Raw genomic sequence first — 288358 nt, forward strand, 5'->3', positions numbered from 1 at the left:
GACGCAATTCGAGTGTTCCATCGTCATTAGGAGGTCCTGATCGTTACAATTAACTATCAGTTTTGCGTCGGATACGAAAATCTAGACTCACAGGAGACGGACCTATGGTGCACGAGGCAGCAATATCCCGTTGGAGACAAGGCGGCGGGAGAACGATGTATTGAATCTCGACGTAATTTGAGTGTTCCATCGTCATTAGGAGGCCCTGAACGTTTCAATTAACTATCAGATTTGCGTCGGATTCGAAAATCTAGACTCACAGGAGACGAACCTATGGTGCCCGAGGCAGCAGTATCCCCTTGGAGACAAGTCGGCTGGAGGACGACGTATTAAATCTCGACGCAATTTGAGTGTTCTATCGTCATTAGGAGGCCCTGAAAGTTACAATTAACTATTAGTTTTGCGCCGGATTCGAAAATCAAGACTCACAGAAGAACGGCGATTAGGTGCCCGAAGCAGCAATATCCCCTTGGAGACAAGTCGGCTGCATTACGATGTATTGAATGGCGACGCAATTTGAGCGTTCCATCGACATTAGGAGGGCATGAACGTTACAATTAACCATCAGTTTTGCGTTGGATTCGAAAATCTAGACTAACAGGAGACGGACCACATGGTGCCCAAGGCAGCAATATCCCGTTGGAGACAAGGCGGTGGGTGGACGATGTATTGAATCTCGACGCAATTTGAGTGTTCCATCGTCATTAGGAGGCCCTTAACGTTACAATTAAATATCAGTTTTGCGTCGGATTCGAAAATCTAGACTCACAGCAGCAAGTCCATTTGGTGCCAAAAGCTGCAATTGACCCTTGGAGACAAGTCGGCTGGAGATCGATGTATTGAATCACGACGCAATTTGAGTGTTCCATCGTCATTAGGAGGCCCTGACCGTTACAATTAACCGTCAGTTTTGTGTCGGTTCGAAAATCTAGACTCACAGGGGACGGAGCATAAGGTGCCCGAGACAGCTATATCCCTTTTGGAGACAAATCGTTTGGAGGACGATGTATTGAATCTCGACGCAATTTGAGTGTTCCTTCGTCATTAGGAGGTCCTGAACGTTACAATTAACTATCAGTTTTGCGTCGGATTCGAAAATCTAGACTCACAGGAGCAAGACCGTTAGGTGCCAGAGACAGCAGTAGACCCTTGCAGACAAGTCGGATGGAAGACGATGTATTGAATCGCGAAGCAATTTGAGTGTTCCATCGTCATTAGGAGGTCCTGAACGTTACAATTAACTTTCAGTTTTGCGTCGGATTCGAAAATCTAGACTCACTGGAGAACGACCATAAAGTGCCCGAGGTAGCAATAGACCCTTGGAGACAAGTCGCCTGGAGGACAATGTATTGACTCTCGACGCCATTCGAGTGTTCCATCGTCATTAGGAGGTCCTGAACATTACAACTAACTATCAGATTTGCGTCGGATTCGAAAATCTAAACTCCCAGAAGAACGACAATTAGGTGCAACAGGCGGCAATAGGACCCTGGAGACAAATCGGCTGGAGGACGATGTATTGAATCGCGACGCAATTTGAGTGTTCCATCGTCATTAGGAGGCCCCGACCGTTACAACCATCAGTTTTGCGTCGGATTCGAAAATCTAGAGTCACAGGAGACGGAGCATAAAGTGCCCGAGACAGCAATATCCCTTTGGAGACAAGGCGGCTGGAGGACGATGTATTGAATCTCGACGCAATTTGAGTGTTCCATCGTCATTAGGAGGTCCTGAACGTTACAATTAACTATCAGATATGCGTCTGATTCGATAATCTAGGCTCACAGGAGACGGAGCATAAGATGCCACAGGCACCAATAGACCCTTGGAGACAAATCGGCTGGAGGACGATGTATTGAATCGCGACGCAATTTTGGTGTTCCATCGTCATTAGGAGGCCTTGACCGTTACAATTAACCATCAGTTTTGGTTCGGATTCGAAAATCTAGACTCACAGAAGAACGGCGATTAGGTGCCCGAGGCAGCAATATCCCCTTGGAGACAAGTCGGCTGCATTACGATGTATTGAATCTCGACGCAATTTGAGTGTTCCATCGTCATTAGGAGGGCATGAACGTTACAATTAACCATCAGTTTTGCGTTGGATTCGAAAATCTAGACTAACAGGAGACGGACCACATGGTGCCCGAGGCAGCAATATCCCGTTGGAGACAAGGCGGCGGGTGGACGATGTATTGAATCTCGACGCAATTTGAGTGTTCCATCGTCATTAGGAGGCCCTTAACGTTACAATTAAATATCAGTTTTGCGTCGGTTTCCAAAATCTAGACTCACAGCAACAAGTCCATTTGGTGCCAAAAGCTGCAATTGATCCTTGGAGACAAGTCGGCTGGAGATCGATGTATTGAATCACGACGCAATTTGAGTGTTCCATCGTCATTAGGAGGCCCTGACCGTTACAATTAACATCAGTTTTGTGTCGGATTCGAAAATCTAGACTCACAGGAGACGGAGCATAAGGTGCCCGAGACAGCTATATCCCTTTTGGAGACAAGTCGGTTGGAGGACGATGTATTGAATCTCGACGCAATTTGAGTGTTCCTTCGTCATTAGGAGGTCCTGAACGTTACAATTAACTATCAGTTTTGCGTCGGATTCGAAAATCTAGACTCACTGGAGAACGACCATAAAGTGCCCGAGGTAGCAATAGACCCTTGGAGACAAGTCGCCTGGAGGACGATGTATTGACTCTCGACGTAATTCGAGTGTTCCATCGTCATTAGGAGGCCCTGAACATTACAATTAACTATCAGATTTGCGTCGGATTCGAAAATATAGACTCCCAGATAAACGACAATTAGGTGCCACAGGCAGCAATAGAACCCTGGAGACAAATCGGCTGGAGGACGATGTATTGAATCGCGACGCAATTTGAGCGTTCCATCGTCATTAGGAGGCCCTGACCGTTACAACCATCAGTTTTGCGTCGAATTCGAAAATCTAGAGTCACAGGAGACGGAGCATAAAGTGCCGGAGACCGCAATATCCCTTTGGAGACAAGGCGGCTGGAGGACGATGTATTGAATCTCGACGCAATTTGAGTGTTCCATCGTCATTAGGAGGTCCTGAACGTTGCAATTAACTATCAGATTTGCGTCGGATTCGATAATCGAGACTCACAGGAGAACGACCATAAGGTGCCCGAGGCAGCAATATCCCCTTGGAGACAAGTCGGCTGGAGGACGATGTATTGATTCTCGACGCAATTTGAGTGTTCCATCGTCATTAGAAGGCCATGAACTTTACAATTAACCATCAGTTTTGCGTCGGACTCGAAATTCTAGACTCACAGAAGAAGGACTATATGGTGTCCGAGGCAGCAATATCCCCTTGTAGACAAGTCGGCTGGAGGACAATGTATTGGATCTCGACGCAATTTGAGTGTTCTATCGTCATTAGGAGGCGCTGAACGTTACAATTAACTATCAGTTATGCGTCGGATCCGAAAATCTAGACTCACAGGAGAAGGACTATATTGTGCCAGAGGCAGCAATATCCCCTTGGAGACAAGTCGGCTGGAGGACGATGTATTAAATCGCTACGCAATTTGAGTCTTCCATCGTCATAAGGAGGCCCTGATCGTTACAATTGACTATCAGATATGCGTCTGATTCGATAATCTAGACTCACAGGAGAACGACCATAAGGTGCCCGAGGCAGCAATATCCCCTTAGAGACAAGTCGGCTGGAGGACGATGTATTGTATAGCGACGCAATTTTAGTGTTCCATCGTCATTAGGAGGCCTTGACCGTTACAATTAACCATCAGATTTGGGTCGGGTTCGAAAATCTAGACTCACAGGAGACGGAGCATTAGGTACCCGACACAGCAATATCTCTTTGGAGACAAGTCGGCCTGAGGAAGAGGTATTGAATCTCGACGCAATTTGAGTGTTCCATCGTCTTTAGGAGGCCCTGAACGTTACAATTAACTATCAGATTTGCATCGGATTCGAAAATCTAGACTCACAGGAGACGAACCTATGGTGCCCGAGGCAGCAGTATCCCCTTGGAAACAAGTCGGCTGGAGGACGACGTATTAAATCTCGACGCAATTTGAGTGTTCCTTCGTCATTAGGAGGCCCTTAACGTTACAATTAAATATCAGTTTTGCGTCGGATTCGAAAATCTAGACTCACAGCAGCAAGTCCATTTGGTGCCAAAATCAGCAATTGACCCTTGGAGACAAGTCGGCTGGAGATCAATGTATTGAATCACGACGCAATTTGAGTGTTCCATCGTCATTAGGATTCCCTGCACGTTACAATTAACTATGTTATGCGACGGTTTCGAAAATCTAGACTCACAGGACAACAACCATGCGGTGCCCCAGGCAGCAGTAGACACTTGGAGACAACTCGGCTGGAGGCCGCTGTGTTGAATCACGACGCAATTTGAGTGATCCATCGTCATTAGGAGGCGCTGAATGTTACTATTATTTATCAGTTTCGCGTCGGATTCGAAAATCTAGACTCACAGGAGAACGACAATTAGGTGCCACAGGCAGCAATAGACCCTTGGAGACAAATCGGCTGGAGGACGATGTATTGAATCGCGACGCAATTTGAGTGTTCCATCGTCATTAGGAGGCCCTGACCGTTACAATTAACCATCAGTTTTGTGTCGGATTCGAAAATCTAGACTCACAGGAGACGGAGCATAAGGTGCCCGAGACAGCTTTATCCCTTTTGGAGACAAGTCGGTTGGAGGACGATGTATTGAATCTCGACGCAATTTGAGTGTTCCTTCGTCATTAGGAGGTCCTGAACGTTACAATTAACTATCAGTTTTGCGTCGGATTCGAAAATCTAGACTCACAGGAGCAAGACCGTTAGGTGCCAGAGACAGCAGTAGACCCTTGCAGACAAGTCGGATGGAAGACGATGTATTGAATCGCGAAGCAATTTGAGTGTTCCATCGTCTTCAGGAGGCCATGAACGTTACAATTAACTATCAGTTTTGCGTCGGATTCGAAAATCTAGACTCACTGGAGAACGACCATAATGTGCCCGAGGTAGCAATAGACCCTTGGAGACAAGTCGCCTGGAGGACGATGTATTGACTCTCGACGCAATTCGAGTGTTCCATCGTCATTAGGAGGCCCTGAACATTACAATTAACTATCAGATTTGCGTCGGATTCGAAAATCTAGACTCCCAGAAGAACGAAAATTAGGTGCCACAGGCAGCAATAGAACCCTGGAGACAAATCGGCTGGAGGACGATGTATTGAACCGCGACGCAATTTGAGCGTTCCAACGTCATTAGGAGGCCCTGACCGTTACAACCATCAGTTTTGCGTCGAATTCGAAAATCTAGACTCACAGCAGCAAGTCCATTAGGTGCCAAAAGCAGCAATTGACCCTTGGAGACAAGTCGGCTGGAGATCGATGTATTGAATCACGACGCAATTTGAGTGCTCCATCGTCATTAGGAGGCCCTGAACGTTACAATTAACTATGTTATGCGACGGATTCGAAAATCTAGACTCACAGGATAACAACCATGCGGTGCCCCAGGCAGTAGTAGACACTTGGAGACAAGTCGGCTGGAGGCCGGTGTGTTGAATCACGACGCAACTTGAGTGTTCCATCGTCATTAGGAGGCGCTGAATGTTACAATTAACTATCATTTTCGCGTCGGATTCGAAAATCTAGACTCACTGAAGAACGACGATAAGGTGCCCGAGGCAGCAATATCCCCTTGGAGACAAGTCGGCTGGAGGACAATGTATTGAATCTCGACGCAATTTGAGTGTTCCATCGTCATTAGGAGGTAATGGTCGTTACAATTAACTATCAGTTTTGCGTCGGATTCGAAAATCTGGACTCCCAGAAGAACGAAAATTAGGTGCCACAGGCAGCAATAGAACCCTGGACACAAATCGGCTGGAGGACGATGTATTGAATAGCGACGCAATTTGAGTGTTCCATCGTCATTAGTAGGCCCTGAACGTTATAATTAACCATCAGATATGCGTCGGATTCGAAAATCTATACCCACAGGAGAACGTCAATTAGGTTGCACAGGCAGCTATAGACCCTTGGAGCCAAATCGGCTGGTGGACGATGTATTGAATCGTGACGCATTTTTGAGTGTTCCATCGTCATTAGGAGGCCCTTAACGTTACAATTAAATATCAGTTTTGTGTCGGATTCGAAAATCAAGACTCACAGGAGACGGACCATATGGTGCCCGAGGCAGCAATATCGCCTTGGAGATAAGTCGGCTGGAGGACGACGTATTGAATGTCGAAGCAATTTGAGTGTTCTATAGTCATTAGGAGGCCCTGAACGTTTCATTTAACTGTTAGTTTTGCGTCGAATTCGAAAATCTAGGCTCACAGAAGAACGACGATATGGTGCCCGAGGCAGCAATATCCTCGTGGAGACAAGTCGGCTGGAGGACGATGTATTGGATCTCGACGCAATTTGAGAATTCCATCGTCATTAGGAGGCCATGAACGCTACAAATAACCATCAGTTTTGCGTCGGATTCGAAAATCTAGACTCACAGGAGAATGACCATAAGGTGCCCGAGGCAGCAATAGACCCTTGGAGACAAGTCGGCTGGAGGACGATGTATTGAATCTCGACGCAATTTGGGTGTTCCTTCGTCATTCGGAGCTCCTGAACGTTAGCACTAACTATCATTTTTGCGTCGTATTCGAAAATCTAGACTCACAGGAGACGGACCACATGTTGCCCGAGGCAGGAGTATCCCGTTGGAGACAAGGCGGCGGATGGACGATGTATTGAATCTCGAAGCAATTTGAGTGTTCTATCGTCATTAGGAGGCGCTGAAGGTTACAATTAACTATCAGTTATGCGTCGGATCCGAAAATCTAGACTCACGGGAGAACGACCATAAGGTATCCGAAGCAGCAATAGACCCTATGGAGAAAAGTCGGCTGGAGGACGACGTATTGAATCTCGAAGCACTTTGAGTGTTTCATTGTCATTAGGAGTCCCTGAACGTTACAAATCACTATTAGTTTTGCGTCGGATTCGAAAATCTAGACTCACAGATGAACGAGGATAAGATGCCCGAGGCAGCAATATCCCCTTGGAGACAAGTCGGCTGGAGGACGATGTATTGAATCCTAACGCAATTTGAGTTTTCCATCGTCATTAGGAGGTCCTCAAGGTTACAATTAACTATCAGTTTTGCGTCGGATCTGAAAATCTAGACTCACAGGAGAACGACCATAAGGAATCCGAAGCAGCAATAGACCCTTGGAGACAAGTCGGCTGGAGGACGACGTATTGAATCTCGAAGCAATTTGAGTGTTCTATTGTAATTAGGAGGCCCTGAACGTTACAATTCACTATTAGTTTTGCGTCGGATTCGAAAATCTAGACTCACAGGAGAACGACCATAAGGTGCCCGATGCAGCAATAGACCGTTGGAGACAAGTCGGCTGGAGGACTATGTATTGAATTACGACGCAATTTTAGTGTTCCTTCGTCATTAGGAGTCCCTGAACGTTACCATTAACTATAACTTTTGCGTCGGTTTCGAAAATCTAGACTAACAGGAGACGGACCACATGTTGCCCGAGGCAGCAATACCCCGTTGGAGACAAGGCGGCGGATGGACGATGTATTGAATCTCGAAGCAATTTGAATGTTCAATCGTCATTAGGAGGCGCTGAACGTTACAATTAACTATCAGTTACGCGTCGGATCCGAAAATCTAGACTCACAGGAGACGGACCATAAGGTATCCGAAGCAGCAATAGACCCTTGGAGACAAGTCGGCTGGAGGACGACGTATTGAATCTCGAAGCAGTTTGAGTGTTCTATTGTCATTAGGAGGCCCTAAACGTTACAATGTACTATTGGTTTTGCGTCGGATTCGAAAATCTAGACTCACAGATGAACGAGGATAAGATGCCCGAGGCAGCAATATCCCCTTGGAGACAAGTCGGCTGGAGGACGATGTATTGAATCTCAACGAAATTTGAGTGCTCTATCGTCATTAGGAAGCGCTGAACGTTACAATGTACTATCAGTTATGGGTCGGATCTGAAAATCTAGACTCACAGGTGAACGACCATAAGGTGCCCGATGCAGCAATACACCGTTGGAGTCAAGTCGGCTGGAGGACGATGTATTGAATCTCGACGCAATTTGAGTGTTCTATCGTCATTAGGAGGCGCTGAACGTTACAATTAACTATCAGTTATGCGTCGGATTCGAAAATCTAGACTCACAGGAGAATGACAAAAAGGTGCCCGAGGCAGAAATAGACCCTTGGAGACAAGTCGGCTGGAGGACGATGTATTGAATCCCGACGCTATTTGAGTGTTCCTTCGTCATTAGGAGTTCCTGAACGTTAAGATCAACTATCAATTTTGCGTCGGATTCGAAATTCTAGACTCACAGGAGACGGACCACATGGTGCCCGAGGCAGCAATTTCCCGTTGGAGACAAGTCGGCGCGAGGACGATATATTGAATCTCCACGCAATCTGAGTGTTCCATTGTTCAAAAAATGGTTCAAATGGCTCTGAGCACTATGGGACTCAACTGCTGAGGTCATTAGTCCCCTAGAACTTAGAACTAGTTAAACCTAACTAACCTAAGGACATCACAAACATCCATGCCCGAGGCAGGATTCGAACCTGCGACCGTAGCGAACTTGCGGTTCCAGACTGCAGCGCCTTTAACCGCACGGCCACTTCGGCCGGCTTGTTCCATTGTTATTAGGAGGCTCTGAACGTTACAATTAACTACAAGTTTTGCGTCGGATTCGAAAATCTAGACTCACAGGAGACGGAGCATAAGGTGCCCGAGACAGCAATATCCCATTGGAGACAATTTGGCTGGAGGACGATGTATTGAATCTCGACGCAATTTGAGTGTTCCATCGTCATTAGGAGGTCCTGAACGTAACAATTAACTATCAGTTTTTCGTCGGATTCGAAAATCTAGACTCTCAGGAGACGGACCACTTGGTGCCCGAGGCAGCAATATCCCGTTGGAGACAAGGCGGCGGGTGGACGATGTTTTGAATCTCGACGCAATTTGAGTGTTCCATCGTCATTAGGAGGCCCTTAGAGTTACAAATAACCATCAGTTTTTCGTCGGATTCGAGAATCGAGACTCACAGGAGACGGAGCACAGGGTGCCCGAGACAGCTATATCCCTTTGGAGACAAGTCGGCTGAAGGACGATGTATTGAATCTCGACGCAATTTGAGTTTTCCATCGTCATTAGGAGGACCTCAACGTTACAATTAACTATCAGTTTTGCGCCGGATTCGAAAATCTAGAGTCACAGGAGACGGATCCCATTGTGCCCGCGGCAGCAATATCCTGTTGGAGACAAGGCGGCTGGTGGACGATGTATTGAATCTCGACGTAATTTGAGTGTTCCATCGTCATTAGGAGGCCCTGAACGTTACAATTAACTACAACGTTTGCGTCGGATTCGAAAATCTAGACTCACAGGAGACGGACCATATGGTGCCCGAGGCAGCAAAATCCTCTTGGAGACAAATCGGCTGGAGGACGACGTATTGAATCTCGACGCAATTTGAGTGTTCTATCGACATTAGGAGGCCCTGAACGTTACAATTAACTATTAGTTTTGCGTCGGATTCGAAAACCTAGACTCACAGAAGAACGACGATAAGGTGCCCGAGGCAGCAATATCCCCTTGGAGACAAGTGGGCTGGAGGACAATGTATTGAATCTCGACGCGATTTGAATGTTCCATCGTCATTAGGAGCCCATGAACGTTACAATTAACCATCAGTTTTGCGTCGGATTCGAAAATATAGACTCACAGGGGACGGACCACATGGTGCCCGAGGCAGCAATATCAAGTTGGAGACAAGGCGGCGGGTGGACGACGTATTGAATCTCGACGCAATTTGAGTGCTCCATCGTCAATAGGAGGCAGTTAACGTTACAATTAAAAATCAGTTTTGCGTTGGATTCGAAAATCTAGACTCACAGGAGGCGTAGCATAAAGTGCCCGAGACAGCAATATCCCTTTGGAGACAAGTTGGCTGGAGGACGATGTTATGAATCTCGACGCAATTTGAGTGTTCCATCGTCATTACAATTAACTATCAGTTAACGTCGGATCCGAAAATCTAGAGTCACAGGAGAAGCACCGTAAGGTACCCGAAGCAGCAATAGACCCTTGGAGACAAGTCGGCTGGAGGACGACGTATTGAATCTCGAAGCTATTTGAGTGTTCTATAGTCATTAGGAGGCCCTGAACGTTACAATTAACTATTAGTTTTGCGTCGGATTCGAAAATCTAGTCTCACAGAAGAACGACGATAAGGTGCCCGAGGCACCAATATCCCCTTGGAGACAAGTCGGCTGGAGGACGGTGTATTGAACCTAGACGCAATTTGATTGTTCCATCGTCGATAGGAGGTCCTGAACGTAACAATTAACTATAAGTTTTGCGCCGGATTCGAAAATCTAGACTCACAGGAGACGGACCACATGGTGCCCGAGGCAGCAATATCCCGTTGGAGACAAGGCGGCGGGTGGACGATGTATTAAATCTCGACGTAATTTGAGTGTTCGATCGTTATTAGAAGGCCCTGAACGTTACAATTAACTACAACTTTTGCGTCGGAAACCAAAAAGCTAGACTCACAGTAGACGGACCATATGGTGCCCGAGGCAGCATTATCCCATTGGAGACAAATCGGCTGGAGGACGACGTATTGAATCTCGACGCAATAGAAGTGTTCTATCGTCATTATGAGGCCCTGACCGTTACAATTAACCATCAGTTTTGCGTCGGATTCGAAAATCTAGACTCACAGGAGACGGAGCATAAGGTGCCCGAGGCAGCAATATCCCTTTGTAGACAAGTCGGCTGGAGGACGATGTATTGACTCTCGACGCAATTTGAGTGTTCCATCGTCATTAGGAGACCCTGAACGATACAATTAACTTCAGATTCGCGTCGGTTTCGAAAATCTACACTCACAGGAGACGGACCACATGGACCCCGAGGCAGCAATACCCCTTGGAGACAAGTCGGCTGGAGGTCGAATTATTGACTCTCGACGCAATTTGAGTGTTCTATCGTCATTAGGAGGCCCTGAACGTTACAATTAACTGTCAGTTTCGTGTCTAATTCGAAAATCTAGACTCACAGGAGAACGACCACAAGGTGCCCGAGGCAGCAATAGACATTTGGAGACAACTCGGCTGGAGGCCGATGTATTGAATCTCGACGCAACTTGAGTTTTCCTTCATCATTAGGAGGCTCCGAACGTTACAATTAGCAGTCCGTTTTGCGTCGGATTCGAATATCTGGACTCACAGGAGAACGACGATAAGGTGCCCGAGGCAGCAATATCCCCATGGAGAGAAGTCGGCTGGAGGACGATGTATTGAATTTCGACGCAATTTGAGTATTCCATCGTCATTAGGAGGCCCTGAACGTTGCAATTAACTATCAGTTATGCGTCGGATTCGAAAATCTAGACTCACAGGAGAACGACCATAAGGTGCCCGAGGCAGCAATAGAACCTTGGAGATAAGTCGGCTGGAGTCCGATGTATTGAATCTCGACGCAATTTCGGTGTTTCATCGTCTTTAGGAGGCCCTGAACGTTACAATTAACTATCAGTATCAAGTCGGATTCGAAAATCTAGACTCACACGAGACGGGCCACCTGGAGCCCGAAGCAGCAATATCCCCTTGTAGACAAGTCGGCTGGAGGACGATGTATTGAACCTCGACGCAATTTGAGTGTTCCATCGTCATTAGGAGGCCCTGAACGTTACAATTAACTATCAGTTTCGCGTCGGATTCGAAAATCTAGACTCACAGGAGACGGACCATATGGTGCCCGAGGCAGCAATGTACCCTTGGAGACAAGTCGGCTCGAGGCCGAAGTATTGAATCTCGACGCAATTTGAGTGTTCCATCGTAATTAGGAAGCCCAGAACATTACAATTAACTATCAGTTATGCGTCGGATTCTAAAATCTAGGCCCACAGTTGAACGACCATATGGTGCCCGAGGCAGCAATAGACCCTTGGAGACAAATCGGCTGAATGACGATGTATTGAATCTCGACGCAATTTGAGTGTTCCATCGTCATTAGGATGCCCTCAACGTTATAATTAACAATCAGTTCCGCGTCGGATTCGAAAACCTAGACTCACAGGAGAACGACCATAAGGTGCCCGAGGCAGCAATATCCCCATGGAGAGAAGTCGGCTGGAAGACGATGCAATGAATCTCGACGCCATTTGAGTGTTCAATCGTCATTAGGAGGCCCTGAACTTTACAATTAACTATCAGTTATGCGTCGGATTCGAATATCTAGACTCACAGGAGAACGACCACAAGGTGCCCGAGGCAGCAATAGACATTAAGAGACAAGTCGGCTGGAGGCCGATGTATTGAATCTCGACCCAATTTGAGTGTTCCATCGTCATTAGGAGGCGCTGAACGTTGCAATTAATTATCAGTTATGCGTCGGATTCGAAAATCTAGACTCACAGGAGAACGACCATATACCCCTTGGAGACAGGTCGGCTGGAGGACGATGTATTGGATCTCGACGCAATTTGAGTGGTCCATCGTCATTAGGAGGCCCTGAACGTTACAATTAACTATCAGTTTCGCGTCGGATTCGAAAATCTAGACTCACAGGAGACGGACCACATGGGGCCCGAGGCAGCAATATCCCCTTGTAGATAATTCGGCTGGAGGACGATGTATAGTCTCTCGACGCAATTTGAGTGTTCCATCGTCACTAGGAGACGCTGAACGTTACAATTAACTATCATTTTTGCGTCGGATTCGAAAATCTAGACTCACAGGAGAACGACCATATACCCCTTGGAGACAGGTCGGCTGGAGGACGATGTATTGAATCACGACGCATTTTCAGTGTTCCATCGGCATTAGGAAGCCCTGAACGTTACAAATAACAATCAGTTTCGCGTCGGATTTGAAAATCTAGACTCACAGGAGAACGACCACAAGGTTCCCCAGGCAGCAATATCCCCATAAAGAGAAGTCGGCTGGAGGACGATGTATTGAATCTCGACGCAATTTGAGTATTCCATCGTCATTATGAGGCCCTGAACGTTACAATTAACTATCAGTTTTGCGTCGGTTTCGAAAATGTAGAATCACCGGCGACGGACCATGTGGTGCCCGAGGCAGCGATATCCCCTCGGAGAAAGTCGGCTGGAGGACGATGTATTGAATCTCGACGCAATTTAAGTGTTCCATCGTCATTAGGAGGCCCTGAACTTTACAATTAACTATCAGTTATGCGTCGGATTCGGAAATCTAGACTCACATTAAAACGACGACAAGGTGCCCGAGGCAGCAATAGACATTTGGAGACAAGTCGGCTGGAGGCCGATGTATTGAACCTCGATGCAATTTGAGTGTTCCATCGTCATTAGGAGGCCCTGAACGTTACAATTAACAATCAGTTCCGCGTCGGATTCGAAAATCTAGACACACAGGAGAACGACCATAAGGTGCCCGAGGCAGCAATATCCCCATGGAGAGAAGTCGGCTGGCGGACGATGTATTGAATCTCAACGCAATTTGAGTATTCCATAGTAATTAGGAGGCCCTGCACGTTACAATGAACTATCAGTTTTGCGTCGGGTTCGGAAATGTAGATTCACCGGAGACGGACCATGTGGTGCCCGAGGCAGCGATATCCCCTTGGAGACAAATTGGATGGAGGACGATGTTGTGAATCTCGACGCAATTTGAGTGTTCAGTCGTCATTAGGAGGCCCTGAACTTTACAATTAACTATCAGTTATGCGTCAGATTCGAAAATCTAGGCTCTCAGGAGAACGACCACAAGGTGCCCGATGCAGCAACAGACATTTGGAGACAAGTTCACTAGAGGCCGGTGTATTAAATCTCGACGAAATTTGAGTGTTCCATCGTCATTAGGAGGCCCTGAACGTTACAATTAACTATACGTTTCGCGTCGGATTCGAAAATCCAGACTCACAGGAGACGGACCACATGGAGCTCGAGGCAGCAATATCCACTTGTAGACAAGTCGGCTGGAGGACGATGTATTGACCCTCGACGCAATATGAGTGTTCCATCGTCACTAGGAGGCGCTGAACGTTACAACTAACTATCATATTTGCGTCGGATTCGAAAATCTAGACTCACAGGAGACGGACCATATTGTGCCCGAGGCAGCAATGTACAGTTGGAGACGAGTCGGCTCGAGGCCGATGTATTGAATCTCGACGCAATTTGAGTGTTCCATCGTAATTAGGAAGCCCTGAACATTAAAATTAACTATCAGTTATGCGTCGGATTCTAAAATCTAGACCCACAGGGGAACGACCATAAGGTGCCCGAGGCAGCAATAGACCCTTGGAGACAAATCGGCTGAATGACGATGTATTGAATCTCGACGCAATTTGAGTGTTCCATCGTCATTACGAAGCCCTGAACGTTACAATTAACAATCAGTTCCGCGTCGGATTCGAAAATCTAGACTCACAGGAGAACGACCATAAAGTGCCCGAGGCAGCAATATCCCCATGGAGAGAAGTCGGCTGGCGGACGATGTATTGAATCTCAACGCAATTTGAGTATTCCATCGTAATTAGGAGGCCCTGAACGTTACAATTAACTATCAGTTTTGCGTCGGGTTCGGAAATGTAGATTCACCGGAGACGGACCATGTGGTGCCCGAGGCAGCGATATCCCCTTGGAGACAAATTGGCTGGAGGACGATGTATTGAATCTCGACGCAATTTGAGTGTTCAGTCGTCACTAGGAGGCGCTGAACGTTACAATTAACTATCATTTTTGCGTCGGATTCGAAAATCTAGACTCACAGGAGACGGACCACATGGAGCCCGAGGCAGCAATATCCCCTTGTAGACAAGTCGGCTGGAGGACGATGTATTGACCCTCGACGCAATTTGAGTGTTCCATCGTCACTAGGAGGCGCTGAACGTTACAATTAACTATCATTTTTGCGTCGGATTCGAAAATCTAGACTCACAGGAGACGGACCATATGGTGCCCGAGGCAGCAATGTACCCTTGGAGACAAGTCGGCTCGAGGCCGATGTATTAATTCTCGACGCAATTTGAGTGTTCCATCGTAATTAGGAAGCCCTGAACATTACAATTAACTATCAGTTATGCGTCGGATTCTAAAATCTAGACCCACAGGGGAACGACCATAAGGTGCCCGAGGCAGCAATAGACCCTTGGAGACAAATCGGCTGAATGACGATGTATTGAATCTCGACGCAATTTGAGTGTTCCATCGTCATTAGGAAGCCCTAAACGTTACAATTAACAATCAGTTCCGCGTCGGATTCGAAAATCTAAACTCACAGGAAACGACCATAAGGTGCCCGAGGCAGCAATATCCCCATGGAGAGAAGTCGGCTGGCGGACGATGTATTGAATCTCAACGCAATTTGAGTATTCCATCGTCATTAGGAGGCCCTGAACGTTACAATTAACTATCAGTTTTGCGTCGAGTTCGAAAATGTAGAATCACCGGAGACGGACCATGTGGTGCCCGAGGTAGCGATATCCCCTTGGAGACAAATTGGTTGGAGGACGCTGTATTGAAAATCGACGCAATTTTAGTGTTCAGTCGTCATTAGGAGGCCCTGAACGTTACAATTAACTATAAGTTTCGCGTCGGAATCGAAAATCTAGACTCACAGGAGACGGACCATATGGTGCCCGAGGCAACAATGTCCCCTTGGAGATAATTCGGCTGGAGGCCGATTTATTGAATCTCGACGCAATTTGAGTGTTCCTTCGTAATTAGGAGGATCTGAACATTGCAATTAATTATCAGTTATGCGTCGGATTCTAAAATCTAGACTCACAGGGGAAAGATCATAAGGTGCCCGAGGCAGCATTAGACCCTTGGAGACAAATCGGCTGAATGACGATGTATTGAATCTCGACGCATTTTGAGTGTTCCATCGTCATTAGGAAGCCCTGAACGTTACAATTAACAATCAGTTTCGCGTCGGATTCGAAAATTTAGACTCACAGGAGAACGACCACTAGGTGCCCATGGCAGCAATATCCCCATGGAGAGAAGTCGGCTGGAGGACGATGTATTGAATCTCGACGCAATTTGAGTGTTCCATCGTCATTAGGAGGCCCTGAACGACACAATTAACTATCAGTTTTGCTTCGGATTCGAAAACCTTGACTCACAGGAGACGGACCATATGGTGCCGAGGCAGCAATGTACCCTGGGAGACAAGTCGGCTCGAGGCCGATGTATTGATTCTCGACGCAATTTGAGTGTTCCATCGTAATTAGGAAGCCCTGAACATTACAATTAACAATCAGTTCCGCGTCGGATTCGAAAATCTAGACTCATAGGAGAACGACCATAAGGTGCCCGAGGCTGCAATATCCCCATGGAGAGATGTCGGCTGGAGGACTATGTATTGAATCTCGACGCAATTTGAGTATTCCATCATCATTAGGAGGCCCTGAACGTTACAATTAACTATCAGTTTTCGTCGGGTTCAAAAATGTTGAGTCGCCGGAGACGGACCATGTGGTGCCCGAGGCAGCGATATCCCCTTGGGGACAAGTCGGCTGGAGGACGATGTATTGAATCTCGACGCAATTTGAGTGTTCAATCGTCATTAGGAGGCCCTGAACTTTACAATTAACTATCAGTTATGCGTCGGATTCGAAAATCTAGACTCTCAGGAGAACGACCACAAGGTGCCCGATGCAGCAACAGACATTTGGAGACAAGTCGGCTGGAGGCCGATGTATTAAATCTCGACGCAAATTGAGTGTTCCATCGTCATTAGGAGGCCCTGAACGTTACAATTAACTATAAGTTTTGCGTCGGATTCGAAAATCCAGACTCACAGGAGACGGACCACATGGAGCCCGAGGCAGCAATATCCCCTTGTAGACAAGTCGGCTGGAGGACGATGTATTGACTCTCGACGCAATTTGAGTGTTCTATCGTCACTAGGAGGCGCTGAACGTTACAATTAACTATCATTTTTGCGTCGGATTCGAAAATCTAGACTCACAGGAGACGGATAATATGGTGCCCGAGGCAGCAGTACCCCTTGGAGGCAAGTCGGCTGGAGGACGATGTATTGAACCTCGACGCAATTTCAGTGTTCCATCGTCATTAGGAGGCCCTGAACGTTACAATTAACTATACGTTTCGCCTCGGAATCGAAAATCTAGACTCACAGGAGACGGACCATATGGTGCCCGAGGCAACAATGTCCCCTTGGAGATAATTCGGCTGGAGGCCGATTTATTGAATCTCGACGCAATTTGAGTGTTCCTTCTTAATTAGGAGGATCTGAACATTGCAATTAATTATCAGTTATGCGTCGGATTCTAAAATCTAGACTCACAGGGGAAAGACCATAAGGTGCCCGAGGCAGCAATAGACCCTTGGAGACAAATCGGCTGAATGACGATGTATTGAATCTCGACGCATTTTGAGTGTTCCATCGTCATTAGGAAGCCCTGAACGTTACAATTAACAATCAGTTTCGCGTCGGATTCGAAAATTTAGACTCACAGGAGAACGACCACAAGGTGCACATGGCAGCAATATCCCCATGGAGAGAAGTCGGCTGGAGGACGATGTATTGAATCTCGACGCAATTTGAGTGTTCCATCGTCATTAGGAGGCCCTGAACGACACAATTAACTATCAGTTTTGCTTCGGATTCGAAAACCTTGACTCACAGGAGACGGACCATATGGTGCCGAGGCAGCAATGTACCCTTGGAGACAAGTCGGCTCGAGGCCGATGTATTGATTCTCGACGCAATTTGAGTGTTCCATCGTAATTAGGAAGCCCTGAACATTACAATTAACAATCAGTTCCGCGTCGGATTCGAAAATCTAGACTCATAGGAGAACGACCATAAGGTGCCCGAGGCTGCAATATCCCCATGGAGAGAAGTCGGCTGGAGGACTATGTATTGAATCTCGACGCAATTTGAGTATTCCATCATCATTAGGAGGCCCTGAACGTTACAATTAACTATCAGTTTTCGTCGGGTTCGAAAATGTAGAGTCACCGGAGACGGACCATGTGGTGCCCGAGGCAGCGATATCCCCTTGGGGACAAGTCGGCTGGAGGACGATGTATTGAATCTCGACGCAATTTGAGTGTTCAATCGTCATTAGGAGGCCCTGAACTTTACAATTAACTATCAGTCATGCGTCGGATTCGAAAATCTAGACTCACTGGAGAACGACCACAAGGTGCCCGAGTCAGCAACAGATATTTGGACACAAGTCGGCTGGAAGCCGATGTATTGAATCTCGACGCAATTTGAGTGTTCCATCGTCATTAGGAGGCCCTGAACGTTACAATTAACTAAAAGTTTCGCGTCGGATTCGAAAATCTAGACTCACAGGAGACGGACCACATGGAGCCCGAGGCAGCAATATCTCCTTGTAGACAAGTCGGCTGGAGGACGATGTATTGACTCTCGACGCAATTTGAGTATTCCATCGTCACTAGGAGGCGCTGAACGTTTCAATTAACTATAATTTTTGCGTCGGATTCGAAAATCTAGACTCACATTAGACGGACCATATGGTGCCCGAGGGAGCAGTACCCCTTGGAGACAAGTCGGCTGGGGGACGATATATTGAACCTCGACGCAATTTGAGTGTTCCATCGTCATTAGGAGGCCCTGAACGTTACAATTAACTATAAGTTTCGCGTCGGAATCGAAAATCTAGACTCACAGGAGACGGACCATATGGTGCCCGAGGCAACAATGTCCCCTTGGAGACAATTCGGCTGGAGGCCGATTTATTGAATCTCGACGCAATTTGAGTGTTCCGTCGTAATTAGGAGGCCCTGAACATTACAATTAAGTATCAGTTATGCGTCGGATTCTAAAATCTAGACTTACAGGGGAAAGACCATAAGGTGCCCGAGGCAGCAATAGACCCTTGGAGACAAATCGGGTGAATGACGATGTATTGAATCTCGACGCATTTTGAGTGTTCCATCGTCATTAGGAAGCCCTGAACGTTACAATTAACTATAAGTTTCGCTTCGGATTCGAAAATCTAGACTCACAGGAGACGGACCACATGGAGCCCGAGCCAGCAATATCCCCTTGTAGACAAGTCGGCTGGAGGACGATGTATTGACTCTCGACGCAATTTGAGTGTTCCATCGTCACTAGGAGACGCTGAACGTTTCAATTAACTATCATTTTTGCGTCGGATTCGAAAATCTAGACTTACAGGAGACGGACCATATGGTGCCCGAGGCAGCATTACCCCTTGAAGACAAGTCGGCTGTACGACGATGTATTGAACCTCGACGCAATTTGAATGTTCCATCGTCATTAGGATGCCCTGAACGTTTCAATTAACTATAAGTTTCGCGTCGGAATCGAAAATCTAGAGTCACAGGAGACGGACCATATGGTGCCCGAGGCAACAATGTCCCTTTGGAGACAATTCGGCTGGAGGAAGATTTATTGAATCTCGACGTAATTTGAGTGCTCAATCGTCATTAGGAGGCCCTGAACTTTACAATTAACTATCAGTTATGCGTCGGATTCGAAAATCTAGACTCACAGGAGAACGACCACAAGGTGCCCGAGGCAGCAACAGACATTTGGAGACAAGTCGGCTGGAAGCCGATGTATTGAATCTCGACGCAATTTGAGTGTTCCATCGTCATTAGGAGGCCCTGAACGTTACAATTAACTAAAAGTTTCGCGTCGGATTCGAAAATCTAGACTCACAGGAGACGGACCACATGGAGCCCGTGGCAGCAATATCCCCTTGGAGACAAGTCGGCTGGAGGACGATGTATTGACTCTCGACGCAATTTTGGTGTTCCATCGTCACTAGGAGGCGCTGAACGTTACAATTAACTATCATATTTGCGTCGGATTCGAAAATCTAGGCTCCCATTATACGGACCATATTATGGTGCCCGAGGCAACAATGTCCCCTTGGATACAATTCGGCTGGAGGCCGATTTATTGAATCTCGACGCAATTTGAGTGTTCCATCGTAATTAGGATGCCCTGAACATTACAATTAACTGTCAGTTATCCGTCGGATTCTAAAATCTAGACTCACAGGGGAAAGACCATAAGGTGCCCGAGGCAGCAATAGACCCCTGGAGACAAATCGGCTGAATGACGATGTATTGAATCTCGACGCATTTTGAGTGTTCCATCGTCATTCGGAAGCCCTGATAGATACAATTAACAATCAGTTTCGCGTCGGATACGAAAATCTAGACTCACAGGAGAATGACCACAAGGTGCCCGAGGCAGCAGTATCCCCATGGAGGGAAGTCGGCTGGAGGTCGATGTATTGACTCTCGACGCAATTTGAGTATTCCATCGTCATTAGGAGGCCCTGAACGTTACAATTAACTATCAGTTTTGCGTCGGGTTCGAAAATGTAGAATCACCGGAGACGGACCATGTGGTGCCCGAGGCAGCGATATCCCCTTGGAGACAAGTCGGCTGGAGGACGAAGTATTGAATCTCGACGCAATTTGAATGTTCCATCGTCATTAGGAGGCCCTGAACTTTACAATTAACTATCAGTTATGCGTCGGATTCCAAAATCTAGACTCACAGGAGAACGAACACAAGGTGCCCGAGGCAGCAATAGACATTTGGAGACAAGTCGGCTGGAGGCCGATGTATTGAATCTCGACGCAATTTGAGTGATCCATCGTCATTAGGAGGCCCTGAACGTTACAATTAACTATAAGTTTCGCTTCGGATTCGAAAATCTAGACTCACAGGAGACGGACCACATGGAGCCCGAGGCAGCAATATCCCCTTGTAGACAAGTCGGCTGGAGGACGATGTATTGAACCTCGACGCAATTTGAGTGTTCCATCGTCATTAGGAGGCCCTGAACGGTACAATTAACCATCAGTTATGCGTCGGATTCTAAAATCTAGACTCACAGGCGAAAGTCCATAAGGTGCCCGAGGCAGCAATAGACCCTTGGAGACAAATCGGCTGAATGACGATGTATTGAATCTCGACGCAATTTGAGTGTTCAATCGTCATTAGGAGGCCCTGAACTTTACAATTAACTATCAGTTATGCGTCGGATTCGAAAATCTAGACTCTCAGGAGAACGACCACAAGGTGCCCGATGCAGCAACAGACATTTGGAGACAAGTCGGCTAAGGGCCGATGTATTAAATCTCGACGCACAATGAGTGTTCCATCGTCATTAGGAGGCCCTGAACGTTACAATTAACTATAAGTTTTGCGTCGGATTCGAAAATCCAGACTCACAGGAGACGGACCACATGGAGCCCGAGGCAGCAATATCCCCTTGTAGACAAGTCGGCTGGAGGACGATGTATTGACTCTCGACGCAATTTGAGTGTTCCATCGTCACTAGGAGGCGCTGAACGTTACAATTAACTATCATTTTTGCGTCGGATTCGAAAATCTAGACTCACAGGAGACGGATCATATGGTGCCCGAGGCAGCAGTACCCCTTGGAGACAAGTCGGCTGGAGGACGATGTATTGAACCTCGACGCAATTTGAGTGTTCCATCGTCATTAGGAGGCCCTGAACGTTACAATTAACTATAAGTTTCGCGTCGGAATCGAAAATCTAGACTCACAGGAGACGGACCATATGGTGCCCGAGGCAACAATGTCCCCTTGGAGATAATTCGGCTGGAGGCCGATTTATTGAATCTCGACGCAATTTGAGTGTTCCTTCGTAATTAGGAGGATCTGAACATTGCAATTAATTATCAGTTATGCGTCGGATTCTAAAATCTAGACTCACATGGGGAAAGACCATAAGGTGGCCGAGGCAGCAATAGACCCTTGGAGACAAATCGGCTGAATGACGATGTATTGAATCTCGACGCATTTTGAGTGTTCCATCGTCATTAGGAAGCCCTGAACGTTACAATTAACAATCAGTTTCGCGTCGGATTCGAAAATCTAGACTCACAGGAGAACGACCACAAGGGTCCCAAGGCAGCAATATCCCCATGGAGAGAAGTCGGCTGGAGGACGATGTATTGAATCTCGACGCAATTTGAGTGTTCCATCGTCATTAGGAGGCCCTGAACGTCACAATTAACTATCAGTTTTGCTTCGGATTCGAAAATCTTGACTCTCAGGAGACAGACCATATGGTGCCGAGGCAGCAATGTACCCTTGGAGACAAGTCGGCTCGAGGCCGATGTATTGATACTCGACGCAATTTGAGTGTTCCATCGTAATTAGGAAGCCCTGAACATTACAATTAACAATCAGTTCCGCGTCGGATTCGAAAATCTAGACTCATAGGAGAACGACCATAAGGTGCCCGAGGCTGCAATATCCCCATGGAGAGAAGTCGGCTGGAGGACGATGTATTGAATCTCGACGCAATTTGAGTATTCCATCGTCATTAGGAGGCCCTGAACGTTACAATTAACTATCAGTTTTCGTCGGGTTCGAAAATGTAGAATCACCGGAGACGGACCATGTGGTGCCCGAGGCAGCGATATCCCCTTGGGGACAAGTCGGCTGGAGGACGATGTATTGAATCTCGACGCAATTTGAGTGTTCAATCGTCATTAGGAGGCCCTGAACTTTACAATTAACTATCAGTTATGCGTCGGATTCGAAAATCTAGACTCACAGTAGAACGACCACAAGGTGCCCGAGTCAGCAACAGATATTTGGACACAAGTCGGCTGGAAGCCGATGTATTGAATCTCGACGCAATTTGAGTGTTCCATCGTCATTAGGAGGCCCTGAACGTTACAATTAACTAAAAGTTTCGCGTCGGATTCGAAAATCTAGACTCACAGGAGACGGACCACATGGAGCCCGAGGCAGCAATATCCCCTTGTAGACAAGTCGGCTGGAGGACGATGTATTGACTCTCGACGCAATTTGAGTATTCCATCGTCACTATGAGGCGCTGAACGTTTCAGTTAACTATCATTTTTGCGTCGGATTCGAAAATCTAGACTCACATTAGACGGACCATATGGTGCCCGAGGGAGCAGTTCCCCTTGGAGACAAGTCGGCTGGGGGACGATATATTGAACCTCGACGCAATTTGAGTGTTCCATCGTCATTAGGAGGCCCTGAACGTTACAATTAACTATAAGTTTCGCGTCGGAATCGAAAATCTAGACTCACAGGAGACGGACCATATGGTGCCCGAGGCAACAATGTCCCCTTGGAGACAATTCGGCTGGAGGCCGATTTATTGAATCTCGACGCAATTTGAGTGTTCCATCGTAATTAGGAGGCCCTGAACATTACAATTAACTATCAGTTATGCGTCGGATTCTAAAATCTAGACTTACAGGGGAAAGACCATAAGGTGCCCGAGGCAGCAATAGACCCTTGGAGACAAATCGGCTGAATGACGATGTATTGAATCTCGACGCATTTTGAGAGTTCCATCGTCATTAGGAAGCCCTGAACGTTACAATTAACTATAAGTTTCGCGTCGGAATCGAAAATCTAGACTCACAGGAGACGGACCATATGGTGCCCGAGGCAACAATGTCCCTTTGGAGACAATTCGGTTGGAGGCCGATTTATTGAATCTCGACGCAATTTGAGTGTTCCATCGTAATTGGGAGGCCCTGAACATTACAATTAACTATCAGTTATCCGTCGGATTCGAAAATCTAGACTCACAGGAGACGGACCATATGGTGCCCGAGGCAGCAGTACCCCTTGAAGACAAGTCGGCTGTAGGACGATGTATTGAACCTCGACGCAATTTCAGTGTTCCATCGTCATTAGGTGGCCCTGAACGGTGCAATTAACCATCAGTTATGCGTCGGATTCTAAAATCTAGACTCACAGGCGAAAGACCATAAGGTGCCCGAGGCAGCAATAGACCCTTGGAGACAAATCGGCTGAATGACGATGTATTGAATCTCGACGCATTTTGAGTGTTCCATCGTCATTAGCAAGCCCTGAACGTTACAATTAACTATCAGTTTTGCGTCGGGTTCGAAAATGTAGAATCACCGGAGACGGACCATGTGGTGCATGAGGCAGCGATATCCCCTTGGAAACAAGTCGGCTGGAGGACGATGTATTGAGTCTCGACGCAATTTCAGTGTTCCATCGTCATTAGGAGGCCCTGAAAATTGCAATTAACTATCAGTTTTGCGTCGGATACGAAAATCGAGACTCACAGGAGAACGACCATAAGGTGCCCGAGGCACCAATAGACCCTTGGAGAAAAGTCGGCTGGAGGACGATGTAGTGGACCGCGAAGCAATTTGAGTGTTCCATCGTCATTAGGAGGCCCTGAACGTAACATTTAACTATCAGTTATGTGTCGGAATCGAAAATGCGGACTCACAGGAGAATGACCATAAGGTGCCCGAGGGAGCAATGGACGCTTGGAGATAAGTCGGCTGGAGGACGATGTATTGACTCTCGACGCAATTTGAGTGTTCCATCATCATTAGGAGGCTCTGAACGTTCCAACTAGCAGTCCGTTATGCGTCGGATTCGAATATCTGGACTCACAGGAGAACGACGATAAGGTGTCCGAGGCAGGAATAGACCCTTGGAGACAAGTCGGCTGGAGGCCGATGTGTTGAATCTCGACGCAATTTGAGTGTTCCATCGTCATAAGGAGGCCCTGAACGTTACAAGTAACTATCAGTTTCGCGTCGGATTCGAAAATCTAGACTCACAGGAGAAAGACCATAAGGTGCCCGAGGCAGCAATAGAACCTTGGAGACAAGTTGGCTGGAGGCCGATTTATTGAATCTCGGCGCAATTTGAGTGTTCCATCGTAATTAGGAGGCCCTGAACATTACAATTAACTATCAGTTATGCGTCGGATTCTAAAATCTAGACTCACAGGGGAAAGACCATAAGGGCCCGAGGCAGCAATAGACCCTTGGAGACAAATCGGCTGAATGACGATGTGTTGAATCTCGACGCATTTTGAGTGTTCCATCGTCATTAGGAAGCCCTGAACGTTACAATTAACAATCAGTTTCGCGTCGGATTCGAAAATTCAGACTCACAGTAGAACGACCACAAGGTGCCCGAGGCAGCAATACCCCCATGGAGAGAAGTCGGCTGGAGGACGATGTATTGAATCTCGACGCAAAGAGTGTTCTATCGTCATTAGGAGGCCCTAAATGTTACAATTAACTATCAGTTATGCATCGGATTCGAAAATCTTGACTCACAGGAGACGGACCATATGGTGCCGAGGCAGCAATGTACACTTGGAGACAAGTCGGCTCGAGGCCGATGTAATGATTATCGACGCAATTTGAGTGTTGCATCGCAATTAGAAAGCCCTGAACATTACAATTAGCTATCAGTTATGCGTCGGATTCTAAAATCTAGTCTCACAGGGGAACGACCATAAGGTGCCCGTGGCAGCAATAGACCCTTGGAGACAAATCGGCTGAATGACGATGTATTGAATCTCGACGCATTTTGAGTGTTCCATCGTCATTAGGAAGCCCTGAACGTTACAATTAACTATAAGTTTCGCTTCGGATTCGAAAATCTAGACTCACAGGAGACGGACCACATGGAGCCCGAGCCAGCAATATCCCCTTGTAGACAAGTCGGCTGGAGGACGATGTATTGACTCTCGACGCAATTTGAGTGTTCCATCGTCACTAGGAGACGCTGAACGTTTCAATTAACTATCATTTTTGCGTCGGATTCGAAAGTCTAGACTCACAGGAGACGGACCATATGGTGCCCGAGGCAGCATTACCCCTTGAAGACAAGTCGGCTGTAGGACAATGTATTGAACCTCGACGCAATTTCAGTGTTCCATCGTCATTAGGAGGCCCTGAACGTTACAATTAATTATAAGTTTCGCTTCGGATTCGAAAATCTAGACTCACAGGAGACGGACCACATGGAGCCCGAGCCAGCAATATCCCCTTGAAGACAAGTCGGCTGGAGGACGATGTATTGAATCTCGACGCAATTTGAGTATTCCATCGTAATTAGGAGGAGCTGAACATTACAATTAACTATCAGTTATGCGTCGGATTCTAAAATCTAGACTTACAGGGGAAAGACCATAAGGTGCCCGAGGCAGCAATAGACCCTTGGAGACAAATCGGCTGAATGACGATGTATTGAATCTCGACGCAATTTCAGTGTTCCATCGTCATTAGGAGGCCCTGAACGTTACAATTAATTATAAGTTTCGCTTCGGATTCGAAAATCTAGACTCACAGGAGACGGACCACATTGAGCCCGAGCCAGCAATATCCCCTTGAAGACATATCGGCTGGAGGACGATGTATTGAATCTCGACGCAATTTGAGTATTCCATCGTAATTAGGAGGAGCTGAACATTACAATTAACTATCAGTTATGCGTCGGATTCTAAAATCTAGACTTACAGGGGAAAGACCATAAGGTGCCCGAGGCAGCAATAGACCCTTGGAGACAAATCGGCTAAATGACGATGTATTGAATCTCGACGCATTTTGAGTGTTCCATCGTCATTAGGAAGCCCTGAACGTTACAATTAACTATAAGTTTCGCTTCGGATTCGAAAATCTAGACTCACAGGAGACGGACCACATGAAGCCCGAGCCAGCAATATCCCCTTGTAGACAAGTCGGCTGGAGGACGATGTATTGACTCTCGACGCAATTTGAGTGTTCCATCGTCACTAGGAGACGCTGAACGTTTCAATTAACTATCATTTTTGCGTCGGATTCGAAAGTCTAGACTCACAGGAGACGGACCATATGGTGCCCGAGGCAGCATTACCCCTTGAAGACAAGTCGGCTGTAGGACAATGTATTGAACCTCGACGCAATTTGAGTGTTCCATCGCCATTAGGAGGCCCTGAACGTTTCAATTAACTATAAGTTTCGCGTCGGAATCGAAAATCTAGACTCACAGGAGACGGACCATATGGTGCCCGAGGCAACAATGTCCCCTTGGAGACAATTCGGCTGGAGGAAGATTTATTGAATCTCGATGCAATTTGAGTGTTCAATCGTCATTAGGAGGGCCTGAACTTTACAATTAACTATCAGTTATGCGTCGGATTCGAAAATCTAGACTCACAGGAGAACGACCACAAGGTGCCCGAGGCAGCAACAGACATTTGGAGACAAGTCGGCTGGAAGCCGATGTATTGAATCTCGACGCAATTTGAGTGTTCCATCGTCATTAGGAGGCCCTGAACGTTACAATTAACTAAAAGTTTCGCGTCGGATTCGAAAATCTAGACTCACAGGAGACGGACCACATGGAGCCCGTGGCAGCAATATCCCCTTGGAGACAAGTCGGCTGGAGGACGATGTATTGACTCTCGACGCAATTTGAGTGTTCCATCGTCACTAGGAGGCGCTGAACGTTACAATTAACTATCATATTTGCGTCGGATTCGAAAATCTAGACTCACATTAGGCGGACCATATTATGGTGCCCGAGGCAACAATGTCCCCTTGGAGACAATTCGGCTGGAGGCCGATTTATTGAATCTCGACGCAATTTGAGTGTTCCATCGTAATTAGGAGGCCCTGAACATTACAATTAACTATCAGTTATGCGTCGGATTCTAAAATGTAGACTCACAGGGGAAAGACCATAAGGTGCCCGAGGCAGCAATAGACCCCTGGAGACAAATCGGCTGAATGACGATGTATTGAATCTCGACGCATTTTGAGTGTTCCATCGTCATTCGGAAGCCCTGAAAGATACAATTAACAATCAGTTTCGCGTCGGATTCGAAAATCTAGACTCACAGGAGAATGACCACAAGGTGCCCGAGGCAGCAGTATCCCCCTGGAGAGAAGTCGGCTGGAGGTCGATGTATTGACTCTCGACGCAATTTGAGTATTCCATCGTCATTAGGAGGCCCTGAACGTTACAATTAACTATCAGTTTTGCGTCGGGTTCGAAAATGTAGAATCACCGGAGACGGACCACATGGAGCCCGAGGCAGCAATAGACATTTGGAGACAAGTCGGCTGGAGGCCGATGTATAGAATCTCGACGCAATTTGAGTGATCCATCGTCATTAGGAGGCCCTGAACGTTACAATTATCTATAAGTTTCGCTTCGGATTCGAAAATCTAGACTCACAGGAGACGGACCACATGGAGCCCGAGGCAGCAATATCCCCTTGTGGACAAGTCGGCTGGAGGACGATGCATTGACTCTCGACGCAATTTGAGTGTTTCATCGTCACTAGCAGGCGCTGAACGTTACAATTAACTATCATTTTTGCGTCGGATTCGAAAATCTAGACTCACAGGAGACGGACCATATGGTGCCCGAGGCAGCAGTACCCCTTGAAGACAAGTCGGCTGTAGGACGATGTATTGAACCTCGACGCAATTTCAGTGTTCCATCGTCATTAGGAGGCCCTGAACGTTACAATTAATTATAAGTTTCGCTTCGGATTCGAAAATCTAGACTCACAGGAGACGGACCACATGGAGCCCGAGCCAGCAATATCCCCTTGAAGACAAGTCGGCTGGAGGACGATGTATTGAATCTCGACGCAATTTGAGTATTCCATCGTAATTAGGAGGAGCTGAACATTACAATTAACTATCAGTTATGCGTCGGATTCTAAAATCTAGACTTACAGGGGAAAGACCATAAGGTGCCCGAGGCAGCAATAGACCCTTGGAGACAAATCGGCTGAATGACGATGTATTGAATCTCGACGCAATTTCAGTGTTCCATCGTCATTAGGAGGCCCTGAACGTTACAATTAATTATAAGTTTCGCTTCGGATTCGAAAATCTAGACTCACAGGAGACGGACCACATTGAGCCCGAGCCAGCAATATCCCCTTGAAGACATATCGGCTGGAGGACGATGTATTGAATCTCGACGCAATTTGAGTATTCCATCGTAATTAGGAGGAGCTGAACATTACAATTAACTATCAGTTATGCGTCGGATTCTAAAATCTAGACTTACAGGGGAAAGACCATAAGGTGCCCGAGGCAGCAATAGACCCTTGGAGACAAATCGGCTAAATGACGATGTATTGAATCTCGACGCATTTTGAGTGTTCCATCGTCATTAGGAAGCCCTGAACGTTACAATTAACTATAAGTTTCGCTTCGGATTCGAAAATCTAGACTCACAGGAGACGGACCACATGAAGCCCGAGCCAGCAATATCCCCTTGTAGACAAGTCGGCTGGAGGACGATGTATTGACTCTCGACGCAATTTGAGTGTTCCATCGTCACTAGGAGACGCTGAACGTTTCAATTAACTATCATTTTTGCGTCGGATTCGAAAGTCTAGACTCACAGGAGACGGACCATATGGTGCCCGAGGCAGCATTACCCCTTGAAGACAAGTCGGCTGTAGGACAATGTATTGAACCTCGACGCAATTTGAGTGTTCCATCGCCATTAGGAGGCCCTGAACGTTTCAATTAACTATAAGTTTCGCGTCGGAATCGAAAATCTAGACTCACAGGAGACGGACCATATGGTGCCCGAGGCAACAATGTCCCCTTGGAGACATTTCGGCTGGAGGAAGATTTATTGAATCTCGATGCAATTTGAGTGTTCAATCGTCATTAGGAGGGCCTGAACTTTACAATTAACTATCAGTTATGCGTCGGATTCGAAAATCTAGACTCACAGGAGAACGACCACAAGGTGCCCGAGGCAGCAACAGACATTTGGAGACAAGTCGGCTGGAAGCCGATGTATTGAATCTCGACGCAATTTGAGTGTTCCATCGTCATTAGGAGGCCCTGAACGTTACAATTAACTAAAAGTTTCGCGTCGGATTCGAAAATCTAGACTCACAGGAGACGGACCACATGGAGCCCGTGGCAGCAATATCCCCTTGGAGACAAGTCGGCTGGAGGACGATGTATTGACTCTCGACGCAATTTGAGTGTTCCATCGTCACTAGGAGGCGCTGAACGTTACAATTAACTATCATATTTGCGTCGGATTCGAAAATCTAGACTCACATTAGGCGGACCATATTATGGTGCCCGAGGCAACAATGTCCCCTTGGAGACAATTCGGCTGGAGGCCGATTTATTGAATCTCGACGCAATTTGAGTGTTCCATCGTAATTAGGAGGCCCTGAACATTACAATTAACTATCAGTTATGCGTCGGATTCTAAAATGTAGACTCACAGGGGAAAGACCATAAGGTGCCCGAGGCAGCAATAGACCCCTGGAGACAAATCGGCTGAATGACGATGTATTGAATCTCGACGCATTTTGAGTGTTCCATCGTCATTCGGAAGCCCTGAAAGATACAATTAACAATCAGTTTCGCGTCGGATTCGAAAATCTAGACTCACAGGAGAATGACCACAAGGTGCCCGAGGCAGCAGTATCCCCCTGGAGAGAAGTCGGCTGGAGGTCGATGTATTGACTCTCGACGCAATTTGAGTATTCCATCGTCATTAGGAGGCCCTGAACGTTACAATTAACTATCAGTTTTGCGTCGGGTTCGAAAATGTAGAATCACCGGAGACGGACCATTTGGTGCCCGAGGCAGCGATATCCCCTTGGAGACAAGTCGGCTGGAGGACGAAGTATTGAATCTCGACGCAATTTGAATGTTCCATCGTCATCAGGAGGCCCTGAACTTTACAATTAACTATCAGTTATGCGTCGGATTGGAAAATCTAGACTCACAGGAGAACGAACACAAGGTGCCCGAGGCAGCAATAGACATTTGGAGACAAGTCGGCTGGAGGCCGATGTATAGAATCTCGACGCAATTTGAGTGATCCATCGTCATTAGGAGGCCCTGAACGTTACAATTATCTATAAGTTTCGCTTCGGATTCGAAAATCTAGACTCACAGGAGACGGACCACATGGAGCCCGAGGCAGCAATATCCCCTTGTGGACAAGTCGGCTGGAGGACGATGCATTGACTCTCGACGCAATTTGAGTGTTTCATCGTCACTAGCAGGCGCTGAACGTTACAATTAACTATCATTTTTGCGTCGGATTCGAAAATCTAGACTCACAGGAGACGGACCATATGGTGCCCGAGGCAGCAGTACCCCTTGAAGACAAGTCGGCTGTAGGACGATGTATTGAACCTCGACGCAATTTCAGTGTTCCATCGTCATTAGGAGGCCCTGAACGTTACAATTAACCATCAGTTATGCGTCGGATTCTAAAATCTAGACTCACAGGCGAAAGACCATAATGTGCCCGAGGCAGCAATAGACCCTTGGAGACAAATCGGCTGAATGACGATGTATTGAATCTCGACGCATTTTGAGTGTTCCATCGTCATTAGCAAGCCCTGAATGTTACAATTAACTATCAGTTTTGCGTCGGGTTCGAAAATGTAGAATCACCGGAGACGGACCATGTGGTGCATGAGGCAGCGATATCCCCTTGGAGACAAGTCGGCTGTAGGACGATGTATTGAGTCTCGACGCAATTTCAGTGTTCCATCGTCATTAGGGGGCCCTGAAAATTGCAATTAACTATCAGTTTTGCGTCGGATTCGAAAATCGAGACTCACAGGAGAACGACCATAAGGTGCCCGAGGCAGCAATAGACCCTTGGAGAAAAGTCGGCTGGAGGACGATGTATTGGACCGCGAAGCAATTTGAGTGTTCCATCGTCATTAGGAGGCCCTGAACGTAACATTTAACTATCAGTTATGTGTCGGAATCGAAAATGTGGACTCACAGGAGAATGACCATAAGGTGCCCGAGGGAGCAATGGACGCTTGGAGATAAGTCGGCTGGAGGACGATGTATTGACTCTCGACGCAATTTGAGTGTTCCATCATCATTAGGAGGCTCTGAACGTTCCAATTAGCAGTCCGTTATGCGTCGGATTCGAATATCTGGACTCACAGGAGAACGACGATAAGGTGTCCGAGGCAGGAATAGACCCTTGGAGACAAGTCGGCTGGAGGCCGATGTGTTGAATCTCGACGCAATTTGAGTGTTCCATCGTCATAAGGAGGCCCTGAACGTTACAAGTAACTATCAGTTTCGCGTCGGATTCGAAAATCTAGACTCACAGGAGAACGACCATAAGGTGCCAGAGGCAGCAATAGAACCTTGGAGACAAGTTGGCTGGAGGCCGATTTATTGAATCTCGACGCAATTTCAGTGTTCCATCGTAATTAGGAGGCCCTGAACATTACAATTAACTATCAGTTATGCGTCGGATTCTAAAATCTAGACTCACAGGGGAAAGACCATAAGGGCCCGAGGCAGCAATAGACCCTTGGAGACAAATCGGCTGAATGACGATGTGTTGAATCTCGACGCATTTTGAGTGTTCCATCGTCATTAGGAAGCCCTGAACGTTACAATTAACAATCAGTTTCGCGTCGGATTCGAAAATTCAGACTCTCAGTAGAACGACCACAAGGTGCCCGAGGCAGCAATATCCCCATGGAGAGAAGTCGGCTGGAGGACGATGTATTGAATCTCGACGCAAAGAGTGTTCTATCGTCATTAGGAGGCCCTAAATGTTACAATTAACTATCAGTTATGCATCGGATTCGAAAATCTTGACTCACAGGAGACGGACCATATGGTGCCGAGGCAGCAATGTACACTTGGAGACAAGTCGGCTCGAGGCCGATGTAATCATTATCGACGCAATTTGAGTGTTGCATCGCAATTAGAAAGCCCTGAACATTACAATTAGCTATCAGTTATGCGTCGGATTCTAAAATCTAGTCTCACAGGGGAACGACCATAAGGTGCCCGTGGCAGCAATAGACCCTTGGAGACAAATCGGCTGAATGACGATGTATTGAATCTCGACGCATTTTGAGTGTTCCATCGTCATTAGGAAGCCCTGAACGTTACAATTAACTATAAGTTTCGCTTCGGATTCGAAAATCTAGACTCACAGGAGACGGACCACATGGAGCCCGAGCCAGCAATATCCCCTTGTAGACAAGTCGGCTGGAGGACGATGTATTGACTCTCGACGCAATTTGAGTGTTCCATCGTCACTAGGAGACGCTGAACGTTTCAATTAACTATCATTTTTGCGTCGGATTCGAAAGTCTAGACTCACAGGAGACGGACCATATGGTGCCCGAGGCAGCATTACCCCTTGAAGACAAGTCGGCTGTAGGACAATGTATTGAACCTCGACGCAATTTCAGTGTTCCATCGTCATTAGGAGGCCCTGAACGTTACAATTAATTATAAGTTTCGCTTCGGATTCGAAAATCTAGACTCACAGGAGACGGACCACATGGAGCCCGAGCCAGCAATATCCCCTTGAAGACAAGTCGGCTGGAGGACGATGTATTGAATCTCGACGCAATTTGAGTATTCCATCGTAATTAGGAGGAGCTGAACATTACAATTAACTATCAGTTATGCGTCGGATTCTAAAATCTAGACTTACAGGGGAAAGACCATAAGGTGCCCGAGGCAGCAATAGACCCTTGGAGACAAATCGGCTGAATGACGATGTATTGAATCTCGTCGCAATTTCAGTGTTCCATCGTCATTAGGAGGCCCTGAACGTTACAATTAATTATAAGTTTCGCTTCGGATTCGAAAATCTAGACTCACAGGAGACGGACCACATTGAGCCCGAGCCAGCAATATCCCCTTGAAGACATATCGGCTGGAGGACGATGTATTGAATCTCGACGCAATTTGAGTATTCCATCGTAATTAGGAGGAGCTGAACATTACAATTAACTATCAGTTATGCGTCGGATTCTAAAATCTAGACTTACAGGGGAAAGACCATAAGGTGCCCGAGGCAGCAATAGACCCTTGGAGACAAATCGGCTAAATGACGATGTATTGAATCTCGACGCATTTTGAGTGTTCCATCGTCATTAGGAAGCCCTGAACGTTACAATTAACTATAAGTTTCGCTTCGGATTCGAAAATCTAGACTCACAGGAGACGGACCACATGGAGCCCGAGCCAGCAATATCCCCTTGTAGACAAGTCGGCTGGAGGACGATGTATTGACTCTCGACGCAATTTGAGTGTTCCATCGTCACTAGGAGACGCTGAACGTTTCAATTAACTATCATTTTTGCGTCGGATTCGAAAGTCTAGACTCACAGGAGACGGACCATATGGTGCCCGAGGCAGCATTACCCCTTGAAGACAAGTCGGCTGTAGGACAATGTATTGAACCTCGACGCAATTTGAGTGTTCCATCGCCATTAGGAGGCCCTGAACGTTTCAATTAACTATAAGTTTCGCGTCGGAATCGAAAATCTAGACTCACAGGAGACGGACCATATGGTGCCCGAGGCAACAATGTCCCCTTGGAGACAATTCGGCTGGAGGAAGATTTATTGAATCTCGATGCAATTTGAGTGTTCAATCGTCATTAGGAGGGCCTGAACTTTACAATTAACTATCAGTTATGCGTCGGATTCGAAAATCTAGACTCACAGGAGAACGACCACAAGGTGCCCGAGGCAGCAACAGACATTTGGAGACAAGTCGGCTGGAAGCCGATGTATTGAATCTCGACGCAATTTGAGTGTTCCATCGTCATTAGGAGGCCCTGAACGTTACAATTAACTAAAAGTTTCGCGTCGGATTCGAAAATCTAGACTCACAGGAGACGGACCACATGGAGCCCGTGGCAGCAATATCCCCTTGGAGACAAGTCGGCTGGAGGACGATGTATTGACTCTCGACGCAATTTGAGTGTTCCATCGTCACTAGGAGGCGCTGAACGTTACAATTAACTATCATATTTGCGTCGGATTCGAAAATCTAGACTCACATTAGGCGGACCATATTATGGTGCCCGAGGCAACAATGTCCCCTTGGAGACAATTCGGCTGGAGGCCGATTTATTGAATCTCGACGCAATTTGAGTGTTCCATCGTAATTAGGAGGCCCTGAACATTACAATTAACTATCAGTTATGCGTCGGATTCTAAAATGTAGACTCACAGGGGAAAGACCATAAGGTGCCCGAGGCAGCAATAGACCCCTGGAGACAAATCGGCTGAATGACGATGTATTGAATCTCGACGCATTTTGAGTGTTCCATCGTCATTCGGAAGCCCTGAAAGATACAATTAACAATCAGTTTCGCGTCGGATTCGAAAATCTAGACTCACAGGAGAATGACCACAAGGTGCCCGAGGCAGCAGTATCCCCCTGGAGAGAAGTCGGCTGGAGGTCGATGTATTGACTCTCGACGCAATTTGAGTATTCCATCGTCATTAGGAGGCCCTGAACGTTACAATTAACTATCAGTTTTGCGTCGGGTTCGAAAATGTAGAATCACCGGAGACGGACCATTTGGTGCCCGAGGCAGCGATATCCCCTTGGAGACAAGTCGGCTGGAGGACGAAGTATTGAATCTCGACGCAATTTGAATGTTCCATCGTCATCAGGAGGCCCTGAACTTTACAATTAACTATCAGTTATGCGTCGGATTGGAAAATCTAGACTCACAGGAGAACGAACACAAGGTGCCCGAGGCAGCAATAGACATTTGGAGACAAGTCGGCTGGAGGCCGATGTATAGAATCTCGACGCAATTTGAGTGATCCATCGTCATTAGGAGGCCCTGAACGTTACAATTATCTATAAGTTTCGCTTCGGATTCGAAAATCTAGACTCACAGGAGACGGACCACATGGAGCCCGAGGCAGCAATATCCCCTTGTAGACAAGTCGGCTGGAGGACGATGCATTGACTCTCGACGCAATTTGAGTGTTTCATCGTCACTAGCAGGCGCTGAACGTTACAATTAACTATCATTTTTGCGTCGGATTCGAAAATCTAGACTCACAGGAGACGGACCATATGGTGCCCGAGGCAGCAGTACCCCTTGAAGACAAGTCGGCTGTAGGACGATGTATTGAACCTCGACGCAATTTCAGTGTTCCATCGTCATTAGGAGGCCCTGAACGTTACAATTAACCATCAGTTATGCGTCGGATTCTAAAATCTAGACTCACAGGCGAAAGACCATAATGTGCCCGAGGCAGCAATAGACCCTTGGAGACAAATCGGCTGAATGACGATGTATTGAATCTCGACGCATTTTGAGTGTTCCATCGTCATTAGCAAGCCCTGAATGTTACAATTAACTATCAGTTTTGCGTCGGGTTCGAAAATGTAGAATCACCGGAGACGGACCATGTGGTGCATGAGGCAGCGATATCCCCTTGGAGACAAGTCGGCTGTAGGACGATGTATTGAGTCTCGACGCAATTTCAGTGTTCCATCGTCATTAGGGGGCCCTGAAAATTGCAATTAACTATCAGTTTTGCGTCGGATTCGAAAATCGAGACTCACAGGAGAACGACCATAAGGTGCCCGAGGCAGCAATAGACCCTTGGAGAAAAGTCGGCTGGAGGACGATGTATTGGACCGCGAAGCAATTTGAGTGTTCCATCGTCATTAGGAGGCCCTGAACGTAACATTTAACTATCAGTTATGTGTCGGAATCGAAAATGTGGACTCACAGGAGAATGACCATAAGGTGCCCGAGGGAGCAATGGACGCTTGGAGATAAGTCGGCTGGAGGACGATGTATTGAATCTCGACGCAATTTGAGTGTTCCATCATCATTAGGAGGCTCTGAACGTTCCAATTAGCAGTCCGTTATGCGTCGGATTCGAATATCTGGACTCACAGGAGAACGACGATAGGGTGCCCGAGGCAGGAATAGACCCTTGGAGACAAGTCGGCTGGAGGCCGATGTATTGAATCTCGACGCAATTTGAGTGTTCCATCGTCATTAGGAGGCCCTGAACGTTACAAGTAACTATCAGTTTCGCGTCGGATTCGAAAATCTAGACTCACAGGAGAACGACCATAAGGTGCCCGAGGCAGCAATAGAACCTTGGAGACAAGTTGGCTGGAGGCCGATTTATTGAATCTTGACGCAATTTGAGTGCTCCATCGTAATTAGGAGGCCCTGAGCATTACAATTAACTATCAGTTATGCGTCGGATTCTAAAATCTAGACTCACAGGGGAAAGACCATAAGGGCCCGAGGCAGCAATAGACCCTTGGAGACAAATCGGCTGAATGACGATGTATTGAATCTCGACGAATTTTGAGTGTTCCTTCGTCATTAGGAAGCCCTGAACGTTACAATTAACAATCAGTTTCGCGTCGGATTCGAAAATTCAGACTCACAGGAGAACGACCACAAGGTGCCCGAGGCAGCAATATCCCCATGGAGAGAAGTCGGCTGGAGGACGATGTATTGAATCTCGACGCAATTTGAGTGTTCCATCGTCATTAGGAGGCCCTGAATGTTACAATTAACTATCGGTTTTGCATCGGATTCGAAAATCTTGACTCACAGGAGACGGACCATATGGTGCCGAGGCAGCAATGTACCCTTGGAGACAAGTCGACTCGAGGCCGATGTATTAATTCTCGACGCAATTTGAGTGTTCCATCGCAATTAGAAAACCCTGAACATTACAATTAGCTATCAGTTATGCGTCGGATTCTAAAATCTAGTCTCACAGGGGAACGACCATAAGGTACCCGAGGCAGCAATAGACCCTTGGAGACAAATCGGCTGAATGACGATGTATTGAATCTCAACGCAATTTGAGTGTTCCATCGTCATTAGGAAGCCCTGAACGTTACAATTAACAATCAGTTCCGCGTCGGATTCGAAAATCTAGACTCATAGGAGAACGACCATAAGGTGCCCGAGGCAGCAATATCCCCATGGAGAGAAGCCGGCTGGAGGACGATGTATTGAATCTCGACGCAATTTGAGTATTCCATCGTCATTAGGAGGCCCTGAACTTTACAATTAACTATCAGTTTTGCGTCGGGTTCCAAAATGTAGAATCACCGGAGACGGACCATGTGGTGCCCGAGGCAGCGATATCCCCTTGGAGAAAGTCGGCTGGAGGACGATGTATTGAATCTCAACGCAATTTGAGTGTTCCTTCGTCATTAGGAGGCCCTGAACGTTACAATTAACTAAAAGTTTCGCGTCGGATTCGAAAATCTACACTCACAGGAGACGGACCACATGGAGCCCGAGGCAGCAATATCCCCTTGTAGACAAGTCGGCTGGAGGACGATGTATTGACTCTCGACGCAATTTGAGTGTTCCATCGTCACTAGGAGGCGCTGAACGTTACAATTAACTATCATTTTTGCGTCGGATTCGAAAATCTAGACTCACATTAGACGGACCATGTGGAGCCCGAGGAAGCAGTACCCCTTGGAGACAAGTCGTCTGGAGGACGATGTATTGAACCTCGACGCAATTTGAGTGTTCCATCGTCATTAGGAGGCCCTGAACGTTACAATTAACTATAAGTTTCGCGTCGGAATCGAAAATCTAGACTCACAGGAGACGGACCATATGGTGCCCGAGGCAACAATGTCCCCTTGGAGACAATTCGGCTGGAGGCCGATTTATTGAATCTCGACGCAATTTGAGTGTTCCATCGTAATTAGGAGGCCGTGAACATTACAAATAACTATCAGTTATGCGTCGGATTCTAAAATCTAGAGTCACAGGGGAAAGATCATTAGGTGCCCGAGGCAGCAATAGACCCTTGGAGACAAATCGGCTGAATGACGATGTATTGAATCTCGACGCATTTTGAGTGTTCCATCGTCATTAGGAAGCCCTGAACGTTACAATTAACAATCAGTTTCGCGTCGGATTCGAAAATCTAGACTCACAGGAGAACGACCACAAGGTGCCAGAGGCAGCAATATCCCCATGGAGAGAAGTCGGCTGGAGGTCGATGTATTGAATCTCGACGCAATTTGAGTATTCCATTGTCATTAGGAGGACATGAACGTTACAATTAACTATCAGTTTTGCGTCGGGTTCGAAAATGTAGAATCACCGGAGACGGACCTTGTAGTGCCCGAGGCAGCGATATCCCCTTGGAGACAAATCGGCTGGAGGACGATGTATTGAATCTCGACGCAATTTGAGTGTACCATCGTCATTAGGAGGCCCTGAACTTTGCAATTAACTATCAGTTATGCGTCGGATTCGAAAATCTAGACTCACAGGAGAACGACCACAAGGTGCCCGAGGCAGCAATAGACATTTGGAGACAAGTCGGCTGGAGGACGATGTATTGAATCTCGACGCAATTTCAGTGTTCCATCGTCATTAGGAGGCGCTGAACGTTGCAATTAACTATCAGTTATGCGTCGGATTCGAAAATCTAGAGTCACAGGAGAACGACCATAAGGTGCCCGAGGCAGCAATAGAACCTTGGAGACAAGTTGGCTGGAGGCCGATGTATTGATTCTCGAGGCAATTTTGACTGTTCCATCGTCATTAGGAGGCCCTAAACGTTACAATTAACTGATAGTTATGTGTCGGAATCGAAAATGTAGACTCACAGGAGAATGACCATAAGGTGCCCGAGGGAGCATTGGACGCTTGGAGACAGGTCGGCTGAAGGACGTTGTTTTGAATCTCGACGCAATTTGGGTGTTCCATCGTCATTAGGAGGTTAAAAGCGTTACAATTAGCAGTCCGTTTTGCGTCGGATTCGAATATCTGGACTCACAGGAGAACGTCCATGAGGTGACCGAGGCAGGAATAGACCCTTGGAGACAAGTCGGCTGGAGGCCGATGTATTGAATCTCGACGCAATTTGAGTGTTCCATCGTCATTAGGAGGCCCTGAAAAATGCAATTAACTTTCAGTTTTGCGTCGGATTCGAAAATCGAGACTCACAGGAAAACGACCATAAGGTGCCCGAGGCAGCAATAGACCCTTGGAGAAAAGTCGGCTGGAGGACGATGCATTGGATCGCGAAGCAATTTGAGTGTTCCATCGTCATTAGGAGGCCCTGAACGTAACAATTAACAATCAGTTATGTGTCGGAATCGAAAATGTAGACTCACAGGAGAATGACCATAAGGTGCCCGAGAGAGCAATGGACGCTTGGAGAAAAGTCGGCTGAAGGACGATGTATTGAATCTCGACGCAATTTGAGTGTTCCATCGTCAATAAGAGGTCCTGAACGTTACAATTAACTACCAGTTTGGCGTCGGATTCGAATCTCTAGACTCACAGGAGAAGGACTATATGGTGCCCGAGGCAGCAATATCCCCTTGGAGATAAGTCGGCTGGAGGACGATGTATTGAATCTCGACGCAATTTGAGTGTTCCATCATCATTAGGAGGCTCTGAACGTTCCAATTAGCAGTCCGTTATGCGTCGGATTCGAATATCTGGACTCACAGGAGTACGACGATAAGGTGTCCGAGGCAGCAATAGACATTTGGAGATAAGTCGGCTGGAGGCCGATTTATTGAATCTCGACGCAATTTGAGTGTTCCATCGTCATTAGGAGGCACTGATCGTTGAAATTAACTATCAGTTATGCGTCGGATTCGAAAATCTAGACTCACAGGAGAACCACCATAAGGTGTCCGAGGCAGCAATAGACATTTGGAGACAAGTCGGCTGGAGGCCGTTGTATTGAATCTCGACGCAATTTGAGTGTTCCATCGTCATTAGGAGGCGCTGAACGATACAAGTAACTATTAGTAATGCGTCGTATTCGAAAATCTAGACTCACAGGAGAACGACAAAAAGGTGCCCGAGGCAGCAATAGACATTTGGAGACAAGTCGGCTGGAGGCCGATGTATTGAATCTCGACGCAATTTGAGTGTTCCATTGTCATTAGGAGGCACTGATCGTTGCAATTAACTATCAGTTATGCGTCGGATTCGAAAACCTAGACTCACAGGAGAACCACCATAAGGTGTCCGAGGCAGCAGTAGACTCTTGGAGACAAGTCGGCTGAAGGACGATGTATTGAATCTCGACGCAATTTGAGTGTTCCATCGTCATTAGGAGGCCCTGAACGTTGCAATTAACTATAAGTTTCGCGTCGGACTCAAAAATCTAGATTCACATGAGACGGACCACATGCAGCCCGAGGCAGCAATATCGCCTTGTAGACAATTCGGCTGGAAGACGATGTATTGACTCTCGACGCAATTTGAGTGTTCCATCGTCATTAAGAGGCCCTGAACGTTACAATTAACTATCATTTTTCGTCGGATTCGAAAATCTAGACTCACAGGAGACGGACCATATGGTGCCAGAGGCAGCAATACCCCTTGGAGACAAGTCAGCTGGTGGACGATGTACTAACCTCAACGCAATTTGAGTATTCCATCGTCATTAGGAGGCCCTGAACGTTACAATTAACTATCAGTTTCGCGTCGGATTCGAAAATCTTGACTCACGGGAGAACGACTATAAGGTGCCCGAGGCAGCCATATCCCCATGGAGGAAGTCTGCTGGAATACGATGAATTGAATCACGACGCAATCTGAGTATTCTATCGACATTAGGAGGCCCTGAACGTTACAATTAACTATCAGTTTTGCGTCGGGTTCGAAAATCTAGACTCACAGGAGAACGATCATAAGGTGCCCGAGGCAGCAATAGACACTTGGACACAAGTCAGCTGGAGGACGATGTATTGGATCGCGACGCAATTTGAGTCCACCATCGTAATTTGGAGGCCCTGTACTTTACATTTAACTATCAGTTTTGCGTCAGATTCGAGAATGTAGAATCACCGGAGATTGACCATGTGGTGCCCAGGGCAGCGATATCCCCTTGGTGGAAAGTCGGCTGGATAACGAGGTATTGAATCTAGACACAATTAGAGTGTTCCATCGTCATTAGGAGGCCCTGAACGTTACAATTTACTATCAGTTATGTGTCGGAATCGAAAAAGTAGACACCCAGGAGAATGACCATAAGGTGCCCGAGGGAGCAATGGACGCTTGGAAGCAAGTCGGCTGAAGGACGTTGTATTGTATCTAGACGCAATTTGAGTGTTCCATCGTCATTAGGAGGCGATGAGCGTTACAATTAACTATCAGTTATGCGTCGGATTCGAAAATCTAGACTCACAGGAGACGGACCACATGGACCCCGAGGCAGCAATACCCCTTAGAGACAAGTCGTCTGGAGGACGATGTATTGAACCGCGACGCAATTTGAGTGTTCCATCGTCATTAGGAGGCCCTGAACGTTACAATTAACTATCAGTTTTGCGTCGGACTCGAAAATCTAGACTCACAGGGAACGACCATAAGGTGCCCGAGGCAGCAATAGACCCTTGGAGACAAGTCGGCTGGAGGCCGGTGTATTGAATCTCGACGCAATTTGAGTGTTCCATCGTCATTAGGAGGCGCTGAACGTTGCAATTAACTATCAGTTAAGCGTCGGATTCGAAAATCTAGACTCACAGGAGACGGACCATATGGTGCCTGAGGCAGCAATGTCCCCTTGGAGACAAGTAGGCTCGAGGCCGATGTATTGAATCTCGACGCAATTTGAGTGTTCCATCGTCATTAGGAGGCGCTGAACGTTGCAATTAACTATCAGTTAAGCGTCGGATTCGAAAATCTAGACTCACAGGAGACCGACCATAAGGTGTCCGAGTAGGCAATAGACTCTTGGATACATGTCGGCCGAAGGACGATGTATTTAATCTCGACCCAATTTGATTGTTCCATCGTCATTAGGGGGCGCTGAACGTTGCAATTAACTATCAGTTATGCGTCGGATTCGAAAATCTAGACTCACAGGAGAACGAACATAAGGTGCCCGAGGCAGCAATATACCCTTGGAGACAAGTCGGCTGGAGGCCGATGTATTGAATCTCGACGCAATTTGAGTGTTCCATCGTCATTAGGAGGCGCTGAACGTTGCAATAAACTATCATTTTTGAGACGGACCATATGGTGTCAAGTCGGCTGGAGGACGATGTATTGAACCTCGACGCAGTTTGAGTGTTCCATCGTCATTAGGAGGCGCTGAACGTTACAAGTAACTATTAGTTATGCGTCGTATTCGAAAATCTAGACCCACAGGAGAACGACAACAAGGTGCCCGAGGCAGCAATAGACATTTGGAGACAAGTCGGCTGGAGGCCGATGTATTGAATCTCGACATAATTCGAGTGTTCCATCGTCATTAGGAGGCACTGATCGTTGCAATTAACTATCAGTTATGCGTCGGATTCGAAAATCTAGACTCACAGGAGAACCACCATAAGGTGTCCGAGGCAGCAATAGACTCTTGGAGACAAGTCGGCTGAAGGACGATGTATTGAATCTCGACGCAATTTGAGTGTTCCATCGTCATTAGGAGGCCCTGAACGTTGCAATTAACTATCAGTTTCGCGTCGGATTCGAAAATCTAGACTCACAGGAGAACGAACACAAGGTGCCCGAGGCAGCAATACCCCTTGGAGACAAGTCGGCTGGTGGACGATGTATTAACCTCAACGCAATTTGAGTATTCCATCGTCATTAGGAGGCCCTGAACGTTACAATTAACTATCAGTTTCGCGTCGGATTCGAAAATCTTGACTCACAGGAGAACGACCATAAGGTGCCCGAGGCAGCCATATCCCCATGGAGGAAGTATGCTGGAATACGATGAATTGAATCACGACGCAATCTGAGTATTCTATCGACATTAGGAGGCCCTGTACTTTACAATTAACTATCAGTTTTGCGTCGGATTCGAGAATGTAGAATCATCGGAGATTGACCATGTGGTGCCCAAGGCAGCGATATCCCCTTGGAGGAAAGTCGGCTGGATAACGAGGTATTGAATCTCGACACAATTAGAGTGTTCCATCGTCATTAGGAGGCCCTGAACGTTACAATTTACTATCAGTTATGTGTCGGAATCGAAAATGTAGACTCCCAGGAGAATGACCATAAGGTGCCCGAGGGAGCAATGGACGCTTGGAGGCAAGTCGGCTGAAGGACGTTGTATTGTATCTCGACGCAATTTGAGTGTTCCATCGTCATTAGGAGGCGATGAGCGTTACAATTAACTATCAGTTATGCGTCGGATTCGAAAATCTACACTCACAGGAGACGGACCACATGGACCCCGAGGCACCAATACCCGTTAGAGACAAGTCGTCTGGAGGACGATGTATTGAACCGCGACGCAATTTGAGTGTTCCATCGTCATTAGGAGGCCCTGAACGTTACAATTAACTATCAGTTTTGCGTCGGATTCGAAACTCTAGACTCACAGGAGAAGGACTATATGGTGCCCGAGGCAGCGATATCCCCTTGGAGACAAGTCGGCTGGAGGACGATGTATTGAATCTCGATGCAATTTCAGTGTTCCATCGTTGTTAGGAGGCCCTGAACGTTACAATTAACTATCAGTTTCGCGTCGGATTCGAAAATCTAGACTCACAGGAGAACGACCATAAGGTGCCCGAGGCAGCAATAGACCCTTGGAGACAAGTCGGCTGGAGGCCGATGTATTGAATCTCGACGCAATTTGAGTGTTCCATCGTCATTAAGAGGCGCTGAACGTTGCAATTACCTATCAGTTAAGCGTCGGATTCGAAAATCTAGACTCACAGGAGAACGACCATAAGGGGACGAGGCAGCAATAGACCCTTGGAGACAAGTCGGCTGGAGGCCGATGTATTGAATCTCGACGCAATTTCAGTGTTCCATCGTCATTAGGAGTCGCTCAACGTTACAATTAACTATTATTTTTGCGTCGGAATCAAAAAACCGAGGCAGCAATACTCCTTGGAGACAAGTCGGCTGAAGGACGAAGTATTGAATCTCGATGCAATTTGAGTGTTCCATCGTCATTAAGAGGCCCTGAACGTTGCAATTAACTATTAGTTTTGCGTCGGATTCGAAAATCGAGACTCACAGGAGAACGACCATAAGGGGCCGCGGCAGCAATAGACCCATGGAGGCAAGTCGGCTGGAGGCCGATGTATTGAATCTCGACGCAATTTCAGTGTTCCATCGTCATTAGGAGTCGCTCAACGTTAGAATTAACTATAATTTTTGCGTCGGAATCAAAAAACCGACGCAGCAATACTCCTTGGAGACAAGTCGGCTGAAGGACGAAGTATTGAACCTCGACGCAGTTTGAGTGTTCCATCGTCATTAGGAGGCCCTGAACGTTACAATTAACTATCAGTTTCGCGTCGGAACCGAAAATATAGAATCACAGGAGACGGACCATATGGTGCCCGAGGCAGCAATGTCCCCTTGGAGACAAGTCGGCTGGAGGCCGATGTATTGAATCTCGACGCAATTTGAGTGTTCCATCGTCATTAGGAGGCCCTGAACATTACAATTAACTAACAGATATGCGTCGGATTCCAAAATCTAGACTCACAGGGGAACGAGCATAAGGTGCCCAAGGGAGCAATGGACTCTTGGAGACAAGTCGGCTGAAGCACGATGTATTGAATCTCGACGCAATTTGAGTGTTCCATCGTCATTAGGAGGCTCTGAACGTTACAATTAACTATCATTTATGCGTCGGATTCGAAAATGTAGAATCACCGGAGATGGACCATGTGGTGCCCAAGGCAGCGATATCCCCTTGGATACAAGTCGGCTGGAGGACGGTGTATTGGATCGCGACGCAATTTGAGTGTTCCATCGTCATTAGGCGGCCCTGAATGTTACAATTAACTATCAGTTTTTCGTCGGATTCGAAAATCTAGACTTACTGGAGACGGACCATAAGGTGCCCGAGGCATCATTATCCCCTTGGAGACAGTCCGCTGGAGGACGATGTATTGAATCGCGACGCAATTTGAGTGCACCTTCGTCATTAGGAGGCCCTGAACGTTACAACTAACTATCAGTTTTGCGTCGGATTCGAAAATGTAGAATCACCGGAGTTTGACCATGTGGTGCCCAAGGCAGCGATATCCCCTTGGAGACAAGTCGGCTGGATAACGATGTATTGAATCTCGACGCAATTTGACTATTCCATCGTCATTAGGAGGCCCTGAACGTTACAATTAACTATCAGTTATGCGTCGGAATCGAAAATGTAGACTCACAGGAGAATGACCATAAGGTGCCCGAGGGAGCAATGGACGCTTGGAGACAGGTCGGCTGAAGGACGATGTATTGAATCTCGACGCAATTTGAGTGTTCCATCATCATTAGGAGGCTCTGATCGTTACAATAAGCAGTCCGTTTTGCGTCGGATTCGAATATCTGGACTCACAGGAGAACGAACTGACTATGTTTTGAACCATTCCTGTGACACTAGTTATAGATTCCGATGCTTCACTCCAGATTCATAGTATCCCTTGGACCTTCTTATTGACGATGAAACACAGAAATTGCATCGGAATTAAATACAAAAGGCCAATGCCGACTTAAGTACATGAAGACCGACTCTTCTTACTGACTATGTTTTGAACCATTCCTGTGACACTAGTTATAGATTCGGATGCTTCACTTCAGGTTTACTGTATCCCTCTGACCTTCTTATTGACGATGAAACACAGAAATTGCACCGGAATTAAATACAAAAGGCCAATGCCGACTTAAGTACATGAAGACCGACTCTTCTTACTGACTATGTTTTGAACCATTCCTGTGACACTAGTTATAGATTCCGATGCTACACTCCAGGTTTACTGTATCCCTTGGACCTTCGTATTGACGATGAACCACAGAAATTGCATCGGAATTAAATACAAAAGGCACAATGCCGACATAAGTACAAGAAGACTGTATCAATCTTACTGCCTATGTTGTGAACCATTCCTGTGTCACTAGTTATAGATTCCGATGCTTCACTTCAGGTTTACTGTATCCCTCTGTCTTTCTTATTGACGATGAAACACAGAAATTGCATCGGAATTAAATAGGATAGGCACAATGGCGACTTAAGTACAAGAAGACTGACTCTTCTTACTGTCTATGATTTGAAACATTCCTGTGACACTAGTTATAGATTCCGATGTTTCACTCCAGGTTTACTGTATCCCTTGGACCTTCTTATTGACGATGAAACACTGAAATTACATCGAAATTAAATAGAAAAGGCACAATGCCGACTTAAGTACAAGAAGACTGACTCTTCTTACTGACTATGTTTTGAACCATTCCTGTGACTCTAGTTATAGATTCCGATGCTTCACTTCAGGTTTACTGTATCCCTTGGACCTTCTTATTGACGATGAAACACAGAAATTGCATCGGAATTAATACAAAAGGCAAATTGAAGACTTAAGTACATGAAGACTGACTCTTCTTACTAACTATGTTTTGAACCATTCCTGTGACACTAGTTGTAGATTCCGATGCTTCACTTCAGGTTTACTGTGTCCCTTGGACCGTCTTATTGACGATGAATCACAGAAATTGAATCGGAATTAAATAGAAAATGCACAATGCTGACTTAGGTACTAGAATGCTGACTCTTCTTACTGACTATGTTTTGAACCATTCCTGTGACTCTAGTTATAGATTCCGGTGTTTCACTTCAGGATTAATGTATCCCTTGGACCTTCTTATTGACGATGAAAAACCGAAATTGCATCGGAATTAAATACAAAATGCACAATGCCGACTTCATTACATGTTGTCTGACTCTTCCTCCTGTCTATGTTGTGAACCATTCCTGTGACACTAATTTTGTATTCCGATGCTTCACTTCAGCTTTACTGTATCCCTCTGACCTTCTTATTGACGATGAAACACAGATATTGCATCGGAATTAAATACAAAAGGCACAATGCCGACTTAAGTACAAGAAGACTGACTCTACCTACTGTCTATGTTTTGAAACATTCCTGTGACACTAGTTATAGATTCCGATGCTTCACTTCAGGTTTACTGTATCCCTCTGACCTTATCGACGATGAAACACAGAAATTGCATCGGAATTAAATACAAAAGGCACAATGCCAACTTAAGTACAAGAAGACTGACTCTTCTTACTTTCTATGTTTGAACCATTCCTGTGACACTAGATACTGATTCCGATGCTTCACTTCAGGTTTACTGTATCCCTTGGACCTTCTTATTGACTATGAAACACACAAATTGGGTCGGAATTAAAAACAAAAGGCACAATGCCGACTTAAGTACAAGAAGCCTGACACTTCCTAGTTTCTATGTTCGAACCATTCCATTGATACTAGTTACAGATTCCGATGCTTCACTTCAGGTCTACTTCTTCCCTTGGAACATCTTATTTACGATGAAACAATGAAATTGCATCGGAATTAAATACAAAAGGCACAATGCCGACTTAAGTACATGAAGGCTGACACTTCTTACTGTCTATGCTGTGAACCAATCCTGTGACACTAGTTATAGATTCCGATGCTTTACACCAGGTTTACTGTATCCCTTGGACCTTCTTATTGCCGATGAAACACAGAAATTGCATCGGAATTAAATACAAAAGGCACAATGCCGACTGAAGTACAAGAAGGCTGACTCTTCTTACTGTCTATGTTTTGAACCATTCCTGTGACAGTAGTTATAGATTAAGATGATTCACTCCATGTTTACTGTATCCCTTGGACCTTCTTATTGACGATGAAACACCGAAATTGCATCGGAATTAAATAGAAAAGGCACAATGCCGACTTAAGGACAAGAAGACTGACTCTTCTTACTGCCTACGCTTTGCACCATTCCTGTGACACTAGTTATAGATTCCGAAACTTCACTTCAGGTTTGCTGTATCCCTCTGACCTCCTTCTTGGCGATGAAACACAGAAATTGCATCGGAATTAAATAGAAAAGGCACAATGCAGACTTAAGTGCAAGAAGACTGACTCTTCTTGCTGTCTATGTTTTGAACCATTCCTGTGACACTAGTTTTAGATTCCGATGCTTCACTTCAGGTTTACTGTATCCCTCTGACCTTTTTATTGACGATGAAACACAGAAATTGCATCGGAATTAAATACAAAAGGCACAATGCCGACTTAAGTGCAAGAAGACTGACTCTTTCCTACTGTCTATGTTTTGAACCATTCCTGTGACACTAGTTATAAGTTGCGATGCTTCACTTCAGGTTTACTGAATCCCTTGGACCTTTTTATTGACGATGAAACACAGAAATTACATCGGAAATAAATACAAAAGGCGCAATGCCGACTTAAGTACAAGAATACTGACTCTACTTACTGTCTATGCTGTGAACCAATCCTGTGACACTAGTTATAGATTCCGATGCTTTACACCAGGTTTACTGTATCCCTTGGACCTTCTTATTGACGATGAAACACAGAAATTGCATCGGAATGTAATAAAAAAGGCACAATGCCGACTCAAGTACAAGAAGACTGACTCTTCTTACTGTCTTTGTTTTGAACCATTCCTGTGACACTAGTTACAGATTCCGATGCTTCACTTCAGGGTTACTGTATCCCTCTGGCCTTCTTATTGACAATGAAACACAGAAATTGCATCGGAATTAAATACAAAAGGCACAATGCCGACTTAAGGACAAGAAGACTGACACTTCTTACTGCCTATGCTTTGAACCGAAATTGGATCGGAATTATATAGAAAAGGCTCAATGCCGACTTAAGTACAAGAAAACTGACTCTTCCTACTGTCTATACTTTGCACCATTCCTGAGACACTAGTTATAGATTCCGATGCTTCACCTCAGGTTCACTGTGTCCCTCGGACCTTCTTATTGACGATGAAACACAGAAATTGCATCGGAATTAAATAGAAAACGAACATTGCCGTCTTAAGTACAAGCAGACTGTCTCTTCTTAGTGTCTATGTTTTGAACCATTCCTGTGACGCCAGTTACAGATTCCGATGCTTCACTTCAGGTTTACTGTATGCCTTGGACCTTCATATTGACGATGAAACACAGTAATTCCATCGGAAATAAATACAAAAGGCACAATGCCTACTTAAGTACAAGAAGACTGACTCTTCTTACCGACTATGTGTTGAACCATTGCTGTGACACTAGATAGAGATTTCGATGCTTCACTTCAGGTTTACTGTATCCCTCTGACCCTCATATTGACGATGAGACACAGAAACTGCATCGGAAATAAATACAAAAGGCAGAATGCCGACTTAAGTTCATGTAGACTGAATCTTGCTACTGTCTATGTTTTGAACCATTAGTGTGACACTAGTTACAGATTCCGATGCTTCATTTCAGGTTTACTGCATCCCTTGGACATTCTTATTGACGATGAGACACAGAAACTGCATCGATATTATATACAAAACGCACAATGCCGACTTAAGTACAAGAAAACTGACTCTTCCTACTGTCTATGCTTTGAACCATTCCTGTGACACTAGTTATAGATTCCGATGCTTCACTTCAGGTGTACTGTATCCCTTGGACTTCTTATTGACGATGAAACACAGAAATTGCATCAGAATTAAATACAAAAAGCACATTGCCGACTTAAGTACAAGAAGACTGACTCTTCGTACTGACTATACTTTTGAACCATTACTGTGACACTAGTTGTAGATTCCGATGCTTCACTTCAGCTTCACTGTAACCCTAGGACCTTCTTATTGACGATGAACTGCAGATATTGCATCGGAACTAAATACAAAAGTAACAATGCCGACTTAAGTACAAGAAGACTGACTCTTGCTACTGTCTATGTTTTGAACGATTCCTGTGACATTAGTTATGGATTCCGATGCTTCACTTCAGGTTTGCTGTATCCTTTGGACCTTCTTATTGGCGACGAAACACAAAAATTGAATCGGAAATAAATAGAAAAGGCACAATGCCGACTTAAGTACAAGAAGACTGACTCTTCTTACTGTCTATGTTTTGAACTATTCCTGTGACACTAGTTACAAATTCCGATGCTACACCTCAGGTTCACTGTATCCCTCTGTCCTTCTTATTGACGGTGAAACACAGAAATTGCATCGGAAATAAATAGAAAAGGCACAATGCCGACTTAAGTACAAGAAGACTGACTCTTCTTACTGACTATGATTTGAACCATTCCTGTGTGACTAGTTGTAGATTCCGATGCTTCACTTTAGGTTTACAGTATCCCTCTGACTTTCTTATTAACGATGAAACACAGATTTTTCATAGCAATTAAATACAAAAGGCACAATGCCGACTTAAGTATAAGAGGACTGAATCTTCTTACTGACTATGATTTGAACCATTCCTGTGACACAAGTTGTAGATTTCGATGCTTCACTTCAGCTTTACTGTATCCCTAGGACCTTCTTATTGACGACGAAACACAGAAATTGCATCGGAACTAAATACAAAAGGCACAATGCCGACTTAAGTACAAGGAGACTGACTCTTCCTACTGTCTATGTTTTGAACGATTCCTGTGACATTAGTTATGGATTCCGATGCTTCACTTCAGGTTTGCTGTATCCTTTGGACCTTCTTATTGGCGACGAAACTCAGAAATTGCATCGGAATTAAATAGAAAAGGCACAATGCCGACTTAAGTACAAGAAGACTGACTCTTCCTATTGTCTATGTTTTGAACTATTCCTGTGACACTAGTTACAGATTGCGATGCTTCACCTCAGGTTCACTGTATCCCTCTGACCTTCTTATTGACGATGAAACACAGAAACTGCATCGGAATTAAATAGAAAAGGCACAATGCTGTCTTAAGTACAAGCAGTCTGACTCTTCTTAGTGTCTATGTTTGAACCATTCCTGTGACGCTAGTTACACATTCCGATGCTTCACTTCAGGGTTACTGTATCCCTTGGACCTTCTAATTGACGATGAAACACAGAAATGGCATCGGAATTAATTACAAAGGCACAATGCCGACTTAAGTACAAGAAGACTGACTCTTGTTACTGACTATGTTCTGAAGCATTCCTGTGACACTAGTTATGGATTCCGATGCTTCACTTCAGGTTTACTGTATCCCTTGGACCTTCTTATTGACGATGAAGCACAGAAATCGCATTGGAATTTAATACAAAAATTCACAATGCCGACTTAAGTACAAGAAGACTGACTCTTCTTACTGACTATGTTTTGAACCATTCCTCTGACGCTAGTTGTAGATTCCGATGCTTCACTTCAGGTTTACAGTATCTCTAGGACCTTCTTATTGACGATGAAACACAGAAATTGCATCGGAACTGAATAGAAAAAGCACAATTCCGACATAAGTAAAAGAAGACTGACTCTTCCTACTGTCTATGATTTGAACCATTCCTGTGACACTAGTCATAGATTATGATGCCTCACCTCAGGTTCACTGTATCCTTCTGTTCTTCTTATAGAAGATGAAACACAGAAATTGCATCGGAATTAAATAGAAAAGGCACAATGCCATCTTAAGTACAAGTAGACTGACTCTTCTTAGTGTCTATCTTTTGAACCATTCCTGTGACGCTAGTTACAGATTCCGATGCTTCACTTCAGGATTACTGTATCCCTCTGACCGTCTTTTTGACGATGAAACACAGAAATTGCATCGGAATTAAATAGAAAAGGCACAATGCCGACTTATGTATAAGAAGACTGACTGTTCCTACTGTCTATGTTTTGAACCATTCCAGTGACACTTGTTATAGATTCCGATGCTTCACTTCAGGTTTACTGTATCCCTTGGACCTTCTTATTGACGATGAAACACAGAAATTGCATCGGAATTAAATACAAAATGCACAATGCCGTCATAAGTACAAGAAGACTGACTCTTCTTACTGACTGATTTGTACCATTCCTGTGACACCAGTTATAGATTCCGATGCTTCACTTCAGGGTTACTGTATCCCTCTGTCCTTCTTATTGACGATGAAACACAGAAATTGCATCGGAATTAAATACAAAAGGCACAATGCCGACATAAGTACAAGAAGACTGACTCTTCTTATTGTCTATGCTTTGAACCATTCCTGTGACACTAGTTATAGATTGCGATGCTACACTTCAGGTGTACTGTATCCCTTGGACCTTCTAATTGACGATGAAACACAGTAATTGAATCGGAATGAAATACAAAAGGCACAATGCCGACTTAAGTACAAGACGACTGACCCTCCTTACTGTCTATGTTTTGAACCATTCCTGTGACACTAGTTATAGGTTCCGATGCTTCACTTCAGGTTTACTGTATCCCTCTGAACTTCTTTTTGACGATGAATCACAGAAATTGAATAAGAATTAAATACGTAATGCACAATGCCGACTTAAATACTAGAAGACTGACTCTTCCTACTGACTATGATTTGAACCATTCCTGTGACACTTGTTATAGATTCCGATGCTTCACTTCAGGTTTACTGTATCCCTTGGACCTTCTTATTAACGATGAAACACAGAAATTGCATCGGAATTAAAAACAAAAAGCTCAATGCCGACTTAAGTACAAGAAGACTGACTCTTCTTACAGCCTGATTTGAACACTTCCTGTGACACTAGTTATAGTTTCCGATGCTTCACTTCAAGTTTACTGTATCCCTCTGACCTACTTATTGACGATGAAACACAGAAATTGCATCGGAATTAAAAACAAAAGGCACAATGCCGACTTAAGTACAAGAAGACTGACTCCTCCAACAGTCTATGTTTTGAACGGTTCCTGTGACATTAGTTGTAGATTCCGATGCTTCATTTCAGGTTTACTGTATCCTTTGGACCTTCTTATTGGCGACGAAATACAGAAATTGCTTCGGAATTAAATGGAAAAGGCACAATGCCGACTTAAGTACAAGAAGACTGACTTTTCTTACTGTCTATGTTTTGAACCATTCCTGTGACACTAGTAATAGATTCAGATGCTTCACTTCAAGTTTACTGTATCCCTCCGACCTTCTTAATGACGATGAAACACAGAAATTGCATCGGAATTTAATAAAAAAGGCACAATGCCGACTTAAGTACAAGAAGACTGACTCTTCCTACTGTCTATGTTTTAACCATTCCTGTGACACTAGTTATAGATTCCGATGCTTCACTTCAGGTTTACTGTATATCTCTTACATTCTTTTTGACGATGAAACACAGAAATTGAGTCGGAAGTAAATACAAAAGGCACAATGCCGACTTAAGTACAAGAAGGCTCACTCTTCTTACTGACTATGTTTAGAACCATTCCTGTGACAATAGTTGTAGATTCCAATGCTTCACTTCATGTTTACTGTATCCCTTGGACCTTCTTATTGACGATGAAACACAGAAATTGCATCGGAATTAAATACAAAATGCACAATGCCGACTTAAGTACAAGAAGACTGATACTTCTTACTGACTGTTTTGAACCACTCCTGTGACAATAGTTGTAGATTCCGATGCTTCACTTCATGTTTACTGTATCCCTTGGACCTTCTTATTGACGATGAAACACAGAAATTGCATCGGAACTAAATACAAAATGCACAATGCCGACTTAAGTACAAGAAGACTGACTCTTCTTACTGACTATGTTTTGAACCATTCCTGTGACACTAGTTAGAGATTCCGATGCTTCACTTCAGGTCTACTGTATCCCTCTGACCTTCTTATTGACGATGAAACACAGAAATTGCATCGGAATTAAATACAAAATGGACAATGCCAACTTAAGTACAAGGAGACTGACTCTTCTTACTGACTATGTTTGAACCATTCCTGTGACACTAGTTATAGATTCCGATGGTTCGCTTCAGGTTTACTGTATCCCTTGGACCTTCGTATTGACGATGAAACACAGAAATTGCTTCGGAGTTAAATACAAAAGGCACAATGCCGACTTAAGTACAAGAAGACTGACTCTTCTTTCTGACTATGTTTTGAAACATTTCTGTGACACTAGTTATAGATTCCGATGCTTCACTTCAGGATTACTCTATCCCTAGGACCTTCTTATTGACGATGAAACACAGAAATTGCATCGGAAGTAATTACAAAAGGCACAATGCCGACTTAAGTACAAGAAGACTGACTCTTCTTTCTGACTATGTTTTGAATCATTCCTGTGACACTAGTTATAGATTCCGATGCTTCACTTCAGGTCTACTCTATCGCTAGGACCTCCTTATTGACGATGAAACACAGATATTGCATCGGAATCAAATACAAAAGGCACAATGCCGACATAAGAACAAGAAGACTGACTCTTCTTATTGTCTATGCTTTGAACCATTCCTGTGACACTAGTTATAGATTCCGATGCTACACTTCAGGTTTACTGTATCCCTTGGACCTTCTAATTGACGATGAAACACAGAAATTGCATCGGAATGAAATACAAAAGGCACAATGCCGACTTAAGTACAAGAAGACTGACCCTCCTTACTGTCTATGTTTTGAACCATTCCTGTGACACTAGTTACAGGTTCCGATGCTTCACTTCAGGTTTACTGTATCCCTCTGAACTTCTTTTTGACGATGAAACACAGAAATTGAATAAGAATTAAATACATAATGCACAGTGCCGACTTAAATTCAAGAAGACTGACTCTTCCTACTGTCTATGATTTGAACCATTCCTGTGACACTTGTTATAGATTCCGATGCTTCACTTCAGGTTTACTGTATCCCTTGGACCTTCTTATTAACGATTAAACACTGAAATTGCATCGGAATTAAAAACCAAAAGCTCAATGCCGACTTAAGTTCAAGAAGACTAACTCTTCTTACAGACTGATTTGAACACTTCCTGTGACACTAGTTATAGTTTCCGATGCTTCACTTCAAGTTTACTGTATCCCTCTGACCTTCTTATTGACGATGAAACACAGAAATTGCATCGGAATTAAAAACAAAAGGCACATTGCTGACTTAAGTACAAGAAGACTGACACTTCTTACTGTCTATGTTTTGAACCATTCCTGTGACACTAGTTATAGACTCCGATGCTTCACTTCAAGTTTACTGTATCCCTCCGACCTTCTTAATGACGATGAAACACAGAAATAGCATCGGAATTTAATAAAACAGGCACAATGCCGACTTAAGTACAAGAAGACTGACTCTTCCTACTGTCTATGTTTTAACCATTCCTGTGACACTAGTTATAGATTCCGATGCTTCACTTCAGGTTTACTGTATATCTCTTACATTCTTTTTGACGATGAAACACAGAAATTGAGTCTGAAGTAAATACAAAAGGCACAATGCCGACTTAAGTACAAGAAGGCTCACTCTTCTTACTGACTATGTTTAGAACCATTCCTGTGACAATAGTTGTAGATTCCAATGCTTCACTTCATGTTTACTGTATCCCTTGGACCTTCTTATTGACGATGAAACACAGAAATTGCATCGGAATGTAATAAAAAAGGCACAATGCCGACTCAAGTACAAGAAGACTGACTCTTCTTACTGTCTTTGTTTTGAACCATTCCTGTGACACTAGTTACAGATTCCGATGCTTCACTTCAGGGTTACTGTATCCCTCTGGCCTTCTTATTGACAATGAAACACAGAAATTGCATCGGAATTAAATACAAAAGGCACAATGCCGACTTAAGGACAAGAAGACTGACACTTCTTACTGCCTATGCTTTGAACCGAAATTGGATCGGAATTATATAGAAAAGGCTCAATGCCGACTTAAGTACAAGAAAACTGACTCTTCCTACTGTCTATACTTTGCACCATTCCTGAGACACTAGTTATAGATTCCGATGCTTCACCTCAGGTTCACTGTGTCCCTCGGACCTTCTTATTGACGATGAAACACAGAAATTGCATCGGAATTAAATAGAAAACGAACATTGCCGTCTTAAGTACAAGCAGACTGTCTCTTCTTAGTGTCTATGTTTTGAACCATTCCTGTGACGCCAGTTACAGATTCCGATGCTTCACTTCAGGTTTACTGTATGCCTTGGACCTTCATATTGACGATGAAACACAGTAATTCCATCGGAAATAAATACAAAAGGCACAATGCCTACTTAAGTACAAGAAGACTGACTCTTCTTACCGACTATGTGTTGAACCATTGCTGTGACACTAGATAGAGATTTCGATGCTTCACTTCAGGTTTACTGTATCCCTCTGACCCTCATATTGACGATGAGACACAGAAACTGCATCGGAAATAAATACAAAAGGCAGAATGCCGACTTAAGTTCATGTAGACTGAATCTTGCTACTGTCTATGTTTTGAACCATTAGTGTGACACTAGTTACAGATTCCGATGCTTCATTTCAGGTTTACTGCATCCCTTGGACATTCTTATTGACGATGAGACACAGAAACTGCATCGATATTATATACAAAACGCACAATGCCGACTTAAGTACAAGAAAACTGACTCTTCCTACTGTCTATGCTTTGAACCATTCCTGTGACACTAGTTATAGATTCCGATGCTTCACTTCAGGTGTACTGTATCCCTTGGACTTCTTATTGACGATGAAACACAGAAATTGCATCAGAATTAAATACAAAAAGCACATTGCCGACTTAAGTACAAGAAGACTGACTCTTCGTACTGACTATACTTTTGAACCATTACTGTGACACTAGTTGTAGATTCCGATGCTTCACTTCAGCTTCACTGTAACCCTAGGACCTTCTTATTGACGATGAACTGCAGATATTGCATCGGAACTAAATACAAAAGTAACAATGCCGACTTAAGTACAAGAAGACTGACTCTTGCTACTGTCTATGTTTTGAACGATTCCTGTGACATTAGTTATGGATTCCGATGCTTCACTTCAGGTTTGCTGTATCCTTTGGACCTTCTTATTGGCGACGAAACACAAAAATTGAATCGGAAATAAATAGAAAAGGCACAATGCCGACTTAAGTACAAGAAGACTGACTCTTCTTACTGTCTATGTTTTGAACTATTCCTGTGACACTAGTTACAAATTCCGATGCTACACCTCAGGTTCACTGTATCCCTCTGTCCTTCTTATTGACGGTGAAACACAGAAATTGCATCGGAAATAAATAGAAAAGGCACAATGCCGACTTAAGTACAAGAAGACTGACTCTTCTTACTGACTATGATTTGAACCATTCCTGTGTGACTAGTTGTAGATTCCGATGCTTCACTTTAGGTTTACAGTATCCCTCTGACTTTCTTATTAACGATGAAACACAGATTTTTCATAGCAATTAAATACAAAAGGCACAATGCCGACTTAAGTATAAGAGGACTGAATCTTCTTACTGACTATGATTTGAACCATTCCTGTGACACAAGTTGTAGATTTCGATGCTTCACTTCAGCTTTACTGTATCCCTAGGACCTTCTTATTGACGACGAAACACAGAAATTGCATCGGAACTAAATACAAAAGGCACAATGCCGACTTAAGTACAAGGAGACTGACTCTTCCTACTGTCTATGTTTTGAACGATTCCTGTGACATTAGTTATGGATTCCGATGCTTCACTTCAGGTTTGCTGTATCCTTTGGACCTTCTTATTGGCGACGAAACTCAGAAATTGCATCGGAATTAAATAGAAAAGGCACAATGCCGACTTAAGTACAAGAAGACTGACTCTTCCTATTGTCTATGTTTTGAACTATTCCTGTGACACTAGTTACAGATTGCGATGCTTCACCTCAGGTTCACTGTATCCCTCTGACCTTCTTATTGACGATGAAACACAGAAACTGCATCGGAATTAAATAGAAAAGGCACAATGCTGTCTTAAGTACAAGCAGTCTGACTCTTCTTAGTGTCTATGTTTGAACCATTCCTGTGACGCTAGTTACACATTCCGATGCTTCACTTCAGGGTTACTGTATCCCTTGGACCTTCTAATTGACGATGAAACACAGAAATGGCATCGGAATTAATTACAAAGGCACAATGCCGACTTAAGTACAAGAAGACTGACTCTTGTTACTGACTATGTTCTGAAGCATTCCTGTGACACTAGTTATGGATTCCGATGCTTCACTTCAGGTTTACTGTATCCCTTGGACCTTCTTATTGACGATGAAGCACAGAAATCGCATTGGAATTTAATACAAAAATTCACAATGCCGACTTAAGTACAAGAAGACTGACTCTTCTTACTGACTATGTTTTGAACCATTCCTCTGACGCTAGTTGTAGATTCCGATGCTTCACTTCAGGTTTACAGTATCTCTAGGACCTTCTTATTGACGATGAAACACAGAAATTGCATCGGAACTGAATAGAAAAAGCACAATTCCGACATAAGTAAAAGAAGACTGACTCTTCCTACTGTCTATGATTTGAACCATTCCTGTGACACTAGTCATAGATTATGATGCCTCACCTCAGGTTCACTGTATCCTTCTGTTCTTCTTATAGAAGATGAAACACAGAAATTGCATCGGAATTAAATAGAAAAGGCACAATGCCATCTTAAGTACAAGTAGACTGACTCTTCTTAGTGTCTATCTTTTGAACCATTCCTGTGACGCTAGTTACAGATTCCGATGCTTCACTTCAGGATTACTGTATCCCTCTGACCGTCTTTTTGACGATGAAACACAGAAATTGCATCGGAATTAAATAGAAAAGGCACAATGCCGACTTATGTATAAGAAGACTGACTGTTCCTACTGTCTATGTTTTGAACCATTCCAGTGACACTTGTTATAGATTCCGATGCTTCACTTCAGGTTTACTGTATCCCTTGGACCTTCTTATTGACGATGAAACACAGAAATTGCATCGGAATTAAATACAAAATGCACAATGCCGTCATAAGTACAAGAAGACTGACTCTTCTTACTGACTGATTTGTACCATTCCTGTGACACCAGTTATAGATTCCGATGCTTCACTTCAGGGTTACTGTATCCCTCTGTCCTTCTTATTGACGATGAAACACAGAAATTGCATCGGAATTAAATACAAAAGGCACAATGCCGACATAAGTACAAGAAGACTGACTCTTCTTATTGTCTATGCTTTGAACCATTCCTGTGACACTAGTTATAGATTGCGATGCTACACTTCAGGTGTACTGTATCCCTTGGACCTTCTAATTGACGATGAAACACAGTAATTGAATCGGAATGAAATACAAAAGGCACAATGCCGACTTAAGTACAAGACGACTGACCCTCCTTACTGTCTATGTTTTGAACCATTCCTGTGACACTAGTTATAGGTTCCGATGCTTCACTTCAGGTTTACTGTATCCCTCTGAACTTCTTTTTGACGATGAATCACAGAAATTGAATAAGAATTAAATACGTAATGCACAATGCCGACTTAAATACTAGAAGACTGACTCTTCCTACTGACTATGATTTGAACCATTCCTGTGACACTTGTTATAGATTCCGATGCTTCACTTCAGGTTTACTGTATCCCTTGGACCTTCTTATTAACGATGAAACACAGAAATTGCATCGGAATTAAAAACAAAAAGCTCAATGCCGACTTAAGTACAAGAAGACTGACTCTTCTTACAGCCTGATTTGAACACTTCCTGTGACACTAGTTATAGTTTCCGATGCTTCACTTCAAGTTTACTGTATCCCTCTGACCTACTTATTGACGATGAAACACAGAAATTGCATCGGAATTAAAAACAAAAGGCACAATGCCGACTTAAGTACAAGAAGACTGACTCCTCCAACAGTCTATGTTTTGAACGGTTCCTGTGACATTAGTTGTAGATTCCGATGCTTCATTTCAGGTTTACTGTATCCTTTGGACCTTCTTATTGGCGACGAAATACAGAAATTGCTTCGGAATTAAATGGAAAAGGCACAATGCCGACTTAAGTACAAGAAGACTGACTTTTCTTACTGTCTATGTTTTGAACCATTCCTGTGACACTAGTAATAGATTCAGATGCTTCACTTCAAGTTTACTGTATCCCTCCGACCTTCTTAATGACGATGAAACACAGAAATTGCATCGGAATTTAATAAAAAAGGCACAATGCCGACTTAAGTACAAGAAGACTGACTCTTCCTACTGTCTATGTTTTAACCATTCCTGTGACACTAGTTATAGATTCCGATGCTTCACTTCAGGTTTACTGTATATCTCTTACATTCTTTTTGACGATGAAACACAGAAATTGAGTCGGAAGTAAATACAAAAGGCACAATGCCGACTTAAGTACAAGAAGGCTCACTCTTCTTACTGACTATGTTTAGAACCATTCCTGTGACAATAGTTGTAGATTCCAATGCTTCACTTCATGTTTACTGTATCCCTTGGACCTTCTTATTGACGATGAAACACAGAAATTGCATCGGAATTAAATACAAAATGCACAATGCCGACTTAAGTACAAGAAGACTGATACTTCTTACTGACTGTTTTGAACCACTCCTGTGACAATAGTTGTAGATTCCGATGCTTCACTTCATGTTTACTGTATCCCTTGGACCTTCTTATTGACGATGAAACACAGAAATTGCATCGGAACTAAATACAAAATGCACAATGCCGACTTAAGTACAAGAAGACTGACTCTTCTTACTGACTATGTTTTGAACCATTCCTGTGACACTAGTTAGAGATTCCGATGCTTCACTTCAGGTCTACTGTATCCCTCTGACCTTCTTATTGACGATGAAACACAGAAATTGCATCGGAATTAAATACAAAATGGACAATGCCAACTTAAGTACAAGGAGACTGACTCTTCTTACTGACTATGTTTGAACCATTCCTGTGACACTAGTTATAGATTCCGATGGTTCGCTTCAGGTTTACTGTATCCCTTGGACCTTCGTATTGACGATGAAACACAGAAATTGCTTCGGAGTTAAATACAAAAGGCACAATGCCGACTTAAGTACAAGAAGACTGACTCTTCTTTCTGACTATGTTTTGAAACATTTCTGTGACACTAGTTATAGATTCCGATGCTTCACTTCAGGATTACTCTATCCCTAGGACCTTCTTATTGACGATGAAACACAGAAATTGCATCGGAAGTAATTACAAAAGGCACAATGCCGACTTAAGTACAAGAAGACTGACTCTTCTTTCTGACTATGTTTTGAATCATTCCTGTGACACTAGTTATAGATTCCGATGCTTCACTTCAGGTCTACTCTATCGCTAGGACCTCCTTATTGACGATGAAACACAGATATTGCATCGGAATCAAATACAAAAGGCACAATGCCGACATAAGAACAAGAAGACTGACTCTTCTTATTGTCTATGCTTTGAACCATTCCTGTGACACTAGTTATAGATTCCGATGCTACACTTCAGGTTTACTGTATCCCTTGGACCTTCTAATTGACGATGAAACACAGAAATTGCATCGGAATGAAATACAAAAGGCACAATGCCGACTTAAGTACAAGAAGACTGACCCTCCTTACTGTCTATGTTTTGAACCATTCCTGTGACACTAGTTACAGGTTCCGATGCTTCACTTCAGGTTTACTGTATCCCTCTGAACTTCTTTTTGACGATGAAACACAGAAATTGAATAAGAATTAAATACATAATGCACAGTGCCGACTTAAATTCAAGAAGACTGACTCTTCCTACTGTCTATGATTTGAACCATTCCTGTGACACTTGTTATAGATTCCGATGCTTCACTTCAGGTTTACTGTATCCCTTGGACCTTCTTATTAACGATTAAACACTGAAATTGCATCGGAATTAAAAACCAAAAGCTCAATGCCGACTTAAGTTCAAGAAGACTAACTCTTCTTACAGACTGATTTGAACACTTCCTGTGACACTAGTTATAGTTTCCGATGCTTCACTTCAAGTTTACTGTATCCCTCTGACCTTCTTATTGACGATGAAACACAGAAATTGCATCGGAATTAAAAACAAAAGGCACATTGCTGACTTAAGTACAAGAAGACTGACACTTCTTACTGTCTATGTTTTGAACCATTCCTGTGACACTAGTTATAGACTCCGATGCTTCACTTCAAGTTTACTGTATCCCTCCGACCTTCTTAATGACGATGAAACACAGAAATAGCATCGGAATTTAATAAAACAGGCACAATGCCGACTTAAGTACAAGAAGACTGACTCTTCCTACTGTCTATGTTTTAACCATTCCTGTGACACTAGTTATAGATTCCGATGCTTCACTTCAGGTTTACTGTATATCTCTTACATTCTTTTTGACGATGAAACACAGAAATTGAGTCTGAAGTAAATACAAAAGGCACAATGCCGACTTAAGTACAAGAAGGCTCACTCTTCTTACTGACTATGTTTAGAACCATTCCTGTGACAATAGTTGTAGATTCCAATGCTTCACTTCATGTTTACTGTATCCCTTGGACCTTCTTATTGACGATGAAACACAGAAATGGCATCGAAAGTAAATACAAAATGCACAATGCCGACTTAAGTACTAGAAGACTGACACTTCTTACTGACTGTTTTGAACCATTCCTGTGACAATAGTTGTAGATTCCGATGCTTCACTTCATGTTTACTGTATCCCTTGGACCTTCTTATTGACGATGAAACACAGAAATTGCATCGGAATTAAATACAAAATGCACAATGCCGACTTAAGTACAAGAAGACTGACTCTTCTTACTGACTATGTTTTGAACCATTCCTGTGACACTAGTTAGAGATTCCGATGCTTCACTTCAGGTTTACTGTATCCCTCTGACCTTCTTACTGACGATGAAACGCACTAATTGCATCGGAATTAAATAAAAAAGGCACAATGCCGACTGAAGTACAAGAAGGCTGACTCTTCCTACTGTCTATTATTTGAACCATTCCTGTGACACTAGTTATATATTCCGATGCTTCACTTCAGTTTTACTGTATCCCTCTTACCTCCTTTTTGACGATGAAACACAGAAATTGCATCGGAATTAAACAGAAAAGGCACAATGCCGACTTAAGTACAAGAAGAGTGACTGCTCCTACTCTCTATGCTTTGAACCATTCCTGTGACACTAGTTATAGATTCCGATGCTTCACTTCAGGTTTACTGTATCCCTCTGACCTTCTTTTTGACGATGAAACTCAGAAATTGCATCGGAATGAAATACAAAAGGCACAATGCCGACTTAAGTACAAGAAGACTGACCCTCGTTACTGTCTATGTTTTGAACCATTCCTGTGACACTAGTTACAGGTTCCGATGCTTCACTTCAGGTTTACTGTATCCCTCTGAACTTCTTTTTGACGATGAATCACAGAAATTGAATAAGAATTAAATACATAATGCACAGTGCCGACTTAAATTCAAGAAGACTGACTCTTCCTACTGTCTATGATTTGAACCATTCCTGTGACACTTGTTATAGATTCCGATGCTTCACTTCAGGTTTACTGTATCCCTTGGACCTTCTTATTAACGATGAAACACTGAAATTGCATCGGAATTAAAAACAAAAAGCTCAATGCCGACTTAAGTACAAGAAGACTGACTCTTCTTACAGACTGATTTGAACACTTCCTGTGACACTAGTTATAGTTTCCGATGCTTCACTTCAAGTTTACTGTATCCCTCTGACCTTCTTATTGACGATGAAACACAGAAATTGCATCGGAATTAAAAACAAAAGGCACATTGCTGACTTAAGTACTAGAAGACTGACTCCTCCAACAGTCTATGTTTTGAACGGTTCCTGTGACATTAGTTATAGATTCCGATGCTTCATTTCAGGATTACTGTATCCTTTGGACCTTCTTATTGGGGACGAAATACAGAAATTGCTTCGGAATTAAATGGAAAAGGCACAATGCCGACTTAAGTACAAGAAGACTGACACTTCTTACTGTCTATGTTTTTAACCATTCCTGTGACACTAGTTATAGATTCCGATGCTTCACTTCAAGTTTACTGTATCCCTCCGACCTTCTTAATGACGATGAAACACAGAAATAGCATCGGAATTTAATAAAAAAGGCACAATGCCGACTTAAGTACAAGAAGACTGACTCTTCCTACTGTCTATGTTTTAACCATTCCTGTGACACTAGTTATAGATTCCGATGCTTCACTTCAGGTTTACTGTATATCTCTTACATTCTTTTTGACGATGAAACACAGAAATTGAGTCGGAAGTAAATACAAAAGGCACAATGCCGACTTAAGTACAAGAAGGCTCACTCTTCTTACTGACTATGTTTAGAACCATTCCTGTGACAATAGTTGTAGATTCCAATGCTTCACTTCATGTTTACTGTATACCTTGGACCTTCTTATTGACGATGAAACACAGAAATGGCATCGAAATTAAATACAAAATGCACAATGACGACTTAAGTACTAGAAGACTGACACTTCTTACTGACTGTTTTGAACCATTCCTGTGACAATAGTTGTAGATTCCGATGCTTCACTTCATGTTTACTGTATCCCTTGGACCTTCTTATTGACGATGAAACACAGAAATTGCATCGGAATTAAATACAAAATGCACAATGCCGACTTAAGTACAAGAAGACTGACTCTTCTTACTGACTATGTTTTGAACCATTCCTGTGACACTAGTTAGAGATTCCGATGCTTCACTTCAGGTTTACTGTATCCCTCTGACCTTCTTACAGACGATGAAACGCACTAATTGCATCGGAATTAAATAGAAAAGGCACAATGCCGACTAAAGTACAAGAAGGCTGACTCTTCCTACTGTCTATTATTTGAACCATTCCTGTGACACTAGTTACAGATTCCTATGCTTCACTTCAGGTTTACTGTATCCCTCTTACCTCCTTTTTGACGATGAAACACAGAAATTGCATCGGAATTAAACAGAAAAGGCACAATGCCGACTTAAGTACAAGAAGAGTGCCTGCTCCTACTCTCTATGCTTTGAACCATTCCTGTGACACTAGTTATAGATTCCGATGCTTCACTTCAGGTTTACTGTATCCCTCTGACCTTCTTTTTGACGATGAAACTCAGAAATTGCATCGGAATGAAATACAAAAGGCACAATGCCGACTTAAGTACAAGAAGACTGACCCTCCTTACTGTCTATGTTTTGAACCATTCCTGTGACACTAGTTACAGGTTCCGATGCTTCACTTCAGGTTTACTGTATCCCTCTGAACTTCTTTTTGACGATGAATCACAGAAATTGAATAAGAATTAAATACATAATGCACAGTGCCGACTTAAATTCAAGAAGACTGACTCTTCCTACTGTCTATGATTTGAACCATTCCTGTGACACTTGTTATAGATTCCGATGCTTCACTTCAGGTTTACTGTATCCCTTGGACCTTCTTATTAACGATGAAACACTGAAATTGCATTGGAATTAAAAACAAAAAGCTCAATGCCGACTTAAGTACAAGAAGACTGACTCTTCTTACAGACTGATTTGAACACTTCCTGTGACACTAGTTATAGTTTCCGATGCTTCACTTCAAGTTTACTGTATCCCTTGGACCTTCTTATTGACGATGAAACACAGAAATTGCATCGGAATTAAAAACAAAAGGCACATTGCTGACTTAAGTACTAGAAGACTGACTCCTCCAACAGTCTATGTTATGAACGGTTCCTGTGACATTAGTTATAGATTCCGATGCTTCATTTCAGGATTACTGTATCCTTTGGACCTTCTTATTGGGGACGAAATACAGAAATTGCTTCGGAATTAAATGGAAAAGGCACAATGCCGACTTAAGTACAAGAAGACTGACACTTCTTACTGTCTATGTTTTGAACCATTCCTGTGACACTAGTTATAGATTCCGATGCTTCACTTCAAGTTTACTGTATCCCTCCGACCTTCTTAATGACGATGAAACACAGAAATAGCACCGGAATTTAATAAAAAAGGCACAATGCCGACTTAAGTACAAGAAGACTGACTCTTCCTACTGTCTATGTTTTAACCATTCCTGTGACACTAGTTATAGATTCCGATGCTTCACTTCAGGTTTACTGTATATCTCTTACATTCTTTTTGACGATGAAACACAGAAATTGAGTCGGAAGTAAATACAAAAGGCACAATGCCGACTTAAGTACAAGAAGGCTCACTCTTCTTACTGACTATGTTTAGAACCATTCCTGTGACAATAGTTGTAGATTCCAATGCTTCACTTCATGTTTACTGTATCCCTTGGACCTTCTTATTGACGATGAAACACAGAAATGGCATCGAAATTAAATACAAAATGCACAATGCCGACTTAAGTACTAGAAGACTGACACTTCTTACTGACTGTTTTGAACCATTCCTGTGACAATAGTTGTAGATTCCGATGCTTCACATCATGTTTACTGTATCCCTTGGACCTTCTTATTGACGATGAAACACAGAAATTGCATCGGAATTAAATACAAAATGCACAATGCCGACTTAAGTACAAGAAGACTGACTCTTCTTAGTGACTATGTTTTGAACCATTCCTGTGACACTAGTTATAGATTCCGATGCTTCGCTTCAGGTTTACTGTATCCCTTGGACCTTCGTATTGACGATGAAACACAGAAATTACTTCGGAGTTAAATACAAAAGGCACAATGCCGACTAAAGTACAAGAAGGCTGACTCTTCCTACTGTCTATTATTTGAACCATTCCTGTGACACTAGTTACAGATTCCGATGCTTCACTTCAGGTTTACTGTATCCCTCTTACCTCCTTTTTGACGATGAAACACAGAAATTGCATCGGAATTAAACAGAAAAGGCACAATGCCGACTTAAGTACAAGAAGAGTGCCTGCTCCTACTCTCTATGCTTTGAACCATTCCTGTGACACTAGTTATAGATTCCGATGCTTCACTTCAGGTTTACTGTATCCCTCTGACCTTCTTACTGACGATGAAACGCACTAATTGCATCGGAATTAAATAGAAAAGGCACAATGCCGACTAAAGTACAAGAAGGCTGACTCTTCCTACTGTCTATTATTTGAACCATTCCTGTGACACTAGTTACAGATTCCGATGCTTCACTTCAGGTTTACTGTATCCCTCTTACCTCCTTTTTGACGATGAAACACAGAAATTGCATCGGAATTAAACAGAAAAGGCACAATGCCGACTTAAGTACAAGAAGAGTGCCTGCTCCTACTCTCTATGCTTTGAACCATTCCTGTGACACTAGTTATAGATTCCGATGCTTCACTTCAGGTTTACTGTATCCCTCTGACCTTCTTTTTGACGATGAAACTCAGAAATTGCATCGGAATGAAATACAAAAGGCACAATGCCGACTTAAGTACAAGAAGACTGACCCTCCTTACTGTCTATGTTTTGAACCATTCCTGTGACACTAGTTACAGGTTCCGATGCTTCACTTCAGGTTTACTGTATCCCTCTGAACTTCTTTTTGACGATGAATCACAGAAATTGAATAAGAATTAAATACATAATGCACAGTGCCGACTTAAATTCAAGAAGACTGACTCTTCCTACTGTCTATGATTTGAACCATTCCTGTGACACTTGTTATAGATTCCGATGCTTCACTTCAGGTTTACTGTATCCCTTGGACCTTCTTATTAACGATGAAACACTGAAATTGCATTGGAATTAAAAACAAAAAGCTCAATGCCGACTTAAGTACAAGAAGACTGACTCTTCTTACAGACTGATTTGAACACTTCCTGTGACACTAGTTATAGTTTCCGATGCTTCACTTCAAGTTTACTGTATCCCTTGGACCTTCTTATTGACGATGAAACACAGAAATTGCATCGGAATTAAAAACAAAAGGCACATTGCTGACTTAAGTACTAGAAGACTGACTCCTCCAACAGTCTATGTTATGAACGGTTCCTGTGACATTAGTTATAGATTCCGATGCTTCATTTCAGGATTACTGTATCCTTTGGACCTTCTTATTGGGGACGAAATACAGAAATTGCTTCGGAATTAAATGGAAAAGGCACAATGCCGACTTAAGTACAAGAAGACTGACACTTCTTACTGTCTATGTTTTGAACCATTCCTGTGACACTAGTTATAGATTCCGATGCTTCACTTCAAGTTTACTGTATCCCTCCGACCTTCTTAATGACGATGAAACACAGAAATAGCACCGGAATTTAATAAAAAAGGCACAATGCCGACTTAAGTACAAGAAGACTGACTCTTCCTACTGTCTATGTTTTAACCATTCCTGTGACACTAGTTATAGATTCCGATGCTTCACTTCAGGTTTACTGTATATCTCTTACATTCTTTTTGACGATGAAACACAGAAATTGAGTCGGAAGTAAATACAAAAGGCACAATGCCGACTTAAGTACAAGAAGGCTCACTCTTCTTACTGACTATGTTTAGAACCATTCCTGTGACAATAGTTGTAGATTCCAATGCTTCACTTCATGTTTACTGTATCCCTTGGACCTTCTTATTGACGATGAAACACAGAAATGGCATCGAAATTAAATACAAAATGCACAATGCCGACTTAAGTACTAGAAGACTGACACTTCTTACTGACTGTTTTGAACCATTCCTGTGACAATAGTTGTAGATTCCGATGCTTCACATCATGTTTACTGTATCCCTTGGACCTTCTTATTGACGATGAAACACAGAAATTGCATCGGAATTAAATACAAAATGCACAATGCCGACTTAAGTACAAGAAGACTGACTCTTCTTAGTGACTATGTTTTGAACCATTCCTGTGACACTAGTTATAGATTCCGATGCTTCGCTTCAGGTTTACTGTATCCCTTGGACCTTCGTATTGACGATGAAACACAGAAATTACTTCGGAGTTAAATACAAAAGGCACAATGCCGACTTAAGTACAAGAAGACTGACTCTTCTTACTGACTATGTTTTGAACCATTCCTGTGACACTAGTTGTAGATTCCGATGCTTCACTTCAGGTTTACTGTATCCCTAGGGCCTTCGTATTGACGATGAAACACAGAAATTGCATCGGAACAAAATACAAACGGCACAATGCCGACTTAAGTAAAAGATTATTGCCTCTTCCTACCGTCTATGTTTTAAACGATGCCTGTGACATTAGTTATGGATTCCGATGCTTCACTTCAGGATTACTGTAGCCTTTGGATCTTGTTATTGGCGACGAAACACAGAAATTGCATCGGAATTAAATAGAAAAGGCACATGGCCGACGTAAGTAAAAGAAGACTGACTCTTCCCACTGTCAATGTTTTGAACTATTCCTGTGACTCTAGTTATAGATTCCGATGCATCACTTCAGGTTCACTGTATCCCTCTGACCTTCTTATTGAAGATGAAACACAGAAATTGCATCGGAATTAAATTTAAAAGGCACAATGCTGTCTTAAGTTCAAGCAGACTGACTCTTCATAGTGTCTATGCTTTGAACCATTCCTGTGACGCTAGTTACAGATTCCAATGCTTCACTTCAGGTTTACTGTATCCCTTGGACCTTCTTATTGACGATGAAACACAGAAATTGCATCGGAATTAAATACAAAAGGCTCAATGCCGACTTAAGTACAAGATGACTGACTCTTTTTACTGACTATGTTTGAACCACCCCTGTGACACTAGTTAGAGATTCCGATGCTTCACTTCAGGTTTACTGTATCCCTCTGACCTTCTTATTGACAATGAAACGCACTAATTGCATCGGAATTCCGTAGAAAAGGCACAATGCCGACTTAAGTACAAATTGACTGACTCTTCTTATTGTCTATGTTTTGAACCATTCCTGTGACACTAGTTATACATTCTGATGCTCCACTTCAGGTTTACTGTATCCCTTGGACCTTCTTATTGACGATGAAGCACACTAATTGCATCGGAATTAAAATGAAAATGGCACAATGCCGACTTAAGTACAAAGAGACTGGCCCTTCTTACAGTCTATGTTTTGAACCATTCCTGTGACACTAGTTATAGATTCCGATGCTTCACTTCAGGTTTACTGTATCCCTCTGACCGTCTTTTTGACGATGAAACACAGAAATTGCATCGGAATTAAATAGAAAAGGCACAATGCCGACTTATGTATAAGAAGACTGACTGTTCCTACTATCTATGTTTTGAACCATTCCTGTGACACTTGTTATAGATTCCGATGCTTCACTTCAGGTTTACTGTATCCCTTGGACCTTCTTATTGACGATGAAACACAGAAATTGCATCGGAATTAAATACAAAATGCACAATGCCGTCATAAGTACAAGAAGACTGACTCTTCTTACTGACTGATTTGTACCATTCCTGTGACACTAGTTATAGATTCCGATGCTTCACTTCAGGGTTACTGTATCCGTCTGTCCTTCTTATTGACGATGAAACACAGAAATTCCATCGGAATTAAATACAAAAGGCACAATGCCAACTTAAGTACAAGGAGACTGACCCTTCTTACTGACTATGTTTGAACCATTCCTGTGACACTAGTTATAGATTCCGATGCTACACTTCAGGTTTACTGTATCCCTTGGACCTTCTAATTGACGATGAAACACAGAAATTGCATCGGAATTAAATACAAAAGGCTCAATGCCGACTTAAGTACAAGAAGACTGACCCTCCTTACTGTCTATGTTTTGAACCATTCCTGTGACACTAGTTATAGGTTCCGATGCTTCACTTCAGGTTTACTGTATCCCTCTGAACTTCTTTTTGACGATGAATCACAGAAATTGAATAAGAATTAAATACATAATGCACAATGCCGACTTAAGTACAAGAAGACTGACTCTTCCTACTGTCTATGATTTGAACCATTCCTGTGACACTTGTTATAGATTCCGATGCTTCACTTCAGGTTTACTGTATACCTTGGACCTTCTTATTAACGATGAACCACAGAAATTGCATCGGAATTTAAAACAAAAAGCTCAATGCCGACTTAAGTACAAGAAGACTGACTCTCCTTACAGACTGATTTGAACACTTCCTGTGACACTAGTTATAGTTTCCGATGCCTCACTTCAGGTTTACTGTATCCCTCTGACCTTCTTATTGACGATGAAACACAGAAATTGCATCGGAATTAAAAACAAAAGGCACAATGCCGACTTAAGTACAAGAAGACTGACTCTTCCAACAGTCTATATATTGAACGGTTCCTGTGACTTTAGTTATAGATTCCGATGCTTAATTTCAGGTTTACTGTATCCTTTGGACCATCTTATTGGCGACGAAATACAGAAATTGCTTCGGAATTAAATGGAAAAGGCACAATGCCGACTTAAGTACAAGAAGACTGACACTTCTTACTGTCTATGTTTTGAACCATTCCTGTGACACTAGTTATAGATTCCGATGCTTCACTTCAAGTTTACTGTATCCCTCCGACCTTCTTAATGACGATGAAACACAGAAATTGCATCGGAATTTAATAAAAAAGACACAATGCCGACTTAAGTACAAGAAGACTGACTCCTCCTACTGTCTATGTTTTAACCATTCCTGTGACACTAGTTATAGATTCCGATGCTTCACTTAAGGTTTACTGTATATCTCTTACATTCTTTTTGACGATGAAACACAGAAATTGCGTCGGAAGTAAATACAAAAGGCTTAATGCCGACTTAAGTACAAGAAGGCTCACTCTTCTTACTGACTATGTTTAGAACCATTCCTGTGACAATAGTTGTAGATTCCAATGCTTCACTTCATGTTTACTGTATCCCTTGGACCTTTTTATTGACGATGAAACTCAGAAATTGCATCGGAATTAAATACAAATTCACAATGCCGACTTAAGTACAAGATGACTGACACTTCTTACTGACTGTTTTGAACCATTCCTTTGACAATAGTTGTAGATTCCGATGCTTCACTTCATGTTTACTGTATCCCTTGGACCTTCTTATTGACGATGAAACACAGAAATTGCATCGGAATTAAATACAAAATGCACAATGCCGACTTAAGTACAAGAAGACTGACTCTTCTTACTGACTATGTTTTGAACCATTCCTGTGACACTAGTTAGAGATTCCGATGCTTCACTTCAGGTTTACTGTATCCCTCTGACCTTCTTATTGACGATGAAACGCACTGATTGCATCGGAATTAAATAGAAAAGGCACAATGCCGACTGAACTACAAGAAGACTGACTCTTCCTACTGTCTATTATTTGAACCATTCCTGTGACACTAGTTATAGATTCCGATGCTACACTTCAGGTTTACTGTATCCCTCTGACCTTCTTTTTGACGATGAAACACAGAAATTGCATCGGAATTAAATAGAAAAGGCACAATGCCGACTTAAGTGCAAGGAGAGTGACTGTTCCTACTCTCTATGTTTTGAACCATTCCTGTGACACTAGTTATAGATTCCGATGCTTCACTTCAGGTTTACTGTATCCCTCTGACCTTCTTTTTGACGATGAAACACAGAAATTGCATCGGAATTAAATACAAAAGCCACAATGTCGACTTAAGTACAAGAAGACTGTCTCCTCTTACTGTCTATGTTTGAACCATTCCTGTGACACTAGTTATAGATTCCGATGCTTCACTTCTGGTTTACTGTATCCCTTGGACCTTCTTATTGACGATGAAACACAGAAATTGCATCGGAATTAAATACAAAATGCACAATGCCGACTTAAGTACAAGAAGATTGACTCTTCTTACTGATTGTTTTGAACCATTTCTGTGACACTAGTTATAGATCCCGATGCTTTACTTCAGGTTTACTGTACCCTCTGACCTTGTTATTGACGATGAAACACAGAAATTGCATCGGAATTAAATACAAAAGGCAGAATGCTAACTTAAGTACAAGAAGACTGACTCTTCTTAGTGACTATATTTTGAACCATTCCTGTGACACTAGTTATAGATTCCGATGCTTCGCTTCAGGTTTACTGTATCCCTCTGCCTTCTTATTGACGATGAAACACATAAATTGCATCGGAATTAAACAGAAAAGGCACAATGCCGACTTCAGTACATGAAGACTGACTCTTCTTACTGTCTATGTTTTGAACCATTCCTGTGACGTTAGTTATAGATTGCGATGCTTCACTTCAGGTTTACTGTATCCCTCTGACCTTCTTATTGTCGATGAAACAGAGAGATTGCATCGGAATTAAATAGAAAAGGCACAATGCCGACTGAAGTACAATAAGACTGACTCTTCCTACTGTCTATGTTTGAATCATTCCTGTGACATTAGTTATAGATTCCGATGCTTCACTTCAGGTTTACTGTATCCCTCTGACCTTCGTATTGACGATGAAAGACAGAAATTGCCTTGGAATTATATATAAAAGGTACAATGCCGACTCAAGTACAAGAAGTCTGACTCTTCCTACTGCCTATGTTATGAACAATTCCTGCGAAATTAGTTATAGATTCTGATGCTTCACTTCAGGTTTACTGTATCCCTCTGACCTTCTTATTGACGAGGAAACACAGAAAGTACATCGGAATTAAATAGAAAATGCACAATGCTGACTTAAGTAAAAGAAGACTGACTCTTCTTACAGTCTATGTTTCGAAACCATTCCTGTGACACTAGTTATAGATTCCGATGCTTCACTTCAGGTTTACTGTATCCCTTGAACCTTCTTATTGACGATGAAACACAGAAATTGCATCAGAATTGAATACAAAAGGCACAATGCCAACTTAAGTACAAGAAGACTGACTCTTCTTACTGTCTATGTTTTGACCCATTCCTGTGACACTAGTTATAGATTCCGATGCTTCACTTCAGGTTTACTGTATCCCTCCGACCTTCCTATTGAAGATGAAACACAGAAATTGCATCGGAATTAAATAGAAAAGGCACAATGCCGACTTATGTACAAGAACACTGACTCATCTTACAGTCTATGTTTTGAACCATTCCTGTGCATTAGTTATAGATTCCGATGCTTCACTTCAGGTTTACTGTATCTTTCTGACCTTGGTATTGACGATGAAACACAGAAATTACATCGGAATTAAATAGAAAAGGCACAATGCTGACTTAAGTACAAGAAGACTGACTCTTCTTACTGCCTGTGTTTTAGAACCATTCCCGTGACACTAGTTATAGATTCCGATGCTTCACTTCAGGTTTACTGTATCCCTCTGACCTTCTTATTGACGATGAAACACAGAAATTGCATCGGAATTAAATAGAAAAGGCACAATGCCGACTGAGGTACAAGAAGACTGACTCTTCCTACTGTCTATGTTTGAATCATTCCTGTGACACTAGTTATAGATTCCGATGCTTCACTTCAGGTTTACAGTATCCCTCTGACCTTTTTGACGATGAAAGACAGAAATTGCATTAGAATTAAATACAAAAGGTACAAAGCCGACTCAAGTACAAAAAGACTGACTCTTCTTACTGTCTATGTTTTGAACCATTCCTGTGACACTAGTTATAGATTCCGATGCTTCACTTCAGGTTTACTGTATCCCTTGAACCTTCTTAATGACGATGAAACACAGAAATTGTATCAGAATTCAATACAAAAGGCACAATGCCGACTTAAGTACAAGAAAACTGACTCTTCTTACAGTCTACGTTTGAACAATTCCTGTGACACTAGTTATAGATTCCGATGCCTCACTTCAGGTTTACTTTATCCCTTGGACCTTCTTATTGACGATGAAACACAGAAATTGATCGGAATTAAAAACAAAAGGCACAATGCCGACATAAGTTTAAGAAGACTGACTCTTCTTACTGACTATGTTTTGAACCAATCCTGTTACACTAGTTATAGTTTCCGATGCCTCACTTCAGGTTTACTGTATCCCTTGGACATGCTTATTGTCGATGAAACACAGAAATTGCATCGGAATTAAATACAAAAGGAACAATGCCAACTTAAGTACAACAAGACTGACTCTTACTACCGTCTATGTTTTGAACCATTCCTGTGACACTAGTTATAGATTCCGATGCTTCAATTCAGGTTTTACTGTATCCCTCTGACCTTCTTATTGACGATGAAACACAGAAATTGCATCGGAAATAAATACAAAAGGCACAATGCCGACTTCAGTACAAGAAGACTGACTCTTCTAACTGACCTTGTTTTGAACCATTCCTGTGACCTTAGATATAGATTCCGATGCTTCACTTCAGGTTTAATGTATCTTTCTGACCTTCTTATTGACGATGAAACACAGAAATTACATCGGAAATAAATAGAAAAGGCACAATGCTCACTTACATACAAGAAGACTGACTCTTCTTACTGTCTATGTTGTGAACCATTCCTGTGACACTAGTTATAGATTCCGATGCTTCACTTCTGGTTTACTGTATATCTCTGACCTTCTTATTGACGATGAAATACAGAAATTGCATCGGAATTAAATAGAAAAGGCACAATGCCGACTAAATTACAAGAAGACTGACTTTTCCTACTGTCTATGTTTGAATCATTCCTGTGACACTAGTTATAGATTCCGATGCTACACTTCAGGTTTACTGTATTCCTTGGACCTTCTTAATGACGATGAAACACAGAAATTGCATCGGAATTATATACAAAAGGCACAATGCCGACTTAAGTACAAGAAGACTGACACTTCTTACTGTCTATGTTTTGACCCATTGCTGTGACACTAGTTATAGATTCCGATGCTTCACTTCAGGTTTACTGTATCCCTCTGACCGTCTTATTGGCCACGAAACACAGAAATTGCATCGGAATTAAAAACAAAAGGCACAGTGCCGACTTAAGTACAAGAAGACTGTCTCTTGTTACTGACTATGTTTTGAGCCATTCCTGTTACACTAGTTATAGTTTCCGATGCCTCACATCAGGTTTACAGTATCCCTTGGACCTTCTTATTGACGATGAAACACAGAAATTGCATCGGAATTAAATACAAAAGGAACAATGCCTACTTAAGTACAACCAGACTGACTCTTCCTACTGTCTATGTTTTGAACCATTCCTGCAACACTATTTATAGATTCCGATGCTTCACTGCAGGTTTACTGCATCCCTCTGACCTTCTTATTGACGATGAAACACAGAAATTGCATCGGAATTAAATACAAAATGCACAATGCCGACTTCAGTACAAGAAGACTGACGCTTCTTACTGACTATGTTTTGAACCATTCCTGTGACACTAGTTATAGATTCCGATGGATCACTTCAGGTTTACTGTATCCCTTGGACATTCTTATTGGCGATGAAACACAGAAATTGCATCGGAATTGAATACAAAAGGCACACTGAGGACTTAAGTACAAGAATACTGACTCTTCTTACTGACTACGTTTTGAACCATTCCTGTGACACTAGTTATAGACTCCGATGCCTCACTTCAGGTCTACTGTATCCCTTGGACCTTCTTATTGACGATGGAACACAGATATTGCATCGGAATTAAATAGAAAAGGCACAATGCCGACTAAGGTACAAGAAGACTGACTCTTCCTACTGTCTATGATTTGAATCATTCCTGTGATACTAGTTATAGATTCCGATGCTTCACTTCAGGTTTACTGTATCCGTCTGACCTTCTTATTGACGATGAAACACAGAAATTACATCGGAATTAAATAGAAAAGGCACAATGCGCACTTAAGTACAAGAAGACTGACTCTTCTTACTGTCTATATTTTGACACATTCCTGTGACACTAGTTATAGATACCGATGCTTCACTTCAGGTTTATTGTATCCCTTGGACCATCGTATTGACGATGAAACTCAGAAATTGCATAGAAATTAAATACAAAAGGCACATTGCCGACTTAAATACAATAAGAATGACTCATTTTACTGTCTATGTTTTGAACCATTCCTGTGACACTAGTTATAGATTCCGATGCTTCACTTCAGGTTTACTGTATCTCTCTGACCTTATTGTTGACGCTGAAACACAGAAATTGCATCGGAAGTATATACAAAAGGCACAATGCCGACTTAAGTACAAGAAGACTGACCCTTCTTACTGTCTATGTTTTGAACCATTCCTGTGACACTAGTTATAGATTTCGATGCTTCACTTCAGGTTTACTGTATCAGTTGGACCCTCTTATTGACGATGAAATACAGAAGTTGCATCGGAATTAAATACAAAAAGCACAATGCCGACTTAAGTACAAGAAGACTGACTCTTCTTACTGTCTATGTTTGAACAATTCCTGCGACACTAGCTATAGATTCCGATGCTTCACTTCAGGTTTACTGTATCACTCTGACGTTCGTATTGACGATGAAACACAGAAATTACATCGGAATTAAATAGAAGAGGGACAATGCTGACTTAACTACAAGAAGACTGACTCTACTTACTGTCTTTGTTTCGAACCATTCCTGTGACTCTAGTTATAGATTCCGATGCTTCACTTCAGGTTTACTGTATCCCTTGGACCTTCTTATTGACGATGAAACACAGAAATTGCATATGATTTGAATACAAAAGGCACAATGCCGACTTAAGTACAAGAAGACTGACTCTTCTTACTGACAATATTTTGAACCATTCCTGTGACACTAGTTATAGATTCCATTGCCTCACTTCTGGTTTACTATATCGCTTGGTCCTTCTTATTGACGATGAATCACAGATATTGCATCGGAATTAAATAGAAAAGGCACAATGCAGACTTAGGTACAAGAAGACTGACTCTTCTAACTGACTATGTATTTAACCATTCCTGTGACACTAGTTATAGATTCCGATGCTTCACTTCAGGTTTACTGTATCCCTCTGGCCTCATTGTTAACGATGAAACACAGAAATTGCACCGGAATTATATACAAAAGGCACAATGCCAACTTAAGTACAAGAAGACTGACTCCTCTTACTGTCTATGTTTTGAACCATTCCTGTGACACTAGTTATAGATTTCGATGCTTCACTTCAGGTTTAGTGTATCAGTTGGACCTTCTTATTGACAAAAAAACACAGAAGTTGCATCGGAATTAAATACAAAAGGCACAATGCCGACTTAAGTTAAAGAAGACTGACTCTTCTTACTGTCTATGTTTGAACAATTCCTGTGACACTAGCTATAGATTCCGATGCTTCACTTCAGGTTTACTGTATCCCTTGGACCTTCTTATCGACGATGAAACACAGAAAATGCATCGGAAATAAATACAAAAGGCACAATGCCGACTTAAGTACAAGAAGACTGACTCTTCCAACTGTCTATGTTTTGAACTATTCCTGTGACACTAGTTATAGATTCCGATGCTTCACTTCAGGTTTACTGTATCCCTCTGACTTTCTTATTGACGATCAAACACAGAAATTACATCGGAATTAAATAGAAAAGGCACAATGCTGACTTTACTACAAGAAGACTGACTCTTCTTACTGTCTATGTTTTGGACCATTCCTGTGACTCTAGTTATAGATTCCGATGCTTCACTTCAGGTGTACTGCATCCCTTGGACCTACTTATTGACGATGAAACACAGAAATTGCATCGAAATTAAACGGAAAAGGCACAATGCCGACTTAGGTACAAGAAGACTGACTCTTCTTACTGTCTATGTTTTGAACCATACCTGTGACACTAGATATTGATTCCGATGCTTCACTTCAGGTTTAATGTATCCCGTGGACCTTCTTACTGACGATAAAACACAGAAATTGCATCGGAATTATACACAAAAGGCACAACGCAGACTTAAGTACAAGAAAACTGACTCTTCTTACTGTCGATGTTTGAACAATTCCTGTGACACTAGTTATACATTCCGATGCCTCACTTCAGGTTTACTGTATCCCTTGGATCTTCTTATTGACGATGAAACACAGAAATTGCATCGGAATTAAATAGTTAAGGCACAATGCCGACTTAAGTACAAGAAGACTGACTCTTCTTACTGACTATGTTTTGAACCATTCCTGTGACACTAGTTATAGATTCCGATGCCTCGTTTCAGGTTTAATGTATCCCTTGGACCTTCGTATTGACGCTGAAACACAGAAATTGCATCGGAATTAAATACATAAGGCACACTGAGGACATAAGTACAAGAAGACTGACTCTTCTTACTGACTACGTTTTGAACCATTCCTGTGACACTAGTTATAGATTCCGATGCCTCACTTCAGGTTTACTGTATCCTTTGGACCTTCTAATTGACGATGGAACACAGATATTGCAACGGAATCAAATAGCAAAAGGCACAATGCCGATTAAGGTACAAGAAGACTGACTCTTCCTACTGTCTATGTTTTGAATCATTCCTGTGATACTAGTTATAGATTTCGATGCTTCACTTCAGGTTTACTGTATCCCTCTGACCTTCTTATTGACGATGAAACACAGAAATTGCATTGGAATTAAATACAAAAGGCACAATGCCGACTCAAATACAACAAGACTGACTCCTCCTACTGTCTATGTTTTGAACCATTCTTGTGACATTAGTTATAGATTCCGATGCTTCACTTCACTTTTACTGTATCTTTCTGACCCTCTTATTGACGATGAAACACAGAAATTACATCGGAATTAAATAGAAGATGCGCAATGCTCACTTAAGTACAAGAAGACTGACTCTTCTTACTGTCTATGTTTTGAACCATTCCTGTGAACTAGTTATAGTTTCCGATGCTTCACTTCAGGTTTACTGTATCCCTTGGACCATTGTATTGACGATGAAACACAGATATTGCATCGGAATTAAATACAAAACGCACAATGCCGACTTAAGTACAAGAAGACTGACTCGTCTTACTGTCTATGTTTGAACAATTCCTGTGACACCAGTTGTAGATTCCGATGCCTCACTTCAGGTTTACTGTATCCCTTGGACCTTCTTATTGAAGATGAAACACAGAAATTGCATCGGAATTAAATACAAAAATCACAATGCCGACTTAAGTACAAGTAGACTGACTCTTCTTACTGACTATGTTTTGCACCATTCCTGTGACACTAGTTATAGTTTCCGAAGCCTCACTTCAGGTTACTGTAACCCTTTGACCGTCTTATTGACGATGAAACACAGAAATTGCATCGGAATTAAATAGGAAAGGCACAATGCCGACGTAAGTACAAAAAGACTGACTCTTCTTACTTTCTATGTTTTGAACCATTCCTGTGACACTAGTTATAGATTCCGATGCCTCACTTCAGGTTTACTGTATCCTTCTGACCTTCCTGTTGAAGATGAAACACCGAAATTGCATCGGAATGAAGTAGAAAAGGCACAACGCCGACTTAAGTACATGAAGACTGACTCTTCTTACTGTCTATGCTTTGAACCATTCCTGTGACACTAGTTATAGATTTCGATGCTTCACTTCAGGTTTACTGTATCAGTTGGACCTTCTTATTGACGATGAAACACAGAAGTTGCATCGGAATTAAATGCAAAAGGCACAATGCCGACTTAAGTACAAGAAGACTGACTCTTCTTACTGTCTATGTTTGAACAATTCCTGTGTCACTAGCTATAGATTCCGATGCTTCACTTCAGGTTTACTGTATCCCTTGGACCTTCTTATCGACGATGAAACACAGAAAATGCATCGGAAATAAATGGAAAAGGCACAATGCCGGCTTAAGTACAAGAAGACTGACTCTTCTTACTGACTATATTTTGAACCATTTCTGTGACACTGGTTATAGATTCCGATGCCTCACTTGAGGTTTACTGTATCCCTCTGACGTTCGTATTGACGATGAAACACAGAAATTACATTGGAATGAAATAGAAAAGGCACAATGCTGACTTAACTACAAGAAGACTGACTCTACTCACTGCCTTTGTTTTGAACCATTCCTGTGACTCCAGTTATAGGTTCCGATGCTTCACTTCAGGTTTACTGTATCCTATGGACCATCTTATTGACGATGAAACACAGAAATTGCATATGATTTGAATACAAAAGGCACAATGCCGACTTAAGTACAAGAAGACTGACTCTTCTTACTGACAATATTTTGAACCATTCCTGTGACACTAGTTATAGATTCCATTGCCTCACTTCTGGTTTACTATATCGCTTGGTCCTTCTTATTGACGATGAATCACAGATATTGCATCGGAATTAAATACAAAAGGCACAATGCAGACTTAGGTACAAGAAGACTGACTCTTCTAACTGACTATGTATTTAACCATTCCTGTGACACTAGTTATAGATTCCGATGCTTCACTTCAGGTTTACTGTATCCCTCTGACCTCATTGTTAACGATGAAACACAGAAATTGCACCGGAATTATATACAAAAGGCACAATGCCAACTTAAGTACAAGAAGACTGACTCCTCTTACTGTCTATGTTTTGAACCATTCCTGTGACACTAGTTATAGATTTCGATGCTTCACTTCAGGTTTACTGTATCAGTTGGACCTTCGTATTGACAAAAAAACACAGAAGTTGCATCGGAATTAAATACAAAAGGCACAATGCCGACTTAAGTTAAAGAAGACTGACTCTTCTTACTGTCTATGTTTGAACAATTCCTGTGACACTAGCTATAGATTCCGATGCTTCACTTCAGGTTTACTGTATCCCTTGGACCTTCTTATCGACGATGAAACACAGAAAATGCATCGGAAATAAATACAAAAGGCACAATGCCGACTTAAGTACAAGAAGACTGACTCTTCCAACTGTCTATGTTTTGAACTATTCCTGTGACACTAGTTATAGATTCCGATGCTTCACTTCAGGTTTACTGTATCCCTCTGACTTTCTTATTGACGATCAAACACAGAAATTACATCGGAATTAAATAGAAAAGGCACAATGCTGACTTTACTACAAGAAGACTGACTCTTCTTACTGTCTATGCTTTGGACCATTCCTGTGACTCTAGTTATAGATTCCGATGCTTCACTTCAGGTGTACTGCATCCCTTGGACCTTCTTATTGACGATGAAACACAGAAATTGCATCGAAATTAAACGGAAAAGGCACAATGCCGACTTAGGTACAAGAAGACTGACTCTTCTTACTGTCTATGTTTTGAACCATACCTGTGACACTAGATATTGATTCCGATGCTTCACTTCAGGTTTAATGTATCCCGTGGACCTTCTTACTGACGATAAAACACAGAAATTGCATCGGAATTATACACAAAAGGCACAACGCAGACTTAAGTACAAGAAAACTGACTCTTCTTACTGTCGATGTTTGAACAATTCCTGTGACACTAGTTATACATTCCGATGCCTCACTTCAGGTTTACTGTATCCCTTGGATCTTCTTATTGACGATGAAACACAGAAATTGCATCGGAATTAAATAGTTAAGGCACAATGCCGACTTAAGTACAAGAAGACTGACTCTTCTTACTGACTATGTTTTGAACCATTCCTGTGACACTAGTTATAGATTCCGATGCCTCGTTTCAGGTTTAATGTATCCCTTGGACCTTCGTATTGACGCTGAAACACAGAAATTGCATCGGAATTAAATACATAAGGCACACTGAGGACATAAGTACAAGAAGACTGACTCTTCTTACTGACTACGTTTTGAACCATTCCTGTGACACTAGTTATAGATTCCGATGCCTCACTTCAGGTTTACTGTATCCTTTGGACCTTCTAATTGACGATGGAACACAGATATTGCAACGGAATCAAATAGCAAAAGGCACAATGCCGATTAAGGTACAAGAAGACTGACTCTTCCTACTGTCTATGTTTTGAATCATTCCTGTGATACTAGTTATAGATTTCGATGCTTCACTTCAGGTTTACTGTATCCCTCTGACCTTCTTATTGACGATGAAACACAGAAATTGCATTGGAATTAAATACAAAAGGCACAATGCCGACTCAAATACAACAAGACTGACTCCTCCTACTGTCTATGTTTTGAACCATTCTTGTGACTTTAGTTATAGATTCCGATGCTTCACTTCACTTTTACTGTATCTTTCTGAACCTCTTATTGACGATGAAACACAGAAATTACATCGGAATTAAATAGAAGATGCGCAATGCTCACTTAAGTACAAGAAGACTGACTCTTCTTACTGTCTATGTTTTGAACCATTCCTGTGCACTAGTTATAGTTTCCGATGCTTCACTTCAGGTTTACTGTATCCCTTGGACCATTGTATTGACGATGAAACACAGATATTGCATCGGAATTAAATACAAAACGCACAATGCCGACTTAAGTACAAGAAGACTGACTCGTCTTACTGTCTATGTTTGAACAATTCCTGTGACACCAGTTGTAGATTCCGATGCCTCACTTCAGGTTTACTGTATCCCTTGGACCTTCTTATTGAAGATGAAACACAGAAATTGCATCGGAATTAAATACAAAAGGCACAATGCCGACTTAAGTACAAGTAGACTGACTCTTCTTACTGACTATGTTTTGCACCATTCCTGTGACACTAGTTATAGTTTCCGAAGCCTCACTTCAGGTTACTGTAACCCTTGGACCGTCTTATTGACGATGAAACACAGAAATTGCATCGGAATTAAATTGGAAAGGCACAATGCCGACGTAAGTACAAAAAGACTGACTCTTCTTACTTTCTATGTTTTGAACCATTCCTGTGACACTAGTTATAGATTCCGATGCCTCACTTCAGGTTTACTGTATCCTTCTGACCTTCCTGTTGAAGATGAAACACCGAAATTGCATCGGAATGAAGTAGAAAAGGCACAACGCCGACTTAAGTACATGAAGACTGACTCTTCTTACTGTCTATGCTTTGAACCATTCCTGTGACACTAGTTATAGATTCCGATGCTTCACTTCAGGTTTACTGTATCCCTTGTACCTTCTTATTGTCGATGAATCACAGAAATTGCATCGGAATTAAATAGAAAAGGCCCAATGTCGACTTATGTACAAGAAGACTGACTCATCTTACTGTCTATGTTTTGAACCATTCTGTGACACTGGTTATAGATTCCGATGCTTCACTTCAGGTTTACTGTATCCCTCTGACCTTATTGTTGACGATGAAACACAGAAATTGCATCGGAATTATATACAAAAGGCACAATGTCGACTTAAGTACAAGAAGACTGATTCTTCTTACTGTCTATGTTTTGAACCATTCCTGTGACACTAGTTATAGATTGCGATGCTTCACTTCAGGTTTACTGTATCCCTTGGACCTTCCTATTGACGATGTAACACCAAAATTGCATCGGAATTAAATACGAAAGGCACAATGCCGACTTACGTACAAGAAGATTGTCTCTTCTTACTGTCTATGTTTTGAACCGATCCTGTGACACTAGTTATAGATTCCGATGCTTCACTTCAGGTTTACTGTATCCCTTGGACCTTCCTATTGACGATGTAACACCAAAATTGCATCGGAATTAAATACGAAAGGCACAATGCCGACTTACGTACAAGAAGATTGTCTCTTCTTACTGTCTATGTTTTGAACCATCCCTGTGACACTGCTTATAGACTCCGATGCTTCACTTCAGGTGTACTGCATCCCTGGACCTTCTTGTTGACGATGAAACACAGAAATTGCATCGGAATTAAATAGAAAAGGCACAATGCCGGCATAAGTACACGAAGACTGACTCTTCTTACTGACTATATTTTAACCATTCCTGTGACACTAGTTATAGATTCCGATTCCTCACTTCAGGTTTACTGTATCCCTTGGACCTTCGTATTGACGAAGAAACCCAGAAATTGCATCGGAATAAAATACAAAAGGCACAATGCCGACTTAATTAGAAGAAAACTGACTCTTCCTAGTGTCTATGTCTTGAACCATTCCTGTGACACTATTAATAGATTCCGATTCTTCACTATAGGTTTACTGTATCCCTCTGACGTTCTAATTGACGATGAAACACAGAAATTGCATCGGAATTAAATAGAAAAGGCACAATGCCGACTAAAGTACAAGAAGACTGGCTCTTCCTACTGTCTATGTTTGAATCATTCCTGTGACACTAGTTATGATTCAGATGCTTCACTTCAGGTTTACTGTATCCCTCTGACCTTCTTATTGAAGATGACATACAGAAATTGCATTGGAATTAAATACAAAAGGCACAATGCCGACTCAAGTACAAGAAGGCTGATTCTTCCTACTGTATATGTTTTGAACCATTCCTGTGACACTAGTTATAGATTCCGATGCTTCACTTCAGGTTTACTGTATCCCTCTGCCTTCTTATTGACGATGAAACACAGAAATTGCATATGAATTAAGTAGAAATGGCTCAATGCCGACTTAAGTACAAGAGGACTGACTCTTCCTACTGTCTATGGTTTGAATCATTCCTGTGACACTAGTAATAGATTCCGATGCTTCGCTTCAGGTTTACTGTATCCCTTGGACCTTCTTATTGACAATGAACACTGAATTTGCATCGGAATTAATTACAAAAGGCACAATGCCGACTAAAGTACAAGAAGACTGACTCCTCCTACTGTCCATGTTTTGAATCATTCCTGTGACACTAGTTGTAGATTCCGATGCTTCACTTCAGGTTTACTGTATCCCTCTGACCCTCTTATTGACGATGAAACACAGAAATTACATCGGAATTAAATAGAATAGGCACAATACCGACTTATGTACAAGAAGACTGACTCATCTTACTGTCTATGTTTTGAACCATACCTGTGACACTAGTTATAGATTCCGATGCTTCACTTCAGGTTTACTGTATCAGTTGGACCTTCTTATTGACGATGAAACACAGAAGTAGCATCGTAATTAAAAACAAAATGCACAATGCCGACTTAAGTACAAGAAGACTGACTCTTGTTACTGTCTATGTTTTGAATCATTCCTGTGACACTAATTACCGATTCCGATGCTTGACTTCAGGTTTACTGTATCCCTCTGACCTTCTTATTGACGATGAATCACAGATATTACATCGGAATTAAATAGAAAAAGCACAATGCAGTCTTAAGTACAAGAAGACTGACTCTTCTTACTGTCTATGTTTAGAACCATTCCTGTGACACTAGTTATTGATTCCGATGTTCCACTTCAGGTTTACTGTATCCCATGGACCTTCTTACTGACGATAAAACACAGAAATTGAATCGGAATTAAATACAAAAGGAGCAATGCCGCCTTTAGTACAAGAAGACTGACTCTTGTCACTGTCGATGTTTGAACAATTCCTGTGACACTAGTTATAGATTCCGATGCCTCACTTCAGGTTTACTGTATCCCTTGGACCTTCGTATTTACGATGAAACACAGAAATTGCATCGGAATTAAATACAAAGGCACAATGCCGACTTAAGTACAAGTAGACTGACTCTTCTTACTGTCTATGTTTTGCACCATTCCTGTGACACTAGTTGTAGTTTCCGAAGCCTCAGTTCAGGTTTACTGTAACCCTTCGACCGTCTTATTGACGATGAAACACAGAAATTGCATCGGAATTAAATAGGATAGGCACAATGCCGTCGTAAGTACAAAAAGACTGACTCTTCTTACTGCCTATGTTTTGAACCATTCCTGTGACACTAGTTATAGATTCCGATGCTTCACTTCAGGTTTACTGTATCCTTCTGACCTTCCTGTTGAAGATGGAACACAGAAATGGAATCGGAATTAAATAGAAAAGGCACAACGCCGACTTAAGTACAAGAAGACTGACTCTTCTTACTGTCTATGCTTTGAACCATTCCTGTGACACTAGTTATAGATTCCGATGCTTCACTTCAGGTTTACTGTATCCCTTGTACCTTCTTATTGACGATGAATCACAGAAATTGCATCGGAATTAAATAGAAAAGGCCCAATGCCGACTTACGTTCAAGAAGACTGACTCATCTTACTGTCTATGTTTTGAACCATTCCTGTGACACTGGTTATAGATTCCGATGCTTCACTTCAGGTTTACTGTATCCCTCTGACCTTATTGTTGACGATGAAACACAGAAATTGCATCGGAATTATATACAAATGCACAATGCCGACTTAAGTACAAGAAGACTGACTCTTCTTACTGTCTATGTTTTGAACCATTCCTGTGACACTAGTTATAGATTGCGATGCTTCACATCAGATTTACTGTATCAGTTGGACCTTCTTATTGACGATGAAACACAGAAGTTGCATCGGAATTAAATACAAAAGGCACAATGCCGACTTAAGTACAAGAAGACTGACTCTTGTTGTTGTCTATGTTTGAACAATTCCTGTGACACTAGTTATAGATTCCGATGCTTCACTTCAGGTTTACTGGATCCCTTGGACCTTCTTATCGACGATGAAACACAGAAATTGCGTCGGAATAAAATACAAAAGGCACAATGAAGACCTAAGTTCAAGAAGACTGACTCATCTTACTGTCTATGTCTTGAACCGATCCTGTGACACTAGTTATAGATTCCGATGCTTCACTTCATGTTTACTGTATCCCTTGGACCTTCCTATTGACGATGTAACACCGAAATTGCATCGGAATTAAATACGAAAGGCACTATGCCGACTTAAGTACAAGAAGACTGATTCTTCTTACTGACTATGTTTTGAACCATTCCTGTGACACCACTTATAGATTCCGATGCTTCACTTCAGGTTGACTGTATCCCTCTGACCTTCTTATTGACGATGAAACACAGAAATTCCATGGGAATTAAATAGAAAAGGCACAATGCCGATGTAAGTACAAGAAGACTGACTCTCCTTACTGTCTATGTTTTGAACCATCCCTGTGACACTGCTTATAGATTCCGATGCTTCACTTCAGGGGTACTGCATCCCTGGACCTTCTTGTTGACGATGAAACACAGATGTTGCATCGGAATTAAATAGAAAAGGAACAATGCCGGCTTAAGTACAAGAAGACTGACTCTTCTTACTGACTATATTATGAACCATTCCTGTGACACTAGTTATAGATTCCGACGCATCACTTCAGGTTTACTGTATCCCCTGGACCTTCTTATTGACGAAGAAACCCAGAAATTGCATCGGAATTAAATACAAAAGGCACAATGCCGACTTAAGTAGAAGAAAACTGACTCTTCCTAGTGTCTATGTTTTGAACCATTCCTGTGACACTACTAATAGATTCCGATTCTTCACTTCAGGTTTACTGTATCCGTCTGACGTTCTTATTGACGATGAAACACAGAAATTGCATCGGAATTAAATAGAAAAGGCACAATGCCGACTAAAGTACAAGAAGACTGGCTCTTCCTACTGTCTATGTATGAATCATTCCTGTGACACTAGTTATTGATTCCGATGCTCCACTTCAGGTCTACTGTATCCCATGGACCTTCTTACTGACGATGAAACACAGAAATTGCATCGGAATTAAATACAAAAGGAACAATGCCTACTTAAGTACAACAAGACTGACTCTTCCTACTGTCTATGTTTTGAACCATTCCTGTGACACTAGTTATGGATTCCGATGCTTCACGTCAGGTTTACTGTATCCCTGTGACCTTCTTATTGACGATGAGACACAGAAATTGCCTCAGAATTAAATACAAAAGGCACAATGCCGACTTCAGTACAATAAGACTGACTCTTCCTACTGACTATGATTTGAACCATTCCTGTGACACTAGTTATGGATTCCGATGCCTCACATCAGGTTTACTGTATCCCTTGGACCGTCTTATTGACGATGAAACTCAGAAATTTCATCGGATTTAAATACAATAGGCACACTGAGGACTTCAGAACAAGAAGACTGACTCTTCTTACTGACTACGTTTTGAACCATTCCTGTGACACTAGTTATAGATTTCGATGCCTCACTTCAGGTTTACTGTATCCCTTGGACCTTCTTATTGACGATGTAACACAGATATTGCATCGGAATTAAATAGAAATGGCACAATGCCGACTGAGGTACAAGAAGACTGACTCTTCCTAGTGTCTATGTTTTGAACCATTCCTGTGACACTAGTTATGGATTCCGATGCTTCACGTCAGGTTTACTGTATCCCTGTGACCTTCTTATTGACGATGAGACACAGAAATTGCCACAGAATTAAATACAAAAGGCACAATGCCGACTTCAGTACAATAAGACTGACTCTTCCTACTGACTATGATTTGAACCATTCCTGTGACACTAGTTATAGATTTCGATGCTTCACTTCAGGTTTACTGAATCCCGTGGACCTTCTTACTGACGATAAAACACAGAAATTGCATCGGAATTAAATACAAAAGGCACAATGCAGACTTAAGTACAAGATGACTGACTCTTCTTACTGTCGATGTTTGAACAACTCCTGTGACACTAGTTACAGATTCCGATGCCTCACTTCAGGTTTACTGTATCCCTTGGATCTTCTTATTGACGATGAAACACAGAAATTGCATCGGAATTAAATAGAAAAGGCACAATGCCGACTTAAGCACAAGAAGACTGACTCTTCTTACTGACTATGTTTTGAACCATTCCTGTGACACTAGTTATAGATTCCGATGCCTCGTTTCAGGTTTACTGTATCCCTTGGACCTTCTTATTGACGCTGAAACACAGAAATTGCATCGGAATTAAATACAAAAGGCACACTGTGGCCTTAAGTACAAGAAGACTGACTCTTCTTACTGACTACGTTTTGAACCATTCCTGTGACACTAGTTATAGATTCCAATGCCTCACTTCAGGTTTACTGTATCCCTTGGACCTTCTTATTGACGATGGAACACAGATATTGCATCGGAATTAAATAGCAAAAGGCACAATGCCGATTATGGTACAAGAAGACTGACTCTTCCTACTGTCTATGTTTTGAATCATTCCTGTGATATTAGTTATAGATTCCGATGCTTCACTTCAGGTTTACTGTATCCCTCTGACCTTCTTATTGACGATGAAACACAGAAATTGCATTGGAATTAAATACTAAAGGCACAATGCCGACTCAAGTACAAGAAGACTGACTCCTCCTACTGTCTATGCTTTAAACCATTCCTGTGACTTTAGTTATAGATTCCGATGCTTCACTTCAGGTTTACTGTGTCTTTCTGACCTTCTTATTGACGTTGAAACACAGAAATTGCATCGGAATTAAATAGAAAAGGCACAATGCCGACTTAAGTACAAGAAGACTGACTCGTCTTACTATCTATGTTTGAACAATTCCTGTGACACTAGTTATAGATTCCGATGCCTCACTTCAGGTTTACTGTATCCCTTGGACCTTCTTATTGACGATGAAACACAGAAATTGCATCGGAATTAAATACAAAAGGCACAATGCCGACCTAAGTACAAGTAGACTGACTCTTCTTTTTGACTATGTTTTGCACCATTCCTGTGACACTGGTTATCGTTTCCGAAGCCTCACTTCAGGTTTACTGTATCCCTTGGACCGTCTTATAGACGATGAAACACAGAAATTGCATCGGAATTAAATAGGAAAGGCACAATGCGACGCAAGTACAAAAAGACTGACTCTTCTTACTGTCTATGTTTTGAACCATTCCTGTGACACTAGTTATAGATTCCGATGCTTCACTTCTGTTTTACTGTATCCTTCCGACCTTCTTATTGACGATGAAACACAGAAATTGCATCGGAATTAGATTCAAAAGGCACAATGCCGACTTAAGTACAAGAAGACTGACTCTTTCTACTGTCGATGTTTTGAACCATTCTTGTGACACTAGTTATTGATTCCGATGCTTCACTTCAGGTTTACTGTATCCCTTCTGACCGTCTTATTGACGTTGAAACACAGAAATTGCATCGGAATTAAATACAAAAGGCACAATGCCGACTCAAGTACAAGAAGTATGGCTCTTCTTACTGTCTATGGTTTGAACCATTCCTGTGACACTAGTTATAGATTCCGATGCTTCACTTCCAGTTTACTGTATTCCTTTGACCTTCTTATTGACGATGGAACACAGAAATTGCATCGGAATTAAATACAGAAGGCACAATGCCGACTTAAGTACAAGAAGACTGACTCTTCTTACTGACTATGGTTTGAACCATTCCTGTGACACTAGTTATCGATTCCGATGCCTCACTTCAGGTTTACTGTATCCCTCTGACCTTCTTATTGACGATGAAACACAGAAATTGCATCGGAATTAAATACAAAAGGCACAATGCCGACTAAAGTACAAGAAGACTGACTCTTCTACATCTACATCTACATCTACATTGATACTCCGCAAGCCACCCACGGTGTGTGGCGGAGGGCACTTTACGTGCCACTGTCATTACCTCCCTTTCCTGTTCCAGTCGCGTATGGTTCGCGGGAAGAACGACTGTCTGAACGCCTCCGTGCGCGCTCTAATCTCTCTAATTTTACATTCGTGATCTCCTCGGGAAGTATAAGTAGGGGGAAGCAATATATTCGATACCTCATCCAGAAACGCACCCTCTCGAAACCTGGCGAGCAAGCTACACCGCGATGCAGAGCGCCTCTCTTGCAGAGTCTGCCACTTGAGTTTATTAAACATCTCCGTAACGCTATCACGGTTAACAAATAACCCGGTGACGAAACGCGCCGCTCTTCTTTGGATCTTCTCTATCTCCTCCGTCAACCCGACCTGGTACGGATCCCACACTGATGAGCAATACTCTAGTACAGGTCGAACGAGTGTTTTGTAAGCCACCTCCTTTGTAGATGGACTACATTTTCTAAGCACTCTCCCAATGAATCTCAACCTGGTACCCGCCTTACCAACAATTAGTTTTATATGATCATTCCACTACAAATCGTTCCGTACGCATACTCCCAGATATTTTACAGAAGTAACTGCTACCAGTGTTTGTTCCGCTATCATATAATCATACAATAAAGGATCCTTCTTTCTATGTATTCGCAATACATTACATTTGTCTATGTTAAGGGTCAGTTGCCACTCCCTGCACCAAGTGCCTATCCGCTGCAGATCTTCCTGTATTTCTCTACAATTTTCTAATGCAGCAACTTCTCTGTATACTACAGCATCATCCGCGAAAAGCCGCATGGAACTTCCGACACTATCTACTAAGTCATTTATATATATTGTGAAAAGCAATGGTCCCATAACACTCCCCTGTGGCACGCCAGAGGTTACTTTAACGTCTGTAGACGTCTCTCCATTGATAACAGCATGCTGTGTTCTGTTTGCTAAAAACTCTTCAATCCAGCCACACAGCTGGTCTGATATTCCGTAGGCTCTTACTTTGTTTATCAGGCGACAGTGCGGAACTGTATCGAACGCCTTCCGGAAGTCAAGAAAAATAGCATCTACCTGGGAGCCTGTATCTAATATTTTCTGGGTCTCATGAACAAATAAGGCGAGTTGGGTCTCACACGATCGCTGTTTCCGGAATCCATGTTGATTCCTACATAGTAGATTCTGGGTTTCCAGAAATGACATGATACGCGAGCAAAAAACATGTTCTAAAATTCTACAAGAGATCGACGTAAGAGATATAGGTCTATAGTTTTGCGCATCTGCTCGACGACCCTTCTTGAAGACTGGGGCTATCTGTGCTCTTTTACAATCATTTGGAACCCTCCGATCCTCTAGAGACTTGCGGTACACGGCTGTTAGAAGGGGGGCAAGTTCTTTCGCGTACTCTGTGTATAATCGAATTGGTATCCCGTCAGGTCCAGCGGACTTTCCTCTATTGAGTGATTCCAGTTGCTTTTCTATTCCGTGGACACTTATTTCGATGTCAGCCATTTTTTCGTTTGTGCGAGGATTTAGAGAAGGAACTGCAGTGCGGTCTTCCTCTGTGAAACAGCTTTGGAAAAAGGTGTTTAGTATTTCAGCTTTACGCGTGTCATCCTCTGTTTCAATGCCATCATCATCCCGTAGTGTCTGGATATGCTGTTTCGAGCCACTTACTGATTTAACGTAAGACCAGAACTTCCTAGGATTTTCTGTCAAGTCGGTACATAGAATTTTACTTTCGAATTCAATGAACGCTTCACGCATAGCCCTCCTTACGCTAACTTTGACATCGTTTAGCTTCAGTTTGTCTGAGAGGTTTTGGCTGCGTTTAAACTTGGAGTGGAGCTCTCTTTGCTTTCGCAGTAGTTTCCTAACTTTGTTGTTGTACCACGGTGGGTTTTTCCCGTCCCTCACAGTTTTACTCGGCACGTACCAGTCTAAAACGCATTTTACGATTGCCTTGAACTTATTCCATAAACACTCAACATTGCCAGTGTAGGAACAGAAATTTTCGTTTTGATCTGTTAGGTAGTCTGAAATCTGCCTTCTATTACTCTTGCTAAACAGATAAACCTTCCTCCCTTTTTTTATATTCCTATTAACTTCCATATTCAGGGATGCTGCAACGGCCTTATGATCACTGATTCCCTGTTCTGTACATACAGATTCGAAAAGTTCGGGTCTGTTTGTTATCAGTAGGTCCAAGATGTTATCTCCACGAGTCGGTTCTCTGTTTAATTGCTCGAGGTAATTTTCGGATAGTGCACTCAGTATAATGTCACTCGATGCTCTGTCCCTACCACCCGTCCTAAACGTCTGAGTGTCCCAGTCTATATCTGGTAAATTGAAAACTCCACCTAAGACTATAACATGCTGAGAAAATTTATGTGAAATGTATTCCAAATTTTCTCTCAGTTGTTCTGCCACTAATGCTGCTAAGTCGGGAGGTCTTCCTACTGTCCATGTTTTGAATCATTCCTGTGACACTAGTTATAGATTCCGATGCTTCACTTCAGGTTTACTGTATCCCTCTGACCCTCTTATTGGCGATGAAACACAGAAATTACATCGGAATTAAATAGAAAAGGCACAATGCCGACTTATGTACAAGAAGACTGACTCATCTTACTGTCTATGTTTTCAACCATTTCTGTGACACTAGTTACAGATTCCGATGCTTCACTTCATGTTTACTGTATCCCTCTGACCTTCTTATTGACGATGAAACACAGAAATTGCATCGGAATTAAATACAAAAGGCACAATGCCGACTTAAGTACAAGAAGACTGACTTTTCTTACTGTCTATGTTTTAAACCATTACTGTGACACTAGTTATAGATTCCGATGCTTCACTTCAGGTTTACTGTATCAGTTGGACCTTCTTATTGACGATGAAACACAGAAGTAGCATCAGAATTAAAAACAAAAGGCACAATGCCGACTTAAGTACAAGAAGACTGACTCTTGTTACTATCTGTGTTTTGAATCATTCCTGTGGCACTAATTACAGATTCCGATGCTTGACTTCAGCTTTACAGTATCCCTCTGACCTTCTTATTGACGATGAATCACAGATATTACATCGGAATTAAATAAAAAAAGCACAATGCTGACTTAAGTACAAGAAGACTGACTCTTCTTACTGTCTATGTTTTGAACCATTCCTGTGACACTAGTTATTGATTCCGATGCTCCACTTCAGGTTTACTGTATCCCATGGTCCTTGTTACTGACGATAAAACACAGAAATTGCATCGGAATTAAATACAAAAGGCACAATGCCGCCTTAAGTACAAGAAGACTGACTCTTCTCACTGTCGATGTTTGAACAATTCCTAAGACACTAGTTATAGATTCCGATGCCACACTTCAGGTTTACTGTATCCCTTGGATCTTCTTATGGACGATGAAACACAGAAATTGCCTCAGAATTAAATACAAAAGGCACAATGCCGACTTCAGTACAAGAAGACTGACTCTTCTTACTGACTATGATTTGAACCATTCCTGTGACACTAGTTATGGATTCCGATGCCTCACTTCAGGTTTACTGTATCCCTTGGACCGTCTTATTGACGATGAAACACAGAAATTAAATCGGATTTAAATACAAAAGGCACACTGAGGACTTCAGTACAAGAAGACTGACTCTTCTTACTGACTACGTTTTGAACCATTCCTGTGACACTAGTTATAGATTTCGATGCCTCACTTCAGGTTTACTGTATCCCTTGGACCTTCTTATTGACGATGGAACACAGATATTTCATCGGAATTAAATAGAAAAAGCACAATGCTGACTTAAGTACAAGAAGACTGACTCTTCTTACTGTCTATGATTTGAACCATTCCTGAGACACTAGTTATTGATTCCGATGCTTCACTTCAGGATTACTGTATCCCGTGGACCTTCTTACTGACGATAAAACACAGAAATTGCATCGGAATTAAATACAAAAGGCACAATGCAGAATTAAGTTCAAGAAGACTGACTCTTCTTACTGTCGATGTTTGAACAACTCCTGTGACACTAGTTATAGATTCCGATGCCTCACTTCAGGTTTACTGTATCCCCTGGATCTTCTTATTGACGATGAAACACAGAAATTGCATCGGAATTAAATAGAGAAGGCACAATGCCGACTTAAGTACAAGAAGACTGACTCTTCCTACTGACTATGTTTTCAACCATTCCTGTGACACTAGTTATAGATTCCGATGCCTCAATTCAGGTTTACTGTATCCCTTGGACCTTCTAATTGACGCTGAAACACAGAAATTGCATCGGAATTAAATACAAAAGGCACACTGAGGACTTAAGTACAAGAAGTTGACTCTTCTTACTGACTACGTTTTGAACTATTCCTGTGACACTAGTTATAGATTCCGATGCCTCACTTCAGGTTTACTGTATCCCTTGGACCTTCTTATTGACGATGGAACACAGATGTTGCATCGGAATTAAATAGCAAAAGGCACAATGCCGATTAAGTTACAAGAAGACTGACTCTTCCTACTGTCTATGTTTTGAATCATTCCTGTGATACTAGTTATAGATTCCGATGCTTCACTTCAGGTTTACTGTATCCCTCTGACCTTCTTATTGACGATGAAACACAGAAATTGCATTGGAATTAAATACAAAAGGCACAATGCCGACTCAAGTACAAGAAGACTGACTCCTCCTACTGTCTATGCATTGAACCATTCCTGTGACTTTAGTTATAGATTCCGATGCTTCACTTCAGGTTTACTGTATCTTCCTGACCCTCTTATTGACGTTGGAACACAGAAATTAAATCGAAATTAAATAGAAGAGGCACAATGCTCACCTAAGTACAAGAAGACCGACTCTTCTTACTGTCTATGTTTTGAACCATTCCTGTGACACTAGTTATAGATTCCGATGCTTCACTTCAGGTTTACTGTATCCCTTGGACCATCGTATTGACGATGAAACACAGAAATTAAATCGAAATTAAATAGAAGAGGCACAATGCTCACCTAAGTACAAGAAGACCGACTCTTCTTACTGTCTATGTTTTGAACCATTCCTGTGACACTAGTTATAGATTCCGATGCTTCACTTCAGGTTTACTGTATCCCTTGGACCTTCTTATTGACGATGAAACACAGAAATTGCATCGGAATTAAATACAAAGGCACAATGCCGACTTAAGTACAAGTAGACTGACTCTTCTTACTGACTATGTTTTGCACCATTCCTGTGACACTAGTTATAGTTTCCGAAGCCTCACTTCAGGTTTACTGTAACCCTTGGACTGTTTTATTGACGATGAAACACAGAAATTGCATCGGAATTAAATAGGAAAGGCACAATGCCGACGTAAGTACAAAAAGACTGACTCTTCTTACTGTCTATGTTTTGAACCATTCCTGTGACACTAGTTATAGATTCCGATGCTTCACTTCAGGTTTACTGTATCCTTCTGACCTTCCTGTTGAAGATGAAACACAGAAATTGCATCGGAATTAAATAGAAAATGCACAACGCCGACTTAAATAGATGAAAGACTGACTCTTCTTACTGTCTATGCTTTGAACCATTCCTGTGACACTAGTTATAGATTCCGATGCTTCACTTCAGGTTTACTGTATCCCTCTGACCTTCGTATTGACGATGATACACAGAAATTGCATCTGAATTAAGTAGAAAAGGCTCAATGACGACTTAACTACAAGAAGACTGACTCGTCCTACAGTCTATGGTTTGAATCATTCCTGTGACACTACTAATAGATTCCGATGCTTCACTTCAGGTTTACTGTATTCCTTGGACCTTTTTATTGAAAAAATAAACACAGAAATTGCATCGGAATTAATTACAAAAGGCACAATGCCGACTTAAGTACAAGAAGACTGACTCTTCTAAGTGACTATGGTTTGAACCATTCCTGTGACATTAGTTATAGAATCCGATGCCTCACTTCAGGTTTACTGTATCTGTTGGACCTTCTTATTGACGATGAAACACAGAAATTGCATCGGAATTAAATACAAAAGGCACAATGCCGACTTAAGAACAAGAAGACTGTCGCATCCTACAGTCTATGTTTTGAACCATTCCTGTGACACTAGATATAGATTCCGATGCTTCACTGCAGGTTTACTGTATCCCTCTGACCTTCTTATTGACGATGAAACAAAGAAATTGCATCGGAATTAAATACAAAAGGCACAATGCCGACTAAAGTACAAGAAGACTGACTCTTCCTACTGTCCATGTTTTGAATCATTCCTGTGACACTAGTTATAGATTCCGATGCTTCACTTCAGGTTTACTGTATCCCTCTGACCCTCTTATTGACGATGAAACACAGAAATTACATCGGAATTAAATAGAAAAGGCACAATGCTGACTTATGTACAAGAAGACTGACTCATCTTACTGTCTATGTTTTGAACCATTCCTGTGACACTAGATATAGATTCCGATGCTTCACTTCATGTTTACTGTATCCCTCTGACCTTCTTATTGACGATGAAACACAGAAATTGCATCGGAATTAAATAGAAAAGGCACAATGCCGACTTAAGTACAAGAAGACTGACTCTTCCTACTGTCTATGTTTGAACCATTACTGTGACACTAGTTATAGATTCCGATGCTTCACTTCAGGTTTACTGTATCAGTTGGACCTTCTTATTGACGATAAAACACAGAAGTAGCATCGGAATTAAATGCAAAAGGCACAATGCCGACTTAAGTACAAGAAGACTGACTCTTCCTACAGTCTATGGTTTGAATCATTCCTGTGACACTACTAATAGATTCCGATGCTTCACTTCAGGATTACTGTATCCCTTGGACCTTCTTATTGACAAAATAAACACAGAAATTGCATCGGAATTAATTACAAAAGGCACAATGCCGACTTAAGTACAAGAAGACTGCCTCTTCTTAGTGACTATGGTTTGAACCATTCCTGTGACATTAGTTATAGATTCAGATGCCTCACTTCAGGTTTACTGTATCCGTTGGACCTTCTTGTTGTCGATGCAACACAGAAATTGCATCGGAATTAAATACAAAAGGCAAAATGCCGACTTAAGTATAAGAAGACTGACTTTTCTTGCTGTCTATGTTTTGAACCATTACTGTGACACTAGTTATAGATTCTGATGCTTCACTTCAGGTTTACTGTATCATTTGGACCTTCTTATTGACGATGAAACACAGAAGTAGCATCTGAATTAAATACAATAGGCACAATGCCGACTTAAGTACAAGAAGACTGACTCTTCTAACTGACTATGTTTTGAACCATTCCTGTTACACTAGTTATAGTTTCCGATGCCTCACTTCAGGTTTATTGTATCCGTTGGACCTTTTTATTGAAGATGAAACACGAAAATTGCATCGGAATTAATTACAAAAGGCACACTGAGGACTTCAGTACAAGAAGACCGACTCTTCTTACTGACTACGTTTTGAACCATTCCTGTGACACTAGTTATAGATTCCGATGCCGCACTTCAGGTTTACTGTATCCCTCTGACCTTCTTATGGACGATGAAACACAGAAATTGCATTTGAATTAAGTAGAAAATGCTCAATGCCGTCTTAAGTACGAGAAGACTGACTCTTCCTACAGTCTATGGTTTGAATCATTCCTGTGACACTACTAATAGATTCCGATGCTTCACTTCAGGTTTACTGTATCCCTCTGACCTTCTTATTGACGATGAAACACAGAAAATGCATTGGAATTAAATACAAAAGGCACAATGCCGACTCAAGTACAAGAAGACTGACTCCTCCTACCGTCTATGTTTTGAACCATTCCTGTGACATTAGTTATAGATTCCGATGCTTCACTTCAGGTTTACTGTATATTTCTGACCTTCTTATTGACGATGAAACACAGAAATTACATCGGAATTAAATAGAAAACGCACAATGCTCACTTAAGTACAAGAAGACCGACTCTCCTTACCTGTCTATGATTTGAACCATTCCTGTGACACTAGTTATAGATTCCGATGCTTCACTTCAGGTTTACTGTATCCCTTGGACCATCGTATTGACGATAAAACACAGAAATTGCATCGGAATTAAATACAATAGGCACAATGCCGACTTAAGTACAAGATGACTGACTCTTCTTACTGTCTATGTTTGAACAATTCCTGTGACACTAGTTATAGATTACGATGCCTCACTTCAGGTTTACTGTATCCCTTGGACCTTCTTATTGACGATAAAACACAGAAATCGCATCGGAATTAAATACAAAAGGCACAATGCCGACTTAAGTACAAGTAGACTGAATCTTCTTACTGACTATGTTTTGCACTATTCCTGTGACACTAGTTACAGTTTCCGATGCCTCACTTCAGTTTTACTGTAACCCTTGGACCGTCTTATTGACGATGAAACACAGAAATTGCATCGGAATTAAATAGAAAAGGCACAAAGCCGACTTAGGTACAAGATGAGTGACTCTTCTTACTGTCTATGTTTTGAACCATTCCTGTGACACTAGTTATAGATTCCGATGCTTCACGTCAGGTTTACTGTATCCCTCTGACCTTCCAATTGAAGATGAAACACAGAAGTTGCATCGGAATTAAATAGAAAAGGCACAACGCCGTCTTAAGTACATGAAGACTGACTCTTCTTACTGTCTATGCTTTGAACCATTCCTGTGACACTAGTTATAGATTCCGATGCTTCACATTAGGTTTACTGTATTTCTTGTACCTTCTTATTGACGATGAATCAGTAAAATTGCATCGGAATTAAATAGAAACGGCACAATGCCGACTTATGTACAAGAAGACTGACTCATCTTACTGTCTATGTTTTGAACCAATCCTGTGACACTAGTTATAGATTCAGATGCTTCACTTCAGGTTTACTGTATCCCTCTGACCTTATTGTTGATGATGAAACACGGAAATTGCATCGGAATTATATACAAAAGGCACAATGCCGACATAAGTACAAGATGACTGACTCTTCTTTCTGTCCATGTTTTGATCCATTCCTGTGACACTAGTTATAGATTGCGATGCTTCACTTCAGGTTAACTGTATCAGGTGGACCTTCTTATTGACGATGAAACACAGAAGTTGCATCTGAATTAAATACAAAAGCCACAATACCGATTTAAGTACAAGAAGACTGACTCTTCTTACTGTCTATGTTTGAACAATTCCTGTGACACTAGTTATAGAATCCCATGCTTCACTTCAGGTTTACTGTATCCCTTGGACCTTCTTATCGACGATGAAACAAAGAAATTGCATCGGAATTAAATACAAAAGGCACAATGCCGACTTAAGTACAAGAAGACTGACTCTTCTTACTGTCTATGTTTTGAACCATTCCTGTTACACTAGTTATAGATTCCGATCCTTCACTTCAGGTTTACTGCATCCTTTGGTCCTTCTTATTGACGATGAAACACCGAAATTGCATCGGAATTAAATACGAAAGGCACAATGCCAACTTAAGTACAAGAAGACTGACTCTTCTTACTGACTATGTTTGAACCATTCCTGTGACACCACTTACAGATTCCGATGCTTCACTTCAGGTTTACTGTATCCCTCTGACCTTCTTATTGTCGATGTAACACAGAAATTGCATCGGAATTAAATACAAAAGGCACAATTCCGACTGAAGTACAAGAAGACTGACTCTTCTTACTGACTATGTTTGAACCATTCCTGCGATACTAGTTATAGATTCCGATGCCTCACTTCAGGGTAACTGTATCCCTTGGACCTTCTTATTGACGATGGAGCACAGAAATTGCATCGGAATTAAATACGAGAGGCACAATGCCGACTTAAGTACAAGAAGACTGACTCTTCTTGCTGACTATGTTTGAACCATTCCTGTGATACTAGTTATAGTTTCCGCTGCCTTACTTCAGGTTTACTGTATACCTTGGACCTTCTTATCGACGATGAAACACAGAAATTGCATCGGAATTAAATAGAAAAGGCACAATGCCGACTTAAGTACAAGAGAACAGACTCTTCCTACTGTCTATGTTTTGAACCATTCCTATGATTCTAGTTATAGATTCCGGTGCTTCACTACTGGTTTACTGTATCGCTTGGACCTTCGTATTGACGATGAAACACAGAAATTGCATCGGAATTAAATACAAAAGGCACAATGCCGACTTAAGTACTAGAAGACTGGCTCTTCTTACTGTCTATGTTTGAACAATTCCTGTGATACTAGTTATGGATTCCGATGCCTCACTTTAGATGTACTGTATCCCTTAGACCTACTTATTGACGAAGGAACACATAAATTGCATCGGAATTAAATACAAGAGGCACAATGCCGACATAAGTACAAGGAGACTGACTTTTCTTACTGACTATTTTTGAACCATTCCTGTGACACTAGTTATAGTTCCCGATGCCTCACTTCAGGTTTACTGTATCCGTTGGACCTCCGTATTGACGATGAAACACAGACATTGCATCGGAATTAATTACAAAAGGCTCAATGCCAACTTAACTACAAGAAGACTGACTCTTCCTACTGTCTATGTTTTGAACCATTCCTGTGACACTAGTTATTGATTCCGATGCTTCACTGCAGATTTTACTGTATCCCTCTGACCTTCTTATTGACGATGAATCACAGAAATTGCATCGGAATTAAATACAAAAGGCACAATGCCGTCTAAAGTACAAGAACACTGACTCTTCCTACTGTCTAAGTTTTGAATCGTTCCTGTGACACTAGTTACAGATTCCGATGCTTCACTTCAGGTTTCCTGTATCCCTCTGACCCTCGTATTGACAATGAAACACAGAAATTACATCGGAATTAAATAGAGAAGGCACAATGCTGACTTATCTACAAGAAGACTGACTCTTTTAACTGTCTATGTTTTGAACCATTCCTGTGACACTAGTTATAGATTCCGATGCTTCACTTCAGGTTTACTGTATCCCTTGGACCTTCTTATTGACGATGAAACACAGAAATTGCATCGGAATTATATACAAAAGGCACAATGCCGACTTAAGTACAAGAAGACTGACTCTTCTTACTGTCTATGTTTGAGCAATTCCTGTGACACTAGTTACAGATTCCGATGGTTCACTTCTGGTTTACTGTATCCCTCTGACATTCTTATTGACGATGAAACACAGAAATAGCATTGGAATTAAATACAAAAGGCACAATGCCGACTCAATTACAAGAAGACTGGTTCTTCCTACTGTCTATGATTTGAACCATTCCTGTGACACTAGTTATAGATTCCGATGCTGCCCCTTCAGGTTTACTGTATGCCTCTGACCTTCTTATTGACGATGAAACACAGAAATTGCATCGGAATTAAATACAAAAGGCACAATGCCGACTGTAGTACAAGGAGACTGACTCTTCTTACTGACTGTGTTTGAACCATTCCTGCGATACTAGTTATAGATTCCGTTGCCTCACTTCAGGTTTACTGTATCCCTTGGATCTTCTTATTGACGATGGAACACAGAAATTGCATCGGAATTAAATACGAGAGGCACAATGCCGACTTAAGTACAAGAAGACTGACTCTTCTTACTGACTATGTTTGAACCATTATTGTGATACTAGTTATAGTTTCCGCTGCCTCACTTCAGGTTTACTGTATCCCTTGGACCTTCTTATCGACGATGAAACACAGAAATTGCATCGGAATTAAATACAAAAGGCACAATGCCGACTTAAGTACAAGAGGACAGACTCTTCCTACTGTCTATGTTTTGAACCATTCCTGTGACACTAGTTATAGATTCCGATGTTTCACTTCAGGTTTACTGTATCCCTCTGACCTTCTTATTGACGATGAAACACAGAAATTACATCGGAATTAAATAGAAAAGGCACAATGCTGACTTAACTACAAGAAGACTGACTCTTCTTACTGTCTATGTTTTGAACCACTCCTATGACTCTAGTTATAGATTCCGATGCTTCACTACAGGTTTACTGTATCGCATGGACCTTCTTATTAACGATGAAACACAGATATTGCATCCGAATTATATACAAAAGGCACAATGCCGACTTAAGTACAAGAAGACTGACTCTTCTTACTGTCTATGTTTGAGCAATTCCTGTGACACTAGTTATAGATTCCGATGCCTCACTTCAGGTTTACTGTATCCCTCTGACCTTCTTATTGACCATGAAACACAGAAATTGCATAGGAATTAAATACATATGGCACAATGCCGACTCAAGTACTAGAAGACTGAACCTTCCTACAGTCCATGTATTGAACCATTCCTGTGACACTAGTTATAGATTCCGATGCTTCACTACAGGTTTACTGTATCGCTTGGACCTTCTTATTGACGATGAAACACAGAAATTGCATCGGAATTAAATACAAAAGGCACAATGCCGACTTAAGTACAAGAGGACAGACTCTTCCTACTGTCTATGATTTGAACCATTCCTGTGACACTAGTTATAGATTCCGACGTTTCACTTCAGGTTTACTGTATCCCTCTGACCTTCTTATTGACGATGAAACACAGAAATTGCATCGGAAATAGAAAAAAAAGGCACAATGCCGACTTAAGTACAAGAAGGCTGACTCTTCTTACTGACTATGTTTGAACCATTCCTGCGATACTAGTTATAGATTCCGATGCCTCACTTCAGGTTTACTGTATCCCTCTGACCTTCTTATTGACGATGAAACACAGAAATTGCATTGGATTTAAATACAAAAGGCACAATGCCAACTGAAGTACAAGATGACTGCCTCTTCTTACTGACTGTGTTTGAACCATTCCTGCGATACTAGTTATAGATTCCGATGCCTCACTTCAGGTTTACTGTATCCCTTGGACCTTCTTATTGACGATGGAACACAGAAATTGCATCGGAATTAAATACGAGAGGCACAATGCCGACTTAAGTACAAGAAGTCTGACTCTTCTTACTGACTATGTTTTGACCATTCCTGTGATACTAGTTATAGTTTCCGCTGCCTCACTTCAGGTTTACTGTATCCCTTGGACCTTCTTATCGACGATGAAACACAGAAATTGCATCGGAATTAAATAGAAAAGGCACAATGCCGACTTAAGTACAAGAGGACAGACTCTTCCTACTGTCTATGTTTTGAACCATTCCTATGACTCTAGTTATAGATTCCGATGCTTCACTACAGGTTTACTGTATCGCTTGGACCTTCTTATTGACGATGAAACACAGAAATTGCATCGGAATTAAATACAAAAGGCACAATGCCGACTTAAGTACAAGAGGACAGACTCTTCCTACTGTCTATGATTTGAACCATTCCTGTGACACTAGTTATAGATTCCGACGTTTCACTTCAGGTTTACTGTATCCCTCTGACCTTTTTATTGACGATCAAACACAGAAATTACATCGGAATTAAATAGAAAAGACACAATGCTGACTTAACTACAAGAAGACTGACTCTTCTTACAGCCTATGTTTTGAATCATTCCTATAACTCTAGTTATAGATTCCGATGCTTCACTACAGGTTTACTGTATCGCTTGGACCTTCTTATTGACGATGAAACACAGAAATTGCATCGGAATTAAATACAAATGGCACAATGCCGACTTAAGTACTAGAAGACTGACTCTTCTTACTGTGTATGTTTGAACAATTCCTGTGTCACTAGTTATGGATTCCGATGCCTCACTTTAGGTGTACTGTATCCCTTAGACCTACTTATTGACGAAGGAACACAGAAATGCATCGGAATTAAATACAAGAGGCACAATGCCGACTTAAGTACAAGAAGACTGACTCTTATAACTGTCCATGTTTTCAACCATTCCTGTGACACTAGTTATAGATTCCGATGCTTCACTTCAGGTTTACTGTATCCCTTGGACCTTCTTATTGACGATGAAACACAGAAATTGCATCGGAATTATATACAAAAGGCACAATGCCGACTTAAGTACAAGTAGACTGACTCTTCTTACTGTCTATGTTTGAGCAATTCCTGTGACACTAGTTATAGATTCCAATCCTGACTTCAGGTTTACTGTATCCCTCTGACCTTCTTATTGACGATGAAACACAGAAATTGCATTGGAATTAAATACATATGGCACAATGCCGACTCAAGTACTAGAAGACTGAACCTTCCTACAGTCCATGTATTGAACCATTCCTGTGACACTAGTTATAGATTCCGATGCTTCACTTCAGATTTACTGTATCCCTCTAACCTTCTTATTGACGATGAAACACAGAAATTACATCGGAATGGAATAGAAAAGGCACAATGCTGACTTAAGTACAAGAAAACTGACTCTTCTTACTGACTATGTTTTGAACCATACCTGTGACACTAGTTATAGATTCCGATGCTTCACTTCAGGTTTACTGTATCCCTCTGACCTTCTTATTGACGATGAAACACAGAAATTGCATTGGAATTAAATACAAAAGGCACAATGCCGACTCAATTACAAGAAGACTGACTCTTCCTACTGTCTATGATTTGAACTATTCCTGTCACACTAGTTATAGACTCCGATGCTTCCCCTTCAGGTTTACTGTATGCCTCTGACCTTCTTATTGACGATGAAACACAGAAATTACATCGGAAATTAATAGAAAAGGCACAATGCTGACTTAAGAACCAGAATACTGACTCTTCTTACTGTCTATGTTTTGAACATTTCCTGTGACACTAGTTATTGATTCCGATGCCTCACTTCATGTGTACTGTATCCCTTGGACCTTCTTATTGACGATGGAACACAGAAATTGCATCGGAAGTAAATACAAAAGGCACAATGCCGACTTAAGTACAAGAAGACTGACTATTCTTACTGTCTATGTTTTGAACCATTCCTGTGACACTAGTTATAATTTCCGATGCCTCACTTCAGGTTTACTGTATCCCTCTGACCTTCTTATTGACGATGAAACACAGAAATTTCATCGGAATTAAATACAAAAGGCACAATGCCGACTTAAGTACAAGAAGACTGACTCTTCCTACTGTCTATGCTTTGAACCATTTTTGTGACACTAGTTATAGATTCCGATGCTTCTCTTCAGGCTTACTGTATCCCTCTGACCTTCTTATTGACGATGAAACACAGAAATTCCATCGGATTTAAATAGAAAAGGCACAATGCCGACATAAGTACAAGAAGACTGACTCTTCCTACTGTCTATGTATTGAATCATTCCTGTGACACTAGTTATAGATTCCGATGCTTCACTTCAGGTTTACTGAATCCCTCTAACCTTCTTATTGACGATGAAACATAGAAATTGCATCGGAAATAGATAGAAAAGGCACAATGCCGACTTAAGTACAAGAAGACTGACTCTTCTTACTGACCATGTTGTGAACATTTCCTGTGAGACCAGTTTTAGATTCCGATGCTTCACTATGTGTTTACTGTACCCCTTGGACCTACTTATTAACGATGAAACACAGAAATTGCATTGGATATAAATACGAAAGGCACAATGCCGACTCAAGTACAAGGAGACTGACTCCTCCTACTGTCTATGATTTGAACCATTCCTGTGACACTAGTTATAGATTCCGACGTTTCACTTCAGGTTTACTGTATCCCTCTGACCTTTTTATTGACGATCAAACACAGAAATTACATCGGAATGGAATAGGAAAAGGCACAATGCTGACTTAAGTACAAGAAAACTGTCCCTTCTTACTGTCTATGATTTGAACCATTCCTGTGACACTAGTTATAGATTCCGATGCTTCACTTCAGGTTTACTGTATCCCTTGGACCTTCTTATTGACGATGAAACACAGAAATTGCATCGGAATTAAATACAAAAGGCACAATGCCGACTCAAGTACAAGAAGACTGACTCTTCTTACTGTCTACGTTTGAACAATTCCTGTGACACTAGTTAGAGTTTCCGATGCCTCACATCAGGTTTACTGTATCCCTTGGACCTTCTTATTGACGATGAAACACAGACATTGCATCGGAATTAAATACAAAAGGCACAATGCCAACTTAAGTACAAGAAGACTGACGCTTCCTACTGTCTGTGATTTGAACTATTCCTTTGACACTAGTTTTAGAATCCGATGCTTCACTTCAGGTTTACTGTATCCCTCTGACTTTCTTATTGACGATGAAACACAGAAATTGCATCGGAATTAAATACAAAAGGCACAATGCCGACTGAAGTACAAGAAGACTGACTCTTCTTACTGACTATGTTTGAACCATTCCTGCGATACTAGTTATAGATTCCGATGCCTCACTTCAGGTTTACTGTATCCCTTGAACCTTCTTATTGACGATGGAACACAGAAATTGCATCGGAATTAAATACGAGAGGCACAATGCCGACATAAGTACAAGAAGACTGACTCTTCTTACTGACTATGTTTGAACCATTCCTGTGATACTAGTTATAGTTTCCGCTGCCTCACTTCAGGTTTACTGTATCCCTTGGACCTTCTTATCGACGATGAAACACAGAAATTGCATCCGAATTAAATACAAAAGGCACAATGCCGACTTAAGTACTAGAAGACTGACTCTTCCTACTGTCTACGCTTTGAACCATTCCTGTGACACTAGTTAGAGATTCCGATGTTTCACTTCAGGTTTACTGTATCCCTCTGACCTCCTTATTGACGATGCAACACAGAAATTGCATCGGAATTAAATACAAAAGGCACAATGCCGACTAAAGTACAAGAAGACTGACTCTTCTTACTGTCTATGTTTGAACAATTCCTGTGACACTAGTTATGGATTCCGATGCCTCACTTTAGGTGTACTGTATCCCTTAGACGTACTTATTGACGAAGGAGCACAGAAATTGCATCGGAATTAAATACAAGAGGCACAATGCCGACTTAAGTACTAGAAGACTGAACCTTCCTACAGTCTATGTATTGAACCATTCCTGTGACATTAGTTATAGATTCCGACGCTTCATTCAGGTTTACTGTATCCCTCTGACCTTCTTATTGACGATGAAACACAGAAATTACATCGGAATGGAATAGAAAAGGCACAATGCTGACTTAAGTACAAGATGACTGACTCTTCTTACTGTCTATGTTTTGAACCATACCTGTGACACTAGTTATAGATTCCGATGCTTCACTTCAGGTTTACTGTATCCCTCTGACCTTCTTATTGACGATGAAACACAGAAATTGCATTAGAATTAAATACAAAAGGCACAATGCCGACTCAATTACAAGAAGACTGACTCTTCCTACTGTCTATGATTTGAACCATTCCTGTGACACTAGTTATAGATTCCGATGCTTCAAATCAGGTTTACTGTATGCCTCTGACCTTCTTATTGACGATGAAACACAGAAATTACATCGGAATTAAATAGAAAAGGCACAATGCTGACTTAAGAACCAGAAGACTGACTCTTCTTACTGTCTATGTTTTGAACAATTCCTGTGACACTAGTTATAGATTCCGATGCCTCATTTCAGGTGTACTGTATCCCTTGGACCTTCTTATTGACGATGGAACACAGAAATTGCATCGGAATTAAATACAAAAGGCACAATGCTGACTTAAGTACAAGAAGACTGACTCTTCTTACTGACTATGTTTTGAACCATTCCTGTGACACTAGTTATAACTTCCGATGCCTCACTTCAGGTTTACTGTATCCCTCTGACCTTCTTATTGACGATGAAACACAGAAATTGCATCGGAATTAAATACAAATGGCACAATGCCGACTTAAGTACAAGAAGACTGACTCTTCCTACTGTCTATGCTTTGAACCATTCCTGTGACACTAGTTTTAGATTCCGATGCTTCTCTTCAGGTTTACTGTATCCCTCTGACCTTCTTATTGACGATGAAACACAGAAATTGCATCGGATTTAAATAGAAAAGGCACAATGCCGACATAAGTACAAGAAGACTGACTCTTCCTACTGTCTATGTATTGAATCATTCCTGTGACACTAGGTATAGATTCCGATGCTTCACTTCAGGTTTACTGAATCCCTCTAACCTTGTTATTGACGATGAAACACAGAAATTGCTTCGGAATTAAATACAGATGGCACAATGCCGACTCAAGTACAAGAAGACTGACTCTTCGTACTGTCTATGTTTTGAACCATTCCTGTGACACTAGTTATAGATTCCGATGCTTCTCTTCAGGTTTACTGTATCCCTCTGACCTTCTTATTGACGATGAAACACAGAAATTACATCGGAATTGAATAGAAAAGGCACAATGCTGACTTAAGTACAAGAAGACTGACACTTCTTACTGTCTATGCTTTGAACCATTCCTGTGACACTAGTTATAGATTCCGAAGCTTCACTTCAGGTTTACTGTATCCCTTGGACATTCTTATTGACGATGAAACACAGAAATTGCCTCGGAATTAAATACAAAATGCATAATGCCGATTTAAGTACAAGGAGACTGACTCTTCTTACTGTCTATTTTTGAACAATTCCTGTGACACTAGTCATTGATTCCGATGCCTCACTTCTGGCTTACTGTATCGCTTGCACCTTCTTATTGTCGATGAAACACAGAAATTATATCGGAATTGAATAGAAAAAGCACAATGCTGACTTAAGTACAAGAAAACTGTCTCTTCTTACTGTCTATGTCTTGAACCATTCCTGTGACACTAGTTATAGACTACGATGCTTCACTTTAGGTTTGCTGTATCCCTTGGACCTTCTTAATTACGATGAATCACAGAAATTGCATCGGAATTAAATACAAAAGGCACAATGCCGACTTAAGTACAAGAAGACTGACTCTTCTTACTGGCTATGTTTGAACAATTCCTGTGACACTAGTTATAGATTCCGAGGCCTCACTTCAGGTTTACTGTATCCCTCTGACCTTCTTATTGACGATGAAACACAGAAATTGCATCGGAAATAAATACAAAAGGCACAACGCCGACCTAAATATAAGAAGACTGACTCTTCTTAGTGACTATGTTTTGAACCATTCCTGTGACACTAGTTAGAGTTTCCGATGCCTCACTTCAGGTGTAAACCCCTTGGACCTTCTTATTGACGATGAAACACAGAAATTGCATTGGAATTAAATACAAAAGGCACAATGCCGACTCAATTACAAGAAGACTGACTCTTCCCACTGTCTATGTTTTGAACCATTCCTGTGACACTAGTTATAGATTCCGAAGCTTCACATCAGGTTTACTGTATGCCTCTGACCTTCTTATTGACGATGAAACACAGAAATTACATCGGAATTAAATAGAAAAGGCACAATGCTGACTTAAGAACCAGAAGACTGACTCTTCTTACTGTCTATGTTTTGAACAATTCCTGTGACACTAGTTATAGATTCCGATGCCTCACTTCAGGTGTACTGTATCCCTTGGACCTTCTTATTGACGATGGAACACAGAAATTGCATCGGAATTAAATACAAAAGGCACAATGCCGACTTAAGTACAAGAAGACTAACTCTTCTCACTGACTATGTTTTGAACCATTCCTGTGACACTAGTTATAATTTCCGATGCCTCACTTCAGGTTTACTGTATCCCTCTGACCTTCTTATTGACAATGAAACACGGAAATTACATCGGAATTGAATAGAAAAGGCACAATGCTGACTTAAGTACAAGAAGACTGACACTTCTTACTGTCTATGTTTTGAACTATTCCTGTGACACTAGTTATAGATTCCGAAGCATCACCTCAGGTTTACTGTATCCCTCTGACCTTCTTATTGACGATGAAACACAGAAATTGCATCGGAAATAAATACAAAAGGCACAACGCCGACTTAAATAAAAGAAGACTGACTCTTCTTAGTGACTATGTTTTGAACCAGTCCTGTGACACTAGTTAGAGTTTCCGATGCCTCACTTCAGGTTTCCTGTATCCCTTGGACCTTCTTATTGACGATGAAACACAGAAATTGCATCGGAATTAAGTACAAAAATAACAATGCCAACTTAAGTACAAGAAGACTGACGCATCCAACTGTCTTTGATTTGAACTATTCCTGTGACACTAGTTATAGATTCCGATGCTTTACTTCAGGTTTACTGTATCCCTCTGACCTTCTTATTGTGGATGAAACACAGAAATTGCATTGGAATTAAATACAAAAGGCACAATGCCGACATAAGTACAAGTGGACTTACTCTTCTTACTGTCTATGTTTTGAACCATTTCTGTGACACCAGTTATAGATTCTGATGCTTCACTTCAGGTTTACTGTATCCCTCTGACCTTCTTATTGACGATGAAACACAGAAATTGCATCGGAATTAAATGGAAAAGCACAATGCCGACTTAAGTACAAGAAGACTGACTCTTCTTATTGACTATGTTTTGAACATTTCCTGTGTGACCAGTTTTTATTCCGATGCTTCACTATATGTTTACTGTATCCCTTGGACCTTCTTATTGACGATGAAACACAGAAATTGCATCTAAAATAAATACAAAAGCCACAATGCCGACTCAAGTACAAGAATACTACCTCTTCCTACTGTCTATGTTTTGAACCATTCCTGTGACACTAGTAATACATTGCGATGCTTCACTTCAGGTTTACTGTATCCGTCTGACCTTCTTATTGACGATGAAACACAGAAATTGCATCGGAATTAAATACGAAAGGCACAATGCCTATTTAAGTACAAGGATACTGACTCTTCTTACTGTCTATGTTTGAACAATTCCTGTGACACTAGTTATTGATTCTGATGCCACACTTCAGGCTTACTGTATCGCTTGGATCTTCTTATTGACGATGGAACACAGAAATTTCATCGGAATTAAATACAAAAGGCACAATGCCGTCTTAAGTACAAGAAGACTGACTCTTCTTACTGACTATGTTTTGAGTTGTTCCTGTGACACTAGTTATAGTTTCCGATGCCTCACTTCAGGTTTGCTGAATCCCTTGGACCTTTTTATTGACTATGAATCACAGAAATTGCATCGGTATTAAATACAAAAGGCACAATGCCGACTTAAGTACAAGAAGACTGTCTCTTCCTACTGGCTATGTTTTGAACCATTCCTGTGCCACTTATAATAGTTTCCGATGCTTCACTTCTGGTTTACTGTATCCCTCTAACCTTCTTATTGACGATGGAACACAGAAATTGCATCGGAATTAAATACAAAATGCACAATGCCGATCAAGTACAAGAAGACTGACTCTTCCTACTGTCTAGGTTTTAATCCATTCCTGTGACACTAGTTATAGATTCCGATGCTTCACTTCAGGTATACTGTATCCCTCTGACCTTCTTGTTGACGATGAAACACAGAAATTGCATCGGAATTAAATAAAAAGGCACAATGCCGAATTATGAGCAAGAAGACTGACTCTATTTACTGACTATGTTTTGAACCATTCCTGTGACACTAGTTATAGATTCCGATGCTTCACTTCTGGCTTACTGTATCCCTCTGACCTCCTTATTGACGATGAAACACAGAAATTGCATCTGAATTAAACTCAAAAGGCACAATGACGACTTAAGTAAGAGAAGACTGACCCTTCCTACTCTCTATGTTTTGAACCATTCCTGTGACACTAGTTGTAGATTCCGATGCTTCACTTCAGGTTTCCTGTATCCCTTGGACCTTCTTATTGACGATGAATCACAGAAATTGCATCGGAATTAAATAAAAAGGCACAATGCCGAATTATGTACAAGAAGACTGACTCTTCTTACTGACTATGTTGTGAACATTTCCTGTGAGACCAGTTTTAGATTCCGATGCTTCACTATATGTTTACTATATCCCTTGGACCTTCTTATTGACGATGAAACACAGAAATTGCATCGGAATGAAATACAAAATGCACAAAGCCGACTTAAGTACAAGAAGACTGTCTCTTCTTACTGTCTATTTTTTAACCATTACTGTGACACTAGTTATAGATTCCGATGCTTCACTTCAGGTTTACTGTATCCTTCTGGCCTTCTTATTGACGATGAACAACAGAAATTGTATCGCAATTATATACCAAAGGCACAATGCCGAATTTAGTACATGAAGACTGACTCTTCCTACTGACTATGTTGTGAACATTTCCTGTGAGACCAGTTTTAGATTCCGATGCTTCACTATATGTTACTGTATCCCATGGACCTTCTTATTGACGATGAAACACAGAAATTGCATCGGAATTAAATAGAAAAGGCACAATGCCGACTTAAGTACAAGAAGACTGACTCTTCTTACTGATTATGTTTTGAACCATTTCTGTGACACTAGTTATATATTCCGATGCTTCACATCAGGTTTACTGTATCCCTTGGACCTTCTTGTTGACAATGAAACACAGAAATTGCATCGGAATTAAATAAAAAGGCACAATGCCGAATAATGTACAAGAAGACTGACTCTTCTTACTGACTATGTTTTGAACCATTCCTGTGACACTAGTTATAGATTCCGATGCTTCACTTCAGGCTTCCTGTATCCCTCTGACCTCATTATTGACGATGAAACACAGAAATTGCATCGGTATTAAATACAAAAGGCACAATGACGACTTAAGTACAAGAAGACTGACTCTTCCTACTCACTATGTTTTGAACCATTCCTGTGACACTAGTTATAGATTCCGATGCTTCACTTCAGGTTTACTGCATCCCTCTGACTTTCTTATTGACGATGAAACACAGAAATTCCATCAGGAATTAAATACAAAGGGCGCAATGCCGACTTAAGTACATGAAGTCTGACTCTTATTACTGTCTATGTTTTGAATCATTCCTGTGACACTAGTTATAGATTCCGATGCTTCACTTCAGGTTTACTGTATCCCTTGGACCTTCTTATTGACGATGAAACACAGAAATTGCATCGGAATTACATACAAAAGGCACAATGCCGGCTGAAGTACAAGAAGACTGACTCTTCTTACTGTCTATGCGTGAACTATTCCTGTGACACTAGTTATAGATTCCGATGCTTCACTTCAGGTTTTCGATATCCCTTGGACCTTCTTATTGATGACGAAACACAGAAATTGCATCGGAATTAAATAGAAGAGGCACAATGCAGACTTAAGTACAAGTGGACTGACCCTTCCTACTGTCTATGCTTTGAACCATTCCTGTGACACTAGTTATAGATTCTGATGCTTCACTTCAGGTTTACTGTATCCTTCTGACCTTCTTATTGACGATGAAACACAGATATTGCATCGGAAATATATACAAAAGGCACAATGCCGACTTAAGTACATGAAGACTGACTCTTCTTACTGACTATGTTGTGAGCATTTCCTGTGAGACGAGTTTTAGATTCCGATGCTTCACTATAAGTTACTGTATCCCATGGAACTTCCTATTGACGATGAAACACAGAAATTGCATCGGAATTAAATAGAAAAGGCACAATGCCGACTTAAGTACAAGAAGACTGACTCTTCCTACTGTCTATGATTTGAACCTTTCCTGTGACACTAGTTATAGATTCCGATGCTTCACTTCAGGTTTACTATATCCCTCTGACCTTCCTATTGAAGATAAAACACAGATATTGCATCGGAATTAAATAGAAATGGCACAATGCCGACTTAAGTACAAGAAGACTGACTCTACTTACTGTCTACGTTTTGAACCATTCCAGTGACACTAGATATAGATTCCGATGCTTCACTTCAGGTTTACTGTACCCCTCTAACCTTCGTATTGACGATGAATCACAGAAATTGCATCGGAATTAAATACTAAATGCACAATGCCGACTTAAGTACAAGAAGACTGACTCCTCTTAATCTCTATGTTTTGAACCTTTCCTGTGAGACCGGTTTAAGATTCCGATGCTTCACTTCAGGTTTACTGTATTACTTGTACCTTCCTATTGACGACGAAACACAGACATTGCACCGGAATTAAATAGAAAAGGCACAATGCCGACTTAAGTACAGGAAGACTGACTCTACTTACTGTCTATGTTTTGAACCTATCCTGTGACACTAGTTATAGATTCCGAAGCTTCACTTCTGGATTACTGTATCCCTTGGACCTTCTTATTGACGATGAAACACCGAAATTGCGGTGGAATTGAATACGAAAGGCACAATGCCGACTTAAGTACAAGAAGACTGACTCTTCTTACTGACTATGTTTTGAATTATTCCTGTGACACTAGTTATAGATTCCGATGCTTCACTTCAGGCTTACTGTATCCCTCTGACCTTCTTATTGACGATGAAACACAGAAAATGCATCGGAATTAAGTACAAAAGGCACAATGCTGACTTAAGTACAAATAGACTGACTCTTCTTACTGACTATGTTTTGAACCATTCCTGCGACACTAGTTATAGATTTCGATGCTTCACTTCAGATTTACTGTATCCCTTGGACCTTCTTATTGATGATGAAACACCTAAATTGCGTCGGAATTGAATACGAAAGGCACAATGCGGACTTAAGTACAAGAAGACTCACTCTTCTTACTGACTATGTTTTGAACCATTCCTGTGACAACACTTATTGATTCCAATGCTTCACTTCGGTTTTACTGTATCCCTCTGACGTTCTTATTGACGATGAAACACAGAAATTGCATCCTAATTAAATAGAAAAGGCACAATGCCGACTTAAGTACAAGAAGACTGACTCTTCTTACTGTCTATGTTTGGAACCATTACTGTGACACTAGTTATGGATTCCGATGTCTCACTTCAGGTATACTGTATCACTTCGACCTTCTTATTGACCATGAAACACAGAAATTGCATCGGAATTAAATACAAAAGGCACAATGCCTACTTAAGTACAAGAAGACCGACCCTTCCTACTGTCTATGTTTTGAACCATCCCTGTGACTCTAGTTATAGATTCTGATGCTTCACTTCAGGTTTACTGTACCCCTCTGACCTCCTTATTGACGATGAAACACAGAAATTGCATCGGTATTAAATACAAGAGGCACAATCACGACTTAAGTACAAGAGGACTGCTCTTCCAACTCTCTATGTTTTGAACCATTCCTGTGACACTAGTTATAGATTCCGATGCTTCCCCTCAGGTTTACTGTATCCCTCTGACCTTCTTACTGACGATGAAACACAGAAATTGCATCGCAATTATATACAAAAAGCAGAATGCAGACTTAAGTACAAGAAGACTGACTCTTCTTACTGACTATGTTGTGAACATTTCCTGTGAGACCAGTTTTAGATTCCGATGCTTTACTATATGTTTACTGTATCCCTTGGACCGTGTTATTGACGATGAAACACAGAAATTCCATCGGAATTAAATACAATAGGCACAATGCCGACTTAAGTACAAGAAGACTGACTCTTCTTACTGATTAAGATTTGAAAAATTTCTGTGACACTAGTTATAGATTCCGATGCTTCACTTCAGGTTTACTGTATTACTTGTACCTTCTTATTGTCGACGAAACACAGATATTGCATCGGAATTAAATAGAAAAAGCACAATGCCGATTTAAGTACAAGAAGACTGACTCTTCTTACTGACTATGCTTTGATCCATTCCTGTGACACTAGTTATAGACTCCGATGCTTCACTTCAGGTTTACTGTATCCCTCTGACCTTCTTATTGATGATGAAACACAGAAATTGCATCGGAATTAAATAGAAAAGGCACAATGCCGACTTAAGTACAAGAAGACTGACTCTTAATACTGTCTATGCTTTGAACCGATCCTGTGACACTAGTTATAGATACCGATGCTTCACTTCAGGATTACTGTATCCATTGGACCTTCTTATTGACGATGAAACACCGAAATTGCGTCGGAATTGAATACGAAAGGCACAATGCCGATTTAAGTACAAGGAGACTGACTCTACTTACTGACTATGTTTTGAACCATTCCTGTGACACCACTTATTGATTCCAATGGTTCACTTCGGTTTTACTGTATCCCTCTGACGTTCTTATTGACGATGAAACACAGAAATTGGATCGTAATTAAATAGAAAAGGCACAATGCCGACTTAAGTACAAGAAGACCGACTCTTCTTACTGTCTATGTTTTGAACCATTCCTGTGACACTAGTTATTGATTCCGATGTCTCACTTCAGGTTTACTGTATCACTTGGACCTTCTTATTGCCCATGAAACACAGAAATTGCATCGGAATTAAATACAAAAGGCAAAATGCCGAAGTAAGTACAAGAAGACCGACTCTTCCTAATGTCTATGTTTTGAACCATCCCTGTGACAATTGTTATATATTCCGATGCTTCACTTCAGGTTTACTGTATCTCTCTGATCTTCTTATAGACGTTAAAACACACAAATTGCATCGGAATTAAATACAAACTGGACAATGCCGACTTAAGTACAAGAAGACTGACCCTTTCTATTGTCTATGTTTTCAACCATTCCTGTGACACTAGTTATAGATTCCGATGCTTCACGTCAGGTTTACTGTATCCCTTGGATCTTCTTACTGACGATGAATCACAGAAATTGCATCGGAATTAAATAGAAAAGCCACAATGCCGACTTATGTACTTGTAGACTGACTCATCTTACTGTCTATGTTTTGAACCATTCCTGTGACACTAGTTATAGATTCCGATGCTTCACTTCAGGTTTACTGTATCCCTCTGACGTTCTTATTGACGATGAAACACAGAAATTGCATCGGAATTAAACATAAAAGGCACAATGCCGTCTTAAGTACAAGAAGACTGACTCTTCTTACTGTCTATGTTTTGAACCATTCCTGTGATTCTAGTTATACATTCCGATGCTTCACTTCTGGTTTACTATATCCCTCCGAACTTCTTATTGACGATGAAACACAGAAATTGCATCGGAATTAGATACAAAAAGCACAATGCCTACTTAAGTACATAAGGACTGACTCTTCTTACTGTCTATGCTTTGAAACATTCCTGTGACACTAGTTATAGATTCCGATGCTTCACGTCAGGTTTACTGTATCCCTTGGACCTTCTTATTGACGACGACACACAGAAATTGCATCGTAATTAAATAGAAAAGGCACAATGCCGACTTAAGTACAAGAAGACCGACTCTTCTTACTGTCTATGCTTTGAACCATTCCTGTGACACTAGTTATGGATTCCGATGTCTTACTTCAGGTTTACTGTATCACTTTGGACCTTCTTATTGACGATGAAACACAGAAATTGCATCAGAAATTAAATACAAAAGGCACAATGCCGACTTAAGTACAAGAACTCTGACTCTTATTACTGTCTATGTATTGAACCATTCCTGTGACACTAGTTACAAATTCCGATGCTTCACTTCAGATTTACTGTATCCCTTGGACCTTCTTATTGACGATGAAACACAGAAATTGCATCGGAATTAAATACAAAAGGCACAATGCCGACTTATGTACAAGAAGACTGACTCATCTTACTGTCTATGTTTTGAACAATTCCTGTGATACTAGTTATAGATTCCGATGCTTCACTTCAGGTTTACTGTATCCCTTGGACCTTATTATTGACGACGAAACACAGAAAATGAATCGGAATTAAATAGAAAAGGCACAATGCCGACTTAAGTACAAGAAGACTGACTCTTCCTACTGTCCATGATTTGAACCATTCCTGTGGCACTAGTTATAGATTCCGATGCTTCACATAGTGTTTACTATATCCCTCTGAACTTCTTATTGACGATGAAACACAGAAATTGCATCGGAACTACATACAAAAAGCACAATGCCTACTTAAGTACAAGAGGACTGACTCTTCTTACTGTCTATGTTTTGAATCATTCCTGTGACACTAGTTATAGATTCCGATGCTTCACTTCAGGTTTACTGTATCTCTCTGGCCTTCTTATTGACGATGAAGCACAGAAATTGCATCGGAATTAAATACTAAAGGCACAAAGCCGACTTAAGTACAAGAAGACTGAATCTTCTCACTCTCTATGTTTTGAACCTTTCCTGTGAGACCAGTTTTAGATTCCGATGGTTCACTTCAGGTTTACTGTAATACGTGTACCTTCTTATTGACGACGAAACACAGATATTGCATCGGAATTAAATAGAAAAAGCACAATGCCGATTAAAGTAGAAGAAGAATGACTGTTCTTACTGACTATGCTTTGATCTATTCCTGTGACACTAGTTATAGACTCCGATGCTTCACTTCAGGTTTACTGTATCCCTCTGACCTTCGTATTGATGATGAAACACAGAAATTGCATCGGAATTAAATAGATAATTCACAATGCCGACTTAAGTACAAGAAGACCGACTCTTCTTACTGTCTATGTTTTGAACCGATCCTGTGACACTAGTTATAGATTCCGATGCTTCCCTTCAGGATTACTGTATCCCTTGGACCTTCTTATTGACGATGAAACACCGAAATTGCGTCGGAATTGAATACGAAAGGCACAATGCGGACTTAAGTACAAGAAGACTGACTCTTCTTACTGACTTTGTTTTGCACCATTCCTGTGACACCACTTATTGATTCCAATGCTTCACTTCGGTTTTACTGTATCCCTCTGACGTTCTTATTGACGATGAAACACAGAAATTGCATCGTTATTAAATAGAAAAGGCACAACGCCGACTTAAGTACAAGAAGACTGACTCTTCTTACTGTCTATGTTTTGAACCATTCCTGTGACACTAGTTATGGATTCCGATGTCTCACTTCAGGTATACTGTATCACTTGGACTTTCTTATTGACCATGAAACACAGAAAATGCATCGGAATTAAATACAAAAGGCACAATGCCTACATATGTACAAGAAGACCGACTCTTCCTACTGTCTATGTTTTGAACCATCCCTGTGACTCTAGTTATAGATTCTGATGCTTCACTTCAGGTTTACTGTATCTCTCTGACCTTCTTATTGACGTTAAAACACAGAAATTGCATCGGAATTAAATACAAAATACACAATGCCGACTTAAGTACAAGAAGACTGTCTCTTCAGACTGTCTAATTTTTAACCATTAGTGTGACACTAGTTATAGATTCCGATGCTTCACTTCAGGTTTAGTGTATCCCTCTGGCCTTCTTATTGACGATGAAACACAGAAATTGCATCGGAATTAAATACTAAAGGCACAAAGCCGACTTAAGTACAAGAAGACCGACTCTTCCTACTGTCTATGTTTCGAACCATCCCTGTGACACTAGTTATAGATTCTGATGCTTCACTTCAGGTTTACTGTATCTCTCTGACCTTCTTATTGACGTTAAAACACAGAAATTGCATCGGAACTAAATACAAAAGGGACAATGCCGACTTAAGTACAAGAAGACTGACTCTTGTTACTGATTATGTTTTGAACCATTTTTGTGACACTAGTTATAGATTCCGATGCTTTACTTCAGGGTTACTGTATCCCTTGGACCTTCTTATTGACGATGAAACACAGAATTTGCATCGTAGTTAAAGAAAAAGGCACAATGCCGAATAAAGTACACGATGACTGACTCTTCTTACTGACTATGCTTAGAACCATTCCTGTGACACTAGTTATAGTTTTCGATGCTTCACTTCAGGCTTACTGTATCCCTCTGACCTTATTGACGATGAAACACAGAAATTGCATCGGAATTAAATACAAAAGGCACAATGACGACTTAAGTACAAGAAGACTGCTCTTCCTACTCTCTATGTTTTGAACCATTCCTGTGACACTAGTTATAGATTCCGATGCTTCACTTCAGGTTTACTGTTTCCCTTGTACCTTCTTATTGACGATGAAACACAGAAATTGCATCGGAATTAAATAGAAAAGTCACAATGCCGACTTATGTACATGTAGACTGACTCATCGTACTGTCTATGTTTTGAACCATTCCTGTGACACTAGTTATAGATTCCGATGCTTCACTTCAGATTTACTGTATCCCTTGGACCTTCTTACTGACAACGAAACACAGAAATTGAATCGGAATTAAATAGAAAAGGCACAATGCAGACTTAAGTACAAGTATTCTGACTCTTCCTACTGTCTATGTTTTGAACCATTCCTGTGACACTAGTTATAGATTCCGATGCTTCACTTCAGGTTTACTGTATCCTTCTGACCTTCTTACTGACGATGAAACACAGAAATTGCATCGGAATTATATACAAAAGGCACAATGCAGACTTAAGTACAAGAAGACTGACTCTTCTTACTGACTATGTTGTGAACATTTCCTGTGAGACCAGTATTAGATTCCGATGCTTCACTATATGTTTACTGTATCCCTTGGACCGTCTTATTGACGATGAAACACAGAAATTCCATCGGAATTAAATACAAAAGGCACAATGCCGACATAAGTACAAGAAGACTGTCTCTTCTTACTGTCTATTTTTTAACCATTACTGTGACACTAGTTATAGATTCCGATGCTTCACTTCAGGTTTACTGTATCCCTCTGACCTTATTATTAACGACGACACACAGAAATTGCATCGTAATTAAATAGAAAAGGAACAATGCCGACTTAAGTACAAGAAGACCGACTCTTCTTACTGTCTATGTTTTGAACCATTCCTGTGACACTAGTTATGGATTCCGATGTCTTACTTCAGGTTTCCTGTATCATTTTGGACCTTCTTATTGACGATGAAACACAGAAATTGCATCAGAATTAAATACAAAAGGCACAATGCCGACTTAAGTACAAGAAGACCGACTCTTCCAACTGTCTATGCTTTGAACCATCCCTGTGACACTAGTTATAGATTCCGATGCTTCACTTCAGGTTTAATGTATCCCTCTGACCTTCGTATTGACTATAAAACACAGAAATTGCATCGGAATTAAATACAAAAGGCACAATGCCCACTTTAGTCAAGAAGACTGACTCTTCCTACTCTCTATGTTTTGAACCATTCCCGTGACACTAGTTAAGGTTGCGATGCTTCACTTCAGGTTTACTGTATCCCTCTAACCTTCTTATTGACGATGAAACACAGAAATTTCATCGGAATTAAATACAAAAGGCACAATGCCGACTCAAGTAGAAGAAGAATGACTCTTCCTACTGCCTATGCTTTGAACCATTCCTGTGACACTAGTTATAGATTCCGATGATTCACTCCAGGTTTACTGTATCCCTCTGACATTCTTATTGACGATGAAACATAGAAATTGCATCGGAATTATTTAGAAAAGGCACAATGCCGATATAAGTACAAGAGGACTGTGTCTTCTTACCGTCTATGATTTGAACCATTCCTGTGACACTAGTTATAGATTCCGATGCTTCACATCAGGTGTACTGTATCCCTCTGACCTTCTCATTCACGATGAAACACAGAAATTTCATCGGAATTAAATATAAAAGGCACAATGCCGTCTTAAGTACAAAAAGACTGACTCTTCCTACTGTCTATTTTTTGAACCGAACCTATGACACTAGTTATAGACTCCGATGCTTCACTTCAGGTTTACTGAATCTCTCTGACCTTCTTATTGACGTTAAAACACAGAAATTGCATCGGAATTAAATAGAAAAGTCACAATGCCGACTTAAGTACAAGAAGACTGACGCTTCTTACTGACTATGTTTTGAACCATTCTTGTGACACTAGTTATAGATTCCGATGCTTCACTTTAGGTTTACTGTATCCCTTGGACCTTCTTATTGACGATGAAACACAGAAATTGCATCGGAATTATATAGAAAAGGCACAATGCCGACTTAAGTACAAGAAGACTGACTCTTCTTACTGTCTATGATTTGAACCATTCCTGTAACACTAGTTATAGATTCCGATGTTTCTCTTCTGGTTAACTGTAATCCTCTGACCTTCTTGTTGACGATGAAACACAGAAATTGCATCGGAATTAAATACAATAGGCACAATGCCGACTCAAGTACAAGAAGACTGCTCTTCCTACTCTCTATGGTTTGAACCATTCCTGTGACACTAGTTATAGATTCCGATGCTTCACTTCAGGTTTACTGTTTCCCTTGGACCTTCTTATTGACGATGAAACACAGAAATTGCATCGGAATTAAATAGAAAAGGCACAATGCCGACTTATGTACATGTAGACTGACTCACCGTACTGTCTATGCTTTGAACCATTCCTGTGACACTAGTTATAGATTCCGATGCTTCACTTCAGGTATACTGTATCCCTCGGACCTTCTTATCGACGATGAAACACAGAACTTGCATCGGAATTAAATAATAAGGCACAATGCTGACTTAAGTACAAATAGACTGACTCTTCTTACTGTCTATGCTTTGAAGCATTCCTGCGACACTAGTTATAGATTCCGATGCTTCACTTCAGATTTACTGTATCCCTTGGACCTTCTTATTGACGACGAAACACAGAAATTGAATCGGAATTAAATAGAAAAGGCACAATGCAGACTTAAGTACAAGTAGTCTGACTCTTCCTACTGTCTATGTTTTGAACCATTCCTGTGACACTAGTTATAGATTCCGATGCTTCACTTGTGGTTTACTGTATCCTTCTGAACTTCTTACTGACGATGAAACACAGAAATTGCATCGGAATTATATACAAAAGGCACAATGCAAACTTAAGTACAAGAAGACTGACTCTTCTTACTGACTATGTTGTGAACATTTCCTGTGAGACCAGTTTTAGATTCCATTGCTTCACTATATGTTTACTGTATCCCTTGGACCGTCTTATTGACGATGAAACACAGAAATTCCATCGGAATTAAATACAAAAGGCACAATGCCGACATAAGTACAAGAAGACTGTCTCTTCTTACTGTCTATATTTTAACCATTACTGTGACACTAGTTATAGATTCCGATGCTTCACTTCAGGTGTACTGTATCCCTCTGACCTTATTATTAACGACGACACACAGAAATTGAATCGTAATTAAATAGAATAGGCACAATGCCGACTTATGTACAAGAAGACCGACTCTTCTTACTGTCTATGTTTTGAACCATTCCTGTGACACTAGTTATGGATTCCGATGTCTTACTTCAGGTTTACTGTATCACTTTGGACCTTCTTATTGACGATGAAACACAGAAATTGCATCGGAATTAAATACAAAAGGCACAATGCCGACTTAAGTACAAGAAGACCGACTCTTCCAACTGTCTATGCTTTGAACCATCCCTGTGACACTAGTTATAGATTTCGATGCTTCACTTCAGGTTTACTGTATCCCGCTGACCCTCTTATTGACTATAAAACACAGAAATTGCATCGGAGTTAAATACAAAAGGCACAATGCCCACTTTAGTACAAGAAGACTGACTCTTCCTACTCTCTATGTTTTGAACCATTCCTGTGACACTTTTATAGATTCCGATGCTTCATTTCAGGTTTACTGTATCCTTCTAACCTTGTTATTGACGATGAAACACAGAAATTTCATCGGAATTAAATACAAAAGGCACTATGCCGACTCAAGTACAAGAAGACTGACTCTTCATACTGTCTATGTTGTGAACCATTCCTGTGACACTAGTTATAGATTCCGATGATTCACTCCAGGTTTACTGTATCCCTCTGACCTTCTTATTGACGATGAAACACAGAAATTGCATCGGAATTAAATATAAAAGGCACAATGCCGTCTTAAGTACAAAAAGACTGACTCTTCCTACTGTCTATGTTTTGAACCGAACCTGTGACACTAGTAATAGAGTACGATGCTCCACTTCAGGTTTACTGAATCTCTCTGACCTTCTTGTTGACGATGAAACGCAGAAATTGCATCGGAATTAAATATAATAGGCACAATGCCGACTCAAGTACAAGAAGACTGACTCTTCCAACTCTCTATCTTTTGAACCATTCTTATGACACTAGTTATAGATTCCGATGCTTCACATCAGGTTTACTGTATCCCTCTGACCTTCTTATTGACAATGAAACACAGAAATTACATCGGAATTAAATAGAAAAGGCACAATGCCGACTTAAGTACAGGAAGACTGACTCTTGTTACTGTCTATGATTTGAACCATTCCTGTGACACTAGCTATAGTTTCCGATGCTTCACTTCAGGTGTACTGTATCCCTCTGACCATCTCATTGACAATGAAACACAGAAACTGCATCGGAAATAAATGAAAAATGCACAAAGCCGACTTAAGTACAAGAAGACTGACTCTTCTCTCTGTCTATGATTTGAACCATTCATGTGACACTAGTTATAGATTCTGATATTTCACTTCATGTTTACTGTATCACTCGGACCCTCTTATTGACGATGAAACACAGAAATTGCATCGGAATTAAATACAAATGGCACAATGCCGACTCAAGTACAAGAAGACTGACTCTTCCTACTGTCTATGTTGTGAGCCATTCCTGTGACACTAGTTATAGATTCCGATGCTTCCCTTCAGGTTTTCTGTATCCCTCTGACCATCTCATTGACAATGGTACACAGAAACTGCATCGGAATTAAATAGAAAATGCACAAAGCCGACTTAAGTACAAGAAGACTGACTCTTCTTTCTGTCTATGATTTGAACCATTCATGTGACACTAGTTATAGATTCCGATGCTTCACTTCAGGTGTACTGTATCCCTTGGACCTTCTTATTGACGATGAAACACAGAAATTGCATCGGAATGAAATACAAAAGGCACAATGCCGACTTAAGTACAAGTTGACTGACTCTACTTACTGTCTATGTTTTGAACCATTCCTGTGACAATAGTTATAGATTCTAATATTTCTCTTCATGTTTACTGTATCCCTCTGACCTTCTTATTGACGATGAAACACAGAAATTGCATCGGAATTAAATACAAAAGTTACAATGCTGACTTAAGCACAAGAAGACGGACTCTTCCTACTGTCTATGATTTGAACCATCCCTGTGACACTAGTTATAGATTCCGATGCTTCACTTCAGGTTTACTGTACCCCTCTGACTTTCGTATTGACGATAAAACACAGAAATTGCATCGGAATTAAATGGAAAATGCACAATGCCGACATAAGTACAAGGAGTTTGACTCTTCCTATTGACTATGTTTTGCACCATTCCTGTGACACTACTTACAGATTCTGATGCTTCACTTTAAGTTTACTGTATCCCTTGGATCTTCTTATTGACGATGAATCACAGAAATTGCATCGGAATTGAATACGAAAGGCACAATGCGGACTTAAGTACAAGAATACTGACTCTTCTTACTGACTATGTTTTGAACCATTCCTGTGACTCCACTTATTGATTCCAATGTTTCACTTCGGTTTTACTGTATCCCTCTGACGGTCTTATTGACGATGAAACACAGAAACTGCATCGTTATTAAATAGAAAAGGCACAATGCCGACTTAAGTATAAGAAGGCTGACTCTTCTTACTGTCTATGTTTTGAACCATTCCTGTGACACTAGTTATGGATTCCGATGTCTCACTTCAGGTATACTGTATCACTTGGACCTTCTTATTGACCATGAAACACAGAAATTGCATCGGAATTAAATACAAAAGGCACAATGCCTACCTAAGTACAAGAAGACCGACTCTTCCTACTGTCTATGTTTTGAACCATCCCTGAGACACTAGTTATAGATTCTGATGCTTCACTTCAGGTTTACTGTATCTCTCTGACCATCTTATTGACGTTAAAACACAGAAATTGCATCGGAATTAAATACAAAAGGGACAATGCCGACTTAAGTACCAGAAAACTGACTCTTGTTGCAGATTATGTTTTGAACCATTTCTGTGACACTAGTTATAGATTCCGATGCCTCACTTCAGGTTTACTGTATCCCTTGGACCTTCTTATTGACGATGAAACACAGAAATTGCATCGAAGTTAAATAAAAAGGCACAATGCCGAATAAAGTACTAGATGACTGACTATTCTTACTGACTATGTTTTGAACCATTCCTGTGACACTAGTTATAGATTTCGATGCTTCACTTCAGGCTTACTGTATCCCTCTGACCTCCTTATTGACGATGAAACACAGAAATTGCATCGGAATTAAATACAAAAGGCACAATGACGACTTAAGTACAAGAAGACTGCTCTTCCTACTCTCTATGTTTTGAACCATTCCTGTGACACTAGTTATAGATTCTGATGCTTCCCCTCAGGTTTACTGTATCCCTCTGACTTTCTTATTGACGATGAAATACAGAAATTGCATCAGGAATAAAATACAAAAGGCGCAATGCCGACTTAAGTACAAGGAGTGTGACTCTTATTACTGTCTATGTTTTGAACCATTCCTGTGACACTAGTTATAGATTCCGATGCTTCACTTCAGGTTTACTGTTTCCCTTGGACCTTCTTATTGACGATGAAACACAGAAATTGCATCGGAATTAAATAGAAAAGGCACAATGCAGACTTATGTACATGTAGACTGACTCATCGTACTGTCTATGTTTTGAAACATTCCTGTGACACTAGTTATAGATTCCGATGCTTCACTTCAGGTATACTGTATCCCTCGGACCTTTTTATCGACGATGAAACATAGAAATTGCATCGGAATTAAATAAAAAGGCACAATGCTGACTTAAGTACAAATAGATTGACTCTTCTTACTGTCTATGTTTTGAAGCATTCCTGCGACACTAGTTATAGATTCCGATGCTTCACTTCAGATTTACTGTATACCTTGGACCTTCTTATTGACGACGAAACACAGAAATTGAATCGGAATTAAATAGAAAAGGCACAATGCAGACTTAAGTACAAGTAGTCTGACTCTTTTTACTGTCTATGTTTTGAACCATTCCTGTGACACTAGTTATAGATTCCAATGCTTTACTTCAGGTTTACTGTATCCTTCTGACCTTCTTACTGACGATGAAACACAGAAATTGCATCGGTATTATATACAAAAGGCACAATGCAGACTTAAGTACAAGAAGACTGACTCTTCTTACTGACTATATTGTGAACATTTCCTGTGAGACCAGTTTTAGATTCCGATGCTTCACTATATGTTTACTGTATCCCTTGGACCGTCTTATTGACGATGAAACACAGAAATTGCATCGGAATTAAATACTAAACGCACAATGCCGACTTAAGTACAAGAAGACTGACTCTTCTTACTCTCTATGTTTTGAACCTTTCCTGTGAGACCGGTTTTAGATTCCGATGCTTCACTTCAAGTTTACTGTATTACTTGTACCTTCTTATTGACGACGAAACACAGATATTGCATCGGAATTAAATAGAAAAGCACAATGCAGATTTAAGTACAAGAAGACTGACTCTTCTTACTGACTATGCTTTGATCCATTCCTGTGACACTAGTTATAGACTCCGATGCTTCACTTCAGGATTACTGTATCCCTCTGACGTTCTTATTGATGATGAAACACAGAAATTGCATCGGAATTAAATAGAAAAGGCACAATGCCGACTTAAGTACAAGAAGACTGACTCTTCTTAATGTCTATGCTTTGAACCGATCCTGTGACACTAGTTATTGATACCGATGCTTCACTTCAGGATTACTGTATCCCTTGGACCTTCTTTTTGACGATGAAACACCGAAATTGCGTCGGAATTGAATACGAAAGGCACAATGCCGATTTAAGTACAAGGAGACTGACTCTTCTTACTGTCTATGTTTTGAACCATTCCTGTGACACCACTTATTGATTCCAATGGTTCACTTCGGTTTTACTGTATCCCTCTGACGTTCTTATTGACGTTGAAACACAGAAATTGCATCGGAATTAGATACAAAAAGCACAATGCCTACTTAAGTACAAGGGGACTGACTCTTCTTACTGTCTATGATTTGAAACATTCCTGTGACACTAGTTATAGATTCCGATGCTTCACTTCAGGTTTACTGTATCCCTTGGACCTTCTTATTGACGACGACACACAGAAATTGCATCGTAATTAAATAGAAAACGCACAATGCCGATTTAAGTACAAGAAGACCGACTCTTCTAACTGTCTACGTTTTGAACCATTCCTGTGACACTAGTTATGGATTCCGATGTCTTACTTCAGGTTTACTGTATCACTTTGGACCTTCTTATTGACGATGAAACACAGAAATTGCATCGGAATTACATACAAAAGGCACAATGCCGACTTAAGTACAAGAAGACCGACCCTTCCAACTGCCTATGCTTTGAACCATCCCTGTGACACTAGTTATGGATTCCGGTGCTTCACTTCAGGTTTACTGTATCCCTCTAACATTCTTATTGACGATGAAACACAGAAATTTCATCGGAATTAAATACAAAAGGCACAATGCCGACTCAAGTACAAGAAGACTGACTCTTCCTACTGTCTATCTTTTGAACCATTCCTGTGACACTAGTTATAGATTCCGATGATTCACTTCAGGTTTGCTGTATCCCTCTGACCTTCTTATTGACGATGAAACACAGAAATTGCATCGGAATTATATAGAAAAGGCACAATGCCGATTTAAGTACAAGAGGACTGTCTCTTCTTACCGTCTATGATTTGAACCATTCCTGTGACACTAGTTATAGATTCCGATGCTTCACTTCAGGTGTACTGTATCCCTCTGACCTTCTTATTCACGATGAAACACAGAAATTGCATCGGAATTAAATATAAAAGGCACAATGCCGACTTAAGTACAAAAAGGCTGACTCTTCCTACTGTCTATGTTTTGAACCGAATCCGTGACACTAGTTATAGAGTACGATGCTTCACTTCAGGTTTACTGAATCTCTCTGACCTTCTTATTGACGTTAAAACACAGAAATTGCATCGGTATTAAGCAGAAAAGGCACAATGCCGACTTAAGTACAAGATGACTGACGCTTCTTACTGACTATGTTTTGAACCATTCTTGTGACACTAGTTATAGATTCCGATGCTTCACTTTAGGTTTACTGTATCCCTTGGACCTTCTTATTGACGATGAAACACGGAAATTGCATCGGAATTATATAGAAAAGGCTCAATGCCGACTTAAGTACAAGAAGACTGACTCTTCTTACTGTCTATGATTTGAACCATTCCTGTGACACTAGTTATAGATTCCGATGCGTCTCTTCAGGTTTACTGTAATCCTCTGACCTTCTTGTTGACGATGAAACACAGAAATTGCATCGGATTTAAATACAATAGGCACAATGCCGACTCAAGTACAAGAAGACTGACTCTTCCAACTCTCTATGTTTTGAACCAATCTTATGACACTAGTTATAGATTCCGATGCTTCACTTCAGGTGTACTGTATCCCTTGGACCTTCTTATTGACGATAAAGCACAGAAATTGCATCGGAATTAAATACAAACGGCACAATGCCGACTTATGTACAAGTTGACTGACTCTTCTTACTGTCTATGTTTTGAACCATTCCTGTGACACTAGTTATAGATTCTGATATATCTCTTCATGTTTACTGTTTCCCTCTGGCCTTCTTATTGACGATGAAACACAGAAATTGCATCGGAATTAAATACAAAAGTTACAATGCTGACTTAAGTACAAGAAGACGGACTCTTCCTACTGTCTATGATTTGAACCATCCCTGTGACACTAGTTATAGATTCCGATGCTTCACTACAAGTTTACTGTATCCTTCTGACGTTCTTATTGACGATAAAACACAGAAATTGCATCGTAATTAAATAGAAATGGCACAATGCCGACTTAAGTACATGAAGACTTACTATTCCTAGTGTTTATGTTTTGAACCATTCCTGTGACACTAGTTACAAATTCCGATGCTTCTCTTCAGGTTTACTGTAACCCTTTGACCTTCGAATTGACGATGGAGCACAGAAATTGCATCGGAATTAAATACAAAAGGCACAATGCCGACTTAAGTACAAGAAGACTGACTCTTCTTACTGACTATGTTTTGAACCATTCATGTGACACTAGTTATAGACTCCGATGCTTCACTTCAGGTATACTGTATCCCTCTGACCTTCTTATTGATGATGAAACACAGAAATTGCATCGGAATTGAATAGAAAAGGCTCAATGTCGACTTAAATACAAGAAGACTGACTCTTCCTACTGTCTATGTTTTGAACCATTCCTGTAACACTAGTTATGGATTCCGATGCTTCTCTTCAGGTTTATTGTAACCCTCTGACCTTCTTATTGACGATGAAACACAGAAATTGCATCGGAATTAAATACAAAAGGCACAATGGCGACTCAAGTACAAGAAGACTGACTCTTCCTACTCTCTATGTTTTGAACCTTTCCTGTGAGACCGGTTTTAGATTCCGATGCTTCACTTCAGGTTTACTGTATCCCTCTGACCTTCTTATTGACGATGAAACACAGAAATTGCATCGGATTGTATAGAAAAGGCACAATGCAGACTTAAGTGCAAGAAGACTGACTTTTCTTACTGTCTATGATTTGAACCATCCCTGTGACACTAGTTATAAATTCCGATGCTTCACTTCAGGTTTACTGTATCCCTCTGACTTTCTTATTGACGATAAAACACAGAAATTGCATCGGAATTAAATAGAAAAGGCACTATGCCGACATAAGTACAAGGAGACTGACTCTTCTTATTGACTATGTTTTGAACCATTCCTGTGACACTACTTACAGATTCCGATGCTTCACTTTAGGTTTACTGTATCCCTTGGATCTTCTTATTGACGACGAAACACAGAAATTGCATCGGAATTAAATACAAAAGGCACAATGCCGACTTAAGTACAAGAAGACTGACTCTTCCTACTGTCTATGATTTGAACCATTCCTGTGACACTAGTTATAGATTCCGATGCTTCACTTCAGGTTTACTGTATCCCTCTGACCTTCTTATTGACGATGAAACACAGATATTGCATAGGAATGAAATAGAAAAGGCACAATGCCGACTTAAGTACATGAGGACTGACTCTTCTTACTGACTATGTTTTGAACCACTCCTGTGACACTCGTTATAGACTCCGAAGCATCACTTCAGGTATACTGTATCCCTCTGACCTTCTTATTGATGATGAAACGTAGAAATTGCATCGGAATTAAATAGAAAAGGCACAATGCCGACTTAAGTACAAGATGACTGACTCTTCCCAATTTCTATGTTTTGAACCATTCCTGTGACACTAGTTATAGATTCCGATTCTTCACTTCAAGTTTACTGTATCCTTCTGACGTTCTTATTGACGATAAAACACAGAAATTGCATCGGAATTAAACAGAAATGGCACAATGCCGACTTAAGTACAAGAAGACTGACTCTTCCTTGTGTTTATGTTTTGAACCATTCCTGTGACACAAGTTACAGATTCCGATGCTTCTCTTCAGGTTTACTGTAACCCTCTGACCTTCGAATTGACGATGGAGCACAGAAATTGCATCGGAATTAAATACAAAAGGCACAATGCCGACTGAAGTACAAGAAGACTGACTCTTCTTACTGACTATGTTTTGAACCATTCATGTGACACTAGTTATAGACTCTGATGCTTCACTTCAGGTATACTGTATCCCTCTGACCTACTTATTGATGATGAAACACAGAAATTGCATCGGAATTGAATAGAAAAGGCACAATGCCGACTTAAGTACAAGAAGACTGACTCTTCCTACTGTCTATGTTTTGAACCATCCCTGTGACACTAGTTATGGATTCCGATGCTTCTCTGCAGGTTTACTGTAACCCTCTGACCTTCTTATTGACGATGAAACACAGAAATTGCATCGGAATTAAATACAAAAGGCACAATGCCGACTCAAGTACAAGAAGACTGACTCTTCTTACTCTCTATGTTTTGAACCTTTCCTGTGAGACCGGTTTTAGATTCCGATGCTTCACTTCAGGTCTACTGTATTACTTGTACCTTCTTATTGGCGACGAAACACAGATATTGCATCGGAATTAAATAGAAAAATCACAATGCCGATTTAAGTACAAGAAGACTGACTCTTCTCACTGACTATGTTTGATCCATTCCTGTGACACTAGTTATAGACTCCGATGCTTCACTGCTGGTTTACTGTATCCCTCTGACCTTCCTATTGATGATGAAACACAGAAATTGCATCGGAATTAAATAGAAAAGTCACAATGCCGACATAAGTACAAGAAGACTGACTCTTCTTACTGTCTAAGTATTGGACCGATGCTGTGACACTAGTTATAGATTCCGATGCTTCACTACAGGATTACTGTATGCTTTTTACCTTCTTATTGACGATGAAACACCGAAATTGCGTCGGAATTGAATACGAAAGGCACACTGCCGACTTAGGTACAAGAAGACTGACTCTTCTTACTGACTATGTTTTGAACCATTCCTGTGACACCACTTATTGATTCCAATGCTTCACTTCGGTTTTACTGTATCCCTCTGACGCTCTTATTGACGATGAAACACAGAAATTGCATTGTAATTAAATAGAAAAGGCACAATGCCGACTTAAGTACTAGAAGACTGACTCTTCTTACTGTCCATGTTTTGAACCATTCCTGTGACACTAGTTATGGATTCCGATGTCTCACTTCAGGTTTACTGTATCACTTGGAATTTCTTATTGACGATGAAACACAGAAATTGCATCGGAATTAAATACAAAAGGCACAAAGCCGACTTAAGTACAAGGAGACTGACTCTTCCTACTGGCTATGATTTGAACCATTCCTGTGACACTAGTTATAGTTTCAGTTGCTTCACTTCAGGTATACTGTATCCCTCTAACATTCTTATTGACGATGAAACACAGCAATTTCAACGGAATTAAATACAAAAGGCACAATGCCGACTTAAGTACAAGAAGACTGACTCTTTCTACTGTCTAAGTTTTGAACCGAACCTGTGACACTAGTTATAGATTACGATGCTTCACTTCAGGTGTACTGTATCTCTCTGACCTTCTTATTGACGTTAAAACACAGAAATTGCATCGGAATTAAATAGAAAAGGCACAATGCCGACTTAAGTACAAGAAGACTGACGCTTCTTACTGACTATGTTTGAACCATTCCTGTGACACTAGTTATAGATTCCGATGCTTCACTTCAGGTTTACTGTATCCCTCTAACCTTCTTACTGACTATGAAACAAAGAAATTGCATCGGAATTAAATATAAAAGGCACAATGCCGACTTAAGTACAAAAAGACTGACTCTTCCTACTGTCTATGTTTTGAACCGAACCTGTGACACTAGTTATAGAGTACGATGCTTCACTTCAGTTTTACTGTGTCTCTCTGACCTTCTTATTGACGTTAAAACACAGAAATTGCATCGGATTTAAAATAGAATAGGCACAATGCCGACATTAGTACAAGAAGACTGACTCTTCTTACTGTCTAAGTATTGAACGGATCCTGTGACACTAGTTATAGATTCCGATGCTTCACTTCAGGATTACTGTATCCCTTGGACCTTCTTATTGACGATGAAACACCGAAATTGCGTCGGAAGTGAATACGAAAGGCACAATGCCGACTTAAGTACAAGAAGACTGACTCTTCTTACTGACTATGTTTTGAACCATTACTGTGACACCACTTATTGATTCCAATGCTTCACTTCGGTTTTACTGTATCCCTCTGACGCTCTTATTGACGATGAAACACAGAAATTGCATTGTAATTAAATAGAAAAGGCACAATGCCGACTTAAGTACTAGAAGACTGACTCTTCTTACTGTCTATGTTTTGAACCATTCCTGTGACACTAGTTATGGATTCCGATGACTCACTTCAGGTATACTGTATCACTTGGTTCTTCTTATTGACGATGAAACACAGAAATTGCATCGGAATTAAATACAAAAGGCACAATGCCAAATTAAGTACAAGAAGACCGACTCTTCCTACTGTCTATGTTTTGAACCATCCCTGTGACACTAGTTATAGATTCCGATGCTTCACTTCAGGTTTACTGTATCCCTTTGACCTTCTTATTGACGATAAAAACAGAAATTACATCGGAATTAAATACAAAAGGCACAAAGCCGACTTAAGTACAAGGAGACTGACTCTTTCTACTGGCTATGTTTTGAACCATTCCTGTGACACTACTTATAGTTTCAGATGCTTCACTTCAGGTATACTGTATCCCTCTAACATTCTTATTGACGATGAAACACAGCAATTTCATCGGAATTAAATACAAAAGGCACAATGCCGACTCAAGTACAAGAAGACTGACTCTTCCTACTGTCTATGCTTTGAACCATTCCTGTGACACTAGTTATAGATTCCGATGCTTCACTTCAGGTTTGCTGTAACCCTCTGACCTTCTTATTGACGATGAAGCAAAGAAATTGCATCGGAATTAAATACAAAAGGCACAATGCCGACTCAAGTACAAGAAGACTGACTCTTCCTACTCTCTATGCTTTGAACCTTTCCTGTGAGACCGGTTTTAGATTCCGATGCTTCACTTCAGGTTTACTGTATTACTTGTACCTTCTTATTGACGACGAAACACAGATATTGCATCGGAATTAAATAGAAAAATCACAATGCCGATTTAAGTACAACAAGACTGACTCTTCTTACTGACTATGTTTGATCCATTCCTGTGACACTAGTAATAGACTCCGATGCTTCACTTCTGGTTTACTGTATCCCTCTGACCTTCTTATTGATGATGGAACACAGAAATTGCATCGGAATTAAATAGAAAAAGGCACAAAGCCGACATAAGTGCAAGAAGACTTACTCTTCTTACTGTCTAAGTATTGAACCGATGCTGTGACACTAGTTATAGATTCCGAAGCTTCACTACAGGATTACTGTATCCCTTGGACCTTCTTATTGACGATGAAACTCCGAAATTGCGTCGGAATTGAATACGAAAGGCACAATGCCGACTTAAGTACAAGAAGACTGACTCTTCTTATTGACTATGTTTTGTACCATTCCTGTGACACCACTTATTGATTCCAATGCTTCACTTCGGTTTTACTGTATCCCTCTGACGCTCTTATTGACGATGAAACACAGAAATTGCATTGTAATTAAATAGAAAAGGCACAATGCCGACTTAAGTACCAGAAGACTGACTCTTCTTACTGTCTATGTTTTGAACCATCCCTGTGACACTAGTTATGGATTCCGATGCTTCACTTCAGGTTTACTGTATCCCTTTGACCTTCTTATTGACGATAAAACACAGAAATTACATCGGAATTAAATACAAAAGGCACAAAGCCGACTTGAGTACAAGGAGACTGACTCTTCCTACTGGCTATGTTTTGAACCGTTCCTGTGACACTAGTTATAGTTTCAGTTGCTTCACTTCAGGTATACTGTATCCCTCTAACATTCTTATTGACGATGAAACACAGCAATTTTATCGGAATTAAATACAAAAGGCACAATGCCGACTTAAGTACAAGAAGACTGACTCTTTCTACTGTCTAAGTTTTGAACCGAACCTGTGACACTAGTTATAGATTACGATGCTTCACTTCAGGTGTACTGTATCTCTCTGACCTTCTTATTGACGTTAAAACACAGAAATTGCATCGGAATTAAATAGAAAAGGCACAATGCCGACCTAAGTACAAGAAGACTGACGCTTCTTACTGACTATGTTTGAACCATTCCTGTGACACTAGTTATAGATTCCGATGCTTCACTTCAGGTTTACTGTATCCCTCTAACCTTCTTATTGACTATGAAACAAAGAAATTGCATCGGAATTAAATATAAAAGGCACAATGCCGACTTAAGTACAAAAAGAATGACTCTTCCTACTGTCTATGTTTTGAACCGAACCTGTGACACTAGTTATAGAGTACGATGCTTCACTTCAGGTTTACTGTGTCTCTCTGACCTTCTTATTGACGTTAAAACACAGAATTTGCATCGGAATTAAAATAGAAAAGGCACAATGCCGACTTAAGTACAAGAAGACTGACGCTTCTTACTGACTATGTTTGAGCCATTCCTTAGACACTAGTTATAGATTGCGATGCTTCACTTTAGGTTTACTGTATCCCTTGGACCTTCTTATTGACGATGAAACACAGAAATTGCATCGGAATGAAATACAAAAGGCACAATGCCGACTTAAGTACAAGAAAACTGACTCTTCCTACTGTCTATGTTTTGAACCATCCCTGTGACACTAGTTATAGATTCCGAAGCTTCACTTCAGGTTTACTGTATCCCTCTGACCTTCTTATTGACGATAAAACAAAGAAATTGCATCGGAATTAAATAGAAATGGCACAATGCCGACTTAAGTACCAGAAGACTGACTCTACCTACTGTCTATGTTTTGAACCATTCCTGTGACACTAGTTATTGATTCCGATGCTTCTCTTCAGGTTTACTGTAACCCTCTGACCTTCTTATTGACGATAAAACACAGAAATTGCAACGGAAATTAATACAAAAGGCACAATGCCGACTCAAGTACAAGAAGACTGACACTTCCTACTGTCTACGTTGTGAACCATTCCTGTGACACTAGTTATAGATTCCGATGCTTCTCTTCAGGTTTACTGTAACCCTCTGACCATCTTATTGACAATGAAACACAGAAACTGCATCGGAATTAAATAGAAAATGCACAAAGCCGACTAAAGTACAAGAAGACTGACTCTTCTTTCTTTCTATGATTTGAACCATTCCTGTGACACTAGTTATAGATTCCGATGCTTCACTTCAAGTGTACTGTATCCCTTGGACCTTCTTATTGACGATGAAACACAGAAATTGCATCGGAATTAAATACAAAAAGCACAATGCCGACTTAAGTACAAGTTGACTGACTCTTCTTACTGTCTATGTTTTGAACCATTCCTGTGACACTAGTTATAGATTCTGATATTTCTCCTCATGTTTACTGTATCCCTCTGACCTTCTTACCGACGATGAAACACAGAAATTCCATCGGAATTAAATACAAAAGGCACGATGGTGACGTAAGTACAAGAAGACGGACTCTTCCTACTGTCTATGATTTGAACCATCCCTGTGACACTAGTTATAGATTCCGATGCTTCACTTCAGGTTTACTGTATCCCTCTGACTTTCTTATTGACGAAAAAACACAGAAATTGCATCGGAATTAATTAGAAAAGGCACAATGCCGACTTAAGTTCAAGGAGACTGACTCTTCTTATTGACTATGTTTTTGAACCATTCCTGTGGCAGTACTTACAGACTCCGATACTTCACTTTAGGTTTACTGTATCCCTTGGACCTTCTTAATGACGATGAAACACAGAAATTGCATCGGAATTAAATACAAAAGGCACAATGCTGACTTAAGTACAAGAAGACTGACTCTTCCTACTGACTATGTTTTGAACCATTCCTGTGACACTAGTTATAGATTCCTATGCTTCACTTCAGGTTTACTGTATCCCTCTGACCTTCTTATTGAGGATGAAACACAGATATTGCATAGGAATTAAATAGAAAAGGCACAATGACGACTTAAGTACAAGAGGACTGACTCTTCTTACTGTCTATGTTTTGAACCATTCCTGTGACACTAGTTATAGACTCCGAAGCTTCACTTCAGGTATACTGTATCCCTCTGACCTTCTTATTGATGATGAAACACAGAAATTGCATCGGAATTCAATAGAAAAGGCACAATGCCGACTTAAGTACAAGATGACTGACTCTTCCTACTGTCTATGTTTTGAACCTCTCCTGTGACACTAGTTATGGATTCCGATGCTTCTCTTCAGGTTTACTGTAACCCTCTGACCTTCTTATTGACGATGAAGCACAGAAATTGCGTCGGAATTAAATACAAAAGGCACAATGCTGACTCAAGTACAAGACTGACTCTTCCTACTCCCTATGTTTTGAACCTTTCCTGTGAGACCGGTTTTAGATTCCGATGCTTCACTTCAGGTTTACTGTATTACTTGTACCTTCTTATTGACGACGAATCACAGATATTGCATCGGAATTAAATAGAAAAATCACAATGCCGATTTAAGTACAAGAAGACTGACTCTTCTTACTGACTATGCTTTGATCCATTCCTGTGACACTAGTTATAGACTCCGATGCTTCACTTCTGGTTTACTGTATCCCTCTGACCTTCTTATTGATGATGAAACACAGAAATTGCATCGAAATTAAATAGAAAAGGCACAATGCCGACTTAAGTACAGGAAGACTGACTCTTCATACTGTCTAAGTATTGAACCGATCCTGTGACACTAGTAATAGATTCCGATGCTTCACTTCAGGATTACTGTATCCCTTGGACCTTCTTATTGACGATGAAACACCGAAATTTCATCGGAATTGAATACGAAAGGCACAATGCCGATTAAGTACAAGAAGACTGACTCTTCTTACTGACTATGTTTTGAACCATTCCTGTGACACCACTTATTGATTCCAATGCTTCACTTCGGTTTTACTGTATAACTCTGACGCTCTTATTGACGATGAAACACAGAAATTGCATTGTAATTAAATAGAAAAGGCACAATGCCGACTTAAGTACAAGAAGACTGACTCTTCTAACTGTCTATGTTTTGAACCATTCCTGTGACACTAGTTATGGATTCCGATGTCTCACTTCAGGTTTACTGTATCACTTGGAGCTTCTTACTGACGATGAAACACAGAAATTGCATCGGAATTAAATCAAAAGGCACAATGCCGACTTAAGTACAAGAAGATCGACTCTTCCTACTGTCTATGTTTTGAACCATCCCTGTGACACTAGTTATAGATTCAGATGCTTCACTTCAGGTTTACTGTATCCCTTTGACCTTCTTATTGACGATAAAACACAGAAATTACATCGGAATTAAATACAAAAGGCACAAAGCCGACTTAAGTACAAGGAGACTGACTCTTTCTACTGGCTATGTTTTGAACCATTCCTGTGACACTAGATTTAGATTCCGATGCTTCTCTTCAGGTTTACTGTAACCCTCTGACTTTCTTATTGACGATGAAACACAGAAATTGCATCGGAATTAAATACAAAAGGCACAATGCCGACTCAAGTACAAGATGACTGACTCTTCATACTGTCTATGTTTTGAACCATTCCTGTGACACTAGTTATAGATTCCGATGCTTCACTTCAGGTTTACTGTATCCCTCCGACCTTCTTATTGTCGATGAAACGCAGAAATTGCATCGGATTATATAGAAAAGGCACAATGCCGACTTAAGTGCAAGAAGACTGACTCTTCTTACTGTCTATGACTTGAACCATTCCTGAGACACTAGTTATTGATTCCGATGCTTCACTTCAGGTGTACTGTATCCCTCTGACCTTCGTATTCACGATGGAACACAGAAATTGCATCGGAATTAAATATAAAAGGCACAAAGCCGACTTAAGTACAAGAAGACTGACTCTTTGTACTGTCTAAGTTTTGAACCGAACCTGTGACACTAGTTACAGATTACGATGCTTCACTTCAGGTATACTGTATCTCTCTGACCTTCTTATTTTGACGTTAAAACACAGAAAATGCATCGGAATTGAATAGAAAAGGCACAATGCCGACTTAAGTACAAGAAGACTGACGCTTCTTACTGACTATGTTTGAACCATTCCTGTGACACTAGTTACAGATTCCGATGCTTCAATTCAGGTTTACTGTATCCCTCTAACCTTCTTATTAACCATGAAACACAGAAATTGCATCGGAATTAAATATAAAAGGCACAATGCCGACTTAAGTACAAAAAGACTGACTCTTCCTACTGTCTATGTTTTGAACCGAACCTGTGACACTAGTTATAGAGTACGATGCTTCACTTCGGGTTTACTGTATCTCTCTGACCTTCTAATTGACGTAAAAACACAGAAATTGCATCGGAATTAAATAGAAAAGGCAAAATGCCGACTTAAGTACAAGAAGACTGACGCTTCTTACTGACTATGTTTTGAACCATTCCTGTGACACTAGTTAGAGGTTCCGATGATTCACTTTAGGTTTACTGTATCCCTTGGACCTTTTTATTGACGATGAAACACAGAAATTGCATCGGAATTAAGTACAAAAGGCACAATGCCGACTCAAGTACAAGAAGACTGACACTTCCTACTGTCTATGTTGTGAACCATTCCTGTGACACTAGTTATAGATTCTGATACTTCACTTCATGTTTACTGTATCCCTCTGACCCTCGTATTGACGATGAAACACAGAAATTGCATCGGAATTAAATACAAAAGGCACAATGCCGACTTAAGTACAAGAAGACCGACTCTTCCTACTGTCTATGTTTTGAACCATCCCTGTGACACTAGTTATAGATTCCGATGCTTCACTTCAGGTTTACTGTATCCCTTTGACCTTCTTATTGACGATAAAACACAGAAATTACATCGGAATTAAATACAAACGGCACAAAGCCGACTTAAGTACAAGGAGACTGACTCTTCCTACTGGCTATGTTTTGAACCATTCCTGTGACACTAGTTATAGTTTCAGTTGCTTCACTTCAGGTATACTGTATCCCTCTAACATTCTTATTGACGATGAAACACAGCAATTTCATCGGAATTAAATAGAAAATGCACAAAGCCGACTTAAGTACAAGAAGACTGACTCTTCTTTCTTACTATGATTTGAACCATTCCTGTGACACTAGTTATAGATTCCGATGCTTCACTTCAAGTGTACTGTATCCCTTGGACCTTCTTATTGACGATGAAACACAGAAATTGCATCGGAATTAAATACAAAAAGCACAATGCCGACTTAAGTACAAGTTGACTGACTCTTCTTACTGTCTATGTTTTGAACCATTCCTGTGACACTAGTTATAGATTCTGATATTTCTCTTCATGTTTACTGTATCCCTCTGACCTTCTTACTGACGATGAAACACAGAAATTCCATCGGAATTAAATACAAAAGGCACGATGGTGACTTAAGTACAAGAAGACGGACTCTTCCTACTGTCTATGATTTGAACCATCCCTGTGACACTAGTTATAGATTCCGATGCTTCACTTCAGGTTTACTGTATCCCTCTGACTTTCTTATTGACGAAAAAACGCAGAAATTGCATCGGAATTAATTAGAAAAGGCACAATGCCGACTTAAGTTCAAGGAGACTGACTCTTCTTATTGACTATGTTTTAGAACCATTCCTGTGGCAGTACTTACAGACTCCGATACTTCACTTTAGGTTTACTGTATCCCTTGGACCTTCTTAATGACGATGAAACACAGAAATTGCATCGGAATTAAATACAAAAGGCACAATGCCGACTTAAGTACAAGAAGACTGACTCTTCCTACTGACTATGTTTTGAACCATTCCTGTGACACTAGTTATAGATTCCGATGCTTCACTTCAGGTTTACTGTATCCCTCTTACCTTCTTATTGACGATGAAACACAGATATTGCATAGGAATTAAATAGAAAAGGCACAATGACGACTTAAGTACAAGAGGACTGACTCTTCTTACTGTCTATGTTTTGAACCATTCCTGTGACACTAGTTATAGACTCCGAAGCTTCACTTCAGGTATACTGTATCCCTCTGACCTTCTTATTGATGATGAAACACAGAAATTGCATCGTAATTCAATAGAAAAGGCACAATGCCGACTTAAGTACAAGATGGCTGACTCTTCCTACTGTCTATGTTTTGAACCTCTCCTGTGACACTAGTTATGGATTCCGATGCTTCTCTTCAGGTTTTCTGTAACCCTCTGACCTTCTTATTGACGATGAATTACAGAAATTGCGTCGGAATTAAATACAAAAGGCACAATACCGACTCAACTACAAGAAGACTGACTCTTCCTACTCTCTCTGTTTTGAACCTTTCCTGTGAGACCGGTTTTAGATTCCGATGCTTCACTTCAGGTTTACTGTATTACTTGTACCTTCTTATTGACGACGAAACACAGATATTGCATCGGAATTAAATAGAAAAATCACAATGCCGATTTAAGTACAAGAAGACTGACTCTTCTTACTGACTATGCTTTGATCCATTCCTGTGACACTAGTTATAGACTCCGATGCTTCACTTCTGGTTTACTGTATCCCTCTGACCTTCTTATTGATGATGAAACGCAGAAATTGCATCGAAATTAAGTAGAAAAGGCACAATGCCGACTTAAGTACAGGAAGACTGACTCTTCTTACTGTCTAAGTATTGAACCGATCCTGTGACACTAGTAATAGATTCCGATGCTTCACTTCAGGATTACTGTATCCCTTGGACCTTCTTATTGACGATGAAACACCGTAATTGCATCGGAATTGAATACGAAAGGCACAATGCCGATTAAGTACAAGAAGACTGACTCTTCTTACTGACTATGTTTTGAACCATTCCTGTGACACCACTTATTGATTCCAATGCTTCACTTCGGTTTTACTGTATAACTCTGACGCTCTTATTGACGATGAAACACAGAAATTGCATTGTAATTAAATAGAAAAGGCACAATGCCGACTTAAGTACAAGAAAACTGACTCTTCTAACTGTCTATGTTTTGAACCATTCCTGTGACACTAGTTATGGATTCCGATGTCTCACTTCAGGTTTACTGTATCACTTGGACCTTCTTACTGACGATGAAACACAGAAATTGCATCGGAATTAAATCAAAAGGCACAATGCCGACTTAAGTACAAGAAGATCGACTCTTCCTACTGTCTATGTTTTGAACCATCGCTGTGACACTAGTTATAGATTCCGATGCTTCACTTCAGGTTTACTGTATCCCTTTGACCTTCTTATTGACGATAAAACACAGAAATTACATCGGAATTAAATACAAAAGGCACAAAGCCGACTTAAGTACAAGGAGACTGACTCTTTCTACTGGCTATGTTTTGAACCATTCCTGTGACACTAGATTTAGATTCCGATGCTTCTCTTCAGGTTTACTGTAACCCTCTGACTTTCTTATTGACGATGAAACACAGAAATTGCATCGGAATTAAATACAAAAGGCACAATGCCGACTCAAGTACAAGAAGACTGACTCTTCCTACTGTCTATGTTTTGAACCATTCCTGTGACACTAGTTATAGATTCCGATGCTTCACTTCAGGTTTACTGTATCCCTCCGACCTTCTTATTGTCGATCAAACGCAGAAATTGCATCGGATTATATAGAACAGGCACAATGCCGACTTAAGTGCAAGAAGACTGACTCTTCTTACTGTCTATGACTTGAACCATTCCTGTGACACTAGTTATTGATTCCGATGCTTCACTTCAGGTGTACTGTATCCCTCTGACCTTCTTATTCACGATGGAACCCAGAAATTGCATCGGAATTAAATATAAAAGGCACAAAGCCGACTTAAGTACAAGAAGACTGACTCTTTGTACTGTCTAAGTTTTGAACCGAACCTGTGACACTAGTTATAGATTACGATGCTTCACTTCAGGTATACTGTATCTCTCTGACCTTCTTATTTTGACGTTAAAACACAGAAAATGCATCGGAATTGAATAGAAAAGGGACAATGCCGACTTAAGTACAAGAAGACTGACGCTTCTTACTGACTATGTTTGAACCATTCCTGTGACACTAGTTATAGATTCCGATGCTTCAATTCAGGTTTACTGTATCCCTCTAACCTTCTTATTAACCATGAAACACAGAAATTGCATCGGAATTAAATATAAAAGGCACAATGCCGACTTAAGTACAAAAAGACTGACTCTTCCTACTGTCTATGTTTTGAACCGAACCTGTGACACTAGTTATAGAGTACGATGCTTCACTTCGGGTTTACTGTATCTCTCTGACCTTCTAATTGACGTAAAAACACAGAAATTGCATCGGAATTAAATAGAAAAGGCAAAATGCCGACTTAAGTACAAGAAGACTGACGCTTCTTACTGACTATGTTTTGAACCATTCCTGTGACACAAGTTATAGATTCCGATGATTCACTTTAGGTTTACTGTATCCCTTGGACCTTTTTATTGACGATGAAACACAGAAATTGCATCGGAATTAAGTACAAAAGGCACAATGCCGACTCAAGTACAAGAAGACTGACACTTCCTACTGTCTATGTTGTGAACCATTCCTGTGACACTAGTTATAGATTCTGATACTTCACTTCATGTTTACTGTATCCCTCTGACCCTCGTATTGACGATGAAACACAGAAATTGCATCGGAATTAAATACAAAAGGCACAATGCCGACTTAAGTACAAGAAGACCGACTCTTCCTACTGTCTATGTTTTGAACCATCCCTGTGACACTAGTTATAGATTCCGATGCTTCACTTCAGGTTTACTGTATCCCTTTGACCTTCTTATTGACGATAAAACACAGAAATTGCATCGGAATTAAATACAAAAGGCACAAAGCCGACTTAAGTACAAGGAGACTGACTCTTCCTACTGGCTATGTTTTTAACCATTCCTGTGACACTAGTTATAGTTTCAGTTGCTTCACTTCAGGTATACTGTATCCCTCTAACATTCTTATTGACGATGGAACACAGCAATTTAATCGGAATTAAATAGAAAAGGCACAATGCCGACTTAAGTACAAGAAGACTGACGATTCTTACTGACTATGTTTGAACCATTCCTGTGACACTAGTTATGGATTCCGATGCTTCACTTCAGGTTTACTGTATCCCTCTAACCTTCTTATTGACTATGAAACAAAGAAATTGCATCGGAATTAAATATAAAAGGCACAATGCCGACTTAAGTACAAAAAGACTGACTCTTCCTACTGTCTATGTTTTGAACCGAACCTGTGACACTAGTTATAGATTCCGAGGCTTCACTTCAGGTTTACTGTGTCTCTCTGACCTTCTTATTGACGTTAAAACACAGAAATTGCATCGGAATTAAAATAGAAAAGGCACAATGCCGACTTCAGTACAAGAAGACTGACGCCTCTTACTGACTATGTTTTGAACCATTCCTTTGACACTAGTTATGGATTCCGATGCTTCACTTTAGGTTTACTGTATCCCTTGGACCTTCTTATTGACGATGAAACACAGAAATTGCATCGGAATTAAATACAAAAGGCACAATGCCGACTTAAGTACAAGAAGATCGACTCTTCCTACTGTCTATGTTTTGAACCATCGCTGTGACACTAGTTATAGATTCCGATGCTTCACTATAGGTTTACTGTATCCCTTTGACCTTCTTATTGACGATAAAACACAGAAATTACATCGGAATTAAATACAAAAGGCACAAAGCCGACTTAAGTACAAGGAGACTGACTCTTTCTACTGGCTATGTTTTGAACCATTCCTGTGACACTAGATATAGATTCCGATGCTTCTCTTCAGATTTACTGTAACCCTCTGACTTTCTTATTGACGATGAAACACAGAAATAGCATCGGAATTAAATACAAAAGGCACAATGCCGACTCAAGTACAAGAAGACTGACTCTTCCTACTGTCTATGTTTGAACCATTCCTGTGACACTAGTTATAGATTCCGATGCTTCACTTCAGGTTTGCTGTATCCCTTTGACCTTCTTATTGTCGATGAAACACAGAAATTGCATCGGATTATATAGAAAAGGCACAATGCCGACTTAAGTGCAAGAAGACTGACTCTTCTTACTGTCTATGATTTGAACCATTCCTGTGACACTAGTTATTGATTCCGATGCTTCACTTCAGGTGTACTGTATCCCTCTGACCTTCTTATTGACGATAAAACACAGAAATTACATCGGAATTAAATACAAAAGGCACAAAGCCAACTTAAGTACAAGGAGACTGACTCTCCCTACTGGCTATGTTTTGAACCATTCCTGTGACACTAGTTATAGTTTCAGTTGCTTCACTTCAGGTATACTGTATCCCTCTAACATTCTTATTGACGATGAAACACAGCAATTTCATCGGAATTAAATACAAAAGGCACAATGCCGACTTAAGTACAAGAAGACTGACTCTTTCTACTGTCTAAGTCTTGAACCGAACCTGTGACACTAGTTATAGATTACGATGCTTCACTTCAGGTGTACTGTATCTCTCTGACCTTCTTATTGACGTTAAAACACAGAAATTGCATCGGAATTAAATAGAAAGGCACAATGCCGACTTAAGTACAAGAAGACTGACGATTCTTACTGACTATGTTTGAACCATTCCTGTGACACTAGTTATGGATTCCGATGCTTTACTTCAGGTTTACTGTATCCCCCTAACTTTCTTATTGACTATGAAACAAAGAAATTGCATCGGAATTAAATATAAAAGGCACAATGCCGACTTAAGTTCAAAAAGACAGACTCTTCCTACTGTCTATGCTTTGAACCGAACCTGTGACACTAGTTATAGATTCCGATGCTTCACTTCAGGTTTACTGTGTCTCTCTGACCTTCTTATTGACGTTAAAACACAGAAATTGCATCGGAATTAAAATAGAAAAGGCACAATGCCGACTTCAGTACAAGCAGACTGACGCTTCTTACTGACTATGTTTTGAACCATTCCGTTGACACTAGTTATAGATTCCGATGCTTCACTTTAGGTTTACTGTATCCCTTGGACCTTCTTATTGACAATGAAACACAGAAATTGCATCGGAATTAAGTACAAAAGGCACAATGCCGACTCAAGTACAAGAAGACTGACACTTCCTACTGTCTATGTTGTGAACCATTCCTGTGACACTAGTTATAGATTCTGATACTTCACTTCATGTTTACTGTATCCCTCTGACCCTCGTATTACCGATGAAACACAGAAATTGCATCGGAATTAAATACAAAATGCACAATACCGACTTAAGTACAAGAAGACCGACTCTTCCTACTGTCTATGTTTTGAACCATCCCTGTGACACTAGTTATGGATTCCGATGCTTCACTTCAGGTTTACTGTATCCCTTTGACCTTCTTATTGACGATAAAACGCAGAAATTACATCGGAATTAAATACAAAAGGCACAAAGCCGACTTAAGTACAAGGAGACTGACTCTTCCTACTGGCTATGTTTTGAACCATTCCTGTGACACTAGTTATAGTTTCAGTTGCTTCACTTCAGGTATACTGTATCCCTCTAACATTCTTATTGACGATGAAACACAGCAATTTCATCGGAATTAAATACAAAAGGCACAATGCCGACTTAAGTACAAGAAGACCGACTCTTCCTACTGTCTATGTTTTGAACCATCCCTCTGACACTAGTTACAGATTCCGATGCTTCACTTCAGGTTTACTGTATACCTTTGACCTTCTTATTGACGATGAAACACAGAAATTACATCGGAATTAAATACAAAAGGCACAAACCGACTTAAGTACAAGGAGACTGACTCTTCCTACTGGCTATGTTTTGAACAATTCCTGTGACACTAGATATAGATTCCGATGCTTCTCTTCAGGTTTACTGTAACCTTCTGACTTTCTTATTGGCGATGAAACACAGAAATTGCATCGGAATTAAATACAAAAGGCACAATGCCGACTCAAGTACAAGAAGACTGACTCTTCCTACTGTCTATGATTTGAACCATTCCTGTGACACTAGTTATAGATTCCGATGCTTCTCTTCAGGTTTACTGTCACCCTCTGACCTTCTTATTGACGATGAAACACAGAAATTGCAACGGAATTAAATACAAAAGGCACAAAGCCCACTCAAGTACAAGAAGACTGACACTTCCCACTGTCTATGTTGTGAACCATTCCTGTGACACTAGTTATAGATTCCGATGCTTCATTTCAGGTTTACTGTAACCCTCTGACCATCTCATTGACAATGAAACACAGAAACTGCATCGGAATTAAATAGAAAATGCACAAAGCCGACTTAAGTACAAGAAGACTGACTCTTCTTTCTTTCTATGATTTGAACCATTCCTGTGACACTAGTTATAGATTCCGACGCTTCACTTCAGGATTACTGTATCCCTTGGACCTTCTTATTGACGATGAAACACCATAATTGCATCGGAATTGAATACGAAAGGCACAATGCCGATTAAGTACAAGAAGACTGACTCTTCTTACTGACTATGTTTTGAACCATTCCTGTGACACCACTTATTGATTAAAATGCTTCACTTCGGTTTTACTGTATCCCTCTGACGCCCTTATTGACGATGAAACACAGAAATAGCATTGTAATTAAAAAGAAAAGGCACAATGCCGACTTAAGTACAAGAAGACTGACTCTTCTGACTGCCTATGTTTTGAACCGTTCCTGTGACACTAGTTACGGATCCCGATGTCTAACTTCAGGTTTAATGTATCACTTGGACCTTCTTATTGACGATGAAACACAGAAATTGCATCGGAATTAAATACAAAAGGCACAATGCCGACTTAAGTACAAGAAGACCGACTCTTCCTACTGTCTATGTTTTGAACCATCCCTCTGACACTAGTTACAGATTCCGATGCTTCACTTCAGGTTTACTGTATACCTTTGACCTTCTTATTGACGATGAAACACAGAAATTACATCGGAATTAAATACAAAAGGCACAAACCGACTTAAGTACAAGGAGACTGACTCTTCCTACTGGCTATGTTTTGAACAATTCCTGTGACACTAGATATAGATTCCGATGCTTCTCTTCAGGTTTACTGTAACCTTCTGACTTTCTTATTGGCGATGAAACACAGAAATTGCATCGGAATTAAATACAAAAGGCACAATGCCGACTCAAGTACAAGAAGACTGACTCTTCCTACTGTCTATGATTTGAACCATTCCTGTGACACTAGTTATAGATTCCGATGCTTCACTTCAGGTTTACTGTATCCCTCTGACCTTCTTATTGTCGATGAAACACAGAAATTGCATCGGATTATATAGAAAAGGCACAATGCCGACTTAAGTGCAAGAAGACTGACTCTTCTTACTGTCTATGATTTGAACCATTCCTGTGACACTAGTTATTGATTTTGATGCTTCACTTCATTTGTACTGTATCCCTCTGACCTTCTTATTGACGTTAAAACACAGAAATTGCATCGGAATTAAAATAGAAAAGGCACAATGCCGACTTCAGTACAAGAAGACTGACGCCTCTTACTGACTATGTTTTGAACCATTCCTTTGACACTAGTTATAGATTCCGATGCTTCACTTTAGGTTTACTGTATCCCTTGGACCTTCTTATTGACGATGAAACACAGAAATTGCATCGGAATTAAATACAAAAGGCACAATGCCGACTTAAGTACAAGAAGATCGACTCTTCCTACTGTCTATGTTTTGAACCATCCCTGTGACACTAGTTATAGATTCCGATGCTTCACTTCAGGTTTACTGTATCCCTTTGACCTTCTTATTGACGATAAAACGCAGAAATTACATCGGAATTAAATACAAAAGGCACAAAGCCGACTTAAGTACAAGGAGACTGACTCTTTCTACTGGCTATGTTTTGAACCATTCCTGTGACACTAGATATAGATTCCGATGCTTCTCTTCAGATTTACTGTAACCCTCTGACTTTCTTATTGACGATGAAACACAGAAATTGCATCGGAATTAAATACAAAAGGCACAATGCCGACTCAAGTACAAGAAGACTGACTCTTCCTACTGTCTATGTTTTGAACCATTCCTGTGACACTAGTTATAGATTCCGATGCTTTACTTCAGGTTTACTGTATCCCTTTGACCTTCTTATTGTCGATGAAACACAGAAATTGCATCGGATTATATAGAAAAGGCACAATGCCGACTTAAGTACAAGAAGACTGACGCTTCTTACTGACTATGTTTTGAACCATTCCTGTGACACTAGTTATAGATTCCGATGCTTCACTTTAGGTTTACTGTATCCCTTGGACCTTTTTATTGACGGTGAAACACAGAAATTGCATCGGAATTAAGTGCAAAAGGCACAATGCCAACTCAAGTACAAGAAGACTGACACTTCCTACTGTCTATGTTGTGAACCATTCCTGTGACACTAGTTATAGATTCTGATACTTCACTTCATGTTTACTGTATCCCTCTGACCCTCGTATTGACGATGAAACACAGAAATTGCATCGAAATTAAATACAAAAGGCACAATGCCGACTTAAGTACAAGAAAACTGACTCTTCCTACTGTCTATGTTTTGAACCATCCCTGTGAGACAAGTTATAGATTCCGAAGCTTCACTTCAGGTTTACTGTATCCCTCTGACCTTCTTATTGACGATAAAACAAAGAAATTGCATCGGAATTAAATAGAAAAGGCACAATGCCGACTTAAGTACCAGAAGACTGACTCTTCCTACTGTCTATGTTTTGAACCATTCCTGTGACACTAGTTATATATTCCGATGCTTCTCTTCAGGTTTACTGTAAACCTCTGACCTTCTTATTGACGATCAAACACGGAAATTGCAACGGAATTACATACAAAAGGCACAATGCCGACTCAAGTACAAGAAGACTGACACTTCCTACTGTCTATGTTGTGAACCATTCCTGTGACACTAGTTATAGATTCTGATACTTCACTTCATGTTTACTGTATCCCTCTGACCCTCGTATTGACGATGAAACACAGAAATTGCATCGGAATTATATACAAAAGGCACAATGCCGATTTAAGTACAAGAAGACCGACTCTTCCTACTGTCTATGTTTTGAACCATCCCTGTGACACTAGTTATAGATTCCGATGCTTCACTTCAGGTTTACTGTATCCCTTTGACCTTCTTATTGACGATAAAACACAGAAATTACATCGGAATTAAATACAAAAGGCACAAAGCCGACTTAAGTACAAGGAGACTGACTCTTCCTACTGGCTATGTTTTGAACCATTCCTGTGACACTAGTTATAGTTTCAGTTGCTTCACTTCAGGTATACTGTATCCCTCTAACATTCTTATTGACGATGGAACACAGCAATTTCATCGGAATTAAATAGAAAATGCACAATGCCGACTTAAGTACAAGAAGACTGACGATTCTTACTGACTATGTTTGAACCATTCCTGTGACACTAGTTATGGATTCCGATGCTTCACTTCAGGTTTACTGTATCCCTCTAACCTTCTTATTGACTATGAAACAAAGAAATTGCATCGGAATTAAATATAAAAGGCACAATGCCGACTTAAGTACAAAAAGACTGACTCTTCCTACTGTCTATGTTTTGAACCGAACCTGTGACACTAGTTATAGATTCCGATGCTTCACTTCAGGTTTACTGTGTCTCTCTGACCTTCTTATTGACGTTAAAACACAGAAATTGCATCGGAATTAAAATAGAAAAGGCACAATGCCGACTTCAGTACAAGAAGACTGACGCCTCTTACTGACTATGTTTTGAACCATTCCTTTGACACTAGTTATAGATTCCGATGCTTCACTTTAGGTTTACTGTATCCCTTGGACCTTCTTATTGACGATGAAACACAGAAATTGCATCGGAATTAAATACAAAAGGCACAATGCCGACTTAAGTACAAGAAGATCGACTCTTCCTACTGTCTATGTTTTGAACCATCCCTGTGACACTAGTTGTAGATTCCGATGCTTCACTTCAGGTTTACTGTATCCCTTTGACCTTCTTATTGACGATAAAACACAGAAATTACATCGGAATTAAATACAAAAGGCACAAAGCCGACTTAAGTACAAGGAGACTGACTCTTTCTACTGGCTTTGTTTTGAACCATTCCTGTGACACTAGATATAGGTTCCGATGCTTCTCTTCAGATTTACTGTAACCCTCTGACTTTCTTATTGACGATGAAACACAGAAATTGCATCGAAATTAAATACAAGAGGCACAATGCCGACTCAAGTACAAGAAGACTGACTCTTCCTACTGTCTATGTTTTGAACCATTCCTGTGACACTAGTTATAGATTCCGATGCTTCACTTCAGGTTTACTGTATCCCTTTGACCTTCTTATTGTCGATGAAACACAGAAATTGCATCGGATTATATAGAAAAGGCACAATGCCGACTTAAGTGCAAGAAGACTGACTCTTCTTACTGTCTATGATTTGAACCATTCCTGTGACACTAGTTATTGATTCCGATGTTTCACTTCAGGTGTACTGTATCCTTCTGACCTTCTTATTGACGATAAAACACAGAAATTACATCGGAATTAAATACAAAAGGCACAAAGCCGACTTAAGTACAAGGAGACTGACTCTTCCTACTGGCTATGTTTTGAACCATTCCTGTGACACTAGTTATAGTTTCAGTTGCTTCACTTCAGGTATACTGTATCCCTCTAACATTCTTATTGACGATGAAACACAGCAATTTCATCGGAATTAAATACAAAAGGCACAATGCCGACTTAAGTACAAGAAGACTGACTCTTTCTACTGTCTAAGTCTTGAACCGAACCTGTGACACTAGTTATAGATTACGATGCTTCACTTCAGGTGTACTGTATCTCTCTGACCTTCTTATTGACGTTAAAACACAGAAATTGCATCGGAATTAAATAGAAAAGGCACAATGCCGACTTAAGTACAAGAAGACTGACGATTCTTACTGACTTTGTTTGAACCATTCCTGTGACACTAGTTATGGATTCCGATGCTTCACTTCAGGATTACTGTATCCCCCTAACCTTCTTATTGACTATGAAACAAAGAAATTGCATCGGATTTAAATATAAAAGGCACAATGCCGACTTAAGTACAAAAAGACTGACTCTTCCTACTGTCTATGTTTTGAACCGAACCTGTGACACTAGTTATAGATTCCGATGCTTCACTTCAGGTTTACTGTGTCTCTCTGACCTTCTTATTGACGTTAAAACACAGAAATTGCATCGGAATTAAAATAGAAAAGGCACAATGCCGACTTCAGTACAAGAAGACTGACGCTTCTTACTGACTATGTTTTGAACCATTCCTTTGACACTAGTTATAGATTCCGATGCTTCACTTTAGGTTTACTGTATCCCTTGGACCTTCTTATTGACGATGAAACACAGAAATTGCATCGGAATGAAGTACAAAAGGCACAATGCCGACTCAAGTACAAGAAGACTGACACTTCCTACTGTCTATGTTGTGAACCATTCCTGTGACACTAGTTATAGATTCTGATACTTCACTTCATGTTTACTGTATCCCTCTGACCCTCGTATTACCGATGAAACACAGAAATTGCATCGAAATTAAATACAAAATGCACAATGCCGACTTATGTACAAGAAGACCGACTCTTCCTACTGTCTATGTTTTGAACCATCCCTGTGACACTAGTTATAGATTCCGATGCTTCACTTCAGGTTTACTGTATCCCTTTGACCTTCTTATTGACGATAAAACACAGAAATTACATCGGAATTAAATACAAAAGGCACAAAGCCGACTTAAGTACAAGGAGACTGACTCTTCCTACTGGCTATGTTTTGAACCATTCCTGTGACACTAGTTATAGTTTCAGATGCTTCACTTCAGGTATACTGTATCCCTCTAACATACTTATTGACGATGAAACACAGCAATTTCATCGGAATTAAATACAAAAGGCACAATGCCGACTTATGTACCAGAAGACTGACTCTTCCTACTGTCTATGTTTTGAACCATTCCTGTGACACTAGTTATAGATTCCGATGCTTCTCTTCAGGTTTACAGTCACCCTCTGACCTTCTTATTGACGATGAAACACAGAAATTGCAACGGAATTAAATACAAAAGGCACAAAGCCGACTCAAGTACAAGAAGACTGACACTTCCCACTGTCTATGTTGTGAACCATTCCTGTGACACTAGTTATAGATTCCGATGCTTCTCTTCAGGTTTACTGTAACCCTCTGACCATCTTATTGACAATGAAACACAGAAACTGCATCGGAATTAAATAGAAAATGCACAAAGCCGACTTAAGTACAAGAAGACTGACTCTTCTTTCTTTCTATGATTTGAACCATTCCTGTGACACTAGTTATAGATTCCGACGCTTCACTTCAGGATTACTGTATCCCTTGGACCTTCTTATTGACGATGAAACACCATAATTGCATCGGAATTGAATACGAAAGGCACAATGCCGATTAAGTACAAGAAGACTGACTCTTCTTACTGACTATGTTTTGAACCATTCCTGTGACACCACTTATTGATTCCAATGCTTCACTTCGGTTTTACTGTATCCCTCTGACGCTCTTATTGACGATGAAACACAGAAATAGCATTGTAATTAAATAGAAAAGGCACAATGCCGACTTAAGTACAAGAAGACTGACTCTTCTGACTGTCTATGTTTTGAACCGTTCCTGTGACACTAGTTACGGATCCCGATGTCTAACTTCAGGTTTAATGTATCACTTGGACCTTCTTATTGACGATGAAACACAGAAATTGCATCGGAATTAAATACAAAAGGCACAATGCCAACTTAAGTACAAGAAGACCGACTCTTCCTACTGTCTATGTTTTGAACCATCCCTGTGACACTAGTTACAGATTCCGATGCTTCACTTCAGGTTTACTGTATACCTTTGACCTTCTTATTGACGATGAAACACAGAAATTACATCGGAATTAAATACAAAACGCACAAAGCCGACTTAAGTACAAGGAGACTGACTCTTCCTACTGGCTATGTTTTGAACCATTCCTGTGACACTAGATATAGATTCCGATGCTTCTCTTCAGGTTTACTGTAACCTTCTGACTTTCTTATTGGCGATGAAACACAGAAATTGCATCGGAATTAAATACAAAAGGCACAATGCCGACTCAAGTACAAGAAGACTGACTCTTCCTACTGTCTACGATTTGAACCATTCCTGTGACACTAGTTATAGATTCCGATGCTTCACTTCAGGTTTACTGTATCCCTCTGACCTTCTTATTGTCGATGAAACACAGAAATTGCATCGGATTATATAGAAAAGGCACAATGCCGACTTAAGTGCAAGAAGACTGACTCTTCTTACTGTCTATGATTTGAACCATTCCTGTGACACTAGTTATTGATTCCGATGCTTTACTTCAGGTGTACTGTATCCCTCTGACCTTCTTATTCACGATGAAACACAGAAATTGCATCGGAATTAAATATAAAAGGCACAAAGCCGACTTAAGTACAAGAAGACTGACTCTTTCTACTGTCTAAGTTTTGAACCGAACCTGTGACACTAGTTATAGATTACGATACTTCACTTCAGGTGTACTGTATCTCTCTGACCTTCTTATTGACGTTAAAACACAGAAATTGCATCGGAATTAAATAGAAAAGGCACAATGCCGACTTAAGTACAAGAAGACTGACGCTTCTTACTGACTATGTTTGAACCATTCCTTTGACACTAGTTATAGATTCCGATGCTTCACTTCAGGTTTACTGTATCCCTCTAACCTTCTTATTGACTATGAAACACAGAAATTGCATCGGAATTAAATATAAAAGGCACAATGCCGACTGAATTACAAAAATACTGACTCTTCCTACTGTCTATGTTTTGAACCGAACCTGTGACACTAGTTATAGAGTACGATGCTTCACTTCAGGTTTACTGTATCTCTCTGACCTTCTTATTGACGTTAGAACACAGAAATTGCATCGGAATTAAATAGAAAAGGAACAATGCCGACTTAAGTACAAGAAGTCTGACGCTTCTTACTGACTATGTTTTGAACCATTCCTGTGACACTAGTTATAGATTCCGATGCTTCACTTTAGGTTTACTGTATCCCTTGGACCTTTTTATTGACGGTGAAACACAGAAATTGCATCGGAATTAAGTGCAAAAGGCACAATGGCAACTCCAGTACAAGAAGACTGACACTTCCTACTGCCTATGTTGTGAACCATTCCTGTGACACTAGTTATAGATTCTGATACTTCACTTCATGTTTACTGTATCCCTCTGACCCTCGTATTGACGATGAAACACAGAAATTGCATCGGAATTAAATACAAAAGGCACAATGCCGACTTAAGTACAAGAAAACTGACTCTTCCTACTGTCTATGTTTTGAACCATCCCTGTGAGACTAGTTATAGATTCCGAAGCTTCACTTCAGGTTTACTGTATCCCTCTGACCTTCTTATTGACGATAAAACAAAGAAATTGCATCGGAATTAAATAGAAAAGGCACAATGCCGACTTAAGTACCAGAAGACTGACTCTTCCTACTGTCTATGTTTTGAACCATTCCTGTGACACTAGTTATATATTCCGATGCTTCTCTTCAGGTTTACTGTAAACCTCTGACCTTCTTATTGACGATGAAACACGGAAATTGCAACGGAATTACATACAAAACTCACAATGCCGACTCAAGTACAAGAAGACTGACACTTCCTACTGTCTATGCTGTGAACCATTCCTGTGACACTAGTTATAGATTCCGATGCTTCCCTTCAGGTTTACTGTATCCCTCTGCCCATCTTATTGACAATGAAACACAGAAACTGCATCGGAATTAAATAGAAAATGCACAAAGCCGACTTAGGTACAAGAAGACTGACTCTTCTTTCTGCCTATGATTTGAACCATTCCTGTGACACTAGATATAGATTCCGATGCTTCACTTCAAGTGTACTGTATCCCTTGGACCTTCTTATTGACGATGAAACACAGAAATTGCATCGGAATTAAATACAAAAAGCACAATGCCGACTTAAGAACAAGTTGACTGACTCTTCTTACTGTCTATGTTTTGAACCATTCCTGTGAAACTAGTTAGAGATTCTGATACTTCTCTTCATGTTTACTGTATCCCTCTGACCTTCTTATTGACGATGAAACACAGAAATTGCATCGGAATTAAATATAAAAGGCACGATGGTGACTTAAGTGCAAGAAGACGGACTATTCCCACTATCTATGATTTGAACCATCCCTGTGACACTAGTTATAGATTCCGATGCTTCACTTCAGGTTTACTGTATCCCTCTGACTTTCTTATTGACGAAAAAACACGGAAATTGCATCGGAATTAAATAGAAAAGGCACAATGGCGACTTAAGTACAAGGAGACTGACTCTTCTTATTGACTATGTTTTGAACCATTCCTGTGACACTACTTACAGATTCCGATACTTCACTTTAGGTTTACTGTATCCCTTGGACCTTCTTATTGACGATGAAACACAGAAATTGCATCGGAATTAAATACAAAAGGCACAATGCCGACTTAAGTACAAGAAGACTGACTCTTCCTACTGTCTATGTTATGAACCATTCCTGTGACACTAGTTATAGATTCCGATGCTTCACTTCAGGTATACTGTATCCCTCTGACCTTCTTATTGACCATGAAACACAGATATAGCATAGGAATTAAATAGAAAAGGCACAATGACGACTTTAGTACAAGAGGACTGACTCTTCTTACTGACTATGTTTTGAACCATTCCTGTGAAACTAGTTATAGACTCCGAAGCTTCACTTCAGGTATACTGTATCCCTCTGACCTTCTTATTGATGATGAAACACAGAAATTGCATCGGAATTGAATAGAAAAGACACAATGCCGACTTAAGTAGAAGAAGACTGACTCTTCCTACTGTCTATGTTTTGAACCATTCCTGTGACACTAGTTATGGATTCCGATGCTTCTCATCAGGTTTACTGTAACCCTCTGGCTTTCTTATTGACGATGAAGCACAGAAATTGCATCGGAATTAAATACAAAAGGCACAATGCCGACTCAAGTACAAGAAGACTGACTCTTCCTACTCTCTATGTTTTGAACCTTTCCTGTGAGACCGGTTTTAGATTCCGATGCTTCACTTCAGGTTTACTGTATTACCTGTACCTTATTATTGACGACGAAACACAGATATTGCATCGGAAATAAATAGAAAAATCACAATGCCGATTTAAGTACAAGAAGACTGACTCTTCCTACTGACTATGCTTTGATCCATACCTGTGACACTAGTTATAGACTCCGATGCTTCACTTCTGGTTTACTGTATCCCTCTGACCTTCTTATTGATGATGAAACACAGAAATTGCATCGAAATTAATTAGAAAAGGCACAATGCCGACTTTTGTACAAGAAGGCTGACTCTTCTTACTGTCTAAGTATTGAACCGATCCTGTGACACTAGTTATAGATTCCGATGCTTCACTTCAGGATTACTGTATCCCTTGGACCTTCTTATTGACGATGAAACACCGAAATTGCGTCGGAATTGAATACGAAAGGCACAATGCCGACTTAAGTACAAGAAGGCTGACTCTTCTTACTGACTGTGTTTTGAACCATTCCTGTGACACCACTTATTGTTTCCAAAGCTTCACTTCGGTTTTACTGTATCCCTCTGACGCTCTTATTGACGATGAAACACAGAAATTGCATTGTAATTAAATAGAAAAGGCACAATGCCGACTTAAGTAAAAGAAGACTGACTCTTCTTACTGTCTATGTTTTGAACCATTCCTGTGACACTAGTTATGGATTCCGATGTCTCACTTCAGGTTTACTGTATCACTTGGATCTTCTTATTGTCGATGAAACACAGAAATTACATCGGAATTAAATACAAAAAGCTCAATGCCGACTTAAGTACAAGAAGACCGACTCTTCCTACTGGCTATGTTTTGAACCATTCCTGTGACACTAGTTATAGTTTCAGATGCTTCACTTCAGGTTTACTGTATCCCTCCAACCTTCTTATTGACGATAAAACACAGCAATTTCATCGGAATTAAATACAAAAGGCACAATGCCGACTCAAGTACAAGAAGACTGACTCTTCCTGCTGTCTATGCTTTGAACCGTTCCTGTGACACTAGTTATAGATTCCGATGCTTCACTTCAGGTTTACTGTATCCCTCTGACCTTCTTATTGACGATGAAACACAGAAATTGCATCGGATTATATAGAAAAGGAACAATGCCGACTTAAGTCAAGAAGACTGACTCTTCTTACTGTCTATGATTTGAACCATTCCTGTGACACTAGATATTGATTCCGATGCTTCACTTCAGGTGTACTGTATCCCTCTGACCTTCTTATTCACTATGAAACACAGAAATTGCATCGGAATTAAATATAAAAGGCACAATGCCGACTTAAGTACAAGAAGACTGACTCTTTCTACTGTCTAAGTTTTGAACCGAACCTGTGACACTAGTTATAGATTACGATGCTTCACTTCAGGTGTACTGTATCTCTCTGACCTTCTTATTGACGATAAAACACAGAAATTGCATCGGAATTAAATGGAAAAGGCTCAATGTCGACTCAAGTACAAGTAGACAGACTCTTCCTACTGTCTATGTTTTGAACCATTCCTGTGACACTAGTTATAGATTCCGATGATTCACTTCAGGTTTACTGTATCCCTCTGACCTTCTTATTGACGATGAAACACAGAAATTGCATCGGAATTATATAGAAAAGGCACAATGTCGATTTAAGTACAAGAAGACTGTCTCTTCTTACCGTCTATGATTTGAACCATTCCTGTGACACTAGTTATAGATTCCGATGCTTCACTTCAGGTGTACTGTATCCCTCTGACCTTCTTATTGACGATAAAACAAAGATATTGCATCGGAATAAAATAGAAAAGGCACAATGCCGACATAAGTACCAGAACACTGACTCCTCCTACTGTCTATGTTTTGAACCATTCCTGTGACACTAGTTATAGATTCAGATGCTTCTCTTCAGGTTTACTGTAACCCTCTGACCTTCTTATTGACGATGAAACACAGAAATTGCAACGGAATTAAATACAAAAAGCACAATGCTTACTCAAGTACAAGAAGACTGACACTTCCTACTGTCTATGTTGTGAACCATTCCTGTGACACTAGTTATAGATTCTGATGCTTCCCCCCAGGTTTACTGTATCGCTCTGACCATCTTATTGACAATGAAACACAGAAACTGCATCGGAATTAAATAGAAAATGCACAAAGCCGACTTAAGTGCAAGAAGACTGACTCTTCTTTCTGTCTATGATTTGAACCATTCCTGTGACACTAGTTATAGATTCCGATGCTTCACTTCAAGTGTACTGTATCAATTGGACCTTCATATTGACGATGAAACACAGAAATTGCATCGGAATTAAATACAAAAGGCACAATGCCGACTTAAGTACAAGTTGACTGACTCTTCTTACTGTCTATGTTTTGAACCATTCCTGTGACACTAGTTATAGAATCTGATATTTCTCTTCATGTTTACTGTATCCCTCCGACCTTCTTATTGACGATGAAACACAGAAATTACATCGGAATTAAATGCAAAAGGCACGATGCTGACTGAAGTACAAGAAGTCGGACTCTTCCTACTGTCTATGATTTGAACCATCCCTGTGACACTAGTTATAGATTCCGATGCTTCACTTCAGGTTTACTGTATCCCTCTGACTTTCTTATTGACGATAAAACACAGAAATTGCATCGGAATTAAATAGAAAAGGCACAATGCCGACTTAAGTACAAGGAGACCGACTCTTCGTATTGACTATGTTTTGAACCATTCCTGTGACACTACTTACAGATTCCGATACTTCACTTTAGGTTTACTGTATCCCTTGGACCTTCTTATTGACGATGAAACACAGATATTGCATCGGAATTAAATACAAAATGCACAATGCCGACTTAAGTACAAGAAGACTGACTCTTCCCACTGTCTGTCTTTTGAACCATTCCTGTGAAACTAGTTATAGATTCCGATGCTTCACTTCAGGTTTACTGTATCCCTCTGACCTTCTTATTGACGATGAAACACAGATATTGCATAGGAATTAAACAGAAAAGGCACAATGACGACTTAAGTACAAGAGGACTGACTCTCCTTTCTGACTATGTTTTGAACCATTCCTGTGACACTAGTTATAGACTCCCAAGCTTCACTTCAGGTATACTGTATCCCTCTGACCTTCTTATTGATGATGAAACGTAGAAATTGCATCGGAATTAAATAGAAAAGGCACAATGCCGACTTAAGTACAAGAAGACTGACTCTTCCTACAGTCTATGTTTTGACCCATTCCTGTGACACTAGTTATAGATTCCGACGCCTCTCCTCAGGTTTACTGTAACCCTCTGACCTTCTTATTGACGATGAAACACAGAAATTGCATCGGAATTAAATACAAAAGGCACAATGCCGACTCAAGTACAAGAAGACTGACTCTTCCTACTTTCTATGTTTTGAACCATTCCTGTGACACTAGTTATAGATTCCGATGCTTCACTTCAGGTTTACTGTATCCTTCTGACCTCCTTATTGACGAAAATTGCATCGGAATTAAATAGAAATGGCACAATGCTGACTTAAGTACAAGAGGGCTAACCCTTCCTACTGTTTATGTTTTGAACCATTCCTGTGACACTAGTTATAGATTCCGATGCTTCTCTTCAGGTTTACTGTAACCCTCTGACCTTCGAATTGACGATGGAGCACAGAAATTGCATCGGAATTAAATACAAAAGGCACAATGCCGACTCAAGTACAAGAAGACTTACTCTTCCTACAGTCTATTTTTTGAACCATTCCTGTGACACTAGTTATAGATTGCGATGCTTCACTTCAGGTTTACTGTATCCCTCTGACCCTCTTATTGACAATGATACACAGAAATTGCATCGGAATAAAATAGAAAAGGCACAATGCCGACTTAAGTACAAGAAGACTGACTCCTCTAACTGTCTATGATTTGAACCATTCCTGTGACACTAGTTATAGATTCCGATGCTTCACTTCAAGTGTACTGTATCAATTGGACCTTCATATTGACGATGAAACACAGAAATTGCATCGGAATTAAATACAAAAGGCACAATGCCGACTTATGTACAAGTTGACTGACTCTTCTTACTGTCTATGTTTTGAACCATTCCTGTGACACTAGTTATAGAATCTGATATTTCTCTTCATGTTTACTGTATCCCTCTGACCTTCTTGTTGACGATGAAACACAGAAATTGCATCGGAATTAAATACAAAAGGCACGAAGCTGACTTAAGTACAAGAAGACGGACTCTTCCTTCTGTCTATGATTTGAACCATCCCTGTGACACTAGTTATAGATTCCGATGCCTTACTTCAGGTTTACTGTATCCCTCTGACTTTCTTATTGACGATAAAACACAGAAATTGCATCGGAATTAAATAGAAAAGGCACAATGCCGACTTAAGTACAAGGAGACCGACTCTTCGTATTGACTATGTTTTGAACCATTCCTGTGACACTACTTACAGATTCCGATACTTCACTTTAGGTTTACTGTATCCCTTGGACCTTCTTATTGACGATGAAACACAGATATTGCATCGGAATTAGATACAAAATGCACAATGCCGACTTAAGTACAAGAAGACTGACCCTTCCCACTGTCTGTCTTTTGAACCATTCCTGTGAAACTAGTTATAGATTCCGATGCTTCACTTCAGGTTTACTGTATCCCTCTAACCTTCTTATTGACGATGAAACACAGAAATTGCATCGGAATTAAATACAAAAGGCACAATGCCGACTCAAGTACAAGAAGACTGACTCTTCCATCTCTCTATGTTTTTGAACCATTCCTGTGACACTAGTTATAGATTCCGATGCTTCACTTCAGGTTTACTGTATACCTCTGACCCTCTTATTGACGATGAAACACAGAAATTGCATCGGAATTAAACACAAAAGGCAAAATGCCGACTTAAGTACAATAAGACTGACTCTTACTACTGTCTATGTTTTGAACCATTCCTGTGTCACTAGTTATAGATTCCGATGCTTCACTTCAGGTTTACTGTATCCCTCTGACCATCTTATTGTCAATGAAACACAGAAATTGCATCGGAATTAAGTAGAAAATGCAAAAAGCAGACTTAAGTACAGGAAGACTGACTCTTCTTACTGCCTATGATTTGAACCATTCCTGTGACACTAGTTATAGATTCCGATGCATCACTTCAGGTGTACTGTAGGCCTTGGACCAACTTATTGACGATTAAACAGAGAAATTGCATCGGAATTAAATACGAAAGGCACAATGCCGACTTAATTACAAGTAGACTGACCCTTCTTACTGTCTATGTTTTGAACCACTCCTGTGACACTAGTTATAGATTCTGACATTGCACTTCATGTTTACTGTATCCCTCTGACCTTCTTATTGACGATGAAACACAGAAATTGCGGTGGAATTAAATACAAAAGGCACAATGCCGCCTCAAGTACAAGAAGACTGACTCTTCCTACTGTCTATGTTTTGACCATTCCTGTGACACTACTTACAGATTCCGATGCTTCTCTTTAGGTTTACTGTATCCCTCTGACCTTCTTATTGATAATGAAACACAGAAATTGCATCGGAATTAAATAGAAATGGCACAATGCCGACTTAAGTACAAGAAGACTGACTCTTCTTACTGTATATGTATTGAACCGATCCTGTGATATTAGTTATAGATTCCGATGCTTCACTTCAGGATTACCGTATCCCTTGGACCTTCTTATTGACGACGAAACACCGAAATTGCGTCGGAATTGAATACGAAAGGCACAATGCCGACTTAAGTACATGAAGACTGACTCTTCCTACTTTATATGTTTTGAACCATTCCTGTGACACTAGTTATAGATTCCGGTTCTTCACTTCAGGTTTACTGTATCCTTCTGACCTCCTTATTGACGAAAATTGCATCGGAATTAAATAGAAATGGCACAATGCCGACTTAAGTACAAGAGGGCTAACCCTTCCTACTGTTTATGTTTTGAACCATTCCTGTGACACTAGTTATAGATTCCGATGCTTCTCTTCAGGTTTACTGTAACCCTCTGACCTTCGAATTGACGATGGAGCACAGAAATTGCATCGGAATTAAATACAAAAGGCACAATGCCGACTCAAGTACAAGAAGACTGACTCTTCCTACAGTCTATTTTTTGAACCATTCCTGTGACACTAGTTATAGATTCCGATGCTTCACTTCAGGTTTACTGTATCCCTCTGACCCTCTTGTTGACAATGAAACACAGAAATTGCATCGGAATAAAATAGAAAAGGCACAATGCCGACTTAAGTACAAGAAGACTGACTCCTCTAACTGTCGATGATTTGAACCATTCCTGTGACACTAGTTATAGATTCCGATGCTTCACTTCAGGTGTACTGTATCCCTTGGACCTTCTTATTGACGATGAAATACAGATATTGCATCGGAATTAAATAGAAAAGGCACAATGCCGACTTAAGTACCTGAAGACTGACTCTACTTACTGACTATGTTTTTAACCATTCCTGTGACACCACTTATTGAATCCAATGCTTCACTTCGGTTTTACTGTATCCCTCTGACGCTCTTATTGACGATTAAACACAGAAATTGCATTGTAATTAAATAGAAAAGGAACAATGCCGACTTAAGTACAAGAAGACTGACTCTTCTTACTGTCTATGTTTTGAACCATTCCTGTGACACTAGTTATGGATTCCGATGTCTCACTTCAGGTTTACTGTATCACTTGGACCTTCTTATTGACGATGAAACACAGAAATTGCATCGGAATTAAATAGAAATGGCACAATGCCGACTTAAGTACAAGAGGGCTAACCCTTCCTACTGTTTATGTTTTGAACCATCCCTGTGACACTAGTTATAGATTCCGATGCTTCACTTCAGGTTTACTGTATCCCTCTGACCTTCTTATTAACGATAAAACACAGAAATTACATCGGAATTAAAAACAAAAGGCACTAAGCCGACTTAAGTACAAGAAGACAGACTCTTACTACTGGCTATGTTTTGAACCATTCCTGTGACACTAGTTATAGATTCAGATGCTTCACTTCAGGTTTACTGTATCCCTCTAACCTTCTTACTGACGATGAAACACAGATATTGCATCGGAATTAAATAGAAAAGGCACAATGCCGACTTAAGTACAAGAAGACTGACTCTTCCTACTGTCTACGATTTGAACCATTCCTGTGACACTAGTTATAGATTCCGATGCTTCTCTTCAGGTTTACTGTAATCCTCTGACCTTCTTATTGACGATGAAGCACAGAAATTGCATCGGAATTAAATACAAAAAGCACAATGCCGACTCAAGTACAAGAAGACTGACTCTTCCATCTCTCTATGTTTTTGAACCATTCCTGTGACACTAGTTATAGATTCCGATGCTTCACTTCAGGTTTACTGTATACCTCTGACCCTCTTATTGACGATGAAACACAGAAATTGCATCGGAATTAAACACAAAAGGCAAAATGCCGACTTAAGTACAATAAGACTGACTCTTACTACTGTCTATGTTTTGAACCATTCCTGTGACACTAGTTATAGATTCCGATGCTTCACTTCAGGTTTACTGCATCCCTCTGACCATCTTATTGTCAATGAAACTCAGAAATTGCATCGGAATTAAGTAGAAAATGCAAAAAGCAGACTTAAGTACAGGAAGACTGACTCTTCTTACTGCCTATGATTTGAACCATTCCTGTGACACTAGTTATAGATTCCGATGCTTCACTTCAGGTGTACTGTAGGCCTTGGACCATCTTATTGACGATTAAACACAGAAATTGCATCGGAATTAAATACGAAAGGCACAATGCCGACTTAATTACAAGTAGACTGACTCTTCTTACTGTCTATGTTTTGAACCATTCCTGTGACACTAGTTATAGATTCTGATATTGCACTTCATGTTTACTGTATCCCTCTGACCTTCTTATTGACGATGAAACACAGAAATTGCGGTGGAATTAAATACAAAAGGCACAATGCCGCCTCAAGTACAAGAAGACTGACTCTTCCTACTGTCTATGTTTTGAACCATTCCTGTGACACTACTTACAGATTCCGATGCTTCTCTTTAGGTTTACTGTATCCCTCTGACCTTCTTATTGATAATGAAACACAGAAATTGCATCGGAATTAAATAGAAAAAGCACAATGCCGACTTAAGTACAAGAAGACTGACTCTTCTTACTGTATATGTATTGAACCGATCCTGTGATATTAGTTATTGATTCCGATGCTTCACTTCAGGATTACCGTATCCCTTGGACCTTCTTATTGACGACGAAACACCGAAATTGCGTCGGAAATGAATACGAAAGGCACAATGCCGACTTAAGTACATGAAGACTGACTCTTCTTACTGTCTATGTTTTTAACCATTCCTGTGACACTAGTTATAGATTCCGACGCTTCACTTCAGGTTTACTGTATACCTCTGACCTTCTTATTGACGATGAAACACAGAAATTGCGTCGGAATTAAATACAAAAGGCACAATGCCAACTTAAGTACAAGAAGACTGACTCTTTTTACTGACTATGTTTTGAACCATTCCTGTGAGACTACTTATAGATTCCGATGCCTCTTTTCAAGTTTACTGTAACCCTTGGACCTACTTATTGATGATGAAACACAGAAATTGCCGCGGAATTAAATAAAAAATTCACAATGCCGACTTAAGTACAAGAAGCCTCACTCTTCCTACTGTCTATGTTTTGAACCATTCCTGTGACACTAGTTATACATTCCGATGCTTCACTTCAGGTTTACTGTATCCCTCTGACCTTCTTATTGACGATGAAACACAGATATTGCATCGGAATTAAATAGAAACAGCACAATGTCGACTTAAGTACAAGAAGACTGGCTCTTCCTACTGTCTACGATTTGAACCATTCCAGTGACACTACTTATAGATTCCCACGCTTCTCTTCTGGTTTACTGTAATCCTCTGACCTTCTTATTGACGATGAAACACAGAAATTTCATTGGAATTAAATACAAAAGGCACAATGCCGACTCAAGTACAAGAAGACTGACTCTTCCAACTCTCTATGTTTTTGAACCATTCCTGTGACAATAGTTACAGATTCCGATGCTTCACTTCAGGTTTACCGTATACCTCTGACCCTCTTATTGATGATGAAACACAGAAATTGCATCGGAATTAAATACAAAAGGCAAAATGCCGACCTAAGTACAACAAGACTGACTCTTCCTACTGTCTATGTTTAGAACCATCCCTGTGACACTAGTTATATATTCCGATGCTTCACTTCAGGTTTACTGTATCCCTCTGACCTTCTTAATGACGATAAAACAAAGTAATTGCATCGGAATTAAATAGAAAAGGCACAATGCCGACTTAAGTACAAGAAGACTGACTCCTACTACTGTCTATGTTTTGAACCATTCCTGTGACACTAGTTATAGATTCCGATGCTTCTCTTCAGGTTTACTGTAACCCTCTGACCTTCTTATTGACGATGAAACACAGAAATTGCAACGGAATTAAATACAAAAGGCACAATGCCGACCCAAGTACAAGAAGGCTGACTCCTCCTACTGTCTATGTTTTGAACCATTCCTGTGACACTAGTTATAGATTCCGATGCTTCACTTCAGGTTTACTGTATCCCTCTGACCATCTTAGTGACAATGAAACACAGAAATTGCATCGGAATTAAATAGAAAATGCACAAAGCCGACTTAAGTACAAGAAGCCTGACTCTTCTTACTGCCTATGATTTGAACCATTCCTGTGACACTACTTACAGATTCCGATGCTTCACTTTAGGTTTACTGTATCCCTTGGACCTTCACATTGACGATGAAACACAGAAATTGCATCGGAATTAAATACAAAAGGCACAATGCCGACTTAAGTACAAGAAGACTGACTCTTCTTACTGACTATGCTTTTAACCATTCCTGTGACACTAGTTATAGACTCCGATGCTTCACTTCAGGTATACTGTATCCCTCTGACCTTCTTATTGACGATGAAACACAGATATTGCATCGGAATTAAATAAAAAAGGCACAATGCTGACTTAACTACAAGAAGACTGACTCTTCTTACTGACTATGTTTTGAACCATTCCTGTGACACTAGTTATAGACTCCGATGCTTCACTTCAGGTATACTGTATCCCTCTGACCTTCTTATTGATGATGAAACGTAGAAAATGCATCGGAATGAAATAGAAAAGGCACAATGCCGACTTAAGTACAAGAAGACTGACTCTTCTTACTGTATATGTTTGAACCATTCCTGTGACAGTAGTTATAGATTCTGATACTTCACTTCATGGTTACTGTATCCCTCTGACCTTCTTGTTGACGATGAAACACAGAAATTGCATCGGAATTAAATACAAAAGGCACAATGCCGATTTAAGTACAAGAAGACTGACTCTTCTTACTGACTATGATTTGAACCATTCATGTGACACTAGTTATAGACTCCGATGCTTCACTTCAGGTATACTGTATCCCTCTGTCCTTCTTATTGATGATGGAACACAGAAATTGCATCGGAATTAAATAGAAAAGGCACAATGCCGACTTAAGTACAGGAAGACTGACTCTTCCTACTGTCTATGTTTTGAACCATTCCTGTGACACTAATTATAGATTTCGATGATTCACTTTAGGTGTACTGTATCCCTTTGACTTTCTTTGTGACGATGAAACACAGAAATTGCATCGGAATTAAATACAAAAGGCACAATGCCGACTTAAATACAAGTAGACTGACGCTTCTAACTGTCTATGTTTTGAACCATTCCTGTGACACTAGTTATAGATTCTGATACTTCACTTCAGGTTTACTGTATCCCTCTGACCCTCTTATTGACGATGAAACACAGAAATTGCAACAGAATTAAATACAATAGGCACAATGCCGACTTGAGTACAAGAAGACTGACTCTTCCCACTGTCTATGTTTTCTACCATTTCTGTGACGCTAGTTATAGATTCCGATGCTTCACTTCAGGTTTACTGTATCCCTCTGACCATCTTATTGACAATGAAACACAGATATTGCATCGGAATTAAATACAAAAGGCACAATGCCGGCTCAAGTACAAGAAGACTGACTCTTCCTACTGTCTATGTTTTCTACCATTTCTGTGACACTAGTTATAGATTCCGATGCTTCACTTCAGGTTTACTGTATCCCTCTGACCATCTTATTGACATTGAAACACAGAAATTGCATCAGAATTAAATAGAAATGGCACAATGCCGACTTAAGTACAAGAAGACTGACTCTTCCTACTGGCTATGTTTTGAACCATTCATGTGACACTACTTATAGACTCCGATGCTTCACTTCAGGTATACTGTATACCTCTGATCTGCTTATTGACGATGAAACACAGAAATTGCATCGGAATTAAATAGAAATTGCACAATGCCGACTTAAGTACAAGAAGACTGACTCTTCCTACTGGCTATGTTTGAACCATTCCTGTGACAATAGTTATAGATTCCGATGCTTCTCATCAGGTTTACTGTAACCCTCTGACCTTCTTATTGACGATGAAACACAGAAATTGCATCGGAATTAAATATAAAAGGCACAATGCCGACTCAAGTACAAGGAGACAGACTCTTCCTACTCTCTATGTTTTTAACCATTCCTGTGACACTAGTTATAGATTCCGATGCTTCACTTTAGGTGTACTGTATCCCTTGGACCTTCTTATTGACGATGAAACACAGAAAATGCTCCGGACTTAAGTAGAAAAGGCACAATGCCGACTTAAGTACAAGAAGACTGACTCTTCCTATTGTCTATGTTTTGAACCATTCCTGTGACACTAGTTATGGATTCCGATGCTTCTCTTCAGGTTTACTGTAACCCTCTGACTTTCTTATTGACGATGAAACACAGAAATTGCATCGGAATTAAATACAAAAGGCACAATGCTGACTGAAGTACAAGAAGACTTACTCTTCCTACTGTCTATGCTTTGAACCATTCCTGTGACACTAGTTATAGATTCCGATGCTTCACTTTAGGTTTACTGTATCCCTCTGACCTTCTTATTGACAATGAAACACAGAAATTGCATCGGAATTAAATACAAAAGGCACAATCCCGACTCAAGTTCAAGAAGACTGACTCTTCCTACTGTCCATGTTTTGAACCAATCCTGTGACACTAGTTATAGATTCCGATGCTTCACTTCAGGTTTACCGTATCCCTCTGACCTTCTTATTGACAATGAAACACAGAAATTGCATCGGAATAAAATAGAAAAGGCACAATGCCGACTTAAGTACAAGAAGACTGACTCCTCTTACTGTCTATGCTTTGAACCATTCCTGTGACACAAGTTATAGATTCTGATGCTTCTCTTCAAGTTTACTGTAACCCTCTGACCTTCTTATTGACGATGAAACACAGAATCTGAATCGGAATTAAATACAAAAGGCACAATGCCGACTCAAGTACAAGAAGACTGACTCTTCCTAATGTCTATGTTTTCAACCATTCCTGTGACACTAGTTATATATTCCGATGCTTCACTTCAGGTTTACTGTATCCCTCTGACCTTCTTATTGACGATGAAACACAGATATTGCAACGGAATTAAATAGAAAAGGCACAATGCCGACTTAAGTACAAGAAGACTGACTCTTCCTACTGTCTACGATTTGAACCATTCCTGTGACACTAGTTATAGATTCCGATGCTTCACTTCAGGTTTACTGTATCCCTCTGACCTTCTTATTGACGATAAAACAAAGAAATTGCATCGGAATTAAATAGAAAAGGCACAATGCCGAATTAAGTACAAGAAGACTGACTCTTACTACTGTCTATGTTTTGAACCATTCCTGTGACACTAGTTATAGATTGCGATGCTTCTCTTCAGGTTTACTGTAACCCTCTGACCTTCTTATTGACGATGAAACACAGAAATTGCAACGGAATTAAATACAAAAGGCACAATGCCGACCCAAGTACAAGAAGGCTGACTCCTCCTACTGTCTATGTTTTGAACCATTCCTGTGAGACTATTTATAGATTCCGATGCTTCACTTCAGGTTTACTGTATCCCTCTGACCATCTTATTGACAATGAAACACAGAAATTGCATCGGAATTAAATAGAAAATGCACAAAGCCGACTTAAGTACAAGAAGCCTGACTCTTCTTACTGCCTATGATTTGAACCATTCCTGTGACACCACTTACAGATTCCGATGCTTCACTTTAGGTTTACTAGATCCCTTGGACCTTCACATTGACGATGAAACACAGAAATTGCATCGGAATTAAATACAAAAGGCACAATGCCGACTTAAGTACAAGAAGACTGACTCTTCTTACTGTCTATGCTTTTAACCATTCCTGTCACACTAGTTATACATTCCGATGCTTCACTTCAGGTTTACTGTATCCCTCTGACCTTCTTATTGACGATGAAACACAGATATTGCATCGGAATTAAATAGAAAAGGCACAATGCCGACTTAAGTACAAGAAGACTGACTCTTTTTAGTGACTATGTTTTGAACCATTCCTGTGACACTAGTTATAGATTCCGATGCTTTACTTCAGGTTTACTGTATCCCTCTGACCTTCTTATTGACGATAATACACAGAAATTGCATCGGAAGTAAATAGGAAAGGCACAATGCCGACCGAAGTACTAGAAGACTGACTCTTCTTACTGACTAGGTTTTGAACCATTCCTGTGACACTACTTACAGATTCCGATGCTTCACTTTAGGTTTACTGTATCCCTTGGACATTCTTATTGACGCCGAAACACAGAAATTGCATCGGATTTAAATAGAAAAGGCACAATGCCGGCTTAAGTACAAGAAGACTGACTCTACTTGCTGACTATGTTTTGAACATTTCCTGTGAGACCAGTTTTAGATTCCGTTTCTTCACTAATGTTTAGTGTATCCATTGAACCTTCTTATTGACGATGAAACACAGAAATAGCATCGGAATTAAATACAAAAGGCACAATGCCGACTTAAGTACAAGAAGACTGACTCTTCTTACTGACTATGTATTGAACCATTCCTGTGACACTAGTTATAGATTCCGATGCCTCACTTCCCGTTTAATGTATCCCTTGGACCTTCTTATTGATGATGAAACACAGAAATTGCATCGGAATTTAATACAAAAGGCAAAATGCTGACTTAAGTACAAGAACACTAACTCTTCCTACTGTCTATGTTTTGAACCATTCCTGTGACACTACTTATAGATTCCGATGCTTCACTTCAGGTTTATTGTATCCCTCTGACCTTCTTAATGACAATGAAACACAGAAATTGCATCGGAATTAAATAGAAAATGCTCAATGACGACTTAAGTACTAGAAGACTGACTCCTCTTAATGTCTATGATTTGAACCATTCCTGTGACACTAGTTACAGATTCCGATGCTTCACTTCAGGAGGACTGTATCCCTTGGACCTTCTTATTGACGATGAAACACAGAAATTGCATCGGAATTAAATGCAAAAGGCACAATGTCGACATAAGTACAAGTAGACTGACTCGTCTTACTGTCTATGTTTTGAACCATTCCTGTGACACTAGTTATAGATTTCGATGCTTCACTCCAGGTTTACTGTATCCCTTGGACCTTCTTGTTGACGATGAAACACAGAAATAGCATCTGAATTACATACAAAAGGCACAATGCCGACTTAAGTACAAGAAGACTGACTCTTCCTACTGTCTATGTTTTGAACCTTCCCTGTGACACTAGTTATAGATTCCGATGCTTCACTTCAGGTTTACTGTATCCCTCTGACCTCCTTATTGACGATGAGACACAGATATTGCATCGGAATTAAATAGAAAAGGCAGAATGCCGACTGAAGTACAAGAAGACAGACTCTTCTTACTGACTATGATTTGAACCATTCCTGTGACACTAGTTATGGACCCTGACGCTTGACTTCAGGATTACTGTATCCCTCTGACGTTCTTATTGATGATGAAACACAGAAATTGCATCGGATTTAAATAGAAAGGGCACAATGCCGACTTAAGTACAAGAAGACTGACTCTTCTTACTGTCTATGATTTCAACCGAACCTGTGACACTAGTTATAGATTCTGATGCTTCACTTCAGGCTTACTGTATCCCTTGGACCTTCTTATTGACGATGAAACACAGAAATTGCATCGGAATTAAACACAGAAGGCACAATGCCGTTTTATGTTCAAGAAGACTGACTCTTCCTACTGTCTATGTTTTGAACCATTCCTGTGACACTAGTTATAGATTCCGATGCTTCACTTCAGGTTTACTGTATCCCTCTGACCTTCTTATTGACGATGAATCATAGAAATTGCATCGGAATTAAATAGAAAAGGCTCAATGCCGACTTAAGTAAAAGAAGACTGACTCTTCCCACTGTCTATGTTTAGACCGTTCCTGTGACACTAGTTATAGATTGCGATGCTTCACTTCAGGTTTAATGTATCCCTCTGACCTTCTTATTGACGATGAAAAACAGAAATTGCATCGGAATTAAATACAAAAGTCACAAAGCCGACTCAAGTACAAAAAGACTGACTCTTCCTACTGTCTATGTTTTGAACCTTTATTGTGACACTAGTTATGGATTCTGATGCTTCACTTTAGTTTTACTGTATCCCTCTGACCTTCTTATTGACGATGAAGCACAGAAATTGCATCAGAAATGTATACAAAAGGCACAACGCCGACTCAAGTACAAGAAGACTGACTCTTCCTACTGTCTATGTTTTGAACCATTACTGTGACACTAGTTATACATTCCGATGCTTCACTTCAGGTTTACTATATCCCTCTGATCCTCTTATTGACGATGAAATACAGAAATCGCATCGGAATTAAATAGAAAAGGCACAATGCCGACTTAAGTACAAGAAGACTCACTCTTCTTACTGACTATGATTAGAACATTCCTGTGACACTAGCTATAAATCCCGATGCTTCACTTCAGGTTTACTGTACCCCTCTGACCTACTTATTGTCGATGAAACACAGAAATTCCATCGGAATTAAACAGAAAAGGCGCAATGCTGACTTAAGTACAAGAAGACTGACTCTTCTTACTGTCTATGCTTTGAACCATTCCTGTGACACTAGTTATAGATTCCGATGCCTCACTTCAGGTTTACTGTATTTCTTGGACCTTCTTATTGACGGTGAAACACAGAAATTGCATCGGAATTAAATACAAAAGGCACAATGCCGACTTAAGTACAAGAAGACTGACTCTTCCTACAGTCTATGTTTTGAACCATTCCTGTGACAGTAGTTATAGATTCCGATGCTTCACTTCAGGTTCACTGTATCCCTCTGACCTTCTTATTGACGATGAAACATAGAAATTGCATCGGAATCAAATAGAAAAGGCACAATGTCGACTGACGTACAAGAAGACTGACTCTTCCTACTGTCTATGTTTGAACCATTCCTGTGACACTAGTTATAGATTCCGATGCTTCACTTCAGGTTTACTGTATCCCTCTGACACTTTTATTGATGGAGAAAAACGGAAATTGCATCGGAATTATATACAAAAGTCACAATGCAGACTCAAGTACAAGAAGACTGACTCTTCCTACTGTCTATGTTTTGAACCATTCCTGTGACACTAGTTATCGATTCCGATGCTTCACTTCAGGTTTACTGTATCCCTCTGACCTTCTTATTGACGATGAGACACAGATATTGCATCGAAATTAAATAGAAAAAGGACAATGCCGACTTCAGTACAAGAAGACTGACTCTTCTTAGTGACTATGTTTTGAACCATTCCTGTGACACTAGTTATAGATTCCGATGCTTTACTTCAGGTTTACTGTATCCCTCTGACCTTCTTATTGACGATAATACACAGAAATTGCATCGGAAGTAAATAGGAAAGGCACAATGCCGACCGAAGTACATGAAGACTGACTCTTCTTACTGACTATGTTTTGAACCATTCCTGTGATACTAGTTACAGATTCCGATGCTTCACTTTAGGTTTACTGTATCCCTTGGACATTCATATTGACGCCTAAACACAGAAATTGCATCGGATTAAAATAGAAAAGGCACAATGCCGACTTAAGTACAAGAAGACTGACTCTACTTGCTGACTATGTTTTGAACATTTCCTGTGAGACCAGTTTTAGATTCCGTTTCTTCAGTAATGTTTAGTGTATCCCTTGGACCTTCTTATTGACGATGAAACACAGAAATTGCATCGGAATTAAATACAAAAGGCACAATGCCGACTTAAGTGCAAGAAGACTGACTCTTCTTACTGACTATGTTTTGAACCATTCCTGTGACACTAGTTATAGATTCCGATGCCTCACTTCCGGTTTATTGTATCCCTTGGACCTTCTTATTGATGATGAAACACAGAAATTGCATGGGAATTAAATACAAAAGGCAAAATGCTGACTTAAGTCCAAGAACACTAACTCTTCCTACTGTCTATGTTTTGAACCATTCCTGTGACACTACTTATGGATTCCGATGCTTCACTTCAGGTTTATTGTATCGCTCTAACCTTCTTAGTGACAATGAAACACAGAAATTGCATCGGAATTAAATAAAAAAGGCACAATGACGACTGTGACACTAGTTATAGACCCCGATGCTTCACTTCAGGTTTACTCTATCCCTCTGACCTTCGTATTGATGATGAAACTCAGAAATTGCATCGGAATTAAATAGAAAAGGCACAATGCTGACTTAAGTACAAGAAGACTGACTCTTCTTACTGTCTATGTTTTGAACCATTCCTGTGACACCAGTTGTTGATTCTGATGCTTCACTTCAGGTGTACTGCATCCCATGGACCTTCTTATTGACCATGAGACACAGAAATTGCATCGGAAGTAAATAGATAAGGCACAATGCCGACTTATGTACAAGAAGACTGACTCTTCTTACTGACTATGTTTTGAACCATTCCTGTGACACTAGTTATAGATTCCGATGCCTCACTTCAGGTTTACTGTATCCCTTGGACCTTCTTATTGACGATGAAACACAGAAATTGCATAGGAATTGTATACAAAAGGCACAGTGCCGACTTAAGTACAAGAAGACTGACTCTTCTTACTGTCTAAGATTTGAACCATTCTGTTACACTAATTATAGATTCCGATGCCTCACTTCAGGTTTACTGTATCCCTTGGACCTTCTTATTGACGATGAAACATAGAAATTGCATCGGAATTAAATACAATGGGCACAATGCCGACTTAAGTACAAGAAGACTGACTCTTCCTACTGTCTATGTTTTGAACCATTCCTGTGACACTAGTTATAGATTCCGATGCTTCACTCCAGGTTTACTGTATCACTTGGACCATCTTATTGACGATGAAACACAGAAATTGTATCGGAATAAAATACAAAGGCACAATGCATACTTAAGTACAAGAAGACTGACTCTTCTTACTGACTATGTTTTGAACCATTCCTGTGACACTAGTTATAGATTCCGATGCTACACTTCAGGTTTACTGCATACCTCTGACCTTCTTATTGACGATGAATCATAGAAATTGCATAGGAATTAAATAGAAAAGGCTCAATGCCGACTGAAGTACAAGAAGACTGACTCTTCCCACAGTCTATGTTTTGAACCATTCCTGTGACACTAGTTATATATTCCGATGCTTCACTTTAGGTTTACTGTATCCCTCTGACCTTCTTATTGCCGATGAAACACAGAAATTGCATCGGAATTAAATACAAAAGGCACAATGCCGACTTAAGTACAAGAAGACTGACTCTTCTTACTGACTATGTTTTGAACCATTCCTGTGACACTAGTTATAGATTCCGATGCTACACTTCAGGTTTACTGTATACCTCTGACCTTCTTATTGACGATGAATCATAGAAGTTGCATCGGAAATATATACAAAAGGCACAACGCTGACTTAAGTACAAGAAGAATGACTCTTCCTACTGTCTATGTTTTGAACCTTTATTGCGACACTAGTTATGGTTTCTGATGCTTCACTTTAGGTTTACTGTATCCCTCTGACCTTCTTATTGACGATGAAGCACAGAAATTGCATCGGAAATATATACAAAAGGCACAACGCCGACTCAAGTACAAGAAGACTGACTCTTCCTACTGTCTATGTTTTGAACCATTACTGTGACACTAGTTTTACATTCCGATGCTTCACTTCAGGTTTACTATATCCCTCTGACCTTCTTATTGACGATGAAACACAGAAATTGCATCGGAATTGAATAGAAAAGACACGATGCCGACTTAAGTACAAGAAGACTCACTCTTCTTACTGACTATGTTTAGAACATTCCTGTGACACTAGCTATAGAATCCGTTGCTTCACTTCAGGTTTACTGTATCCCTCTGACCTTCTTATTGACGATGAAACATAGAAATTGCATCGGAATCAAATAGAAAAGGCACAATGTCGACTGACGTACAAGAAGACTGACTCTCCCTACTGTCTATGTTTGAACCATTCCTGTGACACTAGTTATAGATTCCGATGCTTCACTTCAGGTTTACTGTATCCCTCTGACCCTCTTATTGACGATGAAAAACGGAAATTGTATCGGAATTACATACAAAAGTCACAATGCCGACTCAAGTACAAGAAGACCGACTCTTCCTACTGTCTATGTTTTGAACCATTCTTGTGACACTAATTATCGATTCCGATGCTTCACTTCAGGTTTACTGTATCCATCTGACCATCTTACTGACGATGAAACACAGAGATTGAATTGGAATTAAACAGAAAAATCACAATGCCGACTTAAGTACAAGAAGACTGACTCTTCTTACTGTCTATCATTTGAACCATTCCTGTGACACCAGTTGTTGATTCTGATGCTTCACTTCAGGTGTACTGCATCCCATGGACCTTCTTATTGACCATGAGACACAGAAATTGCATCGGAAGTAAATAGATAAGGCACATTGCCGACTTAAGTACAAGAAGACTGACTCTTCTTACTGACTATGTTTTGAACCATTCCTGAGACACTAGTTATATACCCCGATGCTTCACTTCAGGTTTACTGTATCCCTCTGACCTTCGTATTGATGATGAAACTCAGAAATTGCATCGGAATTAAATAGAAAAGGCACAATGCTGACTTAAGTACAAGAAGACTGACTCTTCTTACTGTCTATGTTTTGAACCATTCCTGTGACACCAGTTGTTGATTCTGATGCTTCACTTCAGGTGTACTGCATCCCATGGACCTTCTTATTGACCATGAGACACAGAAATTGCATCGGAAGTAAATAGATAAGGCACAATGCCGACTTAAGTACAAGAAGACTGACTCTTCTTACTGTTCATGTTTTGAACCATTCCTGTGACACTAGTTATAGATTCCGATGCCTCACTTCAGGTTTACTGTATCCCTTGGACCTTCTTATTGACGATGAAACACAGAAATTGCATAGGAATTGTATACAAAAGGCACAGTGCCGACTTAAGTACAAGAAGACTGACTCTTCTTACTGTCTAAGATTTGGACCATTCCTGTTACACTAATTATAGATTCCGATGCCTCACTTCAGGTTTACTGTATCCCTTGGACCTTCTTATTGACGATGAAACATAGAAATTGCATCGGAATTAAATACAATGGGCACAATGCCGACTTAAGTACAAGAAGACTGACTCTTCCTACTGTCTATGTTTTGAACCATTCCTGTGACACTAGTTATAGATTCCGATGCTTCACTCCAGGTTTACTGTATCACTTGGACCTTCTTATTGAGGTTGAAACACAGAAATTGTATCGGAATAAAATACAAAGGCACAATGCAGTCTTAAGTACAAGAAGACTGACTCTTCTTACTGACTATGTTTTGAACCATTCCTGTGACACTAGTTATAGATTCCGATGCTACACTTCAGGTTTTCTGCATACCTCTGACCTTCTTATTGACGATGAATCATAGAAATTGCATAGGAATTAAATAGAAAAGGCTCAATGCCGACTGAAGTACAAGAAGACTGACTCTTCCCACAGTCTATGTTTTGAACCATTCCTGTGACACTAGTTATAGATTCCGATGCTTCATTTTAGGTTTACTGTATCCCTCTGACCTTCTTATTGACGATGAAACACAGAAATTGCATCGGAATTAAATACAAAAGGCACAATGCCGACTTAAGTACAAGAAGACTGACTCTTCTTACTGACTATGTTTTGAACCATTCCTGTGACACTAGTTATAGATACCGATTCTTCACTTCAGTTTTACTGTATCCCTCTGACCTTCTTATTGACGATGAAACACAGAAGTTGAATCGGAATTAAACAGAAAAGGAACAATGCCGACTTAAATACAAGAAGACTGACTCTTCTTACTGTCTATGTTTTGAACCAATCCTGTGACACTAGTTATAGATTCCGATGCCTCACTTCAGGTTTACGTTATCCCTTGGACCTTCTTATTGACGATGAAAAACAGTAATTGCATCGGAATTAAATACAAAAGGCACAATGCCGACTTAAGTACGAGAAGACTGACTCTTCCTACTGTCTATGTTTTGAACCATATCTGTGACAGTAGTTATAGATTCCGATGCTTCACTTCAGGTTTACTGTATCTCTCAGACCTTCGTATTGGCGATAAAACACAGAAATTGCATCGGAATTAAATAAAAAAGGCACAATGCCGACTTAAGTACAAGAAGACTGGCTCTTCTTGCTGACTATGGTTTGAACCATTCCTGTGACACTAGTTATAGATTCCCATGCCTCACTTCAGGTTTACTGTATCCCTTGGACCTTCTTATTGATGATGAAACACAGAAATTGCATCGGAAATAAATGGCAAAAGCACAATGCTGACTTAAGTACATGAAGACTGACTCTTCCTACTGTCTATGTTTTGAACCACTCCTGTGACACTAGTTATAGATTCCGATGCTTCACTACAGGTTTTCTGTATCCCTCTGACCTTCTTATTGGCGATGAAACACAGATATTGCATCGGAATTAAATGGAAAAGACACATTGCCGACTTAAGTACAAGAAGACTGACTCTTCTTACTGACTATGTTTTGAACCATTCCTGTGACACTAGTTATAGACTCCGATGCTTCACTTCAGGTTTACAGTATCCCTCTGGCCTTCGTATTGACGATAAAACAGAGAAATTGCATCGGAAGTAAATAGAAAAGGCACAATGCCGACTTAAGTACAAGAACACTGACTCTTCTTACTGACTAAGTTTTGAACCAATCCTGTGATACTAGTTACAGATTCCGATGCTTCACTTTAGGTTTACTGTTCCCTTGGACCTTCTTATTGACGGCGAAACACAAAAATAGCATCGGATTTAAATAGAAAATGCACAATGCCGACTTAAGTACAAGAAGACTGACTCTACTTGCTGACTATGTTTTGAACATTTCCTGTGAGACCAGTTTTAGATTCCGATTCTTCACTATGTGTTTAGTGTATCCCTTGGACCTTCTTATTGACGATGAAACACAGAAATTGCATCGGAATTAAATACAAAAGGCACAATGCCGACTTAAGTACAAGAAGACTGACTCTTCTTACTGACTATGCTTTGAACCATTCCTGTGAATCTAGTTATAGTTTCCGATGCCTCACTTCAGGCTTAATGTATCCCTTGGACCTTCTTATTGATGATGAAACACAGAAATTGCATCGGAATTAAATACAAAAGGCACAATGCCGACTTAAGTACGAGAAGACTGACTCTTCCTACTGTCTATGTTTTGAACCATTCCTGTGATACTAGTTATAGATTCCGATGCTTCACTTCAGGTTTACTGTATCTCTCGGACCTTCGTATTGACGATAAAACACAGAAATTGCATCGGAATTAAATAGAAAAATCACCACGCCGACTTAAGTACAAGAAAACTGACTCTTCTTACCGTCTATGTTTTGAACCATTCCTGTGACACTAGTTATAGATTCCGATGCTTCACTTCAGGTTTACTGTACCTCTCAGACCTTCTTATTGACGATAAAAAACAGAAATTGCATCGGAATTAAATAGAAAAAGCACAATGCCGACTTAGGTACAAGAAGACTGACTCTTCTTACCGACTATGTTTAGAATCATTCCTGTGACAGTAGTTATAGATTCCGATGCTTCACTTTAGGTTTACTGTATCCCTTGGACCTTCTTATTGACGATGAAACACAGAAATTGCATCGGAATTAAATACAAAAGGCACAATGCCGACTTAAGTACAAGAAGACTGACTCTTCTTACTGTCTATGTTTTAACCGTTCCTGTGACACTAGTTATAGTTTCCGTTGCTTCACTTTAGGTTTACGGAATCCCTCTGACATTCTTATTGAAGATGAACCACAGAAATTGCATCGGAATTAATTACAAAAGGCACAATGCCGACTTAAGTACAAGAAGACTGAGTCTTCTTAGTGACTATGTTTTGAACAATTCCTGTGACACTAGTTATAGACTCCGATGCATCACTTCAGGTTTACTGTATCCCTCTCACCTTCTTATTGACGATAATACACAGAAATTGCATCGGAAGTAAATAGGAAAGGCACAATGCCGACCGAAGTACAAGAAGACTGACTCTTCTTACTGACTATGTTTTGAACCATTCCTGTGACACTAGTTACAGATTCCGATGCTTCACTTTAGGTTTACAGTATCCCTTGGACATTCTTATTGACGCCGAAACACAGAAATTGCATCGGATTTAAATAGAAAAGGCCCAATGCCAATTTAAGTACAAGAAGACTGACTCTTCTTACTGACTATGTTTTGAACCATTCCTGTGACACTAGTTATAGACCCCGACGCTTCACTTCAGGATTACTGTATCCCCCTGACGTTCTTATTGATGATGAAACACAGAAATTGCATCGGAATTAAATAGAAAGGGCACAATGAAGACTTAAGTACAAGAAGACTGACTCTACTTACTGTCTACGATTTGAACCGAACCTGTGACACTAGTTATAGATTCTGATGCTTCACTTCAGGTTTACTGCATCCCTTGGACCATCTCATTGACGAAGAAACACCGAAATTGCATCGGAATTAAATACGAAAGGCACAATGCCGACTCAAGTTCAAGAAGACTGACTCTTCTTACTGACTATGTTTTGAACCATTCCTGTGACACTAGTTATAGACCCCGATGCTTCACTTCAGGTTTACTGTATCCCTCTGACCTTCTTATTGATGATGAAACTCAGAAATTGCATCGGAATTAAATAGAAAAGGCACAATGCCGACTTAAGTACAAGAAGACTGACTCTTCTTACTGTCTATGTTTTGAACCATTCCTGTGACACCAGTTGTAGATTCCGATGCTTCACTTCAGGTATACTGCATCCCATGGACCTTCTTATTGACCATGAGACACAGAAATTGCATCGGAATTAAATAGATAGGGCACAATGCCGACTTAAGTACAAGAAGACTGACTCTTCTTACTGACTATGTTTTGACCCATTCCTGTGATACTAGTTATAGATTCCGATGCTTCACTTCAGGTTTACTATATCCCTCTGACCTTCTTATTGACGATGAATCATAGAAATTGCATCGGAATTAAATAGAAAAGGCTCAATGCCGACTTAAGTACAAGAAGACTGACTCTACCCACTGTCTATGTTTTGAACCATTCCTGTGATACTAGTTATAGATTCCGATGCTGCACTTCAGGTTTACTGTATCCGTCTGACCTTCTTATTGACGATGAAAAAGAGAAATTGCATCGGAATTAAATACAAAAGTCACAAAGCCGACTCAAGTACAAGAAGACTGACTCTTCTTACTGTCTATGTTTTGAACAATTCCTGTGACACCAGTTGTAGATTCCGATGCTTCACTTCAGGTGTACTGCATCCCATGGACCTTCTTATTGACCATGAGACACAGAAATTGCATCGGAATTAAACAGATTAGGCACAATGCCGTCTTAAGTACAAGAAGACTGACTCTTCTTACTGACTATGTTTTGAACCATTCCTGTGACACTAGTTATAGATTCCGATGCCTCACTTCAGGTTTACTGTATCCCTTGGACCTTCTTATTGACGATGAAATACAGAAATTGCATCGGAATTGTACACAAAAGGCACAATGCCGACTTAAGTACAAGAAGACTGACTCTTCTTACTGTCTATGATTTGAACCATTCCTGTGACATTAGTTATAGATTCTGATACCTCACTTCAGGTTTACTGTATCCCTTGGACCTTCTTATTGACGATGAAACACAGAAATTGCATCGGAATTAAATACAAAATTCACAATGCCGACTTATGTACAAGAAGACTGACTCTTCCAACTGTCTATGTTTTGAACCATTCCTGTGTCACTAGTTATAGATTCCGATGCTTCACTTCAGGTTTACTGTATCCCTCTGACCTTCTTATTGACGATGAATCATAGAAATTGCATCGGAATTAAATAGAAAAGGCTCAATGCAGACTTAAGTATAAGAAGACTGACTCCTCCCACTGTCTATGTTTTGAACCATTCCTGTGACACTAGTTATTGATTCCGATGCTTCACTTCAGGTTTAATGTATCCCTCTGACCTTCTTATTGACGATGAAAAACAGAAATTGCATCGGAATTAAATACAAAAGTCACAAAGCCGACTCAAGTACAAAAAGACTGACTCTTCCTACTGTCTATGTTTTGAACCATTCCTGTGACACTAGTTATAGATTCCGATGCTTCAATTCAGGTTTACTGTATCCCTCTGACAATCTTATTGACGAAGAAACACAGAAATTGCATCGGAATTAAATAGAAACAGCACAATGCCGACTTAAGTACAAGAAGAGTGACACTTCTTACTTTCTATGATTTGAACCATTCCTGTGACACTAGATATAGATTCCGATGCTTCACTTCAGGTGTACTGTATCCCTTGGACCTTCTTAATGACGATGAAGCACAGATATTGCATCGGGATTAAATACAAAAGGCAAATTGCCGACTTAAGTACAAGTAGACTGACTCTTCTTACTGTCTATGTTTTGAACCACTCCTGTCACACTAGTTATAGATTCTGATCCTTCACTTCTGGTTAACTGTATCCCTCTGACCCTCTTATTGACGATGAAACACAGAAATTGCATCGGAATTAAATGCAAAAGGCACAATGCCGACTTAAGTACAAGAAGAATGACACATCCTACTGTCTATGCTTTGAACCTTTATTGTTACACTAGTTATGGATTCTGATGCTTCACTTTAGTTTTACTGTATCCCTCTGACCTTATTGACGATGAAGACAGAAATTGCATCGGAAATATATACAAAAGGCACAACGCCGACTCAAGTACAAGAAGACTGACTCTTCTTACTGTCTATGTTTTGAACAATTCCTGTGACACCAGTTGTAGATTCCGATGCTTCACTTCAGGTGTACTGCATCCCATGGACCTTCTTATTGACCATGAGACACAGAAATTGCATCGGAATTAAATAGATAAAGCACAATGCCGTCTTAAGTACAAGAAGACTGACTCTTCTTACTGACTATGTTTTGAACCATTCCTGTGACATTAGTTATAGATTCCGATGCTTCACTTCAGGTTCACTGTATCCCTCTGACCTTCTTATTGACGATGAAACATAGAAATTGCATTGGAATCAAATAGAAAAGGCACAATGTCGACTGACGTACAAGAAGACTGACTCTTCCTACTGTCTATGTTTGAACCATTCCTGTGACACTAGTTATAGATTCCGATGCTTCACTTCAGGTTTACTGTATCCCTCTGACACTTTTATTGACGGAGAAAAACGGAAATTGCATCGGAATTATATACAAAAGTCACAATGCAGACTCAAGTACAAGAAGACTGACTCTTCCTACTGTCTATGTTTTGAACCATTCCTGTGACACTAGATATCGATTCCGATGCTTCACTTCAAATTTACTGTATCCCTCTGACCTTCTTATTGACGATGAGACACAGATATTGCATCGAAATTAAATAGAAAAGGCACAATGCCGACTTAAGTACAAGAAGACTGACTCTTTTTAGTGACTATGTTTTGAACCATTCCTGTGACACTAGTTATAGATTCCGATGCTTTACTTCAGGTTTACTGTATCCCTCTGACCTTCTTATTGACGATAATACACAGAAATTGCATCGGAAGTAAATAGGAAAGGCACAATGCCGACCGAAGTACAAGAAGACTGACTCTTCTTACTGACTAGGTTTTGAACCATTCCTGTGACACTACTTACAGATTCCGATGCTTCACTTTAGGTTTACTGTATCCCTTGGACATTCTTATTGACGCCGAAACACAGAAATTGCATCGGATTTAAATAGAAAAGGCACAATGCCGGCTTAAGTACAAGAAGACTGACTCTACTTGCTGACTATGTTTTGAACATTTCCTGTGAGACCAGTTTTAGATTCCGTTTCTTCACTAATGTTTAGTGTATCCATTGAACCTTCTTATTGACGATGAAACACAGAAATAGCATCGGAATTAAATACAAAAGGCACAATGCCGACTTAAGTACAAGAAGACTGACTCTTCTTACTGACTATGTATTGAACCATTCCTGTGACACTAGTTATAGATTCCGATGCCTCACTTCCCGTTTAATGTATCCCTTGGACCTTCTTATTGATGATGAAACACAGAAATTGCATCGGAATTTAATACAAAAGGCAAAATGCTGACTTAAGTACAAGAACACTAACTCTTCCTACTGTCTATGTTTTGAACCATTCCTGTGACACTACTTATAGATTCCGATGCTTCACTTCAGGTTTATTGTATCCCTCTGACCTTCTTAATGACAATGAAACACAGAAATTGCATCGGAATTAAATAGAAAATGCTCAATGACGACTTAAGTACTAGAAGACTGACTCCTCTTAATGTCTATGATTTGAACCATTCCTGTGACACTAGTTACAGATTCCGATGCTTCACTTCAGGAGGACTGTATCCCTTGGACCTTCTTATTGACGATGAAACACAGAAATTGCATCGGAATTAAATGCAAAAGGCACAATGTCGACATAAGTACAAGTAGACTGACTCGTCTTACTGTCTATGTTTTGAACCATTCCTGTGACACTAGTTATAGATTTCGATGCTTCACTCCAGGTTTACTGTATCCCTTGGACCTTCTTGTTGACGATGAAACACAGAAATAGCATCTGAATTACATACAAAAGGCACAATGCCGACTTAAGTACAAGAAGACTGACTCTTCCTACTGTCTATGTTTTGAACCTTCCCTGTGACACTAGTTATAGATTCCGATGCTTCACTTCAGGTTTACTGTATCCCTCTGACCTCCTTATTGACGATGAGACACAGATATTGCATCGGAATTAAATAGAAAAGGCAGAATGCCGACTGAAGTACAAGAAGACAGACTCTTCTTACTGACTATGATTTGAACCATTCCTGTGACACTAGTTATGGACCCTGACGCTTGACTTCAGGATTACTGTATCCCTCTGACGTTCTTATTGATGATGAAACACAGAAATTGCATCGGATTTAAATAGAAAGGGCACAATGCCGACTTAAGTACAAGAAGACTGACTCTTCTTACTGTCTATGATTTCAACCGAACCTGTGACACTAGTTATAGATTCTGATGCTTCACTTCAGGCTTACTGTATCCCTTGGACCTTCTTATTGACGATGAAACACAGAAATTGCATCGGAATTAAACACAGAAGGCACAATGCCGTTTTATGTTCAAGAAGACTGACTCTTCCTACTGTCTATGTTTTGAACCATTCCTGTGACACTAGTTATAGATTCCGATGCTTCACTTCAGGTTTACTGTATCCCTCTGACCTTCTTATTGACGATGAATCATAGAAATTGCATCGGAATTAAATAGAAAAGGCTCAATGCCGACTTAAGTAAAAGAAGACTGACTCTTCCCACTGTCTATGTTTAGACCGTTCCTGTGACACTAGTTATAGATTGCGATGCTTCACTTCAGGTTTAATGTATCCCTCTGACCTTCTTATTGACGATGAAAAACAGAAATTGCATCGGAATTAAATACAAAAGTCACAAAGCCGACTCAAGTACAAAAAGACTGACTCTTCCTACTGTCTATGTTTTGAACCTTTATTGTGACACTAGTTATGGATTCTGATGCTTCACTTTAGTTTTACTGTATCCCTCTGACCTTCTTATTGACGATGAAGCACAGAAATTGCATCAGAAATGTATACAAAAGGCACAACGCCGACTCAAGTACAAGAAGACTGACTCTTCCTACTGTCTATGTTTTGAACCATTACTGTGACACTAGTTATACATTCCGATGCTTCACTTCAGGTTTACTATATCCCTCTGATCCTCTTATTGACGATGAAATACAGAAATCGCATCGGAATTAAATAGAAAAGGCACAATGCCGACTTAAGTACAAGAAGACTCACTCTTCTTACTGACTATGATTAGAACATTCCTGTGACACTAGCTATAAATCCCGATGCTTCACTTCAGGTTTACTGTACCCCTCTGACCTACTTATTGTCGATGAAACACAGAAATTCCATCGGAATTAAACAGAAAAGGCGCAATGCTAACTTAAGTACAAGAAGACTGACTCTTCTTACTGTCTATGCTTTGAACCATTCCTGTGACACTAGTTATAGATTCCGATGCCTCACTTCAGGTTTACTGTATTTCTTGGACCTTCTTATTGACGGTGAAACACAGAAATTGCATCGGAATTAAATACAAAAGGCACAATGCCGACTTAAGTACAAGAAGACTGACTCTTCCTACAGTCTATGTTTTGAACCATTCCTGTGACAGTAGTTATAGATTCCGATGCTTCACTTCAGGTTCACTGTATCCCTCTGACCTTCTTATTGACGATGAAACATAGAAATTGCATCGGAATCAAATAGAAAAGGCACAATGTCGACTGACGTACAAGAAGACTGACTCTTCCTACTGTCTATGTTTGAACCATTCCTGTGACACTAGTTATAGATTCCGATGCTTCACTTCAGGTTTACTGTATCCCTCTGACACTTTTATTGATGGAGAAAAACGGAAATTGCATCGGAATTATATACAAAAGTCACAATGCAGACTCAAGTACAAGAAGACTGACTCTTCCTACTGTCTATGTTTTGAACCATTCCTGTGACACTAGTTATCGATTCCGATGCTTCACTTCAGGTTTACTGTATCCCTCTGACCTTCTTATTGACGATGAGACACAGATATTGCATCGAAATTAAATAGAAAAAGGACAATGCCGACTTCAGTACAAGAAGACTGACTCTTCTTAGTGACTATGTTTTGAACCATTCCTGTGACACTAGTTATAGATTCCGATGCTTTACTTCAGGTTTACTGTATCCCTCTGACCTTCTTATTGACGATAATACACAGAAATTGCATCGGAAGTAAATAGGAAAGGCACAATGCCGACCGAAGTACATGAAGACTGACTCTTCTTACTGACTATGTTTTGAACCATTCCTGTGATACTAGTTACAGATTCCGATGCTTCACTTTAGGTTTACTGTATCCCTTGGACATTCATATTGACGCCTAAACACAGAAATTGCATCGGATTAAAATAGAAAAGGCACAATGCCGACTTAAGTACAAGAAGACTGACTCTACTTGCTGACTATGTTTTGAACATTTCCTGTGAGACCAGTTTTAGATTCCGTTTCTTCAGTAATGTTTAGTGTATCCCTTGGACCTTCTTATTGACGATGAAACACAGAAATTGCATCGGAATTAAATACAAAAGGCACAATGCCGACTTAAGTGCAAGAAGACTGACTCTTCTTACTGACTATGTTTTGAACCATTCCTGTGACACTAGTTATAGATTCCGATGCCTCACTTCCGGTTTATTGTATCCCTTGGACCTTCTTATTGATGATGAAACACAGAAATTGCATGGGAATTAAATACAAAAGGCAAAATGCTGACTTAAGTCCAAGAACACTAACTCTTCCTACTCTCTATGTTTTGAACCATTCCTGTGACACTACTTATGGATTCCGATGCTTCACTTCAGGTTTATTGTATCGCTCTAACCTTCTTAGTGACAATGAAACACAGAAATTGCATCGGAATTAAATAAAAAAGGCACAATGACGACTGTGACACTAGTTATAGACCCCGATGCTTCACTTCAGGTTTACTCTATCCCTCTGACCTTCGTATTGATGATGAAACTCAGAAATTGCATCGGAATTAAATAGAAAAGGCACAATGCTGACTTAAGTACAAGAAGACTGACTCTTCTTACTGTCTATGTTTTGAACTATTCCTGTGACACCAGTTGTTGATTCTGATGCTTCACTTCAGGTGTACTGCATCCCATGGACCTTCTTATTGACCATGAGACACAGAAATTGCATCGGAAGTAAATAGATAAGGCACAATGCCGACTTATGTACAAGAAGACTGACTCTTCTTACTGACTATGTTTTGAACCATTCCTGTGACACTAGTTATAGATTCCGATGCCTCACTTCAGGTTTACTGTATCCCTTGGACCTTCTTATTGACGATGAAACACAGAAATTGCATAGGAATTGTATACAAAAGGCACAGTGCCGACTTAAGTACAAGAAGACTGACTCTTCTTACTGTCTAAGATTTGAACCATTCTGTTACACTAATTATAGATTCCGATGCCTCACTTCAGGTTTACTGTATCCCTTGGACCTTCTTATTGACGATGAAACATAGAAATTGCATCGGAATTAAATACAATGGGCACAATGCCGACTTAAGTACAAGAAGACTGACTCTTCCTACTGTCTATGTTTTGAACCATTCCTGTGACACTAGTTATAGATTCCGATGCTTCACTCCAGGTTTACTGTATCACTTGGACCATCTTATTGACGATGAAACACAGAAATTGTATCGGAATAAAATACAAAGGCACAATGCATACTTAAGTACAAGAAGACTGACTCTTCTTACTGACTATGTTTTGAACCATTCCTGTGACACTAGTTATAGATTCCGATGCTACACTTCAGGTTTACTGCATACCTCTGACCTTCTTATTGACGATGAATCATAGAAATTGCATAGGAATTAAATAGAAAAGGCTCAATGCCGACTGAAGTACAAGAAGACTGACTCTTCCCACAGTCTATGTTTTGAACCATTCCTGTGACACTAGTTATAGATTCCGATGCTTCACTTTAGGTTTACTGTATCCCTCTGACCTTCTTATTGCCGATGAAACACAGAAATTGCATCGGAATTAAATACAAAAGGCACAATGCCGACTTAAGTACAAGAAGACTGACTCTTCTTACTGACTATGTTTTGAACCATTCCTGTGACACTAGTTATAGATTCCGATGCTACACTTCAGGTTTACTGTATACCTCTGACCTTCTTATTGACGATGAATCATAGAAGTTGCATCGGAAATATATACAAAAGGCACAACGCTGACTTAAGTACAAGAAGAATGACTCTTCCAACTGTCTATGTTTTGAACCTTTATTGCGACACTAGTTATGGTTTCTGATGCTTCACTTTAGGTTTACTGTATCCCTCTGACCTTCTTATTGACGATGAAGCACAGAAATTGCATCGGAAATATATACAAAAGGCACAACGCCGACTCAAGTACAAGAAGACTGACTCTTCCTACTGTCTATGTTTTGAACCATTACTGTGACACTAGTTTTACATTCCGATGCTTCACTTCAGGTTTACTATATCCCTCTGACCTTCTTATTGACGATGAAACACAGAAATTGCATCGGAATTGAATAGAAAAGACACGATGCCGACTTAAGTACAAGAAGACTCACTCTTCTTACTGACTATGTTTAGAACATTCCTGTGACACTAGCTATAGAATCCGTTGCTTCACTTCAGGTTTACTGTATCCCTCTGACCTTCTTATTGACGATGAAACATAGAAATTGCATCGGAATCAAATAGAAAAGGCACAATGTCGACTGACGTACAAGAAGACTGACTCTCCCTACTGTCTATGTTTGAACCATTCCTGTGACACTAGTTATAGATTCCGATGCTTCACTTCAGGTTTACTGTATCCCTCTGACCCTCTTATTGACGATGAAAAACGGAAATTGTATCGGAATTACATACAAAAGTCACAATGCCGACTCAAGTACAAGAAGACCGACTCTTCCTACTGTCTATGTTTTGAACCATTCCTGTGACACTAATTATCGATTCCGATGCTTCACTTCAGGTTTACTGTATCCATCTGACCTTCTTACTGACGATGAAACACAGAGATTGAATTGGAATTAAACAGAAAAATCACAATGCCGACTTAAGTACAAGAAGACTGACTCTTCTTACTGTCTATCATTTGAACCATTCCTGTGACACCAGTTGTTGATTCTGATGCTTCACTTCAGGTGTACTGCATCCCATGGACCTTCTTATTGACCATGAGACACAGAAATTGCATCGGAAGTAAATAGATAAGGCACATTGCCGACTTAAGTACAAGAAGACTGACTCTTCTTACTGACTATGTTTTGAACCATTCCTGAGACACTAGTTATATACCCCGATGCTTCACTTCAGGTTTACTGTATCCCTCTGACCTTCGTATTGATGATGAAACTCAGAAATTGCATCGGAATTAAATAGAAAAGGCACAATGCTGACTTAAGTACAAGAAGACTGACTCTTCTTACTGTCTATGTTTTGAACCATTCCTGTGACACCAGTTGTTGATTCTGATGCTTCACTTCAGGTGTACTGCATCCCATGGACCTTCTTATTGACCATGAGACACAGAAATTGCATCGGAAGTAAATAGATAAGGCACAATGCCGACTTAAGTACAAGAAGACTGACTCTTCTTACTGTTCATGTTTTGAACCATTCCTGTGACACTAGTTATAGATTCCGATGCCTCACTTCAGGTTTACTGTATCCCTTGGACCTTCTTATTGACGATGAAACACAGAAATTGCATAGGAATTGTATACAAAAGGCACAGTGCCGACTTAAGTACAAGAAGACTGACTCTTCTTACTGTCTAAGATTTGGACCATTCCTGTTACACTAATTATAGATTCCGATGCCTCACTTCAGGTTTACTGTATCATTTGGACCTTCTTATTGACGATGAAACATAGAAATTGCATCGGAATTAAATACAATGGGCACAATGCCGACTTAAGTACAAGAAGACTGACTCTTCCTACTGTCTATGTTTTGAACCATTCCTGTGACACTAGTTATAGATTCCGATGCTTCACTCCAGGTTTACTGTATCACTTGGACCTTCTTATTGAGGTTGAAACACAGAAATTGTATCGGAATAAAATACAAAGGCACAATGCAGTCTTAAGTACAAGAAGACTGACTCTTCTTACTGACTATGTTTTGAACCATTCCTGTGACACTAGTTATAGATTCCGATGCTACACTTCAGGTTTACTGCATACCTCTGACCTTCTTATTGACGATGAATCATAGAAATTGCATAGGAATTAAATAGAAAAGGCTCAATGCCGACTGAAGTACAAGAAGACTGACTCTTCCCACAGTCTATGTTTTGAACCATTCCTGTGACACTAGTTATAGATTCCGATGCTTCACTTTAGGTTTACTGTATCCCTCTGACCTTCTTATTGCCGATGAAACACAGAAATTGCATCGGAATTAAATACAAAAGGCACAATGCCGACTTAAGTACAAGAAGACTGACTCTTCTTACTGACTATGTTTTGAACCATTCCTGTGACACTAGTTATAGATTCCGATGCTACACTTCAGGTTTACTGTATACCTCTGACCTTCTTATTGACGATGAATCATAGAAGTTGCATCGGAAATATATACAAAAGGCACAACGCTGACTTAAGTACAAGAAGAATGACTCTTCCTACTGTCTATGTTTTGAACCTTTATTGCGACACTAGTTATGGTTTCTGATGCTTCACTTTAGGTTTACTGTATCCCTCTGACCTTCTTATTGACGATGAAGCACAGAAATTGCATCGGAAATATATACAAAAGGCACAACGCCGACTCAAGTACAAGAAGACTGACTCTTCCTACTGTCTATGTTTTGAACCATTACTGTGACACTAGTTTTACATTCCGATGCTTCACTTCAGGTTTACTATATCCCTCTGACCTTCTTATTGACGATGAAACACAGAAATTGCATCGGAATTGAATAGAAAAGACACGATGCCGACTTAAGTACAAGAAGACTCACTCTTCTTACTGACTATGTTTAGAACATTCCTGTGACACTAGCTATAGAATCCGTTGCTTCACTTCAGGTTTACTGTATCCCTCTGACCTTCTTATTGACGATGAAACATAGAAATTGCATCGGAATCAAATAGAAAAGGCACAATGTCGACTGACGTACAAGAAGACTGACTCTCCCTACTGTCTATGTTTGAACCATTCCTGTGACACTAGTTATAGATTCCGATGCTTCACTTCAGGTTTACTGTATCCCTCTGACCCTCTTATTGACGATGAAAAACGGAAATTGTATCGGAATTACATACAAAAGTCACAATGCCGACTCAAGTACAAGAAGACCGACTCTTCCTACTGTCTATGTTTTGAACCATTCCTGTGACACTAATTATCGATTCCGATGCTTCACTTCAGGTTTACTGTATCCATCTGACCTTCTTACTGACGATGAAACACAGAGATTGAATTGGAATTAAACAGAAAAATCACAATGCCGACTTAAGTACAAGAAGACTGACTCTTCTTACTGTCTATCATTTGAACCATTCCTGTGACACCAGTTGTTGATTCTGATGCTTCACTTCAGGTGTACTGCATCCCATGGACCTTCTTATTGACCATGAGACACAGAAATTGCATCGGAAGTAAATAGATAAGGCACATTGCCGACTTAAGTACAAGAAGACTGACTCTTCTTACTGACTATGTTTTGAACCATTCCTGAGACACTAGTTATATACCCCGATGCTTCACTTCAGGTTTACTGTATCCCTCTGACCTTCGTATTGATGATGAAACTCAGAAATTGCATCGGAATTAAATAGAAAAGGCACAATGCTGACTTAAGTACAAGAAGACTGACTCTTCTTACTGTCTATGTTTTGAACCATTCCTGTGACACCAGTTGTTGATTCTGATGCTTCACTTCAGGTGTACTGCATCCCATGGACCTTCTTATTGACCATGAGACACAGAAATTGCATCGGAAGTAAATAGATAAGGCACAATGCCGACTTAAGTACAAGAAGACTGACTCTTCTTACTGTTCATGTTTTGAACCATTCCTGTGACACTAGTTATAGATTCCGATGCCTCACTTCAGGTTTACTGTATCCCTTGGACCTTCTTATTGACGATGAAACACAGAAATTGCATAGGAATTGTATACAAAAGGCACAGTGCCGACTTAAGTACAAGAAGACTGACTCTTCTTACTGTCTAAGATTTGGACCATTCCTGTTACACTAATTATAGATTCCGATGCCTCACTTCAGGTTTACTGTATCCCTTGGACCTTCTTATTGACGATGAAACATAGAAATTGCATCGGAATTAAATACAATGGGCACAATGCCGACTTAAGTACAAGAAGACTGACTCTTCCTACTGTCTATGTTTTGAACCATTCCTGTGACACTAGTTATAGATTCCGATGCTTCACTCCAGGTTTACTGTATCACTTGGACCTTCTTATTGAGGTTGAAACACAGAAATTGTATCGGAATAAAATACAAAGGCACAATGCAGTCTTAAGTACAAGAAGACTGACTCTTCTTACTGACTATGTTTTGAACCATTCCTGTGACACTAGTTATAGATTCCGATGCTACACTTCAGGTTTTCTGCATACCTCTGACCTTCTTATTGACGATGAATCATAGAAATTGCATAGGAATTAAATAGAAAAGGCTCAATGCCGACTGAAGTACAAGAAGACTGACTCTTCCCACAGTCTATGTTTTGAACCATTCCTGTGACACTAGTTATAGATTCCGATGCTTCATTTTAGGTTTACTGTATCCCTCTGACCTTCTTATTGACGATGAAACACAGAAATTGCATCGGAATTAAATACAAAAGGCACAATGCCGACTTAAGTACAAGAAGACTGACTCTTCTTACTGACTATGTTTTGAACCATTCCTGTGACACTAGTTATAGATTCCGATGCTACACTTCAGGTTTACTGTATACCTCTGACCTTCTTACTGACGATGAATCATAGAAATTGCATCGGAAATATATACAAAAGGCACAACGCCGACTTAAGTACAAGAAGAATGACTCTTCCTACTGTCTATGTTTTGAACCTTTATTGCGACACTAGTTATGGTTTCTGATGCTTCACTTTAGGTTTACTGTATCCCTCTGACCTTCTTATTGACGATGAAGCACAGAAATTGCATCGGAAATATATACAAAAGGCACAACGCTGACTCAAGTACAAGAAGACTGACTCTTCCTACTGTCTATGTTTTGAACCATTACTGTGACACTAGTTTTACATTCCGATGCTTCACTTCAGGTTTACTATATCCCTCTGACCTTCTTATTGACGATGAAACACAGAAATTGCATCGGAATCAAATAGAAAAGGCACAATGTCGACTGACGTACAAGAAGACTGACTCTCCCTACTGTCTATGTTTGAACCATTCCTGTGACACTAGTTATAGATTCCGATGCTTCACTTCAGGTTTACTGTATCCCTCTGACCCTCTTATTGACGATGAAAAACGGAAATTGTATCGGAATTACATACAAAAGTCACAATGCCGACTCAAGTACAAGAAGACCGACTCTTCCTACTGTCTATGTTTTGAACCATTCCTGTGACACTAATTATCGATTCCGATGCTTCACTTCAGGTTTACTGTATCCATCTAACCTTCTTATTGACGATGAAACACAGAGATTGAATTGGAATTAAATAGAAAAATCATAATGCCGACTTAAGTACAAGAAGACTGACTCTTCTTACTGTCTATCATTTGAACCATTCCTGTGACACTAGTTATAGATTGCGATGCTTCACTTCAGGTGTACTGTATCCCTTGGACCTTCTTATTGACGATGAAACACAGAAATTGCATCAGAATTAAATACAAAATTCAAAATGCCGACTTAAGTAAAAGTAGACTGACTCTTCGTACTGTCTATGCTTTGAACCATTCCTGTGACACAAGTTTTAGATTCTGATGCTTCACTTCAGGTTTACTGTATCCCTCTGACCTTCTTATAAACGATAACACACAGAAATTGCATCGGAATTAAATACAAATGCACAATGCCGACTCAAATACAAGAAGACTGGCTCTTCTTACTCCCTATGTTTTGAACCTTTCCTGTGAGACCAGTTTTAGATTCCGATGCTTCACTATATGTTTACTGTATTCGTTGGAACTTCTTATTGACGATGAAACACAGATATTGCATCGGAATTAAATAGATAAGGCACAATGCCGACTTAAGTACAAGAAGACTGACTCTTCCTACTGTCTACGTTTTGAACCATCCCTGTGACACTAGTTATAGATTCCAATGCTTCACTTCAGGTCACTGTATCCCTCTGACCCTCTTATTGACGATGAATCACAGAAATTGCATCGGAATTAAATACAAGAGGCACAATGCCGACTTAAGTACAAGAAGACTGACTCTTCCTACTGTCTATGTTTTAACCATTCCTGTGACACTAGTTATAGATTCCGGTGCTTCATTTCAGGTTTACTGATTCCCTCTGACCTTCTTATTCACGATGAAACACAGAAATTGCATCGGAATTAAATACAAAATACACAATGCCGACTTAAGTACAAGAAAACCTACTCCTCTTACTGACTATGTTTTGAACATTTCCTGTGAGACCACTTTTAGATTCCGATGCTTCACTATATGTTTACAGTATCCCTTGGACCTTCTTATTGACGATGAAACACAGAAATTGCATCGGAGTTAAATACAAAAGGCACCATGCCGACTTACGTACAAGAAGACTGACTCTTCTTACTGACTATGCTTTGAACCATTCCTGTGACACTAGTTATAGATTCCGATGCCTCACTTCAGGTTTACTGTATCTCATGGACCTTCTTATTGCCGATGAAAACAGAAAATGCATCGGAATTAAATACAAAAGTCACAAAGCCGACTCAAGTACAAGAAGACTGACTCTTCCTACTGTCTATGTTTTGAACCATTCCTGTGACACTAGTTATAGTTTCCGATGCCTCACTTCAGGTTTACTGTATCCCTTGGACCGTCTTATTGACGATGAAACACAGAAATTGCTTCGGAATTGTATACAAAAGGCACAATGCCGACTTAAGTACAAGAAGACTGACTCTTCTTACTGTCTATGATTTGAACCATTACTGTGACACTAGTTATACATTCCGATGCTTCACTTCAGGTTTACTATATCCCTCTGACCTTCTTATTGACGATGAAACACAGAAATTGCATCGGAATTAAATAGAAATAGCACGATGCCGACTTAAGTACAAGAAGACTCACTCTTCTTACTGACTATGTTTAGAACATTCCTGTGACACTAGCTATAGATTCCGATGCTTCACTTCAGGTTTACTGTATCCCTCTGACCTTCTTATTGACGATGAAACACAGTGATTGAATTGGAATTAAATAGAAAAATCACAATGCCGACTTAAGTACAAGAAGACTTTCTCTTCTTACTGTCTATCATTTGAACCATTCCTGTGACACTAGTTATAGCTTGCGATGCTTCACTTCAGGTGTACTGTATCCCTTGGTCCTTCTTATTGACGATGAAACACAGAAATTGCATCAGAAATAAATACAAAAGGCAAAATGCCGACTTAAGTACAAGTAGACTGACTCTTCTTACTGTCTATGCTTTGAACCATTCCTGTGACACAAGTTATAGATTCTGATGCTTCACTTCAGGTTTACTGTCTCCCTCTGACCTACTTATTAACGATAAAACACAGAAATTGCATCGGAATTAAATACAAATGCACAATGCCGACTCAAATACAAGAAGACTGGCTCTTCTTACTCTCTATGTTTTGGACCTTTCCTGTGAGACCGGTTTTAGATTCCGATGCTACACTTCAGGTGTACTGTACCCTTGGACCTTCTTATTGACGACGAAACACAGAAATTGAATCGGAATAAAATACAAAATGCACCATGCCGACTTAAGTACAAGAAGACTAACTCCTCTTACTGACTATGGTTTGAACATTGCCTGTGAGACCACTTTTAGATTCCGATACTTCACTATATGTTTACTGTATCCCTTGGACCTTCTTAATGACGATGAAACACAGAAATTGTTTCGGAATTAAATACAAGAGGCACAATGCCGACTTAAGTACAAGAAGACTGACTCTTCTTACTGACTATGATTTGAACAATTCCTGTGACACTAGTTATAGATTCCGATGCCTCACTTCAGGTTTACTGTATCCCTTGTACCTGCTTATTGATGATGAAACACAGAAATTGCATCGGAATTAAATACAAAGGGCACAATGCCGACATAAGTTCAAGAAGACTGACTCTTCCTACTGTCTATGTTTTGAACCATTCCTGTGACAGTAGTAATAGATTCCGATGGCTCACTTCAGGTTTACTGTATCCCTTGGACCTTCTTATTGACGATGAAACACAGAAATTGCATCGGAATTATATACAAAAGGCACAATGCCGACTTAAGTACAAGACGACTGACTCTTCCTACTGTCTATGTTTTGAACGATTCCTGTGACACTAGTTATAGATTCCGATGCTTCACTTCATTTTTACTGTATCCCTCTGACCTTCTTATTGACGATGAAACACAGAAATTGCATCGGAATTAAATACAGAAGGCTTAATACCGACTCAAGAACTAGAAGACTGACTCTTCCTACTGTCTATGCTTTTGAACCATTCCTGTGACACTAGTTATAGATTCCGATGCTTCACTTAAGGTTTTATCTATCCCTATGATCTTCTTATTGACGATGAAAGACAGAAATTGCATCGGAATTACATACAAAAGGCACAATACCGACTTAAGTTCAAGAAGACAGACTCTTCCTACTGTCTATGTTTTGAACCATCCCTGTGACACTAGTTACAGATTCTGATGCTTCACTTCAGGTTTACTGTATCCCTCTGACCTTCTTATTGACGATGAAACACAGAAATTGCATTGGAATTAATTACAATAGGCACAATGCCGACTTAAGTACAAGAAGACTGACTCTTCTTACTAACTATGTTTTGAACCATTCCTGTGACACTAGTTATACATTCCGATGCTTAACTTCAGGTTTACTGTATCCCTTGGTCCTTCTTATTGACGATGAAAACCGGAAATTGCATCGGAATTAAATACAAAAGGCAGAATGCCGACTTAAGTACAAGAAGACTGACTCTTCTTACTGTCTATGTTTTGAACCATTCCGGTGACACTAGTTATAGATTCCGATGCTTCACTTCAGGTTTACTGTATCACTTGGACCGTCTTATTGACGATGAAACCCAGAAATTGTATCGGAATTAAATACAAAAGGCACAATGCCGACTTAAGTACAAGAAGACTGACACTTCTTACTGTCTATGTTTTGAACAATTCCTGTGACACTAGTTATAGATTCCGATGCTTCACTTCAGATTTACTGTTTCCCTTGGACTTTCGTATAGACAATGAAACACAGAGATTGCATCGGAATTAAATACAAAAGGCACAATGCCGACTTAAATACAAGAAGACTGACTCTTCTTACTGTCTATGTTTTGAACAATTGCTGTGACAGTAGTTATAGATTCCGATGCTTCATATCAGGTTTACTGTATCCCTTGGACCTTCTTATAGACGACGAAACACATAAATTGCAACGGAATTAAATAGAAAAGGCACAATGCCGACTTAAGTACAAGAAGACTGACTCTTCCTACTGTCTATGTTTTAACCATTCCTGTGACGTTAGTTATAGATTCCGGTGTTTCAGTTCAGTTTTACTGATTCCCTCTGACCTTCTTATTGGCGATGAAACACAGAAATTGCATCGGAATTAAATACAAAATGCACAGTGCCGACTTAAGTACAAGAAGACTAACTCCTCTTACTGACTATGGTTTGAACATTTCCTGTGAGACCAATTTCAGATTCCGATGCTTCACTATATGTTTACAGTATCCCTTGGACCTTCTTATTGACGATGTAACACAGAAATTGCATCGGAATTAAATACAAGAGGCACAATGCCGACTTATGTACAAGAAGACTGACTCTTCTTGCTGACTATGTTTTGAACCATTCCTGTGACACCAGTTATAGATTCCGATGCCTCACTTCAGTTTTACTGTATCCCTTGTACCTTCGTATTGATGATGAAACACAGAAATTACATCGGAATTAAATACAAAGGGCACAATACCGACATAAGTACAAGAAGACTGACTCTTCCTACTGTCTATGCTTTGAACCAATCCTGTGACACTAGTTATAGATTCCGATGCTTCACTTCAGGTTTACTGTATCCCTCTGCCCTTCTTATTGATGATGAAACACAGAAATTGCATCGGAATTAAATACAAAATGCACAACGCCGACTTAAGTACAAGAAGACTGACTCTTCTTACTGACTATGTTGTGAACACTTCCTGTGAGACCAGTTTTAGATTCCGATGCTACTCCATATATGTTTACTGTATCCCTTGAACCATGTTATTGACGATGAAACACAGAAATTGCATCGGAATGAAACAGAAGAGGCACAATGCCGACTTAAGTACAAGAAGACTGACTCTTCCTAGTGTCTATGTTTCAACCATTCCTGTGACGCTAGTTATAGATTCCGGTGCTTCACGTCAGGTTTACTGATTCCCTCTGACCCTCTTATTGACGATGAAACACAGAAATTGCATCGGAATTAAATACAAAATGCACAATGCCAACTTAAGTACAAGAAGACTAACTCCTCTTACTGACTATGGTTTGAACATTTCCTGTGAGACCACTTTTAGATTCCGATGCTTCACTATATGTTTACTGTATCCCGTGGACCTTCTTATTGACGATGAAACACAGAAATTGCATCGGAATTAAATACAAGAGGCACAATGCCGACTTAAGTACAAGAAGACTGACTCTTCTTACTGACTATGATTTGAACCATTCCTGTGACACTAGTTATAGATTCCGATGCCTCACTTCAGGTTTACTGTATCCCTTGTACCTGCTTATTGATGATGAAACACAGAAATTGCATCGGAATTAAATACAAAGGGCACAATGCCGACATAAGTTCAAGAAGACTGACTCTTCCTACTGTCTATGTTTTGAACCATTCCTGTGACACTAGTTATAGATTCCGATGATTCACATCAGGTTTACTGTATCCCTTGGACCTTCTTATTGACGATGAAACACAGAAATTGCATCGGAATTAAATACAAAAGCACAATGCCGACTTAAGTACAAGAAGACTGGCTCTTCTTTCTGACTATGTTGTGAACATTTCCTGTGAGACAAGTTTTAGATTCCGATGCTTCACTTCATTTTTACTGTACCCCTCTGACCTTCTTATTGACGATGAAACACAGAAATTGCATCGGAATTAAATACAGAAGGCGTAATGCCGACTCAAGAACTAGAAGACTGACTCTTCCTACTGTCTATGCTTTTGAACCATTCCTGTGACACTAGTTATAGATTCCGATGCTTCACTTAAGGTTTTCTGTATCCCTATGATCTTCTTATTGACGATGAAACACAGAAATTGCATCGGAATTACATACAAAATGCATAATACTGACTTAAGTTCAAGAAGACAGACTCTTCCTAATGTCTATGTTTTGAAAAATCCCTGTGACACTAGTTATGGATTCTGATGCTTCACTTCAGGTTTACTGTGTCCCTCTGACCTTCTTATTGACGATGAAACACAGAAATTGCATTGGAATTATATAGAATAGGCACAATGCCGACTTAAGTACAAGAAGACTGACTATTCTTACTAACTATGTTTTGAACCATTCCTGTGACACTAGTTATACATTCCGATGCTTAACTTCAGGTTTACTGTATCGCTTCGACCGTCTTATTGACGATGAAACACAGAAATTGTATCGGAATTAAATACAAAAGGCACAATGCCGACTTAAGTACAAGAAGACTGACACTTCTTACTGTCTATGTTTTGAATAAATCCTGTGACACTAGTTATAGATTCCGATGCTTCACTTCAGGTTTACTGTTTCCCTTGGACTTTCGTATAGACAATGAAACACAGAGATTGCATCGGAATTAAATACAAAAGGCACAATGCCGACTTAAATACAAGAAGACTGACACTTCTTACTGTCTATGTTTTGAACAATTGCTGTGACAGTAGTTATAGATTCCGATGCTTCATTTCAGGTTTACTGTATCTCTTGGACCTTCTTATTGACGATGAAACACAGAAAATGCATCGGAATTAAATACAAGAGGCACAATGCCGACTTAAGTACAAAAAGACTGACTCTTCCTACTGTCTATGTTTTAACCATTCCTGTGACGTTAGTTATAGATTCCGGTGTTTCACTTCAGGTTTACTGATTCCCTCTGACCTTCTTATTGACGATGAAACACAGAAATTGCATCGGAATTAAATACAAAATGCACAATGCCGACTTAAGTACAAGAAGACTAACTCCTCTTACTGACTATGGTTTGAACATTTCCTGTGAGACCACTTTCAGATTCCGATGCTTCACTATATGTTTACTGTATCCCTTGGACGTTCTTATTGACGATGTAACACAGAAATTGCATCGGAATTAAATACAAGAGGCACAATGCCGACTTAAGTACAACAAGGCTGACTCTTCTTGCTGACTATGTTTTGAACCATTCCTGTGACACCAGTTATAGATTCCGATGCCTCACTTCAGTTTTACTGTATCCTTTGTACCTTCGTATTGATGATGAAACACAGAAATTACATCGGAATTACATACAAAGGGCACAATGCCGACATAAGTACAAGAAGACTGACTCTTCCTACTGTCTATGTTTTGAACCATTCCTGTGACACTAGTTATAGATTCCGATGGCTCACTTCAGGTTTACTGTATCCCTTGGACCTTCTTATTGACGATGAAACACAAAAATTGCATCGCAATTAAATACAAAAGGCACAATGCCGACTTAAGTACAAGACGACTGACTCTTCCTACTTTCTATGTTTTGAACTATCCCTGTGACACTAGTTATAGATTCTGATGCTTCACTTCAGGTTTACTGTATCCCTCTGACCTTCTTATTGACGATGAAACACAGAAATTGCATTGGAATTAAATAGAATAGGCACAATGCCGACTTAGGTACAAGAAGACTGACTCTTCTTACTAACTATGTTTTGAACCATTCCTGTGACACTAGTTATACATTCCGATGATTAACTTCAGGTTTACTGTATCCCTTGGTCCTACTTATTGACGATGAAAAACAGAAATTGCATCGGAATTAAATACAAAAGTCACAATGCCGACTTAAGTACAAGATGACTGATTCTTCCTACTGTCTATGTTTTGAACCATTCCTGTGACACTAGTTATAGATTCCGATGATTCACTTCACGTTAACTGTCCCCCTCTGACCTTCTTATTGACGATGAAACACACAAATTGCGTCGGAATTAAATAGAAAAGGCACAATGCCGACTTAAGTACAAGAAGACTGGCTCTTCTTTCTGACTATGTTGTGAACATTTCCTGTGAGACCAATGTTAGATTCCGATGCTTCACTTCATTTTTACTGTACCCCTCTGACCGTCTTATTGACGATGAAACACAGAAATTGCATCGGAATTAAATACAGAAGGCTTAATGCCGACTCAAGAACTAGAAGACCGACTCTTCCTACTGTCTATGCTTTTGAACCATACCTGTGACACTAGTTATAGATTCCGATGCTTCACTTAAGGTTTTCTGTATCCCTATGATCTTCTTATTGACGATGAAACACAGAAATTGCATCGGAATTACATACAAAAGGCACAATACCGACTTAAGTTCAAGAAGACAGACTCTTCCTACTGTCTATGTTTTAACCATCCCTGTGACACTAGTTATAGATTCTGATGCTTCACTTCAGGTTTACTGTGTCCCTCTGACCTTCTTATTGACGATGAAACACAGAGATTGCATTGGAATTAAATAGAATAGGCACAATGCCGACTTAAGTACAAGAAGACTGACTCTTCTTACTAACTATGTTTTGAACCATTCCTGTGACACTAGTTATACATTCCGATGCTTAACTTCAGGTTTACTGTATCCCTTGGTCCTTCTTATTGACGATGAAAACCGGAAATTGCATCGGAATTAAATACAAAAGGCAGAATGCCGACTTAAGTACAAGAAGACTGACTCTTCTTACTGTCTATGTTTTGAACCATTCCAGTGACACTAGTTATAGATTCCGATGCTTCACTTCAGGTTTACTGTATCACTTGGACCGTCTTATTGACGATGAAACCCAGAAATTGTATCGGAATTAAATACAAAAGGCACAATGCCGACTTAAGTACAAGAAGACTGACACTTCTTACTGTCTATTTTTGAACAATTCCTGTGACACTAGTTATAGATTCCGATGCTTCACTTCAGATTTACTGTTTCCCTTGGTCTTTCGTATAGACAATGAAACACAGAGATTGCATCGGAATTAAATACAAAAGGCACAATGCCGACTTAAATACAAGAAGACTGACTCTTCTTACTGTCTATGTTTTGAACAATTGCTGTGACAGTAGTTATAGATTCCGACGCTTCATTTCAGGTTGACTGTATCCCTTGGACCTTCTTATAGACGACGAAACACATAAATTGCAACGGAATTAAATAGAAAATGCACAATGCCGACTTAAGTACAAGAAGACTGATTCTTCCTACTGTCTATGTTTTGAACCAATCCTGTGACACTAGTTATGGATTCCGATACTTCACTTCAGGTTTACTGTATCCCTCTGTCCTTCTTATTGATGATGAAACACAGAAATTGCATCGGAATTAAATACAAAATGCACAATGCCGACTTAAGTACAAGAAGACTGACTCTTCTTACTGACTATGTTGTGAACACTTCCCGTGAGACCAGTTTTAGATTCCGATGCTACTCCATATATGTTTACTGTATCCCTTGAACCATGTTATTGACGATGAAACACAGAAATTGCTTCGGAATTAAACAGAAGAGGCACAATGCCGACTTAAGTACAAGAAGACTGACTCTTCCTAGTGTCTATGTTTCAACCATTCCTGTGACGCTAGTTATAGATTCCGGTGCTTCACGTCAGGTTTACTGATTCCCTCTGACCCTCTTATTGACGATGAAACACAGAAATTGCATCGGAATTAAATACAAAATGCACAATGCCAACTTAAGTACAAGAAGACTAACTCCTCTTACTGACTATGGTTTGAACATTCCCTGTGAGACCACTTTTAGATTCCGATGCTTCACTATATGTTTACTGTATCCCGTGGACCTTCTTATTGACGATGAAACACAGAAATTGCATCGGAATTAAATACAAGAGGCACAATGCCGACTTAAGTACAAGAAGACTGACTCTTCTTACTGACTATGATTTGAACCATTCCTGTGACACTAGTTATAGATTCCGATGCCTCACTTCAGGTTTACTGTATCCCTTGTACCTGCTTATTGATGATGAAACACAGAAATTGCATCGGAATTAAATAAAAAAGGGCACAATGCCGACATAAGTTCAAGAAGACTGACTCTTCCTACTATCTATGCTTTGAACCATTCCTGTGACACTAGTTATAGATTCCGATGATTCACTTCAGGTTTACTGTATCCCTTGGACCTTCTTATTGACGATGAAACACAGAAATTGCATCGGAATTAAATACAAAAGGCACAATGTCGACTTAAGTACAAGAAGACTGGCTCTTCTTTCTGACTATGTTGTGAACATTTCCTGTGAGACCAGTTTTAGATTCCGATGCTTCACTTCATTTTTACTGTACCCCTCTGACCTTCTTATTGACGATGAAACACAGAAATTGCATCGGAATTAAATACAGAAGGCGTAATGCCGACTCAAGAACTAGAAGACTGACTCTTCCTACTGTCTATGCTTTTGAACCATTCCTGTGACACTAGTTATAGATTCCGATGCTTCACTTAAGGTTTTCTGTATCCCTATGATCTTCTTATTGACGATGAAACACAGAAATTGCATCGGAATTACATACAAAATGCACAATACCGACTTAAGTTCAAGAAGACAGACTCTTCCTAATGTCTATGTTTTGAACCATCCCTGTGACACTAGTTATGGATTCTGATGCTTCACTTCAGGTTTACTGTGTCCCTCTGACCTTCTTATTGACGATGAAACACAGAAATTGCATTGGAATTAAATATAATAGGCACAATGCCGACTTAAGTACAAGAAGACTGACTATTCTTACTAACTATGTTTTGAACCATTCCTGTGCCACTAGTTATACATTCCGATGCTTAACTTCAGGTTTACTGTATCCCTTGGTATTTCTTATTGATAATGAAAAACGGAAATTGCATCGGAATTAAATACAAAAGGCAGAATGCCGACTTAAGTACAAGAAGACTGACTCTTCTTACTGTCTATGTTTTGAACCATTCCTGTGACACCAGTTATAGATTCCGATGCTTCACTTCAGGTTTACTGTATCACTTCGACCGTCTTATTGACGATGAAACACGGAAATTGTATCGGAATTAAATACAAAAGGCACAATGCCGACTTAAGTACAAGAAGACTGACACTTCTTACTGTCTATGATTTGAATAAATCCTGTGACACTAGTTATAGATTCCGATGCTTCACTTCAGGTTTACTGTTTCCCTTGGACTTTCGTATAGACAATGAAACACAGAGATTGCATCGGAATTAAATACAAAAGGCACAATGCCGACTTTAATGCAAGAAGACTGACTCTTCTTACTGTCTATGTTTTGAATAATTGCCGTGACAGTAGTAATAGATTCCGATGCTTCATTTCAGGTTTACTGTATCTCTTGGACCTTCTTATTGACGATGAAACACAGAAACTGCATCGGAATTAAATACAAGAGGCACAATGCCGACTTAAGTACAAGAAGACTGACTCTTCCTACTGTCTATGTTTTAACCATTCCTGTGACGTTAGTTATAGATTCCGGTGTTTCACTTCAGGTTTACTGATTCCCTCTGACCTTCTTATTGACGATGTAACACAGAAATTGCATCGGAATTAAATACAAGAGGCACAATGCCGACTTAAGTACAAGAAGACTGACTCTTCTTGCTGACTATGTTTTGAACCATTCCTGTGACACCAGTTATAGATTCCGATGCCTCACTTCAGTTTTACTGTTTCCCTTGTACCTTCGTATTGATGATGAAACACAGAAATTACATCGGAATTAAATACAAAGGGCACAATGCCGACATAAGTACAAGAAGACTGACTCTTCCTACTGTCTATGATTTGAACCATTCCTGTGACACTAGTTATAGATTCCGATGGCTCACTTCAGGTTTACTGTATCCCTTGGTCCATCTTATTGACGATGAAAAACAGAAATTGCATCGGAATTAAATACAAAAGTCACAATGCCGACTTAAGTACAAGATGACTGATTCTTCCTACTGTCTATGTTTTGAACCATTCCTGTGACACTAGTTATAGATTCCGATCATTCACTTCACGTTAACTGTATCCCTCTGACCTTCTTATTGACGATGAAACACAGAAATTGCGTCGGAATTAAATAGAAAAGGCACAATGCCGACTTAAGTACAAGAAGACTGGCTCTTCTTTCTAAACTATGTTGTGAACATTTCCTGTGAGACCAGTGTTAGATTCCGATGCTTCACTTCATTTTTACTGTACCCCTCTGACCTTCTTATTGACGATGAAACACAGAAATTGCATCGGAATTAAATACAGAAGGCACAATGCCGACTCAAGAACTATAAGACTGACTCTTCCTACTGTCTATGTTTTGAACCATTCCTGTGACACTAGTTATAGATTCCGATGCTTCACTTCAGGTTTACTGTATCCCTCTGTCCTTCTTATTGATGATGCAACACAGAAATTGAATCGGAATTAAATACAAAATGCACAATGCCGACTTAAGTACAAGAAGACTGACTGTTCTTACTGACTATGTTGTGAACACTTCCTGTGAGACCAGTTTTAGATTCCGATGCTACTCCACATATATGTTTACTGTATCCCTTGAACCATGTTATTGACGATGAAACACAGAAATTGCATCGGAATTAAACAGAAGAGGCACAATGCCGACTTAAGTACAAGAAGACTGACTCTTCCTAGTGTCTATGTTTCAACCATTCCTGTGACGCTAGTTATAGATTCCGGTGCTTCACGTCAGGTTTACTGATTCCCTCTGACCCTCTTATTGACGATGAAACACAGAAATTGCATCGGAATTAAATACAGAAGGCTTAATGCCGACTCAAGAACTAGAAGACTGACTCTTCCTACTGTCTATGCTTTTGAACCATACCTGTGACACTAGTTATAGATTCCGATGCTTCACTTAAGGATTTCTGTATCCCTATGATCTTCTTATTGACGATGAAACACAGAAATTGCATAGGAATTACATACAAAAGGCACAATACCGACTTAAGTTCAAGAAGACAGACTCTTCCTACTGTCTATGTTTTGAACCATCCCTGTGACACTAGTTATAGATTCTGATGCTTCACTTCAGGTTTACTGTGTCCCTCTGACCTTCTTATTGACGATGAAACACAGAGATTGCATTGGAATTAAATAGAATAGGCACAATGCCGACTTAAGTACAAGAAGACTGACTCTTCTTACTAACTATGTTTTGAACCATTCCTGTGACACTAGTTATACATTCCGATGCTTAACTTCAGGTTTACTGTATCCCTTGGTCCTTCTTATTGACGATGAAAAACGGAAATTGCATCGGAATTAAATACAAAAGGCAGAATGCCGACTTAAGTACAAGAAGACTGACTCTTCTTACTGTCTATGTTTTGAACCATTCCGGTGACACTAGTTATAGATTCCGATGCTTCACTTCAGGTTTACTGTTTCCCTTGGACTTTCGTATAGACAATGAAACACAGAGATTGCATCGGAATTAAATACAAAAGGCACAATGCCGACTTTAATACAAGAAGACTGACTCTTCTTACTGTCTATGTTTTGAATAATTGCTGTGACAGTAGTAATAGATTCCGATGCTTCATTTCAGGTTTACTGTATCTCTTGGACCTTCTTATTGACGATGAAACACATAAATTGCATCGGAATTAAATACAAGAGGCACAATGCCGACTTAAGTACAAGAAGACTGACTCTTCCTACTGTCTATGTTTTAACCATTCCTGTGACGTTAGTTATAGATTCCGGTGTTTCACTTCAGGTTTACTGATTCCCTCTGACCTTCGTATTGACGATGTAACACAGAAATTGCATCGGAATTAAATACAAGAGGCACAATGCCGACTTAAGTACAAGAAGACTGACTCTTCTTGCTGACTATGTTTTGAACCATTCCTGTGACACCAGTTATAGATTCCGATGCCTCACTTCAGTTTTACTGTATCCCTTGTACCTTCGTATTGATGATGAAACACAGAAATTACATCGGAATTAAATACAAAGGGCACAATGCCGACATAAGTACAAGAAGACTGACTCTTCCTACTGTCTATGTTTTGAACCATTCCTGTGACACTAGTTATAGATTCCGATGGCTCACTTCAGGTTTACTGTATCCCTTGGACCTTCTTATTGACGATGAAACACAGAAATTGCATCGTAATTAAATACAAAAGGCACAATGCCGACTTAAGTACAAGACGACTGACTCTTCCTACTTTCTATGTTTTCAACCAGCCCTGTGACACTAGTTATAGATTCTGATGCTTCACTTCAGGTTTACTGTATCCCTCTGACCTTCTTATTGACGATGAAACACAGAAATTGCATTGGAATTAAATAGAATAGGCACAATGCCGACTTAAGTACAAGAAGACTGACTCTTCTTACTAACTATGTTTTGAACCATTCCTGTGACACTAGTTATACATTCCGATGCTTAACTTCAGGTTTACTGTATCCCTTGGTCCTTCTTATTGACGATGAAAAACAGAAATTGCATCGGAATTAAATACAAAAGTCACAATGCCGACTTAAGTACAAGATGACTGATTCTTCCTACTGTCTATGTTTTGAACCATTCCTGTGACACTAGTTATAGATTCCGATGATTCACTTCACGTTAACTGTATCCCTCTGACCTTCTTATTGACGATGAAACACAGAAATTGCGTCGGAATTAAATAGAAAAGGCACAATGCCGACTTAAGTGCAAGAAGACTGGCTCTTCTTTCTAAACTATGTTGTGAACATTTCCTGTGAGACCAGTGTTAGATTCCGAAGCTTCACTTCATTTTTACTGTACCCCTCTGACCTTCTTATTGACGATGAAACACAGAAATTGCATCGAAATTAAATACAGAAGGCACAATGCCGACTCAAGAACTAGAAGACTGACTCTTCCTACTGTCTATGTTTTGAACCATTCCTGTGACACTAGTTATAGATTCCGATGCTTGACTATATGTATATTGTATCCCTCTGACCTTCTTATTGACGATGAAACACAGAAATTGCATCGGAATTAAATACAAAAGGCACAATGCCGACTCAAATACAAGATGACTGGCTGTTCTTACTCTCTATGTTTTGAACCTTTCCTGTGAGACCAGTTTTAGATTCCGATGCTTCACTATATGTTTACTGTATCCCTTGCACCTTCTTATTGACGATGAAACCCAGAAATTGCATCGGAATTAAATAGAAAAGGCACAATGCCGACGTAAGTACAAGAAGACTGACTCTTCTTACTAACTATGTTTTGAACCATTCCTGTGACACTAGTTATAGATTCCGATGCTTAACTTCAGGTTTACTGTATCCCTTGGTCCTTCTTATTGGCGATGAAACACAGAAATTGCATCGGAATTAAATACAAAAGTCACAATGACGACTTAAGTACAAGAAGACTGACTCTTCTTACAGTCTATGTTTTGAACCATCCCTGTAACACTAGTTATATATTCCGATGCTTCACTTCAGGTTTACTGTATCCCTGTGACCTTCTTATTGACGACGAATTACTGAAATTGCATCGGAATGAAATAGAAAAGTCACAATGCCGACTTACGTACAAGAAGACTGACTCTTCCTACTGTCTATGTTTTGAACCAATCCTGTGACACTAGTTATAGATTCCGATGCTTCACTTCAGGTTTACTGTATCCCTCTGTCCTTCTTATTGATGATGAAACACAGAAATTGCATCGGAATTAAATACAAAATGCACAATGCCGACTTAAGTACAAGAAGACTGACTGTTCTTACTGACTATGTTGTGAACACTTCCTGTGAGACCAGTTTTAGATTCCGATGCTACTCCACATATATGTTTACTGTATCCCTTGAACCATGTTATTGACGATGAAACACAGAAATTGCATCGGAATTAAACAGAAGAGGCACAATGCCGACTTAAGTACAAGAAGACTGACTCTTCCTAGTGTCTATGTTTCAACCATTCCTGTGACGCTAGTTATAGATTCCGGTGCTTCACGTCAGGTTTACTGATTCCCTCTGACCCTCTTATTGACGATGAAACACAGAAATTGCATCGGAATTAAATACAGAAGGCTTAATGCCGACTCAAGAACTAGAAGACTGACTCTTCCTACTGTCTATGCTTTTGAACCATACCTGTGACACTAGTTATAGATTCCGATGCTTCACTTAAGGTTTTCTGTATCCCTATGATCTTCTTATTGACGATGAAACACAGAAATTGCATAGGAATTACATACAAAAGGCACAATACCGACTTAAGTTCAAGAAGACAGACTCTTCCTACTGTCTATGTTTTGAACCATCCCTGTGACACTAGTTATAGATTCTGATGCTTCACTTCAGGTTTACTGTGTCCCTCTGACCTTCTTATTGACGATGAAACACAGAGATTGCATTGGAATTAAATAGAATAGGCACAATGCCGACTTAAGTACAAGAAGACTGACTCTTCTTACTAACTATGTTTTGAACCATTCCTGTGACACTAGTTATACATTCCGATGCTTAACTTCAGGTTTACTGCATCCCTTGGTCCTTCTTATTGACGATGAAAAACGGAAATTGCATCGGAATTAAATACAAAAGGCAGAATGCCGACTTAAGTACAAGAAGACTGACTCTTCTTTCTGTCTATGTTTTGAACCATTCCGGTGACACTAGTTATAGATTCCGATGCTTCACTTCAGGTTTACTGTATCACTTGGACCGTCTTATTGACGATGAAACACAGAAATTGTATCGGAATTAAGTACAAAAGGCACAATGCCGACTTAAGTACAAGAAGACTGACACTTCTTACTGTCTATGTTTTGAACAATTCCTGTGACACTAGTTATAGATTCCGATGCTTCACTTCAGATTTACTGTTTCCCTTGGACTTTCGTATAGACAATGAAACACAGAGATTGCATCGGAATTAAATACAAAAGGCACAATGCCGACTTAAATACAAGAAGACTGACTCTTCTTACTGTCTATGTTTTGAAAAAATGCTGTGACAGTAGTTATAGATTCCGATGCTTCATTTCAGGTTTACTGTATCCCTTGGACCTTCTTATAGACGACAAAACACATAAATTGCAACGGAATTAAATAGAAAAGGCACAATGCCGACTTAAGTACAAGAAGACTGACTCTTCCTACTGTCTATGTTTTGAGCCATTCCTGTGACACTAGTTATAGATTCCGATGCTTCACTTCATTTTTACTGTATCCCTCTGACCTTCTTATTGACGATGAAACACAGAAATTGCATCGGAATTAAATACAGAAGGCACAATGCCGACTCAAGAACTAGAAGACTGACTCTTCCTACTGACTATGTTTTGAACCATTCCTGTGACACTAGTTATAGATTCCGATGCTTCACTATATGTATATTGTATCCCTCTGACCTTCTTATTGACGATGAAACACAGAAATTGCATCGGAATTAAATACAAAAGGCACAATGCCGACTCAAATACAAGATGACTGGCTGTTCTTACTCTCTATGTTTTGAACCTTTCCTGTGAGACCAGTTTTAGATTCCGATGCTTCACTATATGTTTACTGTATCCCTTGGACCTTCTTATTGACGATGAAACACAGAAATTGCATCGGAATTAAATAGAAAAGGCACAATGCCGACGTAAGTACAAGAAGACTGACTCTTCTTACTAACTATGTTTTGAACCATTCCTGTGACACTAGTTATAGATTCCGATGCTTAACTTCAGGTTTACTGTATCCCTTGGTCCTTCTTATTGACGATGAAACACAGAAATTGCATCGGAATTAAATACAAAAGTCACAATGACGACTTAAGTACAAGAAGACTGACTCTTCTTACAGTCTATGTTTTGAACCATTCCTGTAACACTAGTTATATATTCCGATGCTTCACTTCAGGTTTACTGTATCCCTGTGACCTTCTTATTGACGACGAATTACTGAAATTGCATCGGAATTAAATAGAAAAGGCACAATGCCGACTTACGTACAAGAAGACTGACTCTTCCTACTGTCTATGTTTTGAACCAATCCTGTGACACTAGTTATAGATTCCGATGCTTCACTTCAGGTTTACTGTATCCCTCTGTCCTTCTTATTGATGATGAAACACAGAAATTGCATCGGAATTAAATACAAAATGCACAATGCCGACTTAAGTACAAGAAGACTGACTGTTCTTACTGACTATGTTGTGAACACTTCCTGTGAGACCAGTTTTAGATTCCGATGCTACTCCACATATATGTTTACTGTATCCCTTGAACCATGTTATTGACGATGAAACACAGAAATTGCATCGGAATTAAACAGAAGAGGCACAATGCCGACTTAAGTACAAGAAGACTGACTCTTCCTAGTGTCTATGTTTCAACCATTCCTGTGACGCTAGTTATAGATTCCGGTGCTTCACGTCAGGTTTACTGATTCCCTCTGACCCTCTTATTGACGATGAAACACAGAAATTGCATCGGAATTAAATACAGAAGTCGTAATGCCGACTTAAGTACAAGAAGGCTGACTCTTCTTACTGTCTATGCTTTTGAACCATTCCTGTGACACTAGTTATAGATTTCGATGCTTCACTATATGTTTACTGTATCCCGTGGACCTTCTTATTGACGATGAAACACAGAAATTGCATCGGAATTAAATACAAGAGGCACAATGCCGACTTAAGTACAAGAAGACTGACTCTTCTTACTGACTATGATTTGAACCATTCCTGTGACACTAGTTATAGATTCCGATGCCTCACTTCAGGTTTACTGTATCCCTTGTACCTGCTTATTGATGATGAAACACAGAAATTGCATCGGAATTAAATACAAAGGGCACAATGCCGACATAAGTTCAAGAAGACTGACTCTTCCTACTGTCTATGTTTTGAACCATTCCTGTGACACTAGTTATAGATTCCGATGATTCACTTCAGGTTTACTGTAACCCTTGGGCCTTCATATTGACGATGAAACACAGAAATTGCATCGGAATTAAATACAAAAGGCACAATGCCGACTTAAGTACAAGAAGACTGGCTCTTCTTTCTGACTATGTTGTGAACATTTCCTGTGAGACCAGTTTTAGATTCCGATGCTTCACTTCATTTTTACTGTACCCCTCTGACCTTCTTATTGACGATGAAACACAGAAATTGCATCGGAATTAAATACAGAAGGCGTAATGCCGACTCAAAAACTAGAAGACTGACTCTTCCTACTGTCTATGCTTTTGAACCATTCCTGCGACACTAGTTATAGATTCCGATGCTTCACTTAAGGTTTTCTGTATCCCTATGATCTTCTTATTGACGATGAAACACAGAAATTGCATCGGAATTACATACAAAAGGCACAATACCGACTTAAGTTCAAGAAGACAGACTCTTCCTAATGTCTATGTTTTGAACCATCCCTGTGACACTAGTTATGGATTCTGATGCTTCACTTCAGGTTTACTGTGTCCCTCTGACCTTCTTATTGACGATGAAACACAGAAATTGCATTGGAATTAAATAGAATAGGCACAATGAAGACTTAAGTACAAGAAGACTGACTATTCTTACTAACTATGTTTTCAACCATTCCTGTGAGACTAGTTATACATTCCGATGCTTAACTTCAGGATTACTGTATCCCTTGGTCCTTCTTATTGACGATGAAAAACGGAAATTGCATCGGAATTAAATACAAAAGGCAGAATGCCGACTTAAGTACAAGAAGACTGACTCTTCTTACTGTCTATGTTTTGAACCATTCCGGTGACACTAGTTATAGATTCCGATGCTTCACTTCAGGTTTACTGTATCACTTCGACCGTCTTATTGACGATGAAACACAGAAATTGTATCGGAATTAATTACAAAAGGCACAATGCCGACTTAAGTACAAGAAGACTGACACTTCTTACTGTCTATGCTTTGAATAATTCCTGTGACACTAGTTATAGATTCCGATGCTTCACTTCAGGTTTACTGTTTCCCTTGGACTTTCGTATAGACAATGAAACACAGAGATTGCATCGGAATTAAATACAAAGGGCACAATGCCGACTTAAATACAAGAAGACTGACTCTTCTTACTGTCTATGTTTTGAACAATTGCTGTGACAGTAGTTATAGATTCCGATGCTTCATTTCAGTTTTACTGTATCTCTTGGACCTTCTTATTGACGATGAAACACAGAAATTGCATCGGAATTAAATACAAGAGGCACAATGCCGACTTAAGTACAAAAAGACTCACTCTTCCTACTGTCTATGTTTTAACCATTCCTGTGACGTTAGTTATAGATTCCGGTGTTTCACTTCAGGTTTACTGATTCCCTCTGACCTTCTTATTGACGATGAAACACAGAAATTGCATCGGAATTAAAGACAAAATGCACAATGCCGACTTAAGTACAAGAAGACTAACTCCTCTTACTGACTATGGTTTGAACATTTACTGTGAGACCACTTTCAGATTCCGATGCTTCACTATATGTTTACTCTATCCCTTGGACCTTCTTATTGACGATGTAACACAGAAATTGCATCGGAATTAAATACAAGAGGCACAATGCCGACTTAAGTACAAGAAGACTGACTCTTCTTGCTGACTATGTTTTGAACCATTCCTGTGACACCAGTTATAGATTCCGATGCCTCACTTCAGTTTTACTGTATCCCTTGTACCTTCGTATTGTTGATGAAACACAGAAATTACATCGGAATTAAATACAAAGGGCACAATGCCGACTTAAGTACAAGACGACTGACTCTGCCTACTTTCTATGTTTTGAGCCATTCCTGTGACACTAGTTATAGATTCCGATGCTTCACTTCATTTTTACTGTATCCCTCTGACCTTCTTATTGACGATGAAACACAGAAATTGCATCGGAATTAAATACAGAAGGCACAATGCCGACTCAAGAACTAGAAGACTGACTCTTCCTACTGTCTACGTTTTGAACCATTCCTGTGACACTAGTTATAGATTCCGATGCTTCACTATATGTATATTGTATCCCTCTGACCTTCTTATTGACGATGAAAGACAGAAATTGCATCGGAATTAAATTCGAAAGGCACAATGCCGACTCAGGATCTAGCAGACTGACTCTTCCTACTGTCTATGTTTTGAACCTTTCCTGTGACACTAGTTATAGATTCCGATGCTTCACTTAAGGTTTACTGTATCCCTATGATCTTCTTATTGACGATGAAACACAGAAATTGCCTTGGAATTAAATAGAAAAGGCACAATACCGACTTACGTACAAGAAGACTGACTCTTCATACTGTTTATGATTTGAACGATTCCTGTGACACTAGTTACAGATTCTGATGCTTCACTTCAGTTTTACTGTATCCCTCTGACCTTCTTATTGACGATGGAACACAGAAATTGCATCGGAATTACATACAAAAGGCACAATACCGACTAAAGTACAAGAAGACAGACTCTTCCTACTGTCTATGTTTTGAACCATCCCTGTGACACTAGTTATAGATTCTGATGCTTCACTTCAGGTTTACTGTATCCCTCTGACCTTCTTATTTACGATGAAACACAGAAATTGCATTGGAATTAAATAGAATAGGCACAATGCCGACTTAAGTGCAAAAAGACTGACTCTTCTTACTAACTATGTTTTGAACCATTCCTGTGACACTAGTTATACATTCCGATGCTTAACTTCAGGTTTACTGTATCCCTTGGTCCTTCTTATTGACGATGAAAAACAGAAATTGCATCGGAATTACATACAAAAGGCACAATACCGACTTAAGTACAAGAAGACAGACTCTTCCTACTGTCTATGATTTGAACCATCCCTGTGACACTAGTTATAGATTCTGATGCTTCACTTCAGGTTTACTGTATCCCTCTGACCTTCGTATTTACGATGAAACGCAGAAATTGCGTCGGAATTAAATAGAAAAGGCACAATGCCGACTTAAGTACAAGAAGACTGGCTCTTCTTTCTGACTATGTTGTGAACATTTCCTGTGAGACCAGGTTTAGATTCCGATTCTTCACTATATGTTTATTGTATCCCTCTGACCTTCTTATTTACGATGAAACACAGAAATTGCATCGGAATTAAATACAAAAGGCAGAATGCCGACTTAAGTAGAAGAAGACTGACTCTTCTTACTGTCTATGTTTTGACTCATTCCGGTGACACTAGTTATAGATTCCGATGCTTCACTTCAGGTTTACTGTATCACTTGGACCGTCTTATTGACGATGAAACACAGAAATTGCATCGGAATTAAATACAAAAGGCACAATGCCGACTTAAGTACAAGAAGACTGACACATCTTACTGTCTATGCTTTGAACAATTCCTGTGACACTAGTTATAGATTCCGATGCTTCACTTCAGGTTTACGGTTTCCCTTGGACTTTCGTATGGACAATGAAACACAGAGATTGCATCGGAATTAAGTACAAAAGGCACAATGCCGACTTAAATACAAGAAGACTGACTCTTCTTACTGTCTATGTTTTGAACAATTCCTGGACAGTAGTTATAGATTCCGATGGTTCATTTCAGGTTTACTGTATCCCTTGGACCTTCTTATTGACGACGAAACACATAAATTGCAACGGAATTAAATAGGAAAGCACAATGCCGACTTAAGTACAAGAAGACTGACTCTTCCTACTGTCTATGTTTTGCACCATTCCTGTGACACTAGTTATAGATTCCGATGGCTCACTTCAGGATTACTGTATCCCTTGGACCTTCTTATTGACGATGAAACACAGAAATTGCATCAGAATTAAAAACAAAAGGCACAATGCCGACTTAAGTACAAGACGACTGACTCTTCCTACTGTCTATGTTTTGAACCATTCCTATGACACTACTTATAGATTCCGATGCTTCACTTCATTTTTACTGTATCCCTCTGACCCTCTTATTGACGATGAAACACAGAAATTGCATCGGAGTTAAATACAGAAGGCACAATGCCGACTCAAGAACTAGAAGACTGACTCTTCCTACTGTCTATGTTTTGAACCATTCCTGTGACACTAGTTATAGATTCCGATGCTTCACTTAAGGTTTACTGTATCCCTATGATCTTCTTTTTGACTATGAAACACAGAAATTGTATCGGAATTAAATAGAAAAGGCACAATACCGACTTACGTACAAGAAGACTGACTCTTCATACTGTTTATGATTTGAACCATTCCTGTGACACTAGTTATAGATTCCGATGCTTAACTTCAGGTTTACTGTATCCCTTGGTCCTTCTTATTGACGATGAAACACAGAAATTGCATCGGAATTAAATACAAAAGTCACAATGCCGACTTAAGTACAAGATGAATGACTCTTCCTACTGTCTATGTTTTGAACCATTCCTGTGACACTAGTTATAGATTCCGATGATTCACTTCGCGTTAACTGTATCCCTCTGACCTTCTTATTGACGATGAAACACAGAAATTGCGTCGGAATTAAATAGAAAACTCACAATGCCGACTTAAGTACAAGAAGACTGGCTCTTCTTTCTGACTATGTTGTGAACATTTCCAGTGAGTCCAGTTTTAGATTCCGATGCTTCACTATATGTATATTGTATCCCTCTGACCTTCTTATTGACGATGAAACACAGAAATTGCATCGGAATTAAATACAAACGGCACAATGCCGACATAAGTACAAGAAGACTGAATCTCCTTACTGTCTATGTTTTGAACCTTTTCTGTGTCACTAAATAGAGATTCCGATGCTTCACTTCAGATTTACTGTATCCCTTGGACCTTCTTATTGACGATGAAACACAGAGATTGCATCGGAATTAAATAGAAAAGGCACAATGCCGACTTAAGTACAAGAAGACTGACTCTTCTTACAGTCTATTTTTGAACCATTCCTGTAACACTAGTTATAGATTCCGATGCTTCACTTCAGGTTTAATGTATCCCTCTGACCTTCTTATTGACGACGAATTACAGAAATTGCATCGGAATTAAATAGAAAAGGCACAATGCCGACTTAAGAACAAGAAGACTGACTCTTCCTACTGTCTATGCTTTGAACCATTCCTGTGACAATAGTTATAGATTCCTATGCTTCACTTCTGATTTTCTGCATCACTCTGACCTTCCTATTGACGATGAAACACAGAAATTGCATCGGAATTAAACACAAACGGCACAATGCCGACATAAGTACAAGAAGACTGACTCTTCTTACTGTCTATGCTTTGAACCTTTTCTGTGACACTAGATATAAAATCCGATGCTTCACTTCAGATTTACTGTATCCCTTGGACTTTCTTATTGACGACTAAACACAGAAATTGCATCGGAATTAAATAGAAAAGGCACAATGCCGACTTAAGTACAAGAAGACTGACTCTTCTTACAGTCTATGTTTTGAACCATTCCTGTAACACTAGTTATAGATTCCGATGCTTCACTTCAGGTTTACTGTATCCCTGTGACCTTCTTATTGACGATGAAACACAGTAATTGGATCATAATTAAATAGAAAAAGCACAATGCCGACTTAACTACAAGAAGACTGACTCTTCTTTCTGACTGTGTTGTGAACATTTCCTGTGAGACCAGTTTTAGATTCCGATGCTTCACTATATGTTTATTGTATCCCTCTGACCTTCTTATTTACGATGAAACACAGAAATTGCATCGGAATTAAATACAAAAAGCAGAATGCCGACATAAGTACAAGAAGACTGACTCTTCTTACTGTCTATGCTTTGAACCTTTTCTGTGACACTAGATATAGAATCCGATGCTTCACTTCAGATTTACTGTATCCCTTGGACTTTCTTATTGACGACGAAACACTGAAATTAAATCGGAATTAAATAGAAAAGGCACAATGCCGACTTAAGTACAAGAAGACTGACTCTTCTTACTGTCTATGTTTTGAACAATTCCTGTGACACTAGTTATAGATTCCGATGCTTCACTTCAGGTTTACTGTTTCCCTTGGACTTTCTTATAGACAATGAGTCACAAAGATTGCATCGGAATTACATACAAAAGGCACAATGCCGACTTAAATACAAGAAGACTGACTCTTCTTACTGTCTATGTTTTGAACCATTCCTGTGACAGTAGTTATAGATTCCGATGCTTCATTTCAGGTTTACTGTATCCCTTGGACCTTCTTATTGACGACGAAACACAGAAAGTGCAACGGAATGAAATAGAAAAGGCGCAATGCCGACTTAAGTATAAGAAGACTGACTCTTCCTACTGTCTATGTTTTGAACCATTCCTGTGACACTAGTTATAGATTCCGATGCTTCACTTCAGGTTTACTGTATCCCTCTGTCCTTCTTATTGACGATGAAACACAGAAATTGCATCGGAATTAAATACGAAATGCACAATGCCGACTTAAGTACAAGAAGACTGACTCTTCTTACTGACTACGTTGTGAACACTTCCTGTGAGACCAGTTTTAGATTCCGATGCTACTCCATATATGTTTACTGTATCCATTGGACCTTCTTATTGATGATGAAACACAGGAATTGCATCGGAATTAAATACAAGAGGCACAATGCCGAGTTAAGTACAAAAAGACTGATTCTTCCTACTGACTATGTTTTAACCATTCCTGTGACACTAGTTATAGATTCCGGTGCTTCACTTCAGGTTTACTGATTCCCTCTGACCTTCTTATTGACGATGAAACACAGAAATTGCAACGGAATTAAATACAAAAGGCACAATGCCGACTCAAATACAAGATGACTGGCTCTTCTTACTCTCTATGTTTTGAACCTTTCCTGTGAGACCAGTTTTAGATTCCGATGCTTCGCTATATGTTTACTGTATCACTTGGCCTTCGTATTGACGATGAAACACAGAAATTGCATCGGAATTAAATACAAGAGGCACAATGCCGACTTAAGTACAAGAAGACTGACTCTTCTTACTATGTTTTGAACCATTCCTGTGACACTAGTAATAGATTCCGATGCTTCACTTCATGTTTACTGTATCCCATGGACCTTCTTATTGACGATGAAACACAGAAATTGCATCGGAATTAAATACATAAGGCACAATGCCGTCTTAAGTACAAGAAGACTGACTCTTCCTACTGTCTATGTTCTGACCCATTCCCGTGACACTGGTTATAGATTCCGATGCATCACTTCAGGTTTACTGTATCCCTTGGACCTTCTTATTGACGATGAAATACAGGAATTGCATCCGAATTAAATTCAAAAGGCACAATTCCGACATAAGTACAAGAAGACTGACTCTTCTTGCTGTGTATGTTTTGAACCATTCCTGTGACACTAGTTATAGGTTCCGATGCTTCACTTCAGGTTAACTGTATCTCTCTGACCCCCTTATTGACGACAAATTACAGAAATTGCATCGGAATTAAATAGAAAAAGCACAATGCCGACTAATGTACAAGAATACTGACTCTTCCTACTGTTTATGCTTTGAACCATTCCTGTGACACTAGTTATAGATTCCTATGCATCACTTCAGATTTTCTGTATCCCTCTGACCTTCTTAATGACGATGAAACACAGAAATTGCCTCGGAATTAAATACAAACGGCTCAATGCCGACATAAGTACAAGAAGACTGACTGTTCTTACTGTCTATGTTTTGAACCTCTTCTGTGACACTAGATATAGATTCCGATGCTTCACTTCAGATTTACTGTATCCCTTGGACCTTCTTAATGACAACGAAACACAGATATTGCATCGGAATTAAATAGAAAAGGCACAATGCCGTCTTAAGTATAGTAGACTGGCTCTTCTTACTGTCTATGATTTGAACGATTCCTGTGACACTAGTTACAGATTCTAATGCTTCACTTCAGTTTTACTGTATCCCTCTGACATTCTTATTGATGACGGAACACAGAAATTGCATCGGAATTACATACAAAAGGCACAATACCGACTTAAGTACAAGAAGACAGACTCTTCCTACTGTCTATGCTTTGAACCGTCCCTGTGACACTAGTTATAGATTCTGAAGCTTCAGTTCAGGTTTACTGTATCCCTCTGAGCTTCTTATTGACGATGAAACACAGGAAATGCATTGGAATTAAACAGAATAGGAACAATGCCGACTTATGTACAAGAAGACTGACTCTTCTTACTAACTATGTCTTTAAACCATTCCTGTGACACTAGTTATAGATTCCGATGCTTAACCTCAGGTTTACTGTATCCCTTGGTCCTTCTTATTGACGATGAAACACAGAAATTGCATCGGAATTAAATACAAAAGGCAGAATGCCGACTTAAGTTCAAGAAGACTGACTCTTCTTACTGTCTATGTTTTGAACCATTCCGGTGACACTAGTTATAGATTCCGATGCTTCACTTCAGGTTTACTCTATCACTTGGACCATCTTATTGACGATGAAACACAGAAATTGCATCGGAATTAAATACAAAAGGCACAATGCCGACTTAAGTACAAGAAGACTGACACTTCTTACTGTCTATGTTTTAAACAATTCCTGTGACACTAGTTATAGGTTCCGATGCTTCACTTCAGGTTAATGTTTTTCTTGGACTTTCCTATAGACAATGAAACACAGAGATTGCATCGGAATTAAGTACAAAAGGGACATTGCCGACTTAAATACAAGAAGACTGAACCTTCTTACTGTCTATGTTTTGAACCATTCCTGTGACAGTAGTTATAGATTCCGATGCTTCATTTCGGGTTTACTGTATCCCTTCGACCTTCTTATTGACGACGAAACACAGAAAGTGCAACGGAATTAAATAGAAACGGCACAATGCCGACTTAAGTACAAGAAGACTGACTCTTCCTACTGTCTATGTTTTGAACCATTCCTGTGACACTAGTAATTGATTCCGATGCGTGACTTCAGGTTTACTGTATCCCTCTGTCCTTCTTATTGACGATGAAACACAGAAATTGCATCGGAATTAAATACAAAAGGCACAATGCCGACTCAAATACAAGATGACTGGCTCTTCTTCCTCTCTATGTTTTGAACCTTTCCTGTGAGACCAGTTTTAGATTCCGATGCTTCACTATATGTTTACTGTATCCCTTGGACCTTCTTATTGACGATTAAACACAGAAATTGCATCGGAATTAAATACAAAAGGCACAATGCCGACTTAAGTACAAGAAGACTTACTCTTCTTACTGTCTATGTTTTGAACCATTCCTGTGACACTAGTTATAGATTCCGATGCTTCACTTCAGGTTTACTGTATAACATGGACCTTCTTAGTGACGATGAAACACAGAAATTGCATCGGAATTAAATACAAAAGGCACAATGCCGTCTTAAGTACAAGAAGACTGACTCTTTCTACTGTCTATGTTTTGAACCATACCTGTGACACTAGTTATAGATTCCGATGCATCACTTCAGGTTTACTGTATCCCTTGGACCTTCTTATTGACGATGAAACACAGAAATTGCATCCGAATTAAATACAAAAGGCACAATTCCGACTTAAGTACAAGAAGACTGTCTCTTCTTGCTGTGTATGTTTTGAACCATTCTTGTGACACTAGTTATAGATTCCGATGCTTCACTTCAGGTTAACTGTATCTCTATGACCCTATTATTGACGACGAATTACAGAGATTGCATCGGAATTAAATAGAAAAAGCACAATGCCGATTTCTGTACAAGAAGACTGAATCTTCCTACTGTCTATGCTTTGAACAATTCCTGTGACACTAGTTATAGATTCCTATGCATCACTTCAGATTTTCTGTATCCCTCTGACCTTCTTAATGACGATGAAACACAGAAATTGCATCGGAATTAAATACAAACGGCACAATGCCGACTTAAGTACAAGAAGACTGACTCTTCCTACTGTCTATGTTATAACCATTCCTGTGACTCTAGTTATAGATTCCGGTGCTTCACTTCAGGTTTACTGATTCCCTCTGACCTTCTTATTGACGATGAAACACAGAAATTGCATCGGAATTAAATACAAAAGGCACAATGCAGACTCAAATACAAAATGACTGGATCTTCTAACACTCTATGTTTTGAACCTTTCCTGTGAGACCAGTTTTAGATTCCGATTCTTCTCTATATGTTTACTGTATCCCTTGGACCTTCTTATTGACGATGAAACACAGAAATTGCATCGGTATTAAATACAAAAGGCACAATGCCGACTTAAGTACAAGAAGACTGACACTTCTTACTGTCTATGTTTTGAACCATTCCTGTGACACTAGTTATAGATTCCGATGCTTCACTTCAGGTTTACTGTATCCCATGGACCTTCTTATTGACGATGAAACACAGAAATTGCATCGGAATTAAATACAAAAGGCACAATGCCGACTTATGTACAAGAAGACTGACTCTTCTTACTGTCTATGCTTTGAACCTTTTCTGTGACACTAGATATAGAATCCGATGCTTCACTTCAGATTTACTGTATCCCTTGGACTTTCTTATTGACGACGAAACACAGAAATTAAATCGGAATTAAATAGAAAAGGCACAATGCCGACTTAAGTACAAGAAGACTGACTCTTCTTACAGTCTATGTTTTGAACCATTCCTGTAACACTAGTTATAGATTCCGATGCTTCACTTCAGGTTTACTGTATCCCTGTGACCTTCTTATTGACGATGAAACACAGTAATTGGATCATAATTAAATAGAAAAGGCACAATGCCGACTTAACTACAAGAAGACTGACTCTTCTTTCTGACTGTGTTGTGAACATTTCCTGTGAGACCAGTTTTAGATTCCGATGCTTCACTATATGTTTATTGTATCCCTCTGACCTTCTTATTTACGATGAAACACAGAAATTGCATCGGAATTAAATACAAAAGGCAGAATGCCGACATAAGTACAAGAAGACTGACTCTTCTTACTGTCTATGCTTTGAACCTTTTCTGTGACACTAGATATAGAATCCGATGCTTCACTTCAGATTTACTGTATCCCTTGGACTTTCTTATTGACGACGAAACACAGAAATTAAATCGGAATTAAATAGAAAAGGCACAATGCCGACTTAAGTACAAGAAGACTGACTCTTCTTACTGACTACGTTGTGAACACTTCCTGTGAGACCAGTTTTAGATTCCGATGCTACTCCATATATGTTTACTGTATCCATTGGACCTTCTTATTGATGATGAAACACAGGAATTGCATCGGAATTAAATACAAGAGGCACAATGCCGAGTTAAGTACAAAAAGACTGACTCTTCCTACTGACTATGTTTTAACCATTCCTGTGACACTAGTTATAGATTCCGGTGCTTCACTTCAGGTTTACTGATTCCCTCTGACCTTCTTATTGACGATGAAACACAGAAATTGCAACGGAATTAAATACAAAAGGCACAATGCCGACTCAAATACAAGATGACTGGCTCTTCTTACTCTCTATGTTTTGAACCTTTCCTGTGAGACCAGTTTTAGATTCCGATGCTTCGCTATATGTTTACTGTATCACTTGGCCTTCGTATTGACGATGAAACACAGAAATTGCATCGGAATTAAATACAAGAGGCACAATGCCGACTTAAGTACAAGAAGACTGACTCTTCTTACTATGTTTTGAACCATTCCTGTGACACTAGTAATAGATTCCGATGCTTCACTTCATGTTTACTGTATCCCATGGACCTTCTTATTGACGATGAAACACAGAAATTGCATCGGAATTAAATACATAAGGCACAATGCCGTCTTAAGTACAAGAAGACTGACTCTTTCTACTGTCTATGTTCTGACACATTCCCGTGACACTGGTTATAGATTCCGATGCATCACTTCAGGTTTACTGTATCCCTTGGACCTTCTTATTGACGATGAAATACAGGAATTGCATCCGAATTAAATTCAAAAGGCACAATTCCGACATAAGTACAAGAAGACTGACTCTTCTTGCTGTGTATGTTTTGAACCATTCCTGTGACACTAGTTATAGGTTCCGATGCTTCACTTCAGGTTAACTGTATCTCTCTGACCCTCTTATTGACGACAAATTACAGAAATTGCATCGGAATTAAATAGAAAAAGCACAATGCCGACTAATGTACAAGAATACTGACTCTTCCTACTGTTTATGCTTTGAACCATTCCTGTGACACTAGTTATAGATTCCTATGCATCACTTCAGATTTTCTGTATTCCTCTGACCTTCTTAATGACGATGAAACACAGAAATTGCCTCGGAATTAAATACAAACGGCTCAATGCCGACATAAGTACAAGAAGACTGACTCTTCTTACTGTCTATGTTTTGAACCTCTTCTGTGACACTAGATATAGATTCCGATGCTTCACTTCAGATTTACTGTATCCCTTGGACCTTCTTAATGACAACGAAACACAGATATTGCATCGGAATTAAATAGAAAAGGCACAATGCCGTCTTAAGTATAGTAGACTGGCTCTTCTTACTGTCTATGATTTGAACGATTCCTGTGACACTAGTTACAGATTCTAATGCTTCACTTCAGTTTTACTGTATCCCTCTGACATTCTTATTGATGACGGAACACAGAAATTGCATCGGAATTACATACAAAAGGCACAATACCGACTTAAGTACAAGAAGACTGACTCTTCTTACAGTCTATGTTTTGAACCATTCCTGTAACACTAGTTATAGATTCCGATGCTTCACTTCAGGTTTACTGTATCCCTGTGACCTTCTTATTGACGATGAAACACAGTAATTGGATCATAATTAAATAGAAAAGGCACAATGCCGACTTAACTACAAGAAGACTGACTCTTCTTTCTGACTGTGTTGTGAACATTTCCTGTGAGACCAGTTTTAGATTCCGATGCTTCACTATATGTTTATTGTATCCCTCTGACCTTCTTATTTACGATGAAACACAGAAATTGCATCGGAATTAAATACAAAAGGCAGAATGCCGACATAAGTACAAGAAGACTGACTCTTCCTACTGTCTATGCTTTGAACCGTCCCTGTGACACTAGTTATAGATTCTGAAGCTTCAGTTCAGGTTTACTGTATCCCTCTGAGCTTCTTATTGACGATGAAACACAGGAAATGCATTGGAATTAAACAGAATAGGAACAATGCCGACTTATGTACAAGAAGACTGACTCTTCTTACTAACTATGTCTTTAAACCATTCCTGTGACACTAGTTATAGATTCCGATGCTTAACCTCAGGTTTACTGTATCCCTTGGTCCTTCTTATTGACGATGAAACACAGAAATTGCATCGGAATTAAATACAAAAGGCAGAATGCCGACTTAAGTTCAAGAAGACTGACTCTTCTTACTGTCTATGTTTTGAACCATTCCGGTGACACTAGTTATAGATTCCGATGCTTCACTTCAGGTTTACTCTATCACTTGGACCATCTTATTGACGATGAAACACAGAAATTGCATCGGAATTAAATACAAAAGGCACAATGCCGACTTAAGTACAAGAAGACTGACACTTCTTACTGTCTATGTTTTAAACAATTCCTGTGACACTAGTTATAGATTCCGATGCTTCACTTCAGGTTAATGTTTTTCTTGGACTTTCCTATAGACAATGAAACACAGAGATTGCATCGGAATTAAATACAAAAGGGACATTGCCGACTTAAGTACAAGAAGACTGACTCTTCTTACTGTCTATGTTTTGAACCATTCCTGTGACACTAGTTATAGATTCCGATGCTTCACTTCAGGTTTACTGTATAACATGGACCTTCTTAGTGACGATGAAACACAGAAATTGCATCGGAATTAAATACAAAAGGCACAATGCCGTCTTAAGTACAAGAAGACTGACTCTTTCTACTGTCTATGTTTTGAACCATACCTGTGACACTAGTTATAGATTCCGATGCATCACTTCAGGTTTACTGTATCCCTTGGACCTTCTTATTGACGATGAAACACAGAAATTGCATCCGAATTAAATACAAAAGGCACAATTCCGACTTAAGTACAAGAAGACTGTCTCTTCTTGCTGTGTATGTTTTGAACCATTCTTGTGACACTAGTTATAGATTCCGATGCTTCACTTCAGGTTAACTGTATCTCTATGACCCTCTTATTGACGACGAATTACAGAGATTGCATCGGAATTAAATAGAAAAAGCACAATGCCGATTTCTGTACAAGAAGACTGAATCTTCCTACTGTCTATGCTTTGAACAATTCCTGTGACACTAGTTATAGATTCCTATGCATCACTTCAGATTTTCTGTATCCCTCTGACCTTCTTAATGACGATGAAACACAGAAATTGCATCGGAATTAAATACAAACGGCACAATGCCGACTTAAGTACAAGAAGACTGACTCTTCCTACTGTCTATGTTATAACCATTCCTGTGACTCTAGTTATAGATTCCGGTGCTTCACTTCAGGTTTACTGATTCCCTCTGACCTTCTTATTGACGATGAAACACAGAAATTGCATCGGAATTAAATACAAAAGGCACAATGCAGACTCAAATACAAAATGACTGGATCTTCTAACTCTCTATGTTTTGAACCTTTCCTGTGAGACCAGTTTTAGATTCCGATGCTTCTCTATATGTTTACTGTATCCCTTGGACCTTCTTATTGACGATGAAACACAGAAATTGCATCGGTATTAAATACAAAAGGCACAATGCCGACTTAAGTACAAGAAGACTGACACTTCTTACTGTCTATGTTTTGAACCATTCCTGTGACACTAGTTATAGATTCCGATGCTTCACTTCAGGTTTACTGTATCCCATGGACCTTCTTATTGACGATGAAACACAGAAATTGCATCGGAATTAAATACAAAAGGCACAATGCCGACTTATGTACAAGAAGACTGACTCTTCTTACTGTCTATGCTTTGAACCTTTTCTGTGACACTAGATATAGAATCCGATGCTTCACTTCAGATTTACTGTATCCCTTGGACTTTCTTATTGACGACGAAACACAGAAATTAAATCGGAATTAAATAGAAAAGGCACAATGCCGACTTAAGTACAAGAAGACTGACTCTTCTTACAGTCTATGTTTTGAACCATTCCTGTAACACTAGTTATAGATTCCGATGCTTCACTTCAGGTTTACTGTATCCCTGTGACCTTCTTATTGACGATGAAACACAGTAATTGGATCATAATTAAATAGAAAAGGCACAATGCCGACTTAACTACAAGAAGACTGACTCTTCTTTCTGACTGTGTTGTGAACATTTCCTGTGAGACCAGTTTTAGATTCCGATGCTTCACTATATGTTTATTGTATCCCTCTGACCTTCTTATTTACGATGAAACACAGAAATTGCATCGGAATTAAATACAAAAGGCAGAATGCCGACATAAGTACAAGAAGACTGACTCTTCTTACTGTCTATGCTTTGAACCTTTTCTGTGACACTAGATATAGAATCCGATGCTTCACTTCAGATTTACTGTATCCCTTGGACTTTCTTATTGACGACGAAACACAGAAATTAAATCGGAATTAAATAGAAAAGGCACAATGCCGACTTAAGTACAAGAAGACTGACTCTTCTTACTGTCTATGTTTTGAACAATTCCTGTGACACTAGTTATAGATTCCGATGCTTCACTTCAGGTTTACTGTTTCCCTTGGACTTTCTTATAGACAATGAGTCACAAAGATTGCATCGGAATTACATACAAAAGGCACAATGCCGACTTAAATACAAGAAGACTGACTCTTCTTACTGTCTATGTTTTGAACCATTCCTGTGACAGTAGTTATAGATTCCGATGCTTCATTTCAGGTTTACTGTATCCCTTGGACCTTCTTATTGACGACGAAACACAGAAAGTGCAACGGAATGAAATAGAAAAGGCGCAATGCCGACTTAAGTATAAGAAGACTGACTCTTCCTACTGTCTATGTTTTGAACCATTCCTGTGACACTAGTTATAGATTCCGATGCTTCACTTCAGGTTTACTGTATCCCTCTGTCCTTCTTATTGACGATGAAACACAGGAATTGCATCGGAATTAAATACGAAATGCACAATGCCGACTTAAGTACAAGAAGACTGACTCTTCTTACTGACTACGTTGTGAACACTTCCTGTGAGACCAGTTTTAGATTCCGATGCTACTCCATATATGTTTACTGTATCCATTGGACCTTCTTATTGATGATGAAACACAGGAATTGCATCGGAATTAAATACAAGAGGCACAATGCCGAGTTAAGTACAAAAAGACTGACTCTTCCTACTGACTATGTTTTAACCATTCCTGTGACACTAGTTATAGATTCCGGTGCTTCACTTCAGGTTTACTGATTCCCTCTGACCTTCTTATTGACGATGAAACACAGAAATTGCAACGGAATTAAATACAAAAGGCACAATGCCGACTCAAATACAAGATGACTGGCTCTTCTTACTCTCTATGTTTTGAACCTTTCCTGTGAGACCAGTTTTAGATTCCGATGCTTCGCTATATGTTTACTGTATCACTTGGCCTTCGTATTGACGATGAAACACAGAAATTGCATCGGAATTAAATACAAGAGGCACAATGCCGACTTAAGTACAAGAAGACTGACTCTTCTTACTATGTTTTGAACCATTCCTGTGACACTAGTAATAGATTCCGATGCTTCCCTTCATGTTTACTGTATCCCATGGACCTTCTTATTGACGATGAAACACAGAAATTGCATCGGAATTAAATACATAAGGCACAATGCCGTCTTAAGTATAGTAGACTGGCTCTTCTTACTGTCTATGATTTGAACCATTCCTGTGACACTAGTTATAGATTCCTATGCATCACTTCAGGTTTACTGTATCCCTTGGACCTTCTTATTGACGATGAAACACAGAAATTGCATCCGAATTAAATACAAAAGGCACAATTCCGACTTAAGTACAAGAAGACTGTCTCTTCTTGCTGTGTATGTTTTGAACCATTCTTGTGACACTAGTTATAGATTCCGATGCTTCACTTCAGGTCAACTGTATCTCTATGACCCTCTTATTGACGACGAATTACAGAGATTGCATCGGAATTAAATAGAAAAAGCACAATGCCGATTTCTGCACAAGAAGACTGAATCTTCCTACTGTCTATGCTTTGAACAATTCCTGTGACACTAGTTATAGATTCCTATGCATCACTTCAGATTTTCTGTATCCCTCTGACCTTCTTAATGACGATGAAACACAGAAATTGCATCGGAATTAAATACAAACGGCACAATGCCGACTTAAGTACAAGAAGACTGACTCTTCCTACTGTCTATGTTATAACCATTCCTGTGACTCTAGTTATAGATTCCGGTGCTTCACTTCAGGTTTACTGATTCCCTCTGACCTTCTTATTGACGATGAAACACAGAAATTGCATCGGAATTAAATACAAAAGGCACAATGCAGACTCAAATACAAAATGCCTGGATCTTCTAACTCTCTATGTTTTGAACCTTTCCTGTGAGACCAGTTTTAGATTCCGATGCTTCTCTATATGTTTACTGTATCCCTTGGACCTTCTTATTGACGATGAAACACAGAAATTGCATCGGTATTAAATACAAAAGGCACAATGCCGACTTAAGTACAAGAAGACTGACACTTCTTACTGTCTATGTTTTGAACCATTCCTGTGACACTAGTTATAGATTCCGATGCTTCACTTCAGGTTTACTGTATCCCATGGACCTTCTTATTGACGATGAAACACAGAAATTGCATCGGAATTAAATACAAAAGGCACAATGCCGACTTATGTACAAGAAGACTGACTCTTCCTACTGTCTATGTTTTGAACCATTCCTGTGACACTAGTTATAGATTCCGATGCATCTCTTCAGGTTTACTGTATCACTTGGACCTTCTTATTGACGATGAAGCACATAAATTGCATAGGAATTAAATACAAAAGGCACAATTCCGACTTAAGTACAAGAAGACAGACTCTTCTTGCTGTGTACGTTTTGAACCATTCCTGTGACGCTAGTTATAGATTCCGATGATTCACTTCAGGTTAACTGTATCTCTCTGACCTTCTTATTGACGACGATTTACAGAAATTGCATCGGAATAATATAGAAAAAGCACAATGCCGACTTAAGTACAAGAAGACTGACTCTTCCTACTGTCTATGCTTTGAACCATTCATGTGACACTAGTTATAGATTCCTATGCTTCACTTCAGATTTTCTGTATCCCTCTGACCTTCTTATTGACGATGAAACACAGATATTGCATCGGAATTAAATACAAACGGCACAATGCAAACATAAGTACAAGAAGACTGACTCTTCTTACTGTCTATGTTTTGAACATTTTCTGTGACACTAGATATAGATTCCGATACTTCACTTCAGATTTACTGTATCCCTTGGACCTTCTTATTGACGACGAAACACAGAAATTGCATCGGAATGAAATAGAAAAGGCACAATGCCGTCTTAAGAACAAGAAGACTGACTTCTCTTACAGTCTATGTTTTGAACCATTCCTGTAACACTAGTTATAGATTCCGATGCCTCACTTCAGGTTTACTGTATGCCTCTGACCTTCTTATTGACGATGAAACACAGTAATTGCATCATAATTAAATAGAAAAGGAACAATGCCGACTTAAGTACAAGAAGACTGACTCTTCTTTCTGACTATGTTGAGAACATTTCCTGTGAGACCAGTTTTAGATTCCGATGCTTCACTATGTGTTTATTGTATCCCTCTGACCTTCTTATTGACGTTGAAACACAGATATTGCATCGGAATTAAATACAAACGGCACAATGCAAACATAAGTACAAGAAGACTGACTCTTCTTACTGTCTATGTTTTGAACATTTACTGTGACACTAGATATAGATTCCGATACTTCACTTCAGATTTACTGTATCTCTTGGACCTTCTTATCGACGATGAAACACAGAAATCGCATCGGAATTAAATACAAAAGGCACAATGCCGTCTCAAATACAAGATGACTGGCTCTTCTTCCTCTCTATGTTTTGAACCTTTCCTGTGAGACCAGTTTTAGATTCCGATGCTTCACTATATGTTTACTGTATCCCTTGGACCTTCTTATTGACGATTAACACAGAAATTGCATCGGAATTAAATACAAAAGGCACAATGCCGACTTAAGTACAAGAAGACTGACTCTTCTTACTGTCTATGTTTTGAACCATTCCTGTGACACTAGTTATAGATTCCGATGCTTCACTTCAGGTTTACTGTATCCCATGGACCTTCTTAGTGACGATGAAACACAGAAATTGCATCGGAATTAAATACAAAAGGCACAATGCCGTCTTAAGTACAAGAAGACTGACTCTTCGTACTGTCTATGTTTTGAACCATACCTGTGACACTAGTTATAGATTCCGATGCATCACTTCAGGTTTACTGTATCCCTTGGACCTTCGTATTGACGATGAAACACAGAAATTGCATCCGAATTAAATACAAAAGGCACAATTCCGACTTAAGTACAAGAAGACTGTCTCTTCTTGCTGTGTATGTTTTGAACCATTCTTGTGACACTAGTTACAGATTCCGATGCTTCACTTCAGGTTAACAGTATCTCTCTGACCCTCTTATTGACGACGAATTACAGAAATTGCATCGGAATTAAATAGAAAAGGCACAATGCCGAATTATGTACAAGAAGACTGACTCTTCCCACTGTCTATGCTTTGAACAATTCCTGTGACCCTATTTATAGATTCCTATGCATCACTTCAGATTTTCTGTATCCCTCTGACCTTCTTAATGACGATGAAACACAGAAATTGCATCGGAATTAAATACAAACGGCACAATGCCGACATAAGTACAAGAAGACTGACTCTTCTTACTGTCTATGTTTTGAACCTTTTCTGTGACACTAGATATAGGTTCCGATGCTTCACTTCAGATTTACTGTATCCCTTGGACCTTCGTATTGACGATGAAACATAGTAATTGCATCATAATTAAATAGAAAAGGCACAATGCCGACTTAAGTACAAGAAGCCTGACTCTTCTTTCTGACTATGTTGTGAACATTTCCTGTGAGACCAGTTTTAGATACCGATGCTTCACTATATGTTTATTGTATCCCTCTGACCTTCTTATTTACGATGAAACACAGAAATTGCATCGGAATTAAATACCAAAGGGAGAATGCCGACTTAAGTACAAGAAGACTGACTCTTCTTACTGTCTATGTTTTGAACCATTCCGGTGACACTAGTTATAGATTCCGCCGATTCTCTTCAGGTTTACTGTATCACTTGCACCTTCTTATTGACGAAGAAACACAGAAATTGCATCGGAATTAAATACAAAAGGCACAATGCCGACTTAAGTACAAGAAGACTGACACTTCTAACTGTCTATGTTTGGAACAATACCTGTGACACTAGTTATAGATTCCGATGCTTCACTTCAGGTTTACTGTTTCCCTTGGACCTTCTTATCGACGATGAAACACTGAGATTGCATCGGAATTAAATACAAAATGCACAATGCCGTTTTGAGTACAAGATGACTGACTCTTCTTACTGACTATGTTGTGAACACTTCCTGTGAGACCAGTTTCAGATTCCGATGCTACTCTATATGTTTACTGTATCCCTTCTACCTTCTTATTGACGATGAAACACAGAAATTGCATCGGAATTAAATACAAGAGTCACATTGGTGACTTAAGTTCAAGAAGATTGACTCTTCCTACTGTCTATGTCTTAACCATTCCTGTGACACTAGTTATAGATTCGGATGCTTCACCTCAGGTTTACTGATTCCCTCTGACCTTCTTATTGACGATGAAACACAGAAATTGCATCAGAATTAAATACAAAAGTCACTATGCCGACTCAAATACAAGATGACTGGCTCTTCTTACTCTCTATGTTTTGAACCTTTCCTGTGAGATCAGTTCTAGATTCCTATGCGTCACTATATGTTTATTGGATCCCTCTGACATTCTTATTTACGATGAAACACAGAAATTGCATCGGAATTAAATACAAAAGGCAGAATGCCGACTTATGTACAAGAAGACTGACTCTTCTTACTGTGTATGTTTTGAACCATTCCGGTGACACTAGTTGTAGATTCCGATGCTTCACTTTAGGTTTACTGTATAACTTGGACCTTCTTATTGACGATGAAACACAGAAATAGCATCGGAATTAAATACAAAAGGCAGAATGCCGACTTAAGTACAAGAAGACTGACTCTTCCTACTGTCTATGTTTTAACCATTCCTGTGACTCTAGTTATAGATTCCGGTGCTTCACTTCAGGTTTACTGATTCCCTCTGACATTCTTATTGACGATGAAACACAGAAATTGCATCGGAATTAAATACAAAATGCACAATGAATACTCAAATACAAAATGACTGGTACTTCTAACTCTCTATGTTTTGAACCTTTCCTGTGAGACCAGTTTTAGATTCCGATGCTTCACTATATGTTTACTGTATCCCTTGGACCTTCTTATTGACGATGAAACACAGAAATTGCATCGGAATTAAATACAAAAGGCACAATGCCGACTTAAGTACAAGAAGACTGACACTTCTTACTGTCTATGTTTTGAACCATTCCTGTGACACTAGTTATAGATTCCGATGCTTCACTTCAGGTCTACTCTATCCCATGGACCTTCTTATTGACGATGAAACACAGAAATTGCATCGGAATTAAATACAAAAGGCACAATGCCGACTTAAGTACAAGAAGACTGACTCTTGTTACTGTCTATGTTTTGAACCATTCCTGTGACACTAGTTATAGATTCCGATGCATCTCTTCAGGTTTACTGTATCCCTTGGACCTTCTTATTGGCGATGAAGCACAGAAATTGCATAGGAATTAAATACAAAAGGCACAATGCCGACTTAAGTACAAGAAGACTGACACTTCTTACTGTCTATGTTTTGAACAATTCCTGTGACACTAGTTATAGATTCCGATGCTTCACTTCAGGTTAGTGTTTCCCTTGGACTTTCCTATAGACAATGAAACACAGAGATTGCATCGGAATTAAATACAAAAGGCACAATGCCGACTTAAATACAAGAAGACTGAACCTTCTTACTGTCTATGTTTTGAACCATTCCTGTGACAGTAGTTATAGATTCCGATGCTTCATTTCAGGTTTACTGTATCCCTTCGACCTTCTTATTGACGACGAAACACAGAAAGTGCAACGGAATTAAATAGAAACGGCACAATGCCGACTTAAGTACAAGAAGACTGACTCTTCCTACTGTCTATGTTTTGAACCAATCCTGTGACAGTAGTTATTGATTCCGATGCCTGACTTCAGGTTTACTGTATCCCTCTGTCCTTCTTATTGACGATGAAACACAGAAATTGCATCGGAATTAAATACAAAATGCACAATGCCGACTTAAGTACAAGAAGACTGACTCTTCTTACTGACTATGTTGTGAACACTTCCTGTGAGACCAGTTGTAGATTTCGATGCTACTCCATATATGTTTATTGTATCCATTGAACCTTCTTATTGACGATGAAACACAGAAATTGCATCGGAATTAAATACAAGAAGCACAATGCCGACTTAAGAACAAGAAGACTGACTCTTCCCACTGTCTATGTTTTAACCATTCCTGTGACACTAGTTATAGATTCCGGTGCTTCACTTCAGGTTTACTGATTCCCTCTGACCTTCTTATTGACGATGAAACACAGAAATAGCATCGGAATTAAATACAAAAGGCACAATGCCGACTCAAATACAAGATGACTGGCTCTTCTTCCTCTCTATGTTTTGAACCTTTCCTGTGAGACCAGTTTCAGATTCCGATGCTTCACTATATGTTTACCGTATCCCTTGGACCTTCTTATTGACGATTAAACACAGAAATTGCATCGGAATTAAATACAAAAGGCACAATGCCGACTTAAGTACAAGAAGACTGACTCTTCTTACTGTCTATGTTTCGAACCATTCCTGTTACACTAGTTATAGATTCCGATGCTTCACTTCAGGTTTACTGTAAAACATGGACCTTCTTAGTGACGATGAAACACAGCAATTGCATCGGAATTAAATACAAAAGGCACAATGCCGACTTGTGTACAAGAAGACTGACTCTTCCTACTGTCTATGTTTTGAACCATTCCTGTGACACTAGTTATAGATTCCGATGCTTCACTTCAGGTTTACTGTATCCCTCTGACATTATTTTTGACGATGAAACACAGAAATTGCATCGGTATAAAATTGAAAAGGCACAATGCCGACTTAAGTACAAGAAGACTGACTCTTTCTACTGTCTATGTTTTGAACCATACCTGTGACACTAGTTATAGATTCCGATGCATCACTTCAGGTTTACTGTATCCCTTGGACCTTCTTATTGACGATGAAACACAGAAATTGCATCCGAATTAAATACAAAAGGCACAATTCCGACTTAAGTACAAGAAGACTGTCTCTTCTTGCTGTGTATGTTTTGAACCATTCTTGTGACACTAGTTATAGATTCCGATGCTTCACTTCAGGTTAACTGTATCTCTATGACCCTCTTATTGACGACGAATTACAGAAATTGCATCGGAATTAAATAGAAAAGACACAATGCCGATTTATGTACAAGAAGACTGAATCTTCCTACTGTCTATGCTTTGAACAATTCCTGTGACACTAGTTATAGATTCCTATGCAGCACTTCAGATTTTCTGTATCCCTCTGACCTTCTTAATGACGATGAAACACAGAAATTGCATCGGAATTAAATACAAACGGCACAATGCCGACTTAAGTACAAGAAGACTGACTCTTCCTACTGTCTATGTTGTAACCATTCCTGTGACTCTAGTTATAGATTCCGGTGCTTCACTTCAGGTTTACTGATTCCCTCTGACCTTCTTATTGACGATGAAACACAGAAATTGCATCGGAATTGAATACAAAAGGCACAATGCAGACTCAAATACAAAATGACTGGATCTTCTAACTCTCTATGTTTTGAACCTTTCCTGTGAGACCAGTTTTAGATTCCGATGCTTCACTATATGTTTACTGTATCCCTTGGACCTTCTTATTGACGATGAAACACAGAAATTGCATCGGAATTAAATACAAAAGGCACAATGCCGACTTATGTACAAGAAGACTGACTCTTCCTACTGTCTATGTTTTGAACCATTCCTGTGACACTAGTTATAGATTCCGATGCATCTCTTCAGGTTTACTGTATCACTTTGACCTTATTATTGACGATGAAGCACAGAAATTGCATAGGAATTAAATACAAAAGGCACAATTCCGACTTAAGTACAAGAAGACTGACTCTTCTTGCTGTGTAAATTTTGAACCATTCCTGTGACACTAGTTATAGATTCCGATGATTCACTTCAGGTTAACTGTATCTCTCTGACCTTCTTATTGACGACGATTTACAGAAATTGCATCGCAATAATATAGAAAAGGCACAATGCCGACTTAAGTACAAGAAGATTGACTCTTCCTACTGTCTATGCTTTGAACCATTCATGTGACACTAGTTATAGATTCCTATGCTTCACTTCAGATTTTCTGTATCCCTCTGACCTTCTTATTGACGATGAAACACAGATATTGCATCGGAATTAAATACAAACGGCACAATGCAAACATAAGTACAAGAAGACTGACTCTTCTTACTATCTATGTTTTGAACATTTTCTGTGACACTAGATATAGATTCCGATACTTCACTTCAGATTTACTGTATCACTTGGACCTTCTTATTGACGATGAAACACAGAAATTGCATCGGAATTAAATACAAAAGGCACAATGCCGACTCAAATACAAGATGACTGGCTCTTCTTCCTCTCTATGTTTTGAACCTTTCCTGTGAGACCAGTTTTAGATTCCGATGCTTCACTATATGTTTACTGTATCCCTTGGACCTTCTTAGTGACGATTAAACACAGAAATTGCATCGGAATTAAATACAAAAGGCACAATGCCGACTTAAGTACAAGAAGACTGACTCTTCTTACTGTCTATGTTTTGAACCATTCCTGTGACACTAGTTATAAATTCCGATGCTTCACTTCAGGTTTACTGTATCCCATGGACCTTCTTAGTGACGATGAAACACAGAAATTGCATCGGAATTAAATACAAAAGGCACAATGCCGTCTTAAGTACAAGAAGACTGACTCTTCGTACTGTCTATGTTTTGAACCATACCTGTGACACTAGTTATAGATTCCGATGCATCACTTCAGGTTTACTGTATCCCTCTGATCTTCTTATTGACGATGAAACATAGTAATTGCATCATAATTAAATAGAAAAGGCACAATGCCGACCTAAGTACAAGAAGCCTGACACTTCTTTCTGACTATGTTGTGAACATTTCCTGTGAGAATAGTTTTAGATACCGATGCTTCACTATATGTTTATTGTATCCCTCTGACCTTCTTATTTACGATGAAACACAGAAATTGCATCGGAATTAAATACAAAAGGCAGAATGCCGACTTAAGTACAAGAAGACTGACTCTTCTTACTGTCTATGTTTTGAACCATTCCGGTGACACTAGTTATAGATTCCGACGCTTCTCTTCAGGTTTACTGTATCACTTGCACCTTCTTATTGACGAAGAAACACAGAAATTGCATCGGAATTAAATACAAAAGGCACAATGCCGACTTAAGTACAAGAAGACTGACACTTCTAACTGTCCATGTTTGGAACAATTCCTGTGACACTAGTTACAGATTCCGATGCTTCACTTCAGGTTTACTGTTTCCCTTGGACCTTCTTATCGACAATGAAACACTGAGATTGCATCGGAATTAAATACAAAATGCACAATGCCGTTTTGAGTACAAGATGACTGACTCTTCTTGCTGACTATGTTGTGAACACTTCCTGTGAGACCAGTTTCAGATTCCGATGCTACTCTATATGTTTACTGTATCCCTTGGACCTTCTTATTGACGATGAAACACAGAAATTGCATCGGAATTAAATACAAGAGACACATTGGCGACTGAAGTACAAGAAGACTGACTCTTCCTACTGTCTATGTCTTAACCATTCCTGTGACACTAGTTATAGATTCGGATGCTTCACTTCAGGTTTACTGATTCCCTCTGACCTTCTTATTGACGATGAAACACAGAAATTGCATCAGAATTAAATACAAAGGCACAATGCCGACTCAAATACAAGATGACTGGCTCTTCTTACTCTCTATGTTTTGAACCTTTCCTGTGAGATCAGTTCTAGATTCCGATGCTTCACTATATGTTTATTGTATCCCTCTGACATTCTTATTTACGATGAAACACAGAAATTGCATCGGAATTAAATACAAAAGGCAGAATGCCGACTTATGTACAAGAAGACTGACTCTTCTTACTGTGTATGTTTTGAACCATTCCGGTGACACTAGTTATAGATTCCGATGCTTCACTTTAGGTTTACTGTATAACTTGGACCTTCTTATTGACGATGAAACACAGAAATTGTATCGGAATTAAATACAAAAGGCAGAATGCCGACTTAAGTACAAGAAGACTGACTCTTCCTACTGTCTATGTTTTAACCATTCCTGTGATTCTAGTTATAGATTCCGGTGCTTCACTTCAGGTTTACTGATTCCCTCTGACCTTCTTATTGACGATGAAACACAGAAATTGCATCGGAATTAAATACAAAATGCACAATGAATACTCAAATACAAAATGACTGGTACTTCTAACCCACTATGTTTTGAACCTTTCCTGTGAGACCAGTTTTAGATTCCGATGCTTCACTATATGTTTACTGTATGCCTTGGACCTTCTTATTGACGATGAAACACAGAAATTGCATCGGAATTAAATACAAAAGGCACAATGCCGACTTAAGTACAAGAAGACTGACACTTCTCACTGTCTATGTTTTGAACCATTCCTGTGACACTAGTTATAGATTCCGATGCTTCACTTCAGGTTTACTCTATCCCATGGACCTTCTTATTGACGATGAAACAAAGAAATTGCATCGGAATTAAATACAAAAGGCACAACGCCGACTTAAGTACAAGAAGACTGACTCTTCCTACTGTCTATGTTTTGAACCATTCCTGTGACACTAGTTATAGATTCCGATGCATCTCTTCAGGTTTACTGTATCCCTCGGACCTTCTTATTGGCGATGAAGCACAGAAATTGCATAGGAATTAAATACAAAAGGCACAATTCAGACTTAAGTACAAGAAGACTGACTCTTCTTGCTGTGTATGTTTTGAACCATTCCTGTGACACTAGTTATAGATTTCGATGCTTCACTTCAGGTTAACTGTATCTCTCTGACCTTCTTATTGACGACGAATTACAGACATTGCATCGGAATTAAATAGAAAAGGCACAATGCCGACTTAAGTACAAGAAGACTGACTCTTCCTACTGTCTATGCTTTGAACCATTCCTGTGACACTAGTTATAGATTCCTATGCTTCACTTCAGATTTTCTGTATCCCTCTGACCTTCTTATTGACGATGAAACACAGATATTGCATCGGAATTAAATACAAACGGCACAATGCCGACATAAGTACAAGAAGACTGACTCTTCTTACTGTCTATGTTTTGAACCTTTTCTGTGACACTAGATATAGATTCCGATACTTCACTTCAGATTTACTGTATCCCTTGGACCTTCTTATTGACGACGAAACACAGAAATTGCATCGGAATTAAATAGAAAAGGCACAATGCCGTCTTAAGTACAAGAAGACTGACTCTTCTTACAGGCTATGTTTTGAACCATTCCTGTAACACTAGTTATAGATTCCGATGCTTCACTTCAGGTTTACTGTATCCCTCTGACCTTCTTATTGACGACGAAACACAGTAATTGCATCATAATTAAATAGAAAACGAACAATGCCGACTTAAGTACAAGAAGACTGACTCTTCTTTCTGACTATGTTGTGAACATTTCCTGTGAGACCAGTTTTAGATTCCGATGCTTCACTATATGTTTATTGTATCCCTCTGACCTTCTTATTTACGATGAAACACAGAAATTGCATCGGAATTAAATACAAAATGCAGAATGCCGACTTATGTACAAGAAGACTGACTCTTCTTACTGTGTATGTTTTGAACCATTCCGGTGACAGATGCTTCACTTTAGGTTTACTGTATAACTTGAACCTTCTTATTGACGATGAAACACAGAAATTGCATCGGAATTAAATACAAAAGGCAGAATGCCGACTTAAGTACAAGAAGACTGACTCTTCCTACTGTCTATGTTTTAACCACTCCTGTGACTCTAGTTATAGATTCCGGTGCTTCACTTCAGGTTTACTGATTCCCTCTGACCTTCTTATTGACGATGAAACACAGAAATTGCATCGGAATTAAATACAAAAGGCACAATGCATACTCAAATACAAAATGACTGGTACTTCTAACTCTCTATGTTTTGAACCTTTACTGTGAGACCAGTTTTAGATTCCGATGCTTCACTATATGTTTACTGTATCCCTTGGACCTTCTTATTGACGATGAAACACAGAAATTGCATCGGAATTAAATACAAAAGGCACAATGCCGACTTAAGTACAAGAAGACTGACACTTCTTACTGTCTATGTTTTGAACCATTCCTGTGACACTAGTTATAGATTCCGATGCTTCACTTCAGGTTCACTCTATCCCATGGACCTACTTATTGACGATGAAACACAGAAATTGCATCGGAATTAAATACAAAAGGCACAATGCCGACTTAAGTACAAGAAGACTGTCTCTTCCTACTGTCTATGTTTTGAACCATTCCTGCGACACTAGTTATAGATTCCGATGCATCTCTTCAGGTTTACTGTATCCCTTGGACCTTCTTAATGGCGATGAAGCACAGAAATTGCATAGGAATTAAATACAAAATACACAATTCCGACTTAAGTACAAGAAGACTGACTCTTCTTGCTGTGTATGTTTTGAACCATTCCTGTGACACTAGTTATAGATTCCGATGCTTCACTTCAGGTGAACTGTATCTCTCTGACCTTCTTATTGACGACGAATTACAGAAATTGCATCGGAATTAAATAGAAAAGGCACAATGCCGACTTAAGTACAAGAAGACTGACTCTTCCTACTGTATATGCTTTGAACCATTCCTGTGACACTAGTTATAGATTCCTATGCTTCACTTCAGATTTTCTGTATCCCTCTGACCTTCTTATTGACGATGAAACACAGATATTGCATCGGAAGTAAATACAAACGGCACAATGCCGACATAAGTACAAGAAGACTGACTCTTCTTACTGTCTATGTTTTGAACCTTTTCTGTGACACTAGATATAGATTCCAATACTTCACTTCAGATTTACTGTATCCCTTGGACCTTCTTATTGACGACGAAACACAGAAATTGCATCGGAATTAAATAGAAAAAGCACAATGCCGTCTTAAGTACAAGAAGACTGACTCTTCTTACAGGCTATGTTTTGAACCATTCCTGTAACACTAGTTATAGATTCCGATGCTTCACTTCAGTTTTACTGTATCCCTCTGACCTTCTTATTGACGATGAAACACAGTAATTGCATCATAATTAAATAGAAAACGAACAATGCCGACTTAAGTACAAGAAGAGTGACTCTACTTTCTGACTATGTTGTGAACATTTCCTGTGAGACCAGTTTTAGATTCCGATGCTTCACTATATGTTTATTGTATCATTCTGACCTTCTTATTTACGATGAAACACAGAAATTGCATCGGAATTAAATACAAAAGGCAGAATGCCTACTTAAGTACAAGAAGACTGATACTTCTTACTGTCTATGTTTTGAACAATTCCTGTGACACTAGTTATAGATTCCGATGCTTCACTTCACGTTTACTGTTTCCCTTGGACTTTCTTATAGACAATGAAACACAGAGATTGCATCGGAATTAAATACAAAAGGCACAATGCCGACTTAAATACAAGAAGACTGACTCTTCTTACTGTCTATGTTTTGAACCATTCCTGTGACAGTAGTTATAGATTCCGATGCTTCATTTCAGGTTTACTGTATCCCTTGGACCTTCTTATTGTCGACGAAAAACCGAAATTGCAACGGAATTAAATAGAAAAGGCACTATGCCGACTTAAGTACAAGAAGACTGAAGAAGACTGACTCTTCCTACTGTCTATGTTTTAACTATTCCTGTGACACTAGTTATAGATTCCGGTGCTTCACTTCAGGTTTACGGATTCCCTCTGACCTTCTTCATGGCGATGAAACACAGAAATTGCATCGGAATTAAATACAAAAAGCACAATGCCGACTCAAATACAAGATGACTGGCTCTTCTTACTCTCTATGTTTTGAACCTTTCCTGTGAGACCAGTTTTAGATTCCGATGCTTCACTATATGTTTACTGTATCCCTTGGACCTTCTTCTTGGCGATGAAACACAGAAATTGCATCGGAATTAAATACAAAAGGCACAATGCCGACTTAAGTACAAGAAGACTGACTCTTCTTACTGTCTATGTTTTGAACCATTCCTGTGACACTAGTTATAGATTCCGATGCTTCACTTCAGGTTTACTCTATCCCATGGACCTTCTTATTGACGATGAAACACAGAAATTGCATCGGAATTAAATACAAAAGGCACAATGCCGACTTAAGTACAAGAAATCTGACACTTCTTACTGTCTATGTTTTGAACCATTCCTGTGACACTAGTTATAGATTCCGATGCTTCACTTCACGTTTACTGTTTCCCTTGGACTTTCTTATAGACAATGAAACACACATATTGCATCGGAATTAAATACAAACGGCACAATGCCGACATAAGTACAAGAAGACTGACTCTTCCTACTGTCTATGTTTTGAACCATTCCTGTGACACTAGTTATAAATTCCGATGCATCGCTTCAGGTTTACTGTATCCCTTGGACTACTTATTGACGATGAAACACAGAAATAGCATCGGAATTAAATACAAAAGGCACAATTCCGACTTAAGTACAAGAACACTGACTCTTCTTGCTGTGTATGTTTTGAACCATTCCTGTGACACTAGTTATAGATTCCGATGCTTCACTTCAGTTTAACTGTATCTCTCTGACCTTTTTATTGACGACGAAATAAAGAAATTGCATCGGAATTAAATAGAAAAGGCACAATACCGACATAAGTACATGAAGACTGACTCTTCCTACTGTCTATGCTTTGAACCATTCCAGTGACGCCAGTTAGAGATTCCTATGCTTCGCTTCAGATTTTCTGTATCCCTCTGACCTTCTTATTGACGATGAAACACAGAAATTGCATCGGAATTAAATGGAAACGGCACAATGCCGACATAAGTACAAGAAGACTGACTCTTCTTACAGTCTATGATTTGAATCATTCCTGTAACACTAGTTATAGATTCCGATGCTTCACTTCAGGTTTACTGTATCCCTCTGACCCTCTTATTGACGATGAAACACAGTAATTGCATCATAATTAAATAGAAAAGGCACCATGCCGACTTAAGCACAAGAAGACTGACTCTTCTTTCTGACTATGTAGTGAACATTTCCTGTGAGACCAGTTTTAGATTCCGATGCATCACTATATGTTTATTGTATCCCTCTGACCTTCTTATTCACGATGAAACACAGAAATTGCATCGGAATTAAATACAAAAGGCAGAATGCCGACATAAGTACAAGATATCTGACACTTCTTACTGTCTATGTTTTGAACAATTCCTGTGACACTAGTTATAGATTCCGATGCTTCACTTCAGGTTTACTGTTTCCCTTGGACCTTCTTATCGACAATGAAACACTGAGATTGCATCGGAAATAAATACAAAAGGCACAATGCCGACTTAAGTACAAAACGACTGACTCTTCCTACTGTCTATGTTTTGAACCATTCCAGTGACACTAGTTATAAATTCCGATGCATCGCTTCAGGTTTACTGTATCCCTTGGACTACTTATTGACGATGAAACACAGAAATTGCATCGGAATTAAATACAAAAGGCACAATTCCGACTTAAGTACAAGAAGACTGACTCTTCTTGCTGTGTATGTTTTGAACCATTCCTGTGACACTAGTTATAGATTCCGATGCTTCACTTCAGTTTAACTGTATCTCTCTGACCGTCTTATTGACGACGAATTAAAGAAATTGCATCGGAATTAAATAGAAAAGGCACAATGCCGACTTAAGTACATGAAGACTGACTCTTCCTACTGTCTAAGCTTTGAACCATTCCAGTGGCACTAGTTATAGATTCCTATGGTTCGCTTCAGTTTTTCTGTATCCCTCTGACCTTCTTATTGACGATGAAACACAGAAATTGCATCGGAATTAAATGGAAACGGCACAATGCCGACATAAGTACAAGAAGACTGACTCTTCTTACAGTCTATGATTTGAACCATTCCTGTAATACTAGTTATAGATTCCGATGCTTCACTTCAGGTTTACTGTATCCCTCTGACCCTCTTATTGACGATGAAACAGAGTAATTGCATCATTATTATATAGAAAAGGCACCATGCCGACTTAAGCACAAGAAGACTGACTCTTCTTTCTGACTATGTAGTGAACATTTCCTGTGAGACTAGTTTTAGATTCCGATGCATCACTATATGTTTATTGTATCCCTCTGACCTTCTTATTCACGATGATACACAGAAATTGCATCGGAATTAAATACAAAAGGCAGAATGCCGACTTAAGTACAAGAAGTCTGACACTTCTCACTGTCTATGTTTTGAACCATTCCTGTGACACTAGTTATAGATTCCGATGCTTCACTTCAGGTGTACAGTATCCCTCTGTCCTTCTTATTGACGATGAAACACAGAAATTGCATCGGAATTAAATACAAAATGCACAATGCCGACTTAAGTACAAGAAGACTGACTCTTCTTACTGTCTATGTTTTGAACCATTCCTGTGACAGTAGTTATAGATTCCGATGCTTCATTTCAGGTTTACTGTATCCCTTGGACCTTCTTATTGACGACGAAAAACCGAAATTGAAACGGAATTAAATAGAAAAGGCACAATGCCGACTTAAGTACAAGAAGACTGAAGAAGACTGACTCTTCCTACTGTCTATGTTTTAACTATTCCTGTGACACTAGTTATAGATTCCGGTGCTTCACTTCAGGTTTACGGACTCCCTCTGACCTTCTTCATGGCGATGAAACACAGAAATTGCATCGGAATTAAATACAAAAAGCACAATGCCGACTCAAATACAAGATGACTGGCTCTTCTTACTCTCTATGTTTTGAACCTTTCCTGTGAGACCAGTTTTAGATTCCGATGCTTCACTATATGTTTACTGTATCCCTTGGACCTTCTTCTTGGCGATGAAACACAGAAATTGCATCGGAATTAAATACAAAAGGCACAATGCCGACTTAAGTACAAGAAGAATGACTCTTCTTACTGTCTATGTTTTGAACCATTCCTGTGACACTAGTTATAGATTCCGATTCTTCACTTCAGGTTTACTGTATCCCATGGACCTTCTTATTGACGATGAAACACAGAAATTGCATCGGAATTAAATACAAAAGGCACAATGCCGACTTGAATACAAGAAGACTGACTCTTCCTACTGTCTATGTTTTGAACCATTCCTGTGACACTAGTTATAAATTCCGATGCATCGCTTCAGGTTTACTGTATCCCTTGGACTACTTATTGACGATGAATCACAGAAATAGCATCGGAATTAAATACAAAAGGCACAATTCCGACTTAAGTACAAGAAGACTGACTCTTCTTGCTGTGTATGTTTTGAACCATTCCTGTGACACTAGTTATAGATTCCGATGCTTCACTTCAGTTTAACTGTATCTCTCTGACCTTTTTATTGACGACGAAATAAAGAAATTGCATCGGAATTAAATAGAAAAGGCACAATGCCGACATAAGTACATGAAGACTGACTCTTCCTACTGTCTATGCTTTGAACCATTCCAGTGACACCAGTTAGAGATTCCTATGCTTCGCTTCAGATTTTCTGTATCCCTCTGACCTTCTTATTGACGATGAAACACAGAAATTGCATCGGAATTAAATGGAAACGGCACAATGCCGACATAAGTACAAGAAGACTGACTCTTCTTACAGTCTATGATTTGAACCATTCCTGTAACACTAGTTATAGATTCCGATGCTTCACTTCAGGTTTACTGTATCCCTCTGACTCTCTTATTGACGATGAAACACAGTAATTGCATCATAATTAAATAGAAAAGGCACCATGCCGACTTAAGCACAAGAAGACTGACTCTTCTTTCTGACTATGTAGTGAACATTTCCTGTGAGACCAGTTTCAGATTCCGATGCATCACTATATGTTTATTGTATCCCTCTGACCTTCTTATTCACGATGAAACACAGAAATTGCATCGGATTTAAATACAAAAGGCAGAATGCCGACTTAAGTACAAGATATCTGACACTTCTTACTGTCTATGTTTTGAACAATTCCTGTGACACTAGTTATAGATTCCGATGCTTCACTTCAGGTTTACTGTTTCCCTTTGACCTTCTTATCGACAATGAAACACTGAGATTGCATCGGAAATAAATACAAAAGGCACAATGCCGACTTAAGTACAAAACGACTGACTCTTCCTACTGTCTATGTTTTGAACCATTCCTGTGACACTAGCTATAAATTCCGATGCATCGCTTCAGGTTTACTGTATCCCTTGGACTACTTATTGACGATGAAACACAGAAATTGCATCGGAATTAAATACAAAAGGCACAATTCCGACTTAAGTACAAGAAGACTGACTCTTCTTGCTGTGTATGTTTTGAACCATTCCTGTGACACTAGTTATAGATTCCGATGCTTCACTTCAGTTTAACTGTATCTCTCTGACCTTCTTATTGACGACGAATTAAAGAAATTGCATCGGAATTAAATAGAAAAGGCACAATGCCGACTTAAGTACATGAAGACTGACTCTTCCTACTGTCTATGCTTTGAACCATTCCAGTGGCACTAGTTATAGATTCCTATGGTTCGCTTCAGTTTTTCTGTATCCCTCTGACCTTCTTATTGACGATGAAACACAGAAATTGCATCGGAATTAAATGGAAACGGCACAATGCCGACATAAGTACAAGAAGACTGACTCTTCTTACAGTCTATGATTTGAACCATTCCTGTAACACTAGTTATAGATTCCGATGCTTCACTTCAGGTTTACTGTATCCCTCTGACCCTCTTATTGACGATGAAACACAGTAATTGCATCATTATTATATAGAAAAGGCACCATGCCGACTTAAGCACAAGAAGACTGACTCTTCTTTCTGACTATGTAGTGAACATTTCCTGTGAGACCAGTTTTAGATTCCGATGCATCACTATATGTTTATTGTGTCCCTCTGACCTTCTTATTCACGATGATACACAGAAATTGCATCGGAATTAAATACAAAAGGCAGAATGCCGACTTAAGTACAAGAAATCTGACACTTCTTACTGTCTATGTTTTGAACCATTCCTGTGACACTAGTTATAGATTCCGATGCTTCACTTCAGGTGTACAGTATCCCTCTGTCCTTCTTATTGACGATGAAACACAGAAATTGCATCGGAATTAAATACAAAATGCACAATGCCGACTTATGTACAAGAAGACTGACTCTTCTTACTGACTATGTTGTGAACACTTCCTGTGAGACCAGTTTAAGATTCCGATGCTTCACTATATGTTTACTGTATCCCATGGACTTTCTTATTGACGATGAAACACACAAATTGCATCGGAATTAAATACAAAAGGCACAATGCCGACTCAAGTACAAGATGACTGGCTCTTCTTACTCTCTATGTTTTGAACCTTTCCTGTGAGACCAGTTTTAGATTCCGATGCTTCACTATATGTTTACTGTATCCCATGGAGTTTCTTATTGACGATGAAACACACAAATTGCATCGGAATTCAATACAAATGGCACAATGCCGACTTAAGTACAAGAAGACTGACTCTTCTTACTGTCTATGTTTTGAACCATTCCTGTGACACTAGGTATAGATTCCGATGCATCACTTAAGGTTTCCTGTATCCCTTGGACCTTCTTATTGACGATGAAACACCGAAATTGCATCGGAGTTACGTACAAAACGCACAATTCCGACTTAAGTACAAGAAGACTGACTCTTCTTGCTGTGTATGTTTTGAGCCGTTCCTGTGACACTAGTTATAGATTCCGATGCTTCACTTCAGGTTTACTGTATCTCTCTGACCTTCTTATAGACGACGAAACATAGAAATTGCATCTGAATTAAATAGAATAGGCACTTTGCCGACTTAAGTACAAGAAGACTGACTCTTCCTACTGTCTATGCTTTGAACCATTCCTGTGACACTAGTTATAGATTCCTATGCTTCACTTCAGATTTACTGTATCCCTCTGACCTTCTTATTGACGATGAATTACAGAAATTGCATCGGAATTAAATACAGAAGGCACAATGTTGACATATGTTCAGCAAGACAGACTCTTCTTACTGTCTATGTTTTGAACCTTTCCTGTGACACTAGATATAGATTCCGATGCTTCACTTCAGATTTACTGTATCCCTTGGACCTTCTTATTGACGACGAAACACAGAAATTGCATCGGAATAAAATAGAAAAGGCACAATGCTGACTTAAGTACAAGAAGACTGACCCATCCTAGTGTCAATGTTTTGAACCATTCCTGTGACACTAGTTATAGATTCCGATGCTTCACTTCAGGTTTACTGTATCCCTCTGACATTCTTATTGACGATGAAGCACAGAATTTGCATCGGAATTAAATAGAAAAGGCACAATGCCGACTTAAGTACAAGAAGACTGACTGTTCTTACTGTCTATGTTTTGAACCTTTCCTGTGACACTAGATATATTTATATATTCCGATGCTTCACTTCAGGATTAATGTATCCCTGGGGCTTCTTATTGACGACGAAACACAGAAATTCATCGGAAAAAAATACAAAAGGCACAATGCCGACTTACGTACAAGAAAACTGACTCATCTTGCTGTCTATGTTTTGAACCATTCCTGTGCCACTAGTTATAGATTCCGATGCTTCACTTCAGGTTTACTGTATCCCTCTGACCTTCTCATTGACGATGAAACACAGAAATTGCATCGGAATTAAATAGAAAAGGCACATTGCCGACTTAAGTACAAGAGGACTGACTATTCTTACTGTTTATGTTTTGAACCTTTCCTGTGACACTAGTTATAGATTCCGATGCTTCACTTCAGGTTTACTGTATCCCTTGGACCTTCTTATTGACGACGAAACACAGAAATTGCGTCGGAATTAAATAGGAAAGGCACAATGCCGACTTAAGTACCAGAAGACTGACCCTTGCTATTGTCAATGTTTTGAACCATTCCTGTGACACTAGTTATACATTCCGATGCTTCACTTCAGGTTTACTGTATCCCTCTGACCTTCTTATTGACGATGAAACAAAGAAATTGCATCGGAATTAAATAGACAAGGCACAATGCCGACTATAGTACAAGAAGACTGACTCTTCTTACTGTCTATGTTTTGAACCATTCCTGTGACAGTAGTTATAGATTCCGATGCATCACTTAAGGTTTCCTGTATCCCTTGGACCTTCTTATTGACGATGAAACACCGAAATTGCATCGGAGTTACATACAAAACGCACAATTCCGACTTAAGTACAAGAAGACTGACTCTTCTTGCTGTGTATGTTTTGAACCGTTCCTGTGACACTAGTTATAGATTCCGATGCTTCACTTCAGGTTTACTGTATCTCTCTGACCTTCTTATTGACGACGAAACATAGAAATTGCATCGGAATTAAATACAAAAGGCACAATGCCGACTTAAGTACAAGAAGACTTACTCTTCTTTCTGACTATGTTGTGAACATTTCCTGTGAGACCAGTTTTAGATTCCGATGCTTCACTATATGTTTATTGTATCCCTCTGACCTTCTTATTTACGATGAAACACAGAAATTGCATCGGAATTAAATACAAAAGGCACAATGCCGACTTCAGTACAAGAAGACTGACACTTCTTACTGTCTATGTTTTGAACAATTCCTGTGGCACTAGTTATAGATTCCGATGCTTCACTTCAGGTTTACTGTATCCCTTGGAACGTCTTATCCACAATGAAACACAGAGATTGATTCGGAATTAATACAAAATGCACAATGCCGACTTATGTACAAGAAGACTGACTCTTCTTACTGTCTATGTTTTGAACCATTCCTGTGACACTAGTTATAGATTCCGATGCTTCACTTCACGTTTACTGTATCCCTCTGACCTTCTTATAGACGATGAAACACAGAAATTGCATCGGAATTAAATACAAAATGCACAATGCCGACTTAAGTACAAGAAGACTGACTCTTCTTACTGACTATGTAGTGAACATTTCCTGTGAGACCAGTTTTAGATTCCGATGCTACACTATATGTTTACTGTATCCCTTGGACCTTCTTATTGAAGATGAAACACAGAAATTGCATCGGAATTAAATACAAGAGGCACAATGACGGCTTAGGTACAAGAAGACTGACTCTTCCTACTGTCTATGTTTTAACCATTCCTGTGACACTAGTTATAGATTCCGATCCTTCACTTCTGGCTTACTGATTCCCTCTGACCTTCTTATTGACAATGAAACACAGAAATTGCATCGGAATTAAATACAGAAGGCACAATGCCGACTCAAATACAAGATTACTGTCTCTTCTTACTAACTATGTTTTGAACCATTCCTGTGTGACCAGTTTTAGATTCCGATGCTTCACTATATGTTTACTGTATCCCTTGGACCTTCCTATTGACGATGAAACACAGAAATTGCATCGGAATTAAATACAAAAGGCATAAATCCGACTTACGTACAAGAAGACTTACACTTCTTGCTGTGTGTGTTTTGAACCATTCCAGTGACACTAGTTAAGGATTCCGATGGTTCACTTCAGGTTTACTGTATCTCTCTGACCTACTTATTGACGGTGAAACACAGAAGTTGCATCGGAATTAAATACAAAACGCACAATGCCGACTTAAGTACAAGAAGACTGACTCTTCTTACTGACTACGTTGTGAACACTTCCTGTCAGACCAGTTTTAGATTCCGATGCTTCACTATATGTTTACTGTATCCCATGGACTTTCTTATTGACGATGAAACACACAAATTGCATCGGAATTAAATGCAAAAGGCACAATGCCGACTCAAATACAAGATGACTGGCTCTTCTTACTCTCTATGTTTTGAACCTTTCCTGTGAGACCAGTTTTAGATTCCGATGCTTCACTATATGTTTACTGTATCCCATGGAGTTTCTTATTGCCGATGAAACACACAAATTGCATCGGAATTCAATACAAATGGCACAATGCCGACTTAAGTACAAGAAGACTGACTCTTCTTACTGTCTATGTTTTGAACCATTCCTGTGACAGTAGTAATAGATTCCGATGCATCACTTAAGGTTTCCTGTATCCCTTGGACCTTCTTATTGACGATGAAACACCGAAATTGCATCGGAGTTACATACAAAACGCACAATTCCGACTTAAGTACAAGAAGACTGACTCTTCTTGCTGTGTATGTTTTGAACCGTTCCTGTGACACTAGTTATAGATTCCGATGCTTCACTTCAGGTTTACTGTATCTCTCTGACCTTCTTATTGACGACGAAACATAGAAATTGCATCGGAATTAAATAGAATAGGCACTTTGCCGACTTAAGTACAAGAAGACTGACTCTTCCTACTGTCTATGCTTTTAACCATTCCTGTGACACTAGTTATAGATTCCTATGCTTCACTTCAGATTTACTGTATCCCTCTGACCTTCTTATTGACGATGAAACACAGAAATTGCATCGGAATTAAATACAGAAGGCACAATGTTGACATATGTTCAGCAAGACAGACTCTTCTTACTGTCTATGTTTTGAACCTTTCCTGTGACACTAGATATAGATTCCGATGCTTCACTTCAGATTTACTGTATCCCTTGGACCTTCTTATTGACGACGAAACACAGAAATTGCATCGGAATAAAATAGAAAAGGCACAATGCTGACTTAAGTACAAGAAGACTGACCCATCCTAGTGTCAATGTTTTGAACCATTCCTGTGACACTAGTTATAGATTCCGATGCTTCACTTCAGGTTTACTGTATCCCTCTGACATTCTTATTGACGATGAAGCACAGAATTTGCATCGGAATTAAATAGAAAAGGCACAATGCCGACTTAAGTACATGAAGACTGACTGTTCTTACTGTCTATGTTTTGAACCTTTCCTGTGACACTAGATATATTTATATATTCCGATGCTTCACTTCAGGATTAATGTATCCCTGGGGCTTCTTATTGACGACGAAACACAGAAATTCATCGGAAAAAAATACAAAAGGCACAATGCCGACTTACGTACAAGAAAACTGACTCATCTTACTGTCTATGTTTTGAACCATTCCTGTACCACTAGTTATAGATTCCGATGCTTCACTTCAGGTTTACTGTATCCCTCTGACCTTCTTATTGACGATGAAACACAGAAATTGCATCGGAATTAAATAGAAAAGGCACATTGCCGACTTAAGTACAAGAGGACTGACTATTCTTACTGTTTATGTTTTGAACCTTTCCTGTGACACTAGTTATAGATTCCGATGCTTCACTTCAGGTTTACTGTATCCCTTGGACCTTCTTATTGACGACGAAACACAGAAATTGCGTCGGAATTAAATAGGAAAGGCACAATACCGACTTAAGTACAAGAAGACTGACCCTTGCTATTGTCAATGTTTTGAACCATTCCTGTGACACTAGTTATACATTCCGATGCTTCACTTCAGGTTTACTGTATCCCTCTGACCTTCTTATTGACGATGAAACAAAGAAATTGCATCGGAATTAAATAGACAAGGCACAATGCCGACTATAGTACAAGAAGACTGACTCTTCTTACTGTCTATGTTTTGAACCATTCCAGTGACACTAGTTATAGATTCCGATGCTTCACTTCAGGATTACTATATCCCTTGGACCTTCTTATTGGCGACGAAACAAAGAATTTGCATCGGAATTAAATAGAAAAGGCACAATGCCGACTTTAGTACAAGAAGACTGACTCTTCCTACTGTCTATGTTTTCAACCATTCCTGTGACACTAGTTATATATTCCGATGCTTCACTTCAGGTTTACTGTATCCCTCTGACCTTCTTATTGACGATGAAACATAGAAATTGCATCGGAATTAAATACAAAAGGCACAATGCCGACTTAAGTACAAGAAGACTTACTCTTCTTTCTGACTATGTTGTGAACATTTCCTGTGAGACCAGTTTTAGATTCCGATGCTTCACTATATGTTTATTGTATCCCTCTGACCTTCTTATTTACGATGAAACACAGAAATTGCATCGGAATTAAATACAAAAGGCACAATGCCGACTTCAGTACAAGAAGACTGACACTTCTTACTGTCTATGTTTTGAACAATTCCTGTGACACTAGTTATAGATTCCGATGCTTCACTTCAGGTTTACTGTATCCCTTGGAACGTCTTATCCACAATGAAACACAGAGATTGCATCGGAATTAAATACAAAATGCACAATGCCGACTTATGTACAAGAAGACTGACTCTTCTTACTGTCTATGTTTTGAACCATTCCTGTGACACTAGTTATAGATTCCGATGCTTCACTTCATGTTTACTGTATCCCTCTGACCTTCTTATAGACGATGAAACACAGAAATTGCATCGGAATTAAATACAAAATGCACAATGCCGACTTAAGTACAAGAAGACTGACTCTTCTTACTGACTATGTAGTGAACATTTCCTGTGAGACCAGTTTTAGATTCCGATGCTACACTATATGTTTACTGTATCCCTTGGACCTTCTTATTGAAGATGAAACACAGAAATTGCATCGGAATTAAATACAAGAGGCACAATGACGGCTTAGGTACAAGAAGACTGACTCTTCCTACTGTCTATGTTTTAACCATTCCTGTGACACTAGTTATAGATTCCGATCCTTCACTTCTGGCTTACTGATTCCCTCTGACCTTCTTATTGACAATGAAACACAGAAATTGCATCGGAATTAAATACAGAAGCTACAATGCCGACTCAAATACAAGATTACTGTCTCTTCTTACTAACTATGTTTTGAACCATTCCTGTGTGACCAGTTTTAGATTCCGATGCTTCACTATATGTTTACTGTATCCCTTGGACCTTCCAATTGACGATGAAACACAGAAATTGCATCGGAATTAAATACAAAAGGCATAAATCCGACTTACGTACAAGAAGACTTCCACTTCTTGCTGTGTGTGTTTTGAACCATTCCAGTGACACTAGTTAAGGATTCCGATGGTTCACTTCAGGTTTACTGTATCTCTCTGACCTACTTATTGACGGTGAAACACAGAAGTTGCATCGGATTTAAATACAAAACACACAATGCCGACTTAAGTACAAGAAGACTGACTCTTCTTACTGACTATGTTGTGAACACTTCCTGTGAGACCAGTTTTAGATTCCGGTGCTACTCTATATGTTTACTGTATCCCTTGGACCTTCTTATTGACGATGAAACACAGAAATTGCATCGGAATTAAATACAAGAGGCACAATGGCGACTTAAGTACAAGAAGACTGCCTCTTCCTACTGTCTATGTTTTAACCATTCCTGTGGCACTAGTTATAGATTCGGATGCTTCACTTCAAGTTTACAGATTCCCTCTGACCATCTTATTGACGATGAAACACAGAAATTGCAACGGAATTAAATACAAAAGGCACAATGCCGACTTCAGTACAAGAAGACTGACACTTCTTACTGTCTATGTTTTGAACAATTCCTGTGACACTAGTTATAGATTCCGATGCTTCACTTCAGGTTTACTGTATCCCTTGGAACGTCTTATCCACAATGAAACACAGAGATTGCATCGGAATTAAATACAAAATGCACAATGCCGACTTATGTACAAGAAGACTGACTCTTCTTACTGTCTATGTTTTGAACCATTCCTGTGACACTAGTTATAGATTCCGATGCTTCACTTCATGTTTACTGTATCCCTCTGACCTTCTTATAGACGATGAAACACAGAAATTGCATCGGAATTAAATACAAAATGCACAATGCCGACTTAAGTACAAGAAGACTGACTCTTCTTACTGACTATGTAGTGAACATTTCCTGTGAGACCAGTTTTAGATTCCGATGCTACACTATATGTTTACTGTATCCCTTGGACCTTCTTATTGAAGATGAAACACAGAAATTGCATCGGAATTAAATACAAGAGGCACAATGACGGCTTAGGTACAAGAAGACTGACTCTTCCTACTGTCTATGTTTTAACCATTCCTGTGACACTAGTTATAGATTCCGATCCTTCACTTCTGGCTTACTGATTCCCTCTGACCTTCTTATTGACAATGAAACACAGAAATTGCATCGGAATTAAATACAGAAGCTACAATGCCGACTCAAATACAAGATTACTGTCTCTTCTTACTAACTATGTTTTGAACCATTCCTGTGTGACCAGTTTTAGATTCCGATGCTTCACTATATGTTTACTGTATCCCTTGGACCTTCCAATTGACGATGAAACACAGAAATTGCATCGGAATTAAATACAAAAGGCATAAATCCGACTTACGTACAAGAAGACTTCCACTTCTTGCTGTGTGTGTTTTGAACCATTCCAGTGACACTAGTTAAGGATTCCGATGGTTCACTTCAGGTTTACTGTATCTCTCTGACCTACTTATTGACGGTGAAACACAGAAGTTGCATCGGATTTAAATACAAAACACACAATGCCGACTTAAGTACAAGAAGACTGACTCTTCTTACTGACTATGTTGTGAACACTTGCTGTGAGACCAGTTTTAGATTCCGGCGCTACTCTATATGTTTACTGTATCCCTTGGACCTTCTTATTGACGATGAAACACAGAAATTGCATCGGAATTAAATACAAGAGGCACTATGGCGACTTAAGTACAAGAAGACTGCCTCTTCCTACTGTCTATGTTTTAACCATTCCTGTGACACTAGTTATAGATTCCGATGCTTCACTTCAGTTTAACTGTATCTCTCTGACCTTCTTATTGACGACGAATTAAAGAAATTGCATCGGAATTAAATAGAAAAGGCACAATGCCGACTTAAGTACATGAAAACTGACTCTTCCTACTGTCTATGCTTTGAACCATTCCAGTGGCACTAGTTATAGATTCCTATGGTTCGCTTCAGTTTTTCTGTATCCCTCTGACCTTCTTATTGACGATGAAACACAGAAATTGCATCGGAATTAAATGGAAACGGCACAATGCCGACATAAGTACAAGAAGACTGACTCTTCTTACAGTCTATGATTTGAACCATTCCTGTAACACTAGTTATAGATTCCGATGCTTCACTTCAGGTTTACTGTATCCCTCTGACCCTCTTATTGACGATGAAACACAGTAATTGCATCATTATTATATAGAAAAGGCACCATGCCGACTTAAGGACAAGAAGACTGACTCTTCTTTCTGACTATGTAGTGAACATTTCCTGTGAGACCAGTTTTAGATTCCGATGCATCACTATATGTTTATTGTGTCCCTCTGACCTTCTTATTCACGATGATACACAGAAATTGCATCGGAATTAAATACAAAAGGCAGAATGCCGACTTAAGTACAAGAAATCTGACACTTCTTACTGTCTATGTTTTGAACCATTCCTGTGACACTAGTTATAGATTCCGATGCTTCACTTCAGGTGTACAGTATCCCTCTGTCCTTCTTATTGACGATGAAACACAGAAATTGCATCGGAATTAAATACAAAATGCACAATGCCGACTTATGTACAAGAAGACTGACTCTTCTTACTGACTATGTTGTGAACACTTCCTGTGAGACCAGTTTAAGATTCCGATGCTTCACTATATGTTTACTGTATCCCATGGACTTTCTTATTGACGATGAAACACACAAATTGCATCGGAATTAAATACAAAAGGCACAATGCCGACTCAAGTACAAGATGACTGGCTCTTCTTACTCTCTATGTTTTGAACCTTTCCTGTGAGACCAGTTTTAGATTCCGATGCTTCACTATATGTTTACTGTATCCCATGGAGTTTCTTATTGACGATGAAACACACAAATTGCATCGGAATTCAATACAAATGGCACAATGCCGACTTAAGTACAAGAAGACTGACTCTTCTTACTGTCTATGTTTTGAACCATTCCTGTGACACTAGGTATAGATTCCGATGCATCACTTAAGGTTTCCTGTATCCCTTGGACCTTCTTATTGACGATGAAACACCGAAATTGCATCGGAGTTACGTACAAAACGCACAATTCCGACTTAAGTACAAGAAGACTGACTCTTCTTGCTGTGTATGTTTTGAGCCGTTCCTGTGACACTAGTTATAGATTCCGATGCTTCACTTCAGGTTTACTGTATCTCTCTGACCTTCTTATAGACGACGAAACATAGAAATTGCATCTGAATTAAATAGAATAGGCACTTTGCCGACTTAAGTACAAGAAGACTGACTCTTCCTACTGTCTATGCTTTGAACCATTCCTGTGACACTAGTTATAGATTCCTATGCTTCACTTCAGATTTACTGTATCCCTCTGACCTTCTTATTGACGATGAATTACAGAAATTGCATCGGAATTAAATACAGAAGGCACAATGTTGACATATGTTCAGCAAGACAGACTCTTCTTACTGTCTATGTTTTGAACCTTTCCTGTGACACTAGATATAGATTCCGATGCTTCACTTCAGATTTACTGTATCCCTTGGACCTTCTTATTGACGACGAAACACAGAAATTGCATCGGAATAAAATAGAAAAGGCACAATGCTGACTTAAGTACAAGAAGACTGACCCATCCTAGTGTCAATGTTTTGAACCATTCCTGTGACACTAGTTATAGATTCCGATGCTTCACTTCAGGTTTACTGTATCCCTCTGACATTCTTATTGACGATGAAGCACAGAATTTGCATCGGAATTAAATAGAAAAGGCACAATGCCGACTTAAGTACAAGAAGACTGACTGTTCTTACTGTCTATGTTTTGAACCTTTCCTGTGACACTAGATATATTTATATATTCCGATGCTTCACTTCAGGATTAATGTATCCCTGGGGCTTCTTATTGACGACGAAACACAGAAATTCATCGGAAAAAAATACAAAAGGCACAATGCCGACTTACGTACAAGAAAACTGACTCATCTTGCTGTCTATGTTTTGAACCATTCCTGTGCCACTAGTTATAGATTCCGATGCTTCACTTCAGGTTTACTGTATCCCTCTGACCTTCTCATTGACGATGAAACACAGAATTTGCATCGGAATTAAATAGAAAAGGCACATTGCCGACTTAAGTACAAGAGGACTGACTATTCTTACTGTTTATGTTTTGAACCTTTCCTGTGACACTAGTTATAGATTCCGATGCTTCACTTCAGGTTTACTGTATCCCTTGGACCTTCTTATTGACGACGAAACACAGAAATTGCGTCGGAATTAAATAGGAAAGGCACAATGCCGACTTAAGTACCAGAAGACTGACCCTTGCTATTGTCAATGTTTTGAACCATTCCTGTGACACTAGTTATACATTCCGATGCTTCACTTCAGGTTTACTGTATCCCTCTGACCTTCTTATTGACGATGAAACAAAGAAATTGCATCGGAATTAAATAGACAAGGCACAATGCCGACTATAGTACAAGAAGACTGACTCTTCTTACTGTCTATGTTTTGAACCATTCCTGTGACAGTAGTTATAGATTCCGATGCATCACTTAAGGTTTCCTGTATCCCTTGGACCTTCTTATTGACGATGAAACACCGAAATTGCATCGGAGTTACATACAAAACGCACAATTCCGACTTAAGTACAAGAAGACTGACTCTTCTTGCTGTGTATGTTTTGAACCGTTCCTGTGACACTAGTTATAGATTCCGATGCTTCACTTCAGGTTTACTGTATCTCTCTGACCTTCTTATTGACGACGAAACATAGAAATTGCATCGGAATTAAATACAAAAGGCACAATGCCGACTTAAGTACAAGAAGACTTACTCTTCTTTCTGACTATGTTGTGAACATTTCCTGTGAGACCAGTTTTAGATTCCGATGCTTCACTATATGTTTATTGTATCCCTCTGACCTTCTTATTTACGATGAAACACAGAAATTGCATCGGAATTAAATACAAAAGGCACAATGCCGACTTCAGTACAAGAAGACTGACACTTCTTACTGTCTATGTTTTGAACAATTCCTGTGGCACTAGTTATAGATTCCGATGCTTCACTTCAGGTTTACTGTATCCCTTGGAACGTCTTATCCACAATGAAACACAGAGATTGATTCGGAATTAATACAAAATGCACAATGCCGACTTATGTACAAGAAGACTGACTCTTCTTACTGTCTATGTTTTGAACCATTCCTGTGACACTAGTTATAGATTCCGATGCTTCACTTCACGTTTACTGTATCCCTCTGACCTTCTTATAGACGATGAAACACAGAAATTGCATCGGAATTAAATACAAAATGCACAATGCCGACTTAAGTACAAGAAGACTGACTCTTCTTACTGACTATGTAGTGAACATTTCCTGTGAGACCAGTTTTAGATTCCGATGCTACACTATATGTTTACTGTATCCCTTGGACCTTCTTATTGAAGATGAAACACAGAAATTGCATCGGAATTAAATACAAGAGGCACAATGACGGCTTAGGTACAAGAAGACTGACTCTTCCTACTGTCTATGTTTTAACCATTCCTGTGACACTAGTTATAGATTCCGATCCTTCACTTCTGGCTTACTGATTCCCTCTGACCTTCTTATTGACAATGAAACACAGAAATTGCATCGGAATTAAATACAGAAGGCACAATGCCGACTCAAATACAAGATTACTGTCTCTTCTTACTAACTATGTTTTGAACCATTCCTGTGTGACCAGTTTTAGATTCCGATGCTTCACTATATGTTTACCGTATCCCTTGGACCTTCCTATTGACGATGAAACACAGAAATTGCATCGGAATTAAATACAAAAGGCATAAATCCGACTTACGTACAAGAAGACTTACACTTCTTGCTGTGTGTGTTTTGAACCATTCCAGTGACACTAGTTAAGGATTCCGATGGTTCACTTCAGGTTTACTGTATCTCTCTGACCTACTTATTGACGGTGAAACACAGAAGTTGCATCGGAATTAAATACAAAACGCACAATGCCGACTTAAGTACAAGAAGACTGACTCTTCTTACTGACTATGTTGTGAACACTTCCTGTCAGACCAGTTTTAGATTCCGATGCTTCACTATATGTTTACTGTATCCCATGGACTTTCTTATTGACGATGAAACACACAAATTGCATCGGAATTAAATGCAAAAGGCACAATGCCGACTCAAATACAAGATGACTGGCTCTTCTTACTCTCTATGTTTTGAACCTTTCCTGTGAGACCAGTTTTAGATTCCGATGCTTCACTATATGTTTACTGTATCCCATGGAGTTTCTTATTGACGATGAAACACACAAATTGCATCGGAATTCAATACAAATGGCACAATGCCGACTTAAGTACAAGAAGACTGACTCTTCTTACTGTCTATGTTTTGAACCATTCCTGTGACAGTAGTAATAGATTCCGATGCATCACTTAAGGTTTCCTGTATCCCTTGGACCTTCTTATTGACGATGAAACACCGAAATTCCATCGGAGTTACATACAAAACGCACAATTCCGACTTAAGTACAAGAAGACTGACTCTTCTTGCTGTGTATGTTTTGAACCGTTCCTGTGACACTAGTTATAGATTCCGATGCTTCACTTCAGGTTTACTGTATCTCTCTGACCTTCTTATTGACGACGAAACATAGAAATTGCATCGGAATTAAATAGAATAGGCACTTTGCCGACTTAAGTACAAGAAGACTGACTCTTCCTACTGTCTATGCTTTTAACCATTCCTGTGACACTAGTTATAGATTCCTATGCTTCACTTCAGATTTACTGTATCCCTCTGACCTTCTTATTGACGATGAAACACAGAAATTGCATCGGAATTAAATACAGAAGGCACAATGTTGACATATGTTCAGCAAGACAGACTCTTCTTACTGTCTATGTTTTGAACCTTTCCTGTGACACTAGATATAGATTCCGATGCTTCACTTCAGATTTACTGTATCCCTTGGACCTTCTTATTGACGACGAAACACAGAAATTGCATCGGAATAAAATAGAAAAGGCACAATGCTGACTTAAGTACAAGAAGACTGACCCATCCTAGTGTCAATGTTTTGAACCATTCCTGTGACACTAGTTATAGATTCCGATGCTTCACTTCAGGTTTACTGTATCCCTCTGACATTCTTATTGACGATGAAGCACAGAATTTGCATCGGAATTAAATAGAAAAGGCACAATGCCGACTTAAGTACATGAAGACTGACTGTTCTTACTGTCTATGTTTTGAACCTTTCCTGTGACACTAGATATATTTATATATTCCGATGCTTCACTTCAGGATTAATGTATCCCTGGGGCTTCTTATTGACGACGAAACACAGAAATTCATCGGAAAAAAATACAAAAGGCACAATGCCGACTTACGTACAAGAAAACTGACTCATCTTACTGTCTATGTTTTGAACCATTCCTGTGCCACTAGTTATAGATTCCGATGCTTCACTTCAGGTTTACTGTATCCCTCTGACCTTCTTATTGACGATGAAACACAGAAATTGCATCGGAATTAAATAGAAAAGGCACATTGCCGACTTAAGTACAAGAGGACTGACTATTCTTACTGTTTATGTTTTGAACCTTTCCTGTGACACTAGTTATAGATTCCGATGCTTCACTTCAGGTTTACTGTATCCCTTGGACCTTCTTATTGACGACGAAACACAGAAATTGCGTCGGAATTAAATAGGAAAGGCACAATACCGACTTAAGTACAAGAAGACTGACCCTTGCTATTGTCAATGTTTTGAACCATTCCTGTGACACTAGTTATACATTCCGATGCTTCACTTCAGGTTTACTGTATCCCTCTGACCTTCTTATTGACGATGAAACAAAGAAATTGCATCGGAATTAAATAGACAAGGCACAATGCCGACTATAGTACAAGAAGACTGACTCTTCTTACTGTCTATGTTTTGAACCATTCCAGTGACACTAGTTATAGATTCCGATGCTTCACTTCAGGATTACTATATCCCTTGGACCTTCTTATTGGCGACGAAACACAGAATTTGCATCGGAATTAAATAGAAAAGGCACAATGCCGACTTTAGTACAAGAAGACTGACTCTTCCTACTGTCTATGTTTTGAACCATTCCTGTGACACTAGTTATATATTCCGATGCTTCACTTCAGGTTTACTGTATCCCTCTGACCTTCTTATTGACGATGAAACATAGAAATTGCATCGGAATTAAATACAAAAGGCACAATGCCGACTTAAGTACAAGAAAGCTTACTCTTCTTTCTGACTATGTTGTGAACATTTCCTGTGAGACCAGTTTTAGATTCCGATGCTTCACTATATGTTTATTGTATCCCTCTGACCTTCTTATTTACGATGAAACACAGAAATTGCATCGGAATTAAATACAAAAGGCACAATGCCGACTTCAGTACAAGAAGACTGACACTTCTTACTGTCTATGTTTTGAACAATTCCTGTGACACTAGTTATAGATTCCGATGCTTCACTTCAGGTTTACTGTATCCCTTGGAACGTCTTATCCACAATGAAACACAGAGATTGCATCGGAATTAAATACAAAATGCACAATGCCGACTTATGTACAAGAAGACTGACTCTTCTTACTGTCTATGTTTTGAACCATTCCTGTGACACTAGTTATAGATTCCGATGCTTCACTTCATGTTTACTGTATCCCTCTGACCTTCTTATAGACGATGAAACACAGAAATTGCATCGGAATTAAATACAAAATGCACAATGCCGACTTAAGTACAAGAAGACTGACTCTTCTTACTGACTATGTAGTGAACATTTCCTGTGAGACCAGTTTTAGATTCCGATGCTACACTATATGTTTACTGTATCCCTTGGACCTTCTTATTGAAGATGAAACACAGAAATTGCATCGGAATTAAATACAAGAGGCACAATGACGGCTTAGGTACAAGAAGACTGACTCTTCCTACTGTCTATGTTTTAACCATTCCTGTGACACTAGTTATAGATTCCGATCCTTCACTTCTGGCTTACTGATTCCCTCTGACCTTCTTATTGACAATGAAACACAGAAATTGCATCGGAATTAAATACAGAAGCTACAATGCCGACTCAAATACAAGATTACTGTCTCTTCTTACTAACTATGTTTTGAACCATTCCTGTGTGACCAGTTTTAGATTCCGATGCTTCACTATATGTTTACTGTATCCCTTGGACCTTCCAATTGACGATGAAACACAGAAATTGCATCGGAATTAAATACAAAAGGCATAAATCCGACTTACGTACAAGAAGACTTCCACTTCTTGCTGTGTGTGTTTTGAACCATTCCAGTGACACTAGTTAAGGATTCCGATGGTTCACTTCAGGTTTACTGTATCTCTCTGACCTACTTATTGACGGTGAAACACAGAAGTTGCATCGGATTTAAATACAAAACACACAATGCCGACTTAAGTACAAGAAGACTGACTCTTCTTACTGACTATGTTGTGAACACTTCCTGTGAGACCAGTTTTAGATTCCGGCGCTACTCTATATGTTTACTGTATCCCTTGGACCTTCTTATTGACGATGAAACACAGAAATTGCATCGGAATTAAATACAAGAGGCACAATGGCGACTTAAGTACAAGAAGACTGCCTCTTCCTACTGTCTATGTTTTAACCATTCCTGTGGCACTAGTTATAGATTCGGATGCTTCACTTCAAGTTTACAGATTCCCTCTGACCATCTTATTGACGATGAAACACAGAAATTGCAACGGAATTAAATACAAAAGGCACAATGCCGACTTCAGTACAAGAAGACTGACACTTCTTACTGTCTATGTTTTGAACAATTCCTGTGACACTAGTTATAGATTCCGATGCTTCACTTCAGGTTTACTGTATCCCTTCGAACGTCTTATCCACAATGAAACACAGAGATTGCATCGGAATTAAATACAAAATGCACAATGCCGACTTATGTACAAGAAGACTGACTCTTCTTACTGTCTATGTTTTGAACCATTCCTGTGACACTAGTTATAGATTCCGATGCTTCACTTTATGTTTACTGTATCCCTCTGACCTTCTTATAGACGATGAAACACAGAAATTGCATCGGAATTAAATACAAAATGCACAATGCCGACTTAAGTACAAGAAGACTGACTCTTCTTACTGACTATGTAGTGAACATTTCCTGTGAGACCAGTTTTAGATTCCGATGCTACACTATATGTTTACTGTATCCCTTGGACCTTCTTATTGAAGATGAAACACAGAAATTGCATCGGAATTAAATACAAGAGGCACAATGACGGCTTAGGTACAAGAAGACTGACTCTTCCTACTGTCTATGTTTTAACCATTCCTGTGACACTAGTTATAGATTCCGATCCTTCACTTCTGGCTTACTGATTCCCTCTGACCTTCTTATTGACAATGAAACACAGAAATTGCATCGGAATTAAAAACAGAAGCTACAATGCCGACTCAAATACAAGATTACTGTCTCTTCTTACTAACTATGTTTTGAACCATTCCTGTGTGACCAGTTTTAGATTCCGATGCTTCACTATATGTTTACTGTATCCCTTGGACCTTCCAATTGACGATGAAACACAGAAATTGCATCGGAATTAAATACAAAAGGCATAAATCCGACTTACGTACAAGAAGACTTCCACTTCTTGCTGTGTGTGTTTTGAACCATTCCAGTGACACTAGTTAAGGATTCCGATGGTTCACTTCAGGTTTACTGTATCTCTCTGACCTACTTATTGACGGTGAAACACAGAAGTTGCATCGGATTTAAATACAAAACACACAATGCCGACTTAAGTACAAGAAGACTGACTCTTCTTACTGACTATGTTGTGAACACTTCCTGTGAGACCAGTTTTAGATTCCGGCGCTACTCTATATGTTTACTGTATCCCTTGGACCTTCTTATTGACGATGAAACACAGAAATTGCATCGGAATTAAATACAAGAGGCACTATGGCGACTTAAGTACAAGAAGACTGCCTCTTCCTACTGTCTATGTTTTAACCATTCCTGTGGCACTAGTTATAGATTCGGATGCTTCACTTCAAGTTTACAGATTCCCTCTGACCATCTTATTGACGATGAAACACAGAAATTGCAACGGAATTAAATACAAAAGACACAATGCCGACTCAAATACAAGATGACTGGCTCTTCTTACTCTCTATGTTTTGAACCTTACCTGTGAGACCAGTTTTAGATTCCGATGCTTCACTATATGTTTACTGTATCCCTTGGACCTTCTTATTGACGATGAAACACAGAAATTGCATCGGAATTAAATACAAAAGGCACAATGCCGACTTAAGTACAAGATGACTGACTCTTCCTACTGTCTATGTTTTGAACCGTTCCTGTGGCACTAGTTATAGATTCCGATGCTTCATTTCAGGTTTACTGTATCCCTCTGACATTCTTATTGACGACGAATCATAGAAATTGCATAGGAATTAAATAGAATAGGCACAATGCCGTCTTAAGTACGAGAAGACTGACTCTTCCTACTGTCTATGCTTTGAACCATTCCTGTGACACTAGTTATTGAATCCTATGCTTCACTTCAGATTTACTGTATCCCTCTGACCTTCTTATTGACGATGAAACACAGAAATTGCATCGGAATTAATAACAAAAAGCACAATGTTGACATATGTGCAAGAAGACTGACTCTTCTTACTGTCTATGTTTTGAACCTTTCCTGTGACACTAGATATAGATTCCGATGCTTCACTTCAGATTTACTGTATCCCTTGGACCTTCTTATTGACGACGAAACACAGAATTTGCATAGGAATTAAATAGAAAAGGCACAATGCTGACTTAAGTACTAGAAGACTGACTCTTCCTAGTGTCTATGTTTTGAACCATTCCTGTGACACTAGTTATAGATTCCGATGCTTCACTTTAGGTTTACTGTATCCCTCTGACATTCTTATTGACGATGAAACACAGAAATTGCATCGCAATTAAATAGAAAAGGCACAATGCCGAATTAAATACAAGAAGACTGACTCTTCTAACAGTCTATGTTTTGAACCATTCCTGTAACGCTAGTTATAGATTCCGGTGCTTCACTTCAGGTTTACTGTATCCCTCTGACCTTCATATTGACGATGAAACACAGTAATTGCATCGGAATTACGTACAAAAGGCACAATGCCGACTTACGTGCAAGAAGACTGACTGTTCTTGTTGTCTATGTTTTGAACCTTTCCTGTGACACTAGATATATATATTCCGATGCTACACTTCAGGATTATTGTATCCCTTGGACCTTCTTATTGACGACGAAACACAGAAATTGCATCGGAAATAAATACAAAAGGCACAATGACGACTTACGTACAAGAAGACTGACTCATCTTACTGTCTATGTTTTGAAACCATTCCTTTGCCACTAGTTATAGATTCCGATGCTTCACTTCAGGTTTACTGTATCCCTAGGACCTTCGTATTGACGATGAAACACAGATATTGCATCGGAATAAATAGAAAAGGCACAATGCCGTCTTAAGTTCAAGAAAACTGATTCTTCCTACTGTCTATGCTTTGAACCTTTCCTGTGACACTGGTCATAGATTCCGATGCTTCACTTCAGGTTTACTGTATCCCTCTGACCTTCTTATTGACGATGAATTACAGAAATTGGATCGGAATTAAATACAAAGGCACATTATCGACTTAAGTACAAGAAGACTGACTCTATTTACTGTCTATGTTTTGAACCTTTCCTGTGACACTAGATATAGATTCCGATGCTTCACTTCAGGTTTAATGTATCCCTTGGACCTTTTTATTGACGACGAAACACAGAAATTGCATCGGAATTAAGTACAAAAGGCGCAATGCCGACTTAAGTACAAGAAGACTGACTCTTCTTACCGTCTATGCTTTGAACCGTTCCTGTGACACTAGTTATAGATTCCGATGGTTCATTTCGGGTTTACTGTATCCCTTGGACCTTCTTATTGACGACGAAACACAGAAATTGCAACGGAATTTAATAGAAAAGGCACAATGCCGACTTAAGTACAACAGGATTGACTCTTCCTACTGTCTAAGTTTTGAACCATTCCTGTGACACTAGTTATAGATTCCGATGCTTCACTATATGTTTACTGTATCCCATGGACCTTCTTATGACGATGAAACACACAAATTGCATCGGAATTAAATACAAATGGCACAAAGCCGACTTAAGTACAAGAAGACTGACTCTTCTTACTCTCTATATTTTGAACCATTCTTGTGACACTAGTTATAGATTCCGATGCTTCACTTCAGGTTTACTGTATCTCTTGGACCTTCACATTGACGATGAAACACAGAAATTGCATCGGAATAAATACAAAAGGCACAATGCAGACTTAAGTACAAGATGACTGACTCTTCCTACTGTCTATGTTTTGAACCATTCCTGTGACACTAGTTATAGATTCCGATGCATCGCTTCAGGTTTCATGTATCCCTTGGACCTTCTTATTGGCGATAAAACACAGAAATTGCATCGGAGTTAAATACAAAAGGCACAATTCCGAATTAAGTACAAGAAGACTGACTCTTCTGCTGTGTATGTTGTGAACCATTCCTGTGACACTAGATATAGATTCCGATGCTTCACTTCAGGTTTACTGTATGTCTCTGACCTTCTTATTGACGACGAAACATAGAAATTGCATCGGAATTAAATAGAATAGGCACAATGCCGACTTAAGTACAAGAAGACTAACTCTTCCTACTGCCTATGCTTTGAACCATTCCTGTTACACTTGTTATAGATTCCTATGCTTCACTTCAGATTTACTGTATCCCTCTGACCTTCTTATTGACGATGAAACACAGAAATTGCATCGGAATTTAATACAGAAGGCACAATGTTGACAAATGTGCAAGAAGACTGACTCTTCTTACTGTCTATGTTTTGAACCTTTCCTCTGACACTAGATATAGATTCCGATGCTTCACTTCAGATTTACTGTATCCCTTGAACCTTCTTATTGACGACGAAACACAGAAATTGCATCGGAATTACGTAGAAAAGGCACAATGCTGACTTAAGTACAAGAAGACTGATTCTTCCTAGTGTCTATGTTTTGAACCATTCCTGTGACACTAGTTATAGATTCCGATGCTTCACTTCAGGTTTACTTTATCCCTCTGACATTCTTATTGACGATGAAACACAGAAATTGCATCGGAATTAAATAGAAAAGGCACAATGCCGACTTAAGTACAAGAAGACTGACTCTTCCTACAGTCTATGTTTTGAACCATTCCTGTAACACTAGTTATAGATTCCGGTGCTTCACTTCAGGTTTACTGTATCCCTCTGACCTTCTTATTGACGATGAAACACAGTAATTGCATCGGAATTACATACAAAAGGCACAATGCCGACTTAAGTACAAGAAGACTGACTGTTCTTATTGTCTATGTTTTGAAAGTTTCCTGTGACACTAGATATATATATTCCGATGCTTCACTTCAGGATTAATGTATCCCTTGGACCTTCTTATTGACGACGAAACACAGAAATTGCATCGGATATAAATACAAAAGCCACAATGCCGATTTACGTACAAGACGACTGACTCACCTTACTGTCTATGTTTTGAACCATTCCTGTTCCACTAGTTATAGATTCCGATGCTTCACTTCAGGTTTACTGTATCCCTAGGACCTTCGTATTGACGATGAAACACAGATATTGCATCGGAATTAAATAGAAAGGCACAACGCCATCATAAGTACAAGAAGACTGACTCTTCCTACTGTCTATCTTTTAAACCTTTCCTGTGACACTGGTCATAGATTCCGATGCTTCACTTCAGGTTTACTTTATCCCTCTGACCTTCTTATTGACGTTGAATTACAGAAATTGGATCGGAATTAAATACAAAAGGCACATTGCCGACTTAAGTACAAGAGGACTGACTATTCTTACTGTCAATGATTTGAACCTTTCCTGTGACACTAGTTATAGATTCCGATGCTTCACTTCATGTTTACTGTATCCCTTGGAGCTTCTTATTGACGACGAAACACAGAAATTGCAGCGGATTTAAATAGGAGAGGCACAATGCCGACTTAAGTCCAAGAAGACTGACCCTTGCTATTGTCAATGTTTTGAACCATTCCTGTGACACTAGTTATACATTCCGATGCTTCACTTCAGGTTTACTGTATCCCTCTGACCTTCTTATTGACGATGCAACACGGAAATTGCATCGGAATTAAATAGAAAAGGCACAATGCCGACTATAGTACAAGAAGACTGACTCTCCTTACTGTCTATGTTTTGAACCATTCCTGTGACACTAGTTATAGATTCCGATGCTTCACTTCAGGTGTATTGTATCCCTTGGACCTTCTTATTGACGACGAAACACAGAATTTGCATCGGAATTAAATAGAAAAGGCACAATGCCGATTTAAGTACAAGAAGACTGATTCTTCCTACTGTCTATGTTTGAACCATTCCTGTGACACTAGTTATACATTCCGATGCTTCACTTCAGGTTTACTGTATCCCTCTGACCTTCTTATTGACGATGAAACACGGAAATTGCATCGGAATTAAATAGAAAAGGCACAATGCCGACTATAGTACAAGAAGACTGACACTTCTTACTGTCTATGTTTTGAACAATTCCTGTGACACTAGTTATAGATTCCGATGCTTCACTTCAGGTTTACTGCATCCCTTGGAACGTCTTATCGACAATGAAACACAGAGTTTGCATCGGAATTAAATACAAAAGGCACAATGCCGACTTATGTACTAGAAGACTGACTCTTCTTACTGTCTATGTTTTGAACCATTCCTGTGACACTAGTCATAGGTTCCGATGCTTCATTTCAGGTTAACTGTTTCCCTTGGACCTACTTATTGACGACGAAACACAGAAATTGCATTTGAATTAAATACAAAAGGAACAATGCCGACTTAAGTACAAGAAGACTGTCTCTTCCTACTGTCTATGTTTTGAACCATTCCTGTGACACTAGTTATAGATTCCGATGCTTCACTTCAGGTTTACTGTATCCCTCTGACCTTCTTATAGACGATGAAACACAGAAATTGCATCGGAATTAAATACAAAATGCACAATGCCGACTTAAGTACAAGAAGACTGACTCTTCTTACTGACTATGTTGTGAACATTTCCTGTGAGACCAGTTTTAGATTCCGATGCTACACTATATGTTTACTGTATCCCTTGGACCTTCTTATTGACGATGAAACACAGAAATTGCATCGGAATTAAATACTAGAGCACAATGACGGCTTAAGTACAAGAAGACTGACTCTTCCTACTATCTATGTTTTAACCATTCCTGTGACACTAGTTATAGATTCCGATCCATCACTTCAGATTTGCTGGACCCCTCTGACCTTCTTATTGACGATGAAACACAGAAGTTGCATCGGAATTAAATACAAAAGGCACAATGCCGACTTAAGTACAAGAAGACTGACTCTTCTTACTGTCTATGTTTTGAACCTTTTCTGTGACACTAGATATAGATTCCGATGCCTCACTTCAGATTTACTGTATCCCTTGGACCTTCTTATTGACGACGAAACACAGAAATTGCATCGGAATTAAATAGAAAAGGCACAATGCCGAATTAAGTACAAGAAGACTGACTCTTCCTAGTTTCTATGTTTTGAACCATTCCTGTGACACTAGTTATAGATTCCGATGCTTCACTTCAGGTTTAGTGTATCCCTCTGACATTCTTATTGACGATGAAACACAGAATTTGCATTGGAATTAAATAGAAAAGGCACAATGCCGACTTAAGTACAAGAAGACTGACACTTCTTACAGTTTTTTTTGAACCATTCCTGTAACACAAGTTATAGATTCCGATGCTTCACTTCAGTTTTACTGTATCCCTCTGACCTTCTCATTCACGATGAAACACAGAAATTGCATCGGAATTAAATGCAAAAGGCACAATGCCGACTTAAGTACAAGAAGACTGACTCTACTTACTGTCTATGCTTTGAACCTTTCCTGTGACACTAGATATAGATTCCGATGCTTCACTTCAGGTTTAATGTATCCCTTGGACCTTCTTATTGACGACGAAACACAGAAATTGCATCGGAAATAAATACAAAAGGCACAATGCCGACTTACGTACAAGAAGACTGACTCATCTTACTGTATATGTTTTGAACCATTCCTGTGACACTAGTTATAGATTCCGATGCTTCACTTCAGGTTTACTGTATCCCTAGGGCCTTCGTATTGACGATGAAACACAGAAATTGCATCGGAATTAAATAGAAAAATAACAATGCCGACTCAAATACAAGATGACTGGCTCTTCTTACTCTCTATGTTTTGAACCTTTCCTGTGAGACCAGTTTTAGATTCCGATGCTTCACTATATGTTTATTGTATCCCTCTGACATTCTTATTTACGATGAAACACAGAAATTGCATCGGAATTAAATAAAAAAGGCACAATGCCGGCTTAAGTACAAGAAGACTGACTCTTCTTGCTGTGTATGTTTTGAACCATTCCTGTGACACTAGTTATGGATTCCGATGCTTCACTTCAGGTTTGCTGTATCCGTTGGACCTTCTTATTGACGATGAAACACAGAAATTGCATCGGAATTAGATACAAAAATCACAATGCCGACTGAAGTACAAGAAGACTGACTCTTCCTACTGTCTATGTTTTGAACCATTCCCGTGACACTAGTTATAGATTCCGATGCTTCACTTCAGGTTTACTGTATCCCTCTGACCTTCTTATTGACGATGAAACAAAGATATTGCATCGGAATTAAATAGAAAAGGCACAATGCCGACTTAAGTACAAGAAGACAGCCTCTTCTTACTGACTATGTTTGAACCATTCCTGTGACACTAGTTATACATTCCGATGCTTCACTTCAGGTTTACTGTATCCCTCTGACCTTGTTATTGACGATGAAACACAGAAATTGCATCGGAATTAAATAGAAAAGGCACAATGCCGACTTAAGTACAAGATGACTGGCTCTTCTTACTGACTATGTTTTGAACCATTCCTGTGACGCTAGTTACAGATTCCGATACTTCACTTCAGGTTTACTGTATCCCTTGGACCTTCTTATTGACGATGAAACACAGATATTGCATCTGAATTAAATACAAAAGGCACAATGCCGACTTAAGTACAATTAGACTGACTCTTCCTACTGTCTATGATTTGAACCATTCCTGTGACACTAGTTATAGATTCCGATGCTTCACATCAGGTTTACTGTATCCCTCTGACCTTCATTTTGACGATGAAACACACAGAAATTGCATCGGAAATAAATACAAAAGGCACAATGCCGACTTAAGTAAAAGAAGACTGACTCTTCCTACTGTCTATGTTTTGAACCATTCCTGTGACACTAGTTATAGATTCCGATGATTCACCTCAGGTTCACTGTATCCCTCTGACCATCCTATTGAAGATGAAACACAGAAATTGCATCGGAATTATATAGAAAAGGCACAATGCCGTCTTACGTACAAGCAGACTGACTCTTCTTAGTGTCTATGCTTTGAACCATTCCAGTAACGCTAGTTACAGATTCCGATGCTTCACTTCAGGTTTACTGTATCCCTCTGACCTTCTTATTGACGATGAAACACACTAAATGCATCGGAATTTAATTGAAAATGGCACATTGCGACTTAAGTACAAAAAGACTGACTCTTCTTACTGTCTATGTTTTGAACCATTCCTGTGACACTAGTTATAGATTCCGATGCTTCACTTCAGGTTTACTGTATCCCTCTGACCTTCTTTTTGACGATGAAACACAGAAATTGCATTGGAATTAAATAGAAATGGCACAATGCCGTCTTAAGTACAAGAAGACTGACTCTTCCTACTGTCTATGTTTTGAACCATTCCTGTGACACTAGTTATAGATTCCGGTGCTTCACTTCAGGTTTACTGTATCCCTCTGACCTTCTTTTTGACGATGAAACACAGAAATTGCATCGGAATTAAATAGAAAAGGCACAATGCCGACTTAAGTACAAGAAGACTGACTCTTCTTACTGACTATGTTTGAACCATTGCTGTGACACTAGTTATAGATTCCGATGCTTCACTTCAGGTTTACTGTATCTCTCTGACCTTCTTGTAGACGATGAATCACAGAAATTGCATCGGAAATAAATAGAAAAGGCACAATGCCGACTTAAGTACAAGAAGACTGACTATTCTTACTGTCTGTGTTTTGAACCATTCCTGTGTCGCTTGTTACAGATTCCGATGCTTCACTTCTGGGTTACAGTATCCCTCTGACATTCTTATTGACGATGAAACACAGAAATTGCATCGGAATTAAATAGAAAAGGCACAATGCCGACTTATGCACATGGAGACTGACTCTTCCTACTGTCCGTGTATTGAACCATTCCTGTAACACTAGTTATAGATTCCGATGCTTCACTTCAGATTTATTGTATCCCTTGGACGTTCTTATTGGCGATGTAACACATAAAGTGCATCGAAACTAAATACAAAAGGCACAACGCCAACTTAAGTACAAGAAGACTGCCCCTTCTTACTGTCTAAGTTTGAACCATTCCTGTGACACTAGTTATAGATTCCGATGCTTCACTTCAGGTTTTCTGTATCCCTCTGACTTACTTATTGACGATGAAACACAGAAACTGCATCGGAATTAAATACAAAAGGCACAATGCCGACTTAAGTACAAGAAGACTGACTCTTCTAATGTCCGTGTTTCGAACCATTCCTGTGACACTAGTTATAGATTCCGATGCCTCACTTCAGGTTTACTGTATCCCTTGGACCTTCTTATTGACGATGATACACAGAAATTGCATCTGAATTAAATAGAAAATGCACATTGCCGACTTAAGTACAAGAAGACTGACTCTTAATTGTGTCTATGTTTTGAACCATTCCTGTGACACTTGTTATTGAATCCGATGCTTCACTTCAAGTTTACTGTATCCCTCTGACCTTCTTTTTGACGATGAATCACAGAAATTGCATCGGAATTAAATACAAAAGGCACAATGCCGACACAAGTAAAAGAAGTCTGACCCTTCCTACTGTCTATGCTTTGAACCATTCCTGTGACACTAGTTATAGATTCCGATGCTTCACCTCAAGTTCACTGTATCCCTCTGACCTTCTTATTGAAGATGAAACACAGAAATTGCATCGGAATTAAATAGAAAAGGCACAATGCCGTCTTAAGTACAAGCAGACTGACTCTTCTTAGTGCCTATGCTTTGAACCATTCCTGTGACGTTAGTTACAGATTCCGATGCTTCACTTCAGGTTTACTGTATCCCTTGGACCTACTTATTGACGATGAAACACAGAAATTGCATCGGAATTAAATACAAAAGGCACAATGCCGACTTAAGTACAAGAAGCCTGACTCTTCTTACTGACTATGTTTTGAACCATTCCTGTCACACTAGTTAGAGATTCCGACGCTTCACTTCAGGTTTACTGTATCCCTCTGACCTTCTTATTGAAGGTGAAACACAGATAGTGCATCGGAATTAAATACAAAAGGCACAATGCCAACTTAAGTACAAGACGACTGACTATTCCTACTGTCTATGTTTTGAACCATTCCTGTGACACTAATTATAGATTCCGATTCTTCACTTCAGGTTTACTGTATCCCTTGGACCTTCTTATTGACGAAGAAACACAGAAATTTTATCGGAATTAAATACAAAAGGCACAATGCCGACTTAAGTACAAGAAGACTGACTCTTCCTACAGTCTATGTTTTGAACGATTCCTGTGACATTAGATATGGATTCCAATGCTTTACTTCAGGTTTACTGTAGCCTTTGGACCTTTCTTATTGGCGACGAAACACAGAAATTGCATCGGAATTAAATAGAAAGTAAGACTTAAGTAAAAGAAGACTGACTCCTCCTACTGTCTATGTTCTGAACCATTCCTGTGAGACTAGTTATTGATTCCGATGCTTCACCTCAGGTTCACTGTACCCCTCTGACCTTCTCATTGAAGATGAAACACAGTAATTGCATCGGATATAAATACAAATGGCACAATGCCGACTTAAGTACATGAAGACTGAATCTTCCTACTGTCTATGATTTGATCCATTCCAGTGACACTAGTTACAGATTCCGATTCTTCATTACAGGTTTACTGTATCCATTGGACCTTCTTATTGATGGTGAAACACAGATAGTGCATCGGAATTAAATACAAAAGGCACAATGCCAACTTAAGTACAAGACGACTGACTATTCCTACTGTCTATGTTTTGAACCATTCCTGTGACACTAGTTATGGATTCCGATTCCTCACTTCAGGTTTACTGTATCCCTTGGACCATCTTATTGACGATGAAACACAGAAATTGCATCGGAACAAATACAAAAGGCACAATGCCGACTAAAGTACAAGAAGAGTGACTATTCCTACAGTCTATGTTTTGAACGATTCCTGTGACATTAGTTATGGTTTCCGAAGCTTTACTTCAGGTTCACTGTATCCTTTGGACCTTCTTATTGGCGACGAAACACAGAATTTGCATCGGAATTAAATAGAAAGTAAGACTTAAGTAAAAGAAGACTAATTCTTCCTACTGTCTATGTTTTGAACCATTCCTGTGACACTAGTTATTGATTCCGATGCTACACCTCAGGTTCACTGTATCCCTCTGACCTTCTCATTGAAGATGAAACACAGAAATTGCATCGGTATTAAATAGAAAAGGCTCAGTGCCGTCTTAAGTACAAGCAGACTGACTCTTCTTAGTGTCTATGTTTTGAACCATTCCTGTGACGCTAGTTACAGATTCCGATGCTGCACTTCAGGTTTACTGTATCCCTTGGACCATCTTATTGACGATGAAACACATAAATTGCATCGGAATTAAATTGAAAATGGCACAATGCCGACTTAAGTACAAAAAGACTGGCTCTTCTTACTGTCTATGATTTGAACCATTCCTGTGACACTAGTTATAGATTCCGATGCTCCACTTCCGGTTTACTGTATCCCTTGGACCTTCTTATTGACGATGAGACACAGAAACTTCATCGGAATTAAATACAAAAGGCACAATGCCGACTTAAGTACAAGAAGACTGACTCTTCTTACTGTCTATGTTTTGAACCATTCCTGTGACACTAGTTATACATTCCGATGTTTCACTCCAGGTTTATTGTATCCCTTGGACCTTCTTACTGACGATGAAACACAGAAATTGCACCGTAATTAAATAGAAAAGGCACAATGCCGACTTAGGTACAAGAAGACTGACTCTTCTTACTGACTATGTTTTGAACCATTCCTGTGACACTAGTTATAGATTCTAATGCTTCACTTCAGGTTTACTGTATCCCTTGGACCTTCCTATTGGCGATGAGACACAGAAATCGCATCGGAATTAAATAGAAAAAGCACAATGCCGACTTAAGTACAAGAAGACTGACTCTTCCTACTGTCTATGTTTTGAACCATTCCTGTGACTCTAGTTATAGATTCCAATGCTTCACTTCAGGTTTACTGTATCCCTCTGACCTTCTTATTGACGATGATACACAGTAATTATATCGGAATTAAATTGAAAAGGGCACAATGCCGACTGAAGTACAAGAAGACAGACTCTTCTTACTGTCTAACTTTTGAACCATTTATGTGACACTATTTATAGATTCCGATGCTCCACTTCAGGTTTACAGTATCCCTTGGACCTTCTTATTGACGATGAAACACAGAAATTGCATCGGAATTAAATACAAAAGGCACAATGCCGACTTAAGTACAAGGAGACTGACTCTTCTTACTGACTATGCTTTGAACCATTCCTGTGACACTAGTTAGAGATTCCGATGCTTCACTTCAGGTTTACTGTATCCCTCTGACCTTCTTATTGACGATGAAACACAGAAATTGCATCGGAAAGAAATACAAAACGCTGAATGCCGACATAAGTACATGTAGAGTGAATCTTCCAACTGTCTGTGTTTTGAACCATTCCTGTGACACTAGTTATAGATTCCGATGCTACATTTCAGGTTTACTGTATCCCTTGGACCTTCTTATTGACAATGAAACACAGAAATTGCATCGGAATTAAATAGAAAAGGCACAATGCCGACTTAATTACAAGAAGACTGACTCTTCCGACTGTCTATGTTTTGAACCATTCCTGTGACGCTAGTTACAGATTCCGATGCCTCACTTCTGGTTTGCTGTATCCCTCTGACCTTCTTATTGACGATGATACACAGTAATTGCATCGGAATTAAATTGAAAAGGGCACAATGCCGACTGAAGTACAAGAAGACAGACTCTTCTTACTGTCTAACTTTTGAACCATTTATGTGACACTATTTATAGATTCCGATGCTCCACTTCAGGTTTACAGTATCCCTTGGTCCTTCTTATTGACAATGAACCACAGAAATTGCATCGGAATTAAATAGAAAAGGCACAATGCCGACTTAATTACAAGAAGACTGACTCTTCCGACTGTCTATGTTTTGAACCATTCCTGTGACACTAGTTAGAGATACCGATGCTTCACTTCAGGTTTACTGTATCCCTCTGACCTTCTTATTGACGATGATACACAGTAATTGCATCGGAATTAAATTGAAAAGGGCACAATGCCGACTGAAGTACAAGAAGACAGACTCTTCTTACTGTCTAACTTCTGAACCATTTATGTGACACTATTTATAGATTCCGATGCTCCACTTCAGGTTTACTGTATCCCTCTGACCTTCTTATTGAAGGTGAAACACAGATAGTGCATCGGAATTAAATACAAAAGGCACAATGCCAACTTAAGTACAAGACGACTGACTATTCCTACTGTCTATGTTTTGAACCATTCCTGTGACACTAATTATAGATTCCGATTCTTCACTTCAGGTTTACTGTATCCCTTGGACCTTCTTATTGACGAAGAAACACAGAAATTTTATCGGAATTAAATACAAAAGGCACAATGCCGACTTAAGTACAAGAAGACTGACTCTTCCTACAGTCTATGTTTTGAACGATTCCTGTGACATTAGTTATGGATTCCGATGCTTTACTTCAGGTTTACTGTAGCCTTTGGACCTTTCTTATTGGCGACGAAACACAGAAATTGCATCGGAATTAAATAGAAAGTAAGACTTAAGTAAAAGAAGACTGACTCCTCCTACTGTCTATGTTCTGAACCATTCCTGTGAGACTAGTTATCGATTCCGATGCTTCACCTCAGGTTCACTGTACCCCTCTGACCTTCTCATTGAAGATGAAACACAGTAATTGCATCGGATATAAATACAAATGGCACAATGCCGACTTAAGTACATGAAGACTGAATCTTCCTACTGTCTATGATTTGAACCATTCCAGTGACACTAGTTACAGATTCCGATTCTTCATTACAGGTTTACTGTATCCCTTGGACCTTCTTATTGATGGTGAAACACAGATAGTGCATCGGAATTAAATACAAAAGGCACAATGCCAACTTAAGTACAAGACGACTGACTATTCCTACTGTCTATGTTTTGAACCATTCCTGTGACACTAGTTATGGATTCCGATTCCTCACTTCAGGTTTACTGTATCCCTTGGACCATCTTATTGACGATGAAACACAGAAATTGCATCGGAACAAATACAAAAGGCACAATGCCGACTAAAGTACAAGAAGACTGACTATTCCTACAGTCTATGTTTTGAACGATTCCTGTGACATTAGTTATGGTTTCCGAAGATTTACTTCAGGTTCACTGTATCCTTTGGACCTTCTTATTGGCGACGAAACACAGAAATTGCATCGGAATTAAATAGAAAGTAAGACTTAAGTAAAAGAAGACTAATTCTTCCTACTGTCTATGTTTTTGAACCATTCCTGTGACACTAGTTATTGATTCCGATGCTACACCTCAGGTTCACTGTATCCCTCTGACCTTCTCATTGAAGATGAAACACAGAAATTGCATCGGTATTAAATAGAGAAGGCTCAGTGCCGTCTTAAGTACAAGCAGACTGACTCTTCTTAGTGTCTATGTTGTGAACCATTCCTGTGACGCTAGTTACAGATTCCGATGCTGCACTTCAGGTTTACTGTATCCCTTGGACCATCTTATTGACGATGAAACACAGAAATTGCATCGGAATTAAATACAAAAGGCACAATGCCGACTTAAGTACAAGAAGACTGACTCTTCTTACTGACTATGATTTGAACCATTCCTGTGACACTAGTTAGAGATTCCGATGCTTCACTTCAGGTTTACTGTATCCATCGGACCTTCTTATTGACGATGAAACACACTAATAGCATCGCAATTAAATTGAAAATGGCACAATGCCGACTTAAGTACAAAAAGACTGGCTCTTCTTACTGTCTATGATTTGAACCATTCCTGTGACACTAGTTATAGATTCCGATGCTCCACTTCCGGTTTACTGTATCCCTTGGTCCTTCTTATTGACGATGAGACACAGAAACTTCATCGGAATTAAATACAAAAGGCACAATGCCGACTTAAGTACAAGAAGACTGACTCTTCCTACTGTCTATGTTTTGAACCATTCCTGTGACACTAGTTATAGATTCAGATGCTTCACTTCAGGTTTACTGTATGCCTCTGACCTTCTTTTTCACGATGAAACACTGAAATTGCGTCGGAATTAAATACCAAAGGCACAATGCCGACTTAAGTACAAGAAGACTAACTCTTCTTACTGACTATGTGTTAAACCATTCCTGTGACACTAGTTAGAGATTCCGATGCTTCACTTCTGGTTTACTGTATCCCTCTGACCTTCTTATTGACGATGATACACAGTAATTACATCGGAATTAAATTGAAAAGAGCACAATGCCGACAGAAGTACAAGAAGACAGACTCTTCTTACTGTCTAACTTTTGAACCATTTATGTGACACTATTTATAGATTCCGATGCTCCACTTCAGGTTTACTGTATCCCTTGGACCATCTTATTGACGATCAAACACAGAAATTGCATCGGAATTAAATACAAATGGCACAATTACGACTTAAGTACAAGAAGACTGACTCTTCTTATTGACTATGTTTTGAACCATTCCTGTGACACTAGTTATAGATTCCGATGCTTCACTTCAGGTTTACTGTATCCCTCTGACCTTCTTATTGACGATGAAACACAGAAATTGCATCGGATATAAATACAAATGGCGCAATGCCGACTTAAGGACATGAAGACTGAATCTTCCTACTGTCTATGATTTGAACCATTCCAGTGATACTAGTTACAGATTCCGATGCTTCATTTCAGGTTTACTGTATCCCTTGGACCTTCTTATTGACGGTGAAACACAGATAGTGCATCGGAATTAAATACAAAAGGCACAATGCCAACTGAAGTACAAGACGACTGACTATTCCTACTGTCTATGTTTTGAACCATTCCTGTGACACTATTTATAGATTCCGATTCTTCACTTCAGGTTTACTGTATCCCTTCGACCTTCTCATTGACGATGAAACACAGAAATTGCATTGGAATTAAATACAAAAGGCACAATGCCGACTTAAGTACAAGAAGTCTGACTCTTCTTACTGACTATGCTTTGAACCAATCCTGTGACACTAGTTGTAGATTCCGATGCTTCACTTGAGGTTTACTGTATCCCTTCGACCTTCTCATTGACGATGAAACACAGAAATTGCATTGGAATTAAATACAAAAGGCACAATGCCGACTTAAGTACAAGAAGACTGACTCTTCTTACTGACTATGCTTTGAACCAATCCTGTGACACTAGTTGTAGATTCCGATGCTTCACTTGAGGTTTACTGTATCCCTAGGACCTTATTATTGACGATGAAACACAGAAAATGCATCGGAACAAATTCAAAAGGCACAATGACGACTAAAGTACAAGAAGACTGACTCTTCCTACAGTCTATGATTTGAACGATTCCTGTGACATTAGTTATGGTTTCCGATGCTTTACTTCAGATTTACTGTATCCTTTGGACCTTCTTATTGGCGACGAAACACAGAAAGTGCATCGGAATTAAATAGAAAGTAAGACTTTAGTAAAAGAAGACTGACTCTTCCTACTGTCTATGTTTTGAACCATTCCTGTGACACTAGTTATTGATTCCGATGCTACACCTCAGGTTCACTGTATCCCTCTGACCTTCTCATTGAAGATGAAACACAGAAATTGCATCGGAATTGAACAGAAAAGGCTCAATGCCGTCTTAACTACAAGTAGACTGACTCTTCTTAGTGTCTATGTTTTGAACCATTCCTGTGACGCTAGTTACAGATTCCGATGCTTCACTTCAGGTTTACTGTATCCCTTGGACCATCTTATTGACGATGAAACACAGAAATTGCATCGGAATTAAATACAAAAGGCACAGTGCCGACTTAAGTACAAGAAGACTGACTCTTCTTACTGACTATGATTTGAACCATTCCTGTGACACTAGTTAGAGATTCCGATGCTTCACTTCAGGTTTACTGTATCCATCTGACCTTCATATTGACGATGAAACACACTAATTGCATCGGAATTAAATTGAAAATGGCACAAGGCCGACTTAAGTACAAAAAGACTGGCTCTTCTTACTGTCTATGATTTGAACCATTCCTGTGACACTAGTTATAGTTTCCGATGCTCCACTTCAGGTTTACTGTATCCCTTGGACCTTCTTATTGACGATGAGACACAGATATTGCATCGGAATTAAATACAAAAGGCACAATGCCGACTTAAGTACAAGAAGACTGACTCTTCTTACTGACTATGTTTTGAACCATTCCTGTGACACTAGTTATAGATCCCGATGCTTCACTTCAGGTTTACTGTATCCCCATGACCTTCTTATTGACGATGAAACACAGAAATTGCATCGGAAATAAATACAAATGGCACAATGCCGTCTTAAGTACATGTAGAGCGAATCTTCCTACAGTCTATTTTTTGAACCATTCCTGTGACACTAGTTACAGATTCCGATGCTTCACTTCAGGTTAACTGTATCCCTTGGACCTTCTTATTGACAATGAAACACAGAAATTGCATCGGAATTAAATAGAAAAGGCACAATGCCGACTTAAGTACAAGAAGACTGACTCTTCCTACTGTCTATGTTTTGAACCATTCCTGAGACGCTAGTTACAGATTCCGATGCCTCACTTCAGGTTTACAGTATCCCTTGGACCTTCTTATTGACGATGAAACACAGAAATTGCATCGGAATTAAATACAAAAGGCACAATGCCGACTTAAGTACAAGGAGACTGACTCTTCTTACTGACTATGCTTTGAACCATTCCTGTGACACTAGTTAGAAATTCCGATGCTTCACTTCAGGTTTACTGTATCCCTCTGACCTTCTTATTGACGATGAAACACAGAAATTGCATCGGAAAGAAATGCAAAACGCTGAATGCCGACATAAGTACATGTAGAGTGAATCTTCCAACTGTCTGTGTTTTGAACCATTCCTGTGACACTAGTTATAGATTCCGATGCTACATTTCAGGTTTACTGTATCCCTTGGACCTTCTTATTGACAATGAAACACAGAAATTGCTTCGGAATTAAATAGAAAAGGCACAATGCCGACTTAATTACAAGAAGACTGACTCTTCCGACTGTCTATGTTTTGAACCATTCCTGTGACGCTAGTTACAGATTCCGATGCCTCACTTCAGGTTTACTGTATCCCTTGGACCTTCTTATTGACGATGAAACACAAAAATTGCATCGGAATTAAATACAAAAGGCACAATCTCGACTTAAGTACAAGAAGACTATCTCCTCTTACTGACTATGTGTTGAACCATTCCTGTGACACTAGTTAGAGATACCGATGCTTCACTTCAGGTTTACTGTATCCCTCTGACCTTCTTATTGACGATGATACACAGTAATTGCATCGGAATTAAATTGAAAAGGGCACAATGCCGACTGAAGTACAAGAAGACAGACTCTTCTTACTGTCTAACTTCTGAACCATTTATGTGACACTATTTATAGATTCCGATGCTCCACTTCAGGTTTACTGTATCCCTTGGACCATCTTATTGACGATGAAACACAGAAATTACATCGGAATTAAATACAAATGGCACAATAACGACTTAAGTACAAGAAGACTGACTCTTCTTATTGACCATGTTTTGAACCATTCCTGTGACACTAGTTATAGTTTCCGATGCTCCACTTCAGGTTTACTGTATCCCTTGGACCTTCTTATTGACGATGTGAAACAGAAATTGCATCGGAATTAAATACAAAAGGCACAATGCCGACTTAAGTACAAGGAGACTGACTCTTCTTACTGACTATGCTTTGAACCATTCCTGTGACACTAGTTAGAGATTCCGATGCTTCACTTCAGGTTTACTGAATCCCTTGGACCTTCTTATTGACGATGTGACACAGAAATTGCATCGGAATTAAATACAAAAGGCACAATGCCAATTTAAGTACAAGACGACTGATTATTCCTACTGTCTATGTTTTGAACCATTCCTGTGACACTAATTATAGATTCCGATTCTTCACTTCAGGTTTACTGTATCCCTTGGACCTTCTTATTGACGATGTGACACAGAAATTGCATCGGAATTAAATACAAAAGGCACAATGCCAACTTAAGTACAAGACGACTGACTATTCCTACTGTCAATGTTTTGAACCATTCCTGTGACACTAATTATAGATTCCGATTCTTCACTTCAGGTTTACTGTATCCCTTGGACCTTCTTATTGACGATGAAACACAGAAATTGCATCGGAATTAAATACAAAAGGCACAATGCCGACTTAAGTACAAGAAGACTGAGTCTTCTTACTGACTATGTTTTGAACCATTCCTGTGACACTAGTTGTAGATTCCGATGCTTCACGTGAGGTTTACTGTATCCCTAGGACCGTCTTATTGACGATGAAGCACAAAAATTGCATGGGAACAAATACAAAAGGCACAATGCCGACTAAAGTACAAGAAGACTGACTCTTCCTACAGTCTATGTTTTGAACGATACCTGTGACATTAGTTATGGATTCCGATGCGTTACTTCAGGTTTACTGTATCCTTTGGACCTTCTTATTGGCGACGAAACACAGAAATTGCATCGGAATTAAATAGAAAGTAAGACTTAAGCAAAAGAAGACTGACTCTTCCCACTGTCTATGTTCTGAACCATTCCTGTGACACTAGTTATTGATTCCGATGCCTCACCTCAGGTTCACTGTACCCCTCTCACCTTCTCATTGAAGATGAAACACAGAAATTGCATCGGAATTAAATAGAAAAGGCACAATGCCGTCT

Source organism: Schistocerca americana, chromosome X, assembly GCF_021461395.2.
Source record: "Schistocerca americana isolate TAMUIC-IGC-003095 chromosome X, iqSchAmer2.1, whole genome shotgun sequence".
NCBI lineage: Eukaryota > Metazoa > Arthropoda > Insecta > Orthoptera > Acrididae > Schistocerca > Schistocerca americana.